We start from the raw sequence: 288,358 nt of genomic DNA on the forward strand, positions 1-288,358 counted from the left end.
AAGCAACTACTGAGTTTCAGAGACATGAAACAAATTACCGATACAGCTAGCTAAACATATTGATAATATTAGTAAGTTCTTTTTTTGTGTCGGGTACTAAACAAAATACTTTGTGTGCATTATTCCATTTAATTGTCAAGCTATCCCCTGAGGCAAATATTATTATGATTTCTGTCTTATAGATGAGAAAACTGAGTTTTGGAACTGCACAGTTTAATAAGTAGCCACTAGCCACATGTTGCTATTCAAATGAATTTAAACAAAAGTTAAAATTCTTTCCCTCAATGTTCCCATTGTGGCTCAGCAGTAGCAAATCTGACTAGTATTCATGAGAATGCCGGTTCACCCCCTGGCCTCACCCAGCGGGTTAAGGATCTGGCAATACCGTGAGCTGTGGTGTATGTTGCAGATGTGGCTCGGATCCTGCATAGCTGTGGCTATGGTGTTGGCCAGCAGATGTAGCTCTGATTCGACCCCTCACCTGGCAACTTCCATATGCTGCAGGTGCAGCCCTAAAAAGACAAAACAGATTTTTTAAAATAAAATAAAATTTTGTCCCTCAGATGTCCCTTGGGCCAAATTTCATATGCTCCATAGTGGCCGCCATACTCTTCACCTCGGATTATATAGAACATAGAACATCATCACAGAAAGTTTTATCAGATGATGTTGCCTCCACGCCTAGATAATCATCTAAGTTAACACAGCTAACACATGATAAAACCAGAGCTCCAATCTGGGTGACCTGACTCCTGAGCATGTCCTCTTAAACCCTCATGGCCAAAATCAGAAACGAGATTTCCCAATATGCATACATATGTTCCTATCGTCCACTCTTTCTTCTTAAGAATATCATTGCCTCATGAATGATATGCTTCATGGTGACAGAGCACAGATATTCATAAAACCAGAACTGTCCACACCTCAGGTGTTCATGTGTCCCTTCATGGTTTTTTGTACCTTTCCACACAGGCTGTACTAGGACTACTTACATTTTCTTAATTTTCTCACATTTTAAATTAAATCTATTTATTTAATGATTTACTCTATGACTTTATGTTTGTAAAAATAAATACAGCAAAAGCAAAATTTGTTGTATTCTACCCAGATACTAAGAGATTTTCTTTTCCATATAAAGAGGTGTGGGGGTTACATAGGTGTTAAATATAGACTAATACAAAACTGATATTTTTCCTTGTCCTAATCCCAATTATTGAAAAGGAGTCAAAGAAGAAATATATTGTGATAGGATGCTTTTCAGCTTTTCACTGCTCCATCTGTGAAACCACTTAAAATGTCCTCAATGCCCATCAGGAGTTTGTTTCACACATTTTAGGAACTCTGCACCAAACATTTAGAGAAACATCAAAGCAGCATATAATAAAGAACAAATATAACCTTGCTCAAAAACTATCACACAAGCAATCGGTAATTTAGAAAAGAAGTGACTTTCAAGAAATAGCTTCATGAAACGATGTGGAACTGTGTGGGATTTAAAAGTGGAATAAGGAGTTCCAGTTGTGGCTCAGTGGATTAAGAACCCAACATAGTCCCGGTGAGGATGCAGGTTTGATCCCTGACCTCACTCAGCAGGTTAAGGATCCAGCATTGCTGCAAGCTGTAGTGTAGGTCACAGGTTCAGCTCTGATCTGGTGTTGTCGTGGCTGTGGTATAGGCCTCAGCTATAGCTCTGATTCAACCCCTAGCCTCGGAACTTCCATATGCCACATGTGCAGTTGTAGAAAGAAAATAAAAAGTGGAATAAAATGGAGGAGTTCCCTGGTAGTTCAGCAATTAAGGATGTGGCATTGTTACTGCTATGGCTTGGGTCACTGCTGGTGAGCAAGTTCAATCCCTGGCCCAGGAACTTTTGCATCCCATGGACATGATTTAAAAAAAGAAAAAAGTGGAATAAAACGGGTAAGACTATTTTGGCTAAATGTGCATTAAAGTGGGAAGGCAGAAGAAGCTGGGGGAACAATAAGACTGTCAGCATGACTAGCACAACAGGAACACTGAAGAGTTTTAGGAAATGTAGTTAAGTAAGCTTAACAAGTCTCAATTTGGAGAGTTCTGGTGCTAGATTAATACAAACTGAGAGGAAATGGAATTGGTTTAGATAAGTGGTTTCAACTTGTGTACATATGGGTCAGGATAGAAGGACCATATTAATACCATGATGGACATGAAGAACGATGAGGAACTGGGTAACTTCATAGAACCAGAATATTCCACGAGTTTAAAGGCATTTCCCCTTGCATGGATATCCCAGTATCGCTCCATAAGCCATATCTCCCTCACCTGACTTAACAAAGTCCAGTCTTCTAAAGAAATGCATTTCCCCAAATATATTTCTAAACCTCAGGTGATTTCCATGTCAACTCCTACTTCACTAGCCCCAAGTTTGAATACCTGGCTCAGGGCTGGTTGTGGGAGCAATTCACAGCCACTCCTAACTGGAGGCTGAATGTGTGGAAATCCAGCCACAGCCTTTCCATTTTCACAACTGGTCCTCTATGCAGTAGAGAAGAGAATGGACTTCCCGCTCTGTTAAACCCAGACATGGGCATGGTTTTCAGAACTAAGTTAGCCAGGAGACCTCTGGAGCCACACTACTTGAGTTCAAATCCCAGTTTAACCATTCAAACATATTCCTTTTTTCTTATTTAAAATATATCAATAATAATACTTATCTCATAGGTCCTATTAAAGTTAAGTAAAATAATTCATGGAAAGTATTCATACAGCTCCCCATTTAATTCATGCCAGATGTCCTCCTATTATTAACCTCAGATAATTATAGCTCGAAGTCACCCATACACACAAGCAAGCAAGCGCACACATATACACACATACTCATAGTCCCCAGGAGCCTCACATCCCGGGGCGGGGGGGTGACTGGTTTGAGATGTTTCCCAGTATTAGCTGTATTACTTACCCAAACCTATCTTCAACCATCATCACCCTCTGATACCTGAGCCTTGGTGCCATCTTGCTAGGCAGATTCCTTCACCTAATTGCCTTCTCACTCCCAGACACACACCCCCTACATAGACTATCCTTTGCCACCAATGTGCCAGGCTTTCCTATCTCAAGATCTTTATACCTGTTAAACCTTCATTCTTCAATGATACTTTCCACACTCTGACTGACTAATTTTTACTCAACCTTCAGGTCTCTGAGAAGCCTTCCCTAAACTTCCATCTAAATGGGCCACTTGTTTATCTGTGTGTGTGTGTGTGTGTGTGTGTGTGTCCTTCCTTTATGAAGCCCAACTTAAGAAATACATGGACACTTGTATAAACAGAACACTGCCCTGGAACAAAGCCAGGTTAACTCTGTATACCAACAAATGAAGACAGAAACGATCACGTATGGTTATTTCAATGTTAGTCATCTTGTTTTCATTTTTCTTAGTTCTCTAGTGCTTACCAAATTTGTGCTAATTTTAAGGTGTTTTATGAGTATTATTCATCTCGTGTTCAATGAATGTACAAGCAGGGAGAATGATGAAAACAACTAATTAGTGGCATACGATTAGGATGCAAACAAAATGAAACCTACATTAATTGATGTTGTGTGTGTTCATCACTTTTATGGTATCATTTTGGACTTGGGAACAAATAGGCTTATGAACAGCCTTTGGAAATTTAACTTATTTGTACCCAGAGGAGTTTCTATGTTTGGTTTTCTGGTTATATTTTCTATCTCTCTGTCCCTCTACTCTGAGTTCCATGAGGCTAGGAATCAACGTTTTGTTCCACACGGTGTTGCAGAGCACTTCAGGGTGACTGTAATGACACTGACTCCCTAGAGTTAAGCCAAACTTCACATATTAAGGGCACAGTCCTCCACAAAACCGCCCCGACTTCAGACACCAGTCACAAGTTCAGGAGTCTCCAGGCCACACTTACTTCTGACCAGCTAGCTACAAATTCAAAATTTCTCACGGCCTCCTCAGGTTTGATAATTCATTAGGACAACTCACAGGACTCAGGAAGACCCTCTACTGAATGGCTATAGTTTTACTACAGCAAAAGGATACGCATCAGAAGCAGCCAAAAGGAGAGGCACATAGGATGATGTCTAAGAAGCTCTCAAATGTGAAGCTTCCTTGTCCTCAGGATGCACAGGACCCCCTCTACACACCAATGTGTGCCAGTACCAGAGTATTTGCCAACCAAGGTCGCTTACCTGAACTTCAGAGTCCAGAGTTTTTAATCAGGATTTCATTATATAGGTAGGGTTTCTTGAATCACTGCCTATGGGACACAACCTCCAGCCCTACCCATCTCCTCAGAGGTCAGGTTTACATCACTTTTGAGGCTCAAAGCCACAAAGTCTAATTATACAGTTGGTCCTCCTGGCATGGCCAGCCCCCATCCGGACTCATCGCATTAACATAAACTACCTAGGGGCCCCACTCTAAGTCTCCTCATTAGCATAAACTTCCAAGTGTGGTCTGAGGGGTGCCTCATGAGCAGCAAAGATACACCTATCAATTGGGAAATTCCAACTGTTTAGAGGTTACTTCCAGGAACCAGAGACAAGAGCCAGTGAAATTCCTTATTAAACAGTGAAACATAGTAGGTAAAATAAATACTTGTGGAAACAATGACCCACTGGAGACTTAGGTGAAATGCCACTGGATATTGCTATGACTATGACAAGAACGAAGATAAAACATTGACTGTAGCAATTTAGGTGACTGTATTCAGATGTTAATTGATTAAAAAATAAATGGAAGTTGAAGTTTTATAGATTACTCTATTAAGATGTTTGCTGGTGACTAGAAGGCAGAAGATATAGGCTATAGAGACATGAACAAGGAAAACATGATGATAAGAAGCAAGGGGACTAAAAGAGTTATGAAGTGGAGAAGAACTGGTAGGGCAAGTTCAAGGTGGTCTTTGGGTGACTGACTTACTAAGCACTGTTCATGGCCAAATACAGTTCTCAGATATGAAGTAGAGTTCATTTACTCAATCAGATGGCTTCTAATGTCCCTTCTAAACCGAAAAGTCCATGAGTCAGCTCTGTGGAAATATTATTATTCAAAGAAGTTTGTTCCTTTAGATAAGCAGTTCTTAACTGGGGAAATTTTGCCCCCCCCCTCCCGGGGGGGGGACATCTGCCAATGTATGGAGACATTTGACCTACAATTCCACTTCTATTTATTCAAAAGAATTGGAAGTAGAAACTCAGATATGTGTATACCCATGTTCACAGCAGTGTAATTCATAATAGCCAAAATATGGAACCAACCCAAGTCCCATCGACAGATGAAAAATTAAACAAAACATGGTATATCCACACAATGGAATACTATCCAGCCTTAAAAAGGAAAAAAATTCTGACACGCTACAACACAGATAAATCTTGACGACAGCAAAATAAGCTACTCACAAAAGGACAAATAATTGTGTGATTCCATTTATAAGAGACACCTAGAGTAGTCAAATTCACAGAGACAGAAAGTAGAATGGAGGTTACTAGGGAGGGCTCGGGAGAAGGTGGGAAAGGCCAGGTTTTGTTCTGTAGGTATGAAACTTCAGTTTGGAAAGATGAAAACATTCTGGAGATGGATACTTGTGATAATTGCGCAAAAATGTAAATGTGCTTAATGCCACTGAACTACACACTTAAAAATGATTAAAATGGTTAATGTTATATATAAAACCACAATTTTTTTTAAAAAAGAAGAATGAAGTGCTCCTAGCATTTAGTGGGTAGAAGCCAGGTGTGGTGCTAAACATCCTGCAATGTACAGGCCAGCTCCTGCAACAAAGAATTTTCCAGCCTGAATGTCAATAGCACTGAGGTTGAGAAATCTCACCTTCAGAGTTCCCGTCATGGCACAGTGGTTAACGAATCCAACTAGGAACCATGAGGTTGCAGGTTCGATCCCTGGCCTTGCTCAGTGGGTTAAGGATCCAGCATTTCTGTGAGCTGTGGTGTAGGTCACAGACACAGCTCGGATCCTGCGTTGCTGTGGCTCTGGTGCAGGCCGGCTTCTATGGCTCTGATTCGACCCCTAGCCTGGGAATCTCCATGTGCTGCAGGAAGAGGCCCTAGAAAAGGCAAAAAGACAAAAAGACAAAAAAAAAGAAGAAGAAGAAGAAAAAAAAGAAAGAAAGAAATCTCACTTTCACAAAATATTGAAAGAATAACAGTGAGAAACTGTGCAGTGATTCTGGTCTTTTCACTTTTACACTGTTTCTTCATGCTGGAGCCGCTTTCCAATTCAAGACGAAAAGAAACAGAAGCAGAAAAAAAAAAAAAAAAGAGGAGGAAAAGAAAGGAGAAAAATAATGACTTAAAGCTCGAAACAGAGTTTTGGTATTCTCAATTTCTGAGATATCCGTATTTCTCTCTCCCTCCCTCTCTCTCTCTCTATTTCTTACTCTAGCCCTATCTATTTATAATCTAATCTCACCAGTAAAGTTTGAAACCACACAAGACTCCCAAGCTTGGACTGAACTCTTCATATTTTGTTGTATTCTCCAATCATTCTAGGCATGTTCAAGGAAAAGATAATAAGCTATCTTAGCCATAATGTATTTTTTAGGTATATATTGTGTAAATATATGCAATTTGATTTAAATTCTTGCAAAAATCATGGGTCTTCTACAGATGTCTTTTCTATAGAAAAGAAGGCATCCTGGTTTAAAGGATGTCTTTCTTTCCCCTTTTTAAAGTCATAGAGAAATCTCAATGATGAAGAATAATTTTTTTCTACTGCATGCATTATCATTTAAAAGGGAACAATGTCTCCTGCTAAGTAACTAAAACAAATTAAAACTTGAATGAATCATGACAGTTAGGGAAAATTATCCTTTGCATTTTCTATCATGGGGCCACTGGATCAATGGCCTTTCAATTCAGTCAAATAAACCTCCGATCCAATCAAACAATCAGTGAGCCTTAACGATTTTCAAGAAATTGAGCAGCTTATTTGGTTGAAAATGACTGAGGCAATTGTGTGGTGTGTGTGTGTGTGTGTGTGTGTGTGTGTGTGTTGAGCCCCATATTTGATACAGATTAAATGCAAGTGAAAAAGGACCATAGTTTGAGAAACAATAGCCCTGGAAATTTTAAAAATATTTTATTAATTTACTATTTGTTTATTCCTTCATTCTCTTCCAAAAATGTTTAAACAAGCTCCAAGTATTTTTATAATCTGCAGGCTCTTCTCTTATGTTTGTGAATGTTTTGTAGACTGAGTGCTAAATACTAAATTATTAAAGATTATGAAAGAAAGAGGGGAGAGAGAAAGGGGGGAGAGAAAAAGAGGGAGGGAGGGAGGAAAGGAAGGAAGAAGGCTAATATCTAACATGCGGTGAACTACTTTATCTTGCAGACTATTTCAATGACTATTCAATAACACCATTAGCAGACAGTATGTACATTTTGCTTGCTATTAATTTGTATTCAAGGATCCTATAACTATAGAAACCTGTTTATTTAAGCAGAATGAAACGTGGTCTGAGTGAATTCATTGCATTTTACTTTTTGCCTCTGTTTGCCCTTCTGAAAAACATCCAAAAATTTTTTTGGCAAATTTCCTTCCCTCCATGTCATAGTCTTGGTGAGGATGATAAATCCAGGTGCCTGCCTTCCTACTGAGGAGTCACAGCAGCTACTGCGGGCTCTTTGTGCCAAATCTTTCCTGAATCACTCAGATATGGGAGGAGGTGGATTTGCAGTCTCAGTTTGGTCCACGGATGTACTCTTCAGGACTTTGACTCAAACTAATGATACAGGATGGAAGAGACATTTGGAGTGGAGTCATCCTGGTGGCAGTACCACAACCACACTACCAAGGCTACAAAATATTTCTCTACTTTCTGGTTCTTAGCTCTTTCCATCTTCTCAGATTCCTGCTTCTTGAACAAGCGGTAAAATCTACCCCCAACTTAATGGTTTAAAACAACAACAAGAATAACATCTACTTTGCTCAAGACTTTGCAGTCTTGGCAGGTTTCAGTAGGAAGAGCTTGTTTCTCCTCTATTCATTTTTGCCTGGGGTGGCTTAAAGGCAGGGCTTGAAGGCATGTTCACATGTCCAGCATCTGGTCAGAGAAAAATTAAACAGCTGGGTACCAGATAGATGGGTCTTGAAACATTTGTGTGATCTATCCAGCATGGTGGCTTTAGGGTGGCCAGTCTTCTTATGTGGCAGCTCAGGGATCCAAAGATCCACAGAGAAATTCCATCTCTTTTTATGACCTCGCCTCCAAAGTCATGCAGTGTCACTTCTGCTACATTCTTGATTGAAGAAATGTGAAAGTCCACCCATACTCAAGGGGAAAGAACATAGACCTCTCCCCTGTCAACAGAATGCCGTCAATATCACATTATAAGAACCCATGGGATGAAATATATATTAATGCAATCATTTTCAGAAAATTTAATCCAATACCTTGAGCCTTTCGATTGGATGTAATCCTGTTAGTTTTCAATAAAGTCCCTGTTGCTGATCTTAGCCAGGGTCAGATTCTATTACTTATAACTAAAGAATCCCAACCTAATAGAGTAAGGATCTGTTTTATTAATCCCTTGGCAATTAAATGCTACTTTAATGTTGGATATTTAATTAATATCACCATCCAAGGTTAGTACTTATTTATTAGTTACTAGACACACCTGCATGACTCAGAAGGCAGCTTTGCTTCACTAATGAATGATTCCAACTATTATATCAAGCTTCACTTCATTGCTGCAAAAGAGACACGATTATAAGAAAATAGCTGAGGCAGAGAAAGGTTATTTGGTTTATCACAGATGGCAATGGGGAGTGCACTGCTTCCAGAAACAGACCCAGAAGTTTTCATTCCCTTGGCCAGGCTGGAACTATTAAATCACATAGAAATACCAGGAAAAGATAAGCTACATGAACCAGTGATTGCTGGCACTAAACACTCTAGTGAGTTCAAAGAGCCCTTAGGGCCTGCTGTTTATTTGGAAAATGGGGAGGGGAGGGAGGAGTGCTGAGAGAATGGCAGGATAGAAGCCTAGCTACATATTAGCTTATGATTTTATCTTAACCAGGCTTGTTTGAAGAATTTACATATTATGGGTGCATGAATTTATGTATATATGTGTTTAGAGCATTTTAATCCTTTTTAAAAAAGGGCTTTGAGAAATGCATACACATTTTAAATAACAATGTATGTTCCATTAAATATTATCAGTCAGTCATCAAAATATCACCCTAAAAAAATAAAAGAATTTTAACACGAGAGCACATAAATGTCAAAAAAGCAATCTAGAAAAATAGCTAATGATATATTCAATCTGTAGAATAAGATGTTGTTTTACTAAAGGTGAAAAATGTAGAAATAAATAATGAAATAAGAGAAAAAGCATGTTGTTCCTAGGGATATTCCATCCCTCCTTCTGGAACTTATTAGTCAATTTCCCTAAAACACTAGAAGGTTCTAGAAGTTTTTTTGGTTAATGTAATTGTGTGCTTGAAACCTATACCTTCAAACCCTTTTATTAATGAGGTTCTTGGAGATACAAGAGGAAATAATATGTGCCTGTGATTTCAGCCACTGATTTTTTTTCAGGGTTTAATTTGTATTATCTTTTAGTGTTCAAATATTATATTTTCATCTACTCTCAATCAATCTCTCTCTCTCTCTGTCTCTCTCTCTCACACACACACACTCACTCCATTTCCACCTCTTTTCTTCTTTGGTTCTCTTCCAGAGGCCACTCTTTCAGTGACAGACATCTCCATGGGCTGTTTTTGTAACCACCGGCTACGGTGTGAGAACTGTTTTGGTCTGGCTTTTCTTCATGCCTGTCAAAGGCCACAGAGTGTTGGAGTCTGAAAACACAGCCTGAATCAGCATGGACTCCAGAGACTCAACACATCTCAATAAAACTTTCAGTGATCTCCATTTTACACATAGCATTTCAGTTGTGGAGGACACACTTCGTCTGAACAAAATTATATTGAATAGCACCTTAAATGAAAAGGTCCATTCAAATAGAGATGATATAGAGAATTACCTCCAATACCTTGGTTTTTCATTCTCCATGATGAATAAAACCACTTGTAAACCCAAGAAAAATCATGTATGTTCCTTTTAGAAGCACAAGTGTCCTAAAACTTTTGATTGGGAGGCCCCTTGAGACCCAAGCATTTTAAGTCATCTTGCAGAAAATTTCATGTGTGTAAAAACGCTTGTCAAGACTATTTTCCCAAAGAAATGATTATTAAGGGGCATTAGTGAAACACCTAGTTCTATCAACCTATTTTGGAGCTACTGCTTTACTCTTTATTCATTATATGTGTTAATCTTATCTTATTAGCAACTCACTGGATTCTGATATATTAATTCAGTGGGACAACAAGGATTTTTTGTGTTATGTTCAGGTGATGTTACTTTTTAAAAAATATTACATTTTTACCTCTGTGTACATACAGTGTTGAAGAACTAACCAACATACATAACTCTCAATCTATCATCTGCATTCCCTTTGCATTAGGTGTAACACTGGCACGAAAATCAGAGCTCCAGCTCCAATTTTTCCAGCTGTCTCCGTTGCCCTGTGATCTTTTGGTACAAATTTTCTTGCCTGTTTGAAAAGGCAGCCTTCTACCCCCCTCTTTGATTGTGCTTCGGCATTTGGCCAGCCTGAGACATGGATTAATATGAACAGAATCACAGACTTTTCTGAACATAAGTCACTTACGTGTGTTTAGTGGCAGATACGGAACAAGAAAAAGGCAGAATGCAGTTGCCTTTGTATAGAGTCTGGGTAGGTTTTGATTTCACTCAGAGTCAAGAACAAAGCAACCTCTGACTTTTTCTCAAACTCAGCCCGTATGGAATGACTTCTAATGACTTCACGAACTGTTAGCCTTCAGATGACTGGAGCGTTTTTCGTTTTAAGTTTTCTCTTTCTATGACGTTTTATGATTATACCTTATGGTGCAGTTCTATTTTTGCTCCTCATGATTTTCTGAGTGCTTAAATCTAGAGAGGATTTAAAAAAAAAAAAACAAACCATTTGGCCACCATCAAATGTGCTTTTCAGTTTGGGTATAATGTGGAGTGAGGCTTTAAGTACCGTGCCAACACCAAACATGGCATTCCCTATTGAATGAGCCAATTCCGTCCCCTGAGTCTGAATAATTTAAAGGAGACGTGACGTCATTGTCTACTTAGAGATAAATGGAAAGGAGTCTGGGTGTAGCCTTTTGGAGTGGTCTTTGTAATAACTGTAATTAAAAATAGCATTACCTCATATATTTAAACTTTTTCTGCATACCATGTGCTTTCCTCATTTTTACCCCATATTACTCATAAGGGGCTAGTAGTTCTGTTTCATTATTTTTGAAGTACAGTTTGATGACACTAGTTTAACAGTTTCTCACAGTTCATTGCTCCACGTTTCATCAAATTTGGATTTCTAGTTACACTAGACACTTTCGTCGTCAATTTCCACATGCCTCAAAAATAGGCAGGGACCCGTTAGCTAACAGCTGTGTGGTAGAGGATGTTTTCCTCTTAGGAAACTTCTTTTTTCTAAAATGAAAATCTTAGCTTTCACCAGGCCGGCCCTTTGACCCTCAAACACACCCCTATCTGTTAACCTAAATTAGTCTGTGTGTATGGTGAAGGTTAAAGATGACCACAGACTACTTCATTTTGATATGAAAATCTTATAATCAGATAAACACTGGCCATATAAACGTCCATATACTTCATATTCCAGCTGGTGGAAATGCAGCAGTTATAGAATTTGCCAAAGAACTGGGAAGTTCAAAGGATTCTTAAATCCACCCTCCCTTACATTCTACTCCTTTCCCATGTTACTACCATCACATTTGAACCTCCTGTTGTCAAATGAATGCTACGGATTAGGGCCCTTTATATAGTCTAGTCAACTCTGAAGTATGCAAATACGTGTTACATCAGCAATTGGCGGTAAAGTTTAAATATCAATTAGTCATCACTTCTCAACAAACTATCAGCTTATTTGTTTTGCTTATGACTTTAAACAGCATATATAACCAAAACTTGACTGCAGCTAGCAAAACATAAAAATCCTTAATTTGCTTCGTAGAATATTGCTCTTGGCTCAAAAAAAAAAAAAAGTTTTTATTACTAATCCGACAAACGAATGCAAATCTTTTGGTATTTCAAAGATCGATTCAGTCATTCCACAAATGTAACTTTCAGAAAGATCTTCTTCATAAGTTTTAGGACTACTGAATCCATAAGGGAGCATCTTTTAAAGTAATCTCCATGATTATAATATGCATGCAGAGTCCTGAAATGGAGTGTGGACTGTTGGGTGTTCTGAACTTACAATGTGCATGGCACTTCTTGTAATGAAAGTTCTTCTCTGTAGAGCCTTAGAAGGATGTTTAGTGACATGGAAACATGTTCATAGTATCTATTCAGTTGAAACAACAAGTTACATAGGTAATGGGATATGAGGAAGAAAGGTGAACTTTTACTTCCGAATTTATTTTAGTATTTAATTTTTTGCAAAGATTGTGTGCTAATTTCATATTAAAAGATTTAAAGTGAATTACAAGACTGTATAATAATTGCTTGATATGAATCATGCATTATTCTAAGCTCTTAAAAAATATTAACTCATTTAATCCTTGTAACAACTCTACAAAGCAGGTACTTTTAATATCTTTTTTTTTTTTTTTTTTACAAATGAGAAAATCAAGGCACAGAGGGTTTAAGAAACTTATCCAATCACATAGGTAGTAAGAGGCAGAGATGGGGTTCCAAGCCTGCTTTGCTCTCAACTACTACAGTATACACTTAAAAGTGTTCCCAATTTTATTCCAGTTTTATAAAATACATTTGACTTAAAAACTACATAGCCAAATGTTGACAGTGGATATTTCTGAATGATAAAATTACAGCTACTCTTATTTTTTTCTTTTTGCTTGTCTATGTTTTCCGATTTTCACAAAACAATGAACAGAAAGGGAAAAATATTGAGAAGGAAAAAAATAATCTTTTTATAATTCCTTCTGTACTGAGCATAAACTAGGGATTTTGATATAGTGTTGTGATTTAAAACTACCCTCCCATAAACCTTCTTATTTTAGCATCTAGTAAAACCATGTCCCGTAGACCGTAAAAATTCACCTGTCCTCTGAGTGCAGATTTTACTTTGTTTATAGATGGTCACTATGGGAAATCATGAGAACAGAAGAAGAAACTGATGGAACTTCAGAATGTAGAAATGAGAGGAAAAGGGTATATTTAGAAAACATGGTCCCATCATAGATGTCCTAAAATATTTTTTTATTTCCACTGCATTTTTCTTGGAAGTCTGAATTGCCAAGCAGGGTCATAGTGACTTAGCTTGCATCAACAAGGAACCCAACACCTAGAATATCTTCCTTACAATGGGTTTGTGAAGACTAATTGGGTCTGCCTGGAATAATCCTGCACCAAAAGAACAATATTCTTACTTGTAATCAATGTCTAGGTATTTCCTCTGAAAGTATATCTGTTTCTTTGAAGATTTCACTTTTAAAAACCACCAATTTTAAAAGAATCATTTAGAATTTGTTTGGGATATTAATTATAAATGAACTAGTTCCAGTGAGGACAGATGTGAAATTGATGTAGCATCTAAAAATTGTAAAACAAACAAAATTTATTTCTTTTCAAAACAAAACAAAACAAAGTAGAGTTCCCATTGTGGCTTAGTGGATTAAGCATCAGACTTAATCTCTGTGAGGATGTGGAGTTCGATCCCTGGCCTCACTTGGTAGACTGAGAATCCCACATTGCTGCACGCTATGGTATAGGTCACAGACGCGGCTTGGATATGGGGTTTCCATGGCTGTGGTGTAGGCCCCAGCTGCAGCTCTGATTTGATTTCTGGCCCTAGGACATTTCATGTGCACAGGTGTGGCCATAAAAAGAAAAAAAAATTTTAAGCAAAACAAATACATTTACCTCTTGCATTTATATTTCATAAAAATAAGGCAAGTCCATGGGTGTATCAAAAATAGATGTGGGATCTTGAATGGGGGACAAAGGTTTAGGATCTGTATGTTTGCAAAAAGTTAGATTAGTGACATTTTGTGCCAGAGTTATATTTAATACTGAAATTCTTCATGACAACGTGGGATTCCAAAACTTGTGTACAGAATAGAATGAAGATGGCTTGGAGATATGAGAAGGCTGACCTACACCTCCGAGTGGAATGAAGAATTTAAAAAGGAAGTCAGTGGATAGGTACAGCTCTCAGCCTCTCTGGCTGGGTAATACCAGCTTTCAGATCATGTTTCAAGATTCTGGTCATCTCTGCTTTTATCCTGTAAAATGTATGCCTAGCTCTTATATTCATGTTTCTCCATGTCTCATTTCCTCCAAACTGCTCTATCGGTGGCTACCATCACCTCCAGCACAGTGATTGCAATAGCTTCTAAATGGCCTCTCCAAGTTCACTCTAGCCCCCTAAAATCCATTCTCCACGCTGGGGGAAGAATGACTTTTGCAAAACATAAATCTAATCATGTTAGTCTTTCTACTTGCGATCCTTAAACAGCTTCCGGTTGCCCTCAGAATAAAGTCAAGCATCTTCAACAGGGTCTTAGCTGTGACCTTCAAGTGTTTTTAATTTGGCCCTTCAGTTCTAGCCTCTGCCTACAGATCTGGACCCAGGCCCCTCTTGTGCTCAGCAACCTGCCACAGTGCTTCTCTTTTTCCTGTAACTTCCTGTGTTCCTTTCTTCCATCACAAAAGTCTTTATTCAGAGGAGGGAAAATGTCCCTATTTAATGATTTCTTTGTGCCAGTTAATTCTTCTCTTCTTGGATATAATTGAAATTTATTTGCATAATTATTTGAAGACCATCTCTCCCCAGGTGCATTACATTCCATACATTCCATAATGGGGGAAAAATTCTGCTTTTTGCATCATTAGACCATCAACATGGTTTGAATACTCTGCCTGACACAGAGCAGAGTTTAAAAAATATTTTTGGAACAATCAAACCATTACATTAATAGTACTGAGAGAAATGGGGTTTAGATTCCACTGGTGTCTCAAAGTCAAGTTAAAAAAAAATGTATTCATTCATTTATTTTTACTGAGAAGGAAAATTACATCATATATTGCTTACTCAAAATATTGATACATCTTATATTAGCTTGTCAAATTGAATTATTAAACTTGAAAACACCCACATACATTTTCTTTAATCAAGTTATTATGGGTTTTCCACACTGCCCATCTTTCAAAAGAGATTACTTTGGCTCTTACTTCAACGAGATTGCTCTTCCACCATGACAAGCTTATCCCAAGTACCACTAAATTCTGCCACTTTTCACAACTGGGCCCATGATATAGAGAAGGGCTCAGAAAGTACTAATTGATAACAGAGACCAGGCAGTTCTGTTAAGATGGAAGACATATTAACACATACTCAGTATCCTGTTAAGATTTTTGAAGTAGATTATTAAAATTATTATTACCTAAATAATAATCATATGATTTATTGCTACATGCTAAACATTAGCTAGTAAGCATGGTAAGAATCAGTGAGTGTCTTGCAAAATTTTAAGATTTCCACTCCCTCCATGTGTATTATTTAGGTTGCTGGCAAAGCTGAATCAAATTTAGTCTAAGATAATGTCTATAAAATGTATTTTATGAAATAAAATTTCATTAGCTCTAGTGTTTCCTGAATATTTCTTAGCCATATGTAGTTTTATTGGTTAACCCAAAAGGAAATTTTAAGTAAAAAGGAAAAAAAAAATATTATTTATATATTTATATTGAGGACTTTCAAAAGGATCTATCAAAGGGGGTTCCCTTTGTGGCTCAGCGGTTAACGGTTGACGAACCTGACTAGGATCCAAGAGGATGCGGGTTCAATGCCTGGCTTTGCTCAGTGGGTAAAGAATCTGGTATTGTTGTGAGCTGTGGTGTAGGTTGAAGATGTGGCTTGGATTCCCTGTTGTAGCTGCAACGTAGGCTGGTGGCTGCAGCATAGGTCAGTGGCTGCAGCTCCGAATGGACCCCTAGCCTGGGAACTTCCACATGCCACAGGTGTGGCCCTAAAAACCAATAAATAAATAAATAAATAAATAAATAAATAAATGGATCTATCAAAGAATCAGGTTAATCATATAGCTTTCTTTTGAGACTATATCTTGGCACATATTATCTGTAAATTTTAAGATACAAAATCTTTTTTTTTGTATCCTACTATATTTAAAAAGAAGGTAGCCTTTAAGTAGATAGACTACATAACAATCATCAGATTCTCTATAAGAAGATCAACCTATGACACAGTCCGAGGTACTAGTTCACGTTTCTGAAGACATTAGCAAATGCTTTTTTTTTTTTTTTGTCTTTTTGTTGTTGCTATTTCTTGGGCCGCTCCCGCGGCATATGGAGGTTCCCAGGCTAGGGGTTGAATCGGAGCTGTAGCCACCGGCCTACGCCAGAGCCACAGCAACGCGGGATCCGAGCCGCGTCTGCAACCTACACCACAGCTCATGGCAACGCCGGATCGTTAACCCACTGAGCAAGGGCAGGGACCGAGCCCGCAACCTCATGGTTCCTAGTCGGATTCGTTAACCACTGCGCCACGACGGGAACTCCCCAGCAAATGCTTTTAATTTTACTATTTGAATTACAGGAAGTCAGCTTTCATCCTCCACAGTGATCTCATGATGTCATTTCCGTTCTGGCATATCTGAGGCATATCTGGTATGGATTTTCCTTCATCGTGTGATTGCCTCAATCACTCATGCATTCTCTTGCTTATTTTCTCATCTATTGACTCATGAAGTCATTTAACAAGTATTTCCAAGTTTCTACTATATGCAAAGCACAGAAGACTGAAAAACACAAAGGAATAGAGGACATGGTTCCTCAACTTGAGAGGGAGTTACAATGAAAACATTTAAAACAGGTCAAAAAATGTAAAAACTTTAGGAATTTAGAATAAATAAAGGTATTGGCTGGCTCAGATATTTTCCTGATTGCATAATAATAGTAGTTCTATTAACAGGCTTTGATTCCTGATAATATATATCTTAACTTTTTCTGGAAAATGATAAAAATGCAACTAATTTAAACAGAAAGAGGTAAAAGGTTTTTTTTTTTTTTTTTTTTTCTGCAGGGTTGAGCCAAGCTTTAGGTCATACACAAATATTCCTGAAGTGTTGGAAAACTTGTTCTCAGAGGGAGAGTGAAAGCCAAATCCAAATTGAGCTTTCAAGGGAAGTAACATTCACTTTCCAAGCTTCCACCTAAGGTTCTCCCATGCTCCTCTCTCTCATTTTCTTCCTTCAATGCATTCTGAAACAATATTTTAAAAGATATTGCAGCAGGCTATGAGGAGGCTTATTTGCCAGTTCATTCAATGAAATCACTGGAGAAAGGGTCCAGATTTACATTCCATTAAAGGAAAAATTTTGTAATATTTGCATAGAGGGAAGCATAAACTTAGCATTTGATTTTTATCCTTTTGTTTTCCATTAGAAAGAATAAAAATTGAATTTAACAACAACAACAAAAATGGAGCTTACAGGCTCACTTATCTTAAAAAAACAACCCCCAGACTATAACATTTAAAATTTGATATAACTAAGTTTGATGTTTCAAAGCTAATGTCAGGGACAGATATGGTTCACATCCAATCATTTTAAAACAAGCTTTTAGTGTAGGTAGCTATATTGATGGAGAGTATGATGTAACAAAATGCATTAAGTTCAAATCTACAGGATGAGAATTATTTGAAAAGTGAGTTCCCTTTGTTCCCAATTTATTATTTAAATTCACTTATACTTCTGTAGCTTCTCTATTTTGGTAGACTAATGGAAATAAAAATTCATAACCCTAATACAGCTTGGTCACTACCTCTCAATGGATAATTGACTAGCAAGAACACAGTAGAGGCTGACATCTTCCTATATTACAAGTTACAATTTTAAGCTTTTTTACCTCCATTTTTCCCCACGCAGTAAAATGATAAACAATTTTCCATCAACTTTGTAAAGGATACTCACTTGATTTTTTTTTATAGCATTAAGTATCCAGTAAAATGTACCACTAAAGTAGAACAGGTTATTATTTATTTTGTGTGTGCACATTATTTTGGTTTAAGATCATGTACGAACTAGTTTTGCTGTTTTGATTGACTATCGTTTTTTTAAGGAAGAAAAAAACCACAGAAATTATTTGGCTGGTGCTGATTCTTTTTTTTTTTTCCTTTTCTTGACTGATTAAATCAGTCAAAATCAGATGAAAAATTTTAACCATTTAGATAAGTAGTAGTAATTCACAGAATAAAGAAAATAAAACCCAGCATTTCTTCAAAAACATGATTCTAGTCAGTGTTTGCTGCTGGGCTGGAAAACAAAAACAAAATATAAAGGTGCCCTCTACCCCATCTTTGGCATTCTTCAACATCAATGCCACTGGCGATGGTTTGTGCTGGGCAAGGAAAGTGACTGTCTGCTTGATCCCAGCACGTTTGACAAGAACCAACACTCTGGACATACTGCACAACAAAATCAATACATTAGCAAGACCATTTCCCCTTCATTTCAGCTCAGACATAAGAAATAGCTTATTTAAAATTCAAGTGCCAAGGAAGCCCATTGTAAAAAAGGAAATATTTTTAAGTGAATTCCGTTTGATCTTTTTTTATAGAGGCTCCTACAAGCCCCTCTCCCGTCTTCCCCAGACCCTGGAAACCAATTAGTCTCAGCACAGAGGCCTCAGACCATGTTGAAATGGTTCCTTTTTTTATTTTTAGGGGATATAATTTCAGCCAGGATGTTTAGTCAGTTGTCACACAGTATACTCAGCACACTTCTCCCTCTCACACACTACCCATTGGATTTTCCTTTGGAGAATGCCTAGATTTTTGAGTCTGACTCCTGGAAAGGAATGAGAGCTGGTTGGTGTCCAAAACCTTCAGCTCCGACAATGGCATAACATCACAGGGCCACCTCATCTTTCACGGTCAGCCTCCTTCCCCCGCCCCGCCCCCCCCCCCACCAAGTTTTCTAAAAGCCTTGCCTTAATTGTCCCTTGTCTTCTAGCATTTCAGTGGCTTTCCCTTTCCTTAGATTGCTTGCATACCCTCCTGAAAACCTTTTCTTCCGTAATCCAAAGTAGCAGAGAAAAAGGGACAAACTTTGATTTTTACAACGTTTTTGAATTGCTTATCCTTTGGGGGAAATGTGCCCCAAAGACAAAAATGGAAACAATTAGCGTCTTTGCCTCTCCTTGCCTCCCTATACTGAACCTGCCTTAATTCATGGAGGTAAAAGAATTATCAGCTGGGTTGGCCTTTTCTTTCTCAGGAACAACACTGCAGAAAGAAAGGGGTGGTGGTGGTGGTGGTGTGTGTGTGTGTGTGTGTGTGTGGTTGAAAGGCTTGAGAAAAGGGTGCACAGCTCTCCCCCAGGAAAGTCGAAGCTCAGCAGACGGGAGGGGACCAGGGTCGCCTTCCTTGGTTTCAGGGCAGTGCCCCAAGCCTCTCCCCTTGCCCCCGCCGCCAGCTCTTCGCCCTGGAGCTGTGCCAGGACTCCAGACAGCGCCTGGCAGGTCGGTGGGTGGGGGGCCTGGGGCCTGGGTGTGTTCCCTTTGCAGAAGACGCCCATTTGGAGGGAAAACTCCCTTTATTTCCCTGGGGCTCCGCAGCCACCTTCTCCTATCCCCTATCATTTTTACGCTGATCACACTCATGATGATGAACTTGCAGCACAGCTTCCTGCCGCCTGCTTGACCCGGGAGCACCCGCAGGCTGCCGGCCTCGCCCTCAGCTCCCTCCTCCTCTTGCAACCCTGGTGCCTCGGGGCGCCAGCGGAGGTTCCAGCGGGCCTGGGCTACAGTAGGGGCGCGCGGGGGCGCGGGGTCCCGCCGGGGAGCGCGCACGGAGCGACGCCTCGGCCGCCCTGCTTCCTGGAGCTGTGCTCCTTTGACCCCAGTGGCAGTCCCTGTCACTGCACCGCTCTCGCTCCCTCTGGCTCGCCGCGCCCTCGCTCCCTCTCCTCGCCCCCTCTCTTGCTCTCTCCCCAGAGCGAGACTGCTCCCGTCCTTTCTCCCCCCCGCCTCACTCTAGCGCCGCGCCCCCCGATCCCCCGCCCTAGCCCGCGCCGGGACCTCCGGGGTCGAAGGTTCTGGCCCGCCCGCGCCCCTCGCCGCCCCCGCGCGCCCCCAGCCGGCTCCGGCCGCTCCGCGATGGATCGCCTGCTCGCCGGGCGCTGAAGGCATCCCCGGGACCCGGAGCGCAGCCCGGGAAAGGTAATCCGCCCCGGGAAGGGAGGCGGAGGGCGGGGGAGGGGGAGGAGGCGGCCGGGCGCCCGGTGCCGCGCGCGAGAGGAAGGGAAAAAAATGCACACACAAAGCGGAGCCCGGGTGAGAGGTGCCTTGTCAGAGGCGCGTGCGAAGGGCTCGGAGGCTGCGGACCGCGGCTGCCCTGGTGCCCCTGACATTCGCACGAGCAGGCGCTTCCCGGGCAATTCGGAACCTGAGGAGGGCTTATTTTCAACCCCCGAACGAAAGCGAATTCTTTTTTAGGAGCTGTCTCCTCTCCGCTCCCCATCTTGCCCCTCTGCTCTTCTCCCCTCCTCCCCCGCCCCGTGTCTTCGCCCCCCGACCTCCCGGGGTCCCCACCTCGCCTCTCCCTCCTCCTCCGGGATTTCTTAGGAGGGAAGGAAGGGGTGTAGGCGTAGGGCAGCGGCGAAAGCCAGGCGGCGGGTTTGGGGGTGGGGACAAGGGCACGGCGAGCTGTTTACTAGAAAGTCCCGGGGTTATGTGTTCGAGCCGCCCCGGCCTAGGCCCGGGTGCATTGTGTTGGCCCGAGCCCCGGGCGCCCGCGGCAGCCCGAGCGAGGTGCAGTGGCTGGTAAGGCGCCGCGCAGCTTTGTGCTCCGGCTGCGCTCCGCGGCCACCCCCGGGCCGCCTGCGCGCGCGCCGCTCTCGCGCGGGTCTGTTTCTCACCCTCTCCCCGCGCCCCAACCTCGCTCTCCCCCGCCGCCCCCGGTCTCCGCGATCGCAGCCTGCGGAGCGAGCTGGCGACTCGGGCTGGGTGGCGGGGTACGAGCGACGAGAAAAAGTAACCGTTGCCTCCCGATTTCTTCCCGGGAGAGGCTGGAGTTTCTTTGCTATTTACATGTAACTGGGTTATCTTTGTAAAGCCTTTGAATTCCTGGGTTTTTGAGGCCTAGGAGGTGAAGGGGGCATTTTCCTAGAGATTGGGGAGGGGATTAAAATCCACCAGCAAGAAAAGAAATTAAGGATGCCCCAGTGGAGTAGATTTATTCCACGCGCACTCCCACACACCCCAAATTAAGTGCAAATGCGAGTTATGAAAAATGTGTAATTGATTTGAGATGCTGCAAACAAACACAAACAGGTCAGGGTGGAAAAAAACAAAACTTTAAGTGGAAAAAAGATTCCAAAGAGGGGAAAAATCCGTGGCCTTCACACTCCCAACGCCTGCTGGCTCCCTCTCCTCCTTTCTCCGCCGCTCTAGGGAAGCAGCCCAGCAGAGAGCCGGGAGGAGGCGGCAGCTCCGGGCGCGGGCTGCGCTCTGACGGTTCGGGGATGCCAACACGCCCTGGAGGCTGACGTCGGGGGCGTGGGGCTGTGATGCTCGAGCGAGGATGGCGCGGTGTCAGAGCCATTGGCCGCTGGTGGTCATCAATCAATTTGGGGCTGGGGGAGAGGGAGAGAAAGAAAGACAGGCGCCCAGCGGAGCCTGGGGCCGCGAGCGCCAGCGCCAACAGTGCCAGCAGCGGCGGCGGCAGTGGAGACTACGGCGGTGGCTTCGGGGGACTGAGAGAGTAAGGCGAGCTGGTGCTCCAGGAAGGAAGGGGGAGCTGTAGCTGGGACGAGCCGGCCTTGAGCCGGGAGGGCAGGGTGCGCGCGCGCACGAGTGTGTGTGTGTGTGTGTGTGTGTGTGTGTGTGTGTGTGTGTGTAGTTTCTGACCCCCCCTCCCCCCGCCACCTGCCTACCCTAGATTTAAAACAAACACACCAATCCAAAGTAGAGAACTCCGCGCCCCCCGCCCCACCATATATAGACTCTACTCGTTGCCAGAGGCGCGGGAGAAAAGTCCTGCCCTCCTTTCCGAAAGAATGTGCCAGCCGGGTGTCCGCAGTGCTGGAGACAAGTTCAGGTGTAAGTGCGTCTGGAGGGAGGGTTCTCAGTGTACAGAGGCACATGGAACTTTGTGCATCCTTCTAAAACCCTGGCGGAGAAGCCGCCTGGAATACAGCTCCGGAATACAGGGATGAGTAATTGGAGATGGGCATAAAAGAGTAAGGATGGGAGTTTTAAAAGCACTCGCTCTGTGCGGCAGAGGAAGGAGGGAGCGAGATTTGGCGGAGTTGGAGCCGACGAGTTCCAAAATCTGGCCAGGCGGTCGGATGATCTTTCTTAGGGTTAGTGAATAAAATGAGCATCCTTGTTTAAACCAGGAAATCACGGGCTCCTTTCTCATAGGCTGTGCGGTGCGGTGCTCGGGTAGAGAGGTCATGAGTTGTTGCTTTGAAACTTTTGGTAAATGGGACTTACCGGTGTCTAGGAGGTGGAGACAGTTATTTAATTCCTCAGTTTTTAATCCTTTCATTGCCAGCAGACTTTAAAAGGTTTTCCCACTAGATTTCCTGAAAAAGAACATTGCAAGTTGCACAGCTTAAGGCACAGAAGAAGTGATTGCTGTCTAGGAAATGAAAATGTGCTCACATGATTTTTTTTTTCTTAAAGCGAAAAATCAAAGGAATATCAGCATGCATATTTGGCAGTGTCAGTCCCTTTTAGATTTTTCTTTAGGATTCCTGGCATATAGTAATGGGTTCCTTTGTTTTGTGGAGCAAATGTATTGAAGTATAAAAATAGAAAATTTTTAAAAAGAATACTGGTTTCTTTAAATATTATACATAAAGAGTAATGTAAGTGTGATGTGGGTGAGATGATCCAAAATCTGATCATTTAGAAGGTTTTACTGCCTAAACACATGAAACAAGGCAATGCAGCTTCTTGGTAGTTTTAGGCAGTATATCATTCTGTCTCATTTCAAGCTTTTTCCAAATTTCTCATGTTAGAGGTGGAGACCATTGATTGTCCTCTGTTCCTTAGAGTTTACCAAAAAAAAAATTTTGCCTTTCCCATGTGTTGGTGTTTCCCATTCTTGGGATATGATCAACTTGTGATGTGAGTGGGGGTGAACGTAGCATTTTTTTTTAAAAAAAATAAGCTTTTTCTTGACTTGTCTGTAAAGGTTCCTGTGAAAGTTTTGAAGCTCTCTGCCTCAGTCTGACATTTTCTTCAAAAGACTCCAGATTAAAGAAGATAGACGCTGCAGGTGCACTGTTTCGATAAAACATTTCAAAGAGAACATGGTAAAGATGAATTCAAATGAAGTGCCAGCCACCCATTTAGCCCTTCTGAGTTACAAGGGGCCTGTGCTTGCTGGTGAAAAGATGTTCTATTTGTCTTACTAGGGCAGAGGTGCAAAGACGCACAGATCTCACTTGATAGAAAAGGCCATCCTATGTTGACTTTAGGATACAGTGGACCACATAAAAGTACAAATTGATCACCATCTAAGTTCCATCTTTTCTGGGCTTCAAATGGGAGGGTCCGATGCTAAGTCATTGCCCAGATTTTTATATTATGGGTATGTATCTTTCATTTCTAGGCCATTTTGCTTAGTCTAATTAGCAAGTTTACTCCATGGCACCAAGTGCAGAGATTGTTATGGAGAGGTCACAATGGTCTAGACATGAAATTTCTTTCCTTTGCTTTTTAATGTTCTGTATTTCACACAATAGACATTGATGGCAGGCATATAAGAATTGCCATGTAATTTTTCCACCACGTTCTAATTTATGCAAACACTAAGTTCTTGCAGTCTGAAAATGTGTATTTTTTTTCCCCCTCTGTGCTTTGATGGCTAACATTCTTTTTAATGACAGTCATTTCTATAACAGGAAGATGTTTTCATTTGTATTTACTTTTCAGCATGGCGCAATTATGCAGTTTTGCGCTTCAGTCGTGTCTCGGTACTTTGTGTCTCAAAAGAGAATTACAGTACTTAGAACAGGACTGCAATTTGAAGCAGGTGTTGTGTTTTACTGTTATGCAAAATAACAGTAAAATATAATTGTGGGGGAAATTAAGGAAACAGCTGCAAACTTGGTATGAAAACTGCTACATTATGATTTGTAAGCAGTTCTTATAGATATCTTACATCAGAGGAACAGGGAAAGATTTTAATTTAGTTAATCCTACCGGCCTGATTGTCTGTCCACTGGTGCTTAGAGGACTCATACCTCCCATGAAGTCAGGAAGAAAGAGAACCCAGAGTGACACTTTGTTTAAAATGCCAGAGCAGGAGGGATTCATCTCTTGGCAGTGCCCGTTGTATGCTAGGAACACAGGCAAGGTGGGTGTTATTTAGCTTGCTTTGCTAATATGAAGAAGGCGATGATTTGAGTGTTACGCTGTGGAATTTCTTAGCCCAGCCAGCATATGGAGGACTACACAAGCCCTGGGTTGTAAAATAATAAAATAAATGGCCTATGGCAGGCCATCTGCCTTTTGCTGGATATTTAAGGTGCTTCATGCCAAATTTAAATCTAATCTTATTATTCTAAGTATTTCTATTTGAGATAGCAGCTAAGATTCCCAAGCTTAATGGTGCACACGGTGGAAGTATTCTAATGTGGAGTGCTTAAAGTAAGTGTGGGTTACTTTAAGGGTTACCCAAGGGGTGTGCTGCCTGCTTCTTCAGTACTTCACTGAAAAAATGCAACAGCTTCAAAGCAGGGGTGTGTTCTTCTCAGTCTTTGCACAGCTGCTATAAAAATAAGCATCCTCATTTCCGAACCCAGTCCAGCAAATGATATATTGACATTTATAGAGGGAATCGAAACGAATGGAAACCTTTTTTAAAAGTATGAAACCAGCTACTGACCACTGTATAGTATCAAGCTGGTAGCTGCAGGGGCTACCCACCTGGACCATTCCTTCCAGGCTCCAGGAGAGGTGGTAGTGAATTCATCCAAAATGGTGGCCCAAGCCTAGATGTGTTTGACTTCCCCTTGCGTGACTAGAGTGGTTACAGAAGTTATATTACATTTAGCAAGAAGGGTTTACCATAAAGCTCTTGTGTGGAGTAGAATCTACATGTATACCAGGCTTTGAGTACCTGTGTATTTTGGAAGTCACCATGAAAAAAAAAAAGTACATGGAACGTGTGCATGTATTACGTGTGTATTATGGTATCTGTTGTGAGCAGAGTGTTTTAAATTTATGTTTGTCACGGTGTTTCATGGCTGTATTAAGCACAGAGATTTCACATTCTTCTGTGACACCAACTTTGTACAGACCAAACATTCCAATTAGCAGGGAAGGTTTGGAAGATTCTCCACTTCGTGCACAAGCCATTTATAGTTAGACACCATAGCAACTGTGGATGTGTCCCTTCCGTAATTCACGTTAAGTGCCATAATTATAATTAAAGAGGAAATCTTAGTTGGAACCCCATTGAAATGATTTGCTAGCAGCCAGCGGTGTCATTTGGAGTGTAATGTCCATTCGGAAGTACATGCAGGGTAGAGAGTTGGGAACTGTTTTATCCACGAGGCAGCAACACAGATGAAGAGTTTTCCTGAACCCATTTCATGTCCAGGTGTCCCATTTTACATCGCTTTGAAGATCTTTTGCTTGGTGCTCATCTTTTAATTTATTTTTTTCAGAAACACGCAGCGGTATTGATGAGTAGATCCTTGGGTTCAGAGGTTGGCTGAAACGCGCCATGCCTGCTTCCATCCTTTGCTCCGGAAATTTGTGAATTGCTCATGCCTATAGGGAGGAAGGATGGCACATGGGATTCCTTCTCAAGGCAAGGTTACCATAACGGTGGATGAGTACAGCTCCAACCCCACCCAGGCATTCACGCACTACAACATCAACCAGAGCCGATTCCAGCCGCCACATGTACATATGTAAGTATCAGTCATGAACTTAAAAAAAAAATTAGCCATCAGGAAACTAGAAATAAAATAGCAAAGTCACTAATGACTTCTGCGAGGGAGAATAAAAGGTGTATGATGCACTAAAATAGACGGGTGTCTGTGGTCCCAGTACAACTCAGAGGACTCCTCTACATCTGTGTAATGCTGAGCATTTTCAGAGTACATACTTTCACCCCCACGTTGGCATTAGGTCTTTAGTGCTCCTGAGGGGTTGCCCACATTTTGTGGCTAACAACAGAGCGGTTAAGGCATTTGCCTAATGTCACCCAGCGAATTTTAGCACAGCCTCCTGACCCCCTAGTTCAGTTTGCCTTGCGTTGCATTGCTTGCTTCCATGATAAAATGTCTTTAAAATTTCTGTAGTTCTCCCCCCCCCCCCACCCCGCGCCACCTCACCCCACCAGCCCTTTACATTCAGCTGGGAAATAGGCCTAATTGGGACTAATTGTCCAGCCAGTGCTAAATCCATTGTCTTGCCTGTTGCTCGTAGAACGTGTGCTGCATGCTGCAGGACTCAAACAATATGGGGAACAAAGGATTAAGGGACAGTGGAACAGTTGGTTCCAGGAATTGTACTTTTCTCTCACCCCCTAATACTGTTTAAGTCATGTTGCATTTAAACTGCCTAAAGAGCAAAGTGTGGGAGAAATCCAGGGGCAAGGATTCTGCAGCACCTGGATGCGCACCAGCTTTTTTCTCTTCCTCGGCTACAGGATGTGCTGGGCTTTCAGCAGAAGGGGCAAAAGGTCACCATCCCCCTTGTTTATTCAAGGCCTGGTGCTCATTCTCTATTAGACCCTCCCAATGTCTAACATGGGTCTTTCATAGTAGGACTAAACCCCTTTGAAAGCCATTGTATAGTCAAGAGAGAAAGGAGGTTAGGGCTCTGTTGACTGTTTTTTTGCCATTCGTAGCAAAATTGAACTCGGGGCATGTACAAGTCACAAGCTCTTTTTTTTTTTTTTTTATTAACAATTGTTTTATTTGGGCATTTAAAAAAACGAGTAGGACTGCCTCCCCCAACACACACACACACACACACACACACAAACCCACCCTCGAATTTAGAAACACTAACCAAACAAAAAGATCTTTTTCTTGACTGCCTGGATATTATAGCAAGTACTAGGATGTTACTTGGCGACTATCTATATTCTGTAGAGCTACTCAATTATCTATGAGGGGATTTCTGCAAAAAAAGAAAAGGAGGAGAAAAAGAAAGAAATCTTTGTAAATGGTTAATGCTAAACTCTTTCTAAGATTTTTAGGCTTTCTTTAAATCAGAATATATTTATGGTTATGAAGGATTCCTAACATGGTTTTAAGGAAAGTTTTTAGGGGAATAAGATTTTTCTTTGTTAAAGTGGCTTTTCTGAACAATAACTGTGTGTTCATTGCAAATGTTCCTTTTAGTTGTCTGCTTCTAATAATTTCTTTTTCGTCAAATATGAAGTGTGTGGACTTAGGATTCCTTTAGCTCTGTTCAGCTGTGTGACGTTTTGTGTTAAAGAATAGCAAAGCACTTTGTGGATTGGGTTTCTTTTCAGGCAAAAGAAAGTATGTTTTGCCCCAGATTCCTTGGAAAATGACTGATAGGGAATCTCAGCTTAGTCTTCTCTTGTTTGTAGCCCTAAGATTCCACCGATGAGCTATGAATGCACAGTGATTTTTAAAAATCATGTCACCTTAGGACCGATGTGCTTAGATATAGCCATGAAAAATTCAAAGGATCGAATTATACCTTTTATGGAGAAAGGTTTGAAAAATGGAGTTTGCAGTGGCAGCCTGGACAGCTGTGTAGCCCTGTTACCACACTTTCTCCCAAGGAGTAGAGGATTCTTCCATGGCCATCTTCAGCTGGCCTTTTTGCCTTCATCGCCCCCTGAGAGCTTCCCACCTGAAGCCTTTGTTCCAGTTGTGCATGTTGCCGCTGTCACCTATGCATACGTTGGGCCTTTCCGTCTTGGTGCCTTTGCTTTCACTACTTCTCACAGCTGAGACACCCACATTTATGCTCTGCTGAGGGCCAGTTCAGGCCTTTCTACCTCTTGGAAACCTCTTGTCTCTCTCCCAGTCCAAACTGACTGCCCACCCCCCACCCCTGCCACCAACACGACGGCCCTCGTCACTTGGTATTTACTTCAAACCATATCACCTCCATTATTCTTCCCCCTGGTCCCGCCCCCAGTTACCTTGTTCATTTTTTAAACGTGGGGATACTGCAAGTAACAGGTGCTTAGAAATACTCATCAATTGCTTGCTTGATTGATCCATGATCTGCTTGTGCACTGAGATGAGAAATTGTGATTGAGATTTGGAGATTTTCATTGGGATCTTTCTGTCCTAACCTTTGGAGTGTTCGTATGAAGGTGTGTGCATGTTATCAGGATGCTGGCTTACCTTTTCCTTGGCTTTTCTTTTTAGTGCTTGGTGCCCTAGCACAGTGACATACGAGGCAGTCCAGTATCTTGGTTAAATGCGATCGTGTTATATTTTTTAGAGGGATTGCCCTGAGTCTAAATGGAAACTTAAATTGGCAAATACCTATAAAATATTTAGTCTAAAGTTTCTTTGGTTTTTCTAAAATTTTCAACATGTCATGGTAGAGCTTTATTCCTCTCCGTAAAGATATTTTCTTTTCCATTTGAATAGTTGCTCATTTATTTTGCATGGGTTTCTTAAAACATTTGCTTTCCTTTTTCACTTACAACTGAGGTCTGTGATGACCCACGACAGATCACCTGGATTGGAATTACAATCCTGGTCCCGTTAAGTGATCTAATATTTTCTTCCATAAAACCTAGTTGTTGGGGTTTTCTTATCTTGGATAAGGAATAGCTCACTTCCCATTTAATTTAGTTTGTCTCACCTCAGTATCATGGGCAATTTACTTCTTTTTTACTTACAGGCCTCAGTTTACTCATCTGTAAACATTTGCACCAAATGATAGTTATGAATCTTTTTAGCTCTGAAACTTAAGATTGTGATTAAGACATTTATTTGCAAGGGGTTGCTGCCAGGGGAACACTGATGTGTAAGACCCTGTTCCTGTCACCGATTTCAGAGCTATCGTCTCAACTGGCTTGAAGGATTTACTACATCCTTACTACATGGTCTTGGTTTGATTTCACCTGTGAGTTCTGGCTAGGTTGTCACCAAGCTTCTAAGTGTCCCTGGCCCGCATCTCTGCCTGTGACGTAGGGAAGATTTTTTTTTTTTTAAGCAGGCAATCTGATATGACCTTGGGAAAGAGAATTAAAGCACACCTGGAGTTGGCAGAATTGAACCTAGAATTTGCAAGCCTCTCTTATCCAGACTCTTGAACGTATTGAGAGATGTGATGGTTGAAAACCAGAAATTAACAGGGCTTCATTTTTCTACAACCTTGTCATCATTCCCAAGCAGGATATTGAGACAATTATTTAGTATATTTAATGCTCAAGGAGCCAATCTAGGTCTGAAAATACCATCAAGATTTTGTATGTTTTAAATTATCCGAGGCCAAATAAAACACCATAAAACATTTTTAGTGAGGTTCCAACCATCTCCTTTTTTTGCATCAAAGTTCCATGTTCTGGGAGACCCCCTCAGCTCCCTGAAAACCCAGATGGTTTGCTACCCTACTGAGGCTAATAACTCACCTTTTCCTTTAAGGGTTGATTGCTAGGAAGCTCAAATCAAATTTTATTTTCACTTTTAGCTACTTACTTTGCTGATTTAGCTGTTAGCGTTCCTAGAATCTTACTTCGTTCTTGTTCTTTTATGCTGCTTTTGAGGCGGCAGTGTGGTGGTCGACGTCTCTGGTGGAATCAGTTTGCCAGATTTAAAACCTGGTTGCAACACTTACTGGCTTTGTAACCAACCGTGGAGAAATGTATTAACTTCTCTGTGTTCTTTTTTCCCATCTGTAAAAAGGGGCTGGTAAAAGTAATGCCTGTCTCCAGAGGTTGTCTTGAAGGTTAAGAGTATTACTACTTATAAAGTTCTTAGAGGAATGCTTAGTGCATAGTCTGTACTCAGAAAATGTTAGCTCTTCTCCTTAATGATTGTTCCATTGATTCTGCCTTTTTTTTTTATTCTGAGCTGTTTCAATTCATTTGGAAAATCAGTGGCATATAAATAAATGAATAAATAAGAAAATCACTAGTAAGTTTTATCTCATCTTCCCCAAGAAGTCATTACTAGGAAACTTGTTTGAGTGGGAGTTGGGGCTGTCAGGGTTGAAAGGTACCCTGACTTCTTTTTTTTTTTCATTTTTTAATTTACTTTTTAAACATTTTATTGAAGTATAGTTTACTTACAAAATTGTATTAGTTTCAGGTGTACAAAATAGTCATTTGATATTTTATAGGTTATACTCCATATAAAGTTATTATAAAATATTGACTGTATTCCCTGTGCTGTAAGTTACATTCTTCTAACATCTATTTTATACCTAGTGGTTTGCATCTCTCAATCCCCCTCACCCATTTTGCCCTTCCCTCCACCTCTATCCTCTTTAGCAACCACCAGTTCATTCTCTGTATCTGTAGTCTGTTTCTGTTTTGTTACATTCATTTTACTTCTTAAGTTCCACATATAAATGAAAACATACAGTCTTTGTCTTTCTCTGTCTGTGCCCCAACTTCTTAGTGTCTCACCTGCCTCCAGTTTCTTCATGGGATTGATTGGCGGTCCCAAGCAGGCAAGGGATCCCAAGAGCTGAGTGTTGCCTGGTTGAGCTGCAGAATCACAGTGCTGATCTCAGGTCCTTGTACCTCCATCATTGTCTTAGGCTCCCTACCTGTGGCTGTGGTTAAAACAAGCATCAAGAGTTAACCATAATTCACTGGAATTGAGTACAAGGGGCACAGGTTGAGCTGGGGAATGAGGAATGAAGACAGTAGTCACATATGGTAGCTGAAAATGTGGTCTGAAATCAAAGAACTCTATACAAATGCTGATCCCACCAGTTACTGGCTTGGCTAAGTGTGGGTGGACAGGGTTACTGAACTTGAGTCTTCTCAGCTGTAGAATGGGTTTGACAGCACTCTAGGGTAGTTATAAACATTATATGAGATGATGTCTATGACATATAGTGCCTAGAAAATAGCCCTTGATGAATAGATGTTGTGATAATATTTATGGTCTTGTTCACTAGCTGGTGAGCATGAGATAAGTGTTAACATCTTTTTTTCTAAACTGCTCGATTGTATAAAACTTGATAAGTCCAACTTGTGTTCTCATCGCTTTGTTGCATTTTATAGCATCTGTCAGTGTTTGCTTGGGTATTGCTCATCAGAAATGATCTGAAGCTTTTAGGGTATCTGGTGAACATCCCATGCCAAATTCCTACAGGATTTTGTTTGGTCTGAAGTTTCATTTTCATGTGGTAGGAAGTAAATATTTATTTCAGGTCTGTATTAGCTAGCCTTAGATGCAAGAACAAAGTTACAGAAGAATGTTATAGAGTGGTGCCATTTGGTTAAAAAAAAATCTCAAAATGTGTGGAAGGACAAATACCAACATTAATGGTGATTATGTAGGGAATAAATTTGCAAATGAATTTGGGGGAGGGAGTGATGGATAAAAGATCTTATACTTTTTATTTTATATGTTTTCTACAATTTGAATTATTTTTAAGAACTATGTAACATTTTTATGGTAAAAACATTTTTAAAGGATGAAGAAAATAAATAAGATAAAAATGTGATTTATCTACAAGTCCTTCTGCTTTGTCAGCAAAATTGAAGGCTCGCTCTAATGTAAATCTTCTACTTTTTTTGGGCCTCACTTCCTTGGGTGGTACCTTCTTCTGTTTTATGTTAGAATCAAACAGTAGACCAAAGGCTGTTGATTGGGTAAATATAATTCGACTTGCTCATGTGTGGGAAGATGTGAAGCCAAGGATGCTGCCTGCTTCTTAGTCCTATAGTAGAAGGGAAATTTTTTCAGAGGTACCTTCAGATTCATTTTTGAGAGTCACCTGAGTGTACAGTATCAGGAAATAGCTAACTAACTTGCTGTAGGTAGATGACTGACAGTATTTCAGGGAACTTGGATTCTGGTCCTGTCTCGGTCACTAATTAGGTCTGTGATCTCGAGCAAGTTGGGCCTCTTTGAGTTTCAAGTTCCCCACCAGTCATTGGACTTGATGCAGTCAAGGGTTTCTCCTTTCTTTTCTTTTCTTTGGTCTATTGGAAATAAGAAGACAAATCCCTCAACATCAGTGATGTTCTACAGGAAAGACTGGAGTAGTGAGACATTGTGGGGATGTTGTGGAGGGGGTAGACCAGTGACCCCCAGCTGTCACACGGGAGGATGAGGAGTATCATTGGTTGACTGAATGTCTGGGGCTCTATAAAATTTCACATTAAACAAGGTAGAAATTCATCCTTTGTCGCAGAGCCGGGCTGCATTAGCTGTGCGGGGGAAGAAAAAAATTCTAAACATTTTTCTCTTGGTAAGCCACTTTCTCCTTCTCATTACAAATTTATCACTGGCTTGCACATTAGCATGGCCATAATTTTTGTTAATGTTTTCAATCTGAAATTCGTCTTGGAGATGCTGAATGGCCCTTTTAGTTTGTGCTCGTATATAAACACGGAGTATTTTTCTTTTCCTTTCTCATTTCTTTTTAAAAATAAGTTCTTTCCCCTGTACACTCCCCGAGGGCACTGGTCTCGTGGTCCGTGACAGTTAGACTTGGTTTTAGAGCTGACTTTTTTTTTCCTATTCTGTAGATTTCTTTGTTTGCATTCCAGCATTAGAAAGGCAACCTAAAATTAGATTTTTTGGGGGGTCCATATGGATTTGTTCTTAGAACGTTAGCTATATATTGCATAACTGGGTTGTGTGTGTGTGTGTGTGTGCGTGCGTGTGCGCGCGCGCGCGCGCAATGTGGTTAGTGACTCTTTGGAAGGGTAAAGAATTTTGACAGATAAAGCAGATTCTATCTACTGTGGTATATTTGGATTTCAAAACCTGAAATGGTTACCTGCATGTATATAGAGAAAGATTCATACAGAAAGAGCAGCCACAGGCAATGAATAAACACATTCTGAGTAAATCATTGATTACCTCTCCTTATGGATTGAATTGATCTCCTGCTCCAAGTACAGGTTTTTGGTTTTGTTTTTTTTTTTTAATTTCTTTCGTGGAGATGTTTTCATTAAAAATAGACGAAATGACAAGGCTAGCTAAACGGGAAGTATCATGACAGGGAGCCTGTATTTGCAACATACTTAATTTTATTCCTGAGATTTAGAGTTTAGATGCAGATTTTAAGATGTAAAAACCAGGCTCATGCCACTCAATTTACCACATCTTGTATCACAAACTACTTAAGTGAACTACTTCCCAAAAGGAGAAAAATTCACTGAGTTTCACAAGATCTGCCCATCAGCTTGTTTTCTTTCTTCAGTATTTCCTTAGCTCTCTGCTTCCCATGTGTCTTTCCTTTTTAGACTTCCCTAGCATCCTGAAAATGGGATGTTTCAGTAGCTATCCTGGCATGATTATTATTTCAATATCAGTACAGGTGAAACTACTACACTCTTCCAGACCACCATGTTAGTCTGCCTTCTTTTTTTTTTTTTTTTTTTTAATGTAAAAAGTACACTTTGAGGCTTTGTCTGTGTAGAAACACTAACTCTGCAAAGAGGAAACTCTGTTGGATTTATAGGCCTTTGCAGTATTTGGGTCTGGTGTTTCTCTTCTATTTTGCTTTGAAGATTTTTTTTTTCCTTCAATTTCTGTCCCTGTAGAGGGTAAAATGTATGCAAATAAGAAAATGCATTATGGCAGGCTTTTCATTTTTTTCCCTTTAATACAAATCAAGAATTATAAGCCCCTTGTTTAAACTTTTGTATGGTTTTATATTAAAGAGCAAAGCTCTTGATGCTAGTTGAAAAACAGAAACAGAAAAAGAACCACTAGCACCATTTAATAAAGCAAACAAGTACATTTTCAGTACTTGATATTATTAAGCTTTAAGATTCCAGGTGAGAATTAAACCTGTCGATGTTCGTCTCTTGGTGGTGGCTTCCTTAATTGCTGATGGGTTCCTGCACTATAACATGAACTCTACTCTCACCCGCTTATTTCTTTGAGTAGACAGTCTCTGAAAGCTTCCAGCTTCAAAGATTTGCTAATTCTTGGACTGGGAAAATATCTTTTCTCGTCTTCCGGTGGGCTATTTTGGCGTTTATGGTGATTGGCTAAGAACAGTGGCTTGCTTGCAGTATTCAGTTTTAGGTATTTGGGCCACAGACCAAGTTTCAAACCGTTTACATATTGCGCACTTAGTTTAAAATGTGTTTTGCCCAAGGACTTCAAACTGAAATTGAGGAAAAAAAGTGAAATCTCCAACCAGCAACCTCAGCATGTTTCTCTAATTTCCTGAGTTAGCTATGACATAGACATTCTACCAACTCTATTTTGGTCCTGAGTTTTAGATGTTTTTTTCTTCCCTTTGTTTCATTCTGTTGTGTCTTAAGACTTCAGAGATAGCCACAGAAGACTATTAGACTGGGTTAGACTTTTTTTTATTTAATCAAAAATATCATACGCATTACTCTTAGTTTTGCCTTCTATTTAATATATTCCATTTTTTTTTTTAAAGTACCAGCTTTTTCATACTGGTCCTGCTTGGGTAGGCAGGGAATAGAACAAGGAGATGGATGTTTTATGGAGAAGTGGGAAATTAGTGGTGTATGTGAAGAAGAGAAAAGAAGAAGGGGAGCCTAGCAGAGGTATATCCTTAGATCATAACTCTTTCTTGGAGTGACAATGTCCCTGGCCTTGGGCTTGACTTTAGCACCAGGAGCATGTCAGAATCCCTGTACCTTAATCAGCAGGGAGATAAGACAAATTTCGCCTTAGCTTCCCGGGGTATGCATGTCAACTCTGCATACCAATGAATCCAGCATTTGAAAGGATCAGAATAGCAATTTTTGGTACATTGGACCTCTTTTGTTTCCTGAGAAGGAATAGTTTGTGAGGCCTTTTTAGGTAACTCAAAACTTTTAAGTTTGCGTTTCAATCTTTTTTTTTTTTTAAATTCGTTTGACAAGTAGTTGAACTATGAACTGGTTTTTGAGAAATGTGAAAATATCTGAAGTTTTGCCATCTGTTAGGATCTCGGAAATTTACCACGTGTTGTGCTCAAAATCTGACTTTTACAGGTTACCTTGTTTTCATTTTGCTCCTAACCTTCATATTTATTTGAGGCACAGCTGAATGCACTGAAACCTGTTTCAATTCCACAAACTTAAGAGAAATGAAGAATGAGGAGAGGGGAGCCTCTGAGAAGAACAGACAGGCTAGGAAGGGGGTATCAACTCCTGAAGAATATAAATTCCTAACTCTTCCATAATGCAGTTCAAGGAAGAATCGAATCCTTTCCCCACATGAAATATAAAGGCACTGATAGGTGCCCTTTTCTGGATGGAAGAGTAAGCCCAGTACAACCCCCTTGTCCACTGACACTCCTGAGAATTCAGAAGTGAAATAATAGTCCCGTGGGAGCTGGTTGGCCCCATGTTGTGGCCCTTAGTGGCCGGTGGCTGCCTTGTTTGCCTCTCTCCATCCTGAGCGACCCCTCCATCACATTAACGGCAGCCCGGCACACTCCACTGTTTATCTTGGAATTTGATACCATCATCTTGGCAACCAAACTGGGACCTTTACTGCTCAGATTGTTTGTCATTTGTTGTTAATTATCTGTTACCATAAATTCTGCACTTTGAGAGAAGAGAGGATGTTTTGAAATAGCTCCTCCAACATGGAAGTGCAGCTTCATTTTCTGTGGACAAAAGGAGGGGGGGGGAATCAGCCCCTTTGGGAACTGAGTTTAGGGAAATGAAATTCCCTGGTTTTTCAGACCCGCTGGGTTAGACCCTGCTAATGCAGCCAGGGTTGGCAGGGAAAGAACCTTTGCCGTTCAGGAGTGGTCCATATCCGTGAGAGGTACCCCCTTTCAAGGAAAATAAAATAATTGAACTTTACCCAAGGAGTTGTGCTTTTATCGAGGTCTCTTTGTGCCGTAATTGTGTTTTGTGTGTGTGCAAGAGCCTGTTCCCCGCCGTCAGTTTCTCACTTTCAAAAGTTATTAAGACAAAGTGGTCTGAAGCGAAAAGTAGCTTCTGCTTACCTGCCTTTATGAGGTGTTTATTTTGTCAAGTGTAGAATCAGAAGGAGCTTTCTGGCCATCGGTGGATTTTAGGCAGCCCCCCCGAACTCTGCAGGGAAGGCTGTGTCACCTTGTAAACAAACTGCACCGTTTTGTGAGGTGCTGGATCAGGGGCTGCAGGAGCCACCGCTGGACTTAATAAGCTTAACAAAGTGCTGAACAGAGAAACAGGAGAGAGGAGGGATGCATGCATGTATTGTGGAAGGGAGAGTCTGGGAGTGCAGTGGTTGTTGCTAAGCACAAATTGAGGCACTTTAAAAAATATAAAAAAATGAAGTCATTGGAAAAGCCCCCCCCCCCCCCCCCCCCGCCAAAGTATATCCAGAATCTGGTCTGTCTCTCCACCCCCGAGCCCCTTGCCTGTGTTCATTTGTAGTCTCTGCTACTGGTATAATGTCTCATCTTTACTCTCGGGATCCTAATAAGAACATATGCTTTTGTAGGTAGTGGTGAAGGTTCTCTTAGGTGATGCTTATTACTGAGTAAAGCACTTAGCACAGTATCCCCATGCTCAATGCACGCTAGCTATTGTTTTTAATAATATCGTTTATCTGGATTTGTACTTAGACCACAAACACTTGAACTTCAGCAGAGTTTTAATGGTGGTACGATGCCCATCGTTACTGTAATTTTTTTCTGTTGCCCTTAAGTTTGGTGTGTTTGTTTTATTCTCCTCGAGAAATGTTTTGTTTTTGTTTTCCTCGCACTTTTAAAGTATCTTGGGTTGTGCTGTCTCTCAAGGGATTCCCGCATGGAGAGGGAGGGATTGAGTCTGTGTTAACCTACTGATAGCCAGGGGCACAGACTTAATAAGCACTGATCTTAGCTCCTGCCTGACGCCTGGACAGTGTAGCTGTCTGAGATGTGTCTTTTCCTGGAGTTGAGGAATTTGCTTGGGTCTGCTGCCTTTGGTTTCTGCAGAACCAGAAAATGTTCTTCCCAGGCTTGGAGGGGAGAAATCCTGAAATAAAACACCCCTTCTACAGATTCCACTTCCGCTGTCTTTTATTTCCTCTCTCCCAGTGTTTTGTTTTGTTTTCCTGGGAGTGTGGTAGGTGCATGTGCACTATTTTATTTTGTTAACTTTACTAAAGTGTAGTAGATTGACAATGTTGTGTTAATTTCTGCTGCACAGCAAAGTGACTCAGTTATGCATATATATGTTCTTTTTCATTTTCTTCTGTGATGGTTTAGCACGGGATCCTGAATATAGTTCCCTGTGCTGTGCAGTAGGACCTTGTTGTTTATCCATCCTATATATACTCGTTTGCACCCGCTAATCCCAAACCCCCCATCCTTCCCTCCCCCACCCATAGCCCCTTCTTGGCAACCACAGGTCTGTTCACTGTGCTGGTGAGTCTGTGCACTATTGTAGAACACAGATTACAATCAGGATTAAGAAAGGAATATTAACCTAGTGTCTCCGATTTAGGAATGGTTTGGGTGTGAGAATAAGAGACTGGACGGAGGAGAATGGAGATTGCAAAAAGCACCCTCAGCCTGCTCTGGGGGAGGCTGGGAAAAGGATTTAACACTTCGGATTCTTTAGAAGCCATTAAAACTCTGCTGGGATCAGATTACCTGACTGCACATCTGAAACATGAAGCTCTTGCCCTAAACCGTGCAATTGAGTTAAGCTCAGAATTCAGGGCCTCCCCCTAAGACCGGCCTCTGGGTAAGCCTCACTGCGGATGGCAAAATGATTTCCTTTGAGAAGAGCAAGACTACAGTGAGGTTTTTATGGCCAATTTAGCCTGTATATTGGTGCCAGCCAGACATTTGGCAGCACTTAGTGCCAACTTTGGTGATCTGTCCACCAGTTTTTCCCAAGGTCTTCAATTCTGTCTGGATTCAGGGCTGACATTGAAGAGAAGATACATTGTATATGCCACTTCCTAGGCATGCCTTGTGAATTTTTAATTTTTCCAAGTGGAGAGGTACTGAGAGATGTGGGGAAAGCAGCAGGCTGCTCCACTGCCCTCAACTCGGAGGCTCGGAAATGACACGGACGGTCCTCCTTCCTAAACACACTTTCCTTCCTCCCTCCGCCTTTGTCATGGCTTTCAGGGGGGCCCTCACCCCTTTCTCTAGAGTAGGTGAATCCTTTGCATGTATGTACTCAGAGCACCTACACGTAATGCTTTCTCTTAGTCTCACTTTTCATAAAAGTATTTTCTCAGTGTTTGTGAAATGTTTGTCTTCCACGAGACTGTAGGCTCTGTGATGGCAGGAACTCTTTCTTTTTATTTTATTATTTTGCCCATTAGTATCCATAGCATCAGCACAGCGCGAGCATGTGTTAGACCCACTCCACATGCTTGTGGAATGAATGAATGACTGTTGAGTTTTCAGGGAATCCACGTTCTCTTACTATATGCTTCCCTAAGAAGCTTGTGCTCCCTTGAAATCATACATTCATTTTGACAACATGTATTTCGACTTGACCATGTACTTGGCTTTAAAAAGGATAACTTACGAGTCTCCCGTGTTTTTTTCAGGATGGAGCTGGATGAAGCTCAGAGTGAGTATTTCTGATACTCCTACACTTACGCTATAATCTATCCTGCCTTCAGTTGACTCTTAACTTTGACAGTAGTAGACGCTCATTTCTAACATAGGAAAGCCATCAAAGTCTCACTTTTATCTTGACCCTAGAGATTTGGGTTTCCTATATTATTCTTTACCTTAAAAACTGAGGAATTAGAAAATATATTGCTTCAACTCCCTATAAAGTGCGTATTTATTGATCCTATTTGGTGTCAACGATTATTGGCTAGAAGTGTGAAATTAATTAGTATATATTTCAGCCCAGTTATTGAGTCCAACTGACAGGTGTCCCTAATATGTGACGTTTACCTGATATGAAGAGTATGAAAACGGGTCATCTCTTATCCTGGGAATCCTGACTTTTGCATAAAGCAAACCAATTTTATTCTGTATTCCTATGTTTTTTAACAACTTTACTTTTTTTTTTTTAAATAGCAAACTCTTCTAGTTCTTATCGCTCAGCTATTTTGACAGAAATCTGTGATTCAGGTTTAATACAGATTACACCATCATAAAACATTGTTGTTATATAGTGATTGAAAGCCTTTAAAAATGTTTTTGATTTAAAGGTAAAACAGATGAGATTTAAAGGAAGTTTGTAAGGGTGACTAAGTTATAAACCTCTTGAAAATTAAATGACATAAAAAAAGTGCTGCTAGATAGTGCCAAGCTTAAAGAAGAATTTTACATGGGGCAGAACATAAAAGAGAAGGGAGAATAAAAAAAAAAAAGGAGAGAGAGATTTGCATTGCAAGCACTTTGAGGCAGGAAGTTGTTAATTTAGGTGACTGGCTTTAGGTTTTCTCCCTGACTGTCCCTTCACTGTGTCTCCTAAGAAAGGTGTTGGCTAATTAGGCTTTCTGAAGATCCCCTTTGGCTGAGGACCTAATTGAGTTTCAGGACTACAGTGCTAGGCTGGAGTTGGGGGAGCTTTTGGCCCTGAAGGTCAGAACCCTCTGATGGACCTGCCTCTTTGATGAGTAACCTGCAGTGACTGGCAGTGACATTGTTTAGGGAAAGTATGGTCTAGTAATTGAGGAGTCAGTGTTCCTTAGTATATAAAAATCTCTCTTTAACATAGGGAAGACACCAAAATCCACATGTGCAATTTAAATGAGCTTGTATTCTGCATTATAAATATGCACCGGATGCCAAGTAGAAAACCGGAACACTCTCTCAGGATGCTGTTAGGGCCAAGCGGAATCTCATTAGGGACAGCTTCAAAGATCAGTTCCTCGTGTCCATAAAAACAAGTGTAAATTATCTGGTGCGCGCCTGCTGTTAGCAGTTGCGTGTTGCATTATGCATGACTCCAGACTGCACAGAGGAGGTGCAAACCGCTCGGAGCTCCAAATATATGTGGGGATTCCTCCACACATATATATGTTTATATACATATACCTATCTATTTTTTGGTGCTGAGTCCTACATTTTGGAGATTTATGGGTGTGTTTCAGTTAATGGAGGCAGCCATATATAACCTGCTCCTACATTTTTGATGAATTGGAGTCAGTTCAGAGAGGCACGATAAGGCTCTGAATTGTTTATATGAACAACCAGCCAATCTACTCAGATTTATGTGTCTTGTTTGCTCACATCTGGAGTCAGATTAGGGGGCCATGAAGGCATTCATCGCACACAGAATTGGGTACGTTTGCTTCCACTCTTCTCCCCCTCTTTTTGGTCTCTTGGTTAGATTTTAAAAATACATGTGAATGCTTAGGAAATTGAGAAAAAGTAGTCAGGTTTACAAACAAGGCTTTGAAAAGTAGTTCTGGAGTAAATGCCTGAGCTTCACTGGATGAGAAGATAGAGAAGTCATAATGTGTAGTTTTTAAGAATTAGTATCCTAGCACCGGATTGCCAATGTTTGCAAGTTGGTCTAATAAGAATTAGCTGTAAGATATGGGGCAAAGGACTTATCCCTCTGAGTTCTTACTTGTAAATGGGGGAAAAAAATAGTACCTACCCCAGAGGCCTGTCATGAGGGTGAAATCGGTTGATTTTTGTATAGTACCTAGAACACTTCCTGGGACACTGTGAGTCCTACCAAAGCGTTTGCCATATTGGTGGTGTCATCATTGTTATTAAATGTAGAAGACTTTCGAGGGCAGTTGGAGATGATGGATGAGGTGTGGCACACCTGGAGATTGAGTTCACGAGCCCATGTGGGCTTGAGTGGACATGTACACCTTAGGGCTGGGGGCTGGCAGAGTCAGGAAACCCTTACCTTGGGGTCAACTGGGAGAAGCCATTGGAAATAGAGAATACTTAGTAGATGTATACTTTTCTGAGCCACATAACCCAGGGAGGTAATGGGATCTTAGGGAAAGGTTAAGAAACAGCAAGAGACAGCTTTCCACTCAGCAGAGGAGAAGAAAGTGTCTGCCACATCTCCTCTTCCCGGTTGTTTCTCAGAGCCTTGTTCGTCTCAGATTAAGGAACATATGACAGAAAGAGCAAAGGATCAGCCTTACACAGTGTCATGTGACTTAATTCTACAAACGTTGCAGCACCAGTTACCTTCATTTTGAAATTTGCATTTGCCAGTGTAAGAGGATAGTCACAGATACCAGTATTTCCCTTCCTAGACTGGAAGCTCTGTAAGGGCAGGGCTGATGCATGCTGATCTTAAATCCTCTGCCGTGCCCATGGGCTCAGTAATTAAATCCATCTTTGACAAGATGACACGATAAATATAGTCTTTGATATGTATTTATCATGTCATTTTGTCCTTACTATAAATTCCCTCTGTACTTAAAATCTTCCCGTCTTCTTTAGAATGAGAGTCACCCCTCCTGTATTACCCAGGCCCTAGTCATTGCCAACCTTGCTTGCTTTGGTGTTCCTCTTTATAGTTTGTTGAAAATGTGCCTGCGACCTTCTGCCACTCACTCATCAATACCTGAAGGATGGCTTGCGGGCAGCTTTCCTGTTTTGCCATTCAGTGGTTGGTGCCTCCTTTGTGATTCTGTAGTGCTCTAACACCTTTACTTGGAAATAAGAACGTTTAAAATATCTGAATAAGCGAAGGAGTTGTTTGGCTTGATGAGAGTCTTGAAAACCATCATAAGACAGGGAGAAATGAGCAAGATGAGTGGGAAGTCCGAAAGAAATTGGAAGAAAATGTTTCAATCAATGAATCAATAAGTATTTGCCGGAAGTAGCATGAGAGGCAAAATATTGTTTTATTCCCAGGGCATTGCGCAGTGCGTGGTATAATAAATAGTTATGGATGAAGAAATGAATAGGAGTTCCTATCATGGCTCAACCATTAATGAACCTGACTAGTAACCACAAGGACAAGGGTTTGATCCCTGGTCTTGCTCAGTGGATTAAGGATCTGGCATTGTGGTGGGCTGTGGTATAGGTTGCAAACACAGCTCGAATCTGGTGTTGCTGTGGCTGTGGGGTAGGCCAGCGGCTACAGTTCCGATTCGACCCCTAGCCTGGGAACCTCCATATGCCAAGAGTGCGGCCCTAAAAAGACAAAAAAAAAAAAAGAAACGAAACGAATAAATGGATGTCTTCTCGGGTCTAGCTGTAGAACTGTCAACCACCCAGTCCTTGTCCACGATGGGTATTCTGCCTATTTAGAAAGATAGTCAAATATGCCTGAGTTAAATATTATTTGGTAAAATAATCATGTGTGCATTGTTATTAGTAGAAGATCGAGGTTTATTTTTGCATACATGTGTGCTGTGCTTTCTGTGAGGGAAACATGTAGAGAATTTTACATATGGCCTGTTGGCAACCCAGAGAGGCTGAACGAATGGGTCAACATCACACAGAATGCTGGTCTCCAAGGTATTGTGTGTTTCTTTATGACCTTTAGTGAGCAGACAGTGCTTAAGGAACTTAACAGTTTGGGGCATACAATAAATCCTAAGCAATGTTGACTAAAAAAAAAAAGGTACAACATGAAAGTTGTGAGTTAAGTTTTATTGGAGGCAAAATGAGGACTATAGCCCGGGAGACAGCATTTCAGGTAGCTCTGAGGAATTGCTCAGAAGATGTAGGGGGAAGGTCAGTATTATATATGATTTTGGTGAAAGGGGATACGTGCAGTCAAGCACACATTTTGGCAGAGGCTTGCTTGCTAGTCACGGAGAGCAGATGCCTCCATTAATGATTTTAGTGCTTTTCTAGATATGAGGCCATGCAAGAATCTGGGCTCATAAAATCTTCTGAAAATATCTAAGTATCTGAAGGCCTGTTCCATGAGTTTCTCCCAGAGCACAGTGAGAAATCAGTGCCTCATTCCTGATCTCCACCCTGAACTCCTTTCAGGGTGTGTTAAGGTCAGTGGCTGCAGTGGCTAGTGTCTTAATCCTTGTAGAGGCAGATGGCAGGTGCACATTTTTAATGAGCACTGAGTAGGAGAATCAAGGGAGAATTTCTTCAAGAACGCATCTGAAACAAGCTTTCTTGGGGTCATCCAACTCAATTCTATTAAATTGCTTTCCAATTTTATTTCCTGATTTTCCACTGTAGACATACCCCAGGTTAGTCATAATGTCTTCCAGGCTGATTCTTCCCCAAACATGAACAAAGGACGGCCCCGGGTCCGAGGCGCCCTGTGATGGAAAGTTTCAATTAAACAGGAGCAGCTATTTTCCACTCTGGAGGATCACACTTCACTTTCCTTTCATAATATCTCCTCCTGTTCTTACCACCCATGTGTTCTGTGGTTCCCTTAAAGTCTGGCAGCATTTTCTGGACCTCAGAGCTCCAGAAACCACTGCCATTTCCTACTCAGAGACTATGCATATTGGACAGCAGTTGCATTTTTGCTGGGATGGGAGAATTGAGACGTGTGCGGCCATATGCCGTGGGCTTGGATAGTGGCTCACATTCCAAACAAGTGAAATGATTTTCTGGCCCACTGCTTGTGCTGTGTTGAAATGAGCAAACCTATATGCTTCTAGGTCTTTTCTGCTTGGAGACATGAAGATGGAAGGTTGGCTGCTTCGGCACAATACATTTTACAAAGTTCGGTTTGAGGAGAGTTTTGAGACTTGACTGTGGTTGAATGTCAAGGGTACCTTCAGAGACGTTCTTAAAGGTTGCTCTGTGGAAATAGTCCCTCACCAAAAAGAAGTGGTGAGAATTTTCCGCAGAAAATTGCTCCTGTGAGCTATGATCGGTGTTGGCATCACTTGGGAGACCATCGAAGTATGTCTTCTTCATTAAGATAGAGAAACCCTGTGGCCACAAGTCACTCTGCGAGCAGCATTTCCAGCCACGTGCAATTTCCCTCTTGGAAAAAAAGCCCTGTGGCAGGTGTGAGGTATCCTATTAAAGTTCTTTACGTTAAAACTGCAGCTGGGCCCCAGTTAGCTTTGGCGATGGTCCTCCTTGCCTAGGGTGCTGCAGACCTAGCCATCAGTCAGACTCTAGCCAAATGTCTGGAATGTTGTGCAGTGGCTGGCAGCTGGGCCTTGGCTCAGTTGCTGGTGGGGAGCCAGAAGTACCTGTTAGATCTGAGAAAGCTGAGCAACACAGACAGTAAGCGAAGTCTTCCAGCTCGGTTGCTTTTCTGCGAAGTTCAGAGATGGCACTGAGTATCAGCTTTTGCATCCAGCTCTAACTGTTGAACTTCCTAATGAGAAAATGACCTAATAAAACTCAAGTTTGGGGTGGTGATTAAAACTAGGAGTTCCAGAATGCTCCAGACCCCAACTTACTAGACGGAGAAGCTCATGAAATACACATGGTGAGGACTCTGGCTAGTGAATATTTTTGTTGTAGCCGTCTGTAGCTCCCTGTAGAAATTACACATCTGTTGTCTACATACAGATGTGTGTGTATGTATATACCCACAGATAAATGAAGGTTTAAAACTAAGCATAAGTGAAAGTGCTTTCTGAACACTTCTTTAAAAAACAAATAAAACGGTGGACACTGTTTGCATGTGGGTTGAACACCTCAGCTAACGATTGCTAACATGGTTGACCTTGTTTTCTATTGAGGGCACCGGGAAGCCACATTATTAAGCGTCTTGGGTCAGCCCGGAGTTCACAGTTAACATCATTTTTCTTTCTGTGGAGATGAAAAGGTCTTCAGCCAGATTGTTTTCTTTTGGTTCCACACTGGGTGGGGGGGGGTAGCAGGATTTTTGCATGACTATGGCACTGCTCTATAAATAAGCAGATTCAGTCTTTTGTTTTAAGTGTAATCAGCAAGATTGCATTTGCATTGCTTGTAAGTGAATCACATAAGTGAAATTACATTGCCTGCATCTCATTTGGTATCATAAAATGTTATGGGATGCAGGCTGTTTTTCTCCAACTAAAGCGTCTTGAGTTGGTATTAGGGCACTTGCTTTCATTTTCCTTTGTGACCAAATTTGTTGCCTTCTACAGAGTGAGGGCTCATATTTTCACTTATGTTAGTTGCTGGAGAAATACTCTTTTGTGTTCTGTAGAATGAGCTAAGATATTGGTTCAGTAGGGGGTAAATGGGAGTTTTAAGACTCTCTCACATCGTGTAGCAAGTGATTGCTAATCACTTTCTGTCATTTGAGACAACTGCTTACTCAGAGTAAATGCCAGTCACTGTTGGTCGGAAGTGTAATGCAATCTAAAGCTTTTTAGGCAATTGGCCACAGAAAATGGTTTACAGAAAATAAAAACAAAAACTTCTGATAGTTGCCTTTTTTTTTTTTTTTTTTAGTGACGGTATAAAATACGTATCTTTATTGGTTCTTAGGGTATCCTTAAGGCAGATGCCTTAGAAGTCATTTTGAAGTTCCCCTGCTTATTTCCTTAAAAATAAATAATTTAACACAACAGTAATAATCACTGACTTCAAAAGTCAATAATTTCAGTGACAAATGAGAATGCCCTCTTTCTTAAAGCACATCCCCCTTCCACTGAGCTTTTCTTAATTCATGAATTTTTAAGGTGGACGTCGAGGCAAGGGTATGAATTCTTTGATAACCTAGAACACGGTGTGGTTATCCACAGAAACCTCTGACTTAACTGCATCACTGGTGAAACCCCACAAGGCAGCAGGTAGCTATAGCGCTGGTCATGCCTTTTGGTAAATGTGAAAATTGCTTTCAAAAAGAAAAGGTATGTCCCGTTATAGTGATATACCAACACAAGGAAATTGCTGTGTAAGGACTGATGGTTTTTGGTTATCTGGAAAGGTATTGTTCCTGTAGGTTAGGTCCTTGCCTCTTCGCAGAAAGAATTCAGAAATAAGACGGAAACTGAGAAAGAAAACTGAGGATCTATTTATGTGAGAAACACCTCTTAAGGCGAGGCGGGCAGAGAGGCAAGCAGCTGCCCTGCATCTTTTTGGCACATGGGTTATATGGGGCATCTAATTTTATGGGCGGGCTATTCACTGGGAAGGTGGGTCTTGGGTTTTATTCCTTAATTTTCATCTCAGCTTCATCTTCCCTAAGGGAGGAGGGATTTTTGCCGTGTTTTATTGGAAGTGTCACGGAGTTGGTGTATGATGGGTACTTCTTATCTGCATAGCTAATTTTATTATAATTTTATTATAATGAGCAACAGGTTACATCCGGACCTTAGAGATTGGCGCTCTTTTCCACCTTTCTTTGTCTGCCCCCGAGGCATGTATCTCCCCCAAAGCTCTGATTTCCTATCAGTCTGGAGGTTCTGGCTTTTCTTTATCCACCCATGGGCCCTGCATGATGTGTGGTTTCCTGCCATCTGGCCCCATGCACTCCCTCTCTGTTCATGCCTAACTATCTGCCTGCTGTAACAGTATTAGTAGGAAAAAATGGGAAGCATTAAATGTGATGAAGAGGAAGTTTAAATATCAGAGGGTACTTTTTTTTTCCTATCCAAAGAAAAGATGTACAAATGCTAAATCCAAAAGAAAAACTAACATTCTAGTTTACGTTTTTTTCAATAAGACTTTGAAGGAGATATGTGGTTTTGTGTTCTCATTATTTTAAAAATAACGTATCTAGGAAAAACATTTCATGTGGAAGGAGACGATTGAGTATGACTTCTTTTCAATTAGTAATTTTAAAAACATTTTTTATTTTATTTATTTTTTCCGCTGTACAGCAACAATTAGTACATTTTTAATTGAAGCATAACGTGCAGACCGAGAAGTGTGCAGATGAACCGTATTTGACTAAATGAAATTTTCACAAAGGGAACATGTTTGTGTGACCAGTATGGGATGTAGTTTTACAGACCATTTCTACAGACCAAAACAATATTCTAAAGTCCTAAGAATGTAAATATCATAATCTATGATAAACTTTTATTAATAAAAATTGTAGCAACCTTTGTTACTAGTGCTACGTGGTTGACAAAATGATACTTGTATGTGTTGGGATCCCAGTGGCCTCCCTAGGATTCCTCTGCAGCTGAATGATGCAGGGCTGAGTGTATGTGACTACTGTGACTTTTATTTAAACTGGTCTCCAAGGCATACTTTCCATCTGTAGTCACTTAAGATTTCCTGAAAGCTCCTATCTGTGATTTGATAATTCTCTGGATAATATTTCCAAATTGATGACCTTCTTGAGTTAAAATTTTTTTTTTAAGTCTGGCTTTAAAGATATCTTTATTTTCTATTCCATTCATCACCATTTTCTCGTTGAAAAAATTAACCATGCCTATCCTACTTCAAATGAGCAGCTGCACTTTGAAACTAGATCCTTCTTTTGGCTATAATTGTCCAAATGAGGAGGACTAGGTTGGCTAGCTATTTGAAAAGAATTGGTTGTGACTGTAAACCATCTTTATGCTTTCAGGTTTTTTTTCCCTCTTCAAATTTTAGTGTGTTCCCAGCTAGCAAAAAAAAAAAAAAAAAAGAAAGAAAAGAAGAAGAAAAAAAGTAAATAAGGAAGGAAAGAAAGAAGGACAGAAACAAAAGAAAGAGAAAAAAAGGGGGAAAGCAGTTTATACAGTACTTATAAGTAAGACACCTCTTACCCCGGGGATAGCTGATCTCTAGCTCTGGTGAAAAGAGAAAGATAAAGACTGCCTCGGAAAATCTAGCCTGAAAAAAACTATGGGGCTTAAAGTATGCCTATAAACTACTGACCCAAGATTTTCTTTTCTTTTTCATGAATTCACTAGAATAAATAAAATACTAATAAAATGCATACATACATATATACGTGTGTATGCCTTCTGTTTGATGTCATTATCATCTATCTATTCCTGCAATACCTACATTGTCGAGTAGAGTTCCAAAACCATTTCTTTAGGGGTTGTCTTTGGAGCCAGTTCATGGGTACATAAGGATAGAGTTCTGTTTTGCTCTATCATTACCAAAATCATCTTCTCATATCCTTGTTTATACCTTCCTGGAAAAGCCCTTAGGGTGCCCAACGAATAAAATTCATTAGTTTTCACCTTTGACTTTCTCACTCTGGCCACAGGGTGCTTTAGACTCACCAGGTTAAATGTTTTCTTTGATTGGACCTTTCTTGATCATTACTATGATGTGTTCACATATGTGTGTGTGTGTGTGTACATACATACATACACACACACATATATACATATATATATATATATATATATATATATATGGAACTTAGCAACTTATACTTGTCCAAAAGGACTGTCTACTAGAAAATTGATCCTATGTAAACAGGAAAAATGGTCTGTCAGCTTACAGACAAAGAATTGCACATTCTGTTTAGGTGACCAAGTTGGCTGGTTAGAGATGTTTACTGATTGGTTCCTGAACAAGTAGTCCCCCTCCCTTTTTTTTTTGTCTTTTGTCTTTTTGTTGTTGTTGTTGTTGTTGCTATTTCTTGGGCCGCTCCCGCGGCATATGGAGGTTCCCAGGCTAGGGGTTGAATCGGAGCTGTAGCCACCGGCCTACGCCAGAGCCACAGCAACGCAGGATCCGAGCCGCGTCTGCAACCTACACCACAGCTCACGGCAACGCCGGATCCTTAACCCACTGAGCAAGGGCAGGGACCGAACCCACAACCTCATGGTTCCTAGTCGGATTCCTTCACCACTGCGCCAGGACGGGAACTCCTATTTTTTCTTTTTTTTTTTTCCCCCCTCCCTTTTTAAAGAAACTAACAATCATAATAGACTATAGGGCTACATATGTGTGTTCAGTCTCCTAATAACTAAGGAGGAACACTTCCAAATGAACATGAATTATAGCTCTGTTTATTATACAGTTGTGAAAGCTAATAATTTGTCTTGACATAATAGCTGCTTTGAGTTATCAGGAGAGTCACAAATAAGTGAAAATATACATACATTTCCAAAAATATATTTGAATTCTTATATTTTGATCATACAAAATTATACATTATCTCCAACCAAAAGTTTGGACTGATACCTCTAGTCAAGATAGAAATATTCTAAAACTCATTTAACCTTATAATAGGAGGGCTAATACAGCTGTCTCAGGGTTTTGAAATGTATATGCTTATTGGGCATAGCCATCCTTTTATTCACTTACTAATTTATATATTTATTGAATTCATAATATGTTTTCAAGCTAGTAAATTGCCTGAGTCTGGGACTTTTTTTTTTGGCTTTTTTTTAAGGCTGCACCGGCAACAGGCAGGCATAAGGAGGCTCTCGGGCTTGGGGTCCAATCAGAGCTGAAGCTGCTGGTCTATGCCACAGCCATGACAATGTGGGATCTGAGTCAAATCTGCGACCTACACCACAGCTCACGGCAACACCACATCCTTAACCCACTGAGTGAAGCCGGGGATCGAACCTGTGTCCTCATGGATACTAGTCAGATTCATTTCTGCTGAGCTACATGGGAACTCCTGGGACTGTTTAACAAATTGAAATGATAACCTCGTAAATTTATCATGGGGGAAAATAGTTCAATGTAATGCCCACTGATCAGAATTTATCCTAGCTTAGTGTATAAAACTAACCCTCATTATTTTGTTTATTTTCCATCTGATGGCTTTCTTCTTATTATTTGTCTTACCTTGCTTGGTTAAACAGGGTTTTTTTTTTCGTTTTTTGTTTTTTAGTCTTTTTAGGACTGCACCCACAGCATATGGAGGTTCCCAGGCTAGGGGTCGAATTGGAGCTGCAGCTGCTTGCCTACACCACAGCCACAGCAATGTAGGATCCTAGCCGCATCTTCGACCTACACCACAGCTCAAGGCAGTGCCAGATTCTTAACCCATTGAGCGAGGCCAGGTATTGAATCTGTGTCTTCATGGATGCTAGCCAGATTTGTTTCTGCTGGGCCACGATGGGAACTCCAGTTGAACAGTTTTTTGAGGGAACCTTTTCCCCTCTCCTTCCGGACATCTTAGATCTTCTGGGCTTCAGGATAGACAGCCTAAGTTAGACCAAGGAAACCCATTAAAACGAGGCAAACCAGACAGGACAAGACAAAAATCAAACAGATGAAGAAGAAGAAGAAGAAAGAAACGATCTTTTGATCAGTACCCAATACTGCTGATTGCCTTACTACATTTTCTTATTTAATTCTTATTATAACCCTCAGAAGTAAGTAATGTTACTCCCATCTGGCAGATAAGAAAATCAAGGCTAAAAGAAGCTGCCCAGGGTGACCTGGGTTTCACAGTTGGAATGTGAAACATGTTTGCTTGAGTTTATGCATCATGCTAGCCTGTCAAGGAGGCAGTGGATTAAAGATTTGGAGTTTGACTGTTTTCCCTTCCAAAACAAAGCTCATGATAAAACCATGTGGAACTGAAGTCATGAAGAAACATGAAGTAAATACAATCCAGATCCACAACCATATTTTTGGAATAGTTCCACTGATGGAGGCTCTGTAGAGAAGCATGACCTAGGATGACTTTTTCGCTCAAATAAAAACACAGCTATGGAGAAATTCATTATTAGGAGGCTGGGAGATCCATGGAGAAAAGCATGTTGGAGTAAGACTCCAATGATGTAGGTTCTAGTTTCCTTGTCTGTAAAATGGAACCAATACTGGTTAGGGGAGATGGTCTCCAAGGAGCCTTGCATTTCAAGCATTCTAAGATTTTAGGCTGAAGTTAACTCAGAATTCCTTGTATTACCTCCTGGACTTTCCACTGAAAGGCTTCATAGATTGGAAGATAATGGCTGGAGAGACTTACAAATGGAAACATTATATTCAAAAACCATGGGATTCCAGAAAGAACACTCAAGACTGTTAACCCATTCAGTTGAACACCCAGAACTGAGTGTAAAAATCTAAGAAGGAAAGGATTTTCTCTACCTTAAAGTATGTCTCTACCTTTGGGAGATAGACATTTTCTCAAAGAACGCATTGATAGGGAAGTATAAAATAAAGATGTGGAGACTGGGCCTTTTACTGATTGAAATGATGAATTCGAGACTCCAAAGCAGTGTGTCAAAGATTTATTTCTGTCACTGGTCCATAGATACTCATTTAAGAATATATTAGTGGTTTGGAAGACTGTAGGTCTGTGAACTCTTAGTTTCAGAATGGCTGCTGACTCACACTTTGATATTGGACAGTCTCTCTGCCTTTCTTTTTTGTATGTAAGGTGTAGAGTAGATCCCCCAAACTGCTAAAACATCTATGAATCGGTGTATCTCCTGATAGCACGAAAGCCAGAGAGTGGCAGTATTGAGGTGGTGTCTGGAGTGAGGGGGAGTTGACTTGAGTGACTTGAGGTTTGGCTGAATGACTTCTTCAGAGCATCTGGACTCAGGCCATTCCTGTGGGGAGGAAGAAGAAAAGTCTGACATGAAAAAAATGATTTGTGGTTGAGTGAGAACAGTTTATCTTCTGGAATGAGTTAAATGGGTGATGATAATTCTGCTGTCGTAAACAATGGCATCTAGGAAGGTGGTAGAGGAGGCCATATAGTTTGGTCCAGCATTGCTGTGGAGTCCCAGAGACTCTGCACTTGAGGTGGGTGTGAGCTGCAGGTCTGGAAAGGACAAGAGGTCACATGACTCTGAGGAGCTGTGTCCTAGTGAACTAATGTCAGGGACACCAGGCTTAAGAGAAGGCAAATGTGGGGAATCTTCTAGCCCAAAGGTGTGGCAATAGATGGCAGATCTCTAGTGGATATTCTTAAGTTTGGGGGTAGAGTTTTTTTTATCCTTTTAGGGCCGCACCTGCAGCATATGGAAGTTCCCAGGCGAGGGGTCAAATCGGAGCTGCAGCTGGGGGCTGTGCCACAGCCATAGCAATGCTAGATCTGAACTACATCTGTGATCTATGCTACAACTCAAGGCAATGCCAGATACTTAACCCACTGAGGGAGGCCAAGAATTGAACCCCTATCCCCATAGATACCAGTCAGGTTCTTAACCTGCTGAGCCGCAACAGGAACTCCAGGGGGAAGAAATTTTAACATAGGAGCCCAGCCTTAAAGGAACAGAGTGGGGAGTCATGGATTGCATTCCCTGAAATTGTGGTAGGTCATGAAGGCTTGTGGCAGGAAGGAGGCAGAAGCCCATTTACTGAAACTCAAGTGGAAGGCAAAGCAGAGGGAGATACCAGAATGGCTTGTCCCTGAGCTGTTTGAGGTATGGATTAGGATTTTTCTGGATGCCATCTATGTTGGAGTTGATTAGGGTCAGCTCAGAAGCCTGGCCTGGGACTGAGCTGAGTGGTAAGCATGCCGTGACCATACCTTTGGGGAAAGAGCTTGCGTGGTTATTGGAAATTCACAAAGTGCCTGGAGGACTCTATGTTGGTTATGATGCCCCAGGACAAGCCAAGAAGTCTGGGAAGGGTGTGCTTTTTTTCCTCTAATTCTTAGTCTGCTTCATAAGGTTGAAAAAAAAAAAAAAGAAGAAGAAGAAGAAGAAGCAGTAGTCCTCAGTTTCTTAATCTCTAGGTCCATGATTTATAATCATTTACATTCATGAAATGGTCAGTGTAATCTAACTACCTGACAGCTTCCTCTGTGCGATATAAGCTTTTCTTGTCGGTAACACTGAAATCATTACAATGTAAGACAGACATGCCCTGGGCCAGAGATGGTCCTTGAAACTGACAGCACTTATGGCTTGAACCTAGCCAGAACCCAGATTGGGACTTGAACCCACATGCCAGGATTTGAACCCAGCCTAAACCCAGATTGGGATTAGAACCCAGTGGGACTTGAACCCATAGTTTTTAAATTAGAATCACTTATTCAGTGTCTGGACTTACTGAAGTTCAGGTTCTTTATGCCTCTGCTCAGAAAGAATTCAGTGAGAAACAAAAGGATAGGCAAGAAATAGATTTATTAAGATAGGATGCTTGTGAGAGATGCAGGCAGGCAGGGAGTCTCTGCCCAGAGGATTATGTGGGCTACAGTTTTATCATCCAAGGGGAGTCGGGGCGGGAAAAGACCACCTGTTCCTCTTTCTTTGAGTAGTAGCTCCTCCTTGGTATCCAGTAAGAGTATTTGACCCCATAAAGTCAGACTAGGACTGTCATGATTCTTATTTAAGTCATCAGAAGGGTGGTCCTTAAACTCCTGCCCTTGGTCTGAACCTGAATGCAGGCCTCACTCCATCCCCACCCGATGACCTTAGGCATAGCACGAGTCGCCACTTGTCAAGCAAACCTGCCTCATTCTGATAGCCCTCTTGAGTGATTCTTAACTTAACAGTATTCTCTCAGAGTTCCCTAGGCTTCCCTCTCTATCCTATGGTCCCTTATTGGGACTTCCACAACTACCTGTGTAACTATCCTACTCCATCCCTATCTCTTGGGGGTGTAAATGTACGTTTAATACTCAAAGAACCCTCGGAAGTGGCTACAGATCCCTCTTTCATGAGGCTTGACTCAGAGTTCAAACCTAGCTCGTCTCGTGACAAACCCATTGTTTCCCGTGAGGCCATCCTGATGTTTGACTTGAAGTACTTTCTTTCCTGTGTCTCAGTCTCGTTTTTAGCAAGAACAGTGGTGATTTGCAAAATTCCCTGTGGCTCCTATGCCAGTGTGCCTATAAATTCACAGAAAGAAATGCTGTCTTCTCTTTGCTTAAGCTTTAAGTGCTTCACAGAAAAATATGTGTGTGTTTTAACTGTAGGAAATGCAGACATAACTCACAAGTTGTTTCTTGAGACACACCATCCTTCCTACATTCGAAAGACATGGCATTAAACTTTGGATCTTATGGTGATGGTCGTGCATGAAATGCAGGTAGTGAGGAACACTAACAGTTGCGTTTTCCTTTTTTTTTTTTTTGACTTTTTTTTTGCCATTTCTTGGGCCGCTCTTGCAGCATATGGAGGTTCCCAGGCTAGGGGTTGAATCGGAGCTGTAGCCACCGGCCTACGCCAGAGCCACAGCAACGCGGGATCCGAGCCGCGTCTGCAGCCTACACCACAGCTCACAGCAACGCCAGATCCTTAACCCACTGAGCAAGGGCAGGGATCGAACCCACCACCTCATGGTTCCTAGTCGGATTTGTTAACCACTGCGCCACGACGAGAACTCCACAGTTGCGTTTTCTGACTTCAGTGTTTCCTTCTGTGACTGCGGGCAAACTCTACATTGTTTTTTCCTTCATAACCCTTGTCCTGTTTCTTTCTCTCTTTTTTTTTTCCCATGAAAGATGATATAATGAACATGGGTGGCTAGGACGGTGGAGGACATGATTTTATTTATCTTAGAGGAGTTGCTGTCATTTTTGCCCAGCACTTTGGGGCTCACGACTCACTGAACTCCTGGTCTCTTGGTATCTGGAGAGTAGGTCTCACTCACGGTGGGAAGTTACATGGCTGGCTCCCCAAATGGCCCAGTTCACGATCACAAGCAGGCCCCGTTGTTAGGGCTGTGTGTCTAGAAATCTTGCCTACACTTGACAGCTTAAAAGCCTTTGAGGGGAGTTCAGCAATGGGAAATGGTTAAGAAAATTATGACAAAACTAATGCATGAAATCTCCTGAAGCCAGTGAAAACATTTATAAAGAGTCTGCCGTAACGTGGAAAATGCTGACGTTAAAATGGTTTAAATGGAGCCCCCAAATCCAAGAATCTAACATTTTGAGTGCAGAATGACCCCAATTATGTTTTTTTTTTTTTTTTTGCCATTTCTTGGGCCGCTCCCGCGGCACATGGAGGTTCCCAGGCTAGGGGTCTAATTGGAGCTGTAGCCACTGGCCTACACCAGAGCCACAGCAACGCGGGATCCGAGCCGCATCTGCAACCTACACCACAGCTCACGGCAACGCCGGATCGTTAACCCACTGAGCAAGGGCAGGGATCGAACCCGCCACCTCATGGTTCCTAGTCGGATTCGTTAACCACTGTGCCACAACGGACACTCCTCAATTATGTTTTTTAAATGCGTAGGGAAAAAACAAAATGGAAAGACACCAAAATGTTGCTGGTAGCTACACGTGGGTAGATGAAGATAAGTTCATCTTTCTTTGCTTTTTATACATGTATTCTTAATTTTATTAATGTTATTTGTAACTTTAGTAAGCATATATTTTCTGAATAGGAGGGAAAAGGCTTTTTTACAGTAAAATAATAATGTCTTATATTTGGGGGAAGCTTGTCTTTGTGGTGATTCTGGTTTCTTGGATGATTCTTACTTGACTGAATTAACATATGACTTTGTGTAAAATATCACCTATTTGATGTGAGCACCGAGGTAACCTAAAAAACTTTTGGCACTTCTTCTTCTTCTTCTTCTTCTTCTTCTTCTTTTTAATAGCCATACCCACTGCCAGGGCTTAACTCTGAGCTGCCAGAGGTGCAGCCAAAGGTGCAGCAATGCTGGATCCTTTAACTCACTGTGCCAGGTCAGGAATCAAACCTGTGCCTGCCTCCCCAGTGACCCGAGCAGCTTCAGTCAGAGTTTTAGCCCACTGCGCCACAGAGGGAGTGCTAAGACTCGGCCCTTTTCATAGCATCGAGTGCATAATAATTTTAAGAGACAGTTGAATTATCACAAAATAGTATGCTCTTTCCCAGTTCGGGTGCAGACTGCATTATTTCTGTATATAAGGGGGTATTGGGACACTTCATTAAGGAGACTGTTGGGTTTTGTCATCCTAGTGAAATTAGGGCAACCCTGAGAAACTTGCAGACAGAAGTAACGACAAAACAATAATAATTATGGTAATTATTGGTCCTTTGCATTGTGCTCTCTGTGTTCTCATTACTTCCTCCAGCCTCTCTGTGAGGTAGGATTTTTTCCCCCTCATGTGAACATGAGAAAACTCAGGTATGAGTTCAGTAAATTGCTCAAAGCCCAAAGATCATCTGTTTGTATATTTAGCGTTTGAATCCATACTATTTGTCCCGAGAACTTATTATGCTCATAAAGGTTTATGGGGATTCATGTAAATTTCTTAGAAGAATTTATATCAAATCATTTTTTTTTCCTTTTAAACTAAGAGATGGATGCACATGATATTCGGACCCATAAAAACACTGACGAAAGATAGTACTTTATAAGTTTTAAGGTATTTTCTGCTGGACAATATCAAAGTGGACAAAACTCAAATTTCAAAAGTTTATTAGGTATTTAAAAGTAATACCTAGTATTTGAAACCTTCTGATCCAGAGAAAACTTGTATTGCTTCAATTTAACTTTGGATTTGAGTAGAAAAAATACTGGACCAGGAGGCAGTATAATAGTGAATAAGCCAGGAGTCACAGTCTCCCCTTGTAATTGACGCTTCACCATTTATAGCTTCTCTGACCTTAGGAAAATTATTTAACCTTATTAACTCAGTAGTTCTCATCTGTAAAATGGGATTGATAATACCTGCCCTGTAGAGTTCTTGCAGGGAATAAGTGAGGTAATGTTCATAAAAATCCTGGCATAGAGCCTGATACCTGGCAAATGGTGTTCATTGATGGGAGCCATATTTTTGTTACTCAGAGTTGGGAAGCCTGGAACCTGGATCCAGTTCTGCTGCTAACATTGGCTGTGGGCAAGCCCCTCAACCCATCTGGATCTTAAGCCCCAGTGGCAATAACATCACTGGGCTTTTTCCCTGTAAGATGAGGATGAAATCAGGTGATATATGAAGCAGCTTTTTGGGAAAGTATGAAGGGTTGTGCCAGTGTAACAACTTAAAGATGAAGGGAGCTGTAATCAGATCAGAAGGGGCAAAGTAGTTGACCTGACTTGAGTTCAGGTTGTAACTGGAACTTTCCCCCAGGAGTCCAGTTTGCAGAGAACAAGTTGAGTGAGTTATACTCAGTCTTCTGTGAAAAAAAGCTTTAACCCAGAAGCCCAGCAGCACTCTTCACAGATACGCCTGCCTTGTGACCTCTCATCAAGGAAAGGCCAGCCCCGAACTGGACCTCGTGAGAAGCCTTATCATCGCATCTTTTCCCAGGTGAGGGCTATGCCTTTGGTTATTAAGGAACTTCCTGACAGGCCCAGCCAAAGTTTACTCTTTCACTCGAGAGTGAAAAAGAAGAACAAAAGAACTCATTTCTTCAGCCTAGCAAGCTGGGAAAGCATTGAGGGTCGATGTGTATGAGCTTTTCATAGCCCCCCAGATCAGTTTTATAAAAATTATCTCTGTGCTAAATGGCCAGCAGGGCCCAGAGAAGGTTTGCTTTGACAAACACATCAAAATGCCTGGCTGTTCTTCCACCCCTGCCCAGCTGTGGGTCCTGTAGCAAAGCTTTAAGAGTCAGGACAAAGAGAAATTATATTCTAGTCCTGCCACACTTACTGAAACAGCTTCATTGGCGTTCCTGTCATGGCGCAGTGGTTAACGAATCTGACTAGGAACCACTGAGGCTGCAGGTTCAATCCCTGACCTTGCTCAGTGGGTTAAGGATCTGGCGTTGCCGTGAGCTGTGGTATAGGTCGCAGATGCGGCTTGGATCCTGCATTGCTGTGGCTCTGGCGTAGGCCAGCGGCTACAGCTCTGATTAGACCCCTGGCCTGGGAACCTCCATATGCCGCGGGAGCGGCCCTAGAAAAGGCAAAAAGACAAAAAAAAAAAGAAAGAAACAGTTTCATGATTCTTACTGTGTTTCCCAGTACAGTGACGACATGCTATACCATGGCAAGAAAGACAATTATTTCTTTGGACTCCGAAGCTAACTTGTAGTTGGGGTTATAAATGCTTTGTGTGACTTTCTTGGGCCACCACTCACTCTAGCTTCCAGCAGGAATCATGTTGTCTGTACAGACCAGCACCAGCTCCAGTGTTAATCAATTTAGTCTGTCAGCCAAGAGTACTTTCCTGCAATGGACATTTGGAGGCATCATCTTTTAAAATATCAAGCCTTTAGCACTGCCTTGAAATCAGATCTGAAGGCGTGATTGGGACTAGCATCTTCTCATTATTATTGTTGTGGTTATAGTTGTTCTTTTAAAGAGCAGTTGATCTGGGAGTGAGACGGGGACTGGTCGGAACTTAACGTGCCCACTTGGCCGCCCCTCCCTAAAACATGATTTAACAACAGGCAGTGAGCCAGAGAATTTTCAAGGCTAACTTTCTCACGTGGAAGAGGAAAATTATTGCAATGCCCTTTAGCTAAGTACACTCACTTCAGCCTTTATGGATGGCAGTGGTCACGTGGTCACCTCTCCATGAGGAAGAGAGCTTGAAACAATCACACAGCAGACTCTCCAGAGACTGGGGGTGGGATAGTATCTGATAGTAGGGCACAGGCAGTACCTGTAAGGTTTTTTTTTCCTTCTTCTTCTTCTTCTTTTTTTTTAAAGGCAAAGGTTTTTTGAGGAAATTATCTTCTTGTCAGAAAACTAAAGTGGCCTAACCTCCTTTTCATCTTATCCATCATTTTTCTAACAGAGATAACTGACATGCCTGAGTCTTAGCAGACTGGTAGAGTACTGCAGTGGGCAATTTTGCAGAAGGTACACTTCAGATAACAGCCCTCTACTGTGTAGCATTGGGATGGATCTATATAGGCTTGAGAAAGAGCAAACAGAATTGTGCACACAAGGAGGATGAAGACTTTCTGGTAAACATTTGGAAAGTGTTGACACAGACTGGAGAATGACCTGACGTTTATTCCCCTATCCAAAGTATCCAGGAAAGTTGGAGTTCCCGTTGTGGCTCAGCAGAAATGAATCTGACTAGTATCCACGAGGATGCAGATTCGATCCCTGGCCTCGCTCAGTGGGTTAAGGATCTGGCATGGCTGTGAGCTGTGGTGTTGGTTACAGGTGCGGCTTGGATCGTGCATTGCTGTGGCTGTGGCCTAGGCCAGTGGCTACAGCTCTGATTCAACCCCTAGCCGGGAATTTCCATATGCTGCAGATTTTCCCCTAAAAAAAAAAAAAAAAGCCAAGGTATCCAGGAAAGTCACTGATTTGCAATAGAACAGGGTAATTTTATATGTGAATGATCATGAGACCAATAAAAGCATGTAGACTATAACCAGGCACTGAAAGAAATTGGATCTGGCCAGGATAAGAACCAGGGTATAATTGGATCTGTGTGTTGTTTCCATGGGTGTATAGGAGAGCGTCTGTGTGTTTGCACTGAATGTAAGCTAATTGTTAAAGCATGTTGTATAAAGGTTGGCCTCTATAAAATGTGGTCTGTACTTTGGGCTCAGTCATTCTTGGCTTGTACCTTTTGTTGTTTCTATAAAGATTAGGATAAAATAACCACTTGTTCCTGGTGGGCACCCATACAGGGTGAGTATTCATTAACTGTAGTCATGATGATTTGTTGTCCGGATTTTGTGAATACTGGAATCTGGATAATGCATTCTGACTTGACTTAACAATCCTTCTACCACAGTGAAGTAGAGAGGTGCAAGCTTTAACAATTTTAGGAAAATTCAGGTTACCTTATAAATGTAGTATACACCAGGGAATTACCCTCCATATAAACTTGGCATTCTGACTCACCCTTCTCACCTTCTTACCAATCTCCCTCTTTTTTTTTTTTGGTCGTGCCTGTGGTATGCAGAAGTTCCTGGGCCAGGGATGGAACATGCGCCACAGCAGAGACCTGAGCCACAGGAATGACAACACCATGTCCTTAACTGCTAGGCCACTGGGAACTCCCTCTCTTTCTCTTTTTTAAATAGTGTTCTCTTAATATTGAATGACATTACCCTAGCTCTCTGCTTGGTGAACTCCTACTGCCCTATCAAGGCCCAGATAGAATATACCCACTTTGCGATGACCTCCCCATCCCCAATTCAAACTAAGTCCTTCCTCAGTATTTTTCTTGGTGAAGTCTCAGTAATGATGGCTAACACTTAATGAGCACTTGATATGCACCAGTCCCTTTATTAGCAATAGTTACTTAATCTTTATATCAACTTTGTGAGGCAACTTCCATTGTCATCCCCAGTTTAGAGATGAGATGCCTGAGGCTTGAAGTTTAGTAACTTGTCCAAGTGGCTCTGAGCTAGGCAGAGACAGAGCCTAAACCCAGTCTTATTGCTGCTCTAAGTGTCATCAGTGACCCCTGAAATGACCTCTTGATCACTTTGTTCTCTCTATTCTTCCTCCTCCCATATTTACATAGGTACATGTAATTTATGGTCACATGGGTGACAGTTTGGTATATATGGCCTCCCAAGGCAAAGTGTGAGGTTTGAGGTGGTAAAAGTGGCAGCCCTTGTAAGAGAATAATTCTTAGAAAATCCTGACTCTCATACAGATATCAAATGAACACTTGTTAACAATTTTATGTAACGCATTAACAAGGTAACCAAGAAATTTGTTAGAATAGGTTCATAGGAGCACCATGAATTTATATGGAATAAAAGAGTATTGAGATGAACTTACAAATGGATATAAAACTGAGGGGAGTCAGTTGAACTTCTACTAAACAGGATTTATTTGCATCTGTAGATAAGAATTATATGCATTGCTTTCACTGATCTATAAATTACAAAGAGATATAAAGCCCTCAAACTAAGCCCTATATATCTCTCCGGAATCTGATAATGCCTGGAGGCTTTTTTTCATTCCATTAAAAGGGTACTTACTTCAGTCTTAAATTTTTCCCTCTACCTTTGAGAAACAGTATTATACAGCAAAGGGCAGAAGCTCATGTTTAGACAGGCTCCTAATCCTAAATCCTGTGTCACCTTAAGTAAAACTTGGAGAAGAATACAAAACAGTTCACAGGTGAGCAGAAGAGTTCCCAAAAACTCACACACACACACCCTGCAGAGAGAGATCTTAAAAGGATTAAATGTATTAATATAGGAAAAGGCCCTGGCATATAGTAGATACTACTAAATTTCAGGTATTGTTAGTAGTAGTAGTAAAATATCTAAGATATGGATGTTGCTTAATAAATGTTTGTTGAATGACAAAATCAGGAGTAGACAGACTTTTTCCTGCTAAGGTCCAGATCATAAATATTTTAGGCTTTTGCAGGCCATATGGCATTTGTCTCAGCTATGAAACTCTGCTATTGTCGCTCAAAAGCAGCCATAACAATATTTAAACAAATGAATGTGATCATATTCCAGTAAAATTTTCTTTCTAAAAATGTGCACGGTGCTAGATGTTGCCTTTGGGCTGTAGTTTTCTGACCTGGAATTGAATAATTAAAGTAGCTGATTCAGAAGCTTGGGATGAAGGAGTAGCTGCCAGGCACTCATATTGATAGACCTTGGCATTGTCACTCAACAGGCAAACCTGGGCAGAGGTTGGCCAGTGCTAATCAATAATTATAACAAGGAAGAGGGTATTTCTCTTTGTTATTATTCCAAATAAATTGACTACTGGAATTACAGTGAGACCTAGATTTGAATGTCTTCTCAACCACATAGCAGCTGGGTGATCAGGGACCAGTTACCCACCTGGTCTGAACACCAACCCTGAGATAATCATGGGGGAATGTAAACTGTGAGATACTCTACCAAAGTGGTAAGTACTTGTTGCCAGAGAGAGAAATATTCTTCTATGGGTTCTTCCATTGTGTGGGAACTATGTAATTTTTAATGGTTGAATCGTGGGCTATTTCAGCAAAGGATAAAGATGTAGGGTAAGGTGGTTCTCTTATTGTCATGGAACAGTTTTCAGAGTAACACATATTGAGGCTGAAAACTATTGGAGTGATTTTGAAAGGTCGTTAAATGTTGGCATCTTATTAAGTGGCCTTATAAATAAGCATTTGTCTTCAAGTGGACTTACATGATGTTCCATATGTTGCTAAAAATGGTCTTTCTGCCTTAGGCATGGCTGATTTTTTTTTTTGAGCGTAAGTCAATCAACTCAACCCAAAGTTGGAAAAAGCATCACAGACCATTTAAACCCAACATTTGGCTTTAAAGAAGGCCCATTAGCCATGCAAATATGAAGTTACCTGCACTTCTGCTAAGCATAATTAACTAGACAATGAATTCCATTAACAGCTACTTGTGAGACATTAAGCCTTGGAAAAGTTGGCTTTGATGAGTTGGAAAGTGGAGAAAGATAGTAGAATTCATTCTCCTTTGACAGAGTTTTAATACAAAAAAAAAAAAGTCTTTTTATCAATTTAACAGCTCCTCATGAATACCACTGCCCTCTCCAACATTTAAAAAAGTTAATGGTTATGTTTTTTTATGTCTCTTAACATTCTTTCTCCTGGACTGAGCCAGGTGAAGACATGTTTTGAGGTGGACTCAGTGTTCGAAAATGACCCACATTTTGTTCTTGAAATTCTAATTGTAATTATCGATTTATTTAGGACAGAATCTGTTCTTACATCTGGGTGTGTTGTATTGTGTTGTGTTGTGTATGAGGAGTTGTAAAGCTGGAGGGTGACCGCAGACACTGAGCAGTCAGCTTGGGGCACAGCCACCTACTGGCCTTGTGCCTTTGCTTAACCTGAGTCTCAGATCCCTCATGTGTAAAATGGGAGAAAGACAGGGCCCCCTGCTGTGGGGATTGAAGTGAAAATTGTCCAGATGAAGGAAATCCCAGAGTACCTGGCTTCTAAGTGAAAACTGTTGCTGTTGCCCTTCATCATTACCATCGTTATTTTTAGCCAAAAAAATTATATGTCAGTATCCAGATGTCTTAGTCAGTTTGAGTTGCTGTAACAAATACTGTAGATTGGGTCGCTTACCATTCCAGAGGCTGAGGAGCCCATGATCCAGGGGTCAGCCAGTTTGGTTTCTGGTGAGAGCCCCCTTCCTGGCTTCCTTCCTTGCTCTGTCAAGGTCATCTTTCTTGTGTCACTTTAAGGCCACGAATTTTGTTCATGAGGGTTCCACCTTCTCGAAAGAATTACCTCCCAAAGTCTCCACCTCCAAATACTTTCACTTAAGGCTTCAACGTAGCAATTTTAGGGGAAGACACAGCACTCAGTCTCTGGCATCAGATCAATGATAAAAATGGGACAGAATGGAGCTCCAGGTGCTCTAATCATGTAGGATGCTTTAGTTTATTTCTGACTACTTCTCCAGTCCTCATTTACAGTATACTCCTGAGGATAGTTTCTATTTATAATATTATCAGGTTTCCACTGCCTTTCCTTCATGCCCTCTCCTTTCTACATGTTTTCACTGAGCTTGGCTTCCTCATCCTATGCCAAGATTTGTGAAGTTAATTTCAAGTCACCTTCCTTTCCTTTAATGCTCCCCATCCCACCCCCATCACCCTCACATTCTTCAGAGAGCTACATCAGTTTCCTTAAAGCCAGCTTCCTTTGTGGCCTCCTGTGCCTTTCACTGGGGGGGGGGGGCGGGGGGAGGACACTTTTCTGGGGCCTATAGGACTAGCTTAGGCCCCATAGTCTGGTTCTCTGTGGTCCCCAACCCCATCAGCCTTGCCAACCTTGCTCTGGAGATGGTTTTTGAGGCTACTCTCTTTCTGAGCCTATGATCCTTTATCCTAGACATTTGAAATTGACATACTTCCTTGTGTTCTGTGCCCACTGTAATGTCCCCTGTCCTTCCCAGCCCTCAAGCAATGCCAGGCATTTTCTCCTTTACCCCACAGTACCACACACTTTCTTGGTTACATAGCACTTTGCGAATTGTTTCATAAATCACTGTTTACATATAGTAGAGACCATCTGGGATTTGGCCTTAGCAGTCTCCCCAGCACCTAGTACAACATATGGTCCATAGAACTTACTTACAGATGCTTGTGAAATGACCAAATGAGCAGAAATCAGGTGAGCCAATAAACATTTGTTGAATACAGGCATATCTCATTTTACTGTGTTTTATTGCGCTTCACAGCCACTGTGTTTTTTTCAAATTGAAAGCTAATGGTGACCCTACAATTCTCTTGGCACCACTTTTCCAGCAGCGTTTGGTGACTTTTATGTCTCTGTGTTGCAGTTTGGTGATTCTTAAAATATTTCAAGCTTTCCTGTTATTATTATCCTTATGGTGATCTATGGTCAGTAATCTTTGCTGTAATTATTGTAATTGTTGTGGGGTGCCACAAACCATGCCCATATAAGACAGTGCACATAATTGATAAATGTTGTGTGTGTTCTGATTGTTCCACCAACCAGTCATTCCCCCACCTCTCTCCTCCTCTGACCTCCTTGTTCCCTCAAACACAACAATATTGAAATTAGGACCATTAATAACCTGGCAGTGGCCTCTAAGTGTTCAAGTGAAAAGAAGGGTCGCACGTTTCTCACTTTAAATCAAAAGCTAGAGATGATGAAGCTTAGTAAGGAAGGCACAAAAATCTGGGTCTCTTGCACCAAACAGTTAGCCAAGTTGTGAACATAAAGGAAAAGTTCTTGAAGGAAATTAAAAGTGCTACTCCACCGAACACATGAATGACAAGAATGTGAAATAGGCTTATTGATGATAGGGAGAAAGTTTTAGTGGTCTGAATAGAAGATCCAGCAAGCCACTGTATTCCTCTAAGTGAAAGCCTTGTCTAGAGTGAGGCCCTAACCATTTCTAATTCCATGAAAGCTGAGAGAAGTGAAGAAGCTGTAGAAGGAAAATTTGAAACTAGCAGAGATTGGTTCATGAGGTTTAAGGGAAGAAGGTATCTCCGTAACACAAAAGTGTAAGGTGAGGCAGCAAGTGCTGATGTAGAAGCTGCCCCAAATTATCCAGAGGATCTAGATAAGGTAATTAATGAAGGTAGTTATGCTAAACAACAGATTTGCAATGTAGATGAAACAGCCTTATAGTAGATGAAATGCCATCTAGAGTTTTTTATAGCTGAAGAGGAGAAGCCAATGCCTGACTCAAGCTTCAAAGGCCAGGCTGACTCTCTTGTTAGGAGTTAATGCAGGTGGTGACTTTAAGTTGAACCCTGTGCTCCTCAAGCATTTCAGAAATCCTAAGGCCCTTAGGAATTACGCTAAATCTACTCTGCCTGTGCTCTATAAATGGAACAATGAAGCTTGGATGACACCGCATATGTTTACACCATGATTTGCTGAATATTTAAAACCCACTATTGAGACCTACTGCTCAGAATAAAAAGCATTTCAGAATATGACTGCTCCTTGACAATGTACCAGGTCGGCCAAGAGCTCTTGATGAAGATGTATAATGAGATTCACGTTCCTTTCATGCCTACGAACACATCATCCATTCTGCAGCCTGTGGATCAAAGAGTCATTTTGACTTTCAACTTTATTATTTAAGAAATACATTTTGAATGGCTATGGCTGATGTAGGTAGTTACTCCTCTTATGGATCTGGGCAAACCTTCTGGAAAGGATTCACTGTTCTAGGTGCCATTTAGAATACTTGTGATTCATGAGATGAGGTCATCAACATTAACAAGAATTGGGAAGAAATTGACTCCAGCCTTCATGGATGACTTTGAGGGGTTCAAGACTTTAGTGGGGGAAGTAACAGGAAATACCAAGAGAACTAGAATTAGAAGTGGAGCCTGAAGATGTAACTGAATTGCTACAACCTCATGATAAAGCTTTAATGGATGAAGACTTGCTTCTTATAGATGAGCAAAGAAAGAGGTTTCTTCAGATGGAATCTATTCCTGGTGAAGATGCTGTGAAGATTATTGAAATGACAACAGAGGATTTAAACTATTACATAAATTTAGCTAATAAAGGAGCAGCAGGGTTTGAGCAGACCAACTCCAGCTTTGAGAGACGTTCTATGGATAAAATGCTATCAAAAAGCATTGCATACTACAGAGAAATTATTTGTGAAAGGAAAAAAATCAGTTGATGTGGCAGACTTCACTGTGGTCTTATTTTAAGAAATTGCCAAAGCCTCTCCAACCTTCAGAAGTCACCACCCTGATCAGTCAGGAGGCACTAACATCAAGGCAAGTCCCACCACCAGCAAAAAGATCACAACTTGAGAAAGGCTCAAATGATAGCATTTTTTGGCTATATTTTTTTTCATTTAAAGTGTGTACATTGTTGTTTTATATATAATGCTATTGCACACTTAATAGGCTACACTATAATAAACATGACTTGTATATGCTTTGGGAAACCAACAAAATTCATGTGATTTGCTTTCTTGTGATATTCGCTTTCTTATGGTGTGGTGTTGAATCCACAGTAACTCTGAGGTGTGCCTGTAATGTACTGGCAGATCAACTGCAGAATCCTGGAAGGAAACACCCTTGTTGCTGCTTTGTCTTCCTAGCACTTAGCATGGCACCTGGCCTGTAGGTAGGTGCTTAAGAAATTGTTGTTGACTGACTACCTGACTGTGTGGAGTAACAGGCAGTCAGTACAGTGTCACATGCCTTTTTTTTTTCAAATGCAAGGCCAGTACCCAGAAGTGTAAGCCAATTAACTTGGTTGTTAAGTTAAAAGAGTCAGAAACACTTAACCCTGGACAACACATCTCCAGTCGTGGTATTTATGACCCAACCATATGCCATCTTGAGAGGCTACAGTGGCTCCCACAGTAGGTAGCCTGACTGGCACCAAAACACCTCCAGTGGGACCAGCAGAAGGACCAGGGATTCCTGTCACATTCAGTGCTCAAAGAATTAAATTGTTACCACTTAATAGTCATTGAATGTCAGCACTGTACTTTTATAAGGAAAAAAATAGATGAGACACACTCCATGCAGTGGGCTTTGTTAATGATAATTAGTCCATGGTAGAATAGTGTTGATCCAGCAGTTCAGCAGTTAAAGAAAAGCAGTGCCCTTGGTACAAATTTGAGTGTGTTTTTACATCTGGTTCTGTTATGCTTACTTACTGTGTTTCAGCACCGTTGCTGTTCTGGGGCATCATGGCTAAACTGGGAAAGTTTTACCAGCTCAGAGTTTTAGAAAAATGAGAACAGCCCCATTTCTGAAGCCACTAGTTAAATCCCATATCCTTTAATTTTTGTTTTATTGTGGTAACTAGAAGCTAGCTTCATTGTTCTCTCTTACACTAGAAATACCTGGGAGGTCTCTTTGGTCCTAAATTGCAGTTTCGCTTCTCTTATGTATAAAGTCTGGCTTGCTCTGATTATATTTGGATGGGTCTGGACTGCATTTATCTTTGCATTGTCTGGAAAGAAAATAAAATTGCAAAGAGACAGAAGATGTTTTAAGCTGCTAGAGAGGCTGAATTGTTTCTAAAAGGCTTGCACAGGAATCATGCGACCAATCCTTTGGTTCTGCCTTTCTTTTCACACTTGAAGAACAGAGACAGAAGTGGGGAAGCGCCTTGTCCACTAATTGATGACCATGGTAGTGGGAGTACAGGAAGGCCTGGATGCCACAACCAGAGCTCTTTATTTTATTTTATTTTATTTTTGCCATGCCTGCAGCCTAGGGAAACTCCTGGGCCCGGGATGGAACGATTGCCATGGCAGTGACAATGCCAGACCCTTAACCTGTTGAGCCATCAGGGTACCTCATCAGAGCGCTTTTTAATGAGGCCTATCTGTCAGCTAAAGTAGCCCCTCTAATGACACCTGTATTTGGAAACATTCACCATCAGTTTGCACATGTGACTTGACATCTCTGGGAATGAGAAACACTCTTTATTTTTACCAATATTCTAAAAACAAGGTTTTATATCACTTATTTTCCCAATGAACTATAACGTGCAGTTTTTTGAGGTTTTAAGAAACTCCATTTAACTGGATAATGTACATAAGAATTGAGGGGTCAGTGTATGGAGTCCTAAAACTTGCATATTTTTGGCCGTGAACTCCAGTGAGCAGTCTCTAGATAGCAATGGCTGCAAGAGTTTAGGTGGTAGATTTGCTGGCATTTTATAAATTTTATCATTTTATTTTCTCCAAGTGCAGGCGGATTTTTAGTTTCCAAAATTAAGTATGTAGAGAAGTGAATTGAAAGTTAGAAAACTTGACTCTTACTTTTTTAGAGTGGACAAACCTTAACGTTTTAGTAATTATTTATTTCTTTCAATGTGTATTTGCAAAATATAGCCAGCATATCCACTTCATAGATGATATTGTTTAGGGAAAACCAAAAAAAAAAAAATTGTGTAGAAACTGTAAGACAAATTAAGTTACAGTACACACAGAAAAGCAAAAACTATGAAGAAAATATGCAAAGAGGCGAAACACAGGATTAGATCATCTCTGAAGTCCTTTCCAGTCTAAAAATTCTGTTAAGCCTAGTATTTATTTATTCATTGTTTTGGTGGCAGCTTTTACATGTCTTTTTTTAAATGATTTTTTTCCATTGTAGTTGGTTTACAGTGTTCTGTCAATTTTCTACTGTACAGCAAAGTGACCCAGTCACACATACGTATATACATTCTTTTTCTCGCCTTATCCTCTATCATGCCCTATCATACGTGACTAGATGCTCTTTATCGAACAATCAAGTAGAGAACAGACTGAATTCTCATGTCTAGGGTGGTGGTGTAGCATCACGAACGTAATTTTAACTCTTATGCCATCTAAATTTTCAGGATAAACGTCAACGCTGTAATATCACATTGGAGAACTTTTTAAAGTCAGTGGAATGCATTAAAAACAACATGAGGGTTCCAAGTGGATTGGGGGATGGTTAAATACATCAAAATCCTGTTAAAATGCTCTGTGAGGGTTACAGTCTATTCTGACACTGAAAGTAGAGGCTAATTGTGTACATAAGGCTTTTACTGCACACTTGGCTTAAAGAAGAAATCCGTGTCATAACAAACCACATGATTTACAGCTTTTCTGAAGCTCTGTCAATGGGACTTGCAACACTGCATAAATTTGTTATCAGAAAAAATAACAGATACAGCCAGAAGAGGATTCCATAGTAGAAGCAATATTATCATATAGGTTTTTTTATGGGTGTTAAAAAAAAAAAGCTCTAATGAGTCAAGACTGAATAAATGAGAATGGTTTATTTGTTTGAATAGGCAATGGGATATATCAACATTGGACAGTCAAGCTTCAAGAACAAAAGTGGAGGCTTTGGCCCAAGACCTAGAGACTTAATTAGAACACCAGTTAAGATGATCGCTCAGGTCCTCTCTAGAAAAGTCCTTCAGGGCATCCAGCACTGTTGATTCTCTACCACCTGTACTGGCACTTGTCTCTCATAAACAGCTCACTGGTCCATGAATTCACATGGCTTATGACTTTGGACACTGAAGATGGAGGGGTTCTGCCCAATCAGATTATATCAAGGAGATCATCAGGATTCTGAGGGCGCTTGAAATCCTATCAAGGAAACGTTAAAGAAACTGGCTACTCAACCAGGTTAGAGAAGATTTCAAGGGATTATAATACATGTCTTCAAATCTTTGAAGAACTGTCGAAGGGAAAGGGGCTGAGTTTTCTTCTGTTATTTCAGAGTGCAGATCTAGGATGGAGAAGGAAGTGACAGGAAGGAAATGAATGTTTTTACTGACTGTGGATTGTGTGCCGAGTGCTGTGCGGGTTGTTGTATGTGTGATCTTCTTGAATTTCACCAAGTTACCTGTTGTTATTTCAGTGTAATGAAAGGAGACATGGCAGTCAGAGAAATAAATTTCCTGTGACTCCTACTAGTAGTAAAAATATTACTTCCTAGTTTTAAAAAAAAGCGAAGCTAACATTTATTGTCTGCTGTGTGCCGGGCATTGAGTACATTATTATTTTTTCTCCTCCTGGTAATCCTGTGAGTTAGGTACTATTTTTATATCCGTCTCAGTGGTGAGGAAACCAAGGCACAGGAGTAAAGCACATGGTTTGGTGTCACACGGCTAATAAATGTGGAGTGGGATTCAGAGCCAGACTGTCTCCAAGCTTCCATCATTCTTCATCTCTACTTTCAGAGCATGTGCTGTGTGCCAGACCCAGTACTTGACGATTTATAGCCTTAGAGCAATATTGTAGATTAGGCATTATCACCCCCATTTTACAGATGAGGAAAAAATCGAGGCCAAAAGAATGAAGTAATTTGCCCGAAACAAATAACTCAGCCAACTTGTTATTCGGTCTTCAGGCTCCAGGCCAAGTCATTTTGGACCACGCTCGGCTTTCTCAGAGTTTCTGGATCGGGAACTTTCTAGCAAGTAGAGCTGTCAGTAACCAGAAACAGACACCCTAGGAGTCAAGGGGAGGGGGAATGCAGGAGCTCCCCTTCTCTGGAAACCTTGGAGAGAAAATTGACGTCAGCTAGGCAGGGAAGGGGTAGAGATTCAAGCTTCATAGAAAACATTGAACCTGATGCCCCCTAAGGTTTTGTCCAGCTCTGGGATTTTAAGCTGCTGTGTTTTCTTCTCATCTTCCCATGTCATCTTGTTTTCCCCTGGGCGTACTCAGATGTACGTGCAAATCTCGCTCTGCTGTTTGAATCTGGCTCTGGGGGTTAGATTGCCTTGGTAAGATACTCACTTGCTAGGATATTTGACATGATGCCTTAGGGGAAATGTTAGGTCATGTGAGAAGTCAGCAGCATAAACAGTGAATGGTAAAGTTGTTGACTAAGAGGGGAAATATAGCAGGAGGGTCTTCACAGGATGTGAACAGGTAGATCTTCCGATAGCAGTCAGGGGCTCCCTTAAACATGCTTTTACAGGAAAATGTGCTGTCTTGCCTTTTCAAAGTGTTTACCCAAGGCCCAATTTGGAAATAGTAGTTTCCCTAAGGGTGTCTCGACTTTAATTATATCCACTGCAACTTGCCTACTCTACAAGACATCTTATTTTCAACTCTGAATGTCTTTTTGGGTGGAAGTGTCTTCCTTCCTATGACATCCCCCCCCCCCCGAGATATTCATCATGTTACTTGCAGCGTGGCTCTGACACATCATGTCTTCTTCTTTTTTTTTTTGTCTTTTGTCTTTTTGTTGTTGTTGTTGCTCTTTCTTGGGCCGCTCCTATGGCATATGGAGGTTCCCAGGCTAGGGGTCGAATCGGAGCTGTAGCCACCGGCCTACGCCAGAGCCACAGCAACGAGGGATCCGAGCCGCGTCTGCAGCCTACACCACAGCTCACGGCAACGCCGGATCGTTAACCCACTGAGCAAGGGCAGGGACCGAACCCGCAACCTCATGGTTCCTAGTCGGATTCGTTAACCACTGCGCCACGACGGGAACTCCAACATCATGTCTTCTTATACTTAGTCCCGTGGGTCTCAAAGGACATAGTCTCTCTGGGTCAGGGGATGTATGTAAATTCTAAATTTGCATTTTTATACCTGCCCCCTGCCACTTCCCAATCCTCTACTCTGAATCCATCCTCCATATCTTTCCCAGACATCGTACTGATTGTTTCTCTCTGATGACATCCAGTTGGTGGTGTTGATGGGTGGGCCTTCTTAGTCCTCCTGTGTCCTTATGGCTCATTATTTTATTTCAGCTCAAAGCTAGGGAGGACATATTTTCTCCCTTTTTCCTATCCCCTCTATTTTTCTATTCCTTGGACTTTATTTCATCGTTAATTCTGTTGGATAGGTACGTATTTCACTGGAGAAGGTGGGAAGGTGGGGGAGGACTTTGAAACTGCTCAAACATTGAGTGGTATTCCAGTTGTCTTAGAAAGTGATTGCCTAGTGTAGAGCTAAGGTGGGAAACACATCCTGTCCTATGTGACGATTTTCTTCTCTAAAATGAGTAGGTTCAAAGAATCGGGGCTTAGGGGATTTATATCTTTGCTCCTTTCTGCTTTATCAATTCGAAATGATGATTACGGTGTCCCTCTGATAAATTCGGATGGACTCCTACAGGATTTTGATGCCGTACTTGGGCCCATAGCTTAGTGGCACTACGGAAAGGAAGAGAAACTGGGCTTTGTCTAGACTTTACCATTAGGGTGAGAACGGTACCGGAAAATAAAGATGTATAAATATTGAATTTATTTGTATGTTTAAAGGCCAGGGGTTGATTGATTTAATTTTCATTCAGGTGTTGGTGGTTTTGGTAGTCCCATTCTTGCAAGCATCCTCACTTCAGGTATAGGAATATATCACGGACCACTTTCAGTGGGTGGCGCTGTCTGCTGTGGGAGGGAACAGTCTTTCATTCTCTGGGAAAACTACCCTTGGCAGACAGACCATACCAGTTGGTGCTGTGTGAATAGAACCACTGAGACTGGGCATCATAGAGTCTCAGTAATGGAAAGGTATTACTGAGAAAGACACCAAACATTTTTATACATATTTTTAAGAATCAGCTTTAGCTACAATGAGGAGGGCTTCTAGGTCACTCAAGAGCTCTCTGTGCATTAGTGAATTTTCTCCATGATAATGGCAGTGTTAACTTCTAACCTTTACAGGAAAATCCATTTTTTTTTTTTTTTGTAGAAGTTAAGCTTTCTTTGGGGTTTCCAATCCTCCTTCCTCCTTTCTGTCTTCTTCCAGCTCTCCTTTCTTCTTCCTTTTGTCCCTTCTTCTCTGACAGAGATAAAATAAAATTAAAAGATTAAATTGTGGTTGCTGAGGGGGAAGGAGTGGCATGGACTGGGAGTCTGGGGTTAGTAGATGCAAACTATTGCATTTGGAGTGGATAAGCAATGAGCTCCTGCTGTATAGCACAGGGAACTATATCCAGTCACTTGTGATGGAACATGACGGAGAATGATGTGAGAAAAAGAATGTGTATAAAGAATATATGACTGAGTCACTTTGCTATACAGTAGAAATTGACAGAACACTGTAAATCAACTATGATGGAAAAAATAAAAACCATTTTTAAAAAAGGATTAACTGTTAAAGAAATGCAGTACTAGCTGGTTGTGTAAGGACGTCTTTATTTCCCTCATGAAAATTGCCATGGTTAAAAACAGATTTTTTCTTTTTCAAAAAAGTGAGGAAAGGGAGGAAAAATTAAACAAAGCCTTTCGAGGCTACATGTACAAGGAATCTCTGTTGAGCTTTCCCTGTGTTCTCTGCTGCATGTTAACGACCCAGGGTGGGGCTGCAATATGAAATATTGTTCCTTATTTAACGTTTTACACTCTCATCTCGTTTCATAGTTGCTTCTCTTGTGACCTTCTCTTTGCTTTGATAACTGCTTCTTTTCACCCATAATCCAAAGTAAGTGTACATTCCTGCAGAGAAATTAAAGGAAGCTGTCAGTGTAGAGTTAATATAGTTAAAGCGTCCTTAACTCTGCTATAAACCCTTTAAATAATTAAAACTGTATGCTCGAAGAGTCAGATTTGCATTTCTTTACCAAGTTTATTTAGCACACTTTGTTACACTCAATTAAATGAGAATGTTCTGTTTCATTTTCTTTGCTTCGGGTTGATCATTTTGCCTTTTGATTCTTATGCCCTCGTGTAATTTCACAGTGCTTAGGTCTCTAAAACTGTACATATATTAATGCATATGTAGATCTATACGCGCCCATTAAGAAGCTTCCTATTTGTGCTGAATAGACTCTTTGCCCGAGGCACATGAGCGTTCCACGTAGTCTAAGGTGTAACTGGGACCGCAGATAATTCACGGTGGTAAAGAAGGAGCTGGACAAAGTTCTTGGAACATCCAGTGTTTAATTTAAAAGCCCTCTTAACTTTGGAGTCACCTCCCCTCCCCACAGTTTGACTTGTGACTCTCTTCACGAGAACAGGAAGACAGAGGTATGGAATGGTTCTAGAAAAGAAATTTAATCTAAGCGTTATCTGTGACTCTTCACGTCTCAGTTGGCAAAGCATGTGCAGAGTGGTCTCCGCAAACTCGCTCATTGCTTCAGTTATGCATGTTTAAGGAGGAATAAATTAGTTAGCCGAATCCTAATGAGTCGTGGGATCAATTGGCGCATGATCAGAGAAACAACAGCATCATTTTGCTTCCCCATTTGGGGTTCAGTATCCCGAAACTTCACCATCAATCACTCTGTCGGGGTCCCGGGTTATTTCTGATTCTACATGTGAGCTAGTCTGACCTTTTCATTTTCCTACCAGGTAAGTAAGACTTTTTGGAATTTGCCCAGTGGGTTTGTAGACGGGTGATGCTATCTCCTTTGTACCCCAAAATGTCCCTTGTTACTAGTGAGCCCTCCTGTCTTTGCATCAATTTGTCTGGGTGCTTTCACGGATAACAGTCAATATGTATGTGCGATGACAATTTCGAGGGTTCTAATATATTTAACTGTTATGGGATCTGTTATGTCTACTTTAGGGTCGACCCCATCCCATATGACACTCCAAAACCAGCGGGCCACACGCGGTTTGTCTGCATCTCAGACACACACTCCAGAACAGATGGTATCCAGATGCCTTATGGGGACATCCTTCTCCACACAGGCGATTTCACCGAACTGGGACTGCCCTCAGAGGTTAAGAAGTTTAATGACTGGTTAGGTAAGGAATGATTGCGTTCTGGCGGCCCCAATTAACCTTTCCCGTCCGAGTGTCACTCACTGTGTCCTAATTGAATTAGAGCACTTGGAAGCCAGCTCAGCCATTTCTCGTATGATATGCGGTGGTGTCTAGCTTTAATCCAATTCTGTTAATTAAAGATGAATTTTTAGATATTTAATTTTACTGTGCATCCTTTCAGTGCCTGGCCTCGGCGGCTCTGGGGCAAAGGGATGGAAAGCTTTGAAACCGATCTCATCTCACTCATTCTGCTTTAATGAGGGCATTCATTGGCACACACGAGACCTGGACTCATATTTTTAATTCATTGGCTCTGCAGTCTTTCCCAGATATTTCAAGCAAAAACCTACTAGTAAGAGAACATTTCTAAGGAAGGGAGGAGGATGTGAAAGCCCTTATATGAAGGGAGGGTCCAGGACAGGGCTGCTTGGGGGCAGCTTCACCCAAGGGAACCAGAAGGGTGTCCTAGGACCTCAGAAAAGATGAGACGTCTCGCTGTAAAGCTCCAAAAATTTGGAATATGAAACTACCCTATGCACTGTGAAAAGGGTATTGACAACTTTGTGGTTGCTGCAGAGGCACCGATGGGTCAGGATTCTTGGAAAAATGTTGACTCCTGGGTCAGGCAGTTGCCAAATATTAGCATTACAAGGCAATCATGGGGTTATTCATAGTGGGGATCGGAGGACAGATCCTTTTAAGAATCCTCTTAGGTGAGAGAAAGAAGTGCAAGGTTCTCAGATTTCAGCGTCTCTAAAGACACTAAAGAATTACATTAAAGAATTTCTGGAGCAGAAATCACTCCAGAAGAATAAAGTCATGAAGAATATGTCGGCCAATGAAAAATTACTTGGGAGATTTAGGCAGAAACTTGAAACTTCGTTGTCCATCAAACCAAAGTAGGGTTTGAGAAGTTTTTAAATAACTGATTAAATGATAAAGTGTATGTGTTAATGGAAAATAATATTTGTTAAAAATCGTTAAAATATTTAAAAAATAAACAATAAGCTTAACTAATGGCATAACTGTTTGAGTTTTCCTGTGACCTTGCACATCTGCCTACCTTTTATATAACTGATATCAGAGTATATAGCTGCTCTTTGACTTTTGTGTATTTTCATTTGATAATATTGATAAGATTTTACATGGTTTTGTGTAATTTTCACATGTGTCCTTTCTGATAGCAAAATGGCATTTGTATTGTTCTGTGTTTTTGTTCAATGAAAAACTGCCCTCTAAAAATGAACATTTAAATTGATAACAATTTTTCCTCTGAAGCTGGTGCTGAAATGTGCATTTTCACTTGGGTATGTCATTTTGCTTCCATTGACTTCTTTCTTGGGGTAAAATATTATATGAGCTAAATTACTAAGTCAAAGGATATGAAATTGTTTATGGTTCCTGCTCTATATTGGCCTCTTGCTTCCAAGGGAATCGTAGCTGTGTACTGAATATACCGATTTATGACACTCTTGGCAACGGGGGATGTTGGAGCTTTGTATTTTGTACTGTTTCAGTAGGTATTCAGTCATCTCACGTAAAAATGGAAAGCTCTCTTAAATATCATGCAGCATCAGCCCATTTTCACAAGTGACTCAGATGCAGAGAAGTTAAGTGACTTTTTCAGAGTCTCTTAGTGGCAGAGCCGGGCCTAGAATCCGGATCTTCTCCCTCTTTTTTTACATCTGTCAAATTTGCTTTCAAGTACGATTCGCTCTTCATTTCAGCAACTTGCATTTATGAACTATTAGCAGACAGAATTATTTGGGGTTGGATTTTTGACAGTTTTGAACTGTTCTGTGACAAGAGAATGTCAACACAGAATTGATCTAGCTGACTTGACAATGTTGATTTGTCAAGAAAGGGAGTTAACACTGTGGGAAGTGTTTATAGAAATACCAGACAGGGTAGATCCTGGTTATAATCTTGTTTAGCTGCTGACCTTGGGCAGCTGAGTTAACCTCGCTTTTCCCCTTGGTTTCCCTCTGCAGAACCAAGGATTAATACTACCTGTCTTTCTGGTTTGTTGTACCGATTAATCAGTAAATGATTGCAGCTAGGAAGTTTTTGTGGACCATTAATAAATGAATGGGGAATGTGACGAATGAACCATCAACAGATATTTAAAGGGTAAAAACAAGAAGAGGTTGGAGGAATTATTTCATAGATTAGAAGGAAACCCTGGGAGATTTTATAAGGGAATGTATTCCATAAATGGAAAAGTGCCATAACTAAGGAAATAACATGCTGAGGTCCAATTGCTAGGTCAGTTCCTTCTCTTCCCATTTCCACTCAGATCTCCTGAAACAGAAGGAAGAGGTCTCAGCAGGGGGTGCAGACTGTGAGGCTGTAGGGAGCCTGCAGGAAGATAGAGAAGTTAGGATCCAAAGGGGAGGCCCAGAATAGCTCAGTTACCCCGGCAGCCTCAAGGTGCTCTGAGGGTGAGAGATGGTGTGGGTGAGAGATGGTATATGATTACACTCTACCACTTGGCTCAGTTGGGAGCCTCTCCCCTGAAAAAAAGTGCTTCTAGCAACAGCTGCCAGGTGGCCTAGCAGTGGAGTCAAGGGTCAGACCAGTCTAGGGCTTTGCCATAATAGGGCATCCACCTCTCACCAGCATGGGCCTGCCCACATTGGGCAGACACTTAGAGTCCAGTGTACCTCTCATTGATTTCCATCTCTTTACCCTAGACTATCCGGATTCTTGGAAATAACCCGACCAGCCCCCAGGCTCCTTTGTTTTTCCAATGGGCTAATCTGTTTCTGCTACAGACCGGGCCCTTGTTCTATCCCTATGACATCTTTCTAAGGTGGCTAATGTTATCTCCATTTTACACATGAGGAATCCGAAGCTTAATGGGGCTAACTCACCCAAGATCATTTAGCAGAAGAGAAACTCAGAGAGGCTAAGAAATCTACCCAAGTTCATGAGATGAGTAAACCTGGGGTTGTCTGATCCTAAAATATACGCCCTTTTCCTTTCCTATTCCATGATGTTAGAGTAGGCTTATGGCAGCTAGGAAGCTTGCAGACCTTAGGCTTGAACTAAAATGTAGTCGCTCTCAGCTGCTTCATGTGGAAGTTGAGTGGCTATTTGACCATGTGCTGTTATTTGAAAGATGTATTTAAGCACTGCCAGTCTTGACCCTCACCCTGACCTACCAGCTACAGGGACTGAGAATCCCATCATGAGTTTCTGTTGGTCTGGAGATGGTGGGTCTTGGTTAGTATTATGTATAGATGCCTCCTGGCAGGAGTAACACAAAGTTATTAATGCAAAGTAATCTATGAGATAAGTGAGCACAGCACAGGGTCATAAGAAGATGGAACTCAAGCTAGGTGGAGCCAAAGGCTGGAAAGATAGTGTGGCCTGTAATGACTATGAGCAAATGGAAAGAGCCTGCATTCAATTCCTTCCTTTGATAAGTTGCTTAAACTCTAGAGCCTTGCTTTTCTCATTTGTAAAATGGGTATAATAATAATAATATACCCCAGAGTTGTTGTGAGAATGTGCTCTGTGATAGAGCTTAGACCAATTTTTATTTTTTTCTTTTTTGGCCTCCCTGTGACATATGGAATTCTGGAGCCAGGGATCAGATCCGAGTTGCAGTCTCGACCTAAGCCACAGGTGTGGCAATGCCAGATCCAGAAGCCACTGTGCTGGGCTGGATATCGAACCTGCGTCCCAGCCCTCCCAGGACGTTGCCAAGCCCGTTGTGCCACAACAGGAACTCCAAGCTTATACCATTTGTTAAATTAATTAATTTATTTGTTAATTTATTTATGTATCTACTTATTTTTGTTATGGCTGCACCTGAGGCATATGGAAGTTCCTGGGCCAAGAACTGAATCCTAGCCACAGCTGCAACCTGTGCCACAGCTGCAGCAACACTGTATGCTTTAACCCACTGCACTAGGTCAGGGATCGAACCTGTGCCTTTGCAGTGATCCGAGCTGCTACAGTCAGATTCTTAACCCACTGTACCACAGTGAGAACTCTTTGTACCATTCTTAACACGGCCCCTGACCTGTGAACAACTTTCAACAGAGGGAGACAACAGAGTAAGTGGCAAGGAATCCAAAAGAAACTAGAAAGGACTGGGCACCCTAGGTTTAAAGAGGAATTTAGAGGGTAAGAGGGACCCCAAAAAAGCTTAAGAGTAGAAGCTGAAGACAAGTCTTCCTCTTAAAATTACACTAAGAGGACAGAGCATTAGGATTGCAAAAGGACTTGGAGGTCCCACCTCCTCCTTTGATGGAAGGGGAAACTGAGGCCAGAGAGATTATGTGAATTACTGAAGGTCACTCAGATATTAACGATCACATTGGGACTGGAACTTGGATGGGGCTAGATGCTCTACCTCTTCCCTCTACCCCTCAATTACATGTATCCCTTCATGCAGTCCTCAAAATAACTTGCGAAGTAGCTTCTGTTATCTAGGAGTAAGCTATTATTAGATTCTCTATTTCTTGGGAGGCAACTGAGCTTTCGTGAAGTTAACTTACCTAAGACCATGCAACTAGGACGTGACCTGAGGATGTTTTTCTTGGGTCCATCAAGCTCTACTTCCCACATGTGTTCTCCTTGTCTTTCTTTATTCCCAGTCAGGAGTTTTGGATTCCTGCTGAAAGGACCATATCCTGGGTTAAATGGTGGTTTTTAAATATCTACCTTTTTAAACACACACACTTAGGCATATGTAGTCTTAGAGCCTGAGTTGGGTCTATATCATTTCTCTTACACCAGAGTTGTGGGAAAGAGGTACAGACAGGTCTCTTCTAAAGAAATACCCTTTAAAGTGGTGGTTAAATCCTATAGTCCCATTAAGTCCTCTGGTCTCAGGGATGCTACAGAGATGAAATGTCAGGAATGAATAAGCTTTGGCGAGGTACACTAGGATCCTAGTCCATTATGTCATTTTCTTGTCTTTTTTTTTTGCTTTATTAGGGCCAAGCCTGTGCCATATGGAAGGTCCCAGGCTAGAGGTTGAATTAGAGCTTCAGCTGTCCGTCTGCACCACCGTCTATACCACAGCCACAGCACTGCAGGATCCAAACCCTGACTGTGACCTTCACCATGTCTCACGGATCCTTAATCACCTGAGCAAGGCCAGGGACCACACCCACGTCCTCATGGATCCTAGTCAGGTTCGTTTCCGCTGAGCCACAATGGGAACTGCGCGTTTTCTTTTTATCTTGGCAAAAATGCATCTCATCCACAGACTAGACTTAGATGTAAACCTGCCAACTCTAAATTAATTGCCAGTTAAAAATGCTGTTGTGTTTATTGCTAGTAAATTCTGAACCGCTGAAGTGCCCAAAGGCACCTTTGTGAGCAATGGGTCACTTGTGGTCTTCCAACCTGTGCCTCTGTGCTGTTCTTTCCTAATCATCCCTCTTGTACTCTCTCATCTTTGCAGTATGTTTAGTAGCCTTTTCCTTGCAGATGCACACATGCCCATGGATGCTGCACAAATGGACATCTTAGCATTTGATGACACACCCACCTTATTTCCAATTTCAGTTACATCCACACCAACTCTCTTCCCATTTCCTTTTTTTCTTTTCTTTTCTTTTTTTGTCTTTAAGGGCCACACTGGCAGCACGTGGAGGTTCCCAGGCTAGGGGTCACATCGGAGCTGTAGCCACCAGCCTACGCCACAGCCACAGCCACAGCAACGCAGGATCTGATCCTGGCCGTGTCTGTGACTTACAGCACAGCTCAGGGCAATGCCAGATCCTTAACCTACTGAGCAAGGCCAGGGATGGAATCTGCAACCTCATGGATGCTCGCTGGGTTTGCTAACCACTGAGCCTCGACGGAAACTCCTCTTCCCATTTCCTAAATGCACATCCCTTTCCACACCACTTTCCCATTGCAAACTCTGTTTCCACTTCCTGGAATGACTTTCTCCTCTGGGAGAATTTCATCCTTTATGACTGGTTCTCTTTCCCTTACCTCCTTGGTCAGGTATCTGTGCCACCCTTCCTGTGGCTGTTACATCATTGCTCCTCGTACACCTAGTTCGGAGTAGGGCCTAGAACATGCTTGGTTCACACAAATGGTTGTTCACTCACTGACTGAACGAATGAACATAAAGAACAGGACTTTTTTTTCCCCTGCCTGCACTTTTGACTGAAACTTTAAAATTATGTTGTACTGTACTTAAAATGTCTTGCCCTGCCCTTCTTTTTTTCTTTTTGTTCTCAAAGTATGTATCCAGTTGGCTGTTGTTAGTGATTCCTATATACAGTGCAGAAATACTTAAAAAGGGTTTGTAGTGATTATTTTGTTTTCTATAGTATAATTAAAAAGACTTATGTTTACCAGAGGGAAAGGGGGTGGCTAAGGGATAAATTAGGAGTTTGAGACTAGCAGATACAAACCACCGTGTATAAAATAGATGAACAAGGTCCTACTGTATAGCATAGGGAACTATATTCAATATCCTGCAATAAGTCATGGTGGAAAAATTATGATAAAGAATTCGTGTGTGTGTGTATATGTGTGTGTGTGTGTGTGTGTGTGTGTAACTGAATCTCTTTGCTTTATACCAGAAATTAACACAACATTGAAAATCAACTATACTTCAATAAAAAAGAGTGGTTATAAAAAAAAAAAAAAAGGACAGGGTTCTGGGTGGCCTGTTCTTTCAGCTGAAAGTTTATATACAACAATCTAGGCCCTCAAGGTCCCTTTTAACATAGCGCCAATGCCATGAACTTATAATTAGGGCTTTTCTTTACTCTGGGTTGTCTTTTAATAGCTCTGAGTCTCAGCTTCTCGAGGCCTAAAAGAAAGAATGAAAGTGCTCCTGAGGAAAACCTCAAGAAGAGGTTTCTTCGTATTTGTAGGAGTGCTGTGTTCGGCATGGTTATAGCCACGTGTGACTGTAGCAGATATCTCAGATGTAGACACACAAATTGATTTTGCCGCTTTCAGGATAATCACATTAGGAAACTGTATTCCTTTTCTAGTGACCTACCTAGTGGCCCAAAGTTTTGGAGCTGGTCTTTAGGAAAAGCTTTCACAGCCTGGGTTATTTATTTTATTCTTATAATACATGTAATACATGTTCGTTCCTGATAACTTAGAAAATAAAGATAAGTAGAAGGAGATAACAAAATTACCTGTGGTTAGAGATAGCCACGGTTAACATTTTTACAACGTGTTTTCTATTAAATAGAGAATAGTGTGACTCTACATAGAATGTTTTCTATTGATATAAATGCTCACACACGTGCACGCGCGCGCACACACACACACACTTTTTACCGAAATAAAGATCTTACAGTGATACTGTTTCGTAGTCTATTTTTCATTTTAACAATATATTGTGAACAGCTTTCCACATCAACAAATATGGTTAAAATACTTTTTCCCAAAAAAAGAATACTTTCGATATAAATAAGATACATATACATTATAAAAATTCAAGTTTTTGACATGTGCAAAGCAGAAAATATACATTCCTCCATAATCTTATCTCCAGAATAATTATTATTTGATGTGTAGCGTTTGAGAAATTTTTCTCCTTTCTGCTTGGAATATCCTCAATAGCACCAAATCTTTATGCTTTAAGGGGTTTTGTTTCATGAATATTTTAAAAAATTCATAGAGCTGTGCATATTGTATTGTAACTTTAAAAAATTTACAGCACCACTTTCTGCTGTATGGGTACATTCTGGTTTATTTAGCCAAAGCTAGGGTGCTTTCATTCTTTTATTATTATCCACACTAGTGTGATAAATCTCTTTCTTGCTCTCTTTTTGTAAACATCCTTAATTCGATTTGTAGGATATCTTCCTGTAAGTAGAGTTGTTGCTTCCAATGATATGTACTTTATTTTTTTTTAATATTTAGAACATGTATTATACTTTTTAAACCATTTTTTAAATTGAAGTATAGTTAATTTATAATGTGTTAGTCTCAGGTGTACAGCAAAGTGATTCAGTTTTATATATATATATATATATATATATGTATATTCTTTTTTGGATACTTTCCCATTATAAGTTATTACAAGATATTGAATATAATTCCCTGTGTTATATAGTAAGTCCTTGTTATTTATCTATTTCATATATAGTAGTGTGTATACGGTAATCTCAAACTCCTAATTTAGAGTAAGTATTTTTAAAAAATGGTTTTATTATGTATTGTCAAATTTCCTTCTATAAAGACTGTAATTTCTCCCTAATACTCTCAGTAGTATTAGCGAGTTTGTGTCACATATTTTTGAATATCCTCAGTGGCAGAAAATTTTCATCCTTTAAGGGCTTTTTAAAAATTATTGCAAACTTTCTTTTTTGTCTTTTTTAGGGCTGCACCTGTGGCATGTGGAGGTTCCCAGGCTAGGGGTCTAATCCGAGCTGTAGCCGCCGCCTACACCACAGCCACAGCAACTCAGGATCTTATCCTGGCCGCGTCTTCGACCTGCACCCTAGCTCATGGCAACACCGGATCCTCATGGTTCCTCGTTGGATTCGTTAACCACTGAGCCACAACGGGAACTCCTGCTAATGTGTTAAAAGATCGTATGGTGTCAGGTTAAGAGCATGAGGGCTGGGTTTAGTCTGTCTCTGTTTAAATCCTGGTTTTCACATTGTTAATTTTTTGATTTTTCAATGTATTCACCTGTCAAAAGAAAATTATTAATGTTAAGTATCTCTAACTTACAAGGATTGCTGTGAGGTTAAATACCATAATAGTTGCCCAAAGTATACTGGTAGTGAATGGTCACTAAATGTTACTTACTACCCAAGTCGCCAGGACTCCTTTCTGTTCTATTGCTAAGTGTCCCTTACTCTCAGAACTTGAGGTAAAGTAGCCCTACAGTCTCTTGTGCCACATGACCTGCTGGGCCATAGCCCACTCTGCCTGTGGAGCAAAGTGTGAGCCCCATGGCCCGCCAGGGCCCCAAAAACCTGGCTCTGTCTCTTTTCCAAGCATCCTACTCCCAACACACCTAGATGTGTCCTTAGATTCTGATTAACCTCTGAACCACACACCTGAGGGGGCCAGGCCTCCCCCTTCCCTATCCCCCCTCTTCAGAAGTCTCCTATCATCTCCCTACTGTGTCACTCCCCTCACAGTGTCACCATCCCTCCTGAAAACCATTCCTATCCAGCAGCTCCTATCTTAAAAACTTCAGACCAGCCTTTAGCCAGGCTTTCAATGGCAGATTTCATTTTATTTTTTAAACTCATAGACATAATGCTTCCCTCACATGGTTTGCACATTTAAGGCTTCTGTTTCTTTTAAACAATACAGAATTATTAGGAACCGGAGTGTACAAGTTGAGATATATCATTTTGAATAAAAAATAATGATGTGACATAATGGCAACAAAATAAAGTGTACAAGTTGTGAAGTGTACAAGTTGAGATATATCATTTTGAATAAAAAATAATGATATGACATAATGGCAACAAAATAAAAACGTCGTGGGGATGTAAAGTACAGCCTGGTGACTATGGTTAATAATAGTAGATGCTAAAGAATGAAATAATGCCATTTGCAGCAACATGGATGGACCTAGAGATTATCATACTGAGTAAAGTAAGTCAAACAGAGAAAGACAAGTGTCATATGATATTTGTGGAATCTAATAAAAATTATGCAGAAGAACTTATTTATAAAACAGAAACAAACTCGCAGACTTCAAAACCAGTCTTAGAGTTACCATAGGTGAAACTGTTGGGGGGAGGGAAAAATTGGGAGGGTGGGGCTAACATAAACACCCTACTGTATAAAATAGATGATTAAAGAGATCCTGCTGTATAGCACAGGAAAATCTACTCAATAGATAGAGTTGGGAAAAAACAATGGATATATTTATATATATGACCGATTCACTTTGCTGTATATCTGAAACTAATACCACATTGTAAGTCAACTATACTCCCAATAAAATCAAATAAAAAATAGTAGGTGCTATAGTAATAGCACTACATACTATAGCATGGTTATATACTCTTAAGTGTTATTACATAGTTTTAAATTGCTAAAAGCATAGATCTTAAACGTTCTCATCTCATGAAAAAATAATTTTATAACTGCGTATGTTTACAGGTACTAACTAGACCTACTGAGGTGATCGTTTTGCAATATTTTCAAATAGAGACTCATTTTACTCACCTGAAGCTGACCTATTATATATCAGTTATCCCTTAATAAAAAATAAAAACAGAACAAAACGATAATGTGACATAATGGCGACTCCTTTCTAGTAAAATGCCTAGCAGTTCCCAAAGAAAAGTTTCAGAAGTGATTTGAGCAGGGGAGCCTTGTTGGAATGTTTATGGTGATATAACTTTATAACCACTTAATCGTCATATCTGATAACACGGTAAAGGGACGAGGCTTTAAAAAGGGCAAACAAGATGACTTTTCCCGTGATTTACAGAGGAGGATGTGTCAAAGAGTTCCTTCGAGCCTAGGATTCCTCAATTCTTATTGTTTAATGTCAAAAGAAGTTTTAGTTTGCTCACAAAAACAGTATCTGTCATGCTGTACTCTACAGCTTTTGATTCATAATTTGGTTTTCCGGTTATCATTCTAGAGTTACTGTTTATTTAATAGCTTCTCTTTCTATTCAAATTTATTTATAGCTTCTCTTTCTAAGCAATTTACCTAGGGTTTGTTTTTCCCCTTAGTATGAGATTCTAGAATAAATGTATCTGTGCATTGCTTGTGTATTCTATCAGGTGGATCCAGACATCCTGTTTTCTTATCTGTAATAGTATAGGAGGAGTATCTGCTTAATCCAAAAAACAATTGATTCATGCTTATTATTTACTTGTCCTTCTTTATACTGAAGAATTTTTTATCCTAAAATGAATGACTTCATGATTTGATCCACATGTAAATACATTTTCCAATAAGGACAAAATTAACTTTAAATTATAGTTCAATTTTGGCATGGAATTACATACTTGAAAAAAACCCAAACGCAGAATAGTTGAATATGCTCAAATAAGTAAGATCGAATTTTGTTCCATTAGAAAGAATCATCAGTGACCTGAGGACACAAAGACTAGGTCGTTTGTGAGCCACAGGAACCTAAATCCTCTCTGATATGGGCAGCTATTTTCTTAAATTACATTAATTATACTGCCTCTAATTTATATGACACCTTTCCTCCAAAGGACCCGAAGTACCTTTGAGCATATTAGATCATTAATGCTTATAATGGTCTGGGGAAGTTGATATGGGCAGACAGTAATATCCCTGTCTGACTGATGGATGGATGGAAATCCAGAGAGGCAGAAGGACAGACTGGGGTCATTCCATGAACCTACCCAGGAGCTGAGATGAGAGCTAAAGTCCCTGGACGTTGTCTCCACTCCTCCAGCCTTCTATGTTAAAGCTTCCTGCTGCTTCTTTTGCTGATATGGCCCCATCTCCTAAAGAGAAGCAGACACAGCCAAGACACATGTAACCAGTACTTCACCAGCCTAACAGAAAAAGCCACATAAACACTTTCCTGAAAAGGGTGGATCTTTTCCCATTTTACTGTACAAAAATATTGTGTCACTATTAAAAGTAAATAACTGGAAAAGGAGCTCTTTGGAAATAAGTGAGCCCCTAACTTTTCCAACCACCTGGCCCACAAGGGAGTATTGAAACCCCCAAACTGTACAGTCCTAAATCCTGGAGCAGGATCTTTGTCTCCCAAAGCATGAAGAGCCTTCATCCTCAAACGCTTACTTGCATATAGTCTAAGCATCTCCTCTGGCCTAGGCCCTGCTGGTCCAGGCACTGAGAGTGCAGAAGGCAACCAGAGAGCAGTACCGCTGCATTTAGCATCCAGCCTCTGAGGGTCACTGTTATTTCCCCATTTTTATAAATTAGGCAGCTAGAGCTCAGGGAGTTAAAACATCTTACCCAGTTTTGTGCAGGTTTGTTAATGTAGACCCCAGGACTAGGGGCTTCATCTTCTGCCTGAACGTGCTGACATTTCTCATCCTGTGCTATTTCTGCATATCAAAACCTGGGAGATGATTCTTATTCTTTGAGGTTTTATGTGTGGAATGGAGTCCCAGTTGTATCTCAATCCCTCTCTCTCCAGATACTTGCATCTAACTGGAAATGAGGTATTTTGCCACAGATGGTAGAAGGTAACAGATACCTCAAAAACCAATATATCTCAAGCTGAATTAGTCTCTCCTCCAAACACTGTTAATTTTCGGTTCCCCTACCGATTCGCATGACCATTAACCCAAGCACCTAAACCTCCTCTATGACTGTGTGTTGTCAGCTTCACTGACAAGTGTCTATTGTCCCTAAAGAAACTGCCAAGACCCAGCCTACCATTCATTTTTCTTGGAATTTTTCCTTTATTTTTCTTTCTTTCTTTCTTTCTTTTGGCTGCCCCACAGTACATGGAGGTCCTGGGCCAAGGATCAGACCCGAGCCTCCGTTGCCACCTAAGCTGCAGCTGCGACAATACCAGATCCCCGACCCACCGTGCTGGGCTGGGGATCAAACCTGTGGCCCAGCGTTTCCAAGACACTGCCAGTCCTGTTGCACCACAGTGGGAACTCCTCCTGGAATCATGTAATAGCTAATGTTGACTGTGTGCTCACTCTTGCCTGACCCTTTACAAGAATTAACTCATTTAATTCTCAACATTCAGGTGGGTCGATGCTGTTACCACCATTTTTACAGAGGCAGAAATGGAGGCCCAGGACCCTTTCCCCATGGGTTATCCCATCAGACTGGTATTTTCTGGAATGCATTTTAGGAACCATTTACTGATGGACTAAAGCCTGTACCCAAGGCTTTTCATGATCTGATCCAATCTACCTTTGCAGCTTCTCCACCCACCGTCCTTCTCCCCACCCTCTCCTCAGCTCTTTGGGCTCATGTCATATCTTTTCTCCCTTGTGTGACCTCCGACCACAGCCACATGCTGTTCCTAAGTTGGTCCCACCCTATCCATTTTCTGGGTCTGCCTGTCTCTACTCAGACGCCACCTCCATGGTGAGATCTTATATTTCCCACCTCTGCGTCTGTGTTTTTTTTTTTTTTTTTCTGCTTTTTGCTTTGTAGGGCCATACTTATGGCATGTGGAAGTTCCCAGGCCAGGGGTCAATTTAGAGCTGCAGCTGCCAGCCACAGTCACAGCAACTCGGATCTGAGCTGCATCCGTGACCTACGCCACAGCTCACAGCAACACCAGATCCTCAACCCGCTGAGCGAGGCCAGCGATCCAACCAGAATCTTCACGGATCCTAATCGGGATCGTTAACTGCTGAGCCATGAAGGGAACTCCTATTATCTTCTTCTTTCTTTTTTAAGATTTTTATTTTTTCTATTATAGTTGATTTACAATGTTCTGTCAATGTCTGATGTACAATGAAGTGACCCAGCCACACACACACACACACACACACACACACACACACATATATACACATTCTTTTTCCCACCTTATCCCCCATCATGTTCCATCACAAGTGGCTAGATATAGTTCCCTGTGCTATACAGCAGGATCTCATTGCTTACCCACTCCTAATACAATAGTTTGCATCTACTAACCCCAGACTCCCAGTCCATCCCACTCCCTCCCTCCCCCGCCCTTGGCAACCACAAGTCTCTTCACCATGTCCATGAGTTTGTTTCTTTAATGTGGATAGATTCATTTGTGCCATATATTAGAATCCAGATATAAGTGATATCATATGGTATTTGTCTTTCTCTTTCTGACTTACTTTACCTAGTATGAGAGTCTCTAGTTCTATCCATGTTGCTGTGAATGGCATTATTTTGTCCCTTTTTATGGCTGAGTAGTATTCCATAGTAGTATTCCATGTGTATATATACCATGTCTTCTTCATTCACTCATCTGCCTTCTTATTTCTTTATCAGCCTTCCTCCACTGCATGCAAGCTCCATGGGGTTCTGGGCTTATCCCATTGACCACTGTACCCTTTGTACCTACCACAGTGCCTGACACACAGGAGCAAAGTGACACACATGTGCACTGAGTGGCAGGGGAAGGAGAGCAAGCTCCATGAGAGGAGGGGTGTCGTGGATGAGATTATAAGCACTGTGCCCTGTGAATAGAAAGCACTCAACAGATTTTTGCTGAATAACTGATTATTTGCTCCTGTGGGTCCTACTAGCCTGCCTGCCAGTCTTTTCCCCCTTTTCCCATGAACTCTTGTTCACTCTTTAAGGTCTAATTCAAAGACTGCCTTGGTTATGAGCCTGGTCCTGCCTTCCCAATTGGTCATCATCCCTTCCTCCCCTCGCTACAGTGCTCAGTCCATTAGCAGAGGTTACGTCTAGGGCTTCTGGTCTCCTCTTGTGATTATGAGTCTTCAGAAAGTACACTTCCAGCACAGTCTTGAGCAAAATAAGGACTCTTCAATAATCATTGGGTTTTCTTCACCTCCTAGTAGTCCTTCCATGAATAAAATGCATTGCTTCTGTGATCTTTGGTCACCACTTTTCTTACAACGCAACACAGAGCTGTGCGGGTGAAGTTTGAGAAACATCTTCAGAGGATGTCAAGTGCCGTGAAAATGTTAGAGACGATCCTTTGATTGTTAACATCACATCACATCATGTTCTCACATGGGAAACCTCCAAACGCATTTTCAGACCCCACCACAAGTTTCTGGGTAATGACAGTCATCCTTATACCAAAGTGAACGTGGGTTTGGCTTTGAACTTGCTGTTATGGCAAAGATCCCTTCCACTTCAGCTCTCCCACCTCCCGCCAGCCCGCCTGCGTAGTGTTTCCTGGACTCTTCTTTCCAGCTATCCCCTGGGTGTTTGACTGTCATTTCCCTGGTCCTGAAGCTGCGTGGAGAGAGTCAGTTCTGCTTTTAGTCTATCATGTGACTCACTAATTCTTGACATCCTCCCCTCCCCCACTTTGACGGATAAATTTTCATTATTGGTTTTGCGTGAGAGTCTTCAGGGTTCCACTCTGCCTGACCCCTGTGGTCACTTAGTGATTACACGCGCCAGCCGAGGTAATTTATTCACTTTGTTTTGGTGTGAACACGTCCCATGGGTCTTGTAACTGCTGTAATCACTTGACCCTAGTGACTGTTAAATGCCTTAAACACAGTTATTTTAAATTTATAATTGTTTTCATTAAAAATCCCTTATAGTAACTTAGCTGACCTTGCTGTCAACGTGGCATTATATGCAGGGAGGAAGAAATGAAAATATTATGGTGCAAATAATATAGTACTCAGCAGAGATAACACGACAAATCATTAGCTCACCCTGCACATGCTCACTCGGAGTTGTACAAAGAAGATGAAAGGGAAGGGGACATAATTGTAGCGCTGTCCACGTAATTCATATAGCGGGTCACACCGCTAGCCTAGGGAGTGGAAAGTGGAGCCGAGTTTAAGGTGAAGTATTGGAATGAATGGCCATTCATGTGCAGACAGCACTTCTCACACCAGTGGGTGGCCCTAGTTGATGAATCATTTTTCAATTAACATTCTTATACTTCTTATTTTGACTCTAATTTCAAGTTTCAAAAGAGTTCCGAGAATAATGCTGGGAACTCCCATGTACCCCTCACCCAGATTCCCCAGTTGTTTTGCCTCATTCGCTTTATCATTCTTTCTCTTTCTCCATCTGTATATCTATCTCTCTGTCTCTTTATCTATTTTTTCTACATATCTATCTTTTTTTTTTTTCTGAAACACTTAAGAATATGCTACAAACATCAGGCCCCTTTAAATATTTCCTGAGAACATGGCTATTCATTTACATTAACTCTCTATAATATAATCAAGTATAAATTGATACGATTCTATTCTTTAATCTCAGACTTACCCCTCCCAGATTTTTACTAATTGTCCCTGTAATGTTCTTTATAGCAATTTTTTTTTTCTCCTATTCTAGGGTCCAATCCAGAATCATGCCTTGAAATTAGTTTCAAAAACCAAACCAAATCAGATGAAATCAAAATACTGCTTCCTTAAGGAGTGAGGAGATTATAAAGGAAACTTGACCTCATAAAATTAGTCTATTTATACCTACATTTCTAAGTCGTATTATAAGAAGAGTTCTGTATTAAATGACAAGATGCTGTGCTACGTGGGTGTTTTACAAATGCATTTGTTATCCATCCAGTCCTCCTAGCAAACATACAAAGAAGTTATTCTTGATCTGAAGCTATTGATACTGCACCCACCATAATCTAGGTCTCCGAGCTCTAAGAGGCAGCATCTGTGCTGGGTCCTACCTTCTTCCATGCCTTTGGAAGGGTGGGTATTTAGGATGCTAGAGACTCCTCATAGCACTGGGGAGCTGAGTGATATTACCTTTCTTTCATTTCTAGTTTTTACATTAATCCTGCCAAAGACCAGAAATGTATTTACCTTTTTTTATTTTATTTTATTTTATTTCTGTCTTTTTGCCTTTCCTAGGGTTGCTCCCGCGGCATATGGAGGTTCCCAGGCTAGGGGTCTAATCGGAACTGTAGCCACCAGCCTACGCCAGAGCCACAGCAACGCGGGATCCGAGCCGTGTCTGCAACCTACACCACAGCTCACGGCAACGCTGGATGTTAACCCACTGAGCAAGGGCAGGGACTGAACCCGCAACCTCATGGTTCCTAGTCGGATTCGTTAACCACTTCGCCACGACGGGAACTCCCAGAAATGTATTTACCTTAGACAGTTAACTAAAAAAAAATTTTTTTTGCTCCAAGAGATACTGCCTAGTATCATAATTAATTTTAAAAATTAGTAAAATTAGGAGTTCCCGTCGTGGCGCAGTGGTTAACGAATCCGACTAGGAACCATGAGGTTGCAGGTTCGGTCCCTGCCCTTGCTCAGTGGGTTAACGATCCGGCGTTGCCGTGAGCTGTGGTGTAGGCTGCAGACGCGGCTTGGATCCTGCGTTGCTGTGGCTGTGGTGTAGGCCGGTGGCTACAGCTCCGATTCAACCCCTAGCCTGGGAACCTCCATATGCCATAGGAGCAGCCCAAGAAATAGCAAAAAGACAAAAAGACAAAAAAAATTAGTAAAATTAGTGAATATCAAATTAATTAGGTTTGTGTGATGGAAGGCTGTTAGACTATTGACCAGAATGTGTCAGAGTAAATCAAAAGAGCCTTGATAACCTGCCTGGTGCAACTGGAAACTTGCACACCCAGATTCTCTGTGTGTTTCTGGTGTGGCTAGGTTAGTACCTGTGGAAACTTGAAAGCACATTCCAGAGCTGTTTGTTGATGGGTTCCTACAAAGACAGTTGGTTTGTAGCATTCATAATTTAGCCTAAAAGGGGGGATTTATTTTGCAACTCAGATCCCCACACCTAGTTTTGGTTTTATACTTCTTGTTCTTCTATTTCATTACTTGGGGAAGGAAGTGGGAATTGTTTTGCATTTTCGTATAAAATTTGTTCAGTTCTTCCAATATGTTATTCCTGATCAGGGCTGCTGCTTGCCTATAGAGTACTTTTGTACAAAGTGGGAAGATGTATTTCCTGAACCTGGTGGTGCATGCTTATTGAACGGCACACTCACCTCCTTGGCTGCTGCTCTGTTGCAGTCAACAACCTTTGCAACCATATATAGCAACTTTCAATTAATCTTTTATTTTGATTTGTCCCCCAAATGAACATTCTCTCTGCTTTTTAAATTTAATTTATTACATGTCTTTAGCAAATGTTTTCAGATTCAAATTTACTTATATTTGTCACTTTGCCACCTTTTGATATTACAATATATGCCATTTTTATATATGGTATTTTGAAATAGAATATTTAAAGCATTTGATTTTAGTATTTGTAAAAGCCCATAAAACACACATAATAATAAAAATGTATAAAATTTCTTATCAAAATGTTTCTAATTTTGAAAACTAGAGGAAATGTTTAAGATCTTCCAGAAAAATTGGGGAAAATTTTTTGTTTTTGATTACACTGCGTGTACTTCCTAGCTCTTTTCACATTTGGAGGTTGTTTTAAAACCTGTTTGGTTACATCCAAAATGAATAATTAAGCAGTTAACTATAATATGCATTATTAATCTGCCAGATTTAGATGTTATTGCAGCAATTTTTGTGTGCATTTTGAAACTGAAATGAATTCTTTTCCTGGTGTTTCTTTAAAGTCTGTTGAAATTTTAGGAGCAGGAAAGAAGCAGCACATGTTTTTCTTCAAATTTCAGGGTAAATTTGTGCAGTTAAACTGTGTCGTCTCCCTTCTTTCTTCCATTGATTTGAGCCTCACTTATTCTTGACTTCGTATTTTTCTCCTTTGTTTGAAAATAAGGAATAAGGTTGGGGAATAAATTTTCTTTTTATTTTAGGGAGACGAAACTTACCTGTGAGGACAGACATTTCATATGAAAGATACAATTTCTGAGCTTTGATTTCACTGTAAAATCTTGAACATGAAGCTGTTAGCTCTTCACTTGTAGAGGCTACGTGATTTCTCATTAGACAGTAGTTTGTGATTCAGTGGCTGCCGTATATCAAAGCCCTATACGTTTATTTCTCTTTATCACCTGCATTTGGAATCGATAGTCAAACAAGAGCCTGTAGTAATAGTTTTGGTGGTGATGTTGGTGGTCGTCGTAGTGATTGCACTAGTGCTGCTAGGAAGAGAGCTAGATGAGTAAGCTGTCCTTTGTGGCTTTCTTGGGGATTTAAGAAACCAAACTGATACTCGAATAGGTTCGTAATCTTCATCTTATGACTCCTTCCTTCATGGAAGGCCTGGATTCAGAAAGCAAGATAACCACGAAGCCTAAAAATGACTTGTATATGAATTGACAAATGAATCTTTAAGCTTGAATCTTGGAAGCGAAGAAACTTATGATTCTCCTTATAAGTGGGTGGAAACCAAAAATACATGTGCACATTTTGTAGTGCAGATACCTGCTTTGCATCTGGATTTTTTCATTCTTTGAAAAGGCTGCCTGAGGTTTAGCGGTGGGGATTCACAGCCGTTTGCCTGTGCAAGTCGTACTCCAGCTAAAGCCCTCTTGTCCACTACGATGGGGACCGGAAAGTGTACAGTTAATCAGAAAGTCAGCTAAGGTGGGAAACTATAACAGGGATAAGCATGTAGCTAAATATTTTTATTTTAACTTGAAACATACAGACGTTCATGTTTTTTTTTTTAATTTTATTTATTTATTTATTTATTTATTTATTTATTTTGTCTTTTTGTTGTTGTTGCTATTTCTTGGGCCGCTCCTGCGGCATATGGAGGTTCCCAGGCTAGGGGTTGAATCGGAGCTGTAGCCACCGGCCTACGCCAGAGCCACAGCAACGCGGGATCCAAGCTGCGTCTGCAACCTACACCACAGCTCACGGCAACGCCGGATCGTTAACCCACTGAGCAAGGGCAGGGACCGAACCCGCAACCTCATGGTTCCTAGTCGGATTCGTTAACCACTGCGCCACGACGGGAACTCCCAGACGTTCATGTTTTAACCAGTCTTCTAATCACCATGTCTGAAGCCCTTTTTTTGACTATGGACCCAGTGGTTCAAGATCAGCACCATCTTTCACATGTAATTTATCATCTTTATCTAAAATGTATCATATTTATCATATTTCCATTTTAGTTAATTTATTGGTGAGTAAGAATGTAAACTTGCTTATGAAACAATCTGAGTGCAGAATACTTCTAGATTATTCTGATTCTTTTTCTCTGATTCTTTTTTTGTCTTTTTAGGACTGCACCTGCAGCATATGGAAATTGCCAGGCTAGGGGGCGAATCGGAGCTGCAGCTGCCAGCCTACACCATAGCCACAGCAATTCGGGATCTGAGCTGAGCCTGCAACCTACATCACAGCTCATGGCAACACTGGATCCTTAACCCACTGAGGTAGGCCAGGGGTCCAACACGCATCCTCATGGATACTAGCTGGATTCGTTACCCGTGAGCCACGATGGGAACCCATTCTCTCACTTTTTAAAGTGGTGTCGTTTACTTTTTACACACAAGTGAATTTATACAGTCTTTTAATGTTCTCATTTTGTCATTTTAACTAATATACAATTGCAGTTGCATCAGGTAATTAGGGTAAAAAGTACGGCTGGCATAAACTAGTTTGGGATTAAAGGCAGGTGGCCCTGGGTTTCCATATGTGGGAGCAGAAGTGTCCAGGTGTCACCAGGAACAATTATCACTGTCATTAGTCAGTGTGCTGTGGGCAGTAGACTAGTATGTGCCTCACAGGGACTAGAAAGTGTCAGTTAAAAGAGTCTAAGATTTCTAGAAAGATCTAAAGCAGAGCCTAACCTATGTGTTGTTTCTGTTAGTTGTTTTGTAGCTCCTAATTTGCCACATGCTCTTTCACTAGTTCTCAGATATAGTTTTTATTCTTGTATATGGTCTTTTTCCAAAAAAAAAGGTTGTAGATATAACTCAGTGATAGAGAACATGAATTTGTTGACAAGTCAGTATATGTGGGGGTGTCTTTCATTTTTATTATACATAAGCCAAAACGCATCACAGAGTAAGATTCCATCCACAGTCTAAGGTGTTAGGAACGAGCTCGAGGTTTAAGAAGGGTCAGGTCTCCTAGAAATATTTTATGCATGGCTTTAATACGGTCAGTTTGGAAACTCGTTTCTCATAACAAGTGGAAGAAGGATTAGGAAACTTATTAAGGCAATTCTTGGTGTCCTCTCTTAGTTTCCTTTGTTGGGGTTAGAGCAATGAAGTCTGAGGTTGTCTGTGCCTATAGAACACGCTCTTCACATTCACACTGGTACCCTGTCCCATCACCTAAAGAGGGAGAGAGTGGTTCCTTGGTGGCCCAGCAGGTTGGGGAATTTGGCATTGCCACTGCTGTGACGCAGTTCAATCCCTGCAGCCAAAAAATAATAATAATCATAAAGAGTGAGAGAAACACACCAAATGAGCAAGAACGCAGCCCACACAGATAGGCTCATCCTTCAGAAGGGTTATTACCACTTCTAGACTTGGATAATTTAGAGTTTCTGAAGTGTGCTTGCTTCATCAAATATGTAGCATGCAGAGTTCTGCACATCCTTTTTAAAAATTTAACAAAGCTCCTCAATAGTGTTGGTTTTAAAAATCTCCTCTACCAGATGTATATGTTTATATCCATCCTTTTAAAAAAAATGTATGCTTATGGTATTAGGAAACTAGGCCCAGGTTCATAATACTGTTTGTGTATATTCTGGTGTGAAATATAGATGCACACCAACTAACAATAGCTATAAAAATGAAATCTTGCATGAGCCGTATCTTGCCTTCGCAGTCAGCAGGAACAATGCTTTTGGGGTGGAAGAGAAGCTTTAGAAGCTTTATTACCGGGGAGGCATGTGTGGGGGGCTCTTAGCTCAAGAAGTGGGGAGGGGGAGGTACTGCAAATTTTAGTATAATGCATAATGTTGAAAGAAATTTTATCCCATCATAAAGATTAGCAGTCTGTGTAATTCAATTTAAAATTGGTCGGCGTGTCCTGACTATTATAAAGCCCTTCTTTTTTTGTTTTATCACCATTCCATTATTTTAGGTTGTACACCAATATAGAATGAAACATACTGCCGAACCATACAATGTCTCTTTCTGTGGTTCCACCCATTGGAGAAATTGTTGGTGAATGCAAGAGATTATCTTAAAATGAGTTAAGAAAATGCTTGCTCAATTGAATGCCTCCTTGTTTTCATTCCTCCTTTTTTTTTTTAAACATAAAATGAATTTCTTTTGGGCAGGCAACCATTGAGAGTGAAATTCTTTTAAAAGCATTTGCTGGACACAGGGCTTGGTTCTCAAAACTCCAGCGTTAGCACTTATCTGCAGTATCATAGGCATTACTCTGCCATTGAAAACCAAGATGCAGTAGCTTATGTTAATGCAAGACTGACAGACTCACATCTGATGGCAATTACCCATACTGGGGGGTTAATAAATGTTAGAATTACTGTCTTTATTTTCTTTATTACAAGAAAAATGGGCAGCTTCCTAAGCCGTGCCTCCTGCTTCTTGCTCTAGTCTTGGTGACTTGCTAATTAACTGTTTTGGTTCCTGTGCTTCATGGGCTCGGCTGAGTTTAATATTCATGTTAGGAAAATGCTAAATCCTTTGGCTGAAGTAGTAGAAAAAAACTAAATTAAATTCAGCAAACATTTATCCAAGTGCTCTTTATGAACAAGAAAAGAGGAGCTGTAATAATAATGAGACTTGGATGCAACAAAAGAGTGCATGGGAAATGAATATATAATAGTTCCACTTTTTTTTTTCTTTTAGTAACAAAAGGTCTTAATTTGTATCCATGCTTTTGGGGAGTTTCAGCCCTAAAGCATTTTGTTAAGAAGGATCTTCATGCTACCAGACTCAGTGGGAAAGATGTTACGATCAGTTAGCAATGTCTGCTGTGGTGTAGGATGGGGAGATGGTTACACACATACCATGTGTTTGCAGTTCCTGGTTCAGTGTCATTCATCTTTGGTGAAAATCATGCTGTCTGACTGTGGTAGACAGAAAACTGCCATGGTAAAAATGTATGCCTGCTTTATTTTAACTCCGGCCAATCCAGAGTATTCAAGTATCTCTATTAGAACGTTCCTAAAATGACTGTGCCTTTGGCTTGGTAGGATTTTTACCTTTCCTTCACAGTGTAGGCTGTTCTGTGTCCAGTCCAAGAGGTTTTCAGGGCATCCAGGGACTAGTTGGCACCAGTATGTGAATCAAGCAGTCACAAAGCCAAGGAGACATATACACCTGTTTGTGTCCTATAGGATTTAGGAAGGAAATTAACTTTGATTCCTCATCCTAATCTGTAAAGAATTGGGGTTAAACACACACACACACACACACACACAAAAACAAATGAAAAAAGAATCAAGCTTATCTAATCACTCTGATGGGAGTTAACTTGTGAAGCTTTTTGCATACTACTGGAAAAGGAGTTAATAGATCAATCAGTTTATCCTATTATGTCCCATAAATCTTGGGTAGCTCACTTTTCTCCAATTCCCTGTCTCCTAAAACTGTCTGCTTATCAGAATGTCCCAGGAAGTGGTTAAAAATGCGGATTCCTGGACTCTAGCTCAGACCTATTGAATCAGATTCTCTACTAGTAGGTCTGAATGATTGGAGTCTCCATGAGCCCTTCTGTGGGCTTTCCTGCCAGTCCAGTGCCACCATTCCTGCTTATGACGGTGTCTCACGGTCAAGTTCAGGAAAATATTCTGCCAGTTCTCATCACCCATAGCAATAGGCTATTTTTTCCATTGTGATCTCTGTTTAATTCAGTTACCTCATCTGTTAAAAGGGGTAATAGTTCTCACTTCACATGGTTTTCATCAAGATTAAGTAGACTAAGGTATAAAGTTTCTTAGGGTCACAGCCAGCAGAGGGTAAGTGTTCTCTGTGTTGGTTCTAAGCCTCATAATTGTCATCATCATTCAGTTTTGTTTATAGGTATACTTAGTAACCCTGCCGGAGGCAGCAAATCTTGAATCAGGGTCTCTTACAAGGCTCTTATAAGGAGTAGAAAAAAATACAAATAATATTGTCTGGGAGAAACGTTGTTAATTAAGTATGTAGACAGGACCAAGGAAGGTGAGTTAAATTAGTTAGGAGACTTTTGGCTGCAAGAAACAAAGTGGGTTAAACAATAAGAGGTTTCTTATCTCATCCAGAAGGTTGAGAGTAAAGCATTTTTCAGGATCTGGTAATTCAGGGGTCCAGGTTATTTCAGTCTTCCTTTCTCTGGTTCTCATGGTACTAGTCTTACCACTAAAGTTGGAGGGTGACTGTTGAAGTTCCAGGCATAGCATGAAGGCATGGCAATGTTCAGAGGAAAAAGAGGGCTATTTCCTTTTTGTATTATCTCTTTGTATGGGGGCTGACCATTTCCCAGAAGCCCTTCTGCAGACTGCTCCTCCTGTCTCATTGGCTAGGACTGGGTGACATTCACCTCTTTAAACCAATCCCTGGCAAGGGAAATAGAATATCCGGTTACTCAAGATCCATTTGCCTGGGTCTTCCAAGAATAGGCCCACCTTTCTTGAGTACATGGCTTGGGGAAGGGGGGTGGAGGGGGGATTCACAGATGAATGAAATTGGAGGCTCTGCTCTCGTGGAAAGCTGGGGTGAGGATTTGAATAGGGCATCCACAGTGTCTGTTTTAGGAGTCAGGTAATGAAGGATCTTTGAATGCCATATTGGAGAGAGTCACCTACTGCTTCCCAGAATGGAGTGTACTCCACGGCTTACTGTCATTCAGGAGACAGCCATTGGGGCAATGCTTGCCAGTGACTGAGATAGCCCTGTGTAATACTTCAAATAGCCTGCTTATCACCTGTTTTCTGTTTTCATCTTGAAATTTTTTACTTTTCTGCTTTCCTTTTCCTTATCTTATTCTCTTGTCTTTCTTCTGTTTTATCTCATGCCCTTTCCATAGAGTGACTACCAAGCCCCATATATTAAAGAGGATGATTGACTTCTGGTCACCTATATCCTTTTCCAGTAGAAACGATGCCAAGTCAGATTCCAAAACTTTCAGAGGCTCAACTCATAATTGCGTATTATATTTGATGGCTGGTTGTTCAGAGTAGTTTAATCTTCTTTCTCTCTTGCCCATCTAAACTTGGCATGTCAAGATTCTTCCTTTTACTAATCCAAATGAATTAGTTGTCACCATCAATTGGAAACAACCTAAATGTCCACCAACAGAGGAGTGGATCAAGAAGATGTGGTACATATACACAATGGAATATTACTCAGCCATTAAAATGAACGAAATACCAGCATTTTCAGCAACATGGATGGACCTAGAAATTATCATGCTAAGTGAAGTCAGCCGTACAATGAGACACCAACATCAAATGCTTTCGCTGACATGTGGAATCTGAAAAAAGGACAGACTGAACTTCTTTGCAGAACAGATGTTGACTCACAGACATTGAAAAACTTATGGTCTCTGGAGGAGACAGTGTTGGGGGGTAGGGGGATGTGCTTGGGTTATGGGATGGGAATCCTGTGAAATTGGATTGTTATGATCATTATACAACTACAGATGTGATAAATTCATTTGTGTAATAAAAAAAAAATTCCAAAAAAAAAAAAAGAGCTAGAAAGACAATTGGTTAGAACCTGAACCCCCGATATAGGGTGTCAAGGATGCCCTGTTAAATACGCAGAGAAAGAGACATGCACAGTGGAGCAAGGCCTGGCAAAAGCAAAAACAAGAGCAAGAACAAACAGAAAGAGATCATATCATTGTTCAAATCTAGTGGTTTTAAGCCCAGTTTCTTTTATAGGTGTATCAGCCTGAACCATGGGTAGACAGAGGACTCCCTCTGCCTCTGGACTAGAACAGAAGCAGGACAGGAGGCCTCCCACATCCCTCTTGCTAGGGTCACATTGGCTACTGAGATCTTATCTAATTGTTAGAACATGGAAAGAAAATGTGGAAGTGCATAAAGAGAATATTTTCCTTTAAGATCATGGTCTGCTCAGACCTAGAGAATCAGAATCTTCCAGGAGGGAGACAAGAATCTTATTTTTTTCTAACTCTCTGCATAATTCAGAGCACCAGACACATTGGGGAGCCACTGGCCTATAACGACTTTCTCAAACCTCATGATAATTATAGGGTTTGCACAATCTAACTTCTAGGGCAGTGATTTTTTAGCCATGTTGCAAGGGCCTGAAGAGCTATGAATGGGATGCCAAGAGGGTGGAACCCTACCTCTTGTCCCCACCTTCAAGCAGTCTTCAACCTTAGCAGATGCATTTTTGACTTCTTTTCCTTTAATTCAAACTTCTTTATAAACTTTTGGAACGGAATTTTCCCTTCATACCTCTTGCCCCACCACACACACAAACAAGAGCAGTCTGCTTCTGGACCGAGACACTGGGTGGCACGACTTCCTAAGTCCTTGTCATTGTCATCTTTGGAGAGCTGAGAGGAATCTATTAAGGCCTTGAAGCTTTGACGTTAGAAGATTAGAACATGGGAAGTCAGTGGCAGCCAAGTAGAATGACCACGGCAGGGTGGCTGGAGCCAAAGAGCAGAGCCCTGGTCAGGAGGTCATTCCCTCCCCAAGGTCTCCTGGGGTTCAAGGCCAGTCAGCACAGTTCTCATGGCACATCCTATTACCTCCTGTTTGACATCCCCTCAGTTAAGCCATTGTGCTATGGCAACCTCAACTACCCGGAACGCAACTCCCTATAATAATGAGAATTTTTTTGTGTGTGTCTTTTTTAGGGCCGCACTGGCAGCATATGGAGGTTCCCAGGCTAGGGATCACATTGGAGCTGTAGCCTCTGGCCTATGCTACAGCCACAGCAATGCAGGATATGAGCCATGTCTGCATCCTACACCACAGCTCACGGCAACACCACTGACCGAGGCCAGGGATTGAACCTGCATCCTCGTGGATGCTAGTCGGGCTCGTTAACCACTGAGCCATGACAGCAACTCCGATAATGAGAATTTTTAAGGAGACAAAGGTGGAGCCTAAGAGATGAAGCAGATACGTTAGCTTTGTTGGACTGCTCTCAACCACCCCCAGACAGCAACAGGAACTTGCATCCAGCCCAGTTTCCCACATTTTTACCTCCTTCATGGCAGCTTCACCGGTAGGCCCTGAGTATGCTTGTCTTTCTGGGGCAGGGAGTTGAATAAACACATTTTAGAAATATTTTCAATCACAAGAGTAGGTTTAAAAAAATATTCTCTAGTTAATTTTCAGCTAATTGACAACAGAAGGTGGGTGTTCTTATGAAAATCGAGATCTTGAACCGTGTGCTTGATGTACTGTTCTAAACGTCTTTGGAGTGTGAGTGGGTGTGTGTATATACACATGCACAGATGTGCTTCTTGCCTCCTTCCATTATGTTACACACCATCAGGGAAGTCTGTCTCTTATGTATCTTAACTTTTTATTGATAAGGGGTTAGGAAGACTGAAAGTGTTCTCTGCTGTCCTGCAAAGACACCATCCTTGATTGCCCCACATCTCAGTAGATTTCCTCTGTTAGTCTCTTTCATGCACCCACTCATTCCCTTCCTAGCACTTATAATCTGAGTTCTGTTAGTAGGTATTTGCTTATTTTCTGTTTTGCTCCCTGCTGAGTATAAGCTCCAAAGGGTGGAGACCGTTTCTGTCTTGTGGATCATTATGTCAAGCACACTGCCTATCATACCCTAGGACCCCAGGAACAGTTGTTGAATGTTGTAGAACTGATCATCTCCATGGGCATTTGAGACCCTATTTCATTGTCAGATCTCATCCTGACTTTGAGAGGGTCAGGGATCTATTGAGATTTAATGGGATCTAATAGGATTTCTTTCCCCCAGGGCTGCTGGGTTAGAAAATTAGGTTGTGACCCGACTGCAAGAGCTTTGAAATGAGCCCAAAGGGAACGGAAACCACAAAGCGGGTGAATCTGAGAATGTGGAGTTTAAAGTGAAATGCCACCCAAAAGAGTTACAAAAAGGGTGAACCCAAAGAATTGAAATCTGGCCAGACCTTCCTTGTAAGGAATCAACTTTACAATCTTTGGATGGGTTTGAATAGAAGTGGTTAGAGTTTTCGATTGTGGAGAATTACCTTCTTTTCCTACTGGTGTATCTGATCTCTAGTGTTCAGCCAAAACACTCCAAAAAATTCATTTAAAAAAGTCATCTTTTCAAAAAAAATTTTCGACTGCCATTTTCAGCATTTAAGAGTTAGTGATACTGGCCTTACCTCCCACTCTGAGGAGAACAATCCTAGTGAAAAATGCTAGTATTTCAGAGACACGCAGACATGAAATATCATGGTTGAGATGAGCCTATGTGTTATAAGAATATCATCTAGAAAACATTTTGCTCGGAACCTTGAGAAACCACCTTGGTATTTGATACTAAACAGCGATGCTTTATTGGCTGAGTCTCAAACAAATACAGTCCCTTCACTACTGAAGGGAAAAAATAAGTAACAATTGGGATGCCGGCCTCATAGAAGATCTTTACTGATGAGTTTCATCAAAGATGCTTCAGCAGTAGGGTCAGAGACAGAAGAAAAGTTTGGAAGGATAGTGGCTGGATTCAGAGGGGTCATTTCTACTAAGTTTCCCTCTGACTTAAGCACATAGTTAAGGTGGCTAAACATATGCTTTCCATGGGTCAAATGAAAGAAAATGGTCTTAAACTATAATAGTAGAGGTTTCAAAAAGAACAGTAAAGAGTATCCCAGTAATAAACTCTGAGCAGTCCTGAGTGTCTGTGAGATATGAAAGAATTAGTGGCCATGTACCGGGGGTTATTGGATGGTACCTGCAGGTAGTGGTAGATTGATTTTAGTTAGAATTCATGACTATAGACCCTGTCTTCAGAAAAGCCTCTCTGTTTTTCTGAACCTGAATTTCCTAATGTTTAAAGCAGATCATTTAAACAAACTCTGACTCTAAAACTCTGACTTTGTGATTGTATGATGTGGTGAAAGGAGCAGGGGATTGGTCTGCAAAATCAGGAGTTTCACCCTTCAGTGAACTGACTGGGTGACCTGGGTCGTTTAGCCTTGCTGGGTCGTCGTTTCCCATTCCATGGAAGGAATGATTCTGCTCTCAGAGGACTAGCCTAGGTTGGACTCTCAGGGAGCCTGGAATTAGAGGATAAGGGGTCAGGAGCACCCTGCTGCCTCTTGATTTTCTGTTGGAAGCCAAAGGAAAAAGCTGGCCCTGCAAGTATGTTAGCCTGGATTCTTTCATCTGACCCGGTGACTTGGGGGCCTGAGAAGATGCACACATATGTCCTGTTTGGCTTGGTCAGTAGGCTCATTTGTAAAGAGTGGCCTCTGCAAAGCCAGCTGTCAAAACAGCAGTGATTTGCCTGAGAGGCCTAAGAGTGAAAATGTTCTGATGGAGGGCTACAATGAAGAAGAAATACAGGCACCTTCTTCAAATATTGAATGGCTATAGCATTAATTCCACTGTTGATTATCTCCTCTGGGCTACTTAATTCTGGAAACAAAGACTGGAAAAATCTTTAAATGAATAATGTTAATCATGCAACAGTGGTAATTCCCTTTGCTTTTGAAATTGAAACACTGCATGTATATGATGTATACAGTTCATTCATTCATTTGTCCATTCATTTGTTGAATCTTTACCCAGTGCAGGCCCATCTCTCTGCTTCCATCTGCCTTCCTCAACAAAAATGTCCCCTTATAACAAATTTTTTAAGTCAGATTTTGCTTCCCAATGACAAATGAGTAGTATACTTTGTGATGTATATATAACTGCTGCCATCTTAAGATGAATGAAAATAGGATTTTTAAGACTGAGGCCATCTGGAATCCAAAAATGAGATACTAGCTACTCGTATTCACATTATTCTTAACTAGGATAAAATTATTCATTCATTCATTCGTTCGTTTATTTGATAAATAATTACTGAAGGCTGCTGGGAATGCAGAGAGAGGTGGAATATAGGCTGACCTTCCTGAGGTCCATAGTCAAGTGGGAGAGCAAGCCCTTTAGACAGATTCTTCATTCAGTGAACTACAAGCAAGCACTTGGCAAGCTCAGAGCCCAAAATATAACTTCAGGGGTGGCTGGATGAGGGCCAGATCACAAAGAGATGTATATATCACACAGGGAGTTTGGCCTTTGTCTAGGCAACAGTAGGGGTCTAGGAGGATTTTGAGGGGTGAGTGTATAAGTGAATGGAGGGAATATATATATATCACCTCAGCTTTAGTTTGCAGGGTAGATTAAGCCTTATGATAAACTATATTATTAGTTTATATATATTAGTTTGCTAGGGCTGCTACAACAAAATACCACCGATTGGGTGACTTACACACAACACAAATTTATTTTCCCATAGTCTGAAGGCTAGAAGTCCAAGACCAAGGTGTCAGTAGGTTTAAATTCACCTGAGACCTCTCTCCTTGGCTTGCAGGTGGCTCCCTTCTTGCTGTGTCCTCACAGGGTCCTTCCTCTGTATGAATGTGTATTCCTGGTGTCTCTGTGTTTTTTTCTTGTAAGAGCCCATCCTCTGGCCTCATTTTAACTCAATTGCCTCTTTAAGGGCCCTAACTTCAGATCCAGTCACATACTGAGGTACTGGGGGAGCCAACTGCAACATGTGAATTTTAAGGGGGACATAATTCATCCCATAAAAGAGGTGAATGAAAAGGTAAGGGAAATCCATACTTTGTCAGAAGGCATGAAAGTATGCGATAAGGGACAGACATGGACATGCATTTTAACAAATAATTTAAGGCTAAAGCAGTACATATTCACTTGACTTCACATGTCTCATAGAACAAGAGTACTTGTGCTCTTTTTTTGTTTGTTTGTTTTACTGTCTTGCTGTTCAGTGTTCAACAGACAGGGCGTGTTCTCCAACCATGGCCTGATTGCCTGGGTTCCTTCAAGTGTTTAATTGGATTATATAAGGGAAGCTTTAATGAACACTTTATGCTTTAAGCATACTACATATGAGAAAACAGATTTAGAAAGACACAACACATTTGTCTCTTGAACTGTAGCTTTAAGATGCCAGTGCATAGATCTCTAGAAACTAGTAAACTCTATAATGTCTTAGTCCATTGGGGCTGCTATAACAAAATACCAGAAACCGGGTGGCTTATACACAACAGCAATTTATCTCTCACAGTTCAAGAGCTGGAATGTCCAAAATCAGGGCAGCAGCATTGTTGAGTTCTGGCGAGGGCCCTCTATCTGGTTCCTATATGGTACCCTCTTTCTGTGGCTTCACATGGTAGAAGGAGCAAGGGAATTCTGTGGCTTCTCTTTTATGAGGGTGCTAATCCCATTCATGGGGGCTCCATCCCAACCTTATGACCAAATCGCTTCCAAATACTATCACATTGGAAATTTCAACATATGCATTTGGGGTGGACACAAACCTTCAGCTCCTAACACAGAGGTAAGGATTAGAAATGTGGAAAGTGATATATAGACCTCCAGGTTCACTTCCAGGCACCTTGGGCCCCAAAGGCCATGTTGGACTTTCCAGAAATCCTTTTTTCCTGAGAAATCATTCTACATACTCTGCACTACCTCATCCAGAGGGGAGACAGGGCATTAAGGCCACAGAGCTGTTCCCAAGGAAAAGAGATCAGAAACTGTTAGAACCAGTGTTTCAATGAAACCAAAACCTTATCAGGAGTCTTCATGATTTCACTGTACCTGAGAAGTCTTCTTTGAAGCTTCTGATTATCTGGAGTTATGAGTAGAAAACTGTACCAGTTGAGTAATGGGGGAGAAGCAAAAATGGAAGAGGAAATGAATGTGGTCTTCGTTCTATCTCATCGCTGTCACTTTTGATCAAAATAACCTTCTCTGAGAGATTTCTTTTAAATTTTTACCCTTGGAAGCCTTCATTAAAATTTTGAGTTATAAAATGGGAAAAGTCAATTTTATTGGATCCTAAATTTTGCTTCCTTTCCAGAGTGCAAATTATTAAAATTGACATAGGATGTATGTGCAAGATAATATCTTTTTTTGTAGACTCTTCTCTAAATTTCAAGATATTCTGTAGAGTGGATTAGATTATATTGCAAGTGGGCACTCTGAAAAGAAAATAGAATTGTGTATTGATGCCTTCAGAAATATTATTTGATGGCAATAAAATATTCTCTGAAATTCCCTTCAGAGGGAAGAAAATGGAGTTTGTTTGCAGTAATTGCATTTTCTAGCATTTGCTCTCACACTTTCCAATATAAGCCAATTGGAACCTGTGATTTGGTTTTGCTTATTGGCAAAAGGACCATGTAAATTGGATCTGTGATGCATTTAAAGAAGATGCTTTTGAAAGTTTGGAAATTGAGATGCCTTTTTCTTATTAGATTTCAAGAGTATTAGAGTTCATTTCTATATTTTAGTCTAATGTAATATTAGCCAAATATGTTCTTTTTCAATTTAGTTTTAATCAAGTTCTAGAAGACCATTTTCATCTAGCCCCAGTGGCACTGTTAAGGCAGAGATTTTATTTCCGCTGTCAATTCTCTGTTCTGGTTCCTGTGGACCAGCCCTTGGGAATCACTGCACACTGAAACCCTGCATTCATCTGCCCAAACATTGTTTCAGCATGCAAAAATAATAGTAGTTAGTGCAAAAAGATTTTTTTATTACTACTTGTGGGGTTAAAGTGGGGAAGGAATCTAAAAAGTCTCAAAAATTGTTATTATATTTGAAAGAATATGGCCTCTATGCCAGTGTTATTTTTCTTTAATTTGATTTTTCACCATACTTCATGGTTTGAAATGGCAGACACAAGATTTGTATTTGTTCGTCTAGTTATTCAGTAGAATAATTGCCACTTGTTTTATAATTCTTGCTGCAAGGAGCACCTTTTTCTCAGTTACTTTTTAAATAGGCTTTGTGGGGGAAAAAGCCCCAACATATTGTTCCTCAGCTCACAATAGACTTTGTCCATCAGCACTGCTAGTTTATTAAAGATAATTCATTGAATACTTTTTTAAGATGTTAAGAAGTAGGAGATGGACCCCTTATCCTGCATGAAGTTACAGTGCAGAACAAAGACAGGATAAAAATATCAGTAATAATGATAGCCTTTTAGGGGTCAGTTTTGTATTAGGTTCTTTACCAATCTCACTTAATCTGCATGTCCACATGTTGTGTGATTATCCTTATTTTTTCTGGTAAGTAATAGGAAGGTTAAATAACATCTTTTGAGTTTGAGTTTCATGCATGTTAAGTGCCAAAATCAGAAACTTGGTCCCAGATCTGTTTGACTCCAACGCCTATGATCTCTCTATCATGCCATTATCTCTGCATTCCAATGCACTCTGGTGATATTTGAAACATGTTCACAGCTGGCCAAGATAAGACTTGATGGTGTCATCACCAATGCTTCTAGTGATTATCTGGGGGAACCCTGATTTGGGTCCAGTTTTCTGAATCTTGAGGAAGTAGATTAAAGGGTCTTTAGGAGATAGTCTGATTGCTCAGATCAGATTTGTTGTGTGGCATATAAATCTTTCTCAACAAACCAGGGCCCCTGCCTGTAAGGAAGAGGTTGGACAAAATAAATGGTGAAGAGACTACCCATGGTTCCAGTTATCCAGCCAGTTGGTAATACTCAAGTATAATTGGACCCATGCTCCCTTGGACAGTTACCTCCATGGCTTCACATATAGAACATGCCATGCTGGTCTAGGTGGCAATTTAGAGAAACTCAGTTTGGAAAGAAGGAGGATATTGTCATTCATTTTTACTACCTTGTGGTAGTAAAATGTACCAGTGTGTGTGTCTGTGTGTGTGTGTGTGTGTGTGTGTGTAAGTCACAAAAGGTTGTGTTTGAATAAGGTTATGGTTGAGATAAGAATGCATGGAAACAAGTTTCTGCTGAGAAACAATAAAATCTCTGAGCTGTTTTCAGGTCCCTAATAGTTTTGGGTGCTAATGGTCTGTTCCTTGTGGTTTATGTTCCTTACTAGTTATGTTGCCTGCCATCAGTGCCGTATGCTGGTGACTGCTCAGGTCCAGAGAGGGTCTGCTTTCCCGGGTGAGGGATGGAATTTTGTCTCCTTTGTGTGGATTAAGGCGTATAACATCTTCTAGTGCCTTGGGATTCTTTTTATGGAGGAGGCTGCAGAAGAGGAAGGAGCACTTCAGCTGTATCTCCTTACACTTGCCCTAATTCCCTGCAGCGGACCACTGGGCTTCCAACTCAGCAATCCTCACTTTCTCCTGGGTTTCCGGCTCAGCCTGACATTATTGTAATATAGTTTTCTGTGTTTAATATTTCTTAGACTTGGTTTCCCATTGCAAGCATGGAAGAAACCCTAATGCATGAGTTTCAGAGGAGAAGGTAGCAGTCTGAACCTGCTGTGTGGCTCCATCAGCAAGTGTGAGTATTAACATTAGAGCTGTCAGGACTTGTGAAAATTAATGGAGCCTGACGGGGGACAGACTGAGGTCAGAAACGGAGCTTGCCCTGATTGAATGTTTCTGGTGGTTTTGCAGCCGAGACAAGTGAGTGCAAACTGTGGAGCCGAGAGGGATTGCTTGAGGTCCATTGGTTCATTTAACCAGTAGGCACTGGGCACCAACTAAGCACCAAGCATTTTTCTGTGGAGTACAGCTTCAGAGCCCTCTCCCTGCCTCCAGGCTGGACTCAGCCTTTTTTGGCTATTGGCCCCAGTAGTCATCAAGGAAGGATTTTATTTGTTTTGTTTAATATTATCAAAATATGGTTAATTTACAATGTTGTGTTAATTTCTGCTGTACAGGAAAGCCAGTTATATATACAGTTATATACAGTTATGTATGTATTCCTTTTCCTTTTCATATTCTTTTCCATTATGGTTTATCACAGGATATTGAATACAGCTCCCTGTGCTACATAGTAGGACCTTGTTGTTTATCCATCCTATATATAATAGTTTGCATCTACTAATCCCAAACTCCTAATCAAGGAAGGAATTTAAATGACCATAGTCATCCCAGAGCCTTATAGCTCTTCCATCTTTTTAGCCATTGGTATTTTTTTTTCCCTTCTGTCTTCCTGCAAAATTTTCCACTTGGCCAATTTTCAAGCCCAAGTTACTCTTTTTTAGCCCTCTGTGGAATAGAGAACCTTCAAGAGTTTGACCATTTCTCTCTCTGCTAGAGTCATGACATTAAAATATATAATAATAATTTTAAACAGAAAAAAAAGTGTCTTCTTTCATCCACCTTGGGGGTATATCAAGGTCCCTTTATAACACTGACCTTAGGGAACAGTGTTTCAAAACAAGCCCTTTGGGGGAGTTCCCGTCGCGGTGCAGTGGTTAACGAATCCGACTAGGAACCATGAGGTTGCGGGTTTGGTCCCTGCCCTTGCTCAGTGGGTTAACGATCCGGCGTTGCCATGAGCTGTGGTGTAGGTTGCAGACGCGGCTTGGATCCTGCGTTGCTGTGGCTCTGGTGTAGGCTGGTGGCCACAGCTCCGATTCGACCCCTAGCCTGGGAACCTCCATATGCTGCGGGAGCGGCCCAAGAAATAGCAAAAAGACAAAAAAAAAAAAAAAAAAAAAAAAACCAAGCCCTTTGGTAGTGTCCCATGTAGACCAAAGGTTTCAGAAATGTGATAGAAATTGCAGTATATCTCTTTTGTTTTGAAACAGTCTCATGATAATAGGTTCAACTGTATATCTGTTTTATTTAATCTCAGAAAATTCATTTTTTCTAGCACATTGGTAAGGGAAGGTGAGCCTGAAGCTTGTGCCGAGTGACTTGTATTTTCCTGGGCATCTGGGATCCATTGCATGTTCTTTTGACTTGTCATCTCTGTGTTGCTTTCTTCTTGCTACATAATGAGCTTTATCTTATGTGAGTGTCATGCCACAAGTATATTTGTTTCCTCATATATTTTCAAAGTCTAGAATTTAGGAATGTGGAGGGTAGTGGGCATAGTGCTTGGTGATCTTGAAATTAAATTGTCACCTCTAGGAGTTCCCATCGTGGCTCAGCAGAAACGAATCTAACTAGCATCCATGAGGATGCAGGTTTGATCCTTGGCCTCACTCAGTGGGTTAAGGATCCAGCATTGCTGTAAGCTGTGGTGTAGTTCACAGACGAAGCTTGGATCTGATGTTGCTGTGGCTGTGGCATAGGCTCCAATTCCACCCCAGCCTGGGAACCTCCATGTACCACAGGTGTGACCCTAAAATAAAAAAATAAATAGTCGCCTCTATAAAAATAGGTTTTCTTTTACCCAGGAAACCCATCAAGCCTATGCTTGCTTTGGGATGCTCACCTTAACCAATAACTGCTATTGTCCTCTGGTGCTTTTTTCCCCATGGGCTTTAAGAGAAATAAGTAGGAGATAGCATTAACCTTGCTTATCAAATCCCTGGCAAAAATGGGGTATGGGCTACTTGGTGTTTGGTATAAGTCACAACCTGATAACCATTTGGGCTGCCCCTATTTCCCCTACTCCCCATTCATGAAGAATGATGAGTACAGGGCAGAAGCCAGATTCTAGTGGGTGGTAGGCAGACTTCTAAGAAAAGAAAATATTCCAGAAATACCTTGGATTTTGATCTGACTTGGTACTTGAGTTTTCTAGAAGAACATATTCTGTACAGATTTATAGCAGAAAATAGGTTGCAGTTGTATGATAATGTTGAGAGACATTAATTTTTATTGGTGAGGGTGGAGGGCAAGCTAACAAGGAATCTTATTTAGTGCTTGTATATGTTTATTTTAAAATGCTGATGCATGGTGTTCCTATTGTGGCTCAGTGGGTTGAGTATCTGGCTAGTATCCATGAGGATGCGGTTCGATCTTTGGCCTTGCTCAGTGAGTTGAGGCCCAGTGTGCTGCAAGGCTCAGATTTGGCATTGCTGTGGCTGTGGCATGCCTAGGCCAGGAGCTGCAGCTCCAATTAACATCCTAGTCTGTGAAATTCCATATGCTGCAGGTGCAGCCCTGAAGAGAAAAGAAAAGAAAACAAAACTGATGCACATGTGCCCTATTCCTCATGGCTCCCTATTACTTCTTTCTACCTTGTTTAGTTCACATTTTTGTTTTAATTATCTGGTCCCTGTAGACATTTTGGTTTATCACCTTGGACTTCTATTTGCCTGTCAAAGTCTAATTTTTTTTTTTTTTTTTTGCCATTTCTTGGGCTGCTCCCGCGGCATATGGAGGTTCTCAGGCTAGGGGTTGAATCAGAGCTGTAGCCACTGGCCTACACCAGAGCCACAGCAATGCGGGATCCGAGCGACCTACACCACAGCTCACGGCAATGCCGGATCGTTAACCCACTGAGCAAGGGCAGGGACCGAACCTGCAACCTCATGGTTCCTAGTCGGATTCGTTACTGCACCGTGACGGGAACTCCCACAGTCTAATCTTATTTCTCATAATATAGACCACAAGTTTTTAAACTCTGCTGCATAAATATGGGCAGAGTTTTTTTTTTTTTTTTTTACTTTTCTTCAAGTCTGTGACCTTCCTTTTTGGGTAGGCTCCTAGATTCTTCTGGGAGCTAGTGGGTGGGAACCTACACCCACAGCTGCAGTAGCATTTGGGGAAGGCCTACATTGAGCCAGCACGTGTCTTGTTAAAGTAGAGGCTTCATGTCCTCTGGGGGAGAAATCCATGACCCAGGCAGAGAATCATCTAGAATAGGGAGTTCTGTTTCATGATACATACAAAAGGGCTACCACTGCCCAAATATAGAGAAAAAAAATCACCATAGATGGAGAAGTGGTATGAAGAGGTCTCTTTGTGAGAAGTAGGTCTTGAGCCAAAGACCTACTTCCATGAGGCTGTTAAAAATTGGGGATCACCTGAAAGAACACTAGTAGGGGAGGCAAAAGAGTTTTGTTGTTGTTGTTGTTGTTGTTGTTGTTGTTGTTTTTCAGTTGCACCCACAGCATATGGAAGTTCCCAGACCAAGGATCAAATCCGAGCCACAGCTTTAACCTGCACCACAGCTGCCGCAGTGCCAGATCTTTAACCCACTGCATCGGATGGGAATTGAACCCAGGCCACCACAGAGACAGAACTGGGTCCTTAACCCGCTGCATCACAGCAGGAACTCCAGAAGAGCTATCCTTGTCCCACTTGTGCCACCAACGTGGCCTGTGACTTTGCCTAACAAGTGGCAGCCCCTCTCTGGCACACATTTTCTTCATCAGTAAAGTGGAATTAGGTACATCCGTGGTTTTCCTTCATAATATTTTCAAGCCAGGGATAACTTTGTTTGAATGAAACCTTGCCCCAAGTTGTAAGCTAAAGGAAAACAGTGCTGCTGTGGTGAACATGGGAACAGGTCCTTCCCCTCTGCCCTGGTGTCTTTCCTCACCTTGCTGGCTGCAGCCCTGGGGAGGTTTACAGTGGATAGCGTTCAAACACACTCTCAGGCTGTTCTGAGGAGCCTTCTGGGTTCATGTGCTGTGATTCATGGGAACCACTTTAAGTGACACATTAAATGTCCAGAGTTCGTTGGGAAGGAAGGGAGGCTGACCTTGACACACTCTGCTGTGTCTGCTTTAAAGCTGCTATGGCTTTATCAGACATGTGGAAAGCTGAAGATCTTAAGGTGTTTCTGTTCCTCTGTATACACTTTAGAAGAGTTTCCTCCTCTGATTCTATGAAGATATTAGGGATTATTCCAAATGAGTGGTCGCTCTAGAGAGAAATAGCACCTAGGAGTTACCTAGTACAGCTTATACTATTCATTTGTGAATGAGAGGCTGATCCTGGCCTGGTTTTGGTAATCAGTAAATATTAGAGGAGATGGGTAACTGGATGACAGATGGAGGAAAGAAGTGATATGTTTCACACATTTGCAAGGTTAGAAACTCGAGGCAGAAGCAGTTGGGTTCATACCGTGTCAGGCTGAAGGCCATCTACCATCCCCTCTAGATCCAGACATCTTACTGACCCTGGTAATACTTTTGCTAATTTGAAGGACCCATCGGACCACACCAGTTTCTGCCTTTGGAAAATCAAAGTTGTCTCTTTCATCTTCAGATGCTTTTCTTGGGAAATAGTGACATTGTGCTCTTGTGATCAGGGAGTGATCTAATTTGTGGATAAACTAATATTTTCTCAGTTGGCAACTGGGAAGGGCAATTATTATAGTTATTGTAACACAGCTAATACCTATTGAGTGATGATGAAGTGGTAGAAACGGTGCAAATCTTTACATGCTGTATACTGTTTAATGTGCATCAAACCTTAAGGGTATTCGTTTCCTCCCATTTATACTTGAAGAAACTTCAGTTTAAAGACAGTGTGCTAGAGTACTTTTGGCTAGACTGGGTTTGAGATGCTTCCTCACTTCTGAAGTTCTGGAAAGAGGATTCTAGAAGCTTATAGCTAGTAGGCCAAGTTCTGCTCACAACTGTATTATAATTGGCCCCTAACTGTGTTTGTGTATTTGTTTTTAATTGAACTAGCAATTTGAGAGGGCTTAAACGTGGAGGACAACTCAGCACTGGTTTAAACTTTGTCATAGCCCAAGGTGACAAGCTCATTCCTGAAATTCTCCTAACAAAGCTCCTGATACCTTGCAGAGGGTCATTCCTTCCTTCACTTGGTCAACAGATACTTATTGTGTGCCTGTCATTTGGAAGGTATTGAACTGGGTCAAACAAGGAACCACAAGCCACCATCTGTGCCTTCAAGGCCCTTACCATCTAGGAGGAGACAAGTCACACACAAAGGGCAAAACTAAAAAAAAAAAAAAAATGGAGTAAAAGAACCATTGCTGTGCACTGATTATTTACACCATACTATGCATGTGCTTTAGAAGCGTTCCCTAATTTTTCCTTGAACACAACCTATAAAGTGGAGATAGTTGTTATCCCCACTTTGCCAAGTTGTAATCCCCACTTTGCCAACACACCTTAGAGATCAAACGGGCTCTGTCCAAAGCCAGGCAACTAACATGTGGTGAAGCCTGCAAAGCCCCTACTCTTCTCCCCATGGTGCCCCCACAGTTTAATTTGTAATCATTTAAAAATTGAATTGTGATGAATAGGAATGGGACCCATGCAGTAAGAAAATATTAAAAAATATTCATAGAAGTCAAGGTGAGGAGGGAGGGTATAATAGTCAGCTGAGAATGAGATGGGAGGCAAGGGGGGCTGAGGAAGGAGAGAAGAACAGAAATATCGGAAAGGAAGGAGGACAGGGAAGCATGCAGCATCGCTAATCTAAGGGAGAGGTACTTTGCTGGAAAGGGTGTCACTACAGTGTGGGTGGAGATGAGGATGCAGAAGAAGCCTTGGCTTTGGTTTTTAGGAGGCTATTGTTGACATGCAGGGCAGTTTTTGGAATAGTATAGAAATAAAGGCAGACTGCATTGGTAAATTCAGAGGAACCATTTGTCTCTAAATTGGTGATTCTAATGATAGGGTAGCCCATCAGGACACACAGGCATGACAAGTGGGCCAGGCGTGAGAAGTCACAGAGAGTGGGGAGGTCTGAGGCAGATGGGAAGTCAATATTGCCCAATTTTTTTTTTTCCAAAGGAGCCAGAAACCCTGAATTTTTAGTGTGGTATCTCCTGATTTCTAAATGTTAGTTCAATTAAGAGCATAAAATAGGAGTGATCCTTGTGGCACAGTGGAAACCAATCTGACTAGTAACCATGAAGTCGCGGGTTCGATCCCAGGCCTCGCTCAGTGGGTTCAGAATCCAGCATTGCCGTGCATCGTGGTGTAGGTTGCAGAGGTGGCTCAGATCCTGCACTGCTGTGGCTGTGGCATAGGCCAGCAGCTACAGCTCCGATTTGACCCCTAGCCTGGGAATCTCCATATGTTGTAGGTGCAGACCTAAAAAGCAGAAAACAAAAATAAACAAACAAAACATAAAAGAAAATGCAGTTGAGGGCAAACCATAATACATCTGGGGGCCAAATCTGGCTTACCTGCTACAAGCTTCTAGAATTCTTTTTCCAGGAGTTTAGAAATAAAATGAGGAAGCTTCTTAAAGAAGTAAGGTTAGGGATGGTTTAAGATGGCACTTGACGTGTGTGTGTATCTGTCTGTCTGTCTGTGTGAAGAGCTGCTTGTTTTTATTTTCTTGGGGTGGGTAAACTTACTAACCATAAACTTACTACGAAGGAAAGATAAATAAAGAGACCTAAAAATATCCTAAAGAGGTATCTGAAAAATTAAAGTGCCAATAGCAGGAAAGGGATTAAGGAGCCGACTGCTGGAAAGATGCAAAGATGTACACCGACAGAGTGATTGGAAAGTGGAGAGCAGGAAGTGAAGAGAGCCTCCCCTGAGGTTAGAGGACATACTGTATGCCCAGCAAGGGAGTCAGAAGGAGCCTGAACCTAGAGAGGAATGTGGAAACGTTTTGGGATGATGGTTTAGGGACTAGGCAGTGGCAAGCCCATAGGATGATCAAAACCATGGAGTAGCAGTGAGGGCCCAGCTGACTTTCCTTATCCTTTAGTTTTTAAGTGAGAATCTATCTATTATGTGAGCCAACAAAGCAATACAGATAAAGAAGAAGATACAGATTTGAATAAGACTTTGTTGCTGCCTCCAAGTTCTTACTTACGATCTGTGGCTCTAACTTGAGCTGACTGATGGGCTAGTTGCCCAAATTTCATTCATGCACTTGCTCATCATCACTTTGTCATATCTGTGAGTTGTCTGTACTGTCTTTGCTCAGTAGTTTTCTTTAAATCATTATTTTATGTACAAACGTAGAAAAATAAAAATAGAAATGAAAAGGAGAAAAAGGAAACTGTATATCATTACTTGCATGGTTGCATTTTATTTTTCAAAATATGCACTTTGAGAACATACAAAATGACTTGACATTTTGTCAAAAGCTCATCTCTGTTCCATCTTAAATACTCTTATAGCTTACCGGTAGGACATATACCATATCTTGGGATGGAACTGAATAGTTAGTAGAATTCTTTAGGTCATTCAGAGCAAGAATTTTTTTCACATTAGAATAACTGCATATGGCCTTGGTTTTTTATTCAGGCAGGTCAGCTTCGATGGCCTGATCTGAATAAAATGGATAAAAGCAGGCACCTCTTTGTCTGACAATTTTAAAATAATGCTATTTGAATACCAAGAAGTTGGAGCTTGACTGCAGAGCCTTCGAAATTAATCTAGTCTGGAAAAAAACTAAAATGCCATCAAGTAACAGGAGATTTGTCAGCTGCCATGCTACACTTTTCATATAAAACATAAAGGTTGGCAGATTATAGATGAAAGGTCAGTTCAGCAAAAAAGAAAATATGTCAGACCATCTCATAACATAGGTAACAGAGGATGGAAGTTGAAAACTACTATTGGAGTCTCAGAAGGAGATGAGTTTGTTCACAATGTGTAAATATCATCAGGATTTCTGTGGCCGTTCATTTTGGTGGCTACTTCTTTATGCCGAGTCTCTAGTATTTGATTTAAAAGACACGGAAGAGGCCTGTCTTCCTGAGAAAGATTTACTTGGTAGTGCAGCAGTTTTACTTTTCTTTTTTCTTAACTGAACGGAACGGGAGAACCAGACTTCCTCTGTCCTTGTTTCCCAGTCTCAGCCATTCCATCCCTAAACCAAAGCTCTAAAATACAAAAAGCTAGACACCAAGGCCTCTTGCAAGAGCAGTGGTGCAGAAAGACAGGGTTTACAGTGAGTTCATCATCATGAATGATTAAGGGAAAACAGGCAGCTAAAGCATGGCTTGTACAAATAGAATTGCTCAAAGATTCACACAGGTGGGACCTGCCTTAGAGCAGATTACTTTCCAGGGGAACATTGCAGCCTGTTCCAGCCTTGGGAGCACAGGTGAGTCTGGGGATGCAGGCTCAGGCCAGTGGAGTCACAGAACCATGATGTCAGAGCATCTCAGAAATGCCCAGTGTGTGCAGTGCTGGGAATTTGCTGCCTCCTTAATACATCTTTCATCTGTGTTTTAAGTGCAGGAAGTTGTGCAAGATTTCATTATTGCATCTAAGTGGCTTGCAATGGACATCACACTCTTGCATATTATAAAGTCGCATAAGCATGCATTTGAGAGAGGCTTCCTATTTTCTATGAACTCTGCACCGCAGCCTTGCAAATAACTGAGGCCAAAGGCATGTCATACAACATTGTGGGCTAATAGTCAAGGATATCTATTGATACTTGGCTACCATGTTTTTGGTTGTCCTTCTGCAGTGTTATTTTCTGACTGCTTTCATATCTCTCCTAAGTCTCCCCATCAACCCATGTACTATACTTACAATTTTAATACTGTTAGAAACCTAAAATTTGAAAGCTAAAGAAAAATCAGTAGCAGTACAAAGCATATTCTGGCAGTCTTAAAAATGGCTTAAATATTAGCAGATATGTGTGCAGTGTCCATATGAGACTGTGAACTTTCCAGGGTGGTCACTGCTGTTTGCATTGATGAAAACCAAGTGGAAAAAACTGGCCCTCTCCCCCCCGGCCAAATATAATTCTCTCCCCCGCTATAAGCTTCATTAATTAAATCATTGACTCTGGCTTGCTGGTAAGGACCAATCCTTACAACACATGTATCCAGTTTCCTGCTAGTGGTAACTTTCATTCTTCCTAGAATAGCAGGAAACATTAATTTTGCATTGGACCCAGGAGTCTCAGGAAGCTGGAATTATAGGCACCGTCATCCCGCCCTTTTCCTCCTCAAAATAAAATGAAATGAAATAAAATGAGCAGCTGCCCAGTGGCAAGGCTTGAAGGATAGGTAATGACAAAGAAGAGAAAAGGGCATTAATTTCAGAATGGGGACAGCTGCCCGGCCAGCACTATCTCCCTTTGGATTTTGGCTCTTATAGCATCACGGTGAGTTATTAATATGTATGATCTGTACTTTATTCAAACATTATAAATCTATGCAGAAGTCTGGTGTTTGGGTTTTCCTTTATAGCTTTCATTCTTCTTCCCAGAATTATCTCATTTTGATCGGGAAACTTTTGCATAAAAAGCACACACGGAGAACTCACATTTCCATACCATAAATATTAAAAGAGGGTTAAGCTTTACAGTTTCTTCTCCCATCCCAATGTGAGGAAAGTTAGCCTTCTAATCAGGGAGCCATTATTAATGTTCTTTTTATTCCAAGCCAAAAGGTAAACTTTAACTTGCCCTATGAAATTGTACTGTGTAGTTCCTTTCATTTATGTAAATTGCAGAATGCTTGGCTGTGCCATGTCTTTTGTATGAAGGTTATACTAAAAATCTAGCACTTATCTGAGTTGTTAAGAATAGTTGGCCCGCTTATTTTTTGAGACTCAAAACCAAGTCCAGGCCTTTTTTAAGCCTCCTGATTAAAGTGCTTTTGCTGGATAATTATAAAGTATAGATTGATCACAGCGAATCTGGAACAGACAGAAGCGGGAAATGGAACTAGAAAACTTAATGTCTCCTTTGTAGCGTTTTAGTTTCCGAGCAGCTCCCTGTCTCGCGTTTATTGTCATTTTTGTTAGCATAAAGGAGTAGTCATAAATTTTGGTTCCCATGGAAATAGAAAGGAATGTGTGAGCTATTTCATTTGGGGATACTGTCTGCTAATCACACAGCCTCGGCTGTTGTACTTCGTGATGGGAAATGAACTGCTAATTGGTGCTCTTTTTTCTTATTTCAGGAAACCTGCCATATGAATATAAAATAGTGATTGCTGGGAATCATGAACTGACATTTGATAAGGAATTCATGGCAGACCTTGTTAAACAGGACTACTACCGTTTCCCCTCTGTGTCCAAATTGAAACCAGAGGACTTTGACAACGTTCAGTCCCTCCTGACAAACAGTATTTACTTACAAGACTCAGAGGTAACAGTGAAGGGATTCAGGATATACGGTGCACCTTGGTAAGTGTTCATTCAAACAGTCTTCCCCTCTGCTTTTTAGCTCGGCAATAAGAAAGCATGGTAGTGCCAGCCGAGGTGCTTTAAATGAAAAGGATAAGAGTGGAAAGAAACCGTTCTGCTGTCTTTCCAGCATAACGTGTCTTCTGACACTGCTGCAGAGCTCGTCGCTTGTGATGCTTGTGGTTTTTCATTGTGATGCCGATTTCGTTAGGCAGGATCAATGGGAGTAGGACTTTGGTAGACACGTGTTCCGTTTGTGTGTCTGGGGCTGCATATGTGTCTGTAGGACACAGAAGGATTTGGGGGAAGGTCACTGTTTTACCCTTTACGCAGATTCAGCCACTCTGAACAATCCATTGGCCTTAGGTGACTCATTTCCTTCTCGTTTGACGGTGGGACTACTCATAAAATATCATGCTTAGAGTTTCTCACATCTTGCTATACATAAGAATCACCTGACCAGCTCTGAAGACACACAGATTTTAGAACCATGGTCCCTCGAGACTCTGCTTCTCCTTCCTGAGGTGGGACCCAGTGATCTATATTTTTAAAGCCCTCCAGACAAGACTGAGGTACAGACAGTTTGAAAAGTTACCAGTTGAGAGCTCGGTTCTAGAATTCACAGTGCTGAGCGCTAGAGAACTGGAAGCAGGTGTGTATTCTTTGGGGCCAGACAAGGAAGCATTTTGATCTTGGCTCCATCAGTTGAAAAGTTGTCTGGTTTTGAAGACGTTAACTCATAGAGAATGAACCTCAGATTCGGCACCTCTACGACGGTGAAAATAATACCTACTCTAGACGGTTATTAGGGGGATTTAAATTAGGTGATGTTTGTAATGGATTGGGAGAGAGTGCCTGGTGGTGTGTGTAGAATAATAATGACCCTTGTTCAGGCCTCATAAGCTCTGCCAAGAAGTACTTATGTGAACTTGAGCCTCCAGAGCCAGTTTTTTCAATCTTTAAAATGGGAGTATTAGAAGATCAATATGAGAAGAATCTTGGGTTTTTATTCATTTGCTTGCTTACTTTTTGAGACCTCTGTGTGTATAGAGAGCAGGAAAAAGAGCCTTTGTTCCATCAACCTGGGAAAGTATCCTGGTCCTGCCCTAGGATTTGGGGAGAAGGCTGGAAAAGGACAGAGTGAATTCAGATTGGCCACCCCACTCAACAGTTTGGATTACCCTCTGTAGATGAGAAAGTTGACGTAGTTCCTGTAATTTTTTTTCCAGCTTTACTAGTTGGTCAAGGAAGCATATTTCTGTTTAAAATCAATGTGACCATGACTGTGAATTCTTAATTGAGTACTTACCAAATGTCAGGCACTAAGTCCTTTATATCCATTATCTCATTTTCTTCAAACTGCCTTTTAAGAGACAGACACTGCTGTGATTCTCATTTGGAAGGTGAGACAATTCAGGCTCAGAAAGGTTAAGAAGCACAGGGATACAGGGCGGTAGCATCCTAATTTGAGTCTGACTGTGGGGTACACGGTCTGCCTGGGGTGGGGGTGCTCGTGGAGGTTAGGATCTGCACTGTTTATATCCAGCATGTCATGTGGTTCTTTTTATATGTGGCAAGGTGGTACAGGGCAAAGGGAACAAACAAACAGCAGAAATGAGTCCTATCAGTCATCTGAAAGCTGATCTCAAGGTAGCACAGGAAGTCGGTATTAGCATTTCTGGGTAAAGGGTGGGAGGGAGGAGCTTTTTCAGCCTCACAGTTCACTTCTTGATGACCCTACAGCAGTTGAGGAATGACCTCTAATTGGCAGAGAAGCTCTACGTGGAGTTATTTGCTATAATTTTAGATGATTTTTGAAAAATTCTCAAAGAGCCTCGAATCTTTAAGACTATTCCTGAACAAACAGGACTTTCAGAGGTTCTCCAGGTTGATGGTTGCTGGAATGATGACAGCAAACAGACTTCCTCCATTGTCTGAGCAGATTCAGGTCTGTTTCGAATAGGGTTTAGCTAAACCAGATTGTGGATGTGATGAATGAGGGAGTAATTTTGAATCCCGAGGCAGATCTTGTAGCATCTCAAGAAATAACAGGGAGTTCCTGTTGTGGCTCACCCAGTAAGAATGTGACTAATACCCATGAGGATTCGAGTTCAATCCCGTTGAGAGCTGTGGTGTAGGTCGCAGATGTGGCTCAGATTGGATCTGGTGTTGCTGTGCCTGTGGTGTAGGCCAGCAGCTGCAGCTCTGATTCAACCCCTAGCCTGGGGACTTCCATATGTTGCAGGTGAGGCTGTAAAAAGAAACAAACAAAAACACCCCAGAATCTTCAAAGAGCATACATGTTTGAGGCATGCTTGATTATTTTAGTATTTTATACAGTTATTAGCCTCTTTCACTATTAAGAATTTGACTAGAATCTGAGTTCCCTTCATGGCTCAGCAGAAACAAATCTGACTAGCATCCATGAGGACAAAGGTTCGATTCCTGGCCTTGCTCATTGGATTAAGGATCAGGCGTTGCCGTGAGCTGTGGTATAGGTCGAAGATGTGGCTTGGATCCTGCGTTGCTGTGGCTGTGGTGTAGTCCAGCAGCTACAGCTCCAATTCAGCCTCTAGCCTAGGAACCTCCACATGCCTTGGGTGCAACCCTAAAAAGACTGAAGAAAAAAAAAAAAAGAATTTGACTGGAAGCAAAGTTTGGGAGGATTTACACCAGAACTGTTCCCTTTTTCCCTGTCAGAAACAAGGATTTCCCATCTCAGATTCACACATAGGTGGACGCCTGCTTCATAACCCATTGGCTATTCCAACCCCCAAATAATGTACACTGATTTAAGTTTGATTTCCATGCTTTTCTTATGAATTTTCTAGAGGAAATTCTAAGTTCTGGTTTGCTGATATGGCCAGTGGTTTTCATTTAAAAACAGATACCAAAATAAGAACCTCGATACTAAGGATTTCTGTCCTGTCACGGGTTTCTCAAAAGTAGTTGCCATCTGACCAGGGGGAGAGCTACTAACTCATATTTTACAAAATATGGATTGTAACTCACTTTCATTCTACACAAGAATATTAGCTCATATTCATTACGTGTCTAGAAGCTGAAAGTTTCTAAAAGACCAGGGAGAATTAATGCAGCATCTCCTGACTTACAGTTTAGGAGGAATTTGTTTGTAGAACATATATAACAACTGTGAGCATGCGTGGGTGTTTGCAGTTGGGGTGCATTGTGGTGGTTATTCAGTCTGCAAGGAAAAGGGTTTGGATGTGGTTTGATAGGTCTGGACAAATCCAGCAGCTTGCACTGAAGAACTTGTAATTGGGGTGCCTTGTCCTGGAAGAAAGGTGCTCACTTGGAAGGAGGGCAAGAATTGACCAGCTCCCCGAGGGCAGCCCGGCGTCAGGAGGCCTTCCCCAGGTTCTGTGGCTTCTGTATGTTTCTTTACTGCCTTGTTCTTCCAAGTATCCTGAAGAAAAAGGAATCAGGCATGATGCATTGTCAAGGCACTAACAGTTCGGTCACAGCCTTTCTTAACTTCTGTTACATTTTTCTCTCCCTCTTGGGGGGACAGAAGAGGGTCTTGTGTGGCCTGGCAGTTAGATCTGCCCGGGCCGTTACGGCTCTCCCAACAGGAAAGCTCGTGGATTTCTCATAGCCTTCGTATTGATTCTCTGCCACCGAGATGCTTCCTGATTTCTACTCATGATCCCTTTCAACTCTGTCACATCTTTTTCCAAAGGCTGATTATGGTTAGAAAGAGGAGACGAAATTCTAATCTGTCACATATTGGCCAGTGTAGTTTCTAACTGCCTGTCTGGCCAGGGTGCAGGAGAGGTGGCATTTTGAAATCATCACTGTATTTTGGGTTACTGGATCTGTAGCCAAAGTTTTAGTACAAGCAGATTTGCACTCGAGGGACCTGGCATTGAAAAATCGACAAGTCCCTTCTTTCTTCTGATTTCGGTTGTTTGTTTGCTATTAAGATGCTTATGTGGGGGGAAAAAAAATCCAGGTACCAGCGGATCCACAGCCAAGCTGCAAAAAGTAGAAAGTCCATTTTGTTCCGACCTGAGCATGGCAGTTGTATTGTTCAGAAACAGCCTGTGCCTTGTTCCCCTCCTGCACAGAAATGCAGCGCTGGTCTCCCGTGGCTTTTAATGAATATGAGTGGGGCTTTCCAATGTCCAGGAATTTGATCTCTACGCTGACCAAGGGGTCAGGAACAAAGAGCACACTTTTTCATGTGAGAGTAGACCCAGGTGTAATTTGTCAGATTGAGTAACTGTAGAGGAAGTGCCTTAACTTCTGCAGTAGGAAAATTAGATCGGGCCTAGGCAGTGTAATTCTAAAACGGCTGAAATAGCAAGAGAAAGCCTCGGGATTTCCACCCCCTGCCCCCGTCTCTTTTCCCCTCACTTTGGATCATAAACATGTTGCATTTGTCCATTCATTTAGATGTAATTTTCTCGGCATTTTTCAGAGTGGGAGTTCAGTGTGGATTCTACTCACGGCAACACTTCTAATTGTGTTTGCACACACACAGCTACAAGGTTGCTCACGTTTCCTTGTTCTGACCAGCGCAGTGGTACTTTACGTTTACCCTGTCAGAAAAGCTTCAGATGTTTTTATTTCCAATGATAAGTTTTGTAATGCATCATGTATTTTGCTGACAGTCTTCAAGTTCGTGAAATAGCGAACAAATTAACAGCAGATATTGAGTAAGAGGATTAGAAAACCAATTGGCAACTCATGCGATAGAATTCAGATATGGGGATGGGTGGAATGGGCTCATTTATTTTATTTTCACAGTCATACATACTTTGTAATTAAATTGGGCCAAAAAAAAAAAAAAGAAGAAGAAAAGAAACATCTCCATGTTCAGCTGTAAAGTCCTTTCATGCTCAAGAACAGAACTATACGAACAATATTGGTTCTATACCATGATCTCAGGGATGCCAGGTTTTATTTAGGACGGTTCAGATAGGTATTGGCACAGAAAAAGGTCTGTGTGTGTGTTGAACAAATATGCACTCTGCTTTGACATGATTCTGTTTAAAGGCCCAGGCTAACATTTCATTTTTCTTGGCGCAGGGCCCGTGGACTCTCCCATTATGAAACCTATGGCAGGTCTGCTCTGCTCTAGAGTTACAGGCTCTGTTTACATTTTTGCCTGCTTCAGAATGCAGCTGACTGCTCTTAAAGCTGCACAGGATCAGATTCACTTCTGGTTTAACAACCGCCCTGTTTATTTGGAAAAGGAGAAAGCAAAACCAGTCCCTTTGCTTCCTACCTCCCATTGATAGCTGTATCAGTCAATGCCATGGTGAAAGCCGGTTTATGCAGAGCGTGGGACGTTGGTCCCAACTTGTACGTTTTTGCCCATTCCATTCAAACTTTTAAAGCCTGTCACGTGCCTTTGTCTGATATGCTGGTGGTGGTTGGAGAGGCGAATTTGGAGGTGGGTGTAGACGTGTTCCTGGGCCCTCAGTGATGCTTCATATCAACCATTGGCATAATGTAAATTTTTGCCTGAACATTCTGAGATACAAACTCAATTAGCCAGCAAAAATAATAAACCTCGATTCGGATGATGTGTTTCACTTAAAGAACTGTCACGTGTGTTGTCTCATTTGGGCTTCACAACAATTCCACATAATTAAAATTTAAAAACAATCCTGAACAATTAAAATGCAAAGGGTATCTATTAATAATAATTATGAATAACAGCCATCGTTTATAAGTGCTTATATGTCATGACACTACTGCCCAGGGTTGCCTCCTTTTGACAAAGGAGATCAAGATAGAGTTTTCAACAGAGAAGGTGACTTGCCCAACATTAATTTGGAGCAAAATAGGACTAGAATGCATCCTTCCTTTGCTGAGCTCTTGAGGCTGAGTGAGGATATCCTAGTAACCGCAGATATCATTCTACTCCTTGACCTGAGGCAACTCAGGAAGTGGCCACTTAGAAGCCCTGGCCGTTCCCATCTTGCTGCAGAAAGGACACACAGAAACCCAGGCGCGTCCTCTTAGGAGCCCTTAGGATTCAATGGGAAGGTGCTTGCAGGGGGACAGCAGGAAGGTTGGGGGGACAGAACCAAAGAATGATCCTGATTCTTCTGCATGATATGCTCCAGAGCCTAGACTTTAAAACATGAAAATCTCCATCTCAACATGTCGTAAGACATGGATCAGCTCCTCTGTTCCTTCTGTGCTGTGGAGACAACTTTGTTTCCTTTGCACATACATTAGAGGGGCAAACACCGGCACATGGGCCCTTTTCTGTGTGAAGCATCAAGGAACGGCTGAGAGAAACGGCAGCTCTGGGCACATACATGAAGAAAGAAGTGCTGCTGGTTCATCCCTGCTGAAGTCAGGCCTGGCGTGGACCCACACACCATGCTCCAGGCAAGCCCTGGCCTTCCACGTGGAGACCCAGCCGGCTGACTGCTGGGTGTTCTTTCCTTTTCTCCTGTTATATGGCAGCCTCCTTTTAAACCCAGAGCTGCTGCTGGGGAGTGGAAGGAGATGGTATGGTGGCTGTAAGCTTCACACAGGCGGGGACCCTGTTGTCTTTGTTGTCCATGCATGCTCTAGGCTAGCCCAGTGCATTTCTGCTGAATCGATGAGTGAATGAATGAGGGTCAGGGAGTTTGGGCTGCTGGATGGAAAGACACCCAGTTGCCAAAGAAAAGAAAATATTTCCACGATCTGAATTCCCAGATGAAGCATAACAATAAATCTGCAAGCATGGCTAGAGATGAGTAAACAAAGTAGAACCAAACGAAGCTCTAGCCTGTGTCCGCGGGCTCTTCATGAACACCTCTAGATCCTTCCTTCCTGAACATTCAGAAATGTAGCACCTCTCCAGGTGAGCACGACCTCAAAAGGTGAGGAAGGGCGCCAGTGGGACGGAGCTAACCTGAAGGCAATGAGGTTTCAAAGAAAAGCTCCAACATAGGCTCTTCATTGTCATTTCTTATCTCAGATGCCTTATTCCCATGCTTGAGTCACTGTAGAAGTTCCTATAAGCTTTGGAGATGATCTCTTCAAGCTACAGTAGAAGCAGTCAGTGTCAAGTGTGAGTCTGGTTGGAAGCTAGACCAGGTGGGCCCTCAGAATGTCCTTTGGATATTAGAAACCATTATTAAACAGGTAGTATTCTCTTTTCTCAGTGGCTGAGTCCTCAGTGGTTGAATTCTTAGAGTTGAATCAAAGTCATATGGGTTCTGTGCCATTTATTGTCAAGCTATTTGACAAACGTGGATTTCTTATTTAATCCTTTGAATCGTGAGTGTACCGTGAACTTCTCCAGATAGTACCAGGTGGTGAGCCCCTGTTTGCCTGGTTCCAGGCCCTGCTGCTGCTCTGCCTTCCTCCATGCTTTCCCCCCATGGCTCAGGTGTGCTCACCCATAAAGCGAGGTGACTGCACAGATTCCTTTTATCCTCCTGTGATGAAGGAGAATGGGCTTCGGGGCACACAGCTAGGAGATGGCTGCTTCCATCCAGCGCTCCCTTTTTGCCAGACACTGCATTGGCATATCTCTGACTCACCCCTTTGCCCCTTCTCAGGAGTCTCCCTGCTGCCAGGGTGGTTTCACTACAGAGTCGTGGTCATCAAAGCTATGCTGTGTTGTGTTCAACAGGGGAGAGGCCCTCTGCCCTTCTAGGCTGCTCGGTAAGAAGGCCATCAAGGGATGTCACTCAGCCTTGTAAAGACCCACCGTGGGAGGCTTGTTGAAGAACAACCCAAAATATGCTCAGGGGTGTCCCTCTGACAGTGAAGGGTCTGCTGAAACCAAGCCGAGCTCTTCTTGCTGATTCCCTTTGCCCTTAAACCAGTTTCTCGGGTCAACAGACTTCCTGCAAGACCTCCCCAGCAGGCAGACACACCCTGAAAGGTCTGATCCACAGGCTGGACATTTGGTTAAACAGCTGCAGCCCTGTTCTGCTTACTGATGGGGAAGCAATATGTGTATAGAGGCTGTAGGCTTTAGCCTTTAGAAACAGCTGTCCCCAGCGAGCTTGCCTCTCCGTTTTGTCGTGTAGAACTCACTTACCTTGTTAAGCAAGTTATTTCATCTCTCTGAGCAGCAGTTTCATCTGGGACATGGATGTGCAAATGACAACCACCACTCTTTATTGGGCATTACCCACATATATGGGTACCGTACATAATATGGCTTTTAAGCTTCACAGCCACCCTGTAAAGAAATATTCCCCCCAATTAGGAGATGATAAAATTGAAGTTCTATGATGAAAACAGTAACGTTAGATAACTACCCAGGGATACTCCTTTCCTGCATAGCAGAACTGGAGTTCTAACCTCAAAGCCTTTATTTTTTTTCACTACTTTGTACTTTTTTTGTGGGATTAAAGTGCAATTTTGTATGTTAAGTTCCTGACACTCAGTAAATGCTCAATAAATATTATTTCCTTCACTGAAAGATAAAGTTTTGTCATGGCTGTTTTTGTTTGTTTGTTTTTCTTTTTTATAATGGTCTACCAGGGTAGAAGGGGAGAAACAGAAAGAGAAAGAAATGAGGTAAATAGGAAACTTAGTCTAGAATAATGGTTACTCCTGTGCATGTGTGTGTGTGTGTGTGTGTGCGTGCAAGAGAGAATTTTTAAAAGCAAATATTGCACAGTTTCTTTACACGACAAATTGCTTATGATCTGGGTAACTGGAAACCATTTAGGAAAGGAACCTCATATATCAGCAGCATTTGGGCAAAGGACATGGAAGAGTGAATAGATGTCTGTTAAATGAAGACATATGGGGCATTTTTAAGGTCACTTCCATGGAGTATCATTTTCAATGTACGAGTAACTCTTGATACTACATTTTCACCCAGGAAAAATAAAGGTATTCCTGGATGGAGACGATAATGAATGTGGAATGTTCTGTGAGGGCTGCTCAAACAGGAAATCAGTGACCAGCTCGAAAGCCTCTGGCTTAGGAGATTCTGTCTGCATTCTCTAAAGAGCAGAAAAGATGAATTGCAAATCTGCTTTAATTCAGGAGAAGATATAGGAAAACTGCTTTGCACAAATATTAGAAAAGATCAGCTTGGTTAAAGTGTAACTAGAGTTACTATGATTAATAATATCCAAGTAGGGAATTTGCAGCAAGAAGTGAAAAATCAACAAAGAGTAGCACCTGGTGTATAAAGGCCTAATATCTGGCATGATGGGTTTAGGATGGATCTTAGGATGGATTTTTTTTTTATCAAAGTATAGTTGGTTTTGCAATGTTGTGCCAAATTTCTGCTGTACAGCAAAGTGACTCAGTCATAAATATACAGAAAGAAAAATAATGTATGTATATTTTCCATCATGGTCTGTCCCAGGAGATTGGATATAGTTCCCTGTGATAGTAGGACCTCATTGCTTATCCATTCTAAATGTAATGGTTTGTATCTACTAATCCGAAATTCCCAGTCCAAGGGGTGGGGAGGAGGGGACCCCTTGGCAACCACAAGTCTGTTCTTTATGTCTGTGAATCCATTTCTGTTTTGTAGATAGGTTCATTTATGCCATATTTTAGATTCCACATATAGGTGATATCATACGGTACTTGTCTTTCTCTTTCTGTCTTACTTCACGTAGTATAATAAGTTGCATCCATGTTGCTGCAAATGGTAGTATTTCATTCTTTTTAGGGCTGAGTAGTATTCCACCATATCTACGTACCACATCTTCTCAATCCATTCACCTATTGACAGACATTTTGGTTGCTTCCATGTCTTGCCTATTGTGAATAGTGCTGCAGCGAACCCAGGGGTGCATGGATCACATTTTTTTAAAGTGGTGTTAAAATTTCATAAAACCTGTAGTAAATCAACATTGAAGACTAAGTAAAACCAATGCTATGTGTGTAAAGGGGAAAAAAGGTCAGATCTGACACACTGATTTTCCATTTTTTTCCTAGAATTTGTTATGAACTTCTTTTATACATTATGTACAAAATGACCAGATCACACATGAAACATAAATGTCTTTGATGCCCACCTGGCTTGATAACTAGAGAAGACTGTTTCTCTCACTATATTTCAAACTGTTTTATGTATTGAAATGATGGGACATGGCAGTCTTAACACTGAATCCAGGAGGGTGTGCTGACTTTCCATGTCCCACAAGGCTCCATAAGCAATGGGAAGTAGCTTGGAGCACCATGATTCCAGAAACAGGATTATCAAAGACAGAAACTAGAAGAAAAAAAGTTTATATTGGAGTTCCCTTGTGGCACAGCAGGTTAAGGATCTAATGTTGTCAGTGAAGCAGCTTGGGTTGCTGCTGTGATGTGTGTTCAATCCCTGGCCCAGGAACTTCCATATGCTGTGGGTGCACCCCCCAAAAAAGTTTTTATTGTCCTAATTATTTAAAAATCCAACCCCTCAAATCACTAGCTGTAATCAGGGCCTCTATTTTTATTTTGAATCAAGAATTAATAGGACAAAACTTCTTGCCTTGATCTTTCCAGAACAAAACAAAAGCTGCTAGACTAAAACTTAACCAGAAATTGTTGATGGCAAAACTAGTTGGAAATAGGCTGTTGGAATATTATTAGCCACCTCTCCACTTTTTTTCTTCTTTCCTAGGGTGTTACAGCTTAGTGGAGGAAACTGTAGAGAGGAAATTTGCTTATGAAATTCAGTTTGTTGAGTTTTGCTTTTATATTATTTAAATCAATTAATACATAGGAAGCACTTGAGAATGAGGATTTTAGGCTAGGCTTCTGCTGCCTCTGTTACTAAAACATTCCTTAATGCTTCCCTGGTTTGTTTTTGTGTTCATTTTTTTTTCAGATGAAACAGCCAAGACTAGTTCTTTCTCTTACTCAAATCCAGCCTCTCCCTTAAAAAGATGTGATTCTATGAAAAGTACTTACCTATAGGTCCAGCAGAATGAGTAAGAAAAATGAGAGACCTAAGTGTGTACTTATAATACTGGCCCTGACCTTTGTGCCTTTAAATAGCTCTTAACCGGAGGCAAATTCCCGGTTGTTGCTGGCGAGTTTAGAGGCAGGAGAGGTGAGGGAATTTTCAGAGAACTGAGTGCCTGCCTGCATTCAAACACACCATATGTGCCTTCAATACTGCTTCTTAAAGGGAAAATCTCATATTAAGGAGAGTATTGGTTTTTAAGGTTATATGCTGTTGGAATTAGCTCTGTAGAGTTTGAATGCTGTTCTAAAAAGCCTGGGAGGAACAGGCACACGTCTCTGGAAATGTTGAAGTTTGGCTAGCATGTAAACCACAGGCTTAACCGTACTCTCAAGTCAGTTCTGAGATTTGGTAACTGTTGATATTTATGATTTTTATTATAAATGTGTTTTGCCTCTGTTGATTGCTGCAATAAACAGAGTAATTGGATTACTGATAGAGCAGAATACAAATATGCCAGAGAAAATCCACTTTCTTTGTCCATTGACTCAAATACTCTTCTTGTGAATGAGACCACAAACGCTTGTCATTCTGGGTTTCCACAAGTAGGAACAGAACAACAACAACAAAAAGATGAAAGGAAAATAGTTCCTGCAGAACAGCAAGGATAGAAATCCTGCGAAAAGTAGACATCTCAGTTCCTAAAGATTGTTTCCCAAGCTGTGTAAACGCTCTTCAATTAACCAGACACCCACACGGATGAAGATTTTACAATTCCAGCAAAAATTCATCCATTTACCTGGTTTTAGTCATTCAAGAATTAGCCTCAGACATCAGAGAGCAACAGTAGGTTTTTCTTCTTCTATTGAGCATTAAGCATTTCAAAAGCCATATTCCCACCCACAATACACAGACGTATCCATAGCATCCCAAAAAAATGTACATAGGGAGAGAAAATGAAAACTGAGAAGTAGTATATACCACAAGTATAACAACTATTTTCTCTTATGAATGTTTTTTTTCTTTCTTTTATTCTACTTGCCTGGGACTTTGTATGTTCTTACAGTGGGTAAGTTTTATTTTTACAATCAGATGAAAAGGCCACATTCTCTAGTTATAAAATATGTGCTGAGGTAACTTGGAAATGGACGCGCATATTCTTTCTCACTTTAGCTGTTGCTGTGTATCCAGTTTTTATGTGGTTGTGGCCTGCATGTTTGCACACACGTCAGGGATTACCAGGACAGGGAGGTGGCTGTGTCTGCCCTTATCAACAAGTGCCGTGTGTGCCATACTGCAGTGGAAAGTTCCCCAAAAGGACCAGAGATGTGCATCCTACTGCTGAAAGTTTTTGTTGCCTCTTTTATTTATTTATTCATTTATTTATTCATTTATTCATTTATTTTTGTCTTTTTAGAGCCACACCCATGGCATATGGAGGCTCCCAGGCTAGGGGTCCAATCAGAGCTGTAGCTGCTGGCCTGCGCCACAGCCACAGAAACACAGGATCCAAGCCGCGTCTGTGACCTACACCACAGCTCACAGACTGTGAGCAATGCTGGATCCTTAACCCACTGAGCAAGGCCAGGGTTCGAACCTTCATCCTCATCGATGCTAGTTGGCTTCGTTAACTGCTAAGCCACAGCAGGAACTCCTCTTGCCTCTTTTAAATCAGAATCTCCAAAGAAGGGAGAGCCCAGATGGTTCTGTTGGTGCTGGGGTGACTGATGGAATCTAGACCTCTTTGGTGCTGCCTTTCGATTCATCCCGTGTCCGACTTGGGTCTTTGGCTTTACAGGGTGCGACTTCAGTCAAGGCAAGCCTGGTGCCTACCTTTGCTTATTTGTATTCCAGTGCTGTAACCTCCCCTCCTCTCGTGTGTCTTTGTTCTATTAATCTGCAAAACAGGGCTCGACTTGTGATTAGTCCTGGGAGCTTGTTTCTATTAATCAGCCTGCAAAACAGGTCGACGTGGATGCTTTTGTTCCAGAACTTAATGTGTTCTCCTTGTCAGGCTGTGGTTCAGACTGCTGTGTTTGCCTTAAACGGGACCGGGACCTGGACCGGGACTGGGGTGGTGAAATTTGGTTTTTATATGCTGATTGCATTGTCAAAGGAGAAACTACCATTTGAAAAGACAACAAGAAAATCCTAATGTAGAATTGTAGAGATATATTCTAGGAAGAGGAAAAGTTGATAGAAAATATAACTTGTGTAGCCTGGTGGTGGTGTACCATTCACACAAAGTACAATTGACCAGAACAGAAAATAAAGCATGATTTATATTAGATAATAGAGAAGTAAGGTGTCTAGCAAAGGTAGCCTGTTAATAATTGTTGTGTATTTGAAATGTAATTCTCTTTTGACACTTAGAGGGAAAACAGCATCCTTTTAGCCACAATATTGAATAATTATAAGAAGACCAACAGGATTTTGTGTTTCCTTCCTTTTTTTTCTTCCCAGCCCTCCCTTATGCTGAAGGACCTTGCCACAGGTTAAAATTATTCTACCTGTTAGGTGGGGAGAAATTGCATATCTCAATTTTCATATCTTCATTATTGAGGGACAAACATTGACCTGTGTGAGATGGAGTGCAGGTTGAACTGAGTGTTGATTATACATTGCTGTGTAGAATGCTCATTATCACCATTTAAAACACCCTGCTAACTGTAATGTTTGAAGGATAGAATTGCTGGGAAAGAATTTTGATGCCTAACTTCCCAGCGACAGTGATGGGGTAAGAGAAAAACAGTCTTTTGTTGGAAGTCATCTTCTACATCTCTAAAAATTTCTAGTGAATTTCAGTGTTCATTACTTGTGAAACACACCCCCTCAAAATAATGAAGAAGTCTGTTAAAATATATGCAAGGAGCAACCTGTCAGAATCCCAAATTAAATTTGTCATCAGTGATAAATTTAGTGCTGTAAGATACTTTAATAAGTGCTTCAGCTTGATTTATTGGTTTTGTTAGTTAAGAGGAGTATATTATGTCTTGTGCAGAACTTAGCAGAAGCAATTTCTGCCTAGACCTTCCTTGATTAAAAAAAAAAAATGAAGTCTCATTTTAGTTGCCGTGGTAATTATTTTAGTGCTAAATTGGAAGGTAAGCACACTGCAGTTCTGTCATTAATATAAAAAAAAAAAAACAAAACAAAAGAAAAAATGTCAGAATGCAAAAGGAAAGACATTTGAGAGGTTCTAGTTCTTTATTTTTTCACATACTTTATTTCCTTTGTCTGTCTACAGGGTGTCTCAGCTGTTTTACTGGTTGGGACTTAAGTTGCAGCCCTTACATATATAATCACTAATGAGTGTCAGGATTCAGCTGCTAATTTGAAAGGCTTTGTGGCTGTTTCACCCCAGACACTAGCAGCTTCATTAGGCTCTGCTTTGTCCAACCTGACCTTTGCTGGCCTCTAGATCACGGCTAAATACCAACATTCCACCACCACCTCCCATTGAAACAGTCCAGACGTGATTCCTTTGGTGCCTGTCCTATCTTATCAGAATCTGCCACAGCCTTAAAGTTGGGTACCTCATGCCACGTAATTAGGACTACCTCCCCCAAAGAGGCCCTATTTCCTCACACCCATGGGAGTGTTCAATCGATTGGAGGTTTGAATTTTAGAGCAATTAGCAAATGTTCCTGTCCTTTTTTAAAAATATGCTTTTCTGAGGCATCACTTTTTTATTGACGTATATAGTTGATTTACAGTGTTGTGTTAATTTCTGCTGTACAACTTTTCAAATGTGTCTCTATGTGAAAAGCAGCTAAAAGGTTTTTTTTTTTTTGTCCCTTGACATGGGAGAGGAAAATGCATACACCTTATTATTAACGGCATCAAATAAGAAAAAAGAAAAGAAAGTGTAACAGGTTTTTTTTTTTTTTCTCTCTTGAGATGTTTGTCCTGGGGAATGCACTCTTCTTAAAACCAAACCAGTTAGCAAGCAGGTGGAGGAGAGCTTTCTGTTTGCTGTGCTCTTTTAAATACCCTAAGAAATACAACATTGGCATGATTTGTCAAGCTTTAGGTTATGGGAAAGGAAAGCCTTATTCTTCAGTGTCACCGTTTATAGATTCTCTGCCTGCTGTTCCCAATTCCCAGAGAAATTATTCTGCATTAGTTAAAAACTTCACCGTATATTTGCTGTAAAGCAGCAGGCAGGTGGAGGTGTCTTTTGGCCATAGTCTTGGATTATCAGCAGACAAAATAAATCTTGATGACGTTCTTTCTCATGGGATCCAGCCTCCCAAGCCAGGTCTCTGGTGATCTTATTTTGAAGTGGTTTGAAGTCGCCTTCCTTTTTTGCAGAGAGTCATAAAATTAGAGATGGGCAAGAGCTTTCTGATTGCATCACTTTTTCCACCCCTTTAGCCAGCATGCTCTCCCGCCCTCCAGCGTATTCCCTGGTGTTCCATTCAGCCTAGTTTAAGATACTAAGACGAGAGAGGCTTCTCGTCTAGTCCCCTCTGGGAAAATGTTCCACTGTCCTTGACATGTGGATGTGCTTTCAGGCATGCAAGCTCAAGTTTACTCCTCTTTTAAGAATCCTTCTCCGTTCTTACCTTCAGACTCTCTTCCATTCCTTGCTCCTATACCCTCAGGAACCTTTCCTGTCCCAGTCCAACAGCCTGTACCTTTGCAAACAAAGAAACAATACACATATGTATGGTTTCCTCTTCCTTCAGGGGATTTTTCTCATGATTAACCATGTGTCTAAGATGTGCCTAAATTGGAATGGTCCATAAATTTTACCTATCAGTGAATCTCATAAATCCTTAGCCATTTCATAGACCTTGTGACCAGAGCCTCTCAGAATCTTGTTGGTACTGAAACTTTTCAGGAATCTAAGATCAAGATGAGGATTCTGTAAACATTTGTTTTTAGATGGACAGAATGAAGTTTACCCAAGTCTTTGGTTCATAACACACTGTCATCGCTCGTCTGTGCATTGCCTTAATTATTAGCGTTTATTTATTCATTATGAATAATGTAGTGAACATCCATTGACCCTCTTCACAGCCAGAGAACTAGACCACTGACCATCATTTGTACTTATCTGTGTGCTTTCCCCTCATACTATTCTGCTGTCCTCCTCCAGGTATCTGTTTACTTGAATTTTGTCTTTTCAGATAGATACATAAAAAGCTTTTGAATAATTTAAATATTCATTCATTAAAAACTCCACTGGAAGGGAACTTCATCATCTGATACAGGGTCACAACCTACAGTTAGCATCGTAGTTAATGGTAAATATTGAATGCTTTCAAACTAATAGCAGAAAAATATCAGGCTTCTTGGACTCACACGTCTATGCACCCATTTTTTTTTTTTTTTTTGCAGGCCCTAAACAGTATAATTAAGCATAAAAAAGAAGTAAAAGAAATGAAGATTGCAAAGGAAAAAGCATGATTTTTTTTTTAGTATGTTATGATTGTTAATTTAGAAAATTCCAAGGGAATCTACAAAACAACAAAATTCTAAGGAATGTCTAAGAATTGAGAAATAAGAAAAAGTAATAAGCAAATTTAGCAAGGTCACAGCATGAAGGCCTAATGTAGAAAAAGCAACCGCTTATTTATATACTAGCAACATAAAATTGAAAATGATTTTTTAATGTTAATTACAATAGTGCCCAAACCATAAACTACTAAGGGTAAATATAATAAAAGATCTGGAGTATCTTTTCACTGAAAATTAAACAATATTACTGAATCAAAGAAGGCTTAAGTAAAGATGTACTGTTTGTAGATTGTTCAGTTCTCCCCCGATAGATCTGTAGCTGCAACTTGGTCTACTAACTGAGTCAGAGTCTCTGCAGACTTTTGATTTTTGGAATAAACAAGCCGATTCTTTTTTTTTTTTTTTTTTTTTTTTTGAAAATCAAAAAGATCTAGAATGGCCAAAAGTAGTTAAAAGTAAAAGTTGGTGGATTTACATTCTCTGATTTCCAGACTTGCTCAAAAGCTTTGAATAATCAAAACAGTATGGTAATGGTGAAAGATAGACCTATAGATCAATGGAAGAGAAAAAAAATGAGTCCAGAAACAGAGCCACACGTATATGGACAAGTGAATTTTGACACAATACCAAGACAATTTGAGGGAGAAAAAGTGGTATTTAATCAATGGCACTTGGACAAATAAATGTCAGTATGGAAAACCTTGACCCATACCTTACACCATATACACAACGAAATGCAAAAAGAGGAAGGGAGGGAGGGAGGAAGAAAGGAAGGAAGGAAGGGAGGAAATGATTTAAATGTCTAAGAGCAGGAGACTGGTTTAAAAATTGCAGGGTATCCATATGATAGAAGTTTATATAGCTATTAAAAATAATTTTTGGAACAGTATTTTTAAACTTTATTGACCACAATTCATAATAAAAAAAATCTGTTTTATACCCAAAATAAATATGCACAAACTTTCACCTGAAATTAAAATTTCATAGAGCATACTTATCCTTTGTGTATAAGATGCACATTTATCTTTTTTTACTTTATCTTGTTTCATATTTTAAATTTCACTTTGTTGTGCCATCATCACTACTATTCATCTTCAGAACATTTTCATCTTCCCCATTTGAAACCATACCCATTAAAGATTAACTCCCCTTTCCCCTTCTCCCAGCTTTGGCAGCCACCATTCTGCATTCGGTCTCTGTGAATTTCATAATTCTAGGTATTTAGTACCAGTGGAATCATACAAATTAGTGAACTATATCTATATATGTTTGTATAATACTTAACCTTTTGTGACTGGCTCATTTCGCTTAGCATAATGTCTCCACAGTTGATCTATGTTGTAGCATGTGTCAGAATTTCCTTCCTTTTTAAGGCTGAATAATATTCCATTGTAGGTATATGCCACATATTGTTTATTCATTTACCTATCAAAGGACATTTGGGGTGATTTTGCCTTTTGGTTGTTAATAATGCTGCTGTGAACATAGATATATGAATGAATAGCTGTTCACGTCCCTGCTTTCATGCTTTTGGGGTATATAGCCAGAAGCAGAGTTGCAGCATTATGCTATATTTATTTTTTTTTTTTGAGGAATTGCCTTACCATTTCCACAGTGGCTATACCATTTTATATGCCCATTGGTGATGCACAAGGGTTCCAGTTTCTCCATCTTCTTGCCAACACTTATTTTTTTGATAATAACCATCCAAATGAGTGCGAAGAAGTATCTCATTGTGTATTTCATTTTTCAAATTCTGGTCACTAAATTCCTTTCATGACCTGCTAATGGAACATAATCCTGAGTTGGGAAAAAAAGCTCTTTTAGGAGATTGTTTGATGAAAGAAGTCAGATTATGGTCCTAACTTAGTCAGAGGGGTGGGGGGGGGCAAAAAGCTCTATGCTGTGTATGAAAAGAGTGTCTCCAACCAGTGGGATTGTTAGTGGTTTTTTTTTTTTTGGTCTTTTTAGGGCTGCACCCACGGCATTTGGAGGTTCCCAGGCTAGAGGTCCTATCAGAGCTGTAGCTGCTGGCCTACACCAGAGCCACAGCAATGCAGGATCCCAGCCGCATCTGCAACCTACACCACATCTCACGGCAACACCAGATCCTTAACCCACTGAGCAAGGCCAGGTATCGAACCCTCAAGCAACCTCATGGTTCCCAGTCGAGTTCGCTAACCACCACACCATGATGGGAACTCCTGTCAGTGATTTTTAAATTTTCTTTCTGCTTTTCCAAACATTTTAGAAGTGAAAGTGTATTTTTTTTTTAAAGGTAGTTTGTGCGTATGGGTGATTGATATTTTGTGAAGAGACTGTAAGAATTTGAAAATTTAGGAGCACGTACAGGAACATGTATCTTCCCAAAGAAATGAATCTTTGTGGGTCAGCGAACAAGTATTTAGTGAGTCAGACCCTGAGAATATAACAGTGAGTAAGAGTGTTGTGGTCCCTGCTCTCTGGAGCTTACCTCCTAAGGCATAAAAAATGATACATCCTAAGCAGATTGAGTGGTATTCACATAGGCTCTTAGACACTGGGAGGGTGTCCTTAGCGTGCTCAAGACTGTGAGAATGTACTTGGAGCAAAAGTCCGAAGCCTCCCCATGAGTGTTGAGTTGAAAATCCGTGTTGGGTCACAGTATCTTAAACTGCACCCCGGGGTTCCTTCCTCTCTTGGCTCTCATGCTTCACCTGAAGTTTAAATGTAATCTGTACAAATACAGATGGTGTGCACTGTACCAGGGATTAACAAGAATCACGCTTGACCTTGCCAACCTTGAAACAAAAAAGGCTCTTTGTCATTTGGTGGCACGAGGTTTGGAGAGATTATTCTGCATCCGTGTTTTAAATTGATTTGTTGTCCTTGAGAGATCCTTGGATTCTGGGTCCATGAGAAAAATAAAGCAAATTAGGGAAGATGGACACCCTCAAAGGATCCTTCTGGAGCTCTTTCTCAGTGGTTAAAAACTTATTTTTATGATATTTTGGGTTCCATTTGTGCAGTAGGTTAGCTAGCATTTATGGAGGGCCTACCTGGTACCAGGCATAGTGCTAGAAGCTGGGAATATGAAAAGGAACAAGACAAAATATTGACCCTAGAAGACCTCATGGGTCTCTTACTAAAGAGAGGACAAGTAGCTCCTTTAACAGATGGTCACAAAGGCTGTAGCTAATTTTGCAAGATTCTTTTAGAGACAGACATGATGCTTTGGGTGGGTAAGGAAAGCCTTCAGTCCAGTGCAGCTTTGGGTGGGTCGGAAAGCCTTCAGGAAGACTGAGAAGAATCTATAAGAGGTATTTCAGGCCAAAAGAGCACAAATACAGTGAATAGAAGCAATTAAGAATGTAGGATCTGCAAGTAATTCCGCTGCCCTAGAATGCAGGGTGTGGCAGGATAAGAAGGCCGTGAAGGGCCTGATGAACCAGGTGAAAGAGTTTGGACTTTATCTTCTGGTTCTGGTGACCCATGGACAAGATTGAGGTAGAAGAGCCATTTGTCTATACTTAATGATTGGAAAGAATTCCAGCAGCAGTATGGACAAAAATGAAGGGAGTAAGGAAGGAAATGAAGCTGGGAACAATATCCAGAAGTGTTGTAATTGTTCAGGAAGATGATGTTGAGAGTCTTCCTTAAAACATTGTCGGGGACGATGAAAAGGAGAGCAAGACTCAAGGCATATTGAGATGATAGAATTAGAAGATTTAAGACTGATGGGCTGAGGGTAAGGAAGAAAATAAGATTAGACTTTTAACTTGCTGATAAGTATTCAATCATTACAGTAACCTGATAATGGACCGTTAATATTAACTGAGTCTTTTTCCAAGGAGAAATTTTGAGAGATGTTTGATTTTTTGCCTTGAATATACTCAGGTACCTTCCTAGACGGTGCATCCTATAAGCCTCCTTCTCTCATTGTCCTTGGAGGCATATCCATGTAGAGTTGTAGAGGTCAGAATCCTACATGGGATGACTTGAGGCAGATGAGGTGGGGCAAGCACAAGTATAACCACTCACGAGCCAGCAAATCTTCTTGTGTGGAAATGATTGCTAACCATTCATTGAATGTTGCTGGTTAAGAGATGCGGTTCTAGTTGGGCTCAAGTCACTCTCTGCGGAGTTCTTGGGGTACCTTCCAGGACACCTTGACAAGGAGCCTGAACTTGTCTCCTTGGAGAGATCCCAGGGGTTAAGCCATGTTCCTTGCACCGAAATTTACTTCTTTAATATCTTCAGAGAGAGAGAGAATTATCTTCCTAATCAGCAGAGGATATCGAAGAAGGCATGATGATGGTGATGTTGCTTTAAGGGCTTATTCTATGGCCAGGGCTCTCTGGAGGACCTTACACACCTTTCTTTCAGCCCTCACAACAACCTGCATCATATATGCCTCTCACTACAGAGGAGACTGGTAAGAAGCAATGTTAAATGACTCTCATGCTGACATACTTATTTGGAGAAGCAGGGCTAGACTTGACTCACTCTGCTGTGCTATTGCTACATCTCTTATTCTGAGTTTCATCAGATGTGGTACATATGTACAGTGGAATATTACTCAGCCATAAAAAGGAAATGAAACAGTGCCATTTACCGCAACATGGACGGACCTAGAGATTATCACATTAAATGAAGTCAGAGAAAGACAAACATCGTATATTACTTATAAGTGGAATCTTAGAAAAAGGTGCAAATGAACTTATTTGTAGAACAGAAGCAGACTCACTCACAGACTTTGAAAACAAAGGGAGCAGGTGGGGGGAGGGATGGACTGGGGATCGGGATAGGCATATGCACACTGAGGTATATAGAATTACTGGCCGATGGGGACCTGCTGTATAGCACAGGGAACTCTACCCAATAGTCTGTGATCATCTATATGGGAAAAGAAGCTGAAAAAGAATGGATGTATGTATACATATACCTGAATCACTTTTTTGTACAGCGGAAATTATCACAACATTATAAATCAACTATACTTCATTAAAACTTAAAAAAAAAAAAGGAATAAGAGGAACCATGCATCCCTATTAGGTTATTCGTTGTGAAGATGGACGAGTTGGTACATGTAAGCTTCCTAGAACCATGCCTGTCCTCTAGTCAGTGCTCAACGAATGTTAGCCGTGGTTTTATGTTATTATTATTATTATTCTACATGACTTTTAATATTTAGAAAAAAGAGGGGCCATATTTTAAGAAAAAAGTACAAGGTAAGGGAAGAGAAATGTACACACAGACAGCCAGGGAGAACGGCACTCTTTTTCTGCTTCCATCAAAGGCTATTAAAATTGTAGAGCCTGCTATTGTATATTTATTCAGACATCAATCTTAATCAGCCCCTTTGCTACTTTGGCGGTAAGGGCATTGTAATTCTATTTTTATCGGTTCCTTCCTGTGCACCAGACATTCAAAATAGCATGAGTAAGGATCAAAAATATCTTAATGGATTTGGTTCCCAGAGATATCAGTGACCAGAGGAAGGGTTTTGCAGAAATTTCTTCCTGAGCTGATAAAGAAGGTAAGTGGGGAAGGGTAGAGGGGTAGAGGGAGGGCTGGCCATGCAGCAAGCTCGCTGTGAGTCTCTGTAGAGTGAAGAGGCCAAGATCAAGTAGCAGGGCGAGCTCCAGGGAAGAATCTGGAGGATTCGAGCATAAATACTTCCTATTTCCAGGTCTGTGCTTGGGACCCGGCATTGTGTAATTGTTCAGGATAACACTGCCCCCTCATGAAGTAATCATGTTTTTGATAAACAGACTTCCTGGTGTGATTGCGTTGCTCACACACACATACACAAACACAGAGGTTCCTAGGTTGTTAATATTTTTGTTTGCATCTCTTGCCTAGGCGTCTTTTCTTTCTCCTTCTTCTCCTTTTTCTTTCTTTTTGTATATATTTTTTAAGATTCCTCAATGAATTTTGCTTTTTCTTTCTGCTTCTCTCCTTATGTCACCTCTTCCTCTTCCCTCTGCCCCCTCCCCCTCGTCCCCCTCCTCCTTCTCTCTCTCTCTCTCTACATGTGCGTGTCTCTGCCTTCCAGTACCACCTTATGTTCAGACCATTCATCATCAGAAAGTTACCCAAGTCTGAGAAATGGATCGAAGAGAAGAGAAAAGGTGATCAGAATATCCAGTACAACTGCACTTCTTACAGAAATGCCTGTGATGCATTTTCCCAGACTGTGCTAAGTTCTGCCACTTAATGAAGCATAACATAGTCTTAGGTGGTGCACAGATGAACATTTTTTCTTTAGTAATTTTATATTTATGGTATGCCTCTTGAAAAGTGAGAGAGTGTGTGTGTGTGTGTGTGTGTGCGCGCGTGTATACATATAGCACACCAAACGTGATTTCATGGATATTATTGTTTAGGGTGAGGATTCATTTATTTAAGTAATAAAAATGAGCCCATGTGTAGAGAAATATTTAGTAAATATTAGTACAGGTGGTACCCAGATGTGGCAAATGAATCATGACTCTGGTACACAAGGACTGAAGCTTGGGAAGCACTGCTGTAATACACGGCATCTTTTCCTTGTATCCGAGGCCTCCGGGGAGCGCTGGCACCTCTTCTGTAGTGATTGTGGGATTGGCTCTCCCTAAGGTGCTCGGAGAGACACCCATCTCATCTTTCTGTGGTTCTGTCATATCGTCAGCAAGTCTATCTCCCAGGTCAGGATTCTGACTGTAACCGACTCCTTCCCACGCCCAGCAGTTCCACCAGCTGCCTCCACTGCTGAAAGCCTAAGGCGTGAGCAATAACTCTGCACCAGCAACTTGAGTTTTTAAACATTTAAACATGTGTAGCAGGTGTGAATGTTATTCCACTAGGACACACAGATGCAAGAAGTTTCACATCAGCGTATTTGTTTGTTTGCCTTTGGAGCTGAAATAAATCTAAATCTGAGGCCTTAGCGCAGGAAGAAATTAGATCTTGCTCGTGACGGAGGCTCCCTTTGCCCTGGCTCCCAACCTGGGGCCTTGGAGAGAAGAACCAGGACATGAAGGAGGTCCCCCTGGACTTTGGGCCACTGCTCAAGGGCCCTTTGGTGGCATTGCGTGGTCCCTTGAAAGCAGGTGATGGCTCCGTTTTCTGACCTGGGCTGGGGGTCTCTGCCCAAGCTGGGGCTGAGGGGAGGGCAAGATTTGACCTCCTGAGGATATCATCACACAACTGTCCCTGTGAGGGCTCATCACTCCTCCCCTCACCCTGCCCCCTTGCCAGGAATTCCAGCTGAGTCCTCCCTACTGCAGACAGGCCTGCGTCTTCACTGGAGAGGAGTTCCCTGTCCCGCTTATACTGACTGCGGCTGGGAGTCCTCCCCCCACCCCTGTCCCCAAGGGCACTCACCCAGCCTCCCTCCCCAGAATGTTGACCTAGCTTCATGCCCTCAGTGAAAACAAAAGCCAGGAAGAGTGGGGGTGTGGGGGCTGTTTCTGGCAACTTCCACTTCAACCATGATACACAAACACCCCTGAGGCAAAGAAACACAAAGGCCTTCTTGGAATAAGGGAGAGAAAAACAGAGGAAAACCAAACAGAGATTAATATTTCTGTTAACTATGCTGTCATGTGTGAAGGTAAAAATTTGAAATATGTGTATATGCTGAAAGTATTTGTTACAGTATCACACACACACACACAGTTGCAACTCAGAGACTCACAAGTGTTTTCAAATAGATATAATATTGAACATTTCCATTCTTACTAAATAGGAGTGGCTCAGAAGAATCAGAAAGACGTGGGTGTCTAGGCCTTAATAATTATCTCTTTCAAAGGTGTTTTATCCAAAAACTCAGTAGGCTTGGGACCCAAAAGAACTGTTTCTATTGAGTTTGCAAAAGCCTCCCAAGTGAGAGAAGATAGCAGAGAACCAGCTCAGTCCCTGGCATTGATTAGATCCACACAAGTCATTGTCCCTTTGGTATTAATATTTTAAAACTCAGAGGCCATGCCAATCCTTTGGTGGTTTGCATTCAGATCCCTTCTCTGCCCTCGCCCTGCTCCTCTCTGCATCACAGGGCAGATGATGGCTGCCAACGAGGATTCCAGGCTCCTTTGCCAACTGGCCTCCAGTGGGGCTCTGGAGTCTGAGCCCTGTCCTCAGTGGACGCAGCCTTTGCTGGGTGGGCCATCATGGGGTGCTCCATCATTGTTGGGGTGGTCCTGGCCTCCAGCAACCTCACCTTCTCTCTTTGTCACTTACTCCAGCCCCATGGCAGGGCAGTGGTATCCTGCAATTCCTAAGTCCAAGGTTTTCAACACCTTTGGAACCATTCTCCATATTAATATGAATCTTTTTATTGAATTATCTAGTTTCCATACATTGATCGCCTACCTGAGTCCTCTTTCAGAAGGGGAGAGAGATCTGTTAAATTGCAGAAACTGAAATTCCTAATCTGAAAGTAATGACTCTGTGTAGAAATCCACAGGACCAAATAATAGTAACTTTCCTTGAGTCATTCAAGAAATATTTGTGGAATATCTTCTTTTGCCGGGCTTAGGAGCATGGTCTGTGCTCTCATGGAATTTCCATTCTAGCAAGAAATCAGCAGACCCAAAGTAAAAATAATGTAGAAGAAGAGGATCAGAGAGCAATAAATGTTGTGCAGAGGAGTGAAATAGATTGATGTGTTAGCAAGTGGCTACTTTAGGGAAGGCACTATAATTACTACAAATTTGAGTGTCGCTTTCTAAGACACTCATTCACTGAAACTCTACTTTTCACTGCCTTTTCAGATTCTACCTGCCAGAGACCCTAAGCTAGGAATCAGGGCTACATTTGGACACCAAATGTGTTGTTTTCTATGTACAGCATTTTGTTTAGACAAATAAATAAATAGGCGTAAGGTCTCCTAAGGTCTGGACCATAGACACCACCACTTTTTCCAATTGCTTCACCTACTCAACATTTGTAGTTAACTACATGAACTCTAAACGCAATTCCAGCCTGAACCACTTGAGATCCTTTTAACTTGCATTGCATCATTCTTTCTGTTTAATCATTCTATCTGTGCCAGACACTGTGCTGAACATTTTTGTTCATCTTCACAAGCTAGTGAGAAGGGTGTTACTCACCGGTCACTGCGCAGACCCCAGAACCAAGACCCACAGGTGACTTGCCTAAAATCACAGAGCTAGTGAGCCGCAGAAATAGGAATCCTACTCCGTCTGCTTAAAAGCAAAGCTGAAGAGTTCCCATCATGGCTCATCGGTAAGGAACATGACTAGTATCCACGAGGACATGGGTTCTATCCCTGGCCTCTCGCAGTGGGTTAAGGATCTGGCATTGCCATGAGCTGTGGTGCAGGTTGCAGACACGGCTCGGATCCCACGTTGCTGTTCCTGTGCTGTAGGCTGGCAGCGGCAACTCTGATTCAATCCCTAGCCTGGGACTTTCATGTGCCACAGGTATGGCCCTAAAAAGACCAAAAAAAAAAAAGTTAAAAGCAAAGCTGAGTGCTTAGCTGAGTTGGGTGGTACCCAAGAGCCTGCAAATTATCCCAATGCCTCAGGGGTGTTCCTGTTGGCTTCCCAACCCAATAACTTCCTTGAGCACTTACCTAAAATCCTTGCACCCTCATGACAGAAACACAAACATAAAATAAATTACAAGATTGTAGTTTTATAAAAGTGTCAATGATAAAAGTGAATTGATCAAAGATGAGAACAAGAAGTAGCTTTGAATATTCTTAGGTTTTTCTCTGAACTTGTTCAGAGACTCTTCTCACAGGCAAAATAGCCTCAAATTAACAGGTTGCTGCCCAGTGGCACAGAAGAGATGCATCAAATGCTGTTTTTCCAGATAGTTGAGGAATATTGAGTCTGAACTACTGAAAAGCCTGAATACCACAATGGTTTATTATGGTTACATATATCAAGGAACTAAAGCGAAGTTTCATTTTGCTAATATAACAACATGAGAAAGACAGCGTGTACGTGCACTGTGTTTCATTGTTATCAGCTTATTTTCTTGGGAAGGGCTAGTCTTTATTCTGAAATTATAGTCATCCTACATTTTGGGCTTTAATTTTATGTTTTAATGAAACGTAGTAGATAACAGTCAAGTGTGATGTGTTTGTGCGTATGTATGTGCTTGTTTGTGTTTTTGTATCCTTTCATACTAAAATAAAAATTAACAACTTATCAGTACCTAAAACATTCCCTGACATTTCACAAGTCCATGAGTCTAATTACCTCTGGCTTTTTGTGATAAAAGATCAAGTCAAAGAAGCTGATATATTTTGATTTCATTTTGCTTACTTATAATGAGTATTTGCATAGTTGTTAAGATAGCCTAAAAAAATTCCAATACAATGAATCAAATTTTTATTGAATGCTTACTGTATATCAGTTTATAGTCTACTCGTTTAAACATTCTTTCCCTTTTTTTTTTTGTCCATGCTTATGGCATGGGGAAGTTCCTGGGCCGGGGATCTAATCAGCAACCTGAGTTACTGAAGGGACAATGTAGGATCCTTAGCCCATTGTGCCACAAGAGAACTCCTAAAATATTCTCATTGAATCATGTTTCTTTAGACATCGCATGGGTAAATTTCAACCTACCCCTTCCCAGACTTACAATTTTTTTAAAAAATTCACCAATAAGGGGTGTGGATAAACGATGTTTTAATAAATTAAAATATATATTTTAAGAGTTGTATCTCAGTGAGGATTTTTTTGTTGCAAGTGATAGAAAACCCAAACTGGCTTGAACAAATGTATTGGCACACATTTAGAAAATTCCAAGATAGATATGGTTTTTAACATGGCCTCAGGTGTGTGACGGGGGCACTCTTTTCCATCTCTTAGGTTGGCTCTGTTCTCAGGCATCCTTGTCTCCTCATGCTTTCCAAACAGCTGCCAGTGGCTTTGGGGGAGAGAGGGGGAAAGAGAGCATACAGAGGAAGACAAACTCAGGAAAATCCTGAAGCTGATCCTGCTGGCTGACTTGGGTCATAAGCCCATTCGCCAGGGACGGGGTGATGGATGCACTGATGGCCTTAGCCTAAGCTGCCAGCTCTGTCTTGCTGGGCCTGAAGTGCAGTCAGCTTACCATGTGTGGATGCCCACGTGGAAGCCAGGGCTGTGGGGAGGAGGAGGTAGAGGAAAGAGCTTGGGAAAGCAGCTAATAGGTGTCCACTCAGAGCTATTTGCTAGGGGTGGAAAGTGGACAGCTCCCCTTTGAAGCTCCTTTTCTTTACATAATTACAGTTATCTGGTGTTTTTCCTTTCAGTGGTTCGCAATAATACATTGGAACTGATACTTCAAAATCAGCCTGAATAGATAGCAGATAAAAAACACAAAGAATAGGTGTTAAGGGTTTTTTTTTTTTTTTTTAACTTCTTCTCTCTTATAAGTTTACCATTAGAATTAAAAAATGGACAGATTCAATTCCAAAGTCATTCAGTTATTCATAACTATTTTTATTCCCTTCTTTACCTAAACCACAAGTTCTTTAGGAAATTCCTTCTTTCTTTCCTCCAACAGTTAAAAATTAAAACGCTTTTCTCTAACCAGTTCCCTTCTGGATGATTCTTTTCTTTCCAGATTTAAAATCTCTTCATATGTGCCTTTTTAGATTTCTTATTAAACTTTCCATCCATCAAATAAATACCAGATGATAGGAACTGTGCCCTTTTCCATACTTTTTGCCATGTGGGTAATAAATACATCTATTTATTTCAGTTTCCATCAATTAAGCATACTACAGTGGCTTTTTTATTTAATCAGTTATATGGAAGTTAGAATGGATGGGAATGGGATATTATTGGATTCCTTGTTTGCAAGTACTTGGACGCTAGTAACCTTCTCTTGGGTATCCAGTCCAAGAAAATAGATGGTGGGCCAGAAATAGAAACAGGATTTTTTTTTTTCCCCTTTAAATGAAGGAAGTCATTGTTTAAAATAATACTTAAAAGAGACTAACTCCTCCCCCCCTTTCCTTTTTGAAAATATTTCTGAACATACTTTTAAAAGATTCCTGGTATCTTTCCATTATTTGAAACTGTGTGCACTATTTATGCAGTGGTTTTAATGCAGAGCATGCATCGAAGTCTTGTTATTCCTTCATGTCCACATCGAATCTGTAGCTTGTTGGTGATTTTTTTGTCTCTCTTTCCAGATGGGTCAAAGAATAACATAAGTGAGTTCATGCTGGGGATTGGTGCTTGCAGTTTGTTTTGTTTGCATTCTGCTTTTTTTGCTGTTTTCAGTTTATTGCTAAGTTAAAGGAATGTTTATATTTTTTATTATTCACTGGTGGGGGGGTCTCTTTACCCCAGAAAAGAGGGCAATGAAGAACAGGTGTTGCATGTGACATTTCCAGTTTTATATTTTCAAAATGTGCCCCAAACTAGGGCAGAGCTTTCCAAGTTCTTTAGTGTGATTTGCTGTGTTGGTCACTGTAGTATTTCTCCTAGCCACCTCCAGTGCCCCACTCCCCAAGACCACTTAGCCTGGCAGCACCCGAATGGGGCATACAGACTTCTTGAATTACAATTAAGTTCATCATATGAGTTTATGCATGACAGTGAGTGCCTGGCATCATTGTCTGAATATTTACACAGCAGAGTTTCCATCTGTTATAGGACATGTCTGATGCTTACCTTCAGAATCTGAAATAAGACCTGGGGAAGAAATTCTACAGATGAAGTTGTCGAGATGATTTTCACTTAAATATGGAAAGGCCAGAAGAACATTTGCTTCTCATAAAGATTTAGCCATTGTAGTCAACTTTCAAGGAATATTTTGTCTTTTTTTAAGGTCCTTTTTGTCATATGCTTGCCTTCTGGTGCCAGATTTTGCCCTGTTAGGTTGAGCGTAGCCATTTCTTTATCTTCTAGCAACCCTGACACAGTCTTTGGGGATTCTTCTTGTGATGCCAAGGTGGACGTGTGAGTTACAGAAGGTAGAGGATCCTTTCTTTTCTCCAGGGATAGACAGGCTGGTACTCAACTCTGCCATGGCTCAAAGGAAGTGCTAATCACGTTGCATTCGTGGAGTCTCTGGTGCTCCATCACCATTTTCCTATCAGGATGGTTTTTTTTTTTTTAATTGCAATAATATACATAATGTAAAATTTACCATTTTAACCGTTATTAATGTACAGTTCCGCGGCACCAAGTACATTCATAATTGGTGTGCAACCATCACCACCACTATGTCCAGAACTTTTTCATCCATTCTAAACTGAAACTCTGTACCTGTTAAACAATAATGGTTTCTCCCTCCCTCCAGCCCCTGGCAACCATTCTCTTTTCCATCTCCATCAACTTGATTACTCTGGGTACCACATATAAGTTGAATCATGCAACATGTGCCCTTTGGGGTCTGCCTGTTTTCACTTAGCATACTGCGTTCAAGGTTCACCCATGTTGTGGCATGTGTCAGAATTTCCTTCCTTGTTAAACTATTGACTTCCTATTGACTATTGTGAATAATGCTGCTGTGAACATGAGTGTACAGATTTCTGTTTGAGCCTTTGCTTTCACTCCTTTGGGGTAGAGCCAGAAGTGGAATTTCTGGACTCTATGGTAATTTTCTGTTTAACTTTTGAGGAAAAAATACATTTCCACAGTGGCTGCCCTGTTTTACCTTCCTACAACAAGTTATCAGGTTCTTTTTAGCACACACCATTCTCCCCTGCCCTATCTCCCAAAATATGGTGTTTGTAGTTGACTGATTCTCATCAGTAAAGGTTTTTCTCCATTGGGGGAGGGTGGCAGGGGGAATCGGACTCCACATTTATATTATGGCCAAGGGAAGCAGAAATGTAGAAAAAGAGGGAAAGAATAAAATGTTAAAACTATGGCATAATAAATGCAGAGAAGAAAAGCCAACTTTCCAAAGAATATAGGATCCCCTGTATTTAAACACAAAATGCTGTAAACAGGGTGTGAAACTCTTATCTGCCCATCATTGCTTCACTTTAGGGTGCACCTGACCTTGTACGTGCCAAGGACAAGACACCCCACGTGCCCTCATAACAACCCAGCCCCCGTGGTTTCTCTTTCTACACAAGTGTCCACGTGTGGGCTACAAAGTGCAGCAGACACCAGCCTGACTCTCTTGCTGCTGTTTGTCTCCAGATAGTTCAAACCAGGTGCTTTCATTTCTGGAAAAAGAGTGTCTGTTTGGTTTTCTGAAAACAGTTGCTGCCCCTGGGCAGAATTAATTGTCATAACGCACATGTTCTGCTCAGGATTTCCAAAAAGAAAGACATGTTTGCTACAGTCTGACCCAACCACATGTATGGCAGGTTTGGGGTGAAGCGGAGAGGGGCAGGAGACCATTATTTCCAATGTCATGTAACTCCATTAGCTTGAAACTCATCTTGGAATGATATGACCCAGAGAAAGAGCTGTGTGAAACTTAGTGGATTTGAAAACTGCTCTACTGAATATTTTATGATCTTCTTGTCAGGCCCTCGCCTTATAACATGACCTGCAGACGCTACAACAGCTTCTTTCTTATGAGGACCTGAACATTTCCAATTTGCAGAAAACCCTCAAGAGATGCAGCATTTCAGAAGCCATAGTTTAGGTTCTGTTTTCTCTGCTGGGATATTTGTGGATTTTTGTATTATAAAATTAGAGTTGTCATAGTGACTTTGTCTATTTCAAAGCAGGTATTCCATGGTCCCATAAAAAGTCCCACTTTAGGAAATTGCAAATTGGGGCTGACATTGTGCACAGAAAGTTAACACTGCCCTGATAAATAGGCATCTCTGATGGAATAGTTGGGTAAGTTTAAATTGCTGAGAATTAAACAAAAAACCCTTTTATTTTGATAACTCTTGAAATTTCCCTAGGAATTTTAAGTCAGGGCATCTAGGATCTCCAGGTGACCATAATTAACAAAATTTTATTGGCCCCACTCATCTAGCTTCAGAACACATGGTTCCTGCATACAGGTCTTAGCCTTGACCTTGGCTCTTGTTAAGCCAGTGGCTGAGCCTTGCCTAGACTTGAATCAGAACCTTTGGTGGTGGGACAGGAAATCTGCATTTTGGCACCTGGGGTGATTTTATGCCCCTAAAATGTGAGAACAACTGGCTTTGAAGTTATAAGTGTGGGAGTTGGTCGTGTATTTCTTCTTTGAATTGCTGCTTATAAATTGACTCCTGCTTGGGATATATTTTTGCTTCTTTTCTGTAAAAGTGGAGGGGAGAATACATTAAAATCCAGTTCAGTTCCAATTCAGTACTCTGGGTTGGTTGAGATATGGATAATTGTGACTTTTGTTGATTTTTAAAATATTTTCTCCTTAATTATATGTTTTGTTTCAAGCTCATTCTGCTCTGCCTTGTAGCAGGAGGGTTTTGATGCTATAACTCAGGGAAACCTCAATTTTATACAGGGTTCACTTTCTGGTTGTGTAATTTGGGGTGCCACCTTGTCCTCTTGGCCTTCATTTTCTTCGTGTAAAAAATGAAAACATTGATTGATCTCTGATTTCTGAGTTCCTTTCCATCACTAAAATTTTTAAAGATTTTAATTTTTTCCACTATATTGGATTTACAGTGTTCTGTCAATTTCTATTGTACAGAAAAATGACCCAGTTATACATATATAGAGATATATATTCTTTTTCTCACATTATCCTCCATCATGTTCCATCACAAGTGACTGGATATAGTTCCTGTGATATACAGCAGGATCTCATTGCTTATCCACTCCAAATGCAATAGTTTGCATCTATTAACCCCAAACTCCCAGGGCATCCCTTCATCCCTAACACTTTATGCTTCCTTATTTTATTTTTTAACCTTTTCTCTCCCAACCGAAGAACATCTTCTCATACGTGGAACTGGAAAAGACCTTTGAGAGCCTCTCATCTTTTTTTTTTTCTTTTTAACATTTTATTTTATTTTTTTAATTTATTTTTATTTATTTTCATTTCCCCAATACACTATTTTTTTTCTACTGTATCCTCTCATCTTAATCGCTCATTTAGCAGAAGAGAAAACAGACTGAGAAGCAGATGAGATGTGTTGCTTCAGAAGAGCCCCAACAAGCACCCAGAGCTCCTAATGCTATGACATGAATTGTGTGTTACAGGAAGGGCTCCCTTTCTTACGTTCCTGGACATTGGATACTAGGAGTTGAATGCAGTATCATTTTTTATTGAGATGCAGTTGAGGTACAATATTGTGTAAGTTATAGGCGTGCAAGACAGTGATTCACAATTTGTAAAGGTTAGGTACTCCAATTAAGCCAATATAAAATGTTGACTATATTCCCTGTATTCTACAATATATCCTTGTAGCTTATTTATTTTATACCTAATAGTTTGTATCTCTTAACCCCCTAAGCCTGTCTTGCCCCGCCTCCCTTTCCTTTTCCCACTGGTAACCACTTGCTTGTCCTCTGTGTCTGTGAGTCTCTTTCATTTTTGTTATATTCACTAGTTTGTTTTACTTTTTAGAAAGTAATACTGTACAGTATTTGTCTTTCCCTGTCTTATTTCCCTGAGCCACAATGGAAACTCCAGCACATCAATGGTTTGAAAATAGTAGGAAGTCATTTTAAGCTTCTCTTAAGGAGGATGTCAGTTTTCAGTGAATGGAAAAGGACCGCTTTGAAAACTTAGAGGATCTAAATGCTGGACTAATAAATGAAGGAGAACCTCCTTTTCAGCTTTCTCATGGGTTTATGTCATCACTGAGGATCCAGCTCCTGAGTGAATCTGTCCCAGATCCGGGCAGAAAACCTCTTTCTCATTTTGTTCCCACCTTTTCTGGTTCTCAGTGTCCCTCTCTCAGAGGGAGCAGAGATGGGTGAGCCTTCTAAGAGCATGTTGGTTTATTCCGTAATGCTGATGAGCCTTTTTCAGAGACAGACTGAAAGCTTATGAGTGAACGTCCTCCCATTAAAGGCTGAAGAATAAAATTTATCAAAAGACTAAGAAGATCGACCCTAACCAGGAATTTTTTTATTTTTTTGCAACTTATTCCTCTCGGTGAGGTATTAATTTTTAGCAGAGGTACAGATCACCATTTTTCCTGGTGTGATCCATTCCTGTTGTCATGTTAGCTTAAACAGTTCATACCACGGGCTGTGTGGCTGCATGAATAATCAGTGTTCACATAGTGCTTTAAGAACCTAACCTTCCTAGAAGATGGGAAGGATGCTGTAAGGAGTCTTAAATATGAGGTCTGATGGCACTGTGTGAGAAACTGGAAAGGCCCAGGATAGATATACTGTCCCTATGAAAAATATGGGCTGAAAAAAAAAAAAAATAGGAGACTAGGCCATTTCTTTTCATTTCTATTTCCATTTGATGTTTAGAATGACAGTATCTCTGGATTGCAACATTCCTTAAAGTTTATGTGGCCATCCAGTACCTCTGCAACAGTCCTTTACACACACCCCCACACAAACACACACGCACACACGTGCACGCTCACGCCCACACAAAAATGAGTGAATGAGCGAGGTGGTAGGGAAGAGAGAGAGAATGAGAATAAATGAATTCATCCACTCTCAGCTTAATCACCCGAGTAGCATAAAGGATGTGGCCAGGACACCTGTTGGCCCATGTGTGGTCAGGATTGATTTTGCTGGTTAAGTGCAGGCCCCCTCCCCCTCCCACTTCGGGATGCCTTTGTTCCTCTCAAGCTAAGGGCCATTCATCAGGCAAGGTGGTATGTTCCCCTTTGGTTGAACCCATATCCATCTGTGCCTTAGTCCACACGTCAGACAGCTCCTCAGATATTCAGAGGGAACTTGGGTGTTTACCTGAGCTGTTGTCTCTTCTCCAGGTAAATTTCCCCCTAGATTCTTCCCTTGCTCCCCATTGTTGGGGATGACAGGCAAAACTAAAAGAACTGCTACGAGGTTTCCTCCATAACTCATCCTAGTGCAGATTTTCTGTAGAGAAACAATATTTATAAAGAACACTTCAAGTCGGACCTGGAGAAAGTTCTACCCTACTTCAAAATAGAAATTATGCCCTACTTCAATATAAGACCTAAAGGCTTTGAATTCAGGATGTGATGAAACATTACTCAGGCCAGCATCCTTTCTGTGTTAGAGTGGGGAAACTGAGTCACAAAGCCTCTTGGTTGGAGCATGAGTCTATCAGCCTGGAAGAGCAGAATGTGGTGGATATGCCCAACGGCTGTTCTGATCTTGGTAGGACTGTCCAGGTGAGGAGTCTTTACCTTTCTGAGTGGGGACCTCCCACATCTCATCATGCAAAGCCAGACTGATGTACAAAGGCATGGCTTCCTGGGGGGAATAATGATATTTAATGGATTTACACTGTCGATGATGCCATTCCTTCTGATTACCTTCCATCCCATCTGGGGAGGAAGGCATAGGTTGCAGAAGCTGCCTTTTGATATTAAAAAGAAGAAGAGGGAAAAAAGACAGTGAAGCAACCCAAGGATGTACGCTTAACTTTGTCCTTTTTTTAATCACTGTGGAAACTAGTTTCATGGAAAACTCGTTTTCTGTTTTCAACATATAGTCTAATAATCAAATTAGAGCTATTGCCAAAACTCACTCCAAAGGGCAGGTTTTTATTCTTAAGGCACAAAGAGGGGAAGAGACAGAGAGAGATCAAGTGTTTTTCCTTTTCAGTGATAATTTTCCACAGTCTCTTCTAAGTAGTCTTTGGAGAGGGTCACTGGCAAAGCTTTTGGGTCCCCTTGGGCAGAGCTGCTTGATGGGACAGAACATTCCCAGTGCCCCCGAAGGGAGTGGGGCAGAGGAACTGTTAGAGGCTTGTTCCCAGGCCTGTTTGTTCTGAGCTCCAGCCAAGCCAGGTTTGGTTTTTGCTTACCTGTCACTGCAGCAATACATAGTGACATTTTAAACTGCTAGTGTGGCAACAAGGTAAAACCTGCTTGGGACATCTGGGAAATTTCATTTAGACAGAATGTCAGACCTTCGTCTCCAGTGTAAATACTAGAGGCTTTGCTCTGTCCAGTTATGCAATAGCATTTGGTGTGAAATTAAATCAGAGGCCAGTGAAAATCCAAGTAGGATCTAAATGTGTTGAGTACGTATGAGTGTCTGTCCTAAGTTAGGAAACCTTATGCCTCTCTACCCGTTGGCACCCAAGGTACCTGGAAGAGGCCTCCACCGTCCTGAACATGAATCTGGCGACTAGGTGCTCCTCCGTCATAGAGGGAAAAATACAAAGTTTATAGACCCCCTGGTTTAAAAGGAGAGTGCTTTAGAATCTGGCCTGGCACGAGTTGCTTTAATTTGCCCAGCAGCCTAACCCATATTCTCAAATAAGCAAGCTAGACTTTAGCTTCTAGAAGGGTGAGCTGCCTATATTCACAAGCCATTCTATTCATTTTGCAGATATAGGATTTTTTAAAAAGGAGAGTAGGGTCATTTTTATTCTTCTGCCTACCCTTTTTATCTTTCAGGGATCAAATTATCAAATTTCAGGAAAACTTTTTTTAAACTAGGTCATGAATTTCAAAGGTCATCTTTCTTCTCCCCAGCAGAAACATTAGACTTGTAAAAAAAAATTTTTTTTATAAATTTCCCTCCAGTGAATTTCTTCCCCCCCCCAACACACATACAAAAACGCTTGGGGAAAATGTTTGCCTTCACTTCCTGCTATTCAGCACTGTGCATTGTTAAACTGATGCTGTGTTTATACACATCGTGGTTATGGCTGGAGCCCGGCTATTGTTGAAGGATGTTAGACAGCCATTTATCACGGTGCGCCAGTAAACCCATTGTAAAAATGTCCTACTAGTTAAATGAGGCTTAGATTTAATGAGGCTGTAAGAATGGAACGGGGTTTTGGCATACTGTAAATAAGGTTCCTATAGCAATGTCATCGGGATTAAGGTGCAGATTCTTTTTGTTTTCAAGCAACAGTAGTCTCCTTGCCTTTTAAAAGAATCTTTAGAAGAAGTTGCTGCTTGCTCAAAGGAATGGATGAAACAGAGGTATGCGGCATGGACCCAAGATCTGAGATGACCTATTTGGGAATAAAATGACAGTCCCCTAACTTCTTTTGTGTCCTGCAGCAGCCTGGACAGCACCGGAAGTGACCTTGTTGCCTCTCCCATGTAGATGCTCTTCAGGTGCTGCCCTGGGTCCCTGATCGGGGAGGGTGAAGCCAGCCCCACAGAGACCAAGTCTGAGACTCCTGGCCAGCCTTGGCCAGCCGTGGAAGGGAGTAATCAAGTTAGACATAGCAGGAGGACATCTGCCCTTTTGAGCCAAGCGGGGGAAGCTCAGGAGAGGAAAAAACAGCCTCCTTTACGAAGTCTTATCCATGCACAATGAAATCCACCATTTCAAAATCACAGAGCAAACTGAAGAAAATGACCAGAAATTTTGGTGCACTCAATTTTCCCCATGGGAAGGGAAGATCAGTTATTTTCCTAATGTCTGAGGAAACAAATTCAGTGAGAATGTCAAAATACACAGCCAGAGCAGGTGTGCAGGGGTGTGGTATTACTGTTGGGGCTGCAGTACACTATTTACGAAAATAGCTGGTCTTGAAATTGCCCTAGTGGAGAGAAATTTGATTGTCTCAGAAATAAAATAAAGTGGTCTCCATCTTCATTTTGCCAGGGCCCCTGCAAAGCCACGGTTCAAAGAGATGGGTTTTCGAGAATGCTAAATGAAAGGATAACAGAGGCAGCTCTTCCACCTGGCAGGTCCCTGTGTCTTTCTGAACCTGGAATGTCCTAGATGCTTGGCACTTCCAGACTGAGCCTGCAGCTGGACAGGTGGTGCAACCCTTTAAGCTTGGACCTTACCTTCTCTTTTCAGTGAGAAAGACCTAGGGATCCATTGCTTCTACTTTAGGGGTCACCAGAGGCTACATTTTAGCTGCACATAGTTTAGCCTTTTATAGTTATTTTGCATGTACTTATATTTATATAAAAGATCGATGCCTATGAATGTATAGTTCCACTTTTATATTTTTAATATCTATGTGTTCTGAGCCGAAAACAAAGTTCGAGAGGCTCTCTGCCCGCAGCACATAACTGGATTGTGCCTCCTTGCAGCGAACGCCTGCTGACTCCACCTGGGGAGTCACACTTGGACAAGGAGCAGCACATGCTGGGGCTCCTGGGCCAGCAGGGTCTCCTGTACCAGGTTACCATCTGCGGCAGCTCCCCCTCCCCCAAGGCCCTTCTTTCCCAGTTTCCACTTTTGTTGTAAGTTCCACCATCCTTTTTGCAGAGGCACGTAGAACAATGTTGGCAAAGAAACATGACGATGCGCTCTGAGCTCTTTCATCCTAACAGCGGTTTTTATAGCCCTGCTGCTAGACAAAATGTGTTTCTGGAGACATCTTAAGGGAAAACATCTTCATGCCAGAACCTCAGGACAAGAACTCCACTTGCCTGTGTCCTAAGGGCATAAGGGATTTATTCGCTCACAAATGTTTATTGAGTGACTGCTATGTGCCAGGTACTGTGCTGAGCTCTGGGGGCACATACAGAGTCGGGCATGACACCTGCCACTCCAAGAGCTCATGTGCTAGCATGGTGATTCTCAAACTTCAGCGTGCATGATAAGTACCCCACCTTCAGAGGTGTGATTCAGTGCCTTTGGGTGCGAGCCAGGAGCCTTCCTTTCTAGTGAGCATCACAAGTAATCTTGATGCAAGGACCACAGAAGAAACATTGATGTAGTTGGGGGGGGGGGGACACAGAAACATTGTGAATTACCACACTGCAGAAACTGCCTGAATGAAGGTCCTCGCAGGGCTGTGGGAACAGAGCAGAGGGTGATGGGGCTAAAGGTGGGCCAGGGCAGGTTCATGGACCCAAAGGTGGGGTCATGTTTAAGCCAGATCTTGAAGCCATGGCCACGTGGCTGTGCTAGAGCGGGAAGGCCTCCAGAACAGAAAATAACAAAATCGAGGAGACGGAGGTGCCAGCATAAAGGGCACAGAGGGGCCAGAGGAGTGGATGCAGGTGAGGATTCTGTGTGGGGAGCTCATGAATCTTGGTTTTTTTCTTAAATAATGAAAAGCTCATGATGAAGTTGAAGCCAAGAAGGGGAACATTCTGATTCTGCCCTTATTCTGTAGTGATCAGTTGAGGTGGTTTTAGGCAGCCTGAAAAGAACAGAAAGGGCAAAGTGAGAAGAGGCAGGGAGTGGGGACCTGTTCGTGGCTCCCTTCTGCCTTCCCATTCCTTTGAGGCAGGCTTAATTGGTATGATTCCATTCTCAATTTAAGAAAACAAGGTTGGGAGTTCCCATAGTGGCTAGGTAGGTAATGAACCTGACTAGTATCCATGAGGATGCAGGTTTGATCCCTGGCCTCGCTCAGTGAGTTAAGGATCTAGCATTGCCATGAACTATGTTACAGGTCGCAGACATGGCTCAGATCCTGTGTTGCTGTGGCTATGGTGTAGGCTGGTGGCTGCAGCTCCAATTCAGCCCCTAGCCTGGGAACTTCCATATGCCACAGGTACAGCCCCAAAAAGACAAGAAAAAAAGAGAGAGAGAGAGAGGGAGAGAAAAAGAAAGAAAGAAAGAAAGAAAGAAAGAAAGAAAGAAAGAAAGAAAGAAAGAAAGAAAGAAAGAAGAGAAAGAAAGAAAGAGAAAGAAAGAGAAAGAAGAAAGAAAAAAAGAAAGAAAGAAAGAAAGAAAGAAAGAAAGAAAGAAAGAAAGAAAGAAAGAAAGAAAGAAGGAAAGAAAGAAAGAAAATATAAATCAGAGTTAAATGACTTACCCATGGTTGTATCACATTACAGGGAGAGCAGGCCTCCTGCTTCCAAATCTTCATCTGGATCTCTCTGCAGGCTGTCAGTCAGGAAGATAAGAAAAAAACGATTCCAGCCCCATCCCCACTGTAAATTCTATTGTAATGAGGCCCGCTGTACGAAGCGGTAATATTCTTTTGAAAGTTCCTCTAACATTTTCGGAACACTCATGAAAATGGTTAAAGCTAGATGGACACTTGTGTTAATAGGCTTCTTTTAACATTAAGATAACATCTCCCATAAGTATTAGGGAGGTTCCTGATAAGATGCTAAATAGACGAAGTTTCTGGCCCTAAAGTCAAGATTCCTCAAGAGCAAAATCCCTGAATCCGGCCAGTTTAAATATGAGACACTGGGCGAATCCCCATTATCCATCCTAGCAAATGCTGCCTGCTGACCAAGATTACCTCCTCACTCTAAGTGCCCTCTTCACCCTGCCCGTGGAGCTACTCAGCCATGGGAATTGTGTTCCCGAGACCCCCCAGACCTGACAGTCAAGTTCCTTCGAGAGGGGCCAACCTTTGTCACATCCAGTTCCCAGATGTTATAAAAGCAGCTAAAAGAGGAAGAAAGGAAGCCAACAAGGAGAAAGAAACAAGGGGTGAGATAGAGCTTTGCATGTGTCAGAGCTGCAGAGTAACCTACAGGTCAGTGTCACCAGGTCCCCATCACCATCTGTATCTGGAAGAAGTGGAGCCCAGGGAGGGGAGGTGATCGCTCAGACCCCCAGAGCTAGTGAGAGCTGAGGCTGGAACCAAGAGCTCCACCCAGCTGCTGCTCTCCTGTCTCCTGATACTGTGTGGATCATAGGTTATTTTCCATGGATCCACGAGGAGAGTTTCCAGAGTCTTTCAACGCAAAAACCAGAATGGTGCTGGGGACCAGAGGAGCCTCTTCTCTAGCTTCCCAGCTGTGGGGCGCTGAGCCACACCTTCCCTGTGTCTGTCACCATTTCTGAAAAGAGAGGCCAATAGTTTTCTCCTCTCATCTACAGAGTTTCTCTGAGGGTGAAATGTGCCATTTTATGTGGATGTTCATTGTAAACTAAAAAAACCCATTATGACATCTGCTGTTAAACTCTTGGCTGTAAAACCTGGGTGCAGAACAGGAGGCAAGGAAGTACACATATTATTTTCTGTGCCTGTTTTCTGGGTGTTTTAGAAGCCCTTGGAGGTGGCTCTATTGCTGACGCTAGGAATCCAAGCTTCAGAGTCAGATCCAACTGATGTCCAACCCCAGCCGCCACCGCTGGACATTGGCAGCTTACCTCACCCCTTCAGAGCTCAGATCTTCATCTGTAAAATGGGACCAATAACAGCATTTAATTTATGATAGTTGTGAGTATCTGTCAGATAATATGTGCAAATTACTTTGCATAACCTGAAATATAGGAACAATTTAACACCTCCTATTACTGATACTGTTTCAATTATTACATTATTTATCCTGACCCAGTGGAGGAGTGAGACCATAGAGCTTCTTAAAGGCAGTGCCAAAGCTCTTTTGTTAACTGAATCCCCAGGTTCTAGCAAGGCCTGGTGGGAATAGATGTTCAATGAATATTTCGAAGCGAAGTAATGAATTCATGTTCAAACACGGTAGAACTCTAAGACTGATGATATTCTGATTAATTTTATTTTCGGCTGAACTTAGGGACATTCACTTACTATTTCATCTGCAAACATTTACTGAGCACCTGCTATGTGCCAGGCTCTGTGCTTGGAAATGGGTATATGTTGGCTATAATATAGACATAGTTTAGGCAGAGCTTCCGTGCCTGCCCGCTTGCATCTCTCACAGGAGTCCTATCTTAATCAATCGATTTCTTGTCTATCAAATAAATAAATAAATAAGTAAATAAATTAAAATAGACACAATTTGCTGTGGTAATCTTAAAATGTAGTAGGGGAGACTGACGAACAAGAAATGATGACTAAAGCAAATGAGTAAAGCAAATGAGTAAAGCAAATGAGTAAAGCAAATGAATCCAGTTTTGAACTAGAAGAAGAGCTAAGAAAGAAACAGAGAGGGGAGGGTTAAAAAATCAGGGGAAGGTATAAAAAAGTTAACCCTTTGCATTTCTTCCTTGTTGATGAAACTTGTCTAAAATGGTTTGGTTCATACCCTCATAGATCAAATTGGACACCTAGGAGCAGCCTCCCTAAGGGCTGTGGTAAGAATCATGATAAAGCAGTAAACCTTTAGTGCATATCATGGTCATGTGTGGAGCCCATGAAACCATCAGAGGCCTGGTCCCCAGCCCAGAGGGGGAGATTGGGGCTGCCCGGTGGGGGCTTGACACCCATGCCAGGTTTATGGAACTCCTCAGGGGCAGCTTCTATGCCCTCAGGTCCTGAGAGCCCCACTCCCTCTAGAAGCTGTTGATTCCTTTGCTGGCCGATGCTTCTGAACATCGTGGCTGCTGCTTCAACAATGGAAATGTTGCGGCAGAAAGAATAAGATGGTGTGTGATGTGAGTGATGTGAAGGCGTCTAGTCTTCCGATGGAAATTCTGTTATGAAAATGGTGTCCTTGTGGTATATCTTTGTCTTCCCTTGAATGATGCTCATTCACCTCTGAAAAAATACCCCCTCAATAGTAGGTGGTGACATCAGACAGGAAACTCCTCAGCCAGAAAGCCCCCCTGAAAATGTCCCTGAGTGGGCTTCAGTTCTGTAAACCCCCTGAAATTATATATTCATTCTGGGCCTTTGGCCTAAAGGTGACTTTTCTCTTTTGAACATCTGAAGCTTTTGTCACATTCTTAAGGGAGTCCGCTCCTCCACATGATAAGCCCAGCAGGTAGGAGTGGTCCCTCATGCATCTTGATGCAGACCAAACGCTGAAGAAATACTGGTTGAATATAAGTAAAGATTGATTTCGAGTATATACACACTGGAATATAACTCAGCCATTAAAAAGGATGAAATCCTGCCATTTGCAGTAATGTGGATGGAACTGGAGAATATTATGCTTAGTGAAATAAGTCAGACAGAGAAAGACAAATACTGTAGGATACCACTTATATGTGGAATCTAGGAAATAGCACAAATGAATGCATATGTAGGGCAGAAACAGACTCACAGGTGTGGAAAACAAACTCATGGTTACCAAAAGGCAAAGGGACAAATTAGGAGTGTGGGATTAAGAGATATAAACTACTGTGTATGAAATACATAAGCAATAAGAGTATATTGTATAACATAGGGAATTGGAGCCATTATCTTTTTTTTTTTTTTTCTTTTAACGGCCGCATCTGCAGCATATGGAAGTTCCCAGGCTGAGGGTCAAATTGGAACTGTAGCTGCCAGCCTACACCACAGCCACGGCACCACAGGATCTGAGCCACATCTATGATCTACACCGAAGCTTGCTGCAACACTGGATCCTTAACCTACTCAGCTAGACCAGGGATTGAACCCACATCCTCACAGATACCATGTCAGGTTCATAACATGCTGAGCCACAACAGGAACTCCGGGAGCCATTATCTTGCAATAACTTATAATAGAGTATAACCTGCAAAAATACTGAATCACTGTGCTGTACACCAGAAACCAGTATAATATTGTCAACCAACCAAAATACATCTATTAAAAAAAAAAAAAGATTCATTTTGAAGCAGCCCCTTTCAGCTATTAGCAAAGGATGGAAACCGAACTCTGCCTTTTCTCCCTGGCGCCTGCCTAACTGCTAGCCCTTTTGGCTCCTTGGTATGCCTCTCTGCTCCAGGCTTCCTATTTATCAGCTATCAATATCTGCCGAGTGCTGGCTCTTGTCAGTCTAATTTCGAGTTGCTGCTGCTGCTTGACACCCCACACTTTATCAACCACACACTGCTTGGCTCCTATTACCACTGATCTCAGCATTGCTAATAAACAGCAACACCAAGGCCATATTTTCTGGTCCCTGTCAGGCCGCCGCTTTCCTGGGTGAAATACAAGTCCTATTAACATGCTCCTCCTCATTGCCTCTGACAGCTTGATTAATTAGACCTCCTCTTTGGATGACCTCTGCACTAACACGACAAGGAGGTGAATATAAAATGAATAGTTTGCCCACATAATGGGCTACTGTGGGTTTGGGATTTTTATCAAATCACACTGTCGGAAGTTCCAAACTTGTATGAGATTCCGTGCCGACCAGCAGCCCAGGAGGATGGCTCTGGGTCCACTGGGCTCTGTTGGTCCCTTAGAGATGGGACTTGATGCCAGGCGCTCCCGGGCAGGGAGAGCCCACCTGACAATTAGCAGTCTGTCTGCCTAGAATGACCCTTTGTTTAGGCAGCCTGGGTCATAGAGTAAAATCTGAAGTCCTTTAGATGCTATCAACTAAAACGACCTTTTGTTTTCAACAGCTTTCTCTGCCTCCATCCCTCCCTCCCCACTGGAAAACACAATATGTTAACTTTGTGGCTGCTTCTGCTTTGCAGAACGCTAATGCAGAACCACTACAAAATAGCAGCTGAGTTAAATAACCACATTTTCATTATACATTGCAGTTTTCAGGGAAATCAGTAAATTGGGCAGAAAAAGTCATTCTAAACTGAAACTCAGTGTTGGGGGGCTCCACAGTCTTGGCAAATAAATGGGGCTGCTTGTTTTCCATTGCTGGAGTGCAGATGGATGTGGAGTCAGAAGGATGCTCCAGGCGGCCTGTGCCGTTAAGCACTTCCTTAGCAAGGGAATGGCTTGCGAAGCCATTAACCAGATTGAAATGTTCACGGGGCTCTAAAAGCTTTGCCAAGCAGCCTCCGTAGATGTTTTAAATCCTCCCTGCATGGAAGAGTGGAACAGCCAGGCAGAGTGTGGAGGCTGCAGTGGGGGTGGGGGTGGGGAGGGAGCAAATACGGACAAAGGTGCCGAGAGATGGAAAGATGTTGCTTGCTTTTGCTTATTTATACTGTTTTTTTTTCTTTCCTTTGCAGTGAGTGAATTCATTCCTTTAAAGTCATACCTTGTAACAGCTAGCACTTTAAAAAATGTAACATTTCATTGCAGTGTCTTCCAAAGTGAACTAGTTTAGTGACGCTAGGATCCAGCCAGTGAATACCTACCACAGAGCTCAGTGCTTGCTAGGTGCTCAATAAATGGTTGTCAGGTTGAGCTGAATTGAGTTTTTGCACAGGATGAATTTCCAATGGGTGAGATGCCAGGAGCAGAGGGTAGGAGAGGGAACTTGCCAGTATCCTCTGGCGTATTCCGTTTTCTGTACACAATTGGAATTCCCAGGGCCAGGAAGGAACTTGCAACCTTTGACCTTGACTGCAAAGCTATTCATTTCGTAGCAGTCTAAATTTAACAACTCTGAGGCCAGCTTAGTGAAATACTGGGTGGTCCATGGAGAAATGATTGTACCAGCAGAAAACGGGATACTCAAGAGGGTACTTATCCCTCTACCATCATTTTAGAGCTGATAATATTGACATTAGGGGAGGGAGAAATTGATGGATTAAAGGTTACCTTAACTCAAGCAGTTATCTGTATATTCGTGTTCGTAGCAGCATTATTCACAATAACCAAAGGGTGATGGCAATGGCAGTGCAAATGTCCATCAACAGATGGATGGATAAACAAAATGTATATACGTAAGTGGAATATTATTCAGCCTTAAAAGGAAGGATATTCTGCTACAACATAGATAAATTTTGAAAACATTATGCCAAGTGAAATAAGCCAGATACAAAAGCATAAAGAGTCTACAATTCTATTTCAATGAAGTACCTGGAATAGTCCGAATCATAGAGACAGAAGGTAGAATGGATGGTGGTTGCCAGGGTCTGGGGGGAGGGGGAGGGAGTTATTTGCGGGGTACAGACTTTCACTTGGGGAAGATAAAAAAGTTCAGGAGCTGGACGGTGGTGATGGTGGTTCAACAGTGTGAGTTTATTTCATGCCACCAAACTGTACTCTTAAAAATGGTTAACATGGTATATGTTATATTTATTTTACTATAATAAAAAGCTTTATTAATTAGTGACAGATTGGACCGGAAGTCAGGTCCCAGATCCCCTGATTCCTAGTCCAATGAAGGAATGGAAAGATCTTTGCTTAGGAGTCACAAAGTGTGGAATGGGGGTCCATCTATTAGTCAGAGGTCTTCAACAAATCGCACCAGCCCTGTGAGCCTTATTTCCTATCTGCGATGCGAGAAGGACGAACAGTGTTCCCTTTATGCCAGCCTTACACACCCAGGGTCCTTTCTCATCCTCTGCATTCTCCTACTGGATATTTTAATGAGGCCAGCCTGGGTTTTGCTCCCTCTATTTTCTCTTTGTCACAGGTCATTCAGGCAATGACTGAACACCTAGACTAGGTGTTGTCAGGGGAAAAGAGGGAAAGAGAAGACGTTTAAAGGGACTGTTCATCTCCCCCAAACTTAATTTCACAATTCCCAAAGAGGAAAAATAATTAACACAGTCGCTGTCAAGAAATTGCTGTGTGTCCTGTTCTTTCATCCCAGTGTGGGTGATCGCTGACTCCCAGAAACCCTGACAAATACCGTGAGGAGACATGCTGAAATTTATTTCATTAAGGTGGTACAGGGACTGGTTCCATGTCACATACAGTTATGGGAGTTTAAGAGCTTAATGCTGTTCTGAGTGCATCTGAGATTGTTTAATATTTTGGTGCTTTGCTGAATGATTTAAACATTTTTTAACTATCAAAAATTAAACAAGTGGGGAGTTCCCATCATAGCTCAGTGGAAGCGAATCTGACTAGAGTCCATGAGGACACAGGTTTGATCCCTGGCCTTGCTCAGTAGGTTAAGGATCCGGTATTGCTGAGAGCTGTGGCGTAGGTTGTAAATGTGGCTCAGATCTGCTATTGCTGTGCCTGTGGTCCAAGCTGGTAGCCACAGACCCAATTCAACCCCTAGCCTGGAAGCCTCCATATGCCAGGGGTGTGGCCATAAAAAGACAAAAAAACATAGATCTATTAAACAAGTGGGAAGAATCCCAACAAACAAAATAACGGATTAAAAAAAAATACAAAATAAACCTAAAGGAAAAGTGGAATGGAGCAGGATTACAATAAATGCCTTTTTAAAAGTGAACTTAATTTGTTTATTCATGTTAAATCTTAACTTGTAACATTACTCGGGATCACGGTAAATGTGCATTTTATTTCTTCTGTCAGCCCTGAGGTGAGTTTATTTGGAATGTTTATTTAAAACAGATTTAGCCATCATGGAAGTTAGGTCATCTTGGAAAAATGTGTCCCGTCTTAAAAAAAAAAAAAAAGATGATGTTTTGTGTGTTTGAGAGTAATTCAGAAACCACTATTAATTTCCAGTTTTGTAATGGACTGCTTCTTCAGAAAGGCAAGTGCATTTGATATGTTTGAAGCACTTTGTGAGACAAGCAAAACAATTTGGAGCAATTGAAAGTGACAGCCCTGCCCCAAGCACATGGCTTTATTTTCATTATGTTAGAATGCAGGTGGAATGCAAATCATGCCTCTTATCGGCCGCCTCTCTCAATTTCGTATATTCTGCCTTTCTATGCTTTAAGGGCAAAGTTTTCATCTAACACTATGATTCCATCCTATTTGGGTTTTTTCTGCCTCTCTCGGTGAATTGACGTTCAGCTTCCTTACTTGTTTTTGAACTCATTACCAAAAGCTTTAATCACTTTCCTTTCAAGAGACTAGCATTTGCTTGAACTCTCGCGAGATGGCAAGAAGACAGACGTTTATTCCACTTTGAATAGGGCTTCTTCCAGAAAATCTTGTGTCCCTTGGCAGTTTGCATTCATCATATATCAGATTCGGATTGAGAGCAGTACAGGGTTCCAAGCTCCTGGGCGGGAAAGGGAGACAGAAGGTGGGCTCCCTCTTGCTGAAGATGTCTCCTATTTGATTAAGCAGTCTGCCTTCTGGTGAGAAATGTCACTGCTTCGTAGTGTTCTCAAGTAGACAGAATTCCATTCAGCTGGTTACTGGTCATTCTTCTGAGATAGAAGATCCCAGGGGAAGGGTCCACTTTATCACCCCCAACCTCATGCAAAGCATTGCCTATTCCCTAAGTCCATTGTGCAGAGCCGAGGTTGATACCCACATCTGTCTGGCTGCAAGGCTGGGTACTTTGCACCCTCCTGTGTCACCTCTGGGGAATGTTTGGCCTCTCTCTCACTCTGTGTCTCTCCTCCACCTTCTCTCTTTCCCTTCCCGCCTCCCACCTCTTCTTCTCCCTCCCTACCCCACCTCCAATGTGAAAGGAGCTCAGTGAGACAGGACACCGACCCTGAAGTCAGGCACACCAGAGCTTGACTCCCAACCATGCATGACCTTGGCCAGGTTATTTAACTTTGCTAAGTCTCAGATGCCTTAGCTGAAAGCAGAGACCATACAGATACTGAAAAGTCATAATCATAAGCTCTAGCGCGTAAAGCACTCTGCCTAGTGCCTAACACAGAGGAAGCTCTCATTAGTGCTAACTGCTCTTAGGACACTCTTTGCATCATAAAACGCTGTTTCTGTTTTATGACTTTTTAAAATATATCATTTCCTAGGAGGCCCCCAGCAGACTGAATGGGGAGGCAGGTGTGGAGAACTGGTTTCAGGAGTCTATGTGTCTGCAAGTAAAGGGATGTATTAATATTGCATCTGAGGAATTTCTCATGTGATGGATACAGTGCAGATTAAAATCAAAGCTTAATGGTAATAACAGGTTTTTTAAAAGAGTCCCATGAACAGTCCACTGAAGCGTCACCTTGCTTGTGATATTCTGAGACCATCTCAGGAGAGCTGTCACTCCAAGCCTCTGTGCAGCGTGTAGAGTATCTTTGTCCTGTAACTGAATGAATGAAGTAATGGATGGATGCCAACACTTTTCACATTGCTTGAAAGTATCTTTCTATCTGGTTCCCTTATCAGACCATGAAATTGGTCACATCCTAAGCAACGTTTCGGCTCTTCTTTTCTCTGCTGCCCCGACAGAGTAGGCAATCCGCAAATATTTATTTCTCTATTGCTTTGGTAGACTCTTTCCCAATCAGAGACAATTCTCCAAACACTCACTTCATTTGACGAAGTTCCCACGTCATAACAGCTTAATTGGTTGGGCTCTGATGTATTTCTTTCTGGAAACTGCTGTCCTATTTTTTTTCCCCCTTCCAGAATCTCAGGGTTTTCTTCTTAAGTTACCATGCTTGAGGGGTCTTCTCTCTTCGTCAGCGTCTTCCCTCTTCCTTCCACAACTTCCCAATAGTTCTTCTATTTCTACTGAAACCGGGTACCTTGAACTGCACCCTTCTCGCCAGCTATTGGAACCACATATTCCAGTGAGCCAGAGAGCAACAAACAGAAATACGTGTTTAATATCTCCTAGGTGCCAGGTGCTGGACTAGGCTGTGTGGATACAGCGGTAAACAGGATCTGCCTCGTGGATCTTAGACTCCAGTCAAAGAGCCATTCCAGGGTGATGAATATTGGGGAGTTCCAAGTTGGGACTAGGAGGGTAGCCTAGCCTAGCCAAAGGTGGGGCTCTGAAGACTGTGTTGGGGCACCAGACACTTATTCCCGATGGGTCTCAGAATCAGGGAAACAGGCAAAAAAGAACAGGGATGAAGACAGTGCAGGCCATGGCACTGGAAGAGCATTTGAGGGCCAAAGCTTTAGAAATGTTTCCCACTTTCATAATTGGGATTGAATTAAAGGACAAAGTGGGAGAGAAATATGAGACTGAACCACAGAATCACAGATCTGTTGCCAAGCTCCTGGAATGGGGGGCATTTTTTTGGAGACATAATTAAGCTATTACTGCAAGATCGTAGTCCATTGTTAAGTACTTCATATGTTACAGATGTTTCTAAAAGTGATTGGCTTCATGGAGGAGGATTGTGACAAATGTTTTACAAAAATATGATCTCTCACTTGTTCTGATTTTCTACATGGAACAGATGATCTTGATTGTCTCATGGTCAACCCAGAATTATGAAAGTCTTGGAAGATTAGAAGGAGCATAAACTGCTACTTACATCTTTTCTCAGCAGCATTGGAAAGCATGTGTTTCTAGTAATAACTCCTGGGAACTATTTGGTCAGTAAACGCTTCAGTTGTAATTAAAAGGGCATTTCCTTGGTTTTAATTTCTTTAATTAATTAAAAAATATGTCATCTGGGTATGAGGAGGTAGAGTCCCTTCCTAGAAATGGGGAAACAATATTTCTGAAACCGAAGAAGCAGTATTTCCTTAAGAGTGTTGAGAAAACCAGCGGTCCTTTGGGATGACCCATGGGATGAGGAGGGGGCGGAGAGTTGATTTGCAAGGCGCTGCTTGCTGTGTCCTCCTGGAGCATCCCAGTGTGTGCCAGACCCAAGGCTCTCAGTCCTGCAGCAAAGAAGCCTCTTCAGTTTCGCTCAGCTTTTCACAGATGCGCTTGACTATGACATCCCATTTTTGGTTTGTTTTGCCTTGCTTTATTTGTTCCTTTTTTTATTAATGATTTTTTTTCCCATTATAGTTGGTTTACAGTGTTCTGTCAGTTTTCTGCTGTACAGCAAAGTGACCCAGTCTCTCTCTCCTCTCTCTCTCTCTCTCTCTCACACACACACACACACACACACACACACACACGTTCTTTTTCTCACATTATCCTCCATCATGGTGGATCACAAGTGACTAGATATAGTTCCCTGTGCTATACAGCAGGATCTCATTGCTTATACACTCCAAATGCAACAATTTGCATTCACCCCAGATTCCCAGGCCAAGACCTATTATCATTCCACAGAACACACTTTGGAAAACGAAGCTTTAATGGGCTCTCTTGGCATCCTCTGGATGCTTCCTTGTTATGATCCCAAGCTGATGGGATTTGCAAGGGCACACCTCATATAGAAGTCAACAGTGAGGCTCACTGCTAAGGGGCTGGCAGCACCATCTCAGCCCTGATTGTTTATCAAGTGAAAGGAACATGTCGGTAAAATATAGTGGAAAAAAACATTGGGCTTGGAGGCAGACTGCCGGGACCTTGTCTTGGCCTAGAACTTACTGTCTTAAGTAAAGAATGTAACCCTTTTGAGTTTTCCTTCTTTTATTGGTAAAAATGTTCTAGCAGTACCTGCCCTTCTGCCCTCTTAACCATCACTCAGTGCTGGAGAGTCTAGAACAGGGGTAGGGGAACCTTTTCTGTTAAGAGCCATAGAGTGTGAAATGTAGACTTTTTGGACCATATGGCCTCTGCCATGACTCCTCAGCTATGTCGTTGCAGCGTGGAAGCAACCAGAGACAGTGCACAAAGGAACAGGTATGGGCTGTGTGCCAGTGAAACTCTATTTACAAAAACAGTCACTCTGTGAAATTTAGCCCACAGTCCATTGTTTGCTGACCCCTGGTCCAGGGTCTGTCCAGGGCTTTACATATATTGCCTCGTGTAATATAGTATAGTATAGTGTAGTATGGTATGGTATAATATGGGTGTAATAGGTGTAACATATGTAGTATATTAATATATAATGTATAGTATGTAATATATAACTTATAGAACATTATATTATATATTGTAACCCTCTACGGGAACACCATTAATGCTTGGACTTATATCTGAGGACACACAGGCATAGAAATGCTAAGCAACTTGCTTAAGGCAATGTGACTGACCAGTTGGAATAAGAGCTGTACTCTTGGAGTTCCCATCGTGGCTCAGTGGGGATGAAGGTTTGATCCCTGAGGACGAAGCATCCATGAGGACGAAGGTTTTATCCCTGGCGTCTCTTCAGTGGGTAAAGGTTCCAGCATTGCCATGAGCTGTGGTGTAGGTCGCAGATGTGGCTCAGATCCTGTCTTGCTGTGGCTGTGGTGTAGGCCAACGGCTACAGCTCCAGTTTGACCCCTGTCCTGGGAACCTCCATATGCTGCAGGAGCTCCCATGAAAAAAGACAAAAAAAAAAAAAAGAGTTGTGTTTTTACCTTCCACACTAAACACTCTTCCCTCATGACATCCCCAGAACAGCTTCTAAATTATAAAAGTATATCCAGATAGGATGCATTACCATCTGAGGAAATTCCTTTTACCTGGGTGTAGGTGGCAGTTAATGAGGAAAAGCACATCTGATATAATAAGCTCACTGTTTCCTCTTAGCCTCTCCACTCCTGCTTCTATACTATATCCTAGGCCCTGCCTTTGAGCCCAGGGTATTAATCACCTCCTTTGTCAGTGACGGGGATTCCTAGGGCACCATAGTTGAAAGAGATCGCTTTTTTATAGCCATCTTTTTAGTGGTAATTACCAAAATCCACCAGCCATCTGTTGAACATACTAGTAACACTTCAGATGTGCCTGAAATGTCAGACATTAAAATGCTGGGATGCTAGAGACTTGTATTTACAATAGGGGCCTAGAGTTCCAGCACATTCAGACTATTTCTTAATAAAAAATAACCCCATGTACATTCATTTATATTTTTCTTCCTAAGTGGAGTAAAACTAGCCCTAGAGTCAAGTTGGAAATTATTTTCATAATTTTGGGTAATTAAGACACTTCCCAGATCTCATTATCAAAAGCCCAAAATAGAATAATTGCCACATAATTAGTGATTGGCAAACCTTTAGGGGTTTCAAGAGTTTGTTCTTTTCTGACTCTGGAAGTACAAGGGCCTAACCTGAGTTTACGTGAACTCGGGATGTTTCAGAACAGGCCCATATTCCTTTCTCAGTTTATTTGTTTTAGTCTTACTTGACTTGTTCCACCAAACCCTTTGTCCTTCTGTGAGTCCTTAGACCCATGTGGTCACTTTCTGCCTAAATCTTTCTTCCTTGCTGGAGTTCTGTTCCTTAACAAGTGGTTAGTGTGTTCTTTCTCTGTGTCTAACAGAGATGCAGATGCTTCGAGATTATAAGGAAGAGGGGGTGGGGATGCCGCCCCTGCTCTCAGGGAGCTGCAAGCCTGGATCAGGAGAGAGGACCACATGGCAGCAGCTCAAGAAACATAGGGCGGCAGGTCATTTCTGTTACGGATGTGGTGCTCTGAGGTTTCAAGTGGGAGCATCCTTCTTTTCTCTCCCATTCCAGATGCTTCTCAGGGCCACCTGGGTTATCTCCGTTGATCTCACACTAACTCTACCTGGCTAGACATAGATGAGTGCTGTCTTCCACCTGAAGAAGCTGCAGCACAAAGTAAAGCAGTAACTGCTCCAAGGTCACATGGTTTTCTGTGGGTTGAGAAAAACTAGTCTCCCGCCTTCTGGCTCCACCTGATTTTTCTGGGGCGCATGACACATGGCACATGGCACATGGTTTCCTAGCATCTCATGCCTTTATCTTGTCAGGAGAAAGAGCATTACACTTTGAGGTCGAACACCACTGCATCCAAATTCCAGCTCAGCCACTTGGCTGTGGCTATGGGGTCCCTTAAACTTTCTTAGTCTTATTCTTTATAGGTAACTTGAGACTATCATTCCTATCTTGCAGAACTCTTAGAAGGATTAAATGGAAGACAGGTGTAGACAGCACCTAATAGATACTTAATAAAAGGAAGCTTTTCTATGTATCCTTCTACTAGAGTTCATCACGCCATACACACTTGTACCACCTACTTCTTCCCAAGTCTGTCTTCTTTACCAGACCACGAAGTCCAGTAAAAACAAGAGCCATTTCTTGGTCCTTTCTGACACATAGCAGGACTCAGGACATTTTCTTCCTAACAAATACCTAACACTTTGTGTGTGTCAGGCACCATTCTGACTCTTTTACGTAGTCGAACTAAGCTTCCTGATAATCCCTGATGATAAATAGAAAAACTATTATTCCAGCTTTACCGATGAAGACACTGTGGCCCAAGGAATCGTGCTGAAGTTCACCCAGCTAACGAGTGGTGAACAAAGATTCAAACCCAGTTATACGGGTCCAGAGTATGTGCTTTCACCCATCCTGTGCTGCTTATCAGATGGACTGGGTGGCCAGGACAGTCAGTTCTGTCAGATTCCTGCTCCTTGACCTCGGAGGCCCATTTTGTTAACAGGTCAGAGATTTTCCCATGAGGTCAGATTCCCTTGTGCTGTTCTTGATACTTGATCTTGACCGCTTGATCCTGGGAAGTAGCAAGTAAAGACGCCAGCTGAACCCCAGGCCTGAATTTCAGTGCAGACTCCAGAGGTGTTTTGAGTAAAGAGGGAAGGTTGCTCCTAGGCCAGCTGGGGAGAGGAAGGCTGGAGAATGGACTCAGGCTGGAATTCAAGTGAGTGTGGATTGGGAAGAGCCCCACATCACGTACCTGGGTTAACAAGGCAGGGTCTTACTCTCCTCCAAGGAAAGGACCTAGAAACAGAGGACAGTTCTTTCTGAGCACCCTCAACAATGAGATGGAGAACAGAGACTTTTTCAGGTATCACTTAAGAGAAAATGACCAAAAGGGGTTCCCAGGTGGCCTAGCGATTAAGGATACAGCATTTTCACTGCTGTGGGACAGGTTCTATCCCTGGCCTGGGAACTTCTATTCTACATGCCATAGGTGTGGCCAAAAAAATAAAATAAGACCAAAAAAGGGCTCCTTCTCAGTCCCCATTTGAGCTTCCATCCCAGGTAAGCTGTGCAATCATTTGCAAAGGTATGTAATCAGTTTAATAGAATCATAGAAGAGCTTGAATGAACAGGGAAAGGAACGTATTAAAGCCAACATAAGGTCGTAAAAAGAAGATCTCTTCTGAGATGTGGGAGGGTAACTCAGTGGTTAGGCCTGGTTTTTTATTGCATCCCAACACTGCGGAACCCGGCACCTCTGAGGTAGGCCTGGTGATGACAATATCCATTAAAGTTAATTTCCTGATAGAGGCCACTTAAATCTGATGGTTGTTTTAATTTGTTTCACTGCTCATTTCCTTCAGCTTAAATAGAGGAGGCTCTCTGAACTTTCCACAGCCAGCCCAGGCGGTCTCAGAAAGGGGCTGCCCATCGTGGCCTTGACCATCCCAAGTGTAACTATCATGGTCACACTCTCCAGGCAGAAGGTGACCTTTTTCTTTATCACTGGAACCTAGATGTTGCCTGGTTTAGGAAATACGGTATATCTTAAAAGTCTAAAGGTACCCTGACTGATGCAGCGAGAAATCTCTTTCTGTTACTCAGCACAGGCCCAAATCCATGGAGATCTTAATGGGGAAAAAAGCTGATCTCCCGTAGCGTCCAGAACTATTGAGGTGACAGCCAGGATTTCCAAATTGTACATACTCATTTCGTTGTTGGAAGAGCTAATAGAAACACAGACTACACCATCAAAGCAGGAAAGGAAAACTTGCCCATCATAATAGCGGACATTGCTTTTATGAAATACCAGGTCCTGGTAAAAGTGTTTTACATACAGAAATCATACGAGGTAGGTTTTGTCAGTATCTGCATTTTTACAAGCGAGGAAGCTGATGAGCAGAGAGGTGAAGGAAGTGAACAGCCAGGATGTGAACAAAGAAGTTTGCCACCAAAGCCAGCTCTTTACCAGAAACACCATCACCAGCAGCACCTGGGACCTTGTTGGGAAAGACACATTCTCAGGCCCCACCCTAGACCTACTACGGAACTTGGAAATGAGCCTTCCGGGTGAGTCTGATGCACTCTAAAGTTTAAAAACCCCTGTGAGACCCTGCTCCCTCTCCAGAATTTGTTCTTGCATTCCGTAATAGTTCTCAAGTACCCAAGAAGGGACAGGCACCACTGGAAATACAGCACAGACAAAAATGCCTCCTCTCCTAGACTGACAGATGAGAGAGTGAGACAGACACTCAAGAAAGACATAATTGATATACCAAGTTCTGTGCTCTCAGGTTGGCGGTTTACATTGTCAGTTAGTGGAGAAAAAATAAGCTGAACCTCAGCTCTCTTCCTACTGATGGGCAGATGAAGAAACAGCTGTGTGGAGGGGTTTAGCCACTTAACTCCGGTGACAGAACAGCTTATAATTCAGAGGCAGCTTTAAAACCCAAGGTCTCTTGGTTCCTGCCTGCTAAACATGTGCTGCACTGGACATGCCTTCCTGAGCAACTCTGCCCTGTATCTTGTCAGGGGAAAAACATGTGGTTTATAGACAGGCTGACCCGAGACCTCATCCCTAGCCACACGGGATCCTTGCTGCATCTGCGACCTACACCACAGCTCATGGCAACGCCAGACCCTTAACACACTGAGGGAGGCCAGAGATTAAAGTTACATCCTCATGGATACAAGTCAGGTGTATTTCTGCTGAACCAGAACAGGAACTATGTGCCACCTACAGACTGATCCCATGTGGCTTAACATGGAGAGTTTGACAGTGGTTGTAGAGGCAGAGCTGGAAAGTCACCCCCCCCACCCCACCCCCGCAGTCAGTTCTCACAAAACCAAGAGAGAATCCAGTTTAAGGAAGTGAGAGGAGTGATGGGCAGGCATCTCTGCTTCTGAGCTCGAAAGCTTCCTACCCTTCACCATTATGAAGTTTTGGAGAAATACATCTTTCCCTCTTTCTCCTGTGGTGTGCTTAGCCACAGTCCTCAAAAGCAGCACAAATATGTGTATGCTGGGTATTCTCCCAAATGCAGATCACTGTGATTGACTGCTGGCTCAAAGTTTTCTGTTTTAGGAAAAGCCAGCAAAACTCAGACTCTTGGAAATCTCTAATTGTTGAAAAAGACAGGCAGCACCATGCTTGATAGTGTTCACTAAAGGCGTTGAGAAGAAGGTATTTGACGTGCTAAAGGCTGTGGCCGTTTCACACAGGAGATGGTGTGTCAACTGAGAGTAAAGGACACCAGTTCTGGTTCCCTCACTCTCTGAAACACTGGCCCCAGCAAGGAAGTATGTGGAAGTGTGTTCTTTGCAGAATTAATATCTCAGGGAGCCTACAAACAAGAGCCCCTTAGGAACTCACGCAGAAGCTCTGTTAACTCTGATTTAATTTGTAGTCGTGCCATGATTTGCTGGCCCCAGGGGGACCCAAGCAGCGAATTTGAAGGAGAAATGGAGAGGCTGAAATTTCGAGCTCTGGAGGCAAAGTTGGGATCCTGAATTTTCCATGTGATCCTACCAAGTGATTTAAACACTGTACACCTCACCTCATCAGATCGTCTGTAAGACAGAAAAAATAACAGTCATATCTCATAGGGTTGTCGTAAAGCTACAAGGAGGTAGTAATGTATTGAAAGCCCCTGGCAGGTGACTGTGTAATTGTTTTGGTAGTGGAGTAACAGGCAAATTGAATGCTAACACTTTACTGACAGCCTCCTATGCGACGGGCACTGATCCATGCACTTCATAGGTATTAATTTATTTAAATACCCTATTAACCATTAGGAGTAGATGGTGTTATCTCATACCCTCTCAACCAGGAAGAGTTAAAAAGTGTTGTTTTTAAGCAGAATATAAAAGTGATTTTATATATATATATATAGTGAAAAAAGTGATTATTTATATTATATATAGTGAAAAAAGTGATATTTTATATATAGAGTGATTTATATATATATATATAGTGAAAAAAAGTGATTTTAATTTTAAAAATCTCAGCATCTTTGAAGATCCCGTTGTGGCGCAGCAGAAACAAATCCAACTAGGAACCATGAGGTTGTGGGTTCAATCCCTGGCCTCACTTAGTTGGTTAAGATCTGGCATTGCCGTGAGCTGTGGTGTGGGTCACATACACAGCTCAGATCTGGCGCTGCTGTGGCTGTGGTGTAGGCCAGCAGCTGTAGCTCCAAGTCGACTCCTGGCCTGGGAATTTCTATATGCCGCAGGTGCAGCCCTAAAAAAAAAAGCAAAAAAAAAAAATCAAAACAACAACAACAAAAAAGGCAATATCTTTAAGGAAAATTATTGCTCCAGAATGATAAACCAGGATGATTTATGGATGCAGGTGTTCCCAGCAGAGAACCATGCCCCCTGTTTGGGAAGTACAGCTCTGCCTTCCTTTCTCATCTCTCCTTTGCTGTTCAGCAGCCATCAGAGCTGAGCTGGTGATGGTAAAGGGGGCAGGAGAGGAAGGGAGATGCCCCATGACCTTGTCTCTTCCCCCTTCCCCTGTAGTGGGAGCTGGGGGACCCTAAGGAATATCCAATCCCTCCCTTGCACCCCCTGCAAATCCCAGGTCCGGTCCCCAGTGTAGGGCCAGTATGGGAGGCAGACTAAGGCCTCCCTACAGATGTGCACACCATCAACCCCCAAACTTGTGAATGTCACCTCACAAAAGCAAAGTTGATTTTGTAGATATGATTGTATCAAGGACTGTGAGGTGGGGAGAGGATCCTGGCTTATCTCAGTGGGCTCAGTGTCATCACAAGGGTCCTTATGAGGAGAGGCAGGAAGGTCCTAGTGAGAGAAGACGTGACTGCAGAAGCAGAGGTCCGAGTGATACAGAGCCGAGAACCAAAGAAGTAGGTGGCCTCTAGAAGCTGGAGAAGGCCAAGAAATGGATTCTCCCCTGGAGTTTCAAAAAAAATCCAGCCCTGCCAATACCTTGATTTTAGTCATAGGAGAATGATTTTGGACTTTTGACTTCCAGAACAGTTAGATAATAAATGAGTGTGGTTTTTCAGTGGGCAGCAACTTGTTATAGCAGCAATAGGAAACTAACATGTGAGGAGAAAGTAAACCTGATTTCCTCTGAAGTGTGTGGCTCTCTTTTGAAAGACCCATTGTTAGACTTTGTTGCAAAAAGGAAACTTGTAACCCTTAGAAAATTTTCAAATCCAGTTTTAAAAGCTCCTGGGCTGGGACATGAGAGTGAGGGACTAATGCAAGAAAGGAAAGGGGTGGAGGGGTTCCCGTCGTGACTCAGTGGGTTAAGAACTCAATTAGTATCCACGAGGAGAGTTCAATCCCTGGCCTCGCTGAGTGAGTTGAAGATTCCAGCATTGCTGCAAGCTGTGGCTTAGGTCGCAGATGCCGCTCGGATCTGGTGTTGCTGGCTGTGGAGTAGGCTGGCAGCTACAGCTCCTATTCAACCCCTAGCCTGGGACCCTCCATATGCTGCAAGAGAGGTCCTTAAAAAAAAAAAAAAGAAGGAAGAAAGTGGCGACAGGCCATCTGAGGCAGCCTGGACCTGTCCCTTGGACAGTGTTCCTGAAAGGACTTTCGGGGAGATTGGTTTCCAGGGTTATTTGGCATGCACATTAGACATGGGTCTCTGTGTGACTTCGGCAATCTGCCACCTCTCTTTGCCTCGGTTTCCACATCCATAAAATAACATAATTCTTAGCCTCTAGCTGTGTCGGCGTTAAATGATTCCACGTGCATAAAGTGCTTAGAACAGTACCTGCCACATCATAAGCTTTAAATAAATGTTAGCTATTATTAATAGGCATCATAGAAAAAAGTGGGACAGGTTCCTAATAGGTTTGGAACATGTTCAGTTATGTAAAGTGAAACATATTTCTCTGCTGCATGGCTTCTCAGAGCTTTCCTATGGCAGTGTTCACTTTACAGCCCCAAAGTGGAGGGGAAATGCAATAGCACTTCTCAAACTTACTTAACTGTAGGCTCCTTTGTGATCCAGGACACTCTTAGCTGATGAGATCTGTTGGACGTAGTATGGGAAATACTGCCCTGGAAAGTTACACCAGGAAACCTCAGTTCCTTTCTGTCCAACTTGTAGTCTCTGCCCCTGGCCCCAGAGCCACCAGGGAAGCGGTGGCTGGAGAGCCCCCATTCTAGCAGGGCCGGGAGAAAGGGGTCCCTAGCATCCAGAGCTGAAAAGCAGGCTTTTTTTCCAAGTTCACATTGTCCTAAGCAGTGCGAGAGTCCTGAGCATTATCTCTGTCATTGTCTATTTGTCATCATATGAATTAGCTTGGCTCCTGGGGTCTTGCCTGGGAACGTGGCATTGCTTCCACAACATGACACTTACGTTCCAACCAGGCAACCTAGACAGTTTGGGACGGTCTGTTCACAATTTGGGGACCAGTGGGTTCATCTTCAAAGTAATGCTGTCAATTCATGTACAGATAACCTGGCACGTATACGTGGCAGTGGTTACTGTACTCCTCTAAGTGAGCGGTTTTCAAAAAACGGTGTGAGAGTTTTGTGGGATGGACGTATAACACTCAATCATATGCATTCTGGGGCAGGTGTTTAAAACAAAACACAACACAACGCTATGGTGTCTGAAAATGAAAAACGCCGAGGTGTCATTACTTTACATAGGCACACCTTGTATAAACATAGGAAATCTAATTTCTGGGGGATTTCATTTCAAGAAATCAAGCCTGACTCACATAAAGATACCTTTCAAAATAGAACACATTTAGTTAAGCTCAGGCTTTTGTGTTTTGTTTTGTTTTGAAAGCTATGAAGAAGTAAACTGTAACCCTCTTTATTTTTAGCAGACACCTCTAGAAAACCTTGAACAGTGTTCTATTTATAAACAGAGTCTGTTTTCCCACAAACTTGCTTAGTCTCTCATTAGAGAATGAGCAGGGCTGAGCCTCAGAAAAATGAAATGCTTCTTTTTCTGGGTTTCTTGGCTTCGTAGACAGTTCTTTAAGAAACAACAAAACAATTGACCTGGTTTTGTTTTTGACTAATGGGAGGTCACCTGGAGGTTGATAAAGTGTGTTTAATATTTCAGGTAGATTGGAACTAAAGGAATAATATGCTGGGGGAGAGTGGAATTTGAGATGAGAGTACGGTCTGGCTTTTATAAGAGTTATGCTGCTGAGTGAGAGCAGACCTAAATAATTCTCTGGTTAAATTATTTCACTCTCACATTATATAGAACATTTATAATTTCATCATCCTTCAAGGCATTAAAAATTGAAGATGAAACCTTGGCTGAGTAAATTCTACGAGCAAATGGCCATAAAAGGTTCTAGAAATGGGAAATAAGTCCAGTCCAACTTGAATGGGGTGTTAAGAGCATGCAGTTTCCACCCTCTGCTTTGCCACCCTGATCAGCTCCTCCTCTCATCTTTAACAATAATAATAAAGTCAACATTTATTTACCGCTTATTGTGTACAAAGCACCCCTCAAAGAACTTTACATCGATTGTTTTACTTAATTTTCTCAGACATGTATTGATGAGGTAGATACTGTAATTATTTCCATTCTACAGATGGGCAAACTAAGACTCAGAGAGGCGCAGCAGGACTAAGACTCAGAGAGGCGCAGCAGGAGCTGTTAGCACTGGTTCAGACATAGATCTGACTCCAGAGCCAGGCTGTTAAGCACTTTGCAGTTCCTCTTTAAGCCAACTGTGGACTGGAAGTTCATCAGAGATGCTGTCTCCATTCTGCCTTTTATCGCAAAAATCCAAGAAAGCTTGGGAGACTGAGGAAAAAGCCATACCATTCTCACCAAAAGAAAAGCTTTCTTGGAATTCCTGTTGTGGCCCAAGAAGTTAAGAACCTAACATAGTGTCCATGAGGATGCAGGTTTGATACCTGGCCTCACTCCGAGGGTTGAGAATCTGGTGTTGCCACAAGCTGTGGCATAGGTTGCAGATATGGCTCAGATCCAGTGTTGCTATGGCTGTGGCATAAGTCTGAAGCTGCAGCTCCAGTTCAACCTCTAGCCCAGAAACTTCCATATGCCACAGGAGCAGCCATAAAAAGAAAAAAAAAAAAAATTAGGAGTTCCAGTTGTGGCTCAGCAGGAATGAAACCAGATAGTATCCATGAAGACACTGGTTTGATCCCTGGCCTGGCTCAGTGGGTTAAGGATCTGGTATTGCCATAAGCTGTGGTGTAGGTCTCAGACTTGGCTTAGATCCTGCCTTGCTGTGGCTGTTGCATAGGCTGGCAGCTGAAGCTCCAATTTGACCCCTAGCCTGGGAAATTCCATATGCTTTGGGTATGGCCCTGAAAAGACCAAAAAGAAAAAAAGAGAGAAAAAGAAAAAAAATTGCTTTCTTGTTTTTTTTCGCATTTTTCCCAGACACTGCTCATCCCAGGAGAGCTTAGGTGTAACCTCCTTCAGATGGTCATCTCACCATACACAATTGTCTGGTTTTCTTTTTTTTTTTTATTTTTGTCTTTTGTTGTTGTTGTTGTTGTTGTTGTTGTTGTTGCTATTTCTTGGGCCGCTCCCGCGGCATATGGAGGTTCCCAGGCTAGAGGTACGCCAGAGCCACAGCAACGCGGGATCCAAGCCGAGTCTGCGACCTACACCACAGCTCACGGCAACGCCGGATCATTAACCCACTGAGCAAGGGCAGGGACCGAACCCGCAACCTCATGGTTCCTAGTCGGATTCGTTAACCACTGCGCCACGACGGGAACTCCTGTCTGGTTTTCTTAGCCACTCTTATTTATACCGAGTTTTGGATACACTTGCCTCCAATATTTTACTCTTATAAATCACTCTGCCATGAACAACTTCGTGCATAGCATTTATGCTTGATTTTGGATTATCCCATTAGGATATCATCCCTAAATAGGGGTTACCGAATCATAGTACAAATATTTGTGTGGCTTGTGCCAGTATTGTCCGATATAAATGTAAATAACACGCACCACTATGTAATTTTACTTTGCTGGTAGCTTCGTTAGGAAAAAAAAATGTAAAATTCATTTTAATAATATATGTTGTTTATATCCAAAATGTTGTTATTTAAACATGTAACCAATATAAAATTATGATTATTTTCCATCCCTTTTTATTGGGCAGTGTCCAAAATACATATGTATTTCACATGTAAGGTACCTGTTGATTCAGATTAGCCACATTCCCAGGGTTCAATAGCCACACCGTGACTGTTGTATTGGGCAGCACTCATCTGTGAGATAAATAATCCACTATTTTTAAATGGCCTTTGATTTTTAAAAACCTAAACTATTATCTGTCTTGCCCCATTCTACTCCCCCCAACCCCCCTCCCCCCACACACGTATTATCTCGATCACTCTCTTGGGCACTTATTCTAAACTCTTCTTGTTTTTTTCATTACTATAAATATTTTTTTGACATCTATCATGTACCGAGCATTGTACTAGGTCTCAGGGACCCGAATACAAATAGAGCATGGCTTGCCATCCGTTGGGGAATATAGAGACATTCCTAACAAATCTTTGTCTCACATGCTTGTTGAAATGAGGTAGGAAATACGTTAAACACACACACATGTATACACACCAGCCAAGAATAATGCAGCGTAGGAAAAATTCCACAAATGATGATTAAAGAAAGCGCCAAGGGGGATCAGGGAAAGCTTCTTAGGGGAAATATGAGTTGAGCCTTAAGGGCTCAGTCGAATTTTAATGGACAGAGACGAGGAGAGCAGTTTTGCCTGTGACTTTCTTGTTAGCCCAACCAGATGGCAGGTTGGGATGGTCTTGCTCTGTACTGAGATCCCTGGAGGCCTTGCCAGAGCCTTGCAGTAGTAGAAGGTGCTCAATAATGTTTGCTGAGCCCAATTAATAATATATGGTTGGCTGGCACACAGAGAGGCAGGCACTGGGGTCTGTCTGCTGCCTTTAACCTCTGAATTGAAGGGGCAGCTTAAGCGTCTCACTCATTCCTCTGATTGTGCGTCCTGCCAGTTTGCAGTCACAGTTTTCTCACTTTCCTAAATCGGTCTGGACTGAAACTGGTCATTTAGAGCCAAAATGGTAGATAAATGGAGGCCAGCCCTTTAACTTACATCTGACCTACTTGTCACGATTTCTGGCGTCTCCAAGCTCTGCAAACAGCACCAACAGGCAACCCGGACAGCCCGTGACATGGGAATTAGAAGATACTTCATCAGAAGGCACTTTACATACAGTTGCAACTCGTTTATGCAGGCATTTGTTTGACAAGCTTGCACATTCCATAGGAACTTTTATCCCCCATGCACAGTTAAGGAAGCAGGAGATCAGGGAGGTCGCTTGCTCAAGGTTATGTAGCAAGTCAGTGGGAAGAGCCAAGGCCAGTGCCCATGTCTTCTAAGGCCAGGTCAGTGCCCCCCCCCTTCGTTATCGGAAGCTGGTCCACCTGTATCCAGATGCTGTCACTCACTGTTTCAGGATAGATCCACTCAGTTCTTGGGGATCTACAAAGGGAGAAAGAGGGCACTTTGTGGGAGTATGAAGAAAAAAAGTAGAAGACAAAACCAAAGGGTAGGCGAACCTAATATTTACAATGATATCAACATTCAGAATGATGATGACAACAAGAGCTAACCATGAATTCCTCATAAGGGGCACACACTGGGCTAAAGGCATTGCATGTACCATCACATTCAATCCTCACAACAAACCTGTGTCGTTGGTCCTCCGATTGCCACTGTATGGATGAGAAAACTGAGATCAGACGGATGAACTTGCCCCAGGTCACATGGCTGAGGGCAAAGCAGTCAGAATTTGAACCCAGATCTGTCAAACTTTTAACCCTGCCTCTGAAATTACTGGACTACAGAATTATGACCATGCCACCTCAGCTGTAGGTGACCCTGGGCAAGTTACTAAAATTACCATTTCTCTATAATCAACACCTTGCCCACTGCTCGGGGCTGTTTCAAGCTAATAAACCTGACAATTATTTGTAAAGAACAGAATGCTATACAGTTATATAATATTATCTACCGTTAAACTAAAGTTCTTCAGAAAAATGTCAGATGACCCACCACCGGCAATCAGGCATGTAGCCGGTGCTCAGTAAACGTGCAATGAATTACTTAAATAAATAAAACACTCTGCTGCTCGATGCCTTTCTGTCCCCACAAAAGGAAGTAGGGAGGAAGAGAGAAAGAAAGAAAACCCTATAGTTTTAAATCACTAAAAAAAAAAAAAAAGAAAGAAAGAAAGAAAACCCTGCATCAGCTGCCTGTGCTCAAGTCCCCCAGACCCACCAGTTTCTTCACCCTCTGGAAGAAGTTGCTTTGCAGTCTAAGCAGATAATGAATTCTCCAGCTCTCTCTCTTCTGACTTGCATTTGACTGTATGGAGATCACGCTGGATGAAAATTTTTCCAAATGATAACATGGTCAGAATAGAAAAAAAGTAGAGAATAATAGACAGATAGAAGGAAGGACAATCAGCACCCCTAATTCTTTTCCCGCCCCTGAGATAATAACCACTCAGCATCTTGGTCTGTTTCTTTCTACTTGCATTCATGCCGATCTGCACAGTGACTCTTCCACTGGCCATCAAGGAATGCACATGTTCTTATGAAGTTACAAACTCTTCATGAACACTCATTCTTAGTTCAGGTGACAGATACATAAGCATCCCTGCCAGGTGCTAGGGATATGATGGTGAACCAGACCAAAGTCAAAGTCATTGAACTTCCATTCCTCCTTGTCATGTTTAGTGAATGACTGCCTAGTAGTTTATGGTCTGTTTATCACTTATTTCTCTTTGGTTCTGTGTTTTCAGAGGCAGGCTTTCTTCCCAGTACAGTCCTCCCCAGGTTATATCCCCCTGGTTTCCCAAAACATAAAGTTGTATATAAAGAAACCAGCATCAACCAAGTAAATGTGTAACCACACGCTCACACAGACACATTCTAAACTAAATATCATAAAATATTATATTATCCTGTCTTTGGAGACAGAGGTTCCATTCCTGTCTGTTAACGTCAATTCTTAAAGCGTTCACTGTGAAACAAGATCAAATCCAACGAATCCTAAACCCACCTTTCCTCTTCCTTACTCTTTTGGGAAACCTAAGATAGAAAAGACCCTCTTCCACCTAGGATCCTGTGACGTGTCTACGGTGTGGGGTGGGGCAGATGCTGAGTACCTGGCAGTCTTCCTGCCTCCTCCCCTGTCCTGTTGGTCCCGTGCTTTAGAGCCAGCCAGGCACATGACACACGCTGCCCTCGCAGACTCTTTCTCCAGTAGGATGTGGTTCTGTGGTTGGTGGTCCCGGCATTAACTGCAGACCCTTCCTAGGGAGTGTGCAGGAGGATGAGGAAGGCGACCTCCCCTTCAAGTCCTGCCAGCTATGCTGCAGGTTACCACCTGGCAGGTCTGCACTTGGAATTGCTGGATTCATTCTCAGGTCATTCTCATGTTCCCCAGGCTCCTCGGAAATTAGGTTACTTAGGAATGAAAGCCAGCATTTAAAGACTTCTGTCCAGGGCAGCTTTACGAGTGAAATGGCGAGCTGTGTGTTTATGCTGGAAGCTGTTCAGTTTTATATTCCCAGGAGCTTCCTTGCCAGAACCTGGCTTATAACAGGCATCCTGGTCATGTCTGCTGAATGATTAAATGCCCGAGGAGGGCCAGGCTGATCCCATGCTCCAGGCTTCTGACCCCTTACCTGTGCACTTCCTGAAGAAAGGGGTTCAGACGTATCGTCCATGGTGCCTTATAACCAAGCTCGGTGCCTGGCGCATCCCAGACTTTCAGAAACCTTAGATGAAAAAAAAATGAATGTTGTGTATCCATAGGGTGGAATATTGTTCAGCTCTAAAAAGGGTGAATTTCTGACACATGCTCCAGATGGATGAATCTTGAACATATTATATGCTAAACAAAATAAGCCAGACCCCAAAGACAAATTTGCTAAGATCCCACTTAGCTGGGGGCATCTGGAGTAGTCGTATTCATGGAGACAGAAGGTAGGATGGTGGTTGCCACGGGGCTGGGGGAAAAAGGGATGGGAGCTGTAGTCAGTGGGTACAGAGCTTCTATCAGAGATGATGAAAAAGTTCAGGAGATGGAGCGTAGTGGTGGTTGTACAACATTGTGCATATACTTCATGCCACTGATTATAAACTTGCAATGGTTAGACTATTACATTTTATGTTTTATGTATTTTACCGCAGTAAAAATTATTGGGGGAAAAAAAAAAGATGAATACTGCTTTTCTTTCTCTACTTCTCTCCATCTATTTGAGCCTCCCTTTTTCTTTCAAACTCAGCTGTGATGTCCCTCTTTGAAGAATTCTCCCTGCTGGGGATTAGATATCAATCAATGCAGGTCCCTTTGAGGGCTGCTCAGTTCAAGGCCCATCCTCTGGTCAGGGCGCTCTGGTACCTGGTCCTCTGATTTCCTCAGCTGCAAAACAAAGAGCCGCACGTGGAAGCGCCATGACAGACCAGAAGTCCCCTTTACCTGCCCACCTGCCCACCGAGACAGAAGTCCTGCTGTCTGTCCTCCCCGCCCCCCATCAGGCTCTCTGCATGACAGCTGGGAATAGTCTCCCTCACAGCCCTATGAGAAGGAAATGGATTGAAAGTCTTCCTCTTCCTGCTGTGAACTTGTTTATAAGATTAAAGGCAGGTATGCTTGGGAGGGCCAGGCAGATGCTGTAACATTATTTTTAATAATTCAGGGCACACCAAGTTCAAAAACAGGTCGCATTGTTGTTGTTGTTGTTCTCCTTGGTTCCTGAAGCAAATTCTGCATCTACCATCTCCTCTTCAGCAGGAGAGAGGGGAATGGGTAACAGAGGCTTAATTCTGCCACTTGCTCCTTATTAGTTCCCAAAAGGGGACACTGCTGATGTGTCTGTAAAGACAGCAGAGTGTGCTGCCTGGGTTTACAAAGCCCTTGTTTGCAGTTCATGGGCCTCAGGTAACTACCTTGGGTATGATTTGTTCCTGTTCTGTTAACAGCAACAGACCCTGTTATTCACCCAGGCCTGCCCTTTATCAAAACAGTATCTCTTTTCATCCCAAGGACCTCATAATGAAAGACCAAGCCTCAAAGTCATAGTGAGGTAATGGGACTAGACAGCTGGCGGGAGAGAGGCCGGCACGGCCTTCTGGAGGCAGCTGGGCCTGGGGTTTGGCGGAGGAGGGCCTCCCAGGCAGCTGCCCGGGGTGTCAATCTTGCCCCAGAGTTAAGCTTTCCGTCCCTCTCCTAGGGATGGCAGTTGTTCTGTGCGTTGTCTTTGCTGCACAAGACGTGAGGTTCTTCCGTGGCCTAATGTGAGACATCTTTTTAATTGCATGGAAGAGTGACTTCCAGGCTGCCAAGGGGATGGACTTGGGGAGGGAGAAGGCTGGCTTCTCAAACAAACTCCAGAGCTCCAGAGAGAAAGGGAGGCAAGGAGCGGAGCCGGGCAGGTGTCTGCCTTTCATCTGGATATTCAGGATGACACATCTGGTGCCGGGGAAACTGCTATTTCTAACTGACGGGAAGCCTTGCAGTCAAGGGAGGGCTGAGCTGTCAGGTGAGCCAGAGATCAAGAATTATCATGACAGCTTCATGGCATGTGAAAGGCGCTGTGAAGTGCGGTGTGATTTTAACCAGCGGTGGTTAAATTAGCCTCTCTTGGACCTAGTGTGATGTGCAGTCGGAGAGGGGCCGATGGCGTCTGGAAGTGCCGGGTGCGGAGGAGGTTGCAATTCTGAAGCGCCACCATTTAGAAAAGAAAGGAGATGTGGAAAGTGGCTCCCTTTCTGAGTTTTGCTTAACAGAAGTGCCAGGCGGCAGTGATGGCTTTAATTAGCAGCACGTTGATTCCTCCAGTGAACCTCTCCAAGCCCCCTATTATAAATATTCCAAGGACCCAAAGCAACCCTCTTCCTTGAACTTCCCCAATTTAAAATCCTGTCAAAAACTAGCCACCTGTACTTGCCAGCTAAGCAGCCTTGACTAACCGTTTTGCCCTGTGCTTCTCACATTCCACGGGATTGTCTATGCAAGACTGAGCCAGCCAGCGAGCGAAGAAGGAGTGAGTGCCTTTCTGAAAAACTTCCACTCTGATAGTGGGCCAAGGAAATGCCTTTTAATAAGTAATCAGCTGGAGGAAATCAGGCCCTATCTCGCCATCTAGTAATGCTTGTCTATGCACTGGGGACTCTTCCAGAGTCTAGAGCAACAGGGTCTATGATTTGATGAACCGTAGCTCGTGAAATTCTAGAGAGAGAAAAATAACTTGCACATTTGCGTGTGTATGTGTATATATATACACATACACACACACTGTCAGCATATATCATATATAAATGAAAAGCTCTACATTAATACTCTGTGGCGATACTCTGCCAAAAGTTTTACGTAAATTATCTCATTATCTCACTTGATCAACATAGGTGGATATTCTGTTTCTTTTTGAAAGATGAGGTGACCGAGAAGCCAGTAAGTAGCAGACTTGGGACTTGAATGTGGGTCTGTCTGACTCCATAATCCACACTTGTGCCCACTGCCTCCAAAACAAGAATGGCTAACTTAAAAAAAAAAAAAAAAAAAAAACAGGTTCTCATAATTTTAAGTGGCATAGCCACCGCACCAGCTCTTACTTAAATCTGGGTGTTCCGTGAACTTGCCCTTTTTCCCCTCACAGCCTTCAGGTGCAGAATCCCAGCAGAGCCTCCCCCCCCCCCCCGCCCCCCAGGGCTTCCAGCTCTAACCTCTGCAGGAGGCACCCAGGAGACTTTATCTGTAAGAATCCCAAGTCCTTGTGATGCAGCCTGCCCAGGACCCACTGGACCACGGGGCATTTGTTGGCACTGACCAACACCGGGGCTGTGAACACATAACAACGTCTCGTTTCCAAATCCCAATCCCCACCGAAGTTGGTGGAAGAGCGAACAGCCATTCACCTGTCCACACCTGGGATTTATGTTCCGGCAGCTCCCTTCCACCCGCACCATGGCATTGTGTATGGCAAACACAGATGACCTTTGCAGCGATTTCATCTCAGCGAGCTTCCATAGATCAAACCTGTTTTGTATTGACATTGTTTGGAACAAGTACTGGCTATGTGAACTCGCAGAGCACTTGCCTCTGAACTCTCAGCCGGGAGAGGCCAAGTGCCTCTAACTCTGAGAGCAGGGAGAGGGAGCCTTGAAAGCATCCTCCGCTTCCATCCACCCAAGGCTTTGGTCCACTGGCTTCAAGCAGCTGAAGTCCTCCCATTCCTTCCAGGATTTTCTAATCCCTGTCTAGGAGGGGCAGTCGCAGGCTCAGATTGGCCCACTGGCAATGGGGTGCTTTGTGGGACATTTTCTTACAAGTCGGTTCCCATGTGGCATTTGTTAGTCACAGCTAATTATTAAGTCCTTGGCCGAGGCAGTAGACATTGTTCCCTTGATTCCTCCCTCCTCCTCCTTCTTCTCCTTCCCTCCCTCGCCTCCCCTTTGCTACAGAACAAAACACATTGTGGGGCTCTGGAGGTTGGCCGTGCACACATTTTCCAGTGATCCCCTGATGGGCTCACTGCTGGGGTTTCGTGTTTCAGGTTGAAACTCAACTGGATTAAGCATTATTCATTGATGCTGACACATTTGGTCTCTGCTCTGAGCAGCTATTTCTCCCACGCTGGCCTCGGTCCCTTACAGGCAATTTAGGTAATTCATTGAGAGCAATTCGCAGCATTTACTCAGAACGTTGATAATCTTGCACAGAATGATAGAACTCGAGGATTTCTAGATCACGGAAAGACCCTCAAGTGCCAGGTTGTGCCAGCTGTGCTCAGGAGCATAGGTCAGAAAGGAGGAGGGGGCTGAGGGAGTTAGCAGGTTCAGAGCCCCTTTGTCCCAGTTCTGGGCCCGAACGCCCCTGCATGTACCTACCTTGGGCTGGGGCTTCTGCATAAGAGTTCTGCAGCCTAAAAATCCTGAACTCCCACAACCGCATCTGCCCACTCATTCCTCACTCAGAGGAGGAAACGGGCCCCTTCTCTTACCTAACGGTCATGTGAGTTAGTGAATTGATGCCTGACTGTGAATTAGCACACGAGTCTCCCACTTATATATGCCCCATTTGTTACACCATGCTGGGATCTTTCTAGAACCCATCACCGGGCTGCTTTTCCCATGTCCTGGTCATTGTCTTATGGAAAAGGCCTGATCTGGAGGATCTAGAGGAATAGAAAATATCCAAGAAAAGCCATACCAGCATTGTCCAAGTCATACTGCATTTTCACCAGGGCCACCTCCATCACACAATGCCACGGCACCCTCTGGAGTTGCGCAGTGTACACCCTAAGGGACTGCATGGATCAGCTCTGTTTACCTATGTGAGGGCCAAAATCAAATCCAGGCTGGAAGCTTTTAGTTAAGCCTTGTGCAACAAAAGAACACAGGCTTTGGAACCAGCAGATCTGTGTTCAAATCTTGGTTCTACTACTGACCAATCTGGGACCATGTACGAATTACTTGATAGCATTCATCTTCAGGCTTTTTAATCTGAAAACAGAGCTGGGAGTTCCCTGGTGGCCTGGCAGTTAAAAGATCCTACGTTGTCACTGATGTGGCTTGAGTTCGATCCCTGATCCTGGAGCTTCCACATGCTCTGGGTGTGGCCAAAAGATAAATAAAAAAGAAATTAAAGAAATAAAAACAGAGCTGAGAATACCTAGCTCAAGGGTTGTTATAAAGAATTAAATGTAACTGTCTAGCTTAAACCACACCTGTATGTACAGTGTATCAGGGACTTGATAAATGTTCATTTCCTTATAACTTAACCTCTCTCTTGCTCTCATGCAAGTACAGGTTTGAGTCAAAAGAAAAGCCAAACATTTTCAAAGTTTACCCTTAACTTGGAAACGTCTGGATTTTGTCACAGGCTTAACGTTAACCAAATAAAATTTAAAGTATCTATAGACCATGGGCCTGTCTTAATCTTTTACAGAGCACTTGTAAAACTGAGCATTTCCTGGGGGAATAGGGCTGTGGGTTTCCAAGAGAAAATTCTACGAGGGAAAACTGGAAAAGAGTGAAAAAATTAAGTCCCGTTCCTTAGACTCTGGAAGCCCCTGGGGTATCCCGCGGCTCAGAGGCTGACTGCCCTCAGACACACTCTGGCAGGGAAATCAGAGCCCCTCATTGTACCAACTACTTGGGTGTGCTTGGGACTCTTTCAAACCCTTCTTTATTCACCATTCAGTCAGGAACCATAGGCCCAGAAGCTTGTTTTCAAAATCTAGGAAAACAGATGTTTTTGCTTATTTTTCTCTCCCTCATGCCAGAATGCTCACCGAGTTTTCACTGGGTTCTGAACTGGACTTTTTTTTTTTTTTCTTCTAACTTTTAAAACAAATCTTGGAAGAGGGTTAATATTGTGAACCAAAGCGGGAAGATGAGCCTCCCAAACTGGGGAAGGCTTTATTTTAGACTCTAATGAAAATGTGCAAGATTCAGAAGGCAGGGAGTCCTGGAAGGTGAGAGAGGAAGGGGTTGATTCATTGAGTCCGAAAGGCTCTACCTGCATGATCCCCAGACCCGCAATGTGAGGTGCATCCTGATGGACTGGATGAGAAAGTGAGCACTGCCTTTTCCTCAGAGGGAACCATGGCATCCTGGCCGGCAAGACAGTCTGGCTGTGGAAGAGCTGTGTTGACTGAACATATGCTCGCCTACTGGGTGAGGCTCAGGCCACTCGCTGTCCCTGTATTTTATAACTAGCTCAGACATTTTGGATACTGTATTAGTCTTGTATCACGGCTATAACAAATCACCACCAATTTAATGGCTTAAACACATATTTTTTTAAGTGTTTTTAGTGAAATATAGTTGCTGTACAGTATTACATGTTACAAGCATACAATAGAGTGATTCACAATTTTTTTTTTTTTGTCTTTTTAGGGCTGCACCCACGACATATGGAGGTTCCTTGGCTAGGGGTCGAAGTGGAACTGTAGCCACCGGCCTACACCAGAGCCACACCAACTCGGGATCCAAACCACATCTGTGACCTACACCACAGCTCACGGCAACTCAGATCCTTAACCTACGGAGGGAGGCCAGGGATCAAACTGGTGCCCTTATGGATACTAGCCGTTCATTAACTGCTGAGCCACACCGGGAACGCCAGTGATTTGCAATTTTTAAAGGTTGTACTCTACTTATGGTTATATTAAAATATTAGTTACATTCCCCACGTTGTACAGTGTATCCTTATAGCTTATTTTATACCTAATAGTTTGTACCTCTTACTCCCCTTCCCCTGTCTTGCCTCTCTTCCCTTCCTTGTCCCCACTGGTAACCACTAGCTTGTTTGTATCTGGCGAGTTTGCCTATTTTTTTTTTTGTTATATTCATTAGTTTGCTGAATTTTTTAGATTCCACATGTAAGTGTTATATACAGTATTTGAATTTCTCTGTATGACTTATTTCACTTAGCATAATGTCCTCCACATTCATCCAGGTTGCTGCATATGGTACATTTTCATTCTTTTTATGGCTGGGTTGTATTCCTGTGTGTATGTGTGTATCACATCTTCTTTATCCATTCATCAAAAACAGCACATATTCATTACCTCACAATCTTTTGGTCAGAAGTCTCTCATGGGTCTCAGCAGGCTGAAATCCATGTGTCAGCAGGGCTGCACTCTTTTCTGGAGGCTCTATGGGAGCAATTGTTTTCTCTCCTTAACTTTTCCAGCCTCTAGAGGATGCCCACATTCCTTGGCTTATGCTCCTCTTCTTCCTCTTCAAATCTGGCAACAGCAGGTTGAGTCCTTCTTACACTGCATCACTTTAATCTCTTCTTCTACCTCCCTTCTCCACTTGTAGTGACCCTTGTGGTTTCACTGGACCCATCCAGGTGATCAGGTGATTAACTAAGATAATCTTCCTGGTTTAAGATCAGCTGATTGGCTCCTGAACCCCATCAGCACACTTTTGATCCTCCTTTGCCATGTGATGTCATATATTTATAGGTTCCAGGGATTAGAACATGGACATCTTGGGGGGGGGGTAATTATTGCCTACCATAGGTACAAAGGTCCTTTCTACACTAAATACAATAACTAGATATTTTAGGACTCTTTCCATTGCAAGAAACAGGATCTAACTCAAGCTTAGAAGAAGAAAAGGATTTTGCTGGCTTATATACTTGGAAGAAATAGGTGATTGGCTTCAAGTACAGCTGGCTCCCCATGTCTGACAAGGCCACCAAGGCACTCAGTTTCTTGGCTTGGCATTCTTTGTGTTGGTTTACCTCTCAAGCACAGGCTATCTGCATGGTGGCTGAGATAGCTCCCAGGCAACAGCAAGCTTACAAAGCTCTCAAGACTTGGGATCCCAGAGAGGATACCATGACTTCTTTTTCGGTAGTGCCAACACAATCCTGAGGATGACTCTCATTGGCCCGTCTTGGGTCACATGTTCATCCCTAGACCAGTCACTATTCAGGGGGAGGCAGTACATCTCTCACTCTGAGCAAGGATGAGTCAGCCTCACCAGAGTACAGGTACTGAGTGGGGGAGGGAAAGGTATGCCAGAAGAAAGCCGATGTTGTTACCCAAAGGAGGTAGGGAGTTGGGCAGGCAAAAACCACTGGTGTGCATGCCAGCACCTCACAGCTGGATTTCAGAACCATGCAGTTGATGCATTATTCCAGTTCAGCGCTCATTTGGCTTCAAGCAAGAGGACACTCAAACTTGAAAGAAGACAGAGGAGGCTTCCTCAGGGCAAGTAGTAAGTTGATTCAGGTAGCATATAAGAGGAGCTGCATGGTGGTTGAGAGTCTGGGTTTTGAAACCAGACTGTTAAGGTTTACATCCAACTTATTTGTTGTGTTTACTTGTCCATTCTGTGCCTCAGCTTCCTCATCTGTGAAATGTGGTTAATAATAATACCCACCAGAAAGTTCCCTGGTGGTCTAGTGGTAAAGACTCAGTGCTTTCACTGCTTTGGCCCAGGTTCAGTCCCAGATCTGGGAACTGAGATCCCACATCGGTCTGCTGCACACTGCAGCCAAACAACAACAACAACAAAAACTTAAGTGTGAATAAAATAGAGTAAGAAAAAAATAATAATAGCATCCACCCCATGAGCTCGCTATGAAGTTTAAATGTGTTAATACAAATAAAGTGCTTAGAATAGTACTTTGACATAAAGGAAACACTCAAAAAGTAATAGCCTCAATAATGATTATCGTTGCTGTATAGCTATTGTGATTGTTAATAAGCTTCCTGGAATTCCCTTGTGGTTAAGGATCTGGCGTTGTCACTGTAGCAGCTCAGATCATTGCTGTGGCATGTGTTCAATCCCTGGCCCAGGAACTTCTAAATTCAATGGGCACAGTAAAAAAAAAAAAAAAAGAAAAAAGAAAGAAAGAAAGAGAAAAGAAAAGAAAAAAAAAAAACCAAAGAAGTAAGCTTCCTGAGGATGGCTTAGGGACATGGAGAGTGGTTAGGAACCATGTCAAATACTTCCTTGGTTTCTCTTTCTAGCTGGAGCCACTTAGTCACTTATCTCTGGAATTTAGTCTCTCAGTCACCTCAGTGGAAACTGCAGTTCTCATTTGGTAACGTGGATTTTCACGTGGCTTTCAGGCTCCATCCTTTCACCTCTGGCCTTGACTGTGCATGTGCACCACCAAATGAATGCTGGTCAGCATTTCTGAGAGAGAGTCTTGAAAGACCGATTAGTCTGGCCTGTGATTGGCTTTACGTAATAGCCACCCCTCTATTTGATTAGCTGTGCCCTTGTATACAGGGTTACCTCTCAGTAGGCTTAAGCTTGAGGGAAAAGTTGAGCTTAGCCAGAAAATTAACCAACTCATCTTTTACATGTGCACCCTAGAAAATTGCAATTTTTCTACAGAGCAAAAGAGTGTTGGTGTTGAAAAATAATGGTTCCATCCTGCTGTATAGCACTGGGAACTGTATGTGGTCACTTATGAGGGAGCATGATGGAGGATAAAGTGAGAAAAAGAATGTATACGTGTATGTGTGACTGGGTCACCTTGCTGTACAGTAAAAAATTGACAGAACACTGTAAACCAGCTAGAATGGAAAAAACAAAAATCATTTAAATTCTTAAAAAAGAAAAATAATGGTTTCATCTGGATGTTTGGGAATAGGACAGCACTGGGCACTGTTTTGCTTCTTATGTGATTTAGACTATAGTGTTTGTAGAAAAAAAAAAGAGAGATAGTTCTAGAGTGAGTATAAATGGTAGAGATGTTTTCAGCTCCAATTAGAAAGGCTCGTTGGGTAGACAAAGACCCCATTCATTTCTGCATAGAGCACCGAGGTGAGAAACTCTCCCCTGGAGCTTGAAGTTCCTGGGAGGGTGAAATGCTCACATTCACTATCAGGACGGTGAATTCCAGAGTGACCAGGGGTGTCCCCAGAAATCTTCCCTCTGGTGACAGGAGGAAGATTCCATCTTGGCTTTTTGTTCACCGTGTCCTTCTCACCTTTCAGAACCCCTCATATTTTTTCATCATTCTTAGTCCAGGATATTCAAACCATCTCTATGTACGGAGGTTTCTGCTTCAGAGGACTTGTCCTTTTCTCCAAAGATTTCACTAAGAGACCTTCCGGTGAAGCAACACCACAGTGATGGGGAGAAAGCAGGAGTACTGGTGGAATCTCTTAGCCTCAAGGCGCCACAGGAAGGGTGGTCATGCTTTGGATCTGGGTTGGACACCTTTAGATTTGGGGGAAGACCAAGCATTGTTCAGATTTTGATAGAGGTCTGCTGGGAGAGTCTTCACTGTAATGGCTCTCTTGCCCCTTTCTAGTTGGAACAATTCGTAGGCTTCACACTAGCTTTCAGATGGTTGGGTTTTGAAGCAGTCAACAAAAAAGCATCCTGCTGCCAGGGCCAACCATCAAAAAGAGAAAAGAGAGCAATGCAAACCGTGGGGGAATGTGCGAGAGAGAACTATTGTAGAGCAGAAACGTGGCTCTGCTGGCCTGATACCATTTGCATTATCTCCCCCAAAGGACCCCGTGGTTTAATGGATGGGGCTTTAACCTACCCAGAGGTCAGTCTCTGCTGGACAAGTGGAACCTCATCCCCGAGGGCATTGACATTCTCATGACACACGGACCTCCTCTAGGTAAGTGAAGCAAAGGTTGTTCTTGCGTCATATGTGATGTCTTTTATTCCCCCAAGCAGAATGAATAATGCGTCAGGGATCTAATCATTTTTCTCCAAAAAAAGAAAAAGAAAGTGAATACAAAAGAAAAATCCGTGTTTTTAAAGAAACCCCATATGATAATTAAACTCAGCAGTTCTGCTGGGCTTACAGGTGTTTGTGAAATTAAATTTTTTGATTTAGTCAAGTCAGGGGAAATCAGATGAGTATAGAGCACCACAGTCTTTTGAGTTTGATCATTTATTTTAAGAACTTTCTTCACTTTGGAGTGAGGGCGGGAGGTGGGAGAGGGGACTAGAAGAAAGACACAGACCTCGCAGTCACAGGGGCCTTTGAATGGCAATGAAATGATGGAAACTTTCATTTAAAGAATTCATTTTCCTTTTCCATGTAAGAGTGAAATTAGGAGATCTTTAATATATAACAATGAGCTAATTATACAAGCAAAGAATCCTTTTGTCTTTTTTTTTTTTCCACTAAGGTGCTAAGTAAGGACTTGTATTGACTATTACTTAAAGTTACTCATCGTAGGCATTCCCTGATGGCCTAATGTGGAGATTAGGTGTTGTCACTGCTGTGGCGTGGGTTCAGTTCCTGGCCTGGGAACTTCCACAAGTGCATCCAAAAAACATCATTATCATCATCATCATCATTAATTTTTTTTTTTTTTTTTTGCTATTTCTTGGGCCGCTCCCACGGCACATGGAGGTTCCCAGACTAGGGGTCGAATCGGAGCTGTAGCCACCAGCCTACGCCAGAGCCACAGCAACTCGGGATCCGAGCCAAGTCTGCAACCCACACCACAGCTCACGGCAACGCCGGGTCCTTAACCCACTGAGCAAGGGCAGGGACCGAACCCACAACCTCATGGTTCCTAGTCGGATTCGTTAACCACGGCGCCACGACGGGAACTCCATCATCATCATCATTTTACAGATACAGTCCTTTATCCGGGTTTAGATTGTCAGTATGCTTCAAAGCTATCTGCAGTTACCCAGATTGTGGGTCAGAAGATTATTATTTGATTTATATAATTATCTTCTAATTGTACTTGAGCTTGTTAGCGTTTGGCTTAGCCACACATCATAGTTCACTCGGGACTGCCACCTGGACCCTCCGGTCTCCTTGGTACTTATTATGCCAGCATCCTTCCTGATCAAACTAAGGTATGCTCAGGCAGTTTAGATGTTTCCATTTCAGTAGGAGAGTTTTTTTTTTTTTTTTCAATTGCGTTAAAAACCACATAACAGGGAATCTATCCTCTTCACAAGTCGTTAAATGTACCATGCTAGAAAAGTTTTCTTGAGCATCTTGATTTGGAAAGAGGGAGAAAACACTTAAATACAAAACTGAATGATTTTCACAGATTTTTCTCTGTGGTCTGGGGTTGCTATCCATGTCCCTTCCCTCCTCTTGTCAGCCTGAAAAATAAAAAATCCCCTAATGTGTAGGTATTTTCCCCCTCCACACCACTTAATGATGCCTTCCCACCCTGACAAAGGAAGTGCTCATTAATGATGGTGGGGGGAAGGGGGCAGGGAGCAAAAGAAGGGGAGCCAGTTCTGTTGCAGACAGAGAAATTGTACATATTTGTACAAAATCAACACTTCCTGAACTTTTTCAAAGCTTCAGTGTCACCACCCCCTGCCTTCATATTTTAGAAGATTCTACTTATCAGTAGCCTTTATCAAGTCATAATGAATTGGCAGTTCCCATTGTGGCACAGTGGAAAAGAATCTGACCGGTAACCATGAGGTTGCGGGTTCCATCCCTGGCCTTGCTCAGTGGGTTAAGGATCCAGCATTGCCATGAGCTGTGGTGTAGGTCACAGATGCGTCTCAGATCCTGCGTTGCTGTGGCTGTGGTGTAGGCCTGTAGCTGAAGCTCCAATTCGACCCCTAACCTGGGAATCTCCATATGCTGCAGGTGTGGCCCTAAAAAAGCAAAACCAACAAACAAAAAAAGTCAAAATGAATTAATTTCCCTATTCCGCAGTCTTTAGAGGCTAACTAAAGTATGAAATAGCTGGCTGATTATTCCGATCAGCATGAGCTGCATGAGTTACACAGAGAGACCCTAGAGAGACCTCATCCCGGCCAACTTGACCCTTCCCCTGAGCTTCCTCGTTGGATGCAGGCATACGATCCTCCATAGGCTGTTTACCGTGAGGGACTTGGGCAGCCTCAGCATAGAGATGTTTACAGACTTAAGGTATTATTTGGAATATAACTTTAAACAGAACGATTAGTTGATTCATAGATGCCATCAGGCCATTAATTTTGGTACAGAAAGTGAGTGGCAGTAACAGTAAATCTGACTTCTAGCGTCCAGAGAATTCAGACATCCCAGAAACTTAATAGGGAGGTTGCCTTCCCTCTCTTTGAAGTAAAGGTGGAGTAATCAATCCACAGAGGGACTGTGTGTATAGCAAAGAGAGATCCATAGCGAGAAGTTCCAAAATGAAAGGTCAGGCAACGTTTTCATAAGGTAACATTGAACCTTAATCAACAGGGAATCTTGTGGACATTCTGGACTAGGAGGTGGGGGCTGGCTGGGTGTAAGAATTGCCCTCGAATCCTCTCCTGCTGGCAAGGGAGCCCTGGCACATGGGATGTTAACTATTATGGTACAAATAAGACATTTTCTCAGGTGATTGCATATGAAATGAGATATTTTCCCTCTTCATGAGAAATATATCCATGAGGGACTAAGACAATCACTGGGGGTTACAAATTTTTTTCCTCTAATTAACAAAGTTTTGAAACCCCTGGTTGGATTTTTTTTTTTTTTTGACTGTGCCTGTGGTATGTGAAAGATCCCAGGCCAGAGACTGAACCTGAGCCAAAGCAGTGACAAGGCCAGATCCTTAACCCACTTAGCCAGCAGGGAACTCCGGAAAGCCCTTTTGGTTGGATTTTTATAGGGCCCCTACTTTTATCCGATGTTTTCCCAAACTCTCTGTCCATTCCCCACACCCCAGCCAGCATGTCTTTACAGAGATGCTGCATCTTCGTTTCTACAGTTCTGCCAAAGTGGAATAAGCTAGCCTGTCCCTTTCTGCCTGACCATTTCTGAATAGTAGAAATCACCTAATGGAGCTGTGGAATGGATCCCCACTGATGATGATTTAGCCTTTTGTCCAACCTGCCTTCTTTATACCCTATCCTGCTGAGGTGATTGGATTCCATTCCGGGCCATAATCACTCAGATGGCTGACTTCTGCTATAATTGATGTCCGTTTTTATGGATTTTCCGCATCAGGCATAGAACTAAGTGGCTCTTATGTAAAGGTAGTCAATTAGTCCCAGTTTGCTGCATGCCACCGCCAGGTCACCGTGGTTGCCCTATTGCCAGAGAGGGCACTCAAGGAGGAACTTGGTATTCCTAAGCTTTGGTCATCAGGAACCACCAAGGGTTAAGAGTTGATGTGTCTAAAGAGAGCAGGGTATCATGTGGCCAGTTTATAGGCAGCCCCTCCTAGCCTTCTTCTTTGAACCATCTTGGAAGTAGACTGCTATAAGAGATACAGGTTTTTTTTAAGAGAGAAAATAACTGAATTAAGAGAAAAAGAGAGATTATGGGACTGCCGGGAATAAATGTCATTGGGCCAATGAAGAAGATTTGAAACCCTTGGCAGAATAAATCAAATACTTTACAGGAAAAAAAAAAAGTTAATTAACAGGAAGAAAAAAGATGGAAACAAGAAAAAAAAAAATTCAAGAACCTAAAGAAGACAAAGTGAAAATTCCTTAAAAGCCATTGTGAGCTTTAATGGAGAGGGTAGGATTACAGATAATGTAATAAACCTTCTGTGAGTTATAGCTTCCTGAAAGTCTAAATGAAACCTTACCTGAAGGCAGAAAATTAAGAGTATTGATTACATTTTGCCCTTAGGTTTTCGAGACTGGGTTCCAAAGGAACTTCAGAGAGTGGGCTGCGTGGAGCTTTTAAACACAGTCCAGCGGCGAGTCCGGCCCAAACTCCATGTGTTTGGTGGAATCCATGAAGGTAAGGCTGAGAGAAAGGCTTCACAGCATGCTGTGTCATTATCCGTGATGCATTCCGCAGTGGAGACTTTAGCTACATGGGAGTACTAGCAGTGGTTCCCAAACTCTTTTTACCAGTGCAACCCTTTCCTAAGGTCAAGCATTAGGAGAAACACCCACTTATAAAGCTGCTGATAAATATTTTGTGTGGACCTGCTCTCTTTTAAGCAGCATGGAGAGTTAGGAAACCAGGTCTGGCCCACCTTTTGGCAAACGCAGCGCTAACCCTGGACAGATTCTGGAATCTTCATGGAAACATGAAGAATGTTTGATAACCACTGCTCAAAAGCACCCCTGGGGGAAAAAGAAAGTCAGATTTTCTCCTTGAGAGTGTTAGGAGAAATGGATTTTAGACTAAATATCATCCATGGCCTCATCCTCCCTATAAATACTGAGTTTCCTATGGCATGTGTGCAAAGACCCAGGAAGACAAGACTTTCTCCAAAAAATAACTTTGGATGTGCAAGGAAAAAGACAAAGAACAGAAGTGACGGAAGCTACGCTTTGCAGGTAGACATTGCTAATCTCAGAAAACCATTTCAGACTTCTTAGAAATCAGCACTGTTAACTCGGGCTGAGGTTAAACAGCCTAATTAAATTTCCCCTACTTGGGAACTGGTCCAGTTGCCGTTTTCTGCCTTTCTAGGTAAGCTGAGTCAAGTTCACAGAACCAGAAAACCTCATGGGAAGCTTCAGGAGTCTAGGTTTTGTCTGTCCTGACTTTTTTAAGCCAGGAGTAGCCAGACCTTGGGACAGACCCGAGGCCTTCTTTCAGCAGGCCTTATGTCTTCTGGCCGTACCAGTCTCTCATGATTAGAAATGTTTGTGTGCAGGGGGTGTGTGTATGTGGGCAGGCACCAGATTTTGCTTTTCAAAGCCCACAGTCCAGTGGCTTCCTGGTTAGGCAAGCAATAAACAGCATATTGAAAATCATCCTATTGAGGCCAGAGAAAATTCAGCTTACTCCAAGTGCAGGCACGAGCTGAGTGGATGGAAAGCTAGGCGGGCAGCTCCCAGAGAGCGGATATCATCCTGAAAAGGTGGGCGCTTGTCTAAGGCATGATACAGGCTGCGGGTGGGGGAGGATGGGAGATCATGTCCCAACAGCATTTCTGGGGACCAGTTATCAGGTTTGAATTCCTGCCTCGTGCCTATGAGTTTGCTTTTTTTTTTTTTCAATCATTAATTAGCTTTAAACTAGCCAGACAATTGGGGAATTCCACTAAAGTCCCAAAATAATAAACTTGCTTAAAAAGGAAGAGATCATATTCAAATAAACTTGTCTCGCTTTTATTCGCTTAGGACAGCTGAAGAGGGCAGAGAGAGGGCAAATACCAGCCTCTTGATGGAGAGAGATAACAAGACTTTATGACCCCAGAACTAAACAGTGCACGTTTGAAATGCCTCCTTTCTTTTCTTAAGAGATTTTTCCATTGACCCTCATTAAGCTCTCCACAGGCTTGCTTGGAGAAATTTTAGCAAATGGAATAAAAAAAAAAAAAAAACCTTATCGTTAGAGTTTGATCATTTTCTTTTTTCACACATATATTTTTCTATGCCATAAGAAGAGCCTGAGACCAACATAGAATTACAAACTTAATTGCAGAGGCTGTAAGACAAAATAGAAGGTATCCAGGGAGATGTGCGGATTTGCAAATATGCTAAAAAATTCAACATGTTAAAATTTATAAAAGGAACAGATGTACCCAAAGACCAGAGGAATTTTCTTAGCTTTCTTCTAATAGGTCACAAGAGATTTATAATGCATATGGGAAGTGTTTTTGCTTGATCCAGTGTCCAGGTTAGTGTAGGAGGCAGTGTCCTTTGGTGATATCTGTCCAGATCACTTGGGCATTTGATTACCTGATTCTTTTGAAAGCAGTGGAACTCAGCATCAAAGCCACACAACCCAAGTAAAATAAGTTCACTTATTGGTAGCTTGCATTGAGTCAGTTTAGAACTTGTCTTGTTGCTAAGGAAGCTAAGCATTCGTCTTTCCCAACTCCCAGCACTGTACTCTTTCCCTTTTCACCTGTCCTGAAGCCCATTTGGGGTTTGGATAATGGATGCATTTGCCCCTGAGGAGTTTCTTATGCTACTCTGTCTCTTCCCTAGAACTTCACAGTTAATCTAGGGCTTTGAAATGAAAATCATAATTTACAAGAGGGAAAATATGTTTCTTCTTTATTCTCACTGGTAAAGAAATCACAGCCTCTCCCTGACAAATCTGATGTTTAAATAAAGAAAAAATAATCACTTGTCTTTAAAGTGGAGGATTCTCCCTTTAAAGAAAATTAAATCAGGGAGTTCCCTGATGGCTCAGTGGGTTAAGGATCTGGCATTGTCACTGCTGTAGCTCAGTTCGATCCCTGGCCCTGGGAACTTCTGCATGCTGCCGGCACAGCCAAAAAAGAAAAAAGAAAATTGGGAGGCAGCTTCTGAAAACTGTTATATCTGGGGGGAAGCTCCAGCAAATTTCATCTCACTGCCTTCCAGCAAAAGACCTTTTTTTGTTTTCCTTGTCTGCTGGCCCTACCTTGAGTCACTATCACGGATTATTTTCCCACTGATATATTTTACAGTAAGTGTGACACTCTCTCCACAGGTTACGGCATCATGACCGACGGTTACACAACATACATCAATGCCTCTACGTGTACAGTCAGCTTTCAACCGACCAATCCTCCAATTATATTTGACCTTCCAAACCCACAGGGTTCCTGAAGCTCCAAAAGCCCAATTGGAATGCGAGGGAAGGTCTAAAACTGCCATTTTTCTAATTATAAACTTACATTCTCTTCCTTGTTTATTTACCGATCCTGTGAGTTCTTTTTGTAAATTGCTGGAACACAAATGATGCTAGAGGTTGTGCTTCTTCTTCTTTTTTTTAAATGGGGCATCCGTTTGGAATCAAAGGAGCGTTGTGAATTTGTAAAATGACTCCTGTTTTCTCAAAGGCCACGCCATTGTAAATTGTTAGTGTTCGCCAAAGGACAGCCAAGCTTTCTTTTGAAAAGGTGACAAAAGTCTTATTTTAATATGCTTTAAGCTGGAAAAAAAAAAGAAAAAGAAAAAAAAGGAAACAGGTCGGCAGTGTTTTAAAAACCAACCAGATTTGCACAACTGTTTAAGAGTATTGTTTGAAGTATTTTATTTTTTGATGTTTCGTTGTTGTTGTTGTTTTTCTTGGGAATGCTTCTTTTTTGCAGACATGGCCCGGATTTAAAGCAATCTTCTCAACAAAAGTAGGCATGGAAAAGTCTTTTCTTCCCACTCTTCCTGTAAAGAAAGCTGTGTCAGAGGAAGAAAACAGCCCTCATTTAGAGGACGGCTTAGCTAGTGAGATCTATATTGTGGTTATACAAGGTCTCATGGTTTGTTTATTTCTTTTAAATTATTTTAGCTTTAAAAATATGGAAATGGAATCTGTCAAGAGCAGGTATTTCATGCAGTAAAAAAAAATGAGCGTGCAGACTCCTTTTCAATATGGGTTTATATATATAAATATTTTGTGTATTATGACTAAGTTAGGCATTTAATAGTGCCAAGGACAGTTCAACTGTAAAGGGATGCTTGATAGCAGGGCATCAGAAGTCCGAAGGAGTTGACACATTTTCTCAGAGCTCAAGGTCTTAAAGAGCTTGAGTTAAATCTAGGTACAGTCGCAGGCGTGTATAGACTTAAATGGATGCAATGGAAGCTAACTAAAACAAGGCTTAGTTGTCCTTTATATTTAAATACCCTGAATTGTCTTCTTACTTCCTTCTTCCCCTCCCCCATTTTGCACTGTGTGTCGATGCAATCTTCGCTAGCACAAAATATTGTCGCTAATAGTCATTTCTGTTTTCCCACTGTAAATGCTGTTGAGCTTTATTCTATTTTATGTTATCTTGTTAATGAAATTTAGGAAAGCAGTTGTTTTCTTTAAATTTATTGTGATATTCTATATCTAGCGGCCTTTATATGCAAATAAAATTGCAAGATTTTTAAATCCGTGCCATTTAGAGGGTTGGCTGGTGGGAGGATGGTGGTTTAGTCCTGGGGAAGGAGGGGTTTATTCATATGCAACATCGGTGCTCCCTTTCAGAGGAATTAGAATAAGTGACATTTTTTTTTCTAATTTTCAATAAATTTTTATTACCAGCCATTCATGGGCTGGCAGGTAGATCGATACGGCACTCAGTGTACTCTTTCCTTCCATCACGCTGCCATCTATCTTTCTGTAGATTCTAGAGGGAAGATTTCATCTTTGGCCATTGCAATTTCTACAGGACTAGAGGGTCCGTGCAGTGGGGGTTGGAGATGCTCTTGTGGACATCTGTGTGGTAGTGAGAGGATGAGCCAGTGTGTAATGGAGTGACCTCTATATATTCTCTTTTGTCCCCAGGAGCAGCCACCATCTCCCCCTCTTTTTTTTGGTGTTTTTTTTTTTTTTAATTGATGTCCACCTCTAGAATGCAGTGGCAGCCGGAGGCAGCAGAGGGTAGGGCAGAGAAAGCCATGTTGTATCTTTTATTTTCTCTGGAAGAGGCATTGAGGAAAAGCAGCATGATCTTGAATCCACAATAATATATCCCGAAGTCTGCTTTCCAGTGCCTGCTGCATTGTATTCTGCACATCTTCCTTCCTTCTTACCCCGTGGTGGGTCTTACCCCATGGTGGAGTTCTTGAACAGAATTCTTGATTTCCAGTGCCAGCAGAGTACAGAGAATGTTCTAGGCCAGAATTCCAGCTCCTAGTTGTTGATATTTATTAAGTGTCCTGGATGGCCACACAAAAGTGATCCAATATCGTAGTAGCTAAAGTGTGCTGTGGCTGTGGGAGGGTAACCCCCTCCCTTGACCTGCTCCATCAGCAGAAGAGGGCAGTGACTTCAGGTTCTTTCCCAGGGAGCTGGACGAAGCGGTAGGACTGAATGGAAATTTCATCTGGTGAGTGTACAAGGAGTCAGGCTCAGACTTCTGGAAAACAGGCTTTCCGGAGACAGGTGGATGATCATGATGACAAGTGTGCATGCACAGCCCTTGAGAGCACGTCTGGACACAAACTAATGAAGCTAAGCACTCACTAAAATTGCTTTCCATGGCGTGGGAGCAGGAAGCAGCCCAGTCTACAGGGTGAACTGGCTCAGACAGCGCTTCCTTCAGCTGGTCCAGGTTCACCATTCCACATGTATGGACTGCCTCCAGAGGGGGCCAGGATGACTGTCTGAAGGCCTGACGTTTGCTCTCCCCACCGGGCCTTGTAACAGGCAACCCTCTGAAATAGCTCTTACAAATCCGACGCTTCCTAACCCTGCCCCCCATCACCAGGTACTCTGCCGAGGAGGTCTGTTTTGTTTCTTTTTTTTTTTTAATTTTTATTACAGTTGATTTACAATATTTTGTCAATTTCTGCTGTACAGCAAAATGACCCAGTCATATGTATATACACACACACACACACACACACACACACACACACACACACACATATACACACACACACACACACATTCTTTTTCTCGTATTATTTTCTATCATGTTTTATCACAGGTGGTCCTGTTTTGTTTCTAATACTCACAAAAGCCTGGAAGGGGTCACATAAGCCCCACTTTTTAGATAGGAAACCAAGGCTCTAAAAGCTCAGTGATTTTCCCTAGGAAAATAGAAGGTTCAACATCATTCCCTAGGAAGGTCTGTCTGACACCATCGCCCATGCCCTTTTCACCTCCCCATCTCTGAAGCAGAAAAGTAGAAATCCTTCAAGAGCTGATATAAGACTGACGCAGGCGGGGTTGGGGGAGGTACTTTCTATTTCTCACATAGGAGCCCCGTGGAGTCCACTAACAGGGCTTTATAACCACATCAAGTTGAACCCCATCCTTTCTGCTTGAATCTTGGCACAGTGTGATGCAGATGAGCACAGAGCCTAGAGCCAGCATGCCTGCTCCACCTCGGACTGACCCTGATGCCTTTGGCTGGGTGCTCACCCTCTCTGTAAAACAGGGGTGGTGGTGATGATGACGTCTTTGTGAGAGGTTACATGGTATCTTGTGTGATGTTAAGATCACTGCTTGGCATCTAGGAAGCGGTACCTGTGTGCTTGTTAAATAAGGTCCTCTGGGTGTCCTGGAGGGTCTCCAGGTGGGACCTGCCTCTTGACTTCTCTCCCTCAAGGCGTTGTTTTGGAGAAAGTGTCTTTGTTTGCATTCTTTGCAAACTATCACAAATCTCTCTTTATAAAACCATGAAGGATGCCAAGGGCATTTGCGAGAGGTAGGTAAGGGAGACTGACTTTATGTATTTTGCAAAATCTCATCTAATCTCAGAATAGGAAAGGGCCTGTTACTCTTTCAAATCACTTAAATGATACCCATGGATCTCAGCATCTCTTGCCCTTTGGGTCTCTACATTTCACTCACCTTCTTTTTCAAGCTCAATTAGTGAGGTTTTTTTTTTGTTTGTTTGTTTGTTTGTTTTACATTTTTCTCCTGATCCCTTTTTGTCTTATAAAGATGTTGGGAGGTTGCTGAAATCCCCTTAAGAGGCAGGTCACTGTTATTCTGACAGGTGGCCAGCGTTAAGCCTGCCTTCATCTCCATCACTTAAGTAAATAAATACTGTGACCCAGCCTTTAAGTAGGGAGGAACAGAAGCTGGGAGGATTTGGGATTTGTCAGTTGCAGATAAAACACTTGCTGTGCCCAGAATGTCCCCTTCCCCCAACTCTCTACCGGCAAGGATGTACTGCTTTAATAGAGTTAACAGCCACATGTTACCTTGGTTTTCCAGGGTCTTCTCATGCTCTGTTCCCACTTTCATAGAAGTTTTAAGGTGCTTTTTGTTTCATTATTAAGTCAAAATGAATGAAGAGAGTAAGTGAATGTTGAAAATTCAGCTATGAGCTGAGGCATGTGGAAACACTGCTGGGCCTGCATGGGGCAGGAAGTAAGTGAATGTGAGGAGGGTTCCTGCACTGGTCAGTCTTAATGGGTGGGTTCCCAAAAGCTCTAGGCCCACTTCTGGATGTCAGCTTCTTAATGCAAAATGTTTTTTCTCCTACCTTGTAGTGAAGCAGCAGGACTGCTGCATGTGTGACCACTCGCTAGCATGGCTCTTCCAAAAGTTTAGAGCTGCTTTCCCTTCCTTTTCAAAATGTCCCCTCTACTTTTCTGCTCCTATCCTGCCTTTGATGGAAGAGCAAAACACACTGATTCAAAAGCCTCTCTGAGGAGTTCCTGTTGTGGCTCAGCAGGTTAAGAACTTGACACAGTGCCCACGAGGATGCGGATTTGATCCCTGGCCTCGCTCAGTGGGTTAAGGACCTAGCATTGCCAAGAGCTGTGGTGTAGATCACAGATGTAGCTTGGATCCAGTGCTGTTGTAGCTGTGGTGTGGGCTGGGACCTGTAGCTCTGATTTGACCCCTAGCCCAGGAACTTCCATATGCCATGGGTGCAGCCCTAAAAAGAAAAAAAAAAGCCTCTCTGAGAAGCCTCCCTCCTCCCTGGTGCCCATATTAAGTGAGCCTCTGCACTCTATAAGAAGTTCAGTGAGGGAGTTCCTGTTGTGGCTTGGTGGTAACGAACCCGACTAGTATCCATGAGGATGTGGGTTCGATCACTGGCCCCACTCAGTGGGTTATCTAGCATTGCCATGAGCTGTAGTGTAGGTAGCAAATGCGGCTCGGATCCTGTGTGGCTGTGTCTGTGACAGGTCAGCAGCTGCGGCTCCAATTCAACCCCTAGCCTGGGCATTTCCATATGCCACGGATGTGGCCCTATAATAATAATAAAAAAAAAGAGGTTCAGAGAGGGTCAGTGGCATCGCTGAGGTTATACAGCAGTTCAGTTCAAGTAGATAGCCCCATATTGGCATTTAGGCTCTTAATTTTGAACATAAATTGCTTTTTCAGCTTGACGTTCAGGAATAATCAAAATGGGAAAATCAGTTTGGCCAGACATGATGTGATTTTGTAGCAGAGAACAAGCTGCCTATAGAGGGCTTATTAAACCAGGTTATTTGAAAAAGAAAACTTCAAAATCTGACCTCCAAGTGTTCCCATAAGAGCTCACTTTCTTTCCCGTCCACCAGTCCACCTACAGCTCCTCTGATGGGCAGAGAGCTTCTCCTCTTGCAAAAGAGACAGGTACATGGTTTCTGCCTTTTCTGCCTCTAAATTTTGTCAGCTTTTTGTCATGCATTCTGACATACATGTGTATGTCCAGTCTGGAAGACACTGAGTGCTGGTACGAGCCCCCCAACTTCGGCATCAGGCATGCTTGTTTTCAATCCTTGCTATGCCATTTACCATCTGGGCGGCCTTGCGTGTACGACTTTACTTCTCTCAGCTCCATACTCCACACCTGTGTAATGGGGACAATTCCTACTGAAAATGGATTTCAGTTGTTATAACATCAAGAGTTCCCATTATGGCTCAAAGGATTAAGGGCCTGACATTGTCTCTGTGAAGTGCTGGTTGGATCCCTGTCCTCACTCAGTGGGTTAAGGATCCAACATTGCCACAAGCCACAACATAGGTCACAGATGCAGCTTAGATCCAGTATCGCCATGGCTGTGGCACAGGCCATAGCTTCAGCTCTGATTCGGCACCTAGCCCAGGCACTTCCATATGCCACAGGTGCAGCCATTTAACAACAACAACAAAAAAAAGTTGATATAACATCAGTAGAGTATAGGACCCAGTGAACTGTTATAATAAATGGAAGACTTTATTATGCTGCCCATCATACTTTCTTAAAGCAAAAAAAAAAAAAGGGGGGGGGGCAAAAAGAAAGATGTAGCTTATTTTTCTGTTAGAGCCCTTCGCAAGAGAATGAATTCTCTGAACTGGACTGAGTCAGGTAAACCCAAGCCATGCATAAATGGAGCTCTTCAAATTCCTGTCTCTCTTGGAACTACCTGACCAAACCTTTGTGGTAGGTTCTTCTTGTTTCCTTTCTGCATCATGGATGCCTTATGACACAAAATTCTTGAGGTAAAAGGCCTTTCATATCCGAGAGCATATATATCTGGTAACGGTGAGAGAGAAAAATGCATTTCCATTAGGAAGCATGGCCACGGTGGTACTAAAAGCACGAGTAGACTAAACACACGAAGGCAGAGAGCTTGCTCCCATCAATCAGTTTTGATTTTTATGAAGCCGCAGTTACCATGAGGTGCATCTGAATGCTCTCAGAGCCTGCTTACCAAGGGAAAGGGCCTGTGATTTCATAGCCCATTTCTGCCCCGACCTTAGGGGGTGACCTTGGGAATAGGTTAAGCTTTTCAGAAGGAGCTCCTGAAATAGCAAATGACTTGGAACCCAAATGCTCCATGCTTGGGCTCACCAACATGCCTCTGCACATACCAGCAATAATGCTTCGGTAACAACTTAATCCTTAAAGAGACCCGTATTTCCTAGTAGCCTTTCCTGAGTTCCCTTATCCTGAACTCCCCCTTTGGTACTGGCATAGCCCCTCATACAAAGCACAGACTTCTACCTGCAGCACATTCTGATTACTGCTCTCTGCCTGTGAGCTTCCTGAGATCAGGGACCAGGCCTTCTATCTCTGCATTCCCAGCAACCAGGTCCAAAGAAATGCTTTCTTTTGTTGTTGTTGTTGTTGTTGTTGTTGTCTTTTTAGGACTGCACCTGCAGCATATGGAGTTTCCCAGGCTAGGGGTCAAATTGAAGCTGTAGTCGCTGGCCTACGCCATAGCCATGGCAACACTGGATCCTTAACCCACTGAGCGAGGCCAAGGATCTCTGTCCTCATGAATCATAGTCAAATTCATTGTCACTGAGCCACAATGGGAACTCCAAGACTGCTTTCTTAATAAATTAATCAGTGATTGGCAGAAAATAGCCAGGTATGTAAGAAAGGAGAAATTAATCACAGATGAAGTCAACAAATATTTCCTGAACACTGTATGCCAGTGATGTACTAGAAGGTTTCATTTGTAAGACCCAGTTATTGCCATGAAAGATCCCTATAGTTTGGTCAAAAAAAAAAGAAGATATTGACACATGAAATTAGATTACAGTCAGAGGTTTAACTAATAGTTCAAGACAAAAATTAAAAAAAAAAATCAGGTCTGGGATACACAGGTTTCTCCACTTATGTGCGTGGCCATGGTCATGGGAAGTACTAGCTGGGGGTGTGTCTCAGACAAAAGCACAGGCAGCTATCCTAGGAAAGAGAGTCTGAGTAATAATGTTGATGCCAATCCCATGCAGCTTCATTCCTGGAGGAGAAAAACTGGTCTGACCAATGGCAATTCCAAGTGTGTCACGTAGCTGGTTTGTTTTCTTAATTTACTCTATGAAATGGTTTGCTCTAATGGCATGCCATTGACGAAATGCACCATAATGTCTTCATCCATCACCTCCAAATGCTTTTGCATGCATCAGTTGTTGACTTGTTTTCTCCCGTTCAGCACATAAATGAGAGGAATGATTTATCCAAGGCCACCAGTTACTCTTATGTGGAATCTGAAATAGGTCCCTGGAGAAATACTGCCCCGAGCATGTGTTTCTTTATGCTGCTTTGAACTTGTGTGGAAAGGTGACTTTGGCCTGGGCTGTGCTGATATCCCCCTGACCAGTGGTTTCTTGGAGAGCTGGTCCAGGGGTCCATTGTGGTTTGTAACTCTCAGATGTAAGAGCTTGTATTCCTGTGGGGGTCACCATTAGGCTTGGGTTACGGAGGGTGCAAACTAGGGCTTGACCTTTGAGGCTGTGTGTGGGCATTTGAACAAGTAATGAGATTTCCCCATGAGCTCTCTTGAACTCACATTCACCAGGAAGAGAGAGGGTATTACATGCATGAGTGCGGTTTTCTTCCTTCTTTTAATATACCCCACTTCCTTGAACTTCCCTCCCCAGGCTGGAGTCATCTGGTCCTTAACCCTTCAGGGTTTTGTACATCATTAGAGCAGAAATGGCAGATAAGCAGGAATATCAAGATAGTTCTTATCAGACCTGAATAGACCTATCTCCAAAGAAGACATACAAATTGCCAGCAGACATGTGAAAATATGCTCAACATTACTAATCATCAGAGAAATGCAAATCAGAACCACAATGAAGGATCATTTTACCCTTGTCAGAATGGCTATCATCAAAAAGACAACAAAAAAGAAGTGTTGGAGAGGATGTGGAGAAAAGGAAACCCTTGTACGTTGTTGGTGGGAATGTAAATTGGTCCAGCCACTATAGAAAACAATAAGGAAATTCCCCCCAAAAAATTAAAAAAGAATGACCACACAATCCAGCAGTTCCACCTCTGGGTGTTTACCTGAAGAAAACAAAATTACTAATCTGGCAGAATTACTAATCCCATGTTCATAGCAGCATTATTTACAATAACGAAGATATGGAAGTAACCCAAGTGTCCATTGATAGACGAATGGATTAAAAAAGGTAAGGCAGGAGTTCCCATCGTGGCGCAGTGGTTCACGAATCCAACTAGGAACCATGAGGTTGCGGGTTTGGTCCCTGCCCTTGCTCAGTGGGTTAACGATCCGGCGTTGCCGTGAGCTGTGGTGTAGGTTGCAGACGCGGCTCGGATCCCGTGTTGCTGTGGCTCTGGCGTAGGCCTGTGGCTACAGCTCTGATTCGACCCCTAGCCTGGGAACCTCCATATGCAGCAGGAGCGGTCCAAAGAAATAGCAAAAAGACAAAAAAAAAAAAAAGGTAAGGCATACACATACACACACATGAATATTTCTCAGCTGTAAAAAAGAATGAAATATTGCTATTTGCAACAACATGGATAGACCTAGAGAGTATTATGCTAAGTGAAATAAATCAGAGAAACTCAAATGCTATGTGATTTCTCTTATATGTGGAATCTGAAAAACAAAGCAAATGAACAATCATAACAGAAGCAGACTTACAGATATAGAGAGCAAACTAGCGGTTGCCAGAGGGGAGGGGAATGAGCGATTGGGTGAAATAGATGACGGGGATTAAGATGTACATACTTTCAGTTATAAAATAAATAAGTCTTGGGGTTGAAATGTGCAAGATAAGGAATATAGTCAATAATATGGTAATTTCGTATGGTGACATGATTATTAGACTCATCCTAGTGATCATTTCATAATATATTTAAATACACTTAATAATGTATTTAAATCTCTATGTTGTACACCTGAAACTAACCTAATAATATGTCAACTACACTTTAATTAATCTTTTTACAAAAGGTTAATTTTTATCTGCTGAAATTCCCTTGAGAGAAAACAGAGAATGGTATTCTCTAAATAAGATCTGGTACTGACTCCAACCCCACAAAGCTTTTGTCTGGTTCCATGATGGTGATTCTGTGGATTTCCCTTTGTGGCTCAGTGGTTAACAAACCCAACGAGGATCCATGAGGACTTGGGTTTAATCCCTGGCCTCCCACAGTGGGTTAAGGAGCCAGTGTTGCCGTGAACTGTGGTGTAGGTCACAGACGCAGCTTGGATCTGGCATTGCTGTGGCTGTGGTGGAGGCCAGAGGCCGTAGCTCCAATTTGGCCTCTAGCCTGGGAATCTCCATATGCTGCAAGTGTGGCCCTCCCCCCCCCCAAAAAAAAAGAAAAAGAAAAAAGTAAAAAATAAAAAATAAAAAAAATTTAAATGATGGTGATTGTGAAGATTAATAGGTTGAAGCATCCACTAGGACAGAGACCCTGGAACTTAAACCGAGTACTCTTTTCTGCTGCATTCATAATGTGTGGCAAGACTTAAAGCAGCATGTTTACCTTCTTAGTTCTTATCTCAAAAAGGTCGAAATATATAACTTGGAGGGTTTCTTTCACCTGAGAAAATTTGTTGAAATCAGTTTTATGGAAATAAGAAAAATAGTGATATTCATCACACTTTGTTTCTGCATTGAGGTATCGAAAGAGGAAGAGAGAACCGGAGTGTACCTTAGCAATAGTCTGTCTCTTAACATTTACCTTGACTGGCTATATTTCTAAGTACAAATGGAATTGAAATAAGGTGCACAGAAGGATAAGAACTTTTCTTACACTGTTTTCTTTGGTTTTGTTTTCTGAGTTTTTTTTTTTTTTTCATTTTATAAAGTTTTATTGAAGTGTAGTTGATTTACAAGGTTGTATAATTTCTACTGTACAACAAAGTGATCCAGTTATACATGTACACACTTCTCTTTCAGATTCTTTTCCCACATAGATTATCCCAGAATATTTGGGTAGAGTTCTCTGTGGTATCCAGCAGGTCCCCGTTGGCCAATCATTCCATCTACCCCAGTGTGATGCCATTTTCTAAAAAGCTGAATAACCAAAATTAAAAATCTGGAACTAATCATAAGACCCCTGGTTGTAGTGGGAGCATTCTGTTGGTTTCCCATCTTATAAGTGGAAGCCGTGTGTTGTGAGGTAGGCATTATATTTCTCTTGCATTGGTGTTTAATAAATCATCTTCCCAAGGAAAGCTGAGGTCTCTGAGTACAGCATCCAGGAATAGCAGGAAAACATACGTGAGTTCAGAGATTATGCAGAGAAATGTACTCCATAAAAAGGTGAGGTGGGGTGAGGGAATGAGAATAGGAAGGAAAGAATGCAAGAGGCATATGTCTAAAAGTAAATGAACTTTTGGATTTTCCAGGCCAATAGGAATGACTTGTGGAAACCTTTTGATCACTTTCTTTTTTTAAACTATGAACCGATGGACTTATCTTCTCTAATGTTAGGATACCTGTTTTTTTTTTTGTTTTTTTTTTGTCTTTTTGCCATTTCTTGGGCCACTCCCGCGGCATATGGAGGTTCCCAGGCTAGCGGTTGAATCAGAGCTGTAGCCACTGGCCTACGCCACAGCCACAGCAACGCGGGATCCGAGCTGCGTCTGCAACCTGCACCACATCTCACAGCAACGCCGGATCGTTCACCCACTGAGCAAGGGCAGGGATCGAACCCACAACCTCATGGTTCCTAGTCGGACTCATTAACCACTGCGCCACGACGGGAACTCCCCTAGGGGGCCTGTTGTTTTATTCATGGAAGGTCTGCTGGCTCTTATAGGGGACCAGGAAAGCTGGACCCCTCCCCCCACCACAGTCTATATGTGATGGGTTTTTCCAACACAATCAATTCACTGTCACATGGGAGGCTGTTTCATGAGGATATTACTCTTAAAAAAGACTTTTCCCAAGAAGTAAATTATGTATCTCCAGTGAAGTGACAAGTCACAGGCTATTCCAGCTATACTTGTGGATTCAGCAGTATCCCATTTATTTATATGAATATTTATACCCAGGCTAGCCGTGCTGTGGTTGTTTGGTAGTATTTGCAATGAATGGCTTGGTGGGATGCTGAGTATGTCACCTACTGTTTTGAAAGCTCAGCATTCTCAAGCTATTTAAAGAAGCCCTTCATCACCACCACTTTTGACCAATGTTAAAAGCAATTCAATATGAGGCATTCTCCTTTCATAGCCCCCCAGGTAAATGCTGCTGACCTAGAGGCATTTTGGATGGAGATTTATGTGTTGGCCACTTTTTTTCTCCTATGTAGTTCCCTTTCATCTGAACGTTTTGTAAAGTATAATCACATTCTCTCTCTCTCTTTTTTTTTTTTTTTGGCTGTGCCCACAGCATGTGGAAGTTCTCGGACCAGGGATTGAACCCATGCCACAGCAGTGACCAGAGCAGTGACAATGCTGGATCCTTAACCTGCTGCATCACATGGGGACTCCTATTTGTCATTCTTGAGTTGAATCTATGTATAGTTCTTTTAATTTGTTAGAGGATATTATTACTACTCAACAAAGTCAAAGAGATTCAGTTTTAGTCCTCATTCTAGGAATGAAGCTTGGAAATGGCACACCCAGTAGATAACTTTTCAGGTGTTTTTAGTGGCAGTAACATGCACCTGGGGGATGTTAGTTTGAGGTCAGAGACCTCTCTAGCCATGTGCCAGGTAACTGATATTTCTCTTGAGGCCACTCTATGTCACGCACTCTACTTAGCATAATATTCATTTCAGAGTCAGGCCAAAGGGAGGCTCCAACTAAAGCCTTAACCCAGTGGTCAAACTTGGACAGAGCAAATGAGTCTGTTTTCCTCCAAATGACTTTATGAAAATCATTGATGATACTTCATTTTTCCCACCTGCTATCTATCCTCTAACACACAATATCCATCTTCTGTAGGATTTTTGCAGACCACAGCTTACATTTCATAACTTTTTGTTGTTGTTTTAGGGCTACACCCACAGCAAATGGAGGTTCCCAGGCTAGGGGTTGAATCAGAGGTACAGTTGCCGGCCTATACCACAGCCACAGCAATGTGGGATCTAAGCCACATCTGCAACCTACACCACAGCTCACGGCAATGCCAGATCCTTAACCCATTGAGCAAAGCCAGGGATTGAGCCCACACCCTCATGGATACAAGTTGGGTTCCTTAACCACTGAGCCACGACAGGAATTCCCATTTCATAACTTTTTTGTTGGCCACTGGCAGCAGTGATAACATTTAGTCCTTAAGTACTGGCCTACCAGGGAACTCCTCATAACTTTTATAAAGAAGAAAAAGTATCAGTGAATTCATTTATTAATATTTGATGACAGGAATTCTCTTCTTGGCTCAGTGGAAACAAATCTGACTAGTATCCATGAAGATGCAGGTTCGATCCCTGGCCCCACTTAGTGGATTGAGGATCCAGCGTTGCCCCATGCTGTGATGTAGATCACAGACGAGGCTCAGATCTGACATTGCTGTGGCTGTGGCAGAGACCAGCAATTACAGCTCCAATTCAACCCTTAGCCTGCGGACCTCCATATGCCATGGGTGCGGCCCTAAAAAGACAAAAAAGAAAATTGATGACAAACAGGTTTTATTGGGAAAAGAAATGAATACAAAGTAATTGACCTTTGGACTATGTGGTTAGAAATGCATGTGTATAAGCTGGGGCGGTCTGGCTAATGTTAAATCTCAGAAATTAAAGTTTCAGGCCTTTTAAACTTTCATTGTTTGGATGATACATCTTAAAACAGGCTAATGAGTGGACTCTGTATTCTTCAAGGGTTTAGAACTTCTCTGGCTAGTATTAACACTGACATCTGCAAAGTGATGTTGAAATGGACACCCACATAATGAAGAATGGACTGGATCTCCCATGAGTCAGGGCCTTGACTGCTTGAAAGCTTTGAGGCAATTCCCGAATTAGGGTGTCTCCCTTTTCTTCCAAGTAAGACAGCCAAAAAACTTCTCTCCACAGCCATGTTTCTCTAATTATAGTTAAATAATGAACTGCAAAATCAAGACTTTAAATACGTCTCCAGTACAATGCTGAGTTTCATGATTTTGTCAGGCTGATATTTCTTTCAGCCTGATCATATATATCGTGATATAGATATATATATGATATACCTTATATATCTATGATACACCTCATAGATATATATATGATGTACATATATATAGCAGATAACTATATCTCTTTAAAAATAGATACTTGTTGGAGTTCTTGCTGTGGCAGATTGGGTTAAGGATCTGGTGTTGCTGTAGCTGTGGCGTGGGTCGCAGCTGCAGCTCAGATTCAATCCCTGGCCCAGGAACTTCCATATGCCACAGATGTGGCCAAAAAAAAAAAAAAAGATACCTGTTTATATTCATGATTTTCAGAAATTTTCTGTCCTGTTTAAAAGCAATATCTAAAGGGTAAAGACTATGGCCATAATTTGATATCCAGAATTTATAATCTTTGGCTAGTAGTTCAACCATTTTTTTTTTTTGAGACTCTATTGAGGTCTTCAGTGCAAATGAAGCCTCTCTAATCTTCATCCATTGTCCATTTACACATGAGTAAATATGTTAAACTGCTCATAAAATGATAAAATAATTCTGAAGATAAATGCAAAATGACTTTTACAAAGACACGAAACAGTACATTACATTCTACTCTGGGTAATGCCTGCCAACATTCCAAAGGCCAGAGATTTGATAAAATACCAATTTAAAGGATGGGAAGAAATGATTCCTTGAGTGAAGAATTTTAGTTCCCCGAGATGGGAGTCTAATTCTGGAAGAAAGGCGAAACGTATAATTTTTTCTTACCTTTGTAATTCAGCAATTCTTAAGCTAATACATTAGAGGAACTGGTTAGTCTGAGACATGGAGAAAATTGGATACAGCATGAAAAATTAACAACAGCGTTAATGAGAAAATGGTCGACTTATAAGTTCAGTGCCTGTATTTAGTATGCTGGGTGATTAGGTCTTCATAAAGTTGTTTATTAAAAAAAGTATTTGATCTTTTTTTTTTAATGTTTCCAGATCCTGCCAAGGTCAAAGAAGACAATCTCGGCTTTGTCACATTATGTTCTGGTGTAAGGGTTGATGGTTTAATGAAATTGTTATGGAAGAGCCAGCAGCCAGTGTCCATCAGACTTGTGTGTGTCACTGGGAGAGCATCTTTCACAAACAATTAGTTCTTTATAAGACATATGATAGTTCTCACATTTATCACATATGTCCCATGCCTCTGAATAAAAACCATTTACAACTAACAAAAATTAATCTGGGCCCCACTGAAGAGAAGGAAGTGGGCCGGTTAACTCTTTCAAGTCTGATACACACACCATTTTATGCTCTTTAGCTGATGGGCCTTTCCTCATTTATACTACCAAAGAGTTCTCTCTGATATTGAAGAAAGTTTAAAACATCTCCCTGGTCCAGGTGATATTTGATTGCAAGGAACCAAAACTCAGTCCAATTCACACACACGTTTATTGTATTAAAAGATATAGACCTCATAAATAGCAAGAAACAAATAAGTCTAAGGAGGGAATGAACCAAGAATCTCCAGGCACCTCAGTCAGCAGTTGCTCCTGGATTTTCTATCCAATGCTTAGTTTAAAAAAAAAAAAAAAAATCATCGTATCAGCTTCTTCATAGCCAATGAATTGGAGCCCTAGCTCATGTGTCTACTCTGATCAGTAGCCAAGGTTATGCAGGACCTAGCGCTACCCCCTTGGGGAAATGAGTGGAATAGGTTGAGTTTAGGTCAGAGCAGTGTTCATAAAGACAAGTATCCATTATTCTTGTTCAAGGCCCCAATTTCAGCCCTACCACTGTACAAATAATTCATCAGCATGACTGTGGAGATTGCTTGAAAACATATATGTGAATTGGGACCAATTTATCTCTGCTACTGAAGGAGAAAAATTTTTGCAATAATTCATAGTCCTGGATGTACTGATAGGAATCAGTAGTATCATGTTAACCTGCAAGGATCATGACTTGTGAAGAAAAACCCAAGCCCAGTTTCCTTTTTTTCCTACAAATTGGAGAAACGAATTGGCCAGACTCAAGGAATGAATTGGTCAAGATAAGCTATGAAACATCTCTTGCAAGATATATATGGCCTTGCTCACTTTAAAGACCCATCATAGGGAGTTCCCATGTTGGTGCAGTGGAAACGGAATCCAACTAGAAACCATGAGGTTGCTGATTCGATCCCTGGCCTTGCTCAGTGGGCTAAGGATCCAGCATTGCCATGAGCTATTGTGTAGGTTGCAGACACGGCTCAGATCTGGTGTTGCTGTGACTGTGGCAAAGGCCAGCAGCTGTAGCTCAGATTAGACCCTTAGTCTGGGAACCTCCATATGCCAGGCATGTGGCCCTAAAGAGCAAAAAAAAAAAGTCATAGCATCATAGACTGATTTAGTTACAGGTTTATGCTATTTCACAAGGTGTATAGTTGAAAAGATGAATCAAAGACGATAATGGTGGTGAATAGCTCACATTGTTAGTATGGGATTTGGAGTCAGATTTGGTTCAGGACAGGATTCCACCACTCACTGCCTGTGAGACTTTGATCAAATTACTAAATCTCTTTGACCCTCAGTTCCCTCAGCGTTAAAATGAGAGTGATAACACTACTGATCTCATGGCAGGATGTTGAGAGCAGTGAGAAAAAGGATGCAAAGAGCTTAACATGCTGCCTGGCATGTATGTGCTGCCTTTATCAAATAATTTAAATAGACCTTTCATATATGGCAATGCTTGTTTTATGACATCTCTTTCTACACTCTCTAAATACTGCTTTGCATGTGCATGCATGCATAACTTTTCATTTTAAAAATAAGCAAACAAAAAAGAACATTCAGCAAATAATTGAGAAGGAGATAATTCTAGTCTGGGCATGCCAATCAAAATATTAACAAAGGAAGAATGGAAGCTGATCAGATGTTAGGAAGGTGTGACTTTGAGCTTGAAAGTAAACCTGAGATTTCTATCAATAAATGTGGTTTCCTCCTCTGTCTCCTTGTTTTGTTGAGCTGAAATACAGAATTAGGAGGCACATATTCTAGGCCAGCTCTGTGAAGCAAACCACCAGCCACTTGCAGGACTTAAATTTATAGCACCCATAAAATGTATAGTTATGTATGAGAATACAGAATAAACAGTCTAGAAGATAAGAAATTTAATAAAAATTGCAGATACACACAGCCAGCTGCTAAAGGTTGGAATGGCAATATTTTTAGCGGTGGATATGTGCTGCCATTGAATGCTTAAATCAGTGCAGGTGGGGCCTTAAAAGCTTCTGCGAGGTCAGGTTGCTCCAGGTACTTTGCAAGGTTATATCATCCATGAATGAATGATTTTGCACAGGAGAGTCAGAGGCCAGAGTATCCTCTTAGTCCCCAAGGATTCTCATCTGTTGTGACTAGCAAAATCCCAAGGTAAGAGGACAGGTCAGAGATCTGAGATCCAGGGCCTTGCTGGAACGTGTCAATTCTTAGAAGTAAGCGTCTTGGTATGATAAATACGAACTCCTCAAGCCCGTTAGGGAATGGAAATTTAAGAACCGGTTAGGTCAAAGATCAGGAAATTTATGACGATTATCTGCGGTTACAGTGTAGAGTGTTTGAGGATGGTTTAAGCCAAAGAGTCCAGTGCCTGTAAATCTTGAGAGTGATATTAATACCTCTGTGAGCATGTGTGTACAACGTTTCTGAAAAGATTAATTGCAAAGGCCAGTTCCCAGGAAAGACAAGCAGGTAATTGGCATTTAATTAATGAGAATAAGTTATATTAAATTAAAGACTTATAATCCTTGATTATTTATCTTCCTGTAGCCAGTGTGACAATCTACTCTTAGATTATTAACTTGGTACTGTTTTTCAAGAGGCCAAACTAAACCTTCTGTTCAGACTGTATAAATAAGAATACGTTTGCATCTCAACCATGGGAATGAAGTGACTTTGGGGAAACCACAGAGGGATTTTTTTTAAGCATAAATGATTTAAAAATTAAATCCAGCAGAGCATGCAAGGTATTCTCAGGAATATTCCACACCTCCAAAATCCACAAGAGTTGTATTATTGTATAGCAGAAAGGGTATAAGCTTGAGGGTCAGTCTGACCTGGGGTTGAGTCCTGGCCCTGCTTCATATTAACCCTATAGCCTCAGGCATGTTATTAAAATTCTCTGAGGTTCCGTTCTCTTACCTTCATAAATGGGAAAATAATACGCACCTGGCATACAGAGTTTTAAAAAATTAAATACTTTAAATTCCCTTGGTCCACTACCTATCACATAGACAATGTTCAATAAAAGGTTTTTCTCTTAGTTTTTTCTCTTGTAGCAAGGAATGTCAGAGGTTAGAAAATTATTATAGAATAAAATTGAAAGATTCATTCTATTTGATTTTGATAAGTATTATTAAAGATACATTAACACAGGGTGGTTTGGGGAATGGATAGATACATACTTCAATGGAATAGACTAGAAAGTCCAAAATGGACCCACACAAGTATGACTAATTCATTTTTTTTTTTTAATGAAAAGGCAGTTCACTGAAGAGAGTCAGGTCTTTTCAACAAATGGCATTAGGACAATTGGGCTTCATATGCAAAAACAAATAAACTTAGACCTAAACCTCATACCTTATACAAATTCAAAATAGATAATTGGTCTAATTTTAAAACATGAATGTGAAAGAGTTTCAGAAGAAAACACAAGAGAAAATATTCATTATCTGGAATCAGACGAGTTCTTAAATATACATGGATCTGTACAACCAAAAATTGCGAAGTTGGACTTTTTTGAAATTAAAAAGTTTTGATCTGTTAATGACACATTTGAAAAATGAAAAGGCAGACTTCCCTTCATGTCTCAGTGTTAACGAACCCAACCAGGATCCATGAGGATTTGGGTTAGATCCCTGGCCTTTCTCAGTGAGTTAAGGACCTGGTGTTGCCGTGAGCTGTGGTGTAGTTTGCAGACGTGGCTCAGATCCCACATCGCTGTGGCTGTGGTGTAGGCCAGCAGCTACAGCTCCGATTCAACCCCTAGCCTGGGAACTTCTGTATGCCGAGGGTGCTGCCCCTGGGGGAAAAAAAAAAAAAGCAAAAGGAAAAGGCAGGCTACAGACTGGGAGAAAATATTTGCAAATTGTATTATGTTTTGTAGCTAGAACATATTAAAGTCTTAAAAGTTAAATTAAAAATGGTAAAGGACTTGAATAAACACTTTAACAGAGAAGAACTGTGGGTGGTAAATAAGCACAGGAATAGATGTTCAACATTATTAGCCATTAGGGCAATGGATACCCTTGTAAATTAAAACCACAATGAAATACCACTATATGTCTATTAGAGTGGCTTAAGAAAACAAAAACAAAAAATGCAAAGAATGAAAACCTGATATTACCAAGTGTTAAGAAGGATGCAGAGCAACTAGAACACTCAAGAATTACTGATAGGATTACAAAAGAATACAGCTATCTGGAAAACAGTTTGGTAGTTTCTTATGAAATTAAGCAGTGTACCCTTCGATAGCTAAGCTGGTAGAGGAGAAGATTGTAGACCAGGCTTGTGTGAAATTAAACCTACATTTACCACATGACCTAGAGGTTCCACTCCTGGGTATTTACTCTAAGCATTGATAACTTGGGTTCACACAAAAACCTGCACACAAATGTTGATTGCATCTCTCTTCATAAGCACCACAACCTGTAAGTAAACGTCCTTCAGTGGATGAACAGATAAACTGTGGTACAGTCATGCAATGGAAAACTACATAGCAATAAAAAGGAACAAACCTTTAAAACACACAAAAACATGAATAAAATTCAAGAACACTATGCCAAGGAGTTCCCGTCGTGGCTCAGTGGTTAACGAATCTGACTGGGAACCATGAGGTTGCGGGTTCGATCCTTGGCCTTGCTCAGTGGGTTAAGGATCCCGTGTTGCCGTGAGCTGTGGTGTAGGTTGCCGACGTGGCTCGTATCCCGCGTTGCTGTGGCTCTGGCGTAGGCTGGCGGCTACAGTTCCCTAGCCTGGGAACCTCCATGTGCCACAGGAGCGGCCCTAGAAAAGTAAAAAAGACAAAACAAGCAAACAAAAAAAAAAACACTATGCCAAGTGAAAGAAGACAATCTCCAAAGGTTACCTTCTGTAGGATTCCATTCATATGATATTCTCAAAAAGCCAAAACTATAGTGATCCATGGTGGTCAGAGGTTAGGGTAGGGGGAATATGTGACTCCAAAGGGGCAGCATGGGGTAGGGAGGTTTGAGAGGATTATGGATTTTTTTGGACCCTGACTGTGGTGCTGGTGGTGGTTGTTACACAAATCTGTAGCTGTGTTCACATTCAGAACTACATGCTGAAACTGTCAGACCGACTGTGTTTTTAAATAGAATAAAATAAAAAGAAAGATAACAATTCCTTCAAGTCAACTTGACTTATGATAAATAAGATAACACTCTGGAACACTAAGATTCTTTCTGTAAGTATCATTTATTGGAAAAAATATTTATTGAGTACTTTCTGTGTGCCCACAGTGTTATAGGTGCAGAACATGAAGTAGTAAGTAGAACAAAAACCCATGGGAGCTTGAATCACCATAACTAATAACTATATGTTATGTCAGATGGTATAAATTCTATGATAAGGGAAGTGAGAAATTAGGGGAGGTAGTGTTTCCATTTTGTATTCAGTGGTTGTGGAAAACAATTGAATCATAGACACAAAGGAAGAGAAGGAGCAAGCTTTGCAATTGTCTTGGATGAATGTTGCAAACAAAAAGAGTAGTCTTAGTTGGAGCTCCAATCCAGTAACACAAGACTGGTCAGGGTAGAATCACTCTCCTTGAAACCAAGTGTGAGGTTCCCAGAGAATCCTTTGCAGTACCCTAGGGTTTGGATGAAGAACACAATGTGAAAACCACTAAGCCAGCCCATTCCTGTACTGAGCGTTTCTGGTTTGAGGTCTAGAAGAAATCTGTCTTGGGAAAGAAAAACTCACCCAATGGCAAGATGGAACTCTCATCTAAAATTCCCATCATTTGGAGGTGTGCTCTGGCCTAGGTGATAAAACTGAAGTCACCTAAAGACCACAGGGACTACTTCCAGCATGTGATGCAGCGTCCATTAGCAAGAACATGGAGTGGAGAAGACTGGCCACTGGTATCTTTAAGTGATGCTGTGGGTATTCAACAGATGTGGTAGGGAGTCAAGACTCCAGCCTAGATGATTCATTATTAGCTTGAGAAAGAGAAACAATTGTAGATGGGAGGTGATTCCCCAGATGGGCTGCTAATGGAAGGTTCCCAAACTCAAGGCATGGCGGTTCGGAGAAATAGAGCCTGGGAAGAACAGTAGGGTTGACAGAGGCCAGCAGAAGGGACAGAGGGCAGACTAGGGCTAAGTCAATCAAATGCTGGGAACCTGGTTTTAGATGGCCAGATAGTGGATAACGTGTCTGGAAAGACGATAGTGGACCTATCTTAAAGGCTTTTTCCTTGAGCCCTGAGCATGGTCGAAAATATCCCTCGGTATTACTTCTCTCGTCCAGGCTCAATGGTTGTTCCTTGAGTTTATCTTGAAGATGGCACACCTTAAGAGAGAAGCATAAAAACTCCCTCCCATCAGTCTGCCCCTTAGTATCTCACTGTCTTCCTGGGCCGCAGCTCAGGAAAAATCCAAGGTAACCGTTCCCCTTTAAGAACCAATGGCTTGCAGGGATGGACTGGCTTCCTGCCAGTGTGGAAAAGTAGAGCCGGAGACCTTTAAAGCCCTGTTTGAAAACTGTCATTTTTTCCAGCAGCCTCAGATGGGGTGATTAATCAAGAAGCAATTCCGGAGAGAAGCCATCTTCTTTACCTACTTAAATCTCTCAGGTTAAGTTGTATTTTAAGCCCTGGCTTATTTTTAGACAAGTTTGTTGCTGTTGCCTAACCCTATGTTAAAGCAATTATTGTCTGTGAGGGTCATACAGAGTTCAGTAGAACTGAAAAACTCACAGCCTTTAGTATTAATGGGGTGAGCAGCTTGTTCAGGGTCTTTTCCTTAAAGGGACAGAACAGTGAGAACAGTCAATAAGGACAGTTCACGAGGGGGAGGCATCTTCTTTTTGTGTCTTCTGGCAAAGACCCCAAAATCAAAATAAACAAACAAAAATGATCAGAATCAAGTCCCATCCTCTACAGACCAGTGCCTCCAAAATATTGTTGAACTTGTTATTTGAACTCAAATGAGAAATTAGAAATTCAAAAATGGACAGAAGAGAAAGTATATTTTGAACCTCTACTATGGGGCAGTTGCTTCACATAAGTTACCTTAATTCTCACATCTACTCCTTTGCTGTAATTGTATATGGTGTAATTGTATATGCTTATTAGGTGCACTTTGCAGATGAGGAAACTGAGACTTAGAGAGTTAAGTGTTTTACCTAAGATTACACCATAACTGGCAGAGCCAGGATGAAAACCCAGATTGGTTTCACTGGGTGAACCCCTTTGCACCCCTCCCCAACCCTCACTAAAGCACAGCAACAGGGTTTTAAATGTCAGGATAACAGAGCACGTTGAATTTTTTTTTGTTCTTTTAGATTCTATAAATGCATAATAAGATACTCATTTCAGACAATCCTTTTTAGTTTGAGTTCAATGTCTTCGGAAAATAATGAGAACCAATAATTAAGACAACATATGCCAGATATTAAAGAAATGGCATGATCTCATTAAATCCACACACAACATGCATACACACATGATTAAGAATAAAAGAAGATTTAGTGATCATCCCATTTTACAGAGGAGGAAGCTGAGGCTTCTAGAATTTATTCTCTTGTTCATGTAGCATGGCCAGGATGTGGCCAAGCCAGGTTTCAAACCCAGGCAGTTTGATTTAAGGATCTACTCCTATCCACTATTTTGTTCAGGAACTGTGGTGGGGTTTTTTTTGTTTGTTTGTTTTTTTGGGTTTTTTTCCCCCTCTTCTGACTGATAAAGCTAAGCACCTATCCCAGAGTTCCTCTTGAGGAACCTAGGGGCTGATTGGCTGCCCCACTGCACAGTGTATGAGGCATGTGAGAGAAAGGGCAAAATGACTGTACAGGAAACCCATGCCTCTTTAGCCTTTGTGTCTCCAGCTGCTGGGCCAAAATGCTGCTAAGCTTCCCTCCACTGGGAAGCCACTCTGTAAAGTGAGTGGGGCCCAAAGCCACAGAGCCAGAGGGTCAGATCCAGGGCCTCAGCCTCTTTGAAGGCTCTAGACCCTCCCTTCTCCCTCACTTCTGGGACCTGAAGTCCCTCTGTGGCATGACTGTGGTATGTTGTTTAATGGCTGTGAATTCCTTCCATTCCAGTGTCCAGGCCCCTTGGCACTCCCATTGCACACTTCCCCATCCCAGTGCAAGTGTCTATTTCTCCACCTCCTTGAATCTGGGCTGGTGTTATGACCTGCTCTGACCCATCCACTTCCACCCCTTTGAATGCTCTCCTGAGGCCACCATACACCAAAGCTGATCAACTAGATAAGGAGAAGCCAAATGAGAGAGAAAGAAGACACCCCAGCCAACAGCCAACACCCTCTGCCACACAGGCTGGGATGGGGGCAGCCCTCTTGACCTTGAGCCCAGCAGCTGCTCCAGCTGAAGGCAGCTGCTTGAGGGAACCCCAGCAAAAACAGGCAATGCCATCTTGGAGCCAATTCAAAGAATCATGAAAAAGTTATCACTGTGTTATACCACATTTGGGGGTGGTTTGTCACACAGCAAAGACTGACCGAGACAGTGTTCCTTTGAAGTTCAGAGCACTGAAAGGGCATGGGCTTGGTTGACACTCTTCTCTGGAACACTTCAGAGGCTGCCAGTGTGTAATCACTGAAAATGAGGCTCTCCAGAATCTGGCCCCCACTAACATAAACTCCTCCAGAGAGCACTGGACTATTTCATCCCTTGAGCAACAGAGGCAAGGCACCCAGGTTACTAGATTTTACCAATATTTTTAAAAGAAAGCTAAATGTCGAAATAATATTTCACTGAATATAATAATCTGTCAAGTGGTTGCCTACATTTCAACTCTTATGTACAAAATACCCTTACTTTGGACCATTATGCTTGAATCGTTGATACAGGAGGCTACTTCCAAAAGGTACATGATCTGGGGTCCATGAATGTCTTGAATATCTTTGTGTGCTGATGGACCTGGGAACTCTATGTATTTGGCTTTTAAGTTTGACTCTGATGCCCCAAACTCTGGCTGTGTTATAGTATCCTGTCCTTGGGGGGAAGGTTAGTTGAGAAATTCCCAAAACTAATGGTGCCTTATCTACCCAAGTCAGTTACCAAAAAAGGCAATCACCTGCCTCAGCCAATCAGAGGCTCCCTTGAGGCAGGTCAAGGCAGAAAGGCCATAGAAAAGCCTTTTCCAGAGAAACAGGATTTGGAAGGGGTGGGGGCACAGTGCATGATGGGATACAGAGATGAAGCCATTAAGAAAACTGAATTCTTCATTAGCTAATTGAGATGTTTTAAGGCTAAATCCCTCCTGAGGAAAGGAAGCAGGGAGTTCCTAAGTTTCTGACTGTCAGAATCATGACCACAGCCACACATTTTATGAAAACAGAGACGCAAAAGCTGGCATAGCAGCTTAGCAGGGGGACCACAAAGAGCTCTTATTGCCACATTAAGCCACAGAGAATCAGCAATGCCCCGGATGCCATTTCCAAAAATGAGGATTAGCCACTTCTGCCTGAGTGGAGCTCTCAGCTTGGTTCTGCAGGTGACCCCACACCATGTTTGTCCTCACGTCCTCTCTCTTGTATTTTGGGGATATACCCAACCTTAATCAAGGTTCTCCAGATCTAGTCTATGTAGCCTAAAGGCTGTGTTGGAGGAATGGTCAGCCTTACTCGCAGCCATTAGGATCGTAAACTAAACTCATGAATCATGCCCACAAAGCAACCGCTTGGTGGAAAGGCCCTGTGAAAAGCCAAGATTGCCCTTAATTTAATCTAGTGCAGTCAGTCCCCTGGAGAGGTGCCGAGGGGTTGTTTATGGGAATGGGGAAGTAATCAATACACCATCAGAGAGGGAGCCAAATAATTTAGGTCATGTTCATCTGAGGGAGGGCAGACCTTGTAGAAAGGGCATCTATAACCGTAGTTGGGGGAGGGCGAGAGATAAAAGAGAAGAGGAAGGAAGAAACAAAAAAGAATATTTTAGCAAGAAGAACTTGAACACTGGAAAAACTGACAGTTTTCTTTAACAATGTGTCCTGCCAGATTTATTATTCCTCACACAGAGGGTTATTAAATGCCCCCCTTGGTTTCTTCTCACCCACAGTTGTACATACTGGAGCAGGCACTGAATTCCTATATTGCACTTTTCAAACTTCTCGCCTATAGCTTCTCAGCTCATTGATGCAACTGACAAATTCCCGTTCCAACCCCAAAATTTCATCTGCATGGAGGAAACTCATATGGTACATTTTCTTAATTTGTTGCAGATGCCTTTGGGCAGATACATCTCATTGTTTCAGATCACGTTTGGGCAAGAATGAAGAGGAGTAAGACCAACCTGAGCATGAGCTGTTTGTTTATTCCTGTATTCAGCAAACAACTTTCTACATGTGCAAGGGCATTTGTTTTTAACCTTTCATTTATTTATTTATTTATTTATTTATTTATTTATTTATTTATTTTTGTCTTTTTGGGTCCGCCCCCAATGGCATATGGAAGTTCCCAGGCTAGGGGTCACATTGGAGCTACAGCTGCTGACCTACGCCACAGCCACTGCCACAGCCACGCCACATCAAGCCACATCTGTGATCTACACACTGCAGCTCATGGCAATGCCAGATCCTTAACCCACTGAGTGAGGCCAGGGATCAAACCTGAGTCCTCATGGATACTTGTCGAGTTCCTTACCACTGAGCCACAATAGGAACACCTCTACCTTTTTAAAAGTGCTAAAAATTTCAGTTTTACAAAGGGTTTAAAATGTAAAATCAGTCTCATTCCCACCCATCCTAACCCCTTTCCAAGTGCTCTGCTCAAAGGCAGCTCTTACCACCATTATTATTTTTTTTTTAACATATAACATTCTTGACACAGGCAGCTTCCATTCTTTTCTTTTAACAACATGCTTTGGACTTTGTGAGTATGTGTACATCTTCCTCAGCATTTTCAGTAGTCACATAGAATTCCACATATGTGCATTTACGTTGCTGCTAGTCTTTGTTTGTTTGTTTGTTTTGGTAAATCTTTTAGCATCTTCAAGATACTGATGACTAAGAGATGAAAGGATCTGGTCCCTGCCTTGGAAGACTCCTAGTGAAGGAGACAGGCATAGAAGTACTTAATTGATGATTTGATTAACGACTGTTTTGTGGGCTAAAATCTTGACATGAATCCAGGATTCGAGAGGCTCGCAGAAGACACATAAATCTCCTTGGTGGGGGCACAGAGGCATCACTGAGGAAAGGCCAGGGAAGCTCCCCAGGTGAACATGCTGATAAAGGGGCAGGAGGAAAGCAGCTGTGCCAAGGTGGGCCTGGGCAGCTAGGAGAATGAGTCACAGGAGTAAGGGAAGAGACCCAATGAGCCCCTGACCACCGACCTCTGCAGATGGAGCTGCTCCCTCCTCTAAAGCTCAGCATCCCCAGCAGACAAATCCTCCCTCCTGCTCCTTCTCTCCCATGTCCCCCAAACAGCCTAATGCGCAAGCCTTAGAAAACTTTCTCAGGCCTAAGCCCAGCCCCCTGGGCGCGGTATTTGGAGCTGCCCATGGGAGCGCAGCGGCCCCCTTTCTCGTGCCCCTTCCCTCCGGGAGCCCAGGCGGCGTTGTGCACCTGCCTCTGAATTGTGCGCAGCAGTTGCCGGCCCGGGAGCTGAGTGACACAGCAGGTGCCTCCAGCCTGCAGACAATTCCATATTTCAATGGAGCGTCGCCACCAAAGCTTATTATCTAGGGCAATAAAGTTTGGGATTAGGGGGATTCGGAATGATTGTGTGATTCTCCACAAAGCTTATCTTCTAATAGACCAGCTGCTTTATTAGGCTGTCCCCACCCGCACCGGGACCTTCCCAAAGCATCCCGGGTCCCAGGCAGCCGAGGGGGGCCTTCAAGGCAGCAGTGGCAGACAGCTGGGGGTATCATATCACCCTCAGTCTCCATCTGCGAGTGTTAAATTACCGGCGGCTTCCAGCTGGGCACACCCCGGCTCCCACCTTCCCTCCCCAAGGAGCCCTCCCCAACGTCAATGTTTGGCATCTGCCAAGGACACGACCTGACCGCCCCTCCCCCGCTGGTCCCCACCTCTGAACTCTGAAAGGGCCAAGTCTGGGTATTTGCCTACTATTAGGGCCGTCACTGTCACGAGGCGGAGCGCAGCCACATGCAATGGAGTGGAGGGCTGTGGCGAAGGGGCGGGAGCGGGCGGGGGGCGCGGAGGGGGGGCACCATGAAATTTTTTGTTGCACACAGGGGTTCTGCTGGAACTGTTAACCCTCAACAAGGCGGAATGGGATTGTGCAGCGCAGAATCCCAAAGAAGCTGGCGTGCTTAGCAAGTTTCTTCAAATCTTTCCCCAAACAAAATGCATTAACCCTTGGTTGTGATGCGGGTCATTCTCACACCCTCCTCCATCCTACTGCTCAGTTCCTTTTCTGGCTGCAGCAAAGTGTGGGGACAGGGTCTCTTCAGCCCCTGGTGGTCAGCAGCCCTGGGGCTGCTCGCATTCCCTATGCCTTTCTCAGAATCTCTCCTGTCAGGCCCTCAATCCTGGCAAGAATACCTGCTCAGAGGAGGAGTTTATTAATAAGCATTGATAAACATGCCAAGATGAATATGGGAGTCTGCAAATATATTTGAGACATAAGGAATGTGTGGCCTTGTTTTCCTACCCTATGAAACACAGATTCTCTTATTTACTCTGCAGGACTGTGATGAGCATTAGAAATAAATGTGAGACAAAGTGTAGTGTCCAACATTTGGCATGGGCTCAGTAAGTGTCATTGTGATGACAATGATGATAATGTGGTATTATTGCCTTTGCTGTCGTTATGTGTGACCTGTAAACACATTTATTAGTATGGCTTCTCTAAGGATCCTACTGGTATGAATGTGGGCAAGAATTCTTTTTTTTTTTTTTCCTGCCTTTTCTAGGGCCACTCCCACGGCATATGGAGGTTCCCAGGCTAGGGTCGAATTGGAGCTGTAGCTGCCGGCCTGCACCAGAGCCACAGCAATGTGGGATCCGAGCCGCGTCTGCAACCTGCACCACAGCTCACGGCAACGCCGGGTCCTTAACCCACTGAGCAAGGCCAGGGACCGAACCCGAAACCTTATGGTTCCTAGTTGGATTCGTTAACCACAGCACCATGACGGGAACTCCAAGAATTCTTGACTATAAATCTAGCACACTTGATCAGAAGTACAAATTTATATATACATATTTTTTGGTGAGAACATTTAAGTTCTACTCCCTTGGCAAATGTCAACTTAGGATTTCATTCTAATCATCATAGGATTTTCAGTAGTTGAAGGACATGATTTGATTTCTATGTGGGGGAAGTCCTTCTGGCTACTGTGTTCACAGCATTCCACTTGCATGAAGAGTCCTCACAGCATCAGTCAACACAAATGCCACAGCCTATCACAAAAATTCAGAGAGCCAGGGCAGGAAGAGGCTTGAGCCACCGGAGACCCAGATCTAGAAACTTATATCAACAAGAAGGCCAAGAAAGCCTCTTCTGAGGACAAGTTCACATGAAGTGAAACTATAGTGACATCATGTTTCTTACAGGCTTGGGACTTTTGCTCCACCTAAATTAATACCTGGGGCAACTGTAAAAGCTTAAGATTTTAGAAGAGCAAGATATAACATCTGATTATCTTTAGAATTGGCTACCACGTCTGCTGCTGTTTTTCCTAAATCCCCATCCCTTACACAGACATTGTAAAACTCAACTCTTTGCTCTTTTATGATTTGATATTAGCAGATTCACACAGGACAGCTGCTTAATTGGGAAGAAGGTAAGTGGCTCTCATTCCCTACTTTGGAAAGCTCTGGAAGTACTATACAGAGATGCATACAAGGCTTACTTTTATGCTTTGTCATTTTGTAACAAGTTCTTGTGAGTCTGTGGTCTGGTGGAAAATACACAGAATAAAGTTTGGTTCTGGCTCTGCTTCTAACTAGCAATGCAAACTTAGATAGGGTATTTGTCCTTGGAGTTCCTGCTGTGATTCAACAGGATAGGCGGAGTCTCTGCAGCATCAGGATGCAGATTCAATCCCCAGCCCAGCACAGGGGGTTAAAGGATCTGGTGCTGCCACAGCTGTGGCATGGGTCGCAACTGTGGCTTAGATCTGATCCCTGGCCCGGGAACTCCATTTGCCATAGGGCGGGCAAAAAGAAAGATATTTGTCCTTTCAGGCCTGTTTTCATTTCTACTATATGGGTATAGATTAATGCTTCCTCTAAAAAAGCAAACAAAACTTAGTTCTCCTAAATGAGAATCAGATGCAATTTTTAAAAATCCTCCATAAACTACAGGCTAGATATCACTCAACCTACATACAAAATCTCCTAATAGTACAAATAAGAGACTCCTTTCTATACCTGCTTTCTCTTACTTTACACACATTGCTAACACACTTGGTTATTGATTCCTAAACTCACTGCATAACGTTACAGAGCAGTAGATTCCAAGTGAGAAGGATTCCTGTGTACCAGCATCAAGGATATATGATGATATTCCTATGCCTTGGGACCGCATCCTTGTTTTTTGCCATCATTATTACATCTAGTGTATACCAGGCACTTGGTATAGATGTTTGCTGAAATAAAACTGATGCTCTCAGTTGTCACTATTTTTTTAAGTCAGAAAACTCAAGATTCAAACAGACTTAAATAAATGTCTAGGCAAATTAGGGTAGAGGCAAAGAGCCTAATACATCTTGAGGCGCTCCCTTGTGGCCTAGTGGTTAAGGATTCAGCCTTGTCACTGCTGTGGTGCCAGTTCGATCGGTTCGATCCTTGGCATGGGAACTTCCGAGGAGGGAGCCTCCCCTGATACATCTTGGGCCTTAAAATCACAGTGGTGAAATATACAACAAAGTAAATGACAATAATATAAGGATGATCTTGTATTCCCAAGAAATAGCTAGATTATGGACAAAACACTCGCTTTAAAAAGGCAAGAAAGACTTTCACACATTTCAGCAGTAAATTCATTTAAATTTTTAAAAACTCAAACTGTCAATTATCCACAAGATAAAGATATTTAGAATAAATTATTTGTACACATGCATTTATTGACAACTTACTCTATGCCAGAGAGAATGAGACATGATATAGACGGCATCCCTGACCTCATGAAGTTTGCATTTATTTGAAAGAACCAGAAAATAAGCAAGTAAACAGAGAAATATATAAGGAGTTTGCCTTAGGAATCTTAGCGACTCACGGTCTCCTTTAATAAAACCTCATAGTTCTATCCAAAGAACAATGAAAAAATTAAATGTGAGTGTGCTGTAAAAGTTAAATGCACTCTAAAAATATAAGCTTTACTAGTAATAAAGGGTGTAAAGAAAACCTCAATGATTAGTAACTGTCATTACTACTATTCAGATGTGAAAAAAAGGAAGTAAAAAAATCAAATCACAGTTGTATGTATAGCGTCATCTGACTCATGACTGTGCATTGGAAAGACATTCTCTTCAAGGGCTTTCACTTTTTAAACGCACTTCTATAATATTTGATTTTATTTTACAAGGGATTTGTATGGCTGTTGTAATTTAAGTGTTTTTAATGCAAAAAAAAATCATCAAGGGGACGTTCATGGGCCTCTATAAATAGGCACGTGTGCATTCAAAAGAATCAGAATGTGTGTAAGATGGTCGCCATTAAACATGAAAAGTCTCTGCTGTATCCTAGCCTGGGTAATGAGGTAGAGAGAAAAATTCATCAAGATGAACTTGGAGATAATTCCTTTAGCACAGAAGGCAGAAACGTTAATTGATGGATGTGATGCCCACGCAGGATAACACATTTAGCTCCCGAACATGACAGCTTCAGTTGGCCTATGTAAAAATAAAATGAAATGAAATGAAAGCCTCTTGAATTGACATGATGGAGGAGAAGAGGAGGGATGATTTCACTGGGCACTAAATATCTCTTTTTCACAGATACAAGGATCTTGGTCCAATGAGGCGATCTCATAGCCTTGGTCCTTGAAATAACAATCAGTGTAGGACCTTTCCTTTTCCTTCCTTACTTTGTATCTCTCTCTCTCTTTATCTCTTTTTTTTTTTTTCATTGAATAACTTTACTCAAGACGAAGTATAGAAAGGAAGAACAATGTCTTACTTTTCAAGGGAAAGGATTTCCATTGGAAGACAGTACACGAATCTACCCCTGTGTTTTCTTTGGTGGGTGCCTTGAGAAACAAGGTCATGATTTTAAAGATCCTGGTCAAGGTGAACAAACATTTCACCGAACTCACCCTGAGCCTCACATTACTACTAAAGAGAACAAATCTCCCTGATCCAGACAAATCTGAATCGAAGACTGCCTGCCTAGACAAATCCCAGCTTATCAATCAGCCTGCTCCAAGGAAGCTAATCCCCAGCGCCCCAGCCTGCCCGGGAGTCACTGCTCACTCTTCTGCTCAACTTTCTCTCCTCTGAGTACACGGATTATTCAAATGGTGTGGCCACCCAAACAATCAGAAAGCGAACAGGCCAAGGTGAAAGGGATGCCCAGAGTGTTTCTGAGCAAGATTTAAGATTCTCCTGCTCCCTCCCAGGAGAAACAATTTGCATTTACCTAGAGCATCAAAATGATCCTAAAGAAGGGAGCAGAAGCTTGCAGTTGGACAGAGCTGGGCTCCACTTCAGACTCAGCTGTACACTGGCTATGCAACATTGGGCAAGTTACTCAAACTCCTGAAGCCTCAGTTTCTTCTCCTGTATCCTGCAGATAATGATACCTACACTCAGGGGATTAAGTGAGGATTCGCTGAGAACATGCAAGTCAAGTGTTTGGCATATAGCCTGTTCACACAAGAAGCACTCAATGTTTCATCGTAGTGTTATTAAAGGCGGGGGGGGGGTGCAGTTCCCATCGTGGAGCAGCTCAAACAAATCCAACTAGGAACCCTGAGGTTGTGGATTAGATCCCTGGCCTTGATCAGTGGATTAAGGATCCAGTGTTGCTATGAGCTGTGGTGTAGGTCACAGATGCAACTTGGATCCTGTGTTGCTGTAGCTGTGGTGTAGAATGGCAGCTATAGCTCTGAATAGACCCCTAGCCTGGGAACCCCCATATGCTGTGAGTGTGGCCCTAAAAAAAAAGAAAGTAGTATATTACTGAGAGAAACGTGTTAAATTCTGGGTAGAGGTTTGGAAGGAAATTGATGTAATTGGCCAAGCAATGTCCTTGAGCATGGCACTGCTCCAGAATGGCATGCGTAGGAATGCAAAAATGCGTAGTTTCACCTGGGCTGCTAAATCACAGGTCCTCAAGTGTACTGAAAGCTTTGGGTCAACTTTGTAATTTCTCTGAGGTCCAACATCTCCCTGTCTTTCCATAGGTGATGTTTATACACTAGTTCCTAAGGAACTCAGAGATCACGTAGTTCTAGCTCAGAGTAATGTCACATACAATAAGCACCTATTTTGACAGCCCAAAAGTAGTTGAAAAGATATTCTGGTTTTTGCTGGTCTCCTTCTAAGGACATAATAGAGGGTTTAAATACTTTGTTCACAACAATATCTATTCAATTTATACTCTGCTACTCACTTAATTTACTCTCTGCTCCAGGCCTCACACCTCAAAAACTCCTAGAAAACTGAAGCCCACCGCCCAGTACACAATCAACAGGCTTTTCCCCACCCTTCTCTCTCTCCTCCCTCTCAACATCTTATTCATTACATCATTGTTTAGTCCTTCTACCAGCAAGAAAGAATCCTTCCTCTTTGGGAGGGAAGAATAGGGATAAAATTGAAATAGAGCTCACAAGCATCTTTCTGTTAGGCTAGAAATCTGTAAACATTAAAAATGCTAATTCAGGAGTTCCTGTCGTGGCTCAGTGGGTTAAAAACCCAACATAGTGTCCATGAGGATGCAGTTTCAATCCCTGGTCTTGTCCAGTGGGTTAAGGGTCCCGGGTTGCAACAAGCTGCACCGTATTTCACAGATGTGCCTCAGATCTCGGGTTGCCTTGGCTGGGGCATAGGCATGCAGCTGCAGCTCCAATTTGACCGGTAGCCTGGGAACTTCCATATGCCGCAGGTGTGGCCATAAAAAGGAAAAAAGAAAGTTTATTCATTTTATCTGTCTCATAAAGTTTTTGTGAGAGTTTAATGAGATAAAATCTAAGCAAAGTGCCTGAAGATAGTAATTGCTCAATAAATTGTAGTATTATTATTGCTTCTACTTTGGGCTGAGGATGGTCCATATTCAGCAAATAGTATAAATTAGTATAAGAAACATGTGGCAAAGTTAGAACACACAGATCAGAGCTCAACTTTGTTCACAGGTATAGTCAACTTTATAGTCAGCATCTTGATCATTTAGATCTATTGTACATACTTGCCCTTCCTAGCTGATCCCTTGGAAATGACCCTTTGCTTTCTGGGGAGTCTAGCAGAGTCTCTCCTGCCAGAACTATCTAACTGTGACTGTCACCCTGGGATTCCACAGTGTTTTTTATTGTGTCATCATAGGCTCAGCAAAGATCTCCAGTCATGAGACTATTCTCATGGCACCACAGTCATTGGATTATCCAGTTGTAAGATAAAGCATATTTCCTACCAAATCTCTTGGCTAGACTTCTATGGATTCAGATTTCCATTTTCTGCTTCTAGAAAAGTAAGTTATGCAGAATGATCCAACTACTGCAGTCTGAAATGGCATCCCAAAGCTGTGAGGTATCTACATGCAAACCAACCTCAGACTAAACCAGTGGACTCTTTACTGGTCATGGTTTCTTCTGAGTTTTTTATGGCAACTGGTCCCATAGAAACAGATCAAGTTGATTAGGGAGCCTCCACCCCCTTGGCAACTGGTCCCATAGAAACAGATCAAGTTGATTAGGGAGCCTCCACCCCCTGCTTACACACAGACTTTTCAACATCAAGCTTTAATTTTTGCAGAGGCTTATTGATATTGTCCTGCTCTGACAGCCCTAGTTTCACTACCAGAACTGTTAAGAGGTGGAATGGACTTTTAGTTATGCCTTCGGCTTTCATTATTCAGCCAGATTGTGGAATCTATCAATTCTCTTTGCATTGACAGTCAGGTGAATTAATTGGTGCATTTGACAAGGACAGCTATTACCCTATGTTGTTCTGACAGCTGGTTCTGATATGGGGGATTTGTCTACCTCCCCTTCACAGGAGCCGTGGGAGGGATAGCTGAGTGAATCAGGAGAGGACATCCCAGAATTTTCTCTCCACTCTCAGCAGCTGCAGATTGTCCTCCTCCTAAATAGATCTGCTGACGTTCCAAACCTGAGCATCCCGCAATATATTAGAGCTCCACGGAACAATGGTCCACACTGAGCAGGGCTGACACCATGATAAAAAGACCCAGAGATGTTGACAAAGTCATTAACACTGAACTGGGAACCCTTTAGCAACGGTTTCAAGTGCCCTTCAGAGGCCGTTATACCCACGGCGCTCCACTCCCCTGGATTCATCCATCACAGGAGTGGAGGGTTCATCCAGATCAGAAGCTAAGGTTGCTCTAGCTAGAGGTCACCCATGCAGCAGGTTCTGGTCACTTTTATCTGAGAAGATATTCAAAGTGTAGAGATGCAAATAGTAACATGGCTTTTAAGACCCTTTCAATGTCAAGGGTCTATGATTCGAATGCTTTTTGTGGCTTCCAGAACAACTTTTGGGAATTCTAACCAAGGGACTTGGGCCAGTGGGGAAAAATGGAGCAGGATAACCTACTGACTTGCTGTGAGACTAGAAAGAAGTCACCTCTCTCTCTGGAATTCTATCACCCACTTGTAAGATGGGAGAAGTGGCCATCCTGCAGCTTTCAAATATAATTTTCCAAGATGAGGCAGCTAGAAAGGCTGGGGTAGAAATTTGAACTCTTTGGATGACAAGCTCAGTTAACCCAAGTCATTACCCATATATTCCTCCTGGGTTTTCGCTGGGTGGAAAAGAAGAACCAAAGTGCTGAGTTCACTGGGCCTCTCTAAGGCCAGGTGTTAATCGCACGCGGCCACAGTCATTTGGTATAACTACTCTCAGACGTTAATGCTGACCGTGTGAGTTAACAACTCAGTAGGTCTGCGATTGTCCAGGGTTGAGCAAGAAGTGCTGAGCAGTAAATGTAATCCACAATCCATAAAATTAAGCCTGGTGGAGAAAAGCAGTTCAAGGACATTTAAAACAGTTAAGCAAGAGGAAAAGCAAAACCGATGTTCAGTTACATTTTCTGGGTGGCATGTTGGGCCCGTGGTATGGAAGTGACCCCTCAAAAAGGTTAATGGCAAAGCAACTGCCTCCACCATTAGTGAGAAGCTAGGCCTTTCCCTTAGGATGTTATTAGGTCTTAGCAAAGCTTGTAGAAGGTGTTTCTAGAAACTGTCTGCTGTGGCTTCCCTCTCAACTGCCGAACATGCCAGGCCATTAATCTCACTTTTGAGGCCTCGGTTCCTTTTCATAAAAAGATGGTTGTGTTCCTTGTTTTCTGCCCTCATTACTCCTGCCTGTCTCACCTCTAAGAGTCTACTGTGAAAGCAATGCGGGGGCATAAGAAGGGATCTGTGGTTACAACAGACAGGAAGAAGCAGAGACTCTAGACAACAAAACATGTCTGAAAGCTCACTATACCCAACCAGCCTTCCCAGCTTGAGCCCACACCACAATGGCCATGCCAAATGATGGTGCAGCTTCCACTTAAATATCGCTACTGTCATGGAACTCACTCCCCACCCTCTTCCTCTTCATCTTTGGAAAGCTCTGAATATTAATGTATTTTTCTTAAATTGACCTGAAATCTGTCCTCCAGCTACTCCTACTATTAATTAAAGTTCTGGCCCTCTGGTGCCCTGTGAAACAAAACCATCTTTACATAACAACTTTGAAAAGAATTACTCAGGCCTCATGAGCCTGGATGAATCCAAGTCTTATAATACCTGAAGCTTATACAATTTGAGAGGACTTCTTTCATAAAAATGATACAAAATTAATAATACAAATTTAGATGCAAAAGCCAGTATTTATTTAGAATAAGAAAATAAATCACGGAGTCTCCAAACTTGGAGTTCCCATAATGGATCGGGGTAACTAATCTGACTAGGACCCATGAGGATGTGGGTTCCATCCCTGGCCTTGCTCAGTGGGTTAAGGATCCAGAGTTGCCAGAGTGGGTTAAGGTGAAGTTTGCAGACGTGGCTCAGATCCCGTGGTGCTGTGTCTGTAGCAAAAGCTGGCAGCTATAGCTCTGATTTTACCCCTAGCCTGGGAACTTCCATATGCCGTGGCTGTGTCCCTAAAAAGACCAAAAAAAAAAATTACAACAAATGGAGTGATCTTTAAAAGGCTGATCATCATCCAAACATCACAAAACCAGAAAAATAACATGATAATTGTATTAATTAATTGCCCAACACACCTCTGTGGCATTGTGATTTACAGTTAGAAGTGTATATTTGGTCTACATCCCCACTCCTGGCACAGAGCTCCTAAAAATCTCAGAATCCCCTAAATGATGAGAACAATAAATGTGTCTCTTGTTATATTATGAGATGACTTTTGGAACTCACCTAAGGACGGGGGCTGGTTGCCAGGAAAACCAACCACAAAATTAGAAGGTTGGAAATTTCAGTCCCATTCCATGCCTCTGGGGAGGAGAGAGAGGGGCTGGAAGTTGAATCAGTTGCCAATGGTCAATGATTTAATCAATAATTCCTATGCAGGAGTTCCTTAGTGTCTCAGTGGATTATCACATCAGTGGCTCAGGTCATTGCTGTAGCGCGGGTTCAGTCCCTGGCCCAGGAACTTCCTCATGCCATGGATACAGCCAAAATAATAATAATAATTGTAATAATAATAATAACATCAATGTAATGAAACATCCAGAGAAACCCCAAAAGACGAGGCTTGAAGGGATTCCAGGTTTGTGAACACACGGAGATTCAGGGAGAATGGCACATTCTGAGAGGGTATGGAAGATTGGCGGCCTTCCTCCATGCCCTGCCCTCTGCATCTCTTGCATCTGACGATTCTGAATTATATCCTTCCACAGTAAACCAGTAATCTAGAAAGTAAACTCTTTGATTTCTATAAGCCGCTCTAGCAAATTAATCAAACAGAAGAATGAGGTTGTGCAAATATCTAATCTACAACCAGTGGGTCAGAAGTGCAGGTAACCAGTTAGATTTGTGACTGGCTTCTAAAGGGAGAGGAGTAGGCTTGTGGCTCTGAGCCCTGAACCTGTGGGACCTCATGTAATCACTAGGTAGTTAGTGTCAGGATTGAGTTGAATTGTAAGGACATCCAGATGTGGTGTCTGAGAATTGCCTGGAAAAGCCCTGCCATACATTGGAATTCGGGTGCTCAGAACTTTTACCGCTCCAATATTTTTTTATTCCTTGCCCTTTTAGGATCAACATTCTCGCAGTTCCCGTTGTGGCTCAGTGGAAACTAATATGGCTAGTATCCATGAGACTCAGGTTCAATCCCTGGCCTCACTCAGTGGTTTAAGGATCTGGCATTGCTGTGAGCTGTGGTGTAGGCCACAGACCTGGCTCAGATCCCCATTTGCTGCGTCTGTGTCATAGGCCGGCAGCTACAGCTCTGATTCTACCACTAGCCTGGGGACCTCCGTATGCTGCAGGTTTGTCCCTAAAAAGACAAAAAAAAAAATCTGAATAACTCTTGACTTGCAATGATTTTGTAGTGTCATCTTCTAAGGAAAAAAAGACAGAGATCATTCAATATTTCCTCACATCAAAATTTGTCTTTCATTTGTGATAGACTAGGAAGGTTTTGGTTTTTTTTTTTTTTCCCAGTTACACCAGTTGTGATGGGTAACATCAGTAAATATTTAGGACTGTTGTCAAATTTGGAAAAACCTCCATAAGTTTATTTTATATATGCGCTCTGAGATTTGGAAGAATTTTTCACAGACCATCTCCTGCTCCTAAACATTTCACACCTTGCTTCTCTATGTTACTTATAAACGGGTGATGCCAGGCACTGTGTGCCACTTTAATAGTGCCATACTATAGTCCCCAGATTTGTATCTTCACGATGCTCTGGATGATGGGTCAGTGAAAGGGAGATTCCAAGAAGCCATTTTTATCCCTGTACACAAAACTGTATATACAAGTGAGTGACCATTTTACAGTGTATACGTACATCACTTTCAGGTATTTTGTTGTATAAATAAATAAGAAAATCAAGGAAAAGGAACACACAAAAAGGAAATGAGTGCGAACCATCAGGGGCTGTCCCACTACATCCCACTTGGATGTATCCCCATCTCAAATTCTTAGCTGGAGCCAAAACTGCCCTTGGCTAGTCCAACACCCTCCTGACAAAGCAGACAAAGGGAAGAGAGTGGAAGTCCAAATGGAAACAGTGGCCTTAACCAATTACAGTTACAATATCTTACTTTTGTGGGTGTTATTATAACGTATGAGCATGGAAGATTGCCCCACCCCTGGATCTTAGGGGGACCTGTGCAAATGAGGCCCCCTGAAACGTGAGCTCCTTTAGCATCACAGAAACCTGCCTCTGCCTCTGAGTCCTGAAAAGGAAATGACTCCCCTGGATAAAGGGACAACAGTCCTCCTTAAGACTGGTCCTAGAGCTAGTGAGGCATGAGATGGCCAAGTAATAGCATCAGACACGATCAGGAAGTGGGCCACTCATCCACCCTGTGGTGCCTGTGGCTTTTGGACATGGCGCAAAGCATGATGCATTTACTGGCAACCCCACCGATCCCCTTGCTTATGGGCTGCGGTATTTTCTTCCAGTAAAAATCTGGGTACTTCCAAGGCCTGAGTTCTGGAAAGAGAAAACTGGCAGTAGGTTGTATCTCATAAGGCCAGGAACAACCTCAGAATCAGCTTTTCTTAGGAGGGGAAAGTTTGCATGTCTGTCACATGAGTTTTCATTGAGCATAGAACCGCTTCACTTCTCATTCCTTAACCGTGGCATGAGAAGGGACAGGGTATCTAGAAACCAGGCCCTGCATTTTGATGAAGAAATGATGTTACCCCTCTCCTTTTGCACTTCATCTGTGTATCCTGGGCCATGTTGTTTGCTTGTTTGCCTTAAATAATGTATGCTCTCTTCCCTTCTATGAGTTTCTCAAGCATAGGGTTGTGTCATACACTGAAAAAACTACTTTTGTATCCTCAGCATTTTTTAACATACATCACGTATAGCAGACATCAAACAATATCGTTGAGAATATTTTACATTTATTTATTTATGTGTTTATGTATTTATTTATTGGCTGCTCCCGTGGCATGTGGAAGTTCCCTAGGCCAGGGTTGATGCAATTCTATTGCAAACATTGTGCAATGCCTCCTTCACTGTTCTGAAATAAAATTCATAGGTCGCATAATCTTACTACATACATTAAAAAAAATCAATAAATACCCATATGTGATATAAAGAAGATATAAAAGGAAAGTAATTTGGGAGAAAATAATTTGTAAGTACTGAGGTACAACTGTGCTGACAAATCCAACATTTGTACTTACATCTTTTACTGTATATATGACAGGTACCAATGCAGACTAGAAACTCAAGCACCACTGAGCACAAAATAAAGTGCTGTCCTCCCTCAGTTTACTTACTATTTCCATTTATGGAAAGTTATAGGTATATGAGAAAACTTATACAAACATACTTTTAATTAATGAATGAATTTTATGGCCACACCCATGGTGTACAGAAGTTCCTGGGCCAGGGGTTGAATTCCAGTTGCAGCTGTGACCTTTGCCACAGTTGCAACGAAGCCGAATCCTTAAACCCACTGCACTGGGCTGGGGATAGAACTTGTGGCTCCATAGTGACCTGATCCCCTGTAGTCAGATTCTTAACCCACTGTGCCACAGTGGGAACAACAGCATACTTTTTAAATACATTGATGTGAAGTTCTAGGCTCAGATAGTTGTAAACAGTTTTCTACCAGTGAGGCCTTTGAAAGTCATGTGGGATGTAGGACAATTCTTCCTTTTGCAGAACTGTTTCAGGCATTGCGGCATGCCTAGCATGATGCATCTTTAGACCCCATCTGAGTTTTTTTTTCCCCGTCTCCAGCAACCAGTTCTCCAATACCAACTGGGTGTCCAGCAATTCAGTTCAACTCTGACACTAGCTGGAGTTAGTATAGATCCCACGGGTTAAGGGCTCCTTCCTCAAAACTATCCCCACTTCAGGTACTAGCCACAAATGGAGTGTCCAAGCTAACCACACTTCTGCCCCACTGACTACAGACTTGGGTGTCACCACCATCTCCCTCTCCAGGCCCAATAATTGAATGACTCACAGAACTCAGGAAAGTGCTGTACTTCCTATTATAGATTTGTTATGAAGGATGCAATTTATGAACAGCCAAATGGGAAGAAATGCATGTGGCAAGATATGATTTGGAAGAGGTGCTGAGCTCCCACTCTCTTTCTTGACATGCCACTCTTCTAGCAAGGATATGTGCACACCAACTCAGAAGCTCTTCAAACTCCATTGTTTGGGGAGTTTTGTGGAGGTTTTATTATATAGACATCATTAATTTAATCATTGGTCATTGGTGACTGACCTCAATCTCCAGCCCTTCTTCCTTCTGCAGAGATGGGAGTGGGGCTGAAAGCTCCAACCTTCTAATCATGGTCTTTCTAGTAACTGCCCTCCCCATCCTAAAGCTATTTAGCACCCCCATACTTTTCCCCAAACAAACCCCTATCTCATCCCCTACTCTCTGCCTAAGGGACACATCACTTAGGAGAGTCTAAGGGTTTTAGGGGCTCTGTGCCAGGGAACATGAACAAAAACCAAATATTTATTTTTTTATTATACTATACCAGTGCTCTTCAATTATTATAACAACAAAAAGTGGCTCCACAAATTTTCCAAATGCCACTTGAGGATGGTATCCTCTTAACTAAGAACCACTGAAATAATATATATCTAAGTAGCTAGAGTAGTGCAAGATTATAGTGGAGGTGCAATCAAAGTTATTTGTTTTTCATTTGCCACTTCCTCTCTTTTTCCCTCCATCACTTGCTTGTGCCCTGAGGCACTGACAACTTGTAAAGTGGTGAAAGGACAACTATGTCCAAATCACCTCCTTGGAAATAAGGCCATGAGGCACTCAAACATCAGTTAACTAGGGGAAAAAAAAATCCATTCCCATCCATAGGGTCCTTGGACTTTTTTTTTTTTTTTTTTTTTTTTTTGCCTGAAAGACATCTGTACTCTATAAGGACAGACATCCACCTAATTAGTTTATTGGTAGATGGGAACTTCATCGTGTTCAAATAATTTTGATGTAGCTGACAAAGGATTAGGGAACTCATCTTGGTTGTGTTTGCTTTGAATGGTATTGAAAAGAAAGTTGACATCAGACATCCTTATGGGCATCTGTTTCATTTCACAAGGACTCATAGACGGAATTGCCTGTTGAGGGAAGAGCACATTTGGCAACTGGAATTCCAATGTGTGCCTTTGTGGTGCTGACAATAACCAGTTCAGCTGGAGATTCCTAGTTCCATGGAAGATGTGTCCTTTGGAAATGACCACAAAACTTTGAACTTGGGGCTGGGGGCAGGAAAGTGCTTTGGAAAGATAAGGTGATAATACATTGGGTTCATTAGAATCCTTTTTGGAACTTATTTTGATGCTTTTATCTGCCAGCTCAGTGTGCCTTATGGATGTTAACTCCTTCATTCTCATAACGTTTCTCTGAATCCATTATAGAACAGAGACATGATAGCATTTCAGAAGACAAGGGATTTCAGAAAGTCAAAAGGAGAACAATTTTGATGCACATACAGGTGAATGGGTGAAAATTTCTCAGATTCTTTGCTCTTATAGAAGTGGCAGGGTCTTGATGAGATGATGTTGAGAACAAAGTGTCAGATACGTCTTTCGATATTTTTATTACAAAATCATTCAGAATTAGATGTATCATGTGTATAATAATAGTAACATTAATAATGTTCCCAAGCATTGAAACAAGCATTTCAAATCCTCATAGCAGCACACGGTTTTACCATCCCATTTTACAGATGAGGAAAAAACCTGGCTCTGAGAGGTCTAATACTTTGCCCAAAGTCTCACAGCTAGAAAGATGGACGTGAACTAGGTGGGATTAGACCCTACCTGACTATAGGGCCCTTGAGTTTTCTACTTTCTTACTCTCAGGTTTAAAATATCCTAGAGTAAAATATCCTAGTGGTATCTAAGTCTTTCAGGTATGGGATAGGCACATGTTTAAAAATATATTAAAAAATTTAGAGGTTAAAAAAGTATGACTAATTTGACTTCATAAAATTACATAAAAATTTTGCAAGGTAAGAAACACCTATTAAAAAGCTCAAAAAAAAAAAAAAATAACGGAGTTCCCGTCGCGGCACAGTGGTTAACGAATCCGACTAGGAACCATGAGGTTGTGGGTTCGGTCCCTGCCCTTGCTCAGTGGGTTGGGGATCCGGCGTTGCAGTGAGCTGTGGTGTAGGTTGCAGATGCGGCTCGGATCCTGCGTTGCTGTGGCTCTGGCGTAGGCTGGTGGCTACAGCTCCGATTAGACCCCTAGCCTGGGAACCTCCATATGCCGCGGGAGCGGCCCAAAGAAATAGAAAAAAAAAAGACAAAAAAAAAGAAATAACCAACAAATTGGGAAAAAAACATTTGCCACATATAACACAAAGTTCAATTTGACTTACTACATGAACAAAGCTTAAAAATTAACATAAAGGACCAAAAACATGATAGAAAAATGAAAAAAGGCATGAATAGACAATTCACAAAAAAACTATTAAATGGCCCTTAAATATACAAAAATATGTTCAAATCCACCAACCATTATTAAAGAAATAAAAAATTAAACCAACATTCAACTTACATACATATTCTAGTCTATTAGATTGGGGAAAATTAAACAGTAGACAACACAGTGTGTTGGCAAGACTGTGGAGTAACAAACACTCTCATATGCTTACTTTATTTTTTTTTTAATTTTTATTTTTTTATTATAGTTGGTTTACAATGTTCTGTCAATTTCTGCTGTACAGCAAAGTGACCCAGTCTCCCATATACTTGCTAATGGAAATAGAAATTGGTAGAACCATTCTTGAGGATAATTTCACAATGCCTAACAAAATTAAATATGAGATTATTTTTATTTTTTATTTTTTTATTTTTTAGGGCCATGTGTGTGGCATATGGAGATTCTCAGGCTAGGGGTCAAATCAGAGCTGCAACTGCAGGCCTATGCCACAGCCACAGCAACTCCAGATTCCAGCCGTGTCTGTAGCCTATACCACAGTTCATGGCAATGCTGGACCCTTAACCCACTGAGTGGGCCCAGGGATGGAACCTGCATCCTCATGGATATTAGTCAGGTTCATAACCACTGTGCCACAAAGGGAATTCTTGCACTTATTTCTGACCCAGTACTTTTACTTAAAATCTATCTTGCAGATATATGTGCAGTAATATGTAAATACATATGCACAGGGTTATTCATTTCAGCGTTGACTGTAACTGCAAAATATTAGAAGGAATTTAGATGTTCATACAAAGGGGAGTGGTTGATTAAACTATGGCAGAGTACTTTGTACTCTGTACCATACAGTATTCAGCGGAGTATGCTGTAACTGTCACTTAAAATGCTGGAATTATTTCCAAAATATGCCGTGAAATAAAAAAGTAATGTATATTTATAGTATGGTACCCTCCATGTAAGAAAGGAGGTTGAAGAAAATATATAGGTATATGTTCATTTGTGCAAAAGAAATACAGAAAAGATAAAGATAAACTAGAGACTAATGGAATCCATTACCTGAGAGGTGGTGACTGGGAGCAAGATGGAAAGAATGAGGAATTGGGGAGGAGGGTTTGCAGGAATAGGGAGGTGACACTTCTCTGAGTATACCTTTTTAAATATATAGCTCTGGCTCTTAGGTCTATTTAGTGAATCATTAAAATAAAATTTTAAAATGTAAAATCAGCGAGGATATGAGGAGATTCCCCAATGGAACACAAAAAATAAAAATGAACCTAGGGTGTTCCCGTCGTGGCGCAGTGGTTAACGAATCCGACTAGGAACCATGAGGTTGTGGGTTCGGTCCCTGCCCTTGCTCAGTGGGTTAACGATCCGGCATTGCCGTGAGCTGTGGTGTAGGTTGCAGATGCGGCTCGGATCCTGTGTTGCTGTGGCTTTGGCATAGGCCGGCAGCTGCAGCTCCAATTGGACCCCTAGCCTGGAAACCTCCATATGCCGTGGAAGCGGCCCAAAGAAATAGCAAAAAGACAAAAACAAAAAACAAAACAAAACAAAATGAACCTAACTGTTGGACAAATAAATAATACACATTAAGTCAACACTCCATAGCCAAGGATTCTGCATCCATGGATCCAACCAACTGCAGACCATGTACATTTTACTCTCCATGGTTGGTTGAACCAATGTTCGGAATCTGTAGATATGGAAGTCCAGCTATGGAACTTGAGCCTTGGCTGGGAAGGTTCAATTTTCCCTTAATTTAATTAATTAATTTATTTATTTTTATTTTTTATTTTTTTGCTTTATAGGGCCGCACCTACTGCGTATGGAGGTTCCCAGGCTAGGTGTCTAATTGGAGTTACAGCTGCCAGCCCACGTCAGAGCCACAGCAATGCCAGATCCGAGCCGCGTCTGCAACCTACACCACAGCTCAAGGCAACGCCAGATCCTTAACCCACTGAGCAAGGCCAGGGATGGAACCCGCAACCTCATGGTTCCTAGTTGGATTCGTTTCTGCTGCGCCACGACAGGAACTCCCAATTTCCCTTAAATACTGAGGGATGGTGACTATAACTACATCCAAAGGGGATGAGAAGAAAAAAACTAACCTAAGATTAAACACAACAGTACTTTATCGTATACTTCAAAGCTTCTAGGAGACTAGATCTTAATTCCCACCAGAAAAAAAATGGAATGATAGTTATATGACATGATAGAGGTATTAGCTCATGTTACTGTGATAATCATATCATAATATGTAATTATATCAAATCAACATGTTATACACCTTAAACTTACAAAAAGTTATATGTCAGTTATATCTAGATAAACATAGTGTCAGCTTTTAGCTTAAAAAAAAAAAGGAACTAACCTAGGTAGCTTAGGAAAGGGTACTTAGTTATTACCCACCTAAAGACAGACCTAATTTTTACAGGGGTATGAGCTAGCATACTCTCTATATATTCCGGGATTGAACTATACAAATGAATGTTTTGTGGATAATGAGATCTGGGTCACTCACTCTTGGAGAAAGAGGTTACATACAAAAAAAAAGGAGCTATCAGCATGAAATCGTGATGGTAGATAGATTTATACATGATGAGTATATATGAAAATAAAGATGTTTCTATGTGAGTACGTGAGCACACTTTGCAGATTACCAAGACTTGTCCACTGAGAGGGACTAGAAACAATACTATTCAGGTAGCAAGGAACTCACCTTGTGACAGATCTTGGTTTTCTCAAATAAAAGAGACCAGAACTCCTTGGAGAAATGTTTGATTTCAGGGATGGGGAAAGGAAAACACAGGACGATTCTGGACTATCTCCATGTTCCAGAAAGTAAAGAAGTGCTCAAGATAGGATGGGAACATATTAAAAGACACAGGATTGAACTTAAAAAGGCTCTGATAACTTAATTTGGAATGGTTTGAGAAAAGAAAATTATCATAATGGTAATCCATGAATAAAAATAAATAACTAACCCATACTTACATAAAAATAATTGAGTATATAAATAAGTGGAGGCAAAAGAACAACTCTTCCTTATGGTAGATTTTCAAGTAATACATGTGGAATAATTGAAATAGAAAATCATTAGGAAAAACACAACAGTGATAACTTTTGTAGACAACAATCACCAATGGATACTAAAATTAGCAGGTAAAAGTATGATGAGAAACAGGATTTGCTTAGTCTCAAAATATCTTCCCTCACGGTTCTCATTCAGTGATCAAAGTTAACACAACCAGTAATAAAATACATTGACATCATGTAACTCCTGATACATGCATAGAGAGTTGTGCCCTGAGAAAAGCACAACATCTGGGACATTTTTTGTCAAAATGTCAAAAGTGCATGAATCTAATAGGACAAACTCAGGTGGAGGAACACTCCACAAATATTTAGTCAGGACCGTAAACATGTCAAGGATATTTAAGACAAGGGAAGACTGAGAGGCTGTCACAGAACCTGGAAGACTAAGGAGACATGATGGCTAAGTTCAGTGTGGGATCCTTGGATGGATTCTGAACCAGGAAGAGGATGTTAGCGTGGAAACTGGTGAAATTCAAATAAGTGGTCCATCAGTGCTAATTTCCAGGTTTTAATTACTGTACTATGGTTTTTATAAGATGTCAATACAAAGGGAAGCTGGTTAAAGGGTGTATGACAACTTTCTGCACTATTTTTTGCAACCTTTCTGTAATTGTCTTAGTCTGTTCGGGCTACTATAACAAACACCACAAACGGGGTAGCTTATAAATAGAAATTTATTTCTAACAGTTTTGGAGGCTGGGAAGTCCAGGTTGAGAGTGATGGCTGATTGAATATCTGGAGAGACCTGATTCCTGGTTCAGAGATGATTTTCTTTTTGCTGTGTCTGTCCTCAGTTGGCAGAAAGGCTGGGGGAGCACTTTAGGGTCTCTCTTATGAGGACACTAACTCCACTTATAAGGGTTCCGCTCTCATGACCTAATCATCTCCCAAAGAGCCCACCTCCTGATGCCATCAATGTGGGGGTTAGATTTCCACATATGCATTTTCAGAGGACACAAATCAGTCTATAGCAGTAACTCTGCAATGATTTAAAAATGCAAAGTTTAAAAATACACCTTTTCCTCATAATAAAATCAATGTTTGTTAATAATAGAAAGTGGGAAAATTTAGAAAAGCACAAAGCAAAAAGTAAATCCATCAGCAATTCCATCACCAAAAGATTAAATGTTTTATTTTGGTATAATTATACACATGTTCATTTTGTTTCCAAAATTAGGCTAACAAAATATTCATTGTTATGTAACCTTCTTTATTTCCACTCAACAATGTATCATCAGCACTTACCCCATAGAATCAATCTTCTTTAATATTGTTTTAAATAGCAGCAAAACATCCCATGATATGGTTATGCAAATTTATTTAACCTGGTGTTTCCTGAAGTGTATCTTGCAGAGCCCTAGTTCTGGAGTATGTTAAGATGTGTTAAGCAATAAAGGGGTTCCATGGCCAAAAGATTCTGAGAAACACTGAGTCAAACATCATTAAACAGATTTCTTTATTGCAGGAATATTACAGAGAAGAGACTTGCTAAAATGTTTTGTGACCCCTCAAAAGAGGGATATATTATGTGTCCAAACGTTTTTAATCACACAGTCCTGTGTGTGTGCGTGCATGCACGTATGTATGTATGTATGTTTGGAGAATATAATGAGACCAGTTTCTACAAAAAATTTTTTGAGAGATTCTGATCTCATTTCAATTATTTTCAATATTTCGCTATTATAAATAAATAAAGTTGTTGTGACTATCTTGTGATATAAATCCTCCAGATATCCCTGAATTCCCTGTGATTAAATCTTAGAAATAACAATTGTTGGGTCAAAGTCTATGTAGTTTTTAGAGTGGTTCCTTGATACCCTCTAGCCAAATTGTGCTCATGAAAGAAGGACTTTTTGTTTTGTTTCCCCCACCAGCAGTATAAGAAAGGAGAGAGAAACTTGCTAGAGAGAAGACAGATTTCACGTGCTAGAGGAGAGTGTTGTGGACCTGAATTTCATCAGAGGTATTGGAACAGCAGCTGGAGCTAGGTTCATTTTTCTTTTTCTTTTTTTTGTCTTTTTGCATTTTCTAGGGCCGTTCCCCGTGGCATATGGAGGTTCCCAGGCTAGGGGTTGAATCGGAGCTGTAGCCGTTGGCCTACACCAGAGCCACAGCAACGCGGGATCCGAGCAGCGTCTGCAACCTGCACCACAGCTCACGGCAACGCCGGGTCCTTAACCTACTGAGCGAGGCCAGGGATCAAACCCGCAACCTCATGGTTCCTAGTCGGATTCGTTAACCACCGCGCCATGATGGGAACTCCCAGGTTCATTTTTCTGAACTTTTTTTTTTTTTTAACTAAAAGCACATTTCAATATGGGACTGGGCTAGACTTTTAGAATGTTTTCTTGAGAGAGTTTGGAATGGGTACAGAGATGGTTAGTTAGTAGTAGTATCTGGAACTAGCTCAGTCTTTACCAGTTTATATCACCAAAAGTATTTCATTCACCCATCTCCTTTTTTTTTTTTTTTTGGCTTTTTAGGGCTGAACCCATGGCATATAGAAGTTCCCAGGCTAGGGGGTCCAAGGTCCAATCGGAGCTACAGCTGCCAGCCTATACCACAGCCACAGCCTCGCCAGATCCAAGCTGCCTCTGTGACCTACACCACAGCTCATGGCAATGCTAGATCCTTTAACCCACTGATCAGGACCAGGAACCAAATGCATGTCCTCATGGATACCGGCTGGATTCATTTCGGCTGCTCCACAGTGGGAACTCTCTCCATTTAAAAAAGTCTTGACTAGTTTTCAAGAAAAACGTAAACTTTGGTAAACTCCACAAAGACCATAGAGAGGCAGGGTGATAGGGGGCAAGAACACCAGCAAATGCAGAAGTTGGGGCTTTCCCTCTGTCTCTTCCACTAAGTTAACTTTTTAACCAGGCGTGTGACTTTGGGCAAATTACTTAACCTCTCTGGGCCTGACGTTAGTCCATCTCCAATTTGATCTTGAATTACCTCAACTTGCATGTCTAGATTTTTACCCAAACTCAAAATTATTGCAGGGCAATAAAGCACTTAATTTGTAATTACTGTAAATGGCATATCAATGAGTTGGGCAGCAGCATTGGTCATTTGGGTTTCTCCTTGAGAGAGCATATCAGATGCCCCACAGCTTCCTTTCTGACTTTCCAAACTGTTAAGTTCTTTTCAGCCTTAGGGCATTTGCACTTGCTACTGCAAAATGTTTCCTTTGACTTGTAGCTGTTTCTCATTTCTCCCATCTCAGATAAAATCTCCCCAAAGAGGCCTTACCTGGCTGCCCATCCGTCAGTATCTATCCCATCTCATCCCATTTTGTCCTAACATTTGAAATGATCAAACTTATAGATGTATTCATTGGCTATTGTCTGTTTCCCTCCACAGAATATTGTGGCCTCATTCAAACTGTACCCAGAGCAAGACAATGACCCAAGGCAGGAAAAAACTTAGCGAGCTGGAAATTAGAAAGGAGGCCGTGTGTTTGGAGCTTTGGGGATCAGGGGAAAAGTGCTAAGAGTTGATGTCAGGGAGGTAGGCAGGGGCTAGATCTTATTGGCTATCATGATAAATGAGAACGAAGCTGTTTATAGGGAAACCTTTGAATCTTCTCAACTGTATATATTTCTGAAAAGCAAATCATTTGCAAGTTTCTATACTTGACCTCTGATTAATAACCAGTTACTTGAGACACACTTTACAACTGATCCCTGCATCCTAGTATGTCACAATACTAGCTTTATAAGATAGCATCTATAAGATAACCTCAAAGGCAGGGAGGAGCCTAGACTCTAGGGAGGTGCTTCAGAGAGTTTTGTGAGTCCTTGAACCGAAATGAAAAATTTTGCTTGTAAGTGCAAGCATGTGTGCATGCATTTGGGGAGAAGACCCACTGGCTTCAGCATCTTGGGGACTTATAACACCAAATTTAAGAATCACTGATCCCTGCTCTTAGTTTTCTCTGAACACCTTGACTCTTATAACACCTTGTTCTAGGCTGGTGAGTATACTTGTCTATTTAAATCACAGCTAAAATTTGTGAAATATACTTTCTTCAATGAGCAGGTAGGGAAGTAAATATGGGAAACATTTACTTTTTTAAAAGATCAATTAGCAAGTGACAACACATGATAAATTCGTGCCCCTGTGTTAAGTAACCTGAGTTACTTAACAAGGGCTGATTTTCCTCCCAGTGACAGTGGCTGAAATATCCATATAAGATGATCTTTAAATATTTGACTATTGCCTTAAAATAGCTACCCTGATTTAAAAAAAAAAAAACATAATTTTAAAACCCTTAGCTTATTTTAAATTTATAGTCCTTGAAAAAAAAGGTGGTTGGCCCAATCATTTATATGCCTGGGCAAAAGCAATACATCTATATAAAAGTACAGTGATATATTTCTGTTGCTGGTTTAATGTGCTGCTCCTCGCCCTGTATGTTCTGATTCATTGGAGAGTAGCAATCATGTCGACAGGCGCTGTTCTTCAGTTCCCATCAGCGACAACTAAAGGCCAATTCAAGGTTGTGGTGGGGTCATGAATCTAACACAGTCGCTGATAGAACAATTTCCCTTCCACACAGCATTGTCAGTGGGACACACTGGGAATAGCCAGGGAGGTTGGCTGTGTGTATCTCTATCTTCTTGCTTTTCCTTTTGTTTCTGAGCCAGTGTTTGCAGTGTGTACCAGTCCAGTGCCATTAGGGAATAGAAGGCCATTCCGTGGAAAATTGATAAGGGAGAAAATTTCTAACGCCTCAAGAATTTGGAAAAAAAAATTCTGTCCCTCTGTGCAAACAAGTCATCTAACAATGTGTTACAGGGGGGTCAAGAGTAGAGAGAATGGAAGGAGAGGCAGAAATAAAGGCCTGCTGATGGGAAACAAGAGAGGTCTTGGGGCTTTACAAAGAAAATGTTTACATTTCAGGGACTCTGAGGGTTAATTAAATAACTGAGTTTTCTGTACTTTCATTTCCAAAAGAGTGTCTACATGAGGATGCTGTCTCTGCAGCTGCTTTAGCTGTGCTGCTTACTCATTCTAGGCTATAGTGCAGGGTTGACCAGAAAGCCAAGCCTTACCCTTATCAGTCCACAGAATGAAGGCAGGTTTAATTTAAGACAAAGCCCAAAGCATCTTGAATGAGGCTTTCATAGATGGGGCCATAACTTCTGTGGGCTAAACCTCAAGTTGTCTTGAGATTAAAGACATCTGGAAAGTGGGATGAAGGATGAGGACGAGGAACTAGGATGGTTGTGAGAGATTTTCTCAGGTGGATGGTCCCCAAATCATAGCATTCAAAGAGCATGGGGTCTGTCAGGCATTAACAGCATTTTGCAGTGGTTTTAAACACAGGCTTGGCATCCAAAGAGGGCCCAGCAAGGTTAAGAACTCACTCAAGGACACAGTGGTGCATGTGCAGCTGGGATTTGAACCAAGGCCTGTTGGAATCCAGAGCCTACCTACGCTCTTAGTTGCTGGCCCCCAGTTCTGAATTTCCATATGAAGGAGGTTAACTGTGCACATCCCCCACCTATGTGTCCCCAAACAGCAACTGCCCAGACAGTGGTTCTGGTTCTAAGGGTGGGAATTATTTCATCTAATGGAATCAAATGTTTTGAAAACCTCAGAAAACAAATTTTGGGGTTTTTGGGGGGGCAGGGGACTTAGGGCCGCACCTGTGGCATACGGAAGTTCCCGGGCTAGGGGTCAAATTGGAGCTATAGCTGCTGGCCTACACCATAACCACAGCAATGTGGGATCCCAGCTGCCTCTGCAAGCTACACCACAGCTCAGGGCAACACGGGATTCTTAACCCACTGAGCAAGACCAGGGATCAAACCAATGTCCTCATGGATATTAGTTGGGATCATTTCTGGTGAGCCACAATGAGAACTCCCTCAGAAAACAAACTTAAGATGAGTGTTAGGGGAGTTCCCATCATGGCTCAGTGGTTAACAAATCCGACTAGGAACCATGAGGTTGCAGGTTCGATCCCTGGCCTTGCTCAGTGAGTTAAGGATCCAGCTTTGCTATGAGCTGTGGTTTAGGTTGCAGTTGCGGCTTGGATCTGGTGTTGCTGTGGCTGTGGTGTAGGCCAGTGGCTACAGCTCCAAGTAGACCCGTAGCCTGGGAATCTCCATATGCCACGGGTGCCACCCTAGAAAAGACAAAAAAAAAATGAGTGGTAAAATGTGTTTGGTAGATAAAAACTGGCAAAGATGGAGCTTGTTCCAGATACCACAACATAACAATGAAGTCTTTCTTTCTACCGCAAAGATGGTTACCTAAAAGGAATAAATATAAACACTAATTAAACACAATTAATAAACCTGTGTAAGAGACAAATTCGCAACAGGTCTAAAGTTTGGTTTCAGGGCAATTACTCTATTTACCCTCCCTTTTTTTTTCACAGGAGAAAAAAAAGCCTTATTTTTTAAATGATATTTTTCCTGATTACAAAATGAATATGTTGTAATTACTAAACATTCTGGAAGTGCTAAAAGATAAAATTAACCAGCTGTGGTCCTACAATAGTATTAATATTTTAGTGTATTTCTGCTTCACCTCTTTTGTATGAATAATTTTGGTCAGTTTTTAAATGGTCACACTGCACAGATAATTTTGAAACTTAATTTTTAAAATTTACCATTTCTATGTAAGCATTTCACCATCCCTTTATAAACATTTCATAAATATCATTTTAATGGCTGCTTAATGTCCCAACAAGTGGATATTCCAGAGTTTAGTTAATGATTCCTTTATTACTAGACATTAAGTGGTTTCCCATTTTTTGCTATTACAAAATGTCATGATAAATATTTGAGGACATTTTCCACATTTTTAGATTATTTCCTGAGGCCAGATTTACAGAAATAGGATTGCCATGTCAAAAGGAATGAAAATATTTGGCACTCTTGAGACATATTGTCAGATTGCTTTATAAAAGGATCGATACCATTTTTTACCGCTACTAGCAACTAATCAAGCAAAACTGCAAAGTGATTAAAAACTGCTTATGGAATTAAACTACAGTTTCTCAACCTCAGCACAACGGACCTTTGGCCTGGATGATTCTTTATTTGGGGGAAGGGAGGCTGTCCTTTTCATTGTAGTGTGTTTAGCAGCATCTCTGATATCTACCCACTAGATGCCAGTAGCAACCCCCAGTTGTGACAGTGAAAAATGTTTGCAGACATTGTCAAATGTCCCCAGGACAGAGGGTCAACATCACCCTCTGGTTGCAACTTACTGTGTTAGACAAACTTCACCTCGTATTTGAGCTCTACCTTGTACTAATATACCAACATGAGCACATTACTTATCTCCTTGGCTCATCATCTGCTATTCATTGTAATCCAGGGATGATCACACTCTACGTAGGGAGGGGGCTTGTAAAGATTTTTTTTTTCCCTTTATAGGACCACACCCATGGCATATGGAAATTCCCAGGCTAGGGGTCGAATCAGAACTACAGCTGCCAGCCTATACCACAGCCACAGCAACACCAGTTTCAGGCCACATCTGCAGTTCATGGCAACGCCGGATCCTTAACCCACTGAGCAGGGCCAAGGATTGAACCCAAGTTCTCATGGATACTAGTCGGGTTCGTTACTGCTAAGCCACAATGGGGACTCCAAGATTAAATATGATAATGCACTTAAGGCATTTCACATAATGCTTGGTACATGGTAAGGGCTAGTAGCCATTCAGTGAAAATCATGGTATTGACACTTATAGTTCCCAATGAAATGTCCTGGCTTTTACATGTGAATGGAGAAGAGATGGCTGTCTCTCTTGGTAAGTCTTTGATATTTTAATGCACTCATTCATTCATTCATTCATTCAATAGGTATTTATTTCATCCTGACTACATACCAGGCATTGTTCTAGGCACTGAGGGCACAGCAGAGAATAGAAAACTATTCTCCTAGAGCTTACATTCAAGTAGGGAGAAATGTTAAATTAGAATGACAGGGAGTTGCCATTACAGCACAGAGGAAACAAATCCAGCTAGTATCCAGGAGGATACAGGTTTGACCTCTGGCCTTGCTCAGTGGGTCGGGGATCCGGCATTTCCAGTAAGGTGTGGTGTAGGTCGTAGATGCAGCTCGGATCCCCAGTTGCTGTGACTGTGACGTAGCTGCAGCTCTGATTTGACCCCTAGCCTGGGAACTTCCATATGTCTCAGGTTCAGCCCTAAAAACCAAAAAATAAAATAAAATAAAAAATTTTTTAAAAAAATGACAAAGTGAATCACAAGGTATGCTAGGAAAGGGGATAGGAATTGTTTGGAAAGTGGAGGAAGAGATTAAAATTTTAGGTAAGATATCTCAGGAAGTCTCTATTGCAAATGTGACATTTAACACCAGATTTCACTATGTATACCCTGCAGATAGAGCAATCCAGAGGGAGTGAGTAGCAAGTGTGAAGGCACTGAATCAGGAATACGCCTGGAGTGTTCCAGGACTAACATGTAGGCTAGACGGACTGGAGGAGGTTGGGGAAGGGATGAAGATAGGGGTGAGTGGTTGGCTGGTGACTTGATGATGAGAGCCTTGTAGAGATTTTGCTTTTATTTGGCGTGAGATGAGAAACCATTAGATATGGTTGCTTTGAGACATTTCATCTTGAAGAGTGTTTGGTGGTTTCTGTAGTGAAATAGCTGCATTTAATACCAGGTGAGACTCATCATTATCTCAGCTTGCCAAATTGATAGTCAGAGGACCTGGTTTTGGAAAATAATACAGGAAAGAGGTTCAAGTAAAATCTACAAAGATTTAGTGATTATTTCTGGTATTGCATTTTTCATCATTCATGGATGGATAGCCAATTACGGAAGATGCTGGGAATCAGAGGAAATCACCACTACCCAACTAGAAGAATTTTGGGGGTGTGTAATTAACCAGGATCAAATTGAGGCTTTAGCAAGGAAGAAATGAACAGACACTACCAAAAAAAAAAAAAAAAAGATGTAGTTGTTTTGTACGCTTCAAAATAATTTATTTTTTAAAAATTTATTTTATCTTATTTTATTTTTTTAATTGTTATTTCCCAATACAATTTTTTTTTCTACTATACAGCATGGTGACCTAGTTACACATACTTTTTTCTCACATTATCATGCTCCATTATAAGTGACTAGACAGAGTTCCCAGTGCTACACAGCAGGATCTCATTGCTAATCCATTTCAAAGGCAATAGTCTGCATCTATTAATCCCAAGTTCCCAATCCATCCTGCTCCCGATATCACTTATATCTAAAAATTTATTTTATTGAAGTATAGTTGAGTTACAATGTTGTATTAGTTTCTGTTGTATTGAAAAGTTATACATATATGTTCTTTTTCATACTCTTTTCCATTTCGGTTTATTACAGGGTATTGAATATAGTTGGCTGTGCTATACAGTACTATCTTGTTTATCCATTCTATGTATAATAGTTTGCATCTGATATCACAAACTCCCAATCCAACCCTCCCCCATAAAATAATTTCTGATAGGAAACCATGGAAAAACAAATAGGCAATGTAAGCACGTATATCTAAACTGTTGACTATAAGCTAAGATGGAGAAGGGGAAATTTTTGCTTCTTCTTGTTGACAGGGCTTATCCAGCCAAGTTCCAAATCTTGCTAATTTGGGAATTCCATCTTATATCCACTGAAAGACCTAACTTGGCTGAAGACACAAGTTCAGGTTTAGTAAAGAGAGCTAATGGCAAAAATCTGGCATTCTTACCCAAGGAAATGGGTTTGTTTTATTCTCTTGTTTGAGTGTGTGATATCCATTGTCATGAGTGCAAAGCTCTCCTTAGAACATAAAACTCAACACTCTTTTTTCTGTACAAGCAACAAGGTGTTTAAAGCATTCATGAAAGGTATGTCCATTTATCTTTCTCCTTAAGATTATTGGAAAATGAAGTATTGGAGTGAGAATATGAGACAACAGCTAGAAGTATAGTGTGAGAAGGGTTGAAGGCACTCTCAATTGTAGCTTATTTTCATGGCTGCAGAGTGTTGAGACAAATCATTGAAACAAATTTCCCTGTCTCTTGGGGGACTGGGAATTCTTGTCTTTTGGATTCTTGGTAAGATTCTATCAGTGGCATGCATTTCTCAATAGTCTTTTCTTCCAGTATTCTGACTCAGATTTAAGGTGTTTCTTTTAAGCATGTCAACAAGTATAAACACATGCTTGAATGTTTTTTTCTCCTTGAGTCCAAGTTGATATTAATCAGAATTCATTTCAGATAAAAATCTCAACAGGCACTTGAACTCAAAGGTGAGAGTGCATTCCATTCTGTTCTTATTTTATGGAGCAATTCTCCTGCCAGCTCTGGCTTGGCGACTTGACTCTCCTGCAAAGACTGGTTCTCAGGAGTATCTACAGAATGAGGAACATCTCTGAGCCCCCTCTTGAAGGCAGGAGGGATAGACTGCTTGAGGTTTCATAAGGTTTGCAACATTCGAGGCAATTCTGTGGATCTCAAACTTTTTTTTTTTTTTTTGGCCTCGCACATGGATGTTCCTGGGGCCAGGGATCAAACCTGAGCCACAGCAGTGACAATGCTGAGTCCTTAATGGTTAGGCCACCAGGGAACTCTGATTTCAAACTTTTAAAACATCATTCTATATTTTATAAAAATGAAATTGTTTCCAATTCCGCCTCCTGCTATTCATTTCAGAGTTACAGCAGGATTTGCTAAAGGACCGAAGACAACTGCTAACCCTTTAAAAGGCAGTTTTTCTGTATAAACGTCACACAGGCGGATTGCTTGGGACTGCATTTATTCATTTCCCAACATTATTATCATATTTCATCTTGGATTAATTTCTTGACAATGCCAGCCCATCACTTTGTGAGCTCCATCCCCAAATGGGAATTCAGTCAATGCCTCTGGCCGAGTGGGCAGCCTTCATCTATGTGAGGTGATGAAGATGTGTGGCCCCTTGATCCAGCCTCTTATTCTTTAGTCAGTGTCCCATCAGCAGAGGTGTCCCAGCCTTTTGGAGCAATCGGCCAGCCCGTCCGATGAGTTTTAAGTCTCCTCCTGTCACCCAATGAACCTGCCTTTGCAAAATCTATAGCCTTGAATGTAAGACAAACTGGTTGTTGGTGTAGCCATCAATGCCTCCTCGCCATTGAACCCTTCTCACCCTTGTGTTAGGATGGTTTCAATTCCCACTGCTTGCTTCAGTTGTGATCACTTCACAGAGCAGCTTGCGAAGTGACACAGCAAATCTCCACCCGGAGTTCTCTGATCACCATGGATGATTTCAGTGGCTTTAGGAAGCATCCGCAACAAGAGTGGGATCATTCTTGGGTTTCACAGTGATGGGCCTGGTTTATGATCCTCTACCATGTCTGACGACCACACCTTCACCCCAGGAATGGGCGTATGGCAAGTGGTGTGAAAGGACCCCTGCAATAGGAAGAAGCAGATGTGTGCAGAGTCAGCTCTCGTTTCATTAGATATGTCTACCTTCTTGGATGGAGAAATATTAAACGTGCACCAGTTGAAAACCCCAGAAAAGATCTATACTAATTTGCTGAATCTGGAAAGGTATGGAATTCAAGTATTTTCTGCCACCGAACCCCTGACCCAAACCAATATCACCATCAAGCCTACCCATCCACCAAACACATACTCTGGAAAGGAAGAGAGGGTACTGAAGATTCGACCAGTGAATAAGGACCAATGGATAAAAATAAGGACCAAAGGATTAAGAAAAGAACACCAAATAATTCTGCATAGTGAACTTGAACTAAAGCAAAGTGATATCAATCCTCCTTTTTCAGAATCAAAGCCTGAGCATTCTGGCAAATGAAAGGAAATGACGTGGGGAAATATAATTCACTTGAGTAGAAACACAGAATCCCAACTGAAGAGTAACTTCCAGATAAACAGCAAGTACCTGAGAGACAGAGGACTTCAAAGTGTTCTTTTAATCTGTAATAAATCAAGCCTTATAATGAAAGTAGTGTCTAAACAGCCTTCTCTTTCTTGAGGTCCACGCAAGAGAAGATGACTAGCCCAGCTCAGCTACAGAGAAGCAGCCTCCATGGCAGGGAGGGGAAGTGTCCTTCCTCTGGGAAGGTGCTGGGGACCAAGAGGGGACTTTCAGAGGCAGATGTATCCTTTTTTTGCTCTTCACAATTGAGCATCTGAAACATTCCAGCCGCCTCCAAAATTGGCGGCAACAAGGTTAACCAGTTGTAAAATAACCGAACGGGGGTATCTGAAGGGCAAACTCTTTCATGCCCTAGCAAATTCCTTGGCCCCTTAGAAGAGGTTGCATCCCCCCACTTTCTCCCAGCCTGGGGGAGGCCAGATGCTAGCCAACACTGGGGTTTAGAGATATGTCCATGGCTGCTTCATGGCTTGTTTTCTAAATAGGTCCAATTCAGAGACAGATCAAGATCAAGCTCAAAGAGAGGATATTTAGGCATAGGGTAAAACTGAAATTTTCTGATTAGAGAAATGAGACCTAAGACAAGAGAGAGCTAATGAAAGGTTCCAGGCAAAGACGTTGGGGCCAGCTGCCAGCTCACAGGCTGAGTTTGGCAGACAGACAGTGGAGCTCTGACGGGGAGTTTCTCTGTGCATTTTAAAAGAAGGCAGAATAGATCTAAATGCAGCCAACCTATTGATTTATTCTCTTCATACTGGACATGGCTTTTTATTAAAGAAAGCAGATATTCAATAGTGTTAACTAGTAATGGGAATTGACTTTTCACTAATTGCAAAGACCTTGGCATTAATACACTTTAATGGAACCTGGGCTCTGTGTCCCTCAGATCAATCCTGAAGTTTTTCTCTAACTCTTTCTGGTCAAAGGACATGAATAACATGATAACTGAGGGAGACCTTTTTTAATTTTTTTTTAATTCATGGAATGAATACACTGAGGAACTTTCTTTGATTCCAGAGGACCAGAGTAAGGAATAGTTTTGTAACCTGTAAAATACACAGAAACTCTGTGGTCTGAACTGACTGCAGTTTGGTGTTGGCTGTTTAGAATTCAGTTATGAATGCGAAGAAGGAGTTTGGTTTTCCGTGCACCTGGCTGGGTCTTGCCCTTGCTGGATTCTCTGAGGCAGAAGGCTCGTCACTTATTTATTGTTCATTTGTTAGATTTATTAAAAGTAAATCGGATCCCTGACAGCTGCTGGGCTCACATAACCTGGAACTAGGGCTGTGAGAATACATGCTGCTCTCATGAACCCCTAGTAGAATCTGACCTCACCCACAGGCAAAAAAGCACAGAATACCAGATCCTGCCAGGAGGGAGGACATTCCTGAAGTTCCCAGGATGGCATAGGTCCCATCTCCAATTCTCTAAGGTTCGTTACTAGATTCTTCCTCTGGCCATGCAAGGCAATGATGACCCTTGAAGACAAAGATACTTCAAAGCCAATCCTGAGACTCTGAGGTTCTCAGAGAGGGTATTTTGAATACAGCAATGCCTAGGATAAGAGTGGCACACTTCATTTAATTCAGAGTGGCACACCACTTTCTAGGTGTGCAGCATTAAGTGAGCCAAGCTCTTTGAGCCATCTACATCCTGTCTGGAGGGGGGGCAAGGGGGGTGGGAAAGATACTAGAAACACATACCTTGCAGAATTGTTGTGAGATTAAATGAGATATTATAGGTAAAGTTTTTAGCTCATTGAGGGCACATAGGAAGCATCAATGAATGATAGTTGGGAATTATTTTTTAATCCTTTGCACTTAAGACACTGGGCATTTGGTAAATGTAAGTTCAGTGAATGGGTTCTTGGGTTCTTTTGTGCTAGAGTTTCTTACTATATAGTGAAGTAACTTCCGACTTGCATTCTTTTTCTTCAAGTTCCCTCCACCCAAAACCAGAACTTCACCTCAAAAGTGAACACTATTTTCAGACTTCCCTGGTAGCTCAGTAGGTTAAGGATCCAGCAGTGTTACTGCTGTGGCTCAGGTCACTGCTCTGGTACAGGTTTGATCCCTGGCACAGGAACTGCCACATGCCATGGGCGTGGTCAAAAAAAAAAAAAAAGAACACTATTTTCCTATGACATTTTCACTTGTGGGAATAAGGAAAATGTCTCTCTTCTCATGTCTGACTTCTGTATCTCTAGCTTGCCTTCCAGAATGGGACAGCTATGGATTTAAGATGCCTAGAGGTTGAAGGGAGACTTTGCTTTCTATTTGGCTCTGCAAAGTGTTACACAACTAGATTGCCATATTGAATTATTTTCAGCAGTAGAAATTCTTCGGTGCCCCATCTCAGACCAGGCTTTAATTTGAAAGTAATAACATTTGGGCAAAGCTCAGATGCACTAAGTTGCTGCCGAGGGCTTGGTGAGTTTTGAGGTAATTGGTTTTACTCAGTTGCTGATGCTTCACTTGGACAAATGAGAAATCAAACTACAGCTCAGTTTGCAGAAAAGCCCACGTCAGCAGTTTAGTCTGACTACTATTTCAGAGCTTGTTATGTTATTGGCAATAAAATGCAACTAATATACTGTTAATTAATATTGCATCCTACAGCTAATTTATCACATTATTAATCAGAGTGATAAAGCCAGGGAAACTGTGGCTCACCTTTAGTGTCTTTTCATCTCTTTTAAACACTTGTATTTATGCACAAAAACATGTTTTGGTCAACACTGCCAAGTGTTTGGTTGTTCCTGGATGTGTGTACTCTATATTCAAACAGTAACTTGCCCCTCAGGAATATTTTATTTAGGAAGACAGGACTTAAAGTGAAAGGGTAACCATTTCTGATCGTAACCTTGGCTTTGTGCTTCTAGTAATTATCCTTTAATTGCATTACCCTATTTGAAATAGAGTTGTAATTGGAAAAAAACAATTTGACATTCCCTGATGCTTACTCTGACATGCACTATTTGCTTTTTATTCAAATGTAAATTTTCTCCGTAATACTATCAAAGAAAGAAAAAAAATCAAGCAAAATTGAAATGTCAGTAGCAATTTCTGACATGCAGGCAGTGTCATTCACTTGTGCTGTCTGGAAGGCAAGACTTTTGGTTCAGATGCCAAAAAAAAAAAAAAAATCAAACTCTGAAATTAGCATGCTCTGAGGAGAAGGAGAGACGGATGGCAGAATCACAGCGCTATCCCTCTGGGATATGTGTCCACTTTGCACAATGGCTTCAAAAATACCAGACAAGCTGCCAACTATCATTTTTAGATGAATAGTCCTTTTTGCTTTACAATGAAAAGGTGTTTTTAAAAAATGGAAGAATAATAAACTTAACTCTAGAATTATTTCACCTCAGGGTCTTGAGGGTGTAGTTTTAACTTGGGGCATGTGGTAGGTGACTGGCAGCCTCTGAAATGGCTCCAATGATTTCAACCTCTTGATAGTCACACCTTTTTGTAACCTCTTTCCTTTGAGGGTGGGCTGGACCGTTTGACTTGTTTCTAATGAGTAGAACATGGCAAAAGTCATGGGATGTCAATTGCGTCTCCAAGGCTAGGTTATACAAAGTATTGTGGCTTCTGCCTTGAGCTTCCTTTCTTGTTTTCTCCTGGGCTCAGTAGGAGGGAAGTCAGCTGCCATGTATAACTTGCTCTATGGAGAGGCTGTGTGGTAAGTGAGGGTGGCCTCTGGACAGCAGCCAGCAGCCAGCAAGGAACTGAGGCCCTCATCCAATAGCCCCACCCCAACCCCCCGCCCCTGCCTGAGGAACAAAATACTGTCAACAGTTCGGAAATGAATCATCCCTCAGATGAGCTTTCATATGAGCCTGCAACCCCAATGGACACTTCATTGCAACCTCAGGAAAGACCTCACGTCAGAGGCACCCAGCTGGGTGGCAACTGGATTCCTGACCCATGGAAGCTGTGAGGTAGTAAAGGTTTGTTATTTTAAGCTGCTAAGCTTCAGGGTAATTTGTTATGTAGCAAAAGATAACTAATACGGGGCAGGAGACAATGGCTGTTAAATAATTTTAGTATGTTTGGCTTGCCACACATATTTTGGTAAACATGATTTTTTAATCTTTATCATAGGTATCATTTACTCACCAAATTTTTGCAAGTTGGAAATTAAATAATAGAAACAGGAGTACTCAGAAAAATTCCAAGTACTGTACATGTATGAAATGATTATTATTGAAGTTTTCCTGTACTTTGGACAGTAAGTCTCTCAGTGCAGTGTTTCAGTGTAGGATTCATGGGGTAGTGGATTGGATATTATGTGTTAGAAGACCTGGATTCTAATCCAGGCTTTTTCTTTAACTGGCTATATGACTTTGAGAAAACCACTTAAGCTCTATCAGTTTCAATTTCCTGATCTGATAAACCTGTAGGACTCTGAGAGGAAGGGAAATAGGACAAGTAAGGTTTGATTGATGAGAGCAGCCTCAGGGTATAAACATAGCATCAGGACTCTCTGGTCAAAAGTGACAGAAATCCAACTTGAAATAGATTATCTCTAGGATCTACTTTAGGCTTAAAAAGATTGATTTTTAGTATTTATTTGGCTTTGACTAGGTTTCCAATAGAATGTGGTGGTAATTTTCCTTCAGCTAAAAGTCTACTTTTGTAAAGGGCATTTGTGTATCAGGATGAGTGGGGGAAAAAAAACAAAAAAACAAACTTCCTTGAGAGCATGGTTAGCCAAGTGAATCAATTGTACATGCAAGCACTGAGTAAAGGTATTAGGGCAATGACATCTAGGTGTCAGGTGTGATAGAATTGACTGGTAGTGCCTGTTCCTGGTCATCTGATTCTTCCACCCAACTTGCCTCCTAACACTTAGCCTAGAAAGATGTGTTATTATTTCAGGAGGTGTCTCACATACCCCCAGAGTCTGAATCTTGCAGCTCTGAGCTTAAAGGTGTTATAGGAGGGCAACCCCTTGCATGACCCTGAGAGTAGACATCTTAATTGTCCCTCCTTGGCACCTCGCTTGCCTCACCCTAGTCCTGGCCCTGTGTCATTTCCCTTGGTCCCATCAAACAGAATCAATAGCACCAACCTCTTCCTTGCGAGCAGAACAGAAAGCTGTCTCACCCGAGAGTTACAAGGATCCTATGAGGTCACCTGGACCACACCATCTTCCTCGTTAGCCTTCATCAATATCCCAAAGTCTAAGGAAAGGTATACAGGATTTGGAAGAAAAAAATATATAAGTTGAAATTCAGGTTCTGGCAGAAAATAACTGAGGAAAGTCAATTAGTTGATATGGCCTAACTTTTCTGTTTTAAAATGAGGAAGAAATCGTGTGCCCTGCCTTTCTGCATGTGTTATGTGGATCAAGAGAAAAGTTGATTGAAAAATTATTTTGAAATCCGAAAAGCAGTGTGTAAGTGCTGATGTGAATACATAGATCTCTCTTTCGCAGTTATGATGTTATCTGTTCAACCCTTAGGACACAGGAAAGAAGGGAAAGAGGCTGAGTAAGCTTGCACTGATGAGCACAGGGTGAGAGCATGAGTATACGAATCAGGACGCTTTGATCAAAAGTGAAGGAAATCCAACTCAAAATAGTTTAGGAAAAAGACAAAGGAACTTTGTTGAAAGGGCATCGCACTTAGCCTTGAGTAGAAAAAGCGTGGAATTGATCCTCAGGGAAAATTAGAAAAGGGACTCAAATCCAACCAGGACTTGATTTTCTCCTGAGAGAACGTCCTTTTCTGCTATGTAGACTGTCTTCTTCCATAACCTGGGAACCTGGCAGATGGGTGCTCTCAATATTCAAATCCTGTCTCTCCCACCAGAGGAGACTGATCCTCTCCTTAGTTTCAGTTCTAAACATTCCAGGGAAGGATGCTGAGGTCAGATGCCTACTCCTGGACCAGCTGAGGCCAGAGAGGCAGAACCTCCAAGGGGACACCTAGCAACTACCTTTCCCTGAGGAGTGGGAACACCAGGGAATAGCCTTCAAGTGTCCTCTGCAAGAGGCTGGGCTGCCACATTCAATAGTTTAGGTTGTGTGGTGTGCTGTACACATGAGCCCCAGGGCCTGGGGAGAAAACTAAATGCCAGGTGGCTGCATGATAGCATCTCACTCCTCAAGGAAATATACCCCAAAAGGTGGTAGCTAAAGAAGTCTTGTGAAATGTTAGTTCTAATGAGAGGGGGTGGGAAAGGTTTCCACTAGGAGAAAGGCTATGCTTATGCAAGAGAAGCCCTTCTCAGCCCTTCGGTCAGAGCTTTCCAGGTTCCTCTCCCGCTTCCTTTCTAGTCTATAAATATAGAACTTTCTTGCTCGCGACAGGTCCAACAGAGGGTCACTTCCAGACCTGCATGTGGGCTACTTCCTCTGCCTGGAATGCGCTGCCTTTTGAAACCCTCCACTGGTCCTTCATGAAGCCTCTCCTGACACCCCAAGTAGATATGACTGCTCTTCTCCAGAACACATGGTTTGAACTTCCTTACAGCACTTACAACACTCTATCTCGAGTATTACCTGTCCTTGTTATGTTCCCTTTTTTCCAGGTGAAAAGATTCTTGGAGTTCCCGTTGTAGCGCAGTGGTTAATGAATCCAACTAGAAATCATGAGGTTGTGGGTTCAATCCCTGGTCTTGCTCAGTGGGTTAAGGATCTAGCATTGCCATGAGCTGTGCTGTAGGTTGCAGAGGCAGCTTAGATCCCACGTTGCTGTGGCTCTGGCATAGGCTGGAGGCTATAGCTCTGATTCGACCCCTAGCCTGGGAACCTCCATACCCTGCGGATGCAGCCTTAGAAAAGACCAAAAAAAGGAAAAAAAGAAAAGAAAAAATCCTTGAGAGGAGGTTAAAAAAATCATGGTGAAAAATACATATATTTCTTAGTAGGAGCCATTACTGCTGTGTATTTTAAGTTATTTAATCCTCAAAACAACCCTTTTTACAGACAAGAAGTTGAGGCACAGAGAGGTTTAGTAACTTGCCCAAGGTCACACAGCTAAACCAGGATTCAAACCCAGGGATTGTGTTTCCCTGAATCCACGGTCCTGAGAGTGATTCTACCATTTCTCATGGAGGCAGGGGTGCATTTACTGTGAAGCTAACAGATCCCTTTCCAAGGCAACATAATTTCTTTGTAATTTGGTATCCTTTTTTTTTTTTAAAGTACTTCCTCAGTTACATTAGCTGCATTTCCGATTTTATTTTTATTATTTATTACTATTATTATTATTTTTGGCTGTGCACGTGGCATGCAGAAGTTCCCAGGCCAGGGATCGAATTCACACCACAGCAGTGACAATGCCAGATGCTTAAATGCTAGGCCACCAGGGAATTCCTATAATTTGGTATTCTCTTCCTTAAAGAGACCCTCAATATTTTATTAACTTCAGAGTCTATAAAACTGGTTGGAAAGACCATATCTTGTGCCTCTTTGAATCCTTTTAAACTTGGTTTAGTAATGCTGATCATCATAACGGTGATGATTCTGAGACTTACAGAGCATTTACAAGGCATTCTCAGTCATCTCACTGGAGCCTTACAACCTAAAAGTTAGGCATGGCCATTGCCACTTTTACAGATGACAAAACTGACTGCAGAGACACAAAGTGATTTTTGCCTAAGGCCACCTAGCTAGTAAATGACGGAGCCAGAGCTGAAGCTCAAGACTTTGGATTCCAGATGTCATGCTTCCTCCTCTTAGGTTTTTGCTGCCTGTGGGTTCTGAAAGCCTTTCCAGCACTTACAGGAAGATGCTCCTCCCCACCCCACCCCATGCAGACCCATTCGAAGAGCATTCCATCTCATCCAACAATTATCCAAGTTGAAGTTGTCCATCCTGCATTTTTAAGTTATTTTCCAGATAATGAACATTTTCAACCAATACAGGGTGCCCGATACTAATCACACAGAGCAATCCGTAGGTGTAGGAATTGCATTTACCTTCCAAGCCCTAATCGTGTTCATTTCTTTGGGAGAACTTCTTCAACTGCCTGTCTTCAAGAGACTCTCAAAGCTCCCAAGAAATTGCTAAGTGATACTAGGAATACACTTGCCTGAATCTAGAGATTTTGGGTAAGTAGCCTCTAATTTATCATTTTACATTACAGAAAGCCTGGAGAATTATATAGAAGCCTTTGGCTTTTGCAGCTGGTATGTAAAAATATTCCCAAACTAGAGGAGCCCTCGATCATTAATGATGTCTAAACACTGACCCTGGAGAAATCACTGTATGTCTAGTCATTCCCAAGGACATGCCAGCTGTAAAAGCCATGCAAGGAAGTACCTCCACCAGCAGGCCCTTGTCTTATTTCCCAGACTTAAGCTGTCAGTGGAAAAGAGGTAAACAGAGACAGAAGTTGAGAACTCAGTCTCTGGAGTCGGGCCAGCCTGGGTGTGACCCTAGCTCCACCCCTTAGCAGCTGTGGGGCTTATGAATATCGCTTAACTTCATTCATCGATTCCACAAATACTTGCTCAGTGAGCACCTACTAAATGCCAGCTGACCATTGTAGGTATTGAGACAAAGGAGTGAAAAAACAAAACTATTGGAGTTCCTGATGTGGCACAAAGGAACATCAGTGGTGTCTTGGGAGCGCTGTGACTCAGGTTTAATTCCGGATAGACACAGTGGGTTAAGAATCAGGCATTGCTGCAGCTGTGGTATAGGTTGCAATTTCGGCTTGGATTTGATCTTTGGTCTGGGAACTCCATATGCTTCAGCAGGCCAAAAGAGAAAAAAACAAAACAAAACAAAACTACCTTGTGTTTCCATTCGTTTCTAAAATGGAAATAATGGAAGCACTGAGCTCACCAAGAGTGTTTAAGACTTACACAAAGCATGGCACCTAGCTCAGACTTACACCATAAAAACTTAATAAAGCAATATTTAGCCTCGATTTTAGATTTTAAAAACATTTGGTATTGCTTGTTTATATTTTGAGCCACTCCCAAACCCTGCTTTTTAGAAAATTCTTGAGGGATTTCCCTCAGTGGGGCATGTATGAGAAACAGTCTCTGGAGCTTTGGGCCACATGGACGGGAACTGTGAGGGCAACGGGAGAGTTACGTCCACTTGGTGAACACAGCCATGGTCATGATCAGAACTTGCTCAGGTGGCCTTTGCACAGATATTCATAGAAGAGCTTCCTTTTCAGTTTTATTCTGAAGGGATTCTGCTGATACTATTTTTACCACTGGAATTTCTGTCTGCCCAGAACACAATTTTAAAGTTTCAAATGAAACATTTACCTAAATCCCTGACATTACAGCTCACATTCATTTCCTTTCCTCTTGCCCTCCAGGTCTCAGCAGTGAGATGGCCCAACCAAGAAAGAGATCCCCACTCCTGCTCAGATCTGATACCTGGGCTTTTCCTTGGGCCTCTCTGGGATGTACCAAAACCCAAAGCCCATGTACTGGCCAACCCTCCTTGGTACAGACGCAGGTCCAGAATCACTCTGTCCTTGACAGTCAAGTGCACTGTCCTTTTCTCCTGCTCCCAAAGGATCACACTATCCTTCCTTGGTCTTTTTGTCATTGAGAATCCATTTCCCATTGGGATCCGGAGTTCACTTCCTTGCTTCAAATTTCTGAGATGGGTTGAAACAATAAGTAAGGTCAAATTGCATGAAATTGCCAAATATCAGCTATTTTTTTTTTTTTAAACCTAAAGGAAGGAAGGAGGGGAGGAAGAAAAGCTCAAAGAAGCCAGGGCTGGAAATAGGTAACTACTCATCTGTTCTGCTCTTTAATGATAATTGTAGTTGATGGAATGTTTCCTCTTTATGAAGCACTGGGCTAAGCAAAATTTTACATACATCATCTCAGTCATTGTAGCAAGTGCATGAAGTCCGGCTCCCTCTATCATCTCATTCAATTTCCAGTTTAAGGATGCAAAACTGAGGGTCAGAGTTGTCAAGAGTCTTTCCCAAGGTCCTTCAACTCTAACCAGAGAAGCCAAGAGCTATATGCTATATCTTCTATGTGACAAGGATGGATTACAAATCATTAATCTCAATAACTTCCACTACCTTCTTGCAATCACCTATATTGTCATTATTATAAGAGTAATAGTGTTCAATATAGGAAATCTGAAAATTGTATAACATATGATAGAAAAAAATTAAAAATGCATAAATCAAAGATAAGTTCTATTAATATTCTGGAGTCTCATTCTTTTTTTCTGATTTATTCTGCTTTTTAACAAATTTGGAATTGTCCTGTTTATATTGCTTTGTACCCTGCCTTAAAAAAATAAATACTATGTCATGAGTATTATTCCAAATCATTAAAAATTCTCCAAAAAAGTGTTTGGTTGCATTACATTGATATATAAATACTATAACATTAGTTGTTCAATTGTTTTCTTCTTGTTGGAAAATAAGTTCATGTATTTTGCTGTTATATGATAAAGATCCTTGAACAAAAGTCTCTGTTTTTAGTCCCCAGTGGCAGCCAAGTTTGTCTTAGAGATGATCTCCTTCTGACAAATGTCATCAGTTACATTTTCTGGTTGTTTAGTCACAATGGAGTTGATACAGCACACCTGCTGGGAGCTGACGCAGCTGTGCCTGTGGTGTGAGGGCCAGGCCAAAGGCCAACAACAGGCAGAGTGGCTGGACCTGCAGCCACTGCCCGCTCGGTGCTGCTCTGGGCTCAGCCTGGTGAGGACTTCCTGGGGGAAGCGGGAGGAGCAGAGTGGCGGAAGCAGGGAGAGCGCATGTGTGGCTACTGTCCTGCACCCCTGAGAGCTCACCAGCGGCACAGAGCAGCTCACCTTGGTCCAGCCTTGGCACATAGGGTGGCACCTATCATGTGGCTTGGGACACTGCAGCACACTTTCTAACCACCGCAAACAAAACAGAGGACAATGAGCAAAACACTTCCTTTTAGTTCCTCTTACCTTCCTTCAATCCCTAAACCTACTTATAAGTGGTCAAACTCACTTTCCCCACTCAGAGAAGAAAGGAGGGGGCTGACTTCTTTCACTGGGGACAGGGAGAAGAAAGGAAAGGGAAGAAGGCAGAAACATAGCCATTAGACTACATTACCAGTTTCATCTCTGGCTTCATGCTTTCTTTCCTAAAGACTCACTTTTTGTAATATTTTAAAGCACTTAACTCAGTAAGATTTATTGAATGTGTACTATGTGCCAAGCACTGTGTTTAAGGCAGTGGAGAATGGAAATGGCCAAGGCCTATCTTAAAAATAAATAAATAAATAAAAACCTATAACTTTGCTCAGATTTGCTACTTATTCAAAAATTTAGAAGCTTGCCTATTTTAATTTTTCTAGATACTAGAAATGTAAAGTCTTGGACTAAAGTCTCTAGCCATTTTAATTTTTTCCCCTTTGTGCCAGAGTTTCCCATTTCAGATTGCCATATTTACATAAAAATAAAAATATAGGACACCCAGTTAAATTCAAAATTCAAACTTCTTTCCTTTTTTTTTTTCTTTTTTTCTTTTTAGGGCCGCATATGGAGGTTCCCAGGCTAGGGGTTGAATCGGAGCCATGTCTGCAACCTACACCATGGTTCACGCCCACGCCGGATCCTTAACCCACTGAGAGAGGCCAGGGATTGAGCCCGCAACCTCATGGTTCCTAGTCGGATTCGTTTCCACTGCGCCACAAGGGGAACTCCTAAATTCAAATTTAAGATAAACAAATACATTTTATGCAGTATATTTTATGCAGTAGATGTAAATATGTTCCAAATATCGCATGAGGCATACTCATACTAAAAAATTATTTGTTGGAGTTCCCATCGTGGCTCAGCAGAAACGAATCTGACTAGTATCCATGAGGATGGAGGTTTGATCCCTGGTCTCATTCAGTGGGTTAAGGATCCGGCGTTGCCGTGAGCTGTGGTGTAGGCTACAGACGAAACTCGGATCCCAAGTTGCTATGGCTGTGGCATAGGCCGGTGGCTACAGCTCTGATTCAACCCCTAGCCTGGGAACCTCCATATGCTGTGGGTTTTGTTTGGTCTACCAAGCCAAACCAAACAAAACACAAAAAAACCCACCTATTTTTTGCTTATCTAAAATTCAAATTTAACAGAGTATCCTCTATTTTATCAGGCAACCCTACTTCTACTGAATAAGAAATTACCATTTATTATTAACCTGGCATATTTAATCCTCACAATATCTCTATCACACAGGTACCACTCTTTACATTTTACAAGCAAGGAAATTCAGATCTCTGGAAACCAGGTAACTTGTCTGAAGTCACAAAGCCAAGAAATATTAAGGACAGCACTCAAACACAGATCTGTCTAAGAGAAAAGCCCATGTTCTTTTCTCTGTATTATAAATACTTACAATTTAAGTATGGACTGGTTCTGGAATATTCTACTACAATCTGTACTTCTGTAGAATATTTAATTTCTAGTTGAAAGAACAATTTATCTAAAAATGAAGTGGAAAGTTTTCTCTTCTCCATATAATATTTAGAAGAAATATTTTTCCCTGAAACCACTCAGGCAAATTGCACTTCAACTGTACCTTAAGAAATCCAGTTTCTCAAACTCACAGATTTCAGAACCAGTCCTATGGTTGTCATAGGTGAAACTGTTGGGAGGGAAGGAGAAACTGGGAGTGTGGGAATAACACGTACACATTACTGTATAAAATAGATGATTAATAAGAACCTACTGTATAGCATAGGAAAATCCACTCAATAGTTTGAGTAGATGGGAAAAAAGAATGGATATATTTATACGTATAAGTGATTCACTTGGCTGTACACTTGAAACCAATACAACACTGTAAGTCAACTATACTCCAATAAAAATTTTTTTAAAAGAATGGATATAAAAATAAAAATGTAATAATTGAAAAGCGAAAAAAAAAAAGAAAAGATAAAAAAGAAAAAAGAAATCTGGTTTCTAAATGCTTACCCTCTCCAAAGTAAGCTGGAGGAAGTCTCACTGTAAGTTTGTAGTAAAACATTGCCCTCTTCTGGACATATGGGCATCATACAATGGAAATGGCTACAAAGGGTTTTTTAAAGTTGGAACAAAAAGGACAATTCAATTCTGTGCCCAATGACACAATGAAAAGCCGTTGTTATCAATTATCAGGTTATATCTTACTCTTCAAAGTGATTCCTCAGAACTGAAGCAGAAAGACATTCTGGAACTGACTGAGCAATAATTTTCTGTCCATTTTTATGGAGGTGGCTAAGTACTGCAGATAGAAGTAGGTAAAATTTTTAATTACAGGACACACCTTAAGTAACTTGTAATAATACCTAACTATAATAACTATAATACCTAAACGATCAGAATCAAATAGCTCCAATGAATCCTGAATAGAAAGAACTTTGCATACAAAAGATGAATGGAGAAAGAATAATGAGTATAGGTTGGCATTTGCAGGTTGGAGTCAAATAGACTTCATTTGATTTTTTTCTTCTATTTATAAACTATGGGACTGTAGGCAAGTTATTGAATTATTTGAGCCTCAGTTTCTTCATCTGTTATTCGTAATTATAAAAGTAGCTGCTTAAGTGAAATAAGCCAGGCAAATACTTCATAGTATTACTTAAATGTGGAGTCCAAAAAAGTCAAACTTTTAGAAACAGAAAGTGGAAAAGTGGTTGCCAGGGGCTGGGCAGGGGGTGAGGGGTGGGTGTGAGGGATGGGGAGAATTGGGAAAGGTAGGTAAAAGGGTACAAACCTTCGGCTATGAGATAAATAAGGTCTGAGGATATATTGTAAAACATGTGACTATTTTTAATAACACTGTGTCGTATAATTGAAAAAAAAAGGTAGCTAAGTAGGCCAGGTGGGAAGATGAAATGAGATAATATTTGACAAAGGTAACACATTGCTAAGAGACTCAATACCTGTGAACTGATATTTTGTTAGGTTTTCCCAATTATTAATTGCATAGAATCAGCTATTTTAAGTTTTGAAGCACAAAAGCCAACAATATAGAAGTAAAAAAGCAGTTTCTTTTTCTGAAGTGTCTATTTTTACCGAAGTTTTGGCTAACAGTAAAGATCCAACAAACCAAATATTTCTCTATAAATTATCCAAATTTTAGAGCTGTATACTTTCTAAAAGAAATCAATGATATTCCTACCAAGATGTTTTGGAACAGAAACCTCAAAAATATGTGAATTTATGAAATTCATGGCAGAGATAATCTATAACTTCAAAACTAAAAAAAAGTTTAAAAATAAATCAATATAGAATATAAAGAAGATGAAAGCCAAATATTCCTATAATAAATGTTTAAGAACATCCTAAAACACTATCAAATATCAGAAAATCACTAGCCATTTAATTTTTTGGCACTATTTGGAAGTGACGTAGATGCTGTTAAATTGTGCTGAGTTTCCTTTCATCTGCTGGAAATACTGCCTCATATTCTGCCTTCAATCACACAGAATTAAATGGTCTGTAAGGACAGAATGGAAGAACTGGAGCAGTTAATGCTTAAATTTAACTTTGCCAGCAGTGTATCATAAATCACAAACTTGAGGCAATGATACACATTTAATTGCTTGACAAGTTAATTAATTCAGACTTGGCTATTAACAGTTTTTAATCATTTAACCTAGGACCACGTTCTAACTATGGGATCATAGAGAGAATGCTTCAGTGTTCAAATAATTTTCAAACATCCTAAGTGCCTTAAAGGCAAATGATACAAACCAAAATGCCAAATACTGATATCTGAATTATGTCTCTTATTTTTATTATATAATTTCAGACTCTAGTGGCAAATTACTACAGTCCATGCTATATTCGTCTTTTAAAGGAAATTGAGTCCATGAGGACTATAGAGAAGATTCTGCAAGGATTTGGCAGAGGAATAAAGATATGGCTGTAGGTCACAGCTGCTTGCTCTCCTTCCTTAAAACACATATATTTATTTGATTTGTTAATCACATCTAAAAAATGCCTTCACAGCAACATATAATCTTTGACCAAAACCTGAATACCATCACCTAGCCAAGTTGACACATAAAATCAGCCCACTAGAACTGAGTGATTTCCACACGGAGCCAAAGTGTTGTTCCTCCCAATGCTCAGGCCAAACTTCAGACCAATTAAATCAAATACCTGCAGATGAGGCTCAGGTAAAAGCATTTTTTGATAGAGTAGTCATTCTTCAAACATGGTTTCCAGACTAGTGGCTCCCACTTTACCTGCAAACTTGCTAGAAATGTTCCAGACCTATCTATAACTTGCTCCTATCAGAAACCCTGAATTTAATCCTGGCCCTACAGGTGGTGGTTTTACAAACTCCACCCGAGGTGATTCTGATGCATGCTCAAATTCGAGTCTCGCCTGTCCAGACAGCAATACGGTGCTAACACATGCAGGAGCATAACATTACACCACTCTTTGTTAAGTAGAAGGGTACACCACTCTCTCTTAAGTAGAAGGGCAGATGTATTAGATTCCTTAGGTAAAAGTGCCAACTCCTCATCAAGGTTTTCCTAAGTGATGGTGTTGTTTCTAAGGATGCTTATGAAAATAAGGGGTCTTAACTGCACGTGGCCAAGCTTCATTGAGATCAGGTATTTTCAAGATACAACAGATGTACTAATCTGACAGCATCTCTGGTGACTCAGTGGCAGCCTGATTAGTCGTTGAAGGTATAGTGTGTAGGTATAGAACCTTGGTGTTCCACTGTAGTGCCTTAGCTATCTAGTCATTTTGTCTCAACTTATACAAACCGCTGAATTTTTCTTTTTCTTTTTTTGGTCTTTTAGGGCTGTACCCATGGCATATGGAGGTTCCCAGGCTAGGGGCTGAATCAGAACTACAGCTGCTGACCTACACCACAGCCACAGCAACACCAGATCCGAGCCGCACATGCAACCACAGCTCAAGGCAATGCCAGATCCTTAACCTACTGAGCAAGGCCAGGGATGAAACTGCGGCCTCTTAGATACTAATCAGATTCATTTCTGCTGAGCCACAGTAGGAACTCCTCTCCTTTATCTTCTATTTAAACTCCTGAGAATCGGATTGGCTCAGTTAATCACTTTCACCATTTGGGTAGTGTTTCCTTAATGGTTGCCCAGCTTTAAGCTCTGCTGTGCAATATGAAGACTGGATACCCTCGGGTCAGGTCACCCTCCAAGCCCTCTCAGTTGGGACTAGGGGAACACAAAATGCAGAATGTTAAGAATCCCCTAAACCCACTTCCCTTAAAAGGTCTGAGCCCCACAACAATGGGTTATGGGTTTGTCACACAGTGGGAGGCTTTGCTGTTAGGAATGTCTAGTTCTTTGCCCTTAAATCTACGTGTAGTTCTTTAACACAAAAAGACATCAAAGAGAAATTAAACATTTGTTCAACTATGGGGGATGAGTTGGAAACCAACTGAAGAAATTTGGAAATGTTTCCCTTTCAATATTTCCTATAAGCATGTCTTCTTGTGCCTAATTTAGGATCGCCATGAGCCAAATTTTGGGAAAAAAAAATCTCATTTGCATAAACCAGATTGCAGGGTCTTTATTTCATGCAGAAATTCTCTTCACATAGTTTCATTCACTAAGCCATAAATGACTTGTTGGTATTTTTTAAAAAACCTCATTTAACATAAAGGAAAAAAAAGCTCGTGATAGTTTTCTCCAGATCATTTCCGATTTGTCAAGGCTTTTTTGGGGGGGGTGGGGGGGCAAGGGAATTTTAGAAGCATGGCTAGGAGTTTTAGTCGTGGCTCAGTGATAACGAACCTGACTAGGATCCATGAGGATATGGGTTCGATCCCCGGCTTCGCTCAGTGGGTTAAGGATTAGGCATAGCTGTGAGCTGTGGGGTAGGTCGCAGACACTGCTTGGATCTAAGTTGCTGTGGCTGTTGTGCAGCTGTAGCTCCGATTCGACTCCTCCTAGCCTGGGAACTTCCATATGCAGCAAGTGCGGCCCTAAAAAGCCAAAAAAAAAAAAAAAGCGTGGCCAATAGGAAAAAGGATATTATAACAAAAGATAATTCATGATTGAGTTACTATGAATTACACCAATTTAAAATTTCCTTGCATGATGTGGTGCCTTTTTTTTTTTATTGAATTATATAGTTGATCTACAATAGTGTTAGTTTCTAGTTATTTCAGCAAAGTGACTCAGTTATATATACATACATATATATATTCAGATATATGTATCTTTTTCAGACTCATTATAAGTTCTTATGAGACACTGAATATAGTTCTCTGTTCTTGTTGTTCGCCTGTTTTGTGTACAGTGTTATATGTTAACCCCACACTCCTAATTTATCCCTCCCCCACTTCCCCTTGGTAACCCTGCTTGTTTTCTATGTCTGTAGACTTTTTAATAACTGATCTGATCTTACTATATTAAGATGAACTGAAAAACAGGTAAAATAAGTCCCAATCAAAAGGCTAAATAACCTTTGGGAAGGCATGAAATTATTTAAAAACCTGAAGGACACCACGATTCACTTAACATCCCTAAATCACTGTACCTCTCTTAATGCCAAAATTAAATTTGTACTTTACTCAGAACCTTGTAGAACCCATTTACATGGTACCAGAATTGCCACTACTGCTTACTTTGTCTTATGACACCAAATAACAAATGTAATTTTTAAAATAACTATAAGTAAATGCTACTTTGAAGTTCAAATCATAAATCTGGGTTACCAGACTATCACTAAAACCAACATTTAATTTGCATTTATCAAATTGTCTGATGCAACTGATTAGTTGTTGATAACAAAGGGAAAATTACAGAGTTAGCATTTACATTTTGAATTGTTTCAGGTCTCCTTTTAAAAGTCATACTCCTCAATCTCGGTTCTAGACAATTTCCTTCTATAAGACAAATATCCCACAACTCTGAGCCAAGGTCTGGTTTTCACTTTATGTCACTAAAGTAAAATGTGCTTTTACTTCAAAATACGCCTCTGAAAAGAACAGATTAAAAAAAAGTATCATTCAGGCTGTTTACAAAGAAAATCACGAGCCCCCAACTTCTTCTGTGTTTTCATGTACTGGTGTAAATGGGAGTATGGGAAAGTTTTGGCTATTTTAACAATGTTTGCAACCAAATACAACCATTTTATTTTTAATACGTCCATTTATTGAAAACCATAGTCAAGGAAGATTACAGCAACTTCAATAAAACACTTGTTTACTTACAGTGATAGGAAGTGAGAAAACTGATGTTCCTAATCATTGTTTCACAAATTTCTTCATCGTTTCAAGGAAAAAAATTAATAAATTTTAGTTGTCCCAGTTTACAGGGCTGGAATTAAATACTTTCAGTTGTATTTAAAGATGGATTATTACTAACCTGAGTTAATAATCTGTTTTATCTGATAAATCCTCTAGAAGTTAAATTATCTTGGTAAGAATGGTCACTCATAATTATGCTGTTACAGATAACCTCCAAATTGAGGTATATACTCTATAGAAGTCTATTATACCTATTAAATGAACTGTTTGATGGTTTTTAATTTTACACGTCAATGAAGGGTTTGATGATTTTTAAAAAATAGATAAAAGCATTATTTTTCCAAGTTTCTTTAACTTTATAAAAAAGAAACCCAGAAGTGTCCATGTATATGTTCATATATTCATACTTTTTAAAAATTTGGTGCAAGACCTAAGAATGCTAAAAAGAGAAGCCATTCTACTTTAAGAATTTTTTAAAATATCCTACTTCAATGTAATTATGTGTTCAAAGTTTAATTTACAAGTGAAGAGATTATAACCATATAGTAGCAGCAGAGTTTATTTTCATGAAAATACCAGCAGATGTCAGCAAACACTAAGGCAGTGCCATATGAATTTGTACAAGGATGCTAAGCTATTTCTAGTAGCATAACCTATCATAACTTGAGAAAATCTCTAATTATGAAAGCTCAGTCTGTGTAAGACACCTCAGTTTTCTAGCTACTCGACCTGTAATTACCTTTTTGGAGGTAGGACGGGTAGGGATGATAGCCACAATGGGATCTAGCTTTTTCAGGATAGCAAGAGCTCTCTCAAGAAACTAAACCACTCTGATTTTGTTTAATAAAATCCATCTACAACACTTCATAACAAACCAAACCACACTTTGTTTTTTTGTGTGTTTTTAGGGCTGTACCCGTGGCATATGAAAAATTCCCAGGTGAGGGGTCAAATTGGAGCAGGAGCTGCCAGCCTACACCACAGCTCACAGCAATGCCAAATCCTTAACCCACTCTGGGTGAGGTAAGGGATCGAACCAGCGTCCTTATGGATCCTAGTCCAGTTCATTACCTGAGCCACTATCGGAACTCCAACACGCTACACATCATAGACAGCCATTCTCACTTTAAAAAACATCAGTGGTTTATAGAAAACTCCTATTATTCAGAACATGAGTTCTGAACATGGAATATGTGAGTACTCAGATGAATTTTTCTGGGCAGACAGTTCATAGTTTTCATCAGCTTCTCACAGGGGTCTCTGACCTCCGTAAAGTTAAGAACCATACTAGACTGTACTATAAGTTATATTCTCTAGATTAATAAATCACTCTGCATATGTATGCATGTTTTAAAAAACATCTGTTAAAAATTACTTAGTTGAGTCCATGCCAGGAAAGCAGTTTTAGAACAGACTGCCAGGCTGTGGAACAGCTTATTATGTGGGATTAGACATAATATTTAAAAAAAGAGAAGAATCTCATATATAATATTCCAAAGGTAAGCAGCTATTTTCTTATACTTGTAAAGAACAAATGGGAAAAATATCACAGGGATGCCATTTATTTTATTCAAATATATACATGCATTTTTACTCTAATCTTTGTGACCAACGCTGTGTAACACATACGTCTGTGGTCTTAACGTTAACTTTTCCATCGGACCCAGTCAAAGCTATATATTCATACAACTTTTATTTTTGCTTTTTAGATTAACAGCATTCTAAAATAATTTAGTCACCTTGAATCATACTTATGAAAAATACATGAAGGAATTTCATTGGATTCTATATTTCTATAATTTTATATTAAAACAGTAAATGGACTTGTGATATTAATTTTTCTAAAACACAGCTTTTATTATAGCCTACTCTAAACCAGATATACTTGGGTTTTCCATGGCTCAGCAGTAAGGAATCCGACTAGTATCCAGGAGGATGGGGGTTCGATCCCTGGCCTTTTTCAGTGGGCTAAGGATCCTGTGTTGCTGTGGCTATGGCGTAGGCCAGCAGCTGTAGCTCTAATTTAACCCCTAGCCTGGAAACTTCCATTTGCCACAGGTATGGCCCCTAAAAAAAAAAAAAAAAAAGATATGCTTTTCTCTATGAACATTTTGCATGCTTACTAAGTAAGTTTGTCTCCTAAACAGGCATAATGAACAAATACCTGCAAAATTGTTTAAGAAAGTTTCCCTTGAAAAACTTACTGTCCTTAAAAAAATGACAGAAATCTTCTACTAAGAAATGTTAAAATATAACAATTTGAATTTTAAAGTCATTTATTTTGCTGAAAATATGTTCCTGTTTTAAACAAAAAACCTAAGATTTTAATTTATCCTTATGAAGAGCTTAAATGATATACTAAGTCATACTTGGAAGCAACTCAGTAACACAACTAAGAAAGTCTAATAACCTAAAAGTTCAGATAAAATTGGGCATCTGTGTTTGCATCCTCTATACCAAGCATTTCCTTAATGCAGGAAAAAAAAGAATCTAGCAGCTGACTTAAGTATATAAGGCCTACATATTCTTTTCGCCAGTGTCCTGTTGAAACGTATGAATCAAAGAGTTGATAAGCTGTATTTCTGATAACGAGGTCAGTGAACAATAACTTAAATATGACATTTAATTGAATGGTTGAAAACGGTATTATATCAAAGGAAAACCAGTCATTTTAAATAGATACCAAAAGTATCCAGGAGTAAAAGTAAACTTCTATTGGTCAATTTACACAAAATGGCTATATAAATTTACTTTCAACAGTTAAAAAGTATTTCAAATTGCTAACAGTTTGTTTGATTAAACTAAGGTACTATATTTAGGGAAAACAAAACAAAAACCTAGTTTAGGGAACACGACCTAGATGACTAAGAAAAAAAATTTTAGATAGACAGACAGGTAGCCATTTTTAAAAAATAAAGAGCAGAGAGAAGCTATTACCTACCTCCATCCTCCAAAGGGTACCTACCCATACAAATTCCAACATCAAGAGTTGATCAATTTCCAAATAACTTACACTCTGTCTCAACCAGTGTTTCTCCACCTTTTTTCATTACTACTCCATTAAGGAGCTGTTTTTAGCCCTTTTAATCCTAGTCAACACACTATCAAATTTAAATACTACAGACATAATATATATCTGTTTATATACTACATGTATATCCATGCTTTATACATAGAAAGAATAGACTTTTGACACCAAGAACAAATTTTCACCAAGAATGCATAGTCTAAGCAATGACAGGTTTAAAGCATTAAAACTTTTCTTTTAAAAAAATTAAAAAAAAAAGAATAAGTGGGAAGAGGGAGCTCTCTGGTAGCCTAACAGTCAAGGATCTGGCATTGTCACTGCTGTGGCTCAGGTCATTGTTGTGGCAGGAGTTTGATCCCTGGCCTGGGAACTTCCACATGCCACGGAGGCAGCCGGGGGGGGGGGGGAAATAAAAAAGAGTAAGTGGGGAGAAGAAAAGATATATGCTAGTACTAGTTATGTAGATTATTTCCAAAATAATTCAACTACTTAGTTGTACCAAAATTAATTTTTCCTGAAGTAGGCAATGTTTTCATCTATAGGCAGTCCTTGCCTTGCATGGTCTATAGTGAAGGACCATTAAAAGTGTCCATTCAATGCAATCTTAATAATTAATAGGGAAAATTATTGTACTTTGACCTTGAAAAATCTGACAAAATATTAAAAACTGTCAGTTTTTAATGCAAAAGAAAATGAAAAAGTTGTAAAAAACTATTTACTTACTACACTGTAATTTAATACATTAGAGACACTGAGAATTAAAGAGTTATTTCATTGTAAAAAATTAATCAAGAAACAGTGTGAACAGTTTTGCCTTTCTGTCAAGTTACATACCAGGTAAGCATCTTTTCTATATCATTGCAAATTGTCATACTCCTCCAAGTTTAGATTAGCTTTCGCCAATTTATCATGTGTGCTTTCGATGTAGTGAAATCTCTGTAATTTCCTTTAATGTGATGCTTGTTACATCACTTCCTCTAGCATATGTTCATCCTTTTCATCACACCCTTCCTCATTTATGATGGTAAGTCTGCCTTCACTAAGTTCCTCTAGCTGCATGTCAGAGGCTTTAGAATACAGCAGTGCCAACAGTCCCATGATCAGTGATTTCTTCTAGACTCCATCTAAGTTTAAATGAAGTCTCACTGCTGGCATTATCATTTTCATTTCTTCACTGCACTTTCATCTTTGTTGGCCAATTCTTCTCATTATCCACTTTGTAAAATGTCACATGGGTGACAAGGAGACAACACAACTATGTGCTTTGCTGTCTGTAAATAAACTGTAACAGATGGGCAGTGACCAATCTAGCAGAATTTGAGAAAAGTAACATGACTGGTCACTGATCTTGAAACACACCTGTTACTCACAAAGTGATATGTGGACTTAAGAACTAGCAGGAAGTCTGCACTTCATGTAACTACTGAATTAATAATATACCATGGTAACTGAAATTTGAACTGTGCTGTTAGGGAACTAGTTTATCTAAGTCATTGTCACTGAAATCTGTGGACATGGGAACTGTGCAAATCAAGGACTGCCTATACACTACTTGTTTATGTGGACATGGACAGGCTTAAAGCTGACTGAGTAATAAATAGCCCATCTAAATTTATACCAAATAATGACTCTTAAAGCACTCTACAAGCAACATTAGTGCACATGGAGTGCATGTTGAGATGGTTTTCAAATTTTCGTCATTTGGCAATCAACTTTAAAATGTGTCTTAGAATAAAAAAATTCTAGATATAGAGAAGGGACCTTTAAAGATCCCCTAATTTAATACCACAAGTTATCCAGCATGTTTGTTATGAATTATTTCTCCTCCTTCGATTTCAATCTGCTCATACAGCCACTTGCGGTCACAGCGGCATTCGGCTCCACATTTGGTAGAACCACAGGCAGGACAAGCATAGAAACATCCTAAGCAGTCTTCATCGAGGCAGTCGCAGAGGTCCATTCCACTGAAAATGAGGAGACCCTGGCTATCATAGACCTTACTCTTCGCTGGGATCACTTGTCTGTAATACAAAACACAAGGTGAGTTACACCTCACAAATACATTATTTCTGAATATCTTACTGAAAATAAAGTAATGAAAAGATTTTAAGGAGATAAAATGTTTTGAATTAGGGATGAAATCCTGCCAAATCGATACATGGCCTACCAGAGTCATGGCTACTCTACAATTAGTAGTTAATGAACTCCTTGTGAGAGTAAGAGATTTACTTCACTCTTAAAGCGTTAAGACAAATCCTAAGGAATGGACAAGAACTGTGTGCCAAAATATTAAATTTAAAAATTATTTTCCCCTTGCAAAAAAAAAAAAAAAAAGGCTAGGTAATAATGGTATATTATTTTATTAGCAACCAATCTCTTTACTGCTTTGTGAACATAGTTTTTTTTTTTTTACGAGATGCTATTCAATTGTTTTTATACTATAATTAATCTGTTTCTTGTTCTTTAACGGACTCTAGCAAATCTGGCCTAAAAACCCATGACTTAATGGAAAACTTTAACAGATGGAATAAATGGCATATGCAGAAAAGAATTCTGAATGATTACACTAACATTTCATTGTCAATTTGTATTTTAGAAATGTTCAGTTTAAAAAGTTACATTCTGGGAGTTCTCGCTGTGATACAGTTGGGTTAAGAAACCGACTGCAGCTGCTTGGGTTGCTACGGGGAAGTGTAGTTCAATCCCCAGCCAGGCACAGTGGGTTAAACAATCCAGCTGCTGCAGCTTGGATTCAATCCCCGGCCCAGAAACTTTCATATGCTGCAGGTGTGGCCATTTAAAAAAAAGAAAAGTCATATTCTGGAGTTCCCTTGTGGTGCAGCAGGTTAAGTAAGGGGCATTATCACTGCAGCAGCCTGGGCTTCTGCTGTGGTGTGCATCTGATCCCTGGCCTGGCCTGGGAACTTCTACATGCTGCCAAAAAAAAAAAAAAAAAAAAAAGTCATTCAAAACAATTTACAATTCCTGTTCATTCTATTGACTGTACATTAACGATTTCTATTTTAGACACTTAAAAAATAAAAACCACCTTTCATTCTCATAAAGTTTATTTTTTAGCTGCCACTCATAGAGCAGAGATATACCAATTACATATATATATATACCAAATATATATACATATACATTTTTTGGGCCACACCCATGGCATATGGAGTTTCCCAGGCTAAGAGTCAAATTGGAGCTACAACCCTACACCACAGCCATATCAACGCTAGATCTGAGCCATGTCTGTGACCTACACTACAGCTCATGGCAATGCCAGGTCCTTAACCCAATGAGTGAGGCCAGGGATTGAACCCATGTCCTCATGGATACTAGTTGGGTTTGTCGCTGCTGAGCCACAACAGGAACCCCCCAATTATATATTAATGCTTTTCAAACAAGTGAATTCATTTAATTGTAAGAAGCGTATGTTTAAATTATTTTAATTCTTGTGCCAAAAATACTGTATTGCTGCTTCCTTCATTGATATTTTCTGAAAAACAAATTTTTAGAGGGGAAGGGAAGCCTTAATGTTACAGGAGGCCCTTAGAGATTCTTACTGATTCATTCCAGATTATCTTTTTTCCAGATTATCTTTTTTTTTTTTTTTTTGCTTTTGAGGGCTGCACCTGTGGCATATGGAGGTTCCTGGGTTAGGGGTCTGATTGGAGCTACAGCTGCCGGCCTACACCACGGCTCACGGCAACAGCAGATCCTTAACCTACTGAGCGAGGCCAGGGATGGAAGCCTTAATTCCAGATTATCAAATTTAAAATGTCTAACCAGAAAACTCAAAACTTAAAAGAAAAATATTTTAAAAATACACATGTGAAGCAGCAACACATGCCTTAAAATTACACATAGCCTACCTGTCTGAACCAGCAGTTGCATTTTTTGTAAGCCTTCTTTTTTCTCTTTTACCAGTTTCTGGAGCAAATTCAGTTTGTTTTCCCGGGTTTGCAAATTGTAATGACCTCAAAGCCTTAGCAGTTCTTCCCTGAATAAAGGTAAACAAATTATCAACTCAAATCTTGATACCAAAACCATACAAAGATTAATATTTCACTTCAAGTTAATCCAGATTATTCCTTAACCTGGAAGACACTCTGGAACTCACAAAAAAGAAAAAAAAGGTTTTAGTGCTCGTATGCAACAAAATTTACATGGTCCTGGACCACATTTAAAGTTTATTAACTTATTTATAACTGTTTCTTTATCTAATTTTAGTCTCTGAATATTAGAAGGAGGCAGGCATGGTGAAAATCACAATGGCTGCTGCCAACATGGGAGAGAAGGCAGAAAAACTGTATAACCCAACAGCATATATAGCAGAGGTTTGCAACAATGATGTTGAGTCCTTAGGAAAAAATTCTATTACACACATATTTTTTTTTTTCTTTTTAGGGCTGCACCCTCAGGATATGGAAGTTCCCAGGCTAGGGGTCAAATTGGAGATGCAGCTGCTGCCTATGCCAGAGCCACAGCAATGCCAGATCCAAGTTGCAACTGCGACCTACACTGCTGCTTGCACCAACACTGGACTGGATCCTTCACCTACTAAGCAAGGCCAGGGCTCCAAGCTGTACCCTCGTGGATACTAGTCGGATTCTTAACCAGCTGGGTCACGATAGTAACTCCCTATTACATGTATTTTTAAAAGCAGAGAATATAGTTCTGAAATGGTATTATAATCTTCTAAAAAAATTTGGTGAAATAAAATTTTGATGGCTATGGGTTCATAACCTGGGGAAAAGAAAAAGGTTTACGTAATACATTCTACATGAACAAGAGATAAATGAAGTGGAAAATGAAGTGACAGTAGCAAGTACATAGCATGAATTGCAAAATAACATTGGGTCCTAGAGATAGGTCTTTGAGGGGATAACAAAAAGAAAAACACTACAGGAGTTCCCGTGGTGGCACAGTGGTAATGAACCCGATTAGTATCCATGAGCTCACAGGTTCAATCCCTGGCCTCACTCAGCGGGTTAAGGATCCGGTGTTGCTGTGAACTGTGGTGTAGGTCACAGATGTGGCTGGGATCCGGAGTTGCTGTGGCTGTGGCGTAGACTGGCAGCTATAACTCCACTTGGACCCCTAGCCTAGGAACTTCCATATGTCATGGGTGCAGCCCTAAAAAGACATAAAAGAAAAGCACCACATATAATTAAAAATCTTAATTATGTTTTAAGTTGGTTTATTACTATAATGACAAGAAAATTGAGAAAAATATCCCAGCAAGAATTATAAATTGGTTATAAACAGAAAATTTGAGAACTCCTTTGACATACCTATCCTTGTCCTACACCAGAGACAGCTTCATAAAATCTTAACATTGATCTGATACAGTTAAATAATCTAAATGTAGGCATATGAATTAGGAAGTTATAAAATATTTAATATTTACAAATGTAAAAATGTATGCTTTTTGACCACAGGGAGTCCTAAAATTAGCCCTGACCATAATAAGCAAGCATTCAGAGCTAGAAGCAAAGGAAATTCACAAGCATCTTAAAAAAAAGCAAAACAAGGGGTAGTGAGGAGTTCCCATTGTAGTTCAGCAGGTTAAGAACCAGACTAGCTGTAGTATAGGTCTTAGAGGTGGCTTGGACCTTGTGCTGCTGCGGTGTAGACTGGCAGCTGTACCTCTGATTTGACCCCCAGCCTGGGAACTTCCATAATATGCTACAGGTGTGGAGGAAGGAAGGAAGGGACAGAGGAAGGAAGGGACAAAGGAAGGAAGGGAAAGGGAAAAAAAAAGAAAGAAAGGGATAGTGCCAAAGTAGAAAGAAAGGCTGAAATAAGAAACAATTATTTTCAAGTCACTTCTGAAGTTCCTTGTACTTTTTTTTGGCTTTGCCCACAGCATGCGAGAAAGTTCCCAAGCTGAAGAACCTGAGCCATAGCAGTGACAACACTGAATCCTTAACCATTGGGTCCCCAGGGAACTCCCTGAGGTTCCTTTTAAAGCAGTAATTTTCAGGAGTTCCCTTGGTGGCACAGCGGTAATGAATCCCACTAGGACCCATGCATGAGGTTTTAGGTTTGCTTCCTAGCCCCACTCAATGGGTTACGGATTCGGTGTTGCCATGAGCTGTGGTGTGGGTCGAAAATGAGGCTCAGACCAGATGTTGCTGTGGCTGTGGTGTACGCCACCAGCTGTAGCTCCAATTTGACCCCTAGCCTGGGAACCTCCATATGCCGCGAGTGCGGCCCTAAAAAAAAAAAAAGGCGGTAATTTTTAAGTCCTTCATAAAAAGGGGTATTTACTCTCCTATACTTCAGATCCTTGCGGCCAGCCTATCCCAGTGAGTTATCAGAAAAGAAACTACAAAGTTAAGTCCAGGCTTTGCCAGAATGTTCTAAAAGCCAGTCCTAATGTCTTAGCAGCAGTTGGAGTTATGGCTTGAGAGTCTTGGGCATATTATGTTATTCCTTTCCCAAGGGTACTTTCTTTACCATCCAATCTGGGTTATGCAAATATTTAGAAACACCATTTATTTTCACCACCCCAACTTTACTATCTACTGCATGTTAATTAGTATACAATTGTCCCTCAGTATCCAAGGCAGATTGGTTCCAAGATTTGTTGTGGATACTAAAAAGCTCGAATGTTCAAGTCCCATAAATTGCCCTCTAGATCCTCAGGTTCAACCAACTGCAGACTGTGTAGTACTATACTGATTGCAAAAAAAATAAGAATCATGTATAAGTGGACCTGCACAGTTCAAATCTGTGCTGTTGAAGGGTCAATTTAAGTAATTATATAAATAGTATTTCTTTACAATTAAATAAAACCTCACACTGTAGAAGTAACAGAGCAGAAAAAAAAAGACTACGTATACCTACATCTGAATCAGGTTTTCTTCTCTGCCGGTCTTCAGAATCAACATCCACACTTCCATTGATTATCTGTGTACATTTTGGACAAAGTTTCCAACCAGGTACAAGCTGTCTTCCAAATTTTGCACTCAGAAAAGTGGCATCATCTAAGTCAATTACATGTAAATTTTTTTTGGCTAGTTTCTTGTGTATGTTAAATGGGTCACAACATGACTTCTGCAAATCCTCAAATCTGTCTATGTAAATTTTTGCATGATGGAAACAAATTGTATTGTTCCCAGAAAGTGTCATTCCAGTTCTAAGCTGAAGTAAAAGCATGTCATTTGACGACAATTCTTGCAAAGTCTTGAAACCTGTGTGACGTGTATAGTAGGTTTTATGACACTCATTTGTTGTACGAAGCTGGACTCCAACTGAACATGGATCCATCATTCTTGATTTTAGCAAATTTCCTCTTTTTGATTTTGACTAGAGATCTCTCTCTAGCAGGTCATATGCTGACACCTTAGAGAAGACATTAAAGAGAGTCAGATTGATGCTGCAAAATTTTTATCTGAAAAACTGAAAAAGCATTTGATAAAATGTACTGCCTGTATAACAGAAAAACTCTCAGTAAGCAATGAATACAAAGATATTTACCAAAAGACCACAATAAATATTGTATTTAATTATAAAACATTAGAAGCATTCACTATAAAATTAGAACTACACAAGAATACCTATATCACAGTTCCCATTTAACACAATATTAAAAGGTATAAGGATTTAAAAGGAAGAAACAGGAGTTCCCGTTGTGGCGCAGTGGAAACAAATCCAACTAGGAACCATAAGGTTGAGGGTTTGATCCCTGGCTTTGCTTGGTGGGTTAAGGACTGGCATTGCCATGAGCTGTGGTGTGGGTCAGAGACTCAGCTCGGATCTGACATTGCTGTGGCTGTGGTGTAGGCCAGCAGCTGTAGCTCCAATTAGACCCCTAGCCTGGGAACCTCCATATGCCACAGTGCAGCCCTCAAAAAGACAAAAGACAAATAAATAAATAAAAGGAAGAAACAAGAAATATTACCCAAAGATGATATAAATACCTACATGGAAAGACGAAAGAAGGGGTTCAATGGGCAAACTATTATAACTAGTAAGATTGCTGGAAACAAAAGCACTATAAGATACCTTACGAAATATATAAATCTTACAAAAGATATGCAAGACTTTAATGGAGAAAATGATCAAAGAGAGACAAAAAAGACACTCTAATGTAGAAATTAATTATGGGAAGTCTGACTACAGTAAATATGTCAATTCTCTAGATTTCTCTACAAACTCTAGGATTCCAATCAAAATTCCATCAGGTATTCCACAAAACCTGCTGCTCCCTAGAATTTAGCAACCTGGTCTAGATGTAAGAGTAAAGCCAAGAAAACCTTGAAGGAAAATAAAAATTTTATTTACTATAAAGTCTTTAAAAAAAACAAAACAAAAAACATGGCCACACCCCATGGCATATAGAAGTTCCTGGGCCAGGGACTGAATCTGAGCCACAGTTGCAACCTGTGTTCCTCTGCCTCTACAGCATCCTGAGCCTCTGCAGTTGGATTCTTTTTTTTTTTTTTTTTTTTTTTGCTATTTCTTGTGCCGCTCCTGCGGCATATGGAGGTTCCCAGGCTAGGGGTCGAATCGGAGCTGTAGCCACCAGCCTACGCCAGAGCCACAGCAACGCGGGATCTGAGCCGCGTCTGCAACCTTCACCTCAGGTCACGGCAACGCCGGATCGTTAACCCACTGAGCAAGGGCAGGAATCCTAGTCGGATTCATTAACCACTGCGCCACGACGGGAACTCCGTGCAGTTGGATTCTTAATCCACTGTACCACAGCAGGAACTCCATTATAAAGCTATTTTATTTAAAACAGTGTATGGTATCAGTATAGTACAGGCAAATAGATCCAAGAAAAGATGAG

The 288,358-nt window shown here is 41.5% G+C and overlaps 2 protein-coding genes and 1 long non-coding RNA gene across 9 annotated transcripts in view; 1 reads left to right on the forward strand and 2 right to left on the reverse strand.

The window, feature by feature from the left end:
* Nucleotides 1–19,466: 19,466 nt before the first annotated feature.
* Nucleotides 19,467–202,153, forward strand: MPPED2 (metallophosphoesterase domain containing 2). Of its 5 annotated transcripts, none has more exons than XM_047776090.1 (7): nucleotides 19,467–20,276; nucleotides 25,742–25,990; nucleotides 74,015–74,196; nucleotides 118,265–118,490; nucleotides 193,962–194,077; nucleotides 198,011–198,124; nucleotides 200,768–202,153. In XM_047776090.1, exons 2-7 carry the CDS (start codon nucleotides 25,863–25,865, stop codon nucleotides 200,884–200,886), a joined length of 885 nt encoding a protein of 294 aa, XP_047632046.1. In that variant the 5' UTR covers nucleotides 19,467–20,276; nucleotides 25,742–25,862; the 3' UTR covers nucleotides 200,887–202,153. The 5 variants fall into 5 exon arrangements, with proteins under 5 accessions (XP_047632046.1, XP_047632050.1, XP_047632049.1 ...); XM_047776094.1 differs by lacking the exon at nucleotides 19,467–20,276 and adding an exon at nucleotides 20,785–20,879; XM_047776093.1 differs by lacking the exon at nucleotides 19,467–20,276 and adding an exon at nucleotides 21,247–21,819.
* Nucleotides 181,161–183,467, reverse strand: LOC125125280 (uncharacterized). Its single transcript, XR_007134402.1, has 2 exons — nucleotides 183,123–183,467; nucleotides 181,161–181,432 (listed from the first exon to the last, which is right to left on the reverse strand). It is a non-coding gene; the product is annotated as an uncharacterized LOC125125280 (long non-coding RNA).
* A 78,868-nt stretch (nucleotides 202,154–281,021) lies between the features above and the next one.
* The window catches only part of ARL14EP (ADP ribosylation factor like GTPase 14 effector protein), a 13,322-nt gene continuing 5,985 nt past the window's right edge, over nucleotides 281,022–288,358 (reverse strand). For all 3 annotated transcript variants that reach the window (XM_047776098.1, XM_047776099.1, XM_047776097.1), the window contains 3 exons: nucleotides 286,411–286,908; nucleotides 283,431–283,558; nucleotides 281,022–281,579 (listed from right to left, as the gene is read on the reverse strand). In XM_047776098.1, the coding sequence (XP_047632054.1) occupies nucleotides 281,351–281,579; nucleotides 283,431–283,558; nucleotides 286,411–286,836 (783 nt within the window). In that variant the 5' untranslated portion in view covers nucleotides 286,837–286,908 and the 3' untranslated portion in view covers nucleotides 281,022–281,350. The remainder of the gene's footprint in view (nucleotides 281,580–283,430; nucleotides 283,559–286,410; nucleotides 286,909–288,358) is intronic.

The sequence above is a fragment of the Phacochoerus africanus genome, chromosome 4 (genome assembly GCF_016906955.1).
Source record: "Phacochoerus africanus isolate WHEZ1 chromosome 4, ROS_Pafr_v1, whole genome shotgun sequence".
Lineage (NCBI taxonomy): Eukaryota > Metazoa > Chordata > Mammalia > Artiodactyla > Suidae > Phacochoerus > Phacochoerus africanus.

Excerpts from the sequence above, each read along its gene's own strand:
- MPPED2 (XM_047776090.1), top strand. The coding sequence starts at position 25,863 with ATGGCACATGGGATTCCTTCTCAAGGCAAGGTTACCATAACGGTGGAT. Across the intron at positions 74,197-118,264 it reads GAAGTTTAATGACTGGTTAG|GAAACCTGCCATATGAATAT; the intron begins GTAAGGAATGAT and ends TTCTTATTTCAG. Across the intron at positions 198,125-200,767 it reads GTTTGGTGGAATCCATGAAG|GTTACGGCATCATGACCGAC; the intron begins GTAAGGCTGAGA and ends CTCTCTCCACAG.